At 50.7% G+C, this 288,358-nt stretch overlaps 1 protein-coding gene across 1 annotated transcript; it reads right to left on the reverse strand.

Moving 5' to 3' along the window:
* Nucleotides 1-56,293: 56,293 nt before the first annotated feature.
* Nucleotides 56,294-233,517, reverse strand: PREX1 (phosphatidylinositol-3,4,5-trisphosphate dependent Rac exchange factor 1). The gene is made up of 40 exons (XM_068986839.1): nt 233,305-233,517; nt 158,533-158,604; nt 154,632-154,754; nt 147,764-147,868; nt 140,169-140,270; nt 123,592-123,753; nt 115,214-115,347; nt 109,300-109,418; nt 108,568-108,717; nt 108,031-108,178; nt 101,422-101,522; nt 100,886-100,989; nt 100,691-100,740; nt 98,519-98,594; nt 91,198-91,270; nt 86,387-86,529; nt 84,728-84,820; nt 83,611-83,759; nt 81,755-81,840; nt 80,597-80,733; nt 79,824-79,935; nt 77,915-78,102; nt 77,453-77,614; nt 76,558-76,768; nt 75,891-76,167; nt 75,095-75,301; nt 73,678-73,766; nt 72,159-72,241; nt 71,908-71,998; nt 69,896-70,024; nt 68,248-68,289; nt 66,634-66,851; nt 64,702-64,801; nt 62,500-62,643; nt 62,290-62,404; nt 60,768-60,834; nt 59,591-59,763; nt 59,006-59,108; nt 58,687-58,754; nt 56,294-56,954 (listed from the first exon to the last, which is right to left on the reverse strand). Exons 1-40 carry the CDS (start codon nt 233,515-233,517, stop codon nt 56,912-56,914), a joined length of 4,962 nt encoding a protein of 1,653 aa, XP_068842940.1. The 3' UTR covers nt 56,294-56,911.
* Nucleotides 233,518-288,358: the final 54,841 nt, after the last annotated feature.

The following is a 288,358-nucleotide window of genomic DNA, read 5'->3' on the forward strand; positions in this document are numbered from 1 at the left end:
CCAGAGAGGAAGAGACGGGAGGGGGATGAAATGGGTAAAGGAGATCAGCTGTATGGTGATGGGTGGAACCTAAATTTTTGATGGTCGGCACATTTGTGGCTCAGCTGGTAAAGAATCCACCTGCAATGTGGGAGACCTGGGTTCGATCCCTGGGTTGGGGAGATCCCCTGGAGATCCACCCCAGTATTCTGGCCTGGAGAATTCATGGGGTTGCAAAGAGTCAGACACAACTGAGTGACTCTCACTTTCACTTTTTCACATTGTAGGATTATACAGAATATAATACTGTACACATGAAACTCGTATCATGTTATAATCCAGTGTTACATCAATAAAAAATAAATTAAAAAGGCCAAGACTTGTTAAGCTTCCAAATGTACTGGTTGAGTGAAGAATTAACTAGAAAAAGCCTAGCTTAGAGGATGAGTGTATTTGTGTGTGTTTGTCCAAATAAGCCTCTGTGTGTCTGCGCAGAATGTGGTTCACATTCAGTGATGTTGCAGGTCCAATTCATGTATTTATCGGTTCGGTTCAGTTCAGTTGCTCAGTCATGTCTGACTCTTTGCACCCCCATGGACTGCAGCACGCCAGGCTTCCCTGTCCATCACCAACTCCTGGAGCTTGCTCAAACTCATGTCCATCAAGTCAGTGATGCCATCCAATCATCTCATCTTCTGTCGACCCCTTCTCCTTCTGCCTTCAATCTATCCCCGCATTAGGGTCTTTTCTAAGAAGTCAGTTCTTCACATCAGGTGGCCAAAGTTTTGGAGTTTCAGCTTCAACATCAGTCCTTTCAATGAATATTCAGGACTGATTTCCTTTAAGGTTGACTGGTTTGATCTCCTTGCAGCTCAAGGAATTCTCAAGAGTCTTCTCCAACACCACAGTTCAAAAGCATCTATTCTTCAGTGCTCAGCTTTCTTTATAGACCAACTCTCACATCCGTACATGACCACTGGAAAAACCATAGCTTTGACTAGACAGAACTTTGTTGGCAAAGTAATGTCTCTACTTATTAATATGCTGTCTAGGTTGGTCGTAGCTTTTCTTCCAAGGAGCAACTGTCTTTTAATTTCATGGCTGTGGTCACCATCTGCAGTGATTTTGGAGCCCAAGAAAATAAAGTCTGTCACTGTTTCCATTGTTTCCCCGTCCATTTGCCATGAAGTGATGGGACCGGATGTCATGATTTTAGCTTTTTGAACGTTAAGTTTTAAGCCAACTTTTTTACTCTTCTCTTTCACTTTCATCAAGAGGCTCTTTAGTTCTTCACTTTCTGCCATAAGGGTGGTGTCATCTGCATATCTGAGGTTATTGATATTTCTCCCAGCAATCTTGATTCCAGCTTGTGCTTCATCCAGTCTGGCATTTCACATGATATACTGTGCATGTAAGTTAAATAAGCAGGGTGACAATATACAGCCTTGATGTACTCCTTTCCCAATTTGGAACCAATCCGTTGTTCCATGTCCTGTTCTAACTGTTCTAACATGAATTTATATGTCCAGTTCTAACATGTATTGATATGTGTATGTACGTCCGGTTCTAACATGTATTTATAAAGGCAAATAAATAACGAGGACTTCCACTGATATACAGAGGTCACTCGCCGTGATCTGAGGATAACTCCTCTCTCCACTGAAAAGGTAAGTGCATTACAAGGAAGGACTGAATGGGGAATATTCCCAGCCCATCCTGTCCAAGGACAGACATTGCCTATTCTTAGGCCTCATTTCTCAGGGAAGCAGGGCCTTCTTTCCACCCAGAGACCACTCTGTTCTGGATGTTTCATGCTCTCTTGCTGACTTTGAAACACAAGTCGTCATCTCTCAGTGGCCCTGCCTTCTGACCCACAGCTTCATCTAATGAAAACCCTGGTCATAGCTTTGCCTACCGTGACCCTGCTTGTGACTCAGCTGCATTCTATCCCAGCCCTAGAATCGCTTTATAAGCAGCTCCCACGTGTGTGAGTTGATTGGCTGGGCCATACCCCTGAGGACCAAGAAAAAGTACCCAAGTCGTGTTTGGCCAGGTGGAAGCCAGATGTGTTAGGGTGGCCAACAGCCTTCCTCATTGGCTCCCAGTACGTGCCTCGCGGGTGACCTGATCCACTTTGGTGGCCGCAGGAAGCGAGCTTTTTGGCTAAAATGTTGCACAGAAGTTCAGGAGAGGTTCATGCTCTGGTGAAAATCACATCAGCCAAAAAGCTGTGTGTAGCCTGCGTTAGAGGTGGAGACTGTCCAGAAGACACCAAACCTCTGAATGCTGTGCATCTGGCTGTTTCAGGGCACAGGGAACCCTTGTCGGGTGGGGATTCTTAGTGCCTTGGAGTCCTGACTATTTGAACAGGAATCAGGATTTGTTCAGCTGCAAGGCAGTAAATAATTAACAGTGGTTTAAGCCAGTGCTTTCCAAATTTTAATGTGCAGACAAATCTCCTGGGTTCCCTGTTAAACAGCAGCTTCTAATTGATTAGGTCTGGGTTCATGGCTGTAAGAGCCTCCCAGGAGAAGCCCAAGCTTCAAGTCCAGGGACCACACTCTGAGTAGCAAGCGGTTGCACACTGCAATCACCTGGGGAGCTTTAAAAGCCCACCAATGCCTGAGTCCTAACCTCAGAAATTATGACTACTATGGAGTACAGCATGGGCATCCCTGTATTTAAATTCTCCCCAAGTGCTTCTAATATGTAGCCAAGATTAAGAACTGCTTGCTTAAGCAAGACAGACATTTAATTATCTCACATAAAAATAAGTACAGAGAGAGGCATTCCTGGGGTTGGGTTTGGAAGTACAATGTTGTAATTAAGGAGCTCAAACATCCTCATCTATTCTCAAACTTGATGCCTAATGGTTTCAAGATGGCTGCACAGTTCCAGACATCACATTCTAACACAGAGGAGAAATGAACAGTAGACTCTTTGCTATCTTTCTCTTAAGCAGGGATTAAAGTCTCTTACAGAACCCAGCCACCAGCTGCCCCACCCATTCCCCCTTAGACATCTCATTATGGTTTTTTTTTTTATTCCCAGAGAGGGTTCTAATAAGGTTGCCAGATTTAGCAAATAAACATAGTCTGTCCTGAATTTAAATTGTGACATACTTATACTAAAAAACTATTCATTGCTTATCTGAAATTCAAATATCAGTATAGCAGGACACCCAGTATTTTACCTGGCTCTAAGCACGCACCCAGCCATTAACCAATCACTGACAAAAGGAAATAGGAGTATCACACTTAGCTGAGCCTCCAGCACCCCCAAGTGACCCATCCCTACATCTTTTTCTCAGCCTGAGTACTTCTCTCTGTTTGGTCAGATCTGGGTCACATGTCTGTCTCTGAGTCAATTGCTGGGCTTAGTGGAATGGAATGTGCTGACTGGCCCTGCTTGGGTCACATACTGCACCCTTCACAGGGAACAGGGAGAAGCCGTGCCCTCAAAGCACGGTTGGGAGTGCTGTCAGCAGGAGAAGGGTGAACTAACCCTGTCTTTAATTTTCTATATTCTGGGGCCTCGCTAATCCTGGAGGAACTGCCCCTCCCAGGGATGGCCAACTCCTAGAGATAATAAACAGCTTGCCTGTGAGTGTACTTTTCAGCTACAGGGCAACCAGTGCAGAGCCTACATCCCAACCATCTTTTTCAGGCCTTCACACTCTAGGCCACTATCCACCTGCCCTTGTCACCCCAGGGACAGCATCAAACAGCCAGAGACAGCTCCTCTGCCCCCACATCTGCTTGCCAATCCAAAGCCTGCTTGCCCTGCTTCTTCTAATCCTTCCCACAGAAACCACAGGCTCCTGTCCACAGTGCCCCCTTCGTGTGCCTCTGCCCCACCAGGCACTTCCCACTACGGCCCCCAGTGGGTGGCAAGCTTCCTTGGAAACTGTGAAAAAAAACCAAACTATCTCTCCAGGCTTCTCTGGTGGTGCAGTGGTTAGGAATCTGCCTGCCAAACACAGGGGAAACAAGTTCAATCCCTGATCCAGGAAGGTTCCTCACACCATGGAACAGCTAAGCTCGTGAGCACAGCTACTAAACCCGCGCCCTGGAACAAGAGAAGCCACTGCAGGGAGAAGCCAGCACGCTGCAAGTAGGGAGTCGCCCCCGCTTGCCACAATGAGGGAAAGCCCACGTGCAGCAGCGGCGAAGACCCTGCACAGCCAAAAATAAATAAATAAAATTTTAAAATTACTTCTTTAATGGCAGCGATTCTCTGATCTGTTGGCCTTCCCATACCTCAAATTCTCTGTTAACACACTACATTATAAAACAGAGGGGAAGAGGGTTTTTTTTTCTCTCTCATCCATATACATGAGCACCTACTGTATGCCAGGCACTATTTTATCACCTGGATATAGCCATGAAAAAAGCCCACACAGTGCTTCTGAGACACACGTTCTCATGGGGTCGATCAGCAAACACATAAAATAGATATCACATCAGAGGCTGGTAAGGACCAGCAGGGAGGACAGGACATGGGCAGGGACGGGAAGCGGTGGCAATTTTAAACAGAGCAGCCAAGGAGGGCCTTACTGAGAAGGTGACATCCGAGGAGAGGCCTGAAGGAGGCAAAGGAGAGAGCCGCTCAGATAACTGTGTGAAGAGCAGTCCAGGCGCAGGGAACAGCAAGTGCAAAGGCCCTGAGGTCAGGCGGGGTTTTAACTGGCTCACCTTGGCTGTTGGACGGAGCAAAGGATTTCAAGGGAGAGAAGTGACAGTGGTCATCTGCGCAGGACTCAGCTCTTCCCAGCACCCACCACCCAGTCCTACTGTCAAAGAGTCAGGGAGAGTCATCACATTAGAAAATGAATACATGCAATCATTTCAAAGAGAAAAAAACGGCTAAATCTGGCACACAAGGAGGGAGGGATGTCAGACGGCAAAGGTGGGAGAGGCTGCCACAGAAGGGCAATCTAGAAAGACTGAGCAAGGCCACGGTGAGGATTTTATTCTATTTAGATACTTATTTTTTACTTATTTAGATTTTGATGCACTTAGATTTCATTCTAAATGAATGAAAACAGGGATAGAGACTTCAAAGGGGAAGGGACGGGAGCTCTCACGGTTTCCACCAGGTTCCCTGGCTGCATGTGAAGAGCGAACTACAGGGACAAGGGTGGCAGCAGGGAGACCACATAAGACGCTGGTGTCCTTGTCAGGCAGGAGCTAATAAAGTCTGGACTAGGGTGTGCAGGGCAGCTGGTGAGAAGCGGCACTGTACAGGCTCCATCTGTACTTGCGGGACAGGAGGTGTGGCTTGAGGCAGAGAGAAGAACAAGGGTAACACCCATCTTTCAACTTGAATCCCTAGGTTGATGGCTGAGCACCAGCTCTTCTCTCTTGGAAGCAATAAACATTTGCTGTAGGATCCGTGATTCCAATAAGCTAGTATGTGGCTCTGATCGTAATTTTGCGTCTGTGACTCTTCGTGAAAACCAACAGAATGTCCTGGCTTAAGAAACTGTAATGGGGACAGTGGGGAGAGCTAAACAAAGAAAGCTATGAGAGCCTTAAAATACATTAATATTTTTTCTCTCCTTATAAAAGTGGAGAAACTGAGGCACAGTAAGGCAAAGAAACGTGTTCGAGGTCACACAGCCAGTGAGTAGTAAAACCACGATTTGACCCCAGAGGCCATGTTCTTAACCACTGCCTTCAACAACAACAACAACAACAAAGTTTTCAGGGACTTCCCTGCTGGTCCAGTCGTTAAGATTCCATACTTTCAAGGCAGAGGGGATGGGTTCTACCCCCAGTCGGGGAACTAAGATACCACATGCCATGGGGCATGGCAAAAAAATTAATAAAAATTTAATTACTGCAGTATTTATCCAGTCTCCTGGTAGAGGATATTGAGTTGTTCCAATTTGAAAGGTTATTTTCCACTGTTATAAATAACGTTGCTGACAACACCTATATAATTGTTTCTCTGCATCCTTGAGCAGGAGTCTCTGGGGATGAGTTCCAGAGAGTAGAAGCAGCGGTCTTGGGGTCCCACACATTCTGTGGCATCGGTCAGCCCCCACCTGATGACTCTCCATTGTTAGATCAGGGCCTGAAAGTCTTTCCCGCTATTAATATGAAGGAACTGGCACTTCCTCCCAGTGGCTGAACCAGCCCCAGAAGAGGCTGAGCACCTGAACAGCGCCAGATCAGCACCGCCCACCCCCAAAGCCCAGCACATGATCTCAGAGTTGGTTACAGCCACTGCACAAAGGGGCCCCTGAAAAAGGTGCCATTTCTTTTCGGCCCATCCATGTGGCAGCTCTGACATCTCTCTGGGCTGGAGATTTCTTGGCTGAGATAATCTCAGGCTCCCTTCCAGTCCCGGGGTGGAGAACAGCCGTCCATCCTAATGAGGGTCTGCTTGAGAGGACTGCTGCCAGGACACAGCAAAAGAGGAACTTGTCCTGTTTCCCGTTTGCAAGGTGGTGGTCTGGGGACTGTAAACCACGAATGTCTCTGCCTCTCCCCCCATGGAGCAGTCACGCCTCCCTGAGTGGTCATGTACTGAAAGCTCAGAGGAACAAGTCCATGAGCTTATTGGTCCATATGTGGCCTAAGTGTCACCAACTCTTTGAACTGATTACAAAAATCCTTATGTTTCGGTGATACTTGGAGACCTTAGGGTTTTGTCACCAGGAACTTAAGAGAGGAAAGTGTGGATGCTGCGGCCTTTGCTGGACACTGTCCAGGTGTTACTGGCTTAATTCACTCCAGGAAAAGCTGCGTTGAGTCTCCCTGGGTGCTCGGCTCTCTCAGGCCCAGGGGAAACTCAGGTGAGCATGGCCTTCACCTTGAGGAACGAATTATCCATCTCTGGTCCTACCAACATCAGCCATCCGTCTCCGACCTCCTGACTTTGCAGCATGCCAGTGACATCTGAGAACAAAAGGATGCTTGCTGACGTGCAGTACTCTGTCCCCCTTCCCTGGGGTGCCCACGAACCTAGCCTGTAAGGGCAGGGGTGGTCTGTGACGAAAGCCAGCAGGAATCCCTCAGGAGAGCAAGACAAGAACTGCTCAGTTCTCACTCGGATTTTCCCCATGTGTGCATCAGCTACCCAAGGGAAGCAGGTCCAAACATGCAGCAGATGCCAAATCCCAATACACGATGGTTGTCTGGACTCAGTCCTTTCGGATCCTGAGTTAATTCAGCATTTCCACAAGGAGGTGACCTGCAGGGACACTGCAGCGCATAAGGTAATTTTACACGCCAAGCCCACAAACGTTATTTCTTTTCAAGGGATGGATTTATTTCAAAGTCTATTAGAAGAAATAGAAAACGTGAACATGAACTCCATGATTTCACATCCATAACTGCATGGGCTGAGGTTTAATTTTTTTTAATGTTTCCATTTAAAGAGGAATGTTAAATAATAGTACAGGTAGTAGTCCATCGAGATGGTCCAGAACAACTGTGGGCTGGATGGGAAATGCTGAGCTCCTGGCAGGCTGGCGTTTGATCCCTGGAATTCAAGTCCCATTGGTCTGGGGAGGCCCCACCCCAGCCCATTAAAGTCACAGAGAGAGGTGTCAGGGTGACCTCACCCCTGGCCCAGTGAAATAGGAAGGTTTGCTCATGGAACAAAATTGGGTCTGTTTTTCTGCACGTGTCCCCAGGCTAATAGTGGAGAAAATGAATTTGGGTTGACTCGTCTGGCTTCACTTATAATATGTAAAACTGGCTTCCTCTGCCCTTCGTGGTGACGGCTTCCAGATGCTTTACCTCCCTTCTAACCTGTCTGCAGCAGGGCAGGGCTGCCGAAAGAGTTTAGCTCAAATGTTTTTGTGGAAGAGATGCTGATTTATAAAGTCTCTCCATTAACCACTGTTTTAATGAAGCAGATTACCGTCCCCAAGGGGAGACTTAACATCCAGTGTGACTTGTGTGTAGATGCTGCTGTCATTTAAAAGGATCGCTAAAACTGTGTTTTAATAGTGAGCTGACATAAACCTTCCACCCACCTGCGTGGACAGGGGTGAGAGCATCTAACAAGTAAGTGTGCAAAGGCACTTACAGACAAAGACACCCAACAGTTAATTGCCTCTTAAATGAGTAGGCTGGAAACATAAGCACCCAAGACCCTGGTTTTATGTCTGGTAGAAATCAGAAATGGTTCTGCAGGCCGCCTGCTCTTTGCCCACATGGCACTTACAGCTGCTGACTGCAGCACGTGAATTATTCGCCAGGTGGTAGCTCTCCCTGCGCTCGGGGAGACAGGTCTAACCAGTGGATGGCAGCCAGGTTTTGCTCTTTTTGCTTCTCACATTGTCTCTAGAGACTCACAGAGGAAGAGTCCTCAGCACAAACTGCTTCATTATGATTCATGAAGAGCAAGCGAAAGGTTGATTCTGCCCAAGGTGCCCTAGATTCTACATTCAACAAGTACTTATTGAGCACCTACTATGTGCCAGGCACTGTTCTTGACCAGGCTTTTAGTGGAGAGATAACATGGACTGAAATCCCCCCTGGCTGCGGGGTGGTCCCTGGGAGACAGAGGGGTAGAGTGGATGTGATGAGGTGGGTCTGGTGGTTGCTACGACTGCTGCCTCCTCCAACAAGTAACTAACGTTTAGCTCACTTTTGCAGAGTCCTGTCCCCTACCATATGTGAGGTGTGGTTCTAAGCCATCCACCTATGTGAATCACTTTATTTAACCCTCACAGCCCAAGAGGTGCAGACCATTACTAGCTTCATTTTACAGGCAAGGGAACTGAGGCACATAGGCATTAAGTAATTTAGTAGAATTTGAGCCATCGTTCAGTGAGTTTCACAATCTATTTTCACCACTCTGCCATGATGCCACTTCTTCAAGGAAATGCAATGGCTAAAAAACAGATGCTGAGCCCTGACATTCAACAGGGCTTCCCACCTGGCTCAGTGGTAAAGAATCGGCCTGCCAAGCAGGAGACACGAGTTTGATTCCTGGGTCGGGAAGATCCCTTGGAGAAGGAAATGGCAACTCACTCCAGTATTCTTGCCTGGGAAATCCCATGGGCAGAGGAGACTGGCGGGCTACCGTCCATGGGGTCGCAAAGAGTCAGACACGACTTAATGACTAAACAACAACAAAATTTAATAATCAGGACCCTGGAAGGATTCTGTCAAGACGGTATGACAAAAAACAGACAGGAACCAACTGCTAAGCAACCCACTTGTTGTCAATGAGCAGCTCCTGAGAGCGGGGTCAATGTTATCAGGTGATCAAGAGCTGACCAATCAGAGCACCCCATTCTCCAGACTGTGGCGGCTGGCTCTGGATGTGAGTCCCAGAGTTGCTCCAGAGGCAGTGAGCCTGGGACTTTTCGGTGATGTTGGGAAAGAGGCATCTTCATCTGCTGGGGTGAGTAAGCTAGGAGGATATCAACCCAAAGCTGCTGGGCGTCATCCCTGATGCTTCCAAGAGAAGGCCTGCCTTAGCATAAAGCCACACTATGGAGATAGAGTCCAGACGACATTGTCAATGTTCGGATTAAGCTGAATTTTATGTAATCCAATAAATCCTCTTTGGGCTTAAGCCATCTTGTTGGCTTTTACATCACTTGCAACCAAAAGTGTCATGACAGATATTGTAGGAAAAGCATTAGTGCTCCCATTTGACAGGTAATAAAACTGAGACTTCAAGCAGAAGACAAGGGAGGGAACTGATAGTTACTATTTGCTACTTGCAGTCCACTCTCCCATTGCTTTATCTAATAATATGAGGCTGGATTGCAAACCCTAGTATGTGTGACACTGCCTCACAGTGAGACATTGCAAGTCATATCATTCCAAGCCTCAGTTCTTTATCCATGCAATAACTGAGCAGGGTTCTATCAGCTTATCCCCAAGGATGTTCCCTGTGGTGTTAGCACCTTATAAAGCTCTGCTCTGGAAAGGTTCCATGGTCAACAGGTCCAGGAAAAGCTGCACCCTCTGGCTTCCTGTTTAGAACATTACTGCATTAGATAGAGGCTCTGAAAAGCCCTGTAGTCAAGACACATGTGTAGTTAACCTAGCATTTCCAAAAATGTATGAGTTTGGCTCTGAATTCATCATGGATGTTAAAACCACAAATAGGAAGAAAGAAAAGATGATACTCAGTAAGTAAAATCCTGTTGTTTTCTCAAAAACTGTCATAAGGACTGAATTTTTCGATTCACTCTGGAAAAGCTCATTTCAAGTCTCTCAAAGGCTGAATAAGTGGGGAGTCATCAAGCTGCAGCCCGTGAGCCACAGGTCAGACGAAGAACTGTCCTGCACAGCAAGCTGCCAACCTAGACATGGAGTAGTTAGCCCCTGATAGGGAAGGACATTCTTGCTCTATCAACATAATGCAGAGCACAGAGGGTTGACCTACAGAAGCCCATATAATCGAGACTCTCCCATGTCTGTCCATTCCAATTATCTGAGGTTTCTCAGTATTATTATCCCAAGTGATTAACCCTGGATGGATTGGAGCTAGACAGGGCAATTCTCCCAGAGGTAACCTTTCCCTTGACCCTTGCTCCATGTCCACCATGTATGAAGTTGAATTTCCTCTGCTGGCTCACCTATGCTTGTGTCTCCAGACAGATCTCATACCAGCAGCTGCAGCAGTTCCTATCCCAGCCTGGGTCCTAGCAGGAAACAGATGGCAAATCTCAAGAGGGAAACTGAGGAGGGTGTGATGGAAGAAGTGTTCACAAGATGACTACAGGTTAAGGAAACCAAAAAGGGGGCTTTCCCTGGTGGTCCAGTGGTTAAGAATCTGCCTGCCAATGTGAGGGACGCGGGTTCGATCCCTGGTCCGGGAAGATCCCACGTGCCGCGGGGCAACTGAGCCTGTGCACCACAACCACTGAAGGCCGCCCTCTAAAGTCGGCAAGCCGCAACTACTGAGCCCACCTGCTTCGACTGATGAAGCCCACGCGCCCTGGAGCTCATGCTCTACGAGAGAAGTCGCTGCAGGGTGAAGTCCACACGGCGCAGCCAGAGAGTAGCCCCTGCTCTCTGCAGCTAGAGAAAGCGCGAGCGCAGCAACAAAGACCTAAAACTTCTATTTAAATAAAAAGAAAACCAAGAAGGAACAGTGAGGGCCCTGAGGATTAGCATCAGAGGAAAGCAATGACCTCCGTAGGCCTGAAGACAAAGGAAGAAGCTGACGCAGAGCCCAGAGAGGGCTGTAGTTGCAGGAGAATGTGGTTGGCCCAAGCAAGGGAAGAAGAGAAGCTTGGCCTTTGCCAAACTCTGCACTGCAAGTCCTTTCCCCGGTATATTTCGGGGGGTGGAGTTTTTATGAAGTCCAATTTACCTTTCTTTGTAATTGTTATTACTAGGTATGTCCTGCCTAAGGAATATTTGATTTAATCAATATATCAAAGATTTCCACCTATGTTTTCTTCAAGAGTTTCAGCTGTTACGCTTAAGTCTACAATCCATTTGAATCCATTTGAAGTTCATTTTTGTAGGGTATGAGTAAGGGGTTGAAGTTCATTTTTCTCTAAATATTCATTTATTTCTGAACCATTTGTCAAAAAGACTTTCTTTTCCCCATTGAATTACTTGGGCATGTCTGTTGAGTATTATTTGAATGTATTTGAGTCGTGTATTTGTGGACTTTCTCTTCTGCTCCACTGGCCTCTGTGTTTTTCCTTATGCCAATACCACCCTATCTTGATTATTGTAGCTTTATAATAGGTCTTGAAATCAGATAGTGTAAGTTTCCGAACTTAGTTATATTTATTTATTTTTGATGATTTCAGATCCTTTGTGTTTTCATTTGAATCTTATAATCAGCTCATCAATTTCTCAAAATGTCTCCTGGAATTTCAGTTGGGATGCCATTAAACCTATACATCAATTTGAAGAGAATTACCATCTTAACAATAATAGTAAGTCTTCTAAATCCAGGAACTAGGTATATCTTTGCATTTCTTTCAGTGTTTTGTGTGTGTGTGTGTGTGTGTGTAATTTTTAGAACACAGGTCTTGTGTATATTTGGTTAAATATATCCCGAGGTATTTTAACCTTTTCTGATGGTATTGCAAATGGCATTTAAAAATTTCATTTCCCAATTGTTCATTGCTGGTATATAGAATTTAAATTGATTTTTTTTTATTGATCTTCTACCCTGTGATCTTTCTAAATTTACTTATTACTTCTTGTCAGTTATTTTGCTGACTCTTTAGAACAAATGTCTCTGTTGTCCAGCCTTGGTCCCCTCCTTCAGAGTAACCTCTGTGATGTGCTAATGCATTTTTCTGGATCCTTTTTCCATATATTTTCCCCATATAAATATGGGCCCACACAAAGGACTTAATATTTTTATCTTATCTCATGTGAAAAGGAAGTGAAAGTGAAGTTGCTCAGTCATGTCCGACTCTTTGCGACCCTAGTGGACTGTAGCCCACCAGGCTCCTCCGGCCATGGGATTCTCCAGGCAAGAATACTGGAGCGGGTTGCCATTTCCTTCTCCAGGGGATCTTCTGACCCAGGGATCAAACCCGGGTCTCCTGCATTGCAGGCAGATGCTTTAACCTCTGAGACACCAGGGAAGCCCCTTACGTCATGTAAGTGGTATGAAACTGTGTTTTCACTCTTCAACTCGTTTTCACTCAACAGTACATCTTGAAGATGACAGTAATAAAGATCTACAGTTTCTGTCAGGTCTCTGTGTTATTTAGATTGGAGAAAATCATAAAATTTATTGGCTGTTCTTCTGTTGCGGGACATTTAGGTCAATTGTAATTTTTTGCTATTACGAGCACTACTGCAATGAGCATCCTCAGACGCATCTCCGGGCCCACGTGGGTAAGACTTTCCCAGGACGGACGGTGACTGAGGTTGGACTAGCAGGTCATGGGGTACACACAGCTGACGTTCTCAGCGATGACGACCTCCCTCAGCCTGGGGCTCCTGGTGAGACTTGGGCCTGCAGGGCATTGTGTTGAGCCCAAGAGGGAGAGGGTGGAGGGCCTTGCCCTGCAGCAGGGAAGAGGGATACATGTGTGCGTGGCGAGTGGTAAGTACACACGAGTACGTGTCTTTTGCACGGGGGACACAGATTAGGGTATGCATGCATGCACGGAGATGCATGTATACACAGTGTGCATGGGTATATGAATGCATATGAACATAGCGTGGTGCACAGGGTCTGTGTGTGGGTGCTGATTTTCAGGAGTAACAGGCAAGCATGCAGCCCGGACTTGCTATGTTTCTGTACATGTGAACATGCATCTCCATGGATGTGCTTCCCAGACCCGTGTCAGTGCAGCTGTGGGAGGTGCAGGTGCCTGCAGGTGGGTGCTCATTGTGGGCGCACATGCAGAAGTGTGTGGACACACGCGTGGGGCTGTGATTACGACTGGCCTCTGTTAAGAGCCCCCATTGTTCACCAGACATGCTTCTAAGCACTTCCCATGCATAGACTCATGGAAGCCTCACAACAGCTTCACTGAGATACGTTCTTAGGTGTAAGGAAACCGAGGCACAGAAGGGTTTAATCACACGACCCAGATCACAGTTTGGTGCTGGGATCTGGACGCAGTCTGGCCTCAGACTCAGTAATTCAGTCCCCTATATGTGAGGTGTATATCCACAGCAGGGCACTGTGCATACCACTATTACAAGCACTGTGTCCACAAGTGTGTGTAAGATGGTGAGAAAATGCTCTACACGTGCACATGCATGGTTCCATGAATGTGCACATACAGGGGAGTGTACATGTGTGCAAACACATGCCTGTGCTATAGACAAGCTTTGTACAAACGTGGATACACACTCGCATGTATGTATCCACAGCATGCCTGTGGGTGCATGTTCAGGCAGACACACTCATTTGGAGAAGAGGTGTGGATTTGCACTCAGGCATTGTGGAGGCATCTGAGGGCCCTGGAGGCACTCTGAGGGAAACTGACAGCCTTCCTTCCCTCTCCCCTCTCCCTCCTCCCCACACTCCTCACCCAGAGGCTTCTCCTCCTCCTCCCGCTGTGTCCCTGCAGGTCCTCTCAGCTGCGGAGGAGGAAGGCAGCCTGACGGCTGAGTCTGCATTAGAGGCTGCTGCTTTGTGTTCCCCAGGCTGTGGGTGGAGCACCAGCAGGGAGCCAGCAGCCCCTCGGGAGGAGGGCGGGCTTCCTGGAGTTGCTCCTATGTCACAGGGTGCTTTGGGGGTGCACATATGAGGCTTGCCCTCATAATCAAGGGGTGTGGTTTGAGAGAGGCTTCCACTCACGACTGAGTGTCTCCTGGGAAGTTTACAGGGGTCATGGATGGAAAAGTATGAGGACGCCACTCTCCCAGGCACCACTGCACGTGAGAACCGAGGCTGAAAACCCTTCTCTGGACAGCTGGAGCATCTTGACCTTGGCTGAGGCATGTCCCACCTCGCAGACTCATTCTGCTGTGAGCTAAGGAACCTCACTGACATCATGATTTCCGTGTCTATCTCCACCTTTGATTTCCCTCAGGACCAGGCCTCCCTCACACTGAGCCGTTGGGTGGACTGGGTGGGGCTGACCCCACTGAGGCGGGGGTGGGACCTGGGTGTGGCCAAGCAGACCCACCCATCCTCTTGCATGCTATAATTGGCTGTGGGATGGACATGTGACCCAGAATGGGCCAACGGGGGGCCTGTGTTGGGGTTTTTGCTGGATCTGGTGGGAAGGGACTCTGTGCTATGGGGGAGTCTGCTGGGCTGGTGGGACGGAAGCTGGCCACCCCTCAGTGGAGACAACCTGCCTGAGAGTGAAGCCCAGACATGGAGAGAGACTGAGTCACGATTGGGTTGTTGGAGTCCCTGGATGCAGCTGGGTCAGAAACCCAGTACACCCGACTTTAATTCCCTGAAACAATTAATTTTCTCTTTTCACTTAAGCCTGCTTGGATTGAGTTCTGCCACTTGCAACCAGAAGAATCCCTAATATTAGAACCCAGAGTTGGCCCTGGGGACATCTAAGCAGTGGGTCCAGGCAGACACGCAGAAGGGGGACTGCTTCAGGAAGGCTGTGTGCTTGGTGTCTGAGGACCAGGTGGGCTTAGGACAGGGTGGTGCTGAGTCCCCTCACCCACCCCAGGACGGCCCCAGGGCCCAGGGGACCACAGGGAGCCAAGCACCCAGCTCACAGCCCTCTTTCCATGGGCCACATTGGTCCTGCCAATTTGGCTGTGCCAGGCCCAGTTGGGTGGCACTGGGCAAAGACAGGCGGCTTCCTGGAGGACAGAATCTGAGTGGGAGGAAGGAGAAGAGGTCCACAGGACCCGTGCCTGCTTGGACAATGAACAGCTGCCCCATCTGACGCTGCACACCGTCCTGTGTCCTGCATCCTTTTCGCCACAGCTCTGCAGTCATGAGTACAGGTAACTAATAAATTCATGCATTTCGGTTTTGTCTCTGCCCCCAGACTAGGCTGGATGTTCCATGAGCGCAGGGATTTTCATCCATGTCCTCACTGCCCAGCCCTGGCACATAGTGGATGCTTTCTACAAATATGGTAACTGAAGGAACGAAGTCTCCCTTCTGGCACAGCACCCCCAATTGTCCTTTGGAGAACCTCCATCCTGCACTCTACTCACCGGCTATGAATGAAGGAAGCCCCACGCCCACTGCACTGGGGCCCATTACTCAGGCTTGGCAGTCCGCATATCCAAGACCGCTGGCCACACCTGGGCAGGTGGCACCCACACAAGGGGCTGATATCCCTGCTTCTCAAGCCTGAGTCCTGGCACAAGACTTGCTTCTCCCAAGAGAAAGGGGCACCCTTCCTAACTGACACAGAGCACCTCAGGGGGCAGCCCTAGCCAGGAGCAAATCTCGTCACCTTGACCCCAGTGTGTGAGTCAGAGACGGGCACGTAACCAGACAGGTCCAACCGGGTGAATCCTAGAAATCCGCAGGTGCCACTGTTACTGGCAAAGCCTATTAACAATTCTTGGGAAATAAAACTAGAAATAGAAATCTGAGTAATGAAGTCTAACCTTTTTCTTTTCCTTGGTGCTGCGTCTGGTTTTGCTTGCTCACAGGGTGCCTCACGCAGATGTCTCGCAACTCGCACTTCAGACCAGAGTGCCTGGTGGGAAAGGGCTGCGTGGGCACCCCAGACCCCCGGTGTGCAGGAGCACCGCCCACGATACTCAATCCAAGATGGTGGCAGTGGGCCGTGTGCAGAGATCCTCCGACTCTTTGCCACCCCATGGACTGCAGCATGCCAGGCTCCTCTGTCATCCACTATCTCCTGGAGTTTGCTCAAATTCTTGTCCATTGAGTCGGTGATGCTATCTAACCATCTGATCCTCCACCGCCATCTTCTCCTTTTGCCTTCAGTCTCTCCCAGCAAAAGCATCTTTTCCAATGAGTCGGCTCTTTGCATCAGGTGGCCAAAGTATTAGAGTTTCAGCTTCAGGAACAGTCTTTCCAATGAACATTCAGGGTTGATCTCCTTTAGGATTGACTGGTTTGATCTCCATGCAGGCCAACGGCCTCTAAAGAGTCTTCTCTGACACCACAATGCAAAGCATCAATACTTCGGTCCTCAGCCTTCTTTATAGACCAACTCTCACATCTGTACATGACTACTGGAAAAACCATGGCTTTGACTAGAGGGACCTCTGTCTTCCCCACTAACAAGACCCTATAAAGCAGCCTTGCCCATGGCCTGTGAGGGGTGGGGCATGGGCTTTAGAGTGGGACTGCACACTCCTCCATTCTTTAATCAAAAAATAAAGCTTTCCTTTGCTTCTGGACTGAATTCTGTCTCCCTCTATTGGCTTAAACAAAACCAGGCATGAGGACCCTTGCTCAGAATGGACACAGGGGTAGAAGGAAGAGAACTCGGGTTGCTGCACTGGTAGCGATTTCTTCCCCCAGAGAGGGAAGAAGAGGGAGAAACTGCAAGAGCCCTTGGATCCAGCCCTACCTGAGGCCGGAACTATCCTCCAGCCTTTTCAGTTCTATAAGCACAACGATACAGTCCTCTTTTGTTCACATCTCCGGCACTGGATTTCCTGCCCCTGACATCTGCTGGAGACCTATCCGTCTGATGCAGGAGGAGGGGCAAAGACACCCTGCAGGGCAACTGTGCAGCTAGAGGAGACCCAGTCCTTGAAAAGTCTTTTTTAAGCACTTCATATAGGAAGGGCTCCTGAAGGTGCTGGCAGACTGCGACCTCATCCCCACCAGCCCTCCTCTCCCCACCAGGTTGCCCCTTTCAGGAGTCCAGACCCCTCCCCAGGGCAGCCACTGCCCCCTCCTCCAGAATGAATTTCAGGTACTCACGGCTCCTCTCTTTCAGCCCAGTGACTTTCTTCTTTCCCATTCTGTCGTCTGGAAAGATGGCAAATTGAAGCACTTAATTTTCCTCCTTCAAACCAATTAATATGAAAGTGCACAGCACTGAAGTACAACAGCGAAGGCAAGTCATTTATATCAATTAGCAAAAATAAACATGAGCTTTGTGGAAACTCAAAATAAAGAACAACCTCAGAAGCATGAAGCCCAGCAGGGAAGCCTAGGAATTAGGAGCCTCGTGGAGGAAGCCGGGATTTGAGGGTGCTATTAAAATTGCATCTCATCCCATCAACCACCATGTGCCAAGGTAAACACGTCCAGGAATCAAGAGAATTTCCAGGCAAAGTCACACCTCACTGTTCCCAAATTTCAGCCCAGCCAAGCTGGAATGCTGAGTCTATCTCCAAAGCGTGTCCTCTGTTCACCCACATTTCTCCATGGCCATTGCCTCCCTGGGCTGAATTCCATCACCCATCGTGGCCTTCCTGGATTATAACAGCCTCCTTGGCTTCCATTCAATGCCCTTCAATCCAAAGCTCTGGTCATTCAACACATATTACAGTCAGAGCAAGCTTTAGAAATGTAAATTAAATCATGTCACCCTCCACTCTGAAACCTTCAATGGCACCCCACTGCTCTTGGAATAAAATCTAAACTCCAGATCATGGCCTCCAAGGCCCTGCATGGTCTGGCCACCTCTCCAACACATCCCCCTCCCGTCTCCCCCGGCTCATGGCAGGGCAGCCATGCTAACCTCTTTACTGTTCCGCCAACTCACCAAGTTCAATCCTAGCCCAGGCTCTTTGCACCTGCTGTTTCCCCACACCTTTTCCTGTGGTCTTTTCTTGTCTTTCCTGTCTCAGCTCAAATGCGACAGCCCCACCCACACCCTGCAGGTTAATGTCACTGCTGTTTATCTCCTTCACATTCACTCAGTCCACAAAGATCCATGGAACATGAGCACCAGTCACATTCTAGCCCTTGTGGATACAGCAATAAACAAGACAGACAAAAACGCTGCCTGGTGGAGCTCCATTCTGGCCTGGGGAATGGGGTGGGTAAGAAAATCAGCAAGTACTCCAAAAAAAATCTATCAAATGGGTGAATCCCCTGAGTCCTGAGCAGACAGAAAGCCCCTTGTCAGGGTCAGGGTTAACTGGAGAGGTGACTGGTATAAATGCCAAGTCCCAGAACCATAGATCAAAGACGGGGAACTGAGGCGCCCAGAAGAAAGCGACAGGTGTCACCAGACCTTCTTCAGAATTCAAAGAGGGCAAACAAACAAGTGTCAATGAGACGTTTGATGTCTGCTCCAGCTCGTGTGCCAGCTGCAGGTCAAATTTATAAGCCAGAGAGAGTTATATTTTAAAGTGCTGTGTTTTAGTACACAAATCTGTGTAATCAATATGTTTGAAGTCCTGGTGCATATGTTCATTGTTTAAACTATTGATGGAGATGGGGGTACAGTGTGGGGGTCTCTGCTCCCCATCCCCCGCCCCTGGGGAATTCAGCAGAGCCCAGGGCACTGGCAGTGCTCCCTCAGTCTGCCGAGTAGCCAAATAGTAACAAAGTCTTCCAATTAAATGCACACATACTACACGCCAGGCCCCATGTCAGTGATCACATGTGTGATTTCGTTGATTTCTCAGGACAACCCCATTCTGCCAAGTCTTGTTATTACTTGCAAATGAGGGAACAGAGGGGTAGCATTTTCGACAAGGTCGCACAGCTCTTAAGCAACAGAGTTGGGACTTAAACCCGGGTTCACAAGACTTATCAAAGTCAATTCGTCCCAGTTCGCCCAGAACTGTCCCAACTTGAAGACTGAAAGTCCCACATCCTGGAAACCCCTTGAGCCCCAGAAAACCCAGGACTTTTGTCACCCAAAACAACACTCATACTTTGAACCACAAAGGTAAATGGTTCCTTTTTATTTTTGGCTGACCTTGGTACACAACTGTTAACTAGACTGCAGACCTTATCCAGTTTCATCATTAGCTACATGTGCTCATTTGTGTGTCCGTGGGCGTATGCACGTAGGCACATGCATACTGCCCTATGCAATTTCATCCCACATATAGGTTCACGTACCCATGACAGCCGTCAAGATAGAGGATTGTCCCTTCACGACAAAGGAAAGCCCTTGTGCTGCCCCATTATAAAATTCACACCCACTCCACTCGAAACCCCACTCCCATTTCTACCACCCGGCAACTACTAAGGTGTTCTGTCTCTAGTTTTGTCATTTCAAGAGTGTAACGGAATCACACAATTTGTAACCCTTTGCAATTGTCTTTTCCATTCAGCATAATGCCCTTGAGACCCACCAGGGCTGCTGCGTGTATCAATAATTCACTCCATTTTATGACTCAGTCCTATCCCGTGGTTCCACGACAGAGATGTGTGCGTGTTTGTTTAAACATTCACCTCTGGAGGACATCCGGGTTGTGTCTTTTTCATTTGATGGCTTGAGCTCTGCCAGAGGTAAAGAAAGAGTGTCAGGATGGACAGAGGCTTGACCCTGTCAACCTGCGCAGTCAGAGCGGAGTCTGAACGAAGGGACAGCTGGGGTGCAGGAAGCTGTGTTCGCGAGGAGGCCATTATTCAGGTACAAGTCACAAAAACCCAAAGCAAAAGCGGTAGATTTTTGGCTTATGGAACTGAAGAGGGCAAGAACTGTACTGCTTCAGGCACGGCTGGATCCAGGGACGCCAATGATGCCGTCAAATCTGGTCTTCCTCATCTTCTCTCTCTTCCTCTCCTCTCTCTCCCTTCCCTTCCCTTCTTCTCTCTCTCTCCCTCCTTCCCTTTGGCTCTGCCTTCCTTTCTGCTGACTTTATTCCCCAAAAGCCCACTCTGAGTAGAGACACAGGAAGCCCCCAGCCTCCTTCAGACCCTCTCAGTACCCTCAAGGAAAGGGAGTGTTTCTCTCCAGCTGGTTCCAGGCGCTCCAGCTCCTGAGCCGATCACTGAGGCTGGGGGAACACACCACTCCGATAAGCTAGACCTTGGTCACGTGCCCTCTCCTTGAGCCAGAGTAGAACTGGCCTGAGAGTGCGGAGCGGAGATTCTCCAAGGGAAGCCTGTGTCAGTGTCACCAGAAGACAAAGGAGGGATGAATGCCCGAGGGGCACCGCATCAGGTGACTGCTGCTGAAGGAACGCTCTGCCAGTGTGTTCAGGATGCCCTGCAGCTGAAAAGACAGTGACTGGCACAGGCCAGCAGAGAGGCAAACGAGGCACAGCGGGAACACTCCGAAAGCTCACGATCCTCCCAGGCCCACACAAATACTTTAGTTTCTTTGAAAATCATGAAGAAAAAAATGAAATAATCCATCTTGAAATACATTCGTCTTTATACTAACAAAGTCATAAAAATCATCTTTATTTATTAATTTAAGAAAGAAGGGGTCTGTGACTCTTACCACAGTGGGACTAGAGATTTGCTTGGACATGGTGGACAAAAGGAGGCAATTAGGAAGGTGCCCAAACTCTGCCCTGGCATTTAAAGGAATGGTTGGCTCATCTTAAGGAAGTTGAGTGAAGAGTTCAGTGTCAGCTGACTTAGTTGAAAGTACTAATGCACTCATCTCACACACTAGTAAAGTAATGCTCAAAATTCTCCAAGCCAGGCTTCAGCAACACGTGAACTGTAAACTTCCAGATGTTCAAGCTGGTTTTAGAAGAGGCAGAGGAACCAGAGATCAAATTGCCAACATCTGCTGGATCATGGAAAAAGCAAGAGAGTTCCAGAAACACATCTATTTCTGCTTTATTGACTATGCCAAAGCCTTTGACTGTGTGTATCACAACAAACTGTGGAAAATTCTGAAGTAGATGGGAATACCAGACCACCTGACCTGTGTCTTGAGAAACCAAATGCAGATCAGGAAGCAATAGTTAGAACTGGACATGGAACAACAGACTGGTTCCAAATAGGAAAAGGAGTACGTCAAGACTGTATATTGTCACCCTGCTTATTTAACTTATATGCAGAGTACATCATGAGAAATGCTGGGCTGGAAGAAACACAAGCTGGAATCAAGATTGCAGGGAGAAATATCAATAACCTCAGATATGCAGAGGACTCCACCCTTATTGCAGAAAGTGAAGAGGAACTAAAAAGCCTCTTGATGAAAGTAAAAGTGGAGAGTGAAAAAGTTGGCCTAAAGCTCAACATTCAGAAAATGAAGATCACGGCATCTGGTCCCATCACTTCATGGCAAATAGATGGGGAAACAGTGGAAACAGTGGCAGACTTTTTTTTTGGGGGGGGGGCTCCAAAATCACTGCAGATGGTGACTGCAGCCATGAAATTAAAAGACGCTTACTCCTTGGATGAAAAGTTATGACCAACCTAGATAGCATATTGAAAGGCAGAGACATTACTTTGCTAACAAAGGTCTGTCTAGTCAAGGCTATGGTTTTTCCAGCGGTCATGTATGGATGTGAGAGTTGGACTGTGAAGAAAGCTGAGCACCAAAGAATTGATGCTTTTGAACTGTGGTATTGGAGAAGACTCTTGAGAGTCCCTTGGACTGCAAGGAGATCCAACCAGTCCATTCTGAAGGAGATAAGCCCTGGGATTTCTTTGGAAGGACTGATGCTAAAGCTGAAACTCCAGTACTTTGGCCACCTCATGCGAAGAGTTGACTCATTGGAAAAGACTCTGATGCTGGGAGAGATTGGGGGTACGAGGAGAAGGGGATGACAGAGGATGAGATGGCTGGATGGCATCACTGACTTGATGGACATGAGTCTGGGTGAACTCCGGGAGTTGGTGATGGACAGGGAGGCCTGGCATGCTGCAATTCATGGGATCGCAAAGAGTCAGACACGACTGAGCAACTGAACTGAACTGACTGAAAGTTGCCAACTTTGGGGTTTGAATCCTGGATCCATGACCACTTGGCAGAGCAGCCTTGAGCAAGGCGCCTAACCTCTCTGAGCCTCCTGTTGCCTGTCCATAAAATGGGCACAAGAATTATTTTCTCTGAGTTGTCATGAGGATTAAATGAGACACTGTATGAGCTGAGCAAAGAATTCAGCATTAGTCAGTGCCTAATAAATAGAAGCAGAATCTGAGTTTGTGGAACTCTAAGATTAGAATCTGAGAGACCAGAAATGAAGGGACACCTGAAGCTATAAGCAGAGGAGCTGCTGGAGGGAGCAGGTAGAGAGAGGAGGGGGCGGCAGAATTCTGGGACATGCAGACATTAGGAGGAGGAGACAGCAAGAGATGAAGGAGGAAATACAGACCCTGAGATCTTGGAAGCCAGGAGAGTAATGGGCATTAGGAAGCTGGAGGTCACTACCAGAATTGGATCCAGCAAAGCAGTCCAAAAGAAGTGATGGAGAAAGAATTTGGAAAGAAATAGATATCTGTGGTTCTGTCTGAGCAGTTTCTAGGCCCCTTGCTTTTTACTAACTGTTTCTTCACGCAACCAGCAAATACTCACTGGGCTCACTGCATTGGGCATTGGCCTCAAGGTCCTCCACCTAGGGTATCCCTGCTGCACGGCTGTTCTGGAGTGCTCCTGAGTTCCACCTGTTTTAAGTCTATTTCTCAGCCGTCTAGGATCATCTGAGCAATCTTATTGCATCCAGTAAATTCCCATTTGCCTCAGTTCACTGAATTCAGCTTCTGTTATTGGAAACCAGGGAAATCAAGTGGACAGCTAAACCCCCACAGTTGGTCTACGTGTTTTTGGAGGAGACAACTCCCACGCCCTGTGTAAAAATGGGCATGACCTAAGCCTGGCCAATCAGAGCAGACGGTCCTTTAGGCAGAGGGAGTGGTTCTCACTAGTCCAGTGAATCAGTCTGGGATATTGCTGGAGCTCTCACAAAGAAGAAAGTATTTGGGGGGTTGCTAAGCTGGTGGCATAGCATGCTACAGTTAGTGGGGACCATCTCCGCCACTGTGAGAGGACAATCTTCCAGCGAATGAGGGACGAGAGATAGAGACAAAGCTCCTGGATCCAGCCCCTCCTGAAACCCCTGACCTTGCCCACGAGTAGGCCAATAACTTCCCATTTTGGCTCAAGTGTGTGAGTCGGACTTGCATCTTTTCAGTCAAAATAATCTCTGTCTACTACAAAGATTACAATGCCATAAAAGCAAGGGGCATTCTCCATGGTTCTTCCCGGGCAAATGGCTTCATAGACGAATGTTATAACTAAATGTGAAAACACAGTATGCACAGTAGGTCCTCCATATTTGCTACTCACCTCCCACCACCCAGGTGGACTCACACATGAGTTTGCCAGTAAGAAGAAAAGGGAAAGGCGGGGGCGGCGCAAGCTATTTTTTCAAATCAACAACATACCAAGGTCGACAAAAGGAATTTCATATCTCCCTGCTTACTAAACTCAAACACCTTTCCACATCAGCTTTTTAACACAGTCTTGGGCCACTCAAATTATTCCAAAATAGATATCCTAAATTCTAAGAACATAAGCAAAGCTAGTGTTAACGAAATGTTGAATGCCTGTTATAACCCATATGTTAGTTTTACTTCAAATTTATAGGCCTAGAGAGGTACATTTATAATATATGATGTGTACATTTTTATTACATTGGGGGACCCACGTATAATCAACATGGACTCCTGATTTATCACCATCTTTATAAAACTTGGAGTATAATTTCATTACTTTTAAATATTTACAGAGGTTCAAAGTTGTAGCTTTGGTTTTATGACCTATGGTGAAATAACATGGTCTTATCTGTGATTTGGTTGATGCTAAGTCCTTGGTTAGGAAACAACCAAAAAGAAGAATCTTGGGCCTTAGGGTGGTGCACATAGTGTTCTGACGACCCTGTGGGGAGGCAGTGTCCCGCAGCAGGGCCTGGGGAGGAGGGAGGGCATTTATGCGGAAATAAACCGCAGAGAGTGGGCCAGCAGGGCTGCCTCAGAGCTCGGAGAAGACCCCCATTCCTGTGAGCCAGGGGCCACAGAGCAGACCTCAGGGAAGAGGCAGGACTGGGCTGGACTGTGAGGGGCCAGTGGGTCTCGGGAGGTGGAGGAGCTGTGGGAAGAGCTTCCCAAGGGAACCATGTGACTGGCGCCATTGTGGGAAAGCCTCCTTCCCTCCCAAGATGCTGTGGTTGACGGCCCCAGGCTCTAAGAAGCTCAGGTTTCACTCGGTCATTTCTTCCGTAAATCTTCCCCAGACATTCTTGGATTAGAGACTGAAAGGACAGGGAGTAAATCCGTGAAGGGAGGACGATGCTCTTTGTCTGGAGGAGGAAGAGTCTAAATAAAGCCCTTGTTCTGGAGTCGTGGTTGTCAGCGGGACTAGTGGGTGGGCCCTGGATACAAAGTGGGAGTTTGTACGCAGTATGCAGCTCCTTCCGAGGGATCTGAGTGATGCCATTGGGCAGAATGGGTCCTGCTAATGGTTCCCACAGTGTGTGCATGCGTGCGTGTGTGTGTGTGTGTGTGTATCAGCAGAAGATTCAACTGTAAGTGACAGTAAGTCCATTTCAGAGTGCCTTAGGCAAAACACAAGATAATTTCCTCTCTGGCTAACAAAACCCAGAAGTAAGCAGCCGGGGTTAATGGGATGGCTTCACTCTAATCAATGATTCAGGCTCCTTTTATATTATCATTCTGTCAACCACAACACAAGGCTTCTACCTCATGATCCAAGATGGCTGCTTGAGCTCCAGCCATCACACTCACGTTGCAGTCAGCTACAAGGAAGAAGGCGCAAAAAAAGCATGTCCCTCTTCCTTTAAGACACTTTCTGAAAATTATATATGGTACTTCTGGTGTCATTCCACCGGCAATGATTTAATTACTTACCCACATCTAACTGCAAAGGAAGCTGAGAAATGTAGTCATTATTTTGGGCAGCAATGTGCCAGCTATCGTCTTTCTTCCCTAAGGAAGAAAGGGAAAACAACATTGGGGGAACAGTCTCTTCCATACTGTGCCTGAGTGTTTAGGTCCCGAGGTATACTGAGTGGATATATACCTATCTTTGTTTGTAACAAGACTCACTCTAAGTTATTAAGTCCCCACTCCATAAATACTGCTGTATGAATGAGAGAGCAAATGACCAAGAATGGTCTGTGAGTGTCTTGGAGATGAGCGTGTGTGTGTGGACAGATGGGTTAAGCATGAGTCTGTGTGCTCATGCATATGTGTGTACTCCCTAATTCACTCAGCATTCAGCTAATATTTACTGAGCATTTACTATGTATGGACTGTGCTGCACACATGGTAGTCAAGGTTCCTGTCCTCATGGAATCAGAGTCCAATGGAAGACACAGACAAAACCCAAGCTCATCAATGAAACAAAATAATATTATAATAACATTAGTGGGATAAAGACAATCAACAGTGTGGGGGAAACAGAGGCATTCAATAAGGACAGAAGGATTGTGAGTGGTGTCCCTGAGAAGGTGACGTTGAAGGAGACACATCAGCCCACACACCCCTAACATCTGCCTCCAGTTCAGACCCTTCTCACAGCTCCAGGCTCTGAGCTCCAGATGCTAACTCAACATCTTCCCCGAGGTCCATTCTGACTCCAGGTCTATGTGGCTGAAGGGGAAGTTCCTGTTTCTCTTGCTCTCAAACCTGCCCTTCCCTCCCTCGGTCTTCCCCAGCTCTGTCTGTGGCCCCACTATTTACTGAAAGATAGGAGGAAGAGGGAAGGCGTGGGAAGAGCCAGGGAAGAAGCCTCGCAGATAGAGGGAGCAGCAAGCGCAAAGCCCCAGGGGCCAGCAAGATCTTCCTGGAGTGGAGGAATAGAGAGAAGTTCAGGCACAGCCAGCCCAAGGGGACCAAGGAGTCAGCCAGGCAGGTCGCCGCCTCAGCACCACCCTCCCTGTCCTGCACACCTTCTGCTGGGGCTCCCCACAGGTGGGACCAGACTGACAGCCCAGAGCAAAGTCTGCAAACACCTGCAGGGATGAGCAGTGAATGGGCCGCCGAGGGGCTGCAGGAGCACGTGTGCCCCGTGTACAGGGGTGGCTGCCCCTCGACTCTGCCGGGTTCTGCGTGAGGCAAGTCGGGCCCGGTGCTGCTCACTCGTCTGTTTTTGAATGAAGTCAGGAATTGTGATGTGAAATATACTAGTTTCTTTAAAAAAAAAAATTGGCAAAAATACAATCTTTAAAAGTAGCGCGCAAAGGCAAGAAAAATGACATACATACTGGAAAAGAGAGCTAAAACTGTCCTTATTTGCATCCATATGATTGCTTATATAAACAATACCAAAAAAATATACACATACACAAACATCTGCAAGTTGAGAGTGAGGCCAGCACAGCATTATCAATCCTATTTCTATACAATAGCAATGTACAATTAAAAAGAATTCCAAGTACCATTTACAAAAGCTTTCCAAAAATGAAATATTTAAGTATAAATCTAACGAACATACATACAATTCCATGCTTTAAATTACAAAACCCTTATGAAAGAATCAAAGAAGACCTAAAAACATGGAAAGATATACCACGTTCATAAACCAGAAGACTTGACAAAGTCAAATGTCAGTTCTCCCAAATTCATTTACAGATTTAATATAATATCAATCAGTATGCCAGCAGAGTTTGTATACACATAGATAAGCTAACTGTGAAAATGTAGAGGCGAGGGCGAAAGAATTAGACTAGCTCAAACAATCTGGCAAAGGAATAATAAGGTTTGAAGAGTCACCACTCTTGGGACTTCCCTGGTGGCCCAGGGGTTAAGAATCTGCCTGGTAATCCAGGGGATTTGGGTTTGATCTCTGGTCTGGGAAGATCTCACATGCTGAGAAGCAACTAAACTCAAGCACCACAACCACTGAGCTCATGTGTCTAGAGCCCGTGCTCCGCATCAAGAGAAGCCACGGCAATGAGAAGCTCGCACACCGCAATGAAGAGTAGCCCCTGCTCATTGGAACTAGAGAACGCCCGGGCACAGCAACGAAGACCCAGCACAGTCAATAGTAAACACATGATTGGGAAAAAAAAAAAAAGACTCCCTATTCCTATGGACTTCCCTGATTGTCCAGTGGTTAAGACTCCATGCTTACACTGCAGGGGGCACAGGTTCGATCCTGAGCCGGAAAAGTTTCTCATGCCACACAGTACTGCCAAAACAAAAAAGCACTATTCCATTTAGAGACTAAATATAAAGCTATGTCAGTCAAGACAGTGTGGCATCGATGAAGGAATGGACACACAGATTCACAAAAGAGAGTAAGAGTCCAGATCAGTCCCACAAAAATATCACCAATTGTATTTGACAAAGTACAAAAGCCAATCAATGGAGAACAGTTCACTCCACAAACAGTGTTGGAACCACTGGCTGTGTATATGGGAAAAAAAATAAAATAGACCTCACCTTCAACCTCACATCCTGCATAAAAATTAACTTAAAATGGATCACAGATCTAAATGTAAAACAAAAAACTACAAAATTCTCTCACTTCCACTGGAACGGTGGCTTAGAATAAGTTATTAAATGGAGGTGGTGAAGGGAACAGGATGGACTTTCTGCTCACCCAGCTGTATGGACCTGCGCTCAACCCAGAGTATGACTTCTGCTCATACCTGTGGGGCAGGAATGTCACCAGGGTGGGGACAGGGTTCCCTTCTTCCCTGTGTCCCCAGCACAACCCTAGACCAGAGGTGCACACACACTGCCTCCGCGTGGCACGTCCCAGGGAGGGGTCTGCGGGCCACCTCTCCCCCCACCCCCTCCACAGCCTGGGGCCCAGCAGCTTCCAGGCAGTTCCTCAGCCCCGGGCGTGTGTCTGCCCGGACTCCTCAGTCCCTGACCTCTGGGGGCTCAAGTGTCAGCTGTGCTGATCAGAGAAGGAGGTGGGGCAGGGGCGGGGTAAGAAAGAGGAGACAAGCAGACAGAAAATCCTCGGAGGCCCTAGAAAAGCCCCCTTTCAGCAGCTGCTGGGGCTCACGGTGCACTCAACAGGCCTCACCAGCAGCTCCACAGTCCTCACTGCAAGCCCGACACAGGTCACAGCCGGGCACCCCAGGGCAGACCCAGCTGTGGGTGAGCAGGGCTGGAGGGTGTTCCACACTCAGATACAGGGAAGTCAGGAGGACAGCAGGCCTGAAGGAGTGGCACTGCCCAGCGGATGCCTCCCGTGTAAGGCCTTGCTCTGCCCCGTGCCCTGTGGTCCTGCCCTCATTTGCCTGCACATCCTGGCACCCCCCAGGTGCGACCAGCAAGGCCCCTGTCAGAGCCACTTTCAGAGACCTGTGTCCACCCGCCTGCCAGGCGTCCAGGAAGCCAGGTCCCCAGTGTCCCTCCTGTCACAGCCCTGGCCCTAAGTACCCAGTTCTGGGAAGCGGCCCCCTGCCGGGAAGCTTCAGCTGACAAAGTATTGATCAGAGCACTGGTGGATGGGAGCCTTGAACTGCCCGGCTTCCTGCAGGACCTCGTGACCCTCTGCTCCAGGAGCCTGTCCTCCCGGGGCCAGAGGAGCATCCCGGAGGCTGTGGCAGGAGGCAGGTGGGCACAGGAAGAAGAGGACCCAGGGGACTCAAGACCTGAGGTTCTGCTCTGCCACCATCTTGGCCCTGAAAGTCGGCATTCTAACTTCTCGAGCTTTATTATAAGTAATTAATAGGAGCAGCAATTTACTCTCTGTGAGTTACAGATGCCTGGGGTCCAGGGACAGTACCTCACAGGTCCTGGGATTCGTGCTGCTGAGACAGGCATTTGAGACTTTTTCCCCACGGCCATATTCACGCAGTATCTAGAAACAGCACCTGGTACTTAGTAGGAGGTGGGCAAACAACAGTGGAATAAATGAAGGCACAAACATGAATAGAGAGGGCGCAGACTGCGGGTGGGGACACTGGGTAACACTACCATGGGGTCTCTTATGTGAGGGCACCTCTCTGGGGCTCTGCACCTTATTCATTCATTCATTTAGTATTTCATCCAAACAAGTCTTTACTGAGCATCTACTATGTGCCAGCAGTTCTTGCCTGGAAAATCCCATGGGCGGAGGAGCCTGGCAGGCTGCAGTCCATGGGGTCGCTAAGAGTCGGACACGACTGAGCGACTTGACTTTCACTTTTCACTTTCATGCACTGGAGAAGGAAATGGCAACCCACTCCAGTGTTCTTGCCTGGAGAATCCCAGGGATGGGGGAGCCTGGTGGGCTGCCGTCTATGGGGTCGCACAGAGTCGGACACGACTGAAGCGACTTAGCAGCAGCGGCAGCAGAGGTATGAGAGAGAGGTACAGCACATAGTGTGTCCAACGGTGGTGCGGACCACGGGGAGAACTGAGGTGGGAAGGAGGAAGTATCTGGGGTCAGAGGTGGGACTTTAAAAAGCAGTGGCCAGGGACTGTCTCACACAGAAATGACCTGAGTCAAGGCCTCAGGGAGGCTGTTCCATCCTTCCAACTACCCTGTGAGAGAAACAGAACAACCATCTTTATTTTCCACGCAAGTAAAGTGAGGCTCAGACGGGTTCAGTTACTAGCCCACAGCCACACAGCACCGAGGGGCAGAGCATGTTCCAGCCCCCATACCTGGAACTTGGCTCCTTCCCCGTCTCCCCCAGACCCTCGGGGCGCTCTGGGTCTGGGGGCGTCCCAGGCTGTGTGTCCCCTTCCCCAGCTCTGGGGTGGCTGTGGCAGCTGCCAAGGAAGGAGCGGAGGACCCCTCACGCTTCCTCCTGGGGACTCCGTGTCCTCCCCCCTGACCATCCCCATCACCACCAATTAGCTAACAAGCAAGGAGGAAAGACGTTGAGAGCACAGCTAGAATTCACTTCCATATTAATTCTGGAACCTCATTTTTAGCAGATAATTAAATTACTTTTTAATTACAAACAGAATATGTGTGCACTGCCGCTGAGTGGGCGCGGGCGAGCGTGGACGGGAGGGGAATGAACACAGCTCTGCAGGAAGGGCCGGGCGGGCGTCTCCCGTCCACGTCCCCACACATCAGAACCCATGCGGGCCGCCCTGCGGGGCCCAGGGATGAGGGCGCCTCCTCGGTCTCGTCTGCAGGTCGTGTGCGGGTCCAGGTGCCCCCGCTGCCCGATCGCCAGGGATACCCCTCGGGTCTCCCCGCGGCTCCGCCCCTGTGGGCAGCGCTCCCCACAGCCGCTTCCTTCCACGGCCCGGTGGCTTCAGAAGTTTCAGCTGAAACCAGGAAAAGCATCGCTCTGTGTCCTCGCCGTCAGACCCGCTCATGCTCGGGGGGCATCCTGACCTGGGGGCGTCCGAAGCCAGCGCGGAGCCCACCCCAGCGCCCAGAGTCCCTGCAGGAAGCAGCCGCAGACCTCCCTTCCTGGGGACGGGGGCGGCCACGCACTGGCAGAGGCTGGCTGTCCCCTCCTGCCCCTTCCTGGGGAGACCTGGACCGCCCCGGCTGGAGGGTCCAGGCCAGGTCAGTGCTGGAGGGAGTCCCCGGGGAGGACAGCCTCCTGGTCACCCATAGGTGATTCCCGGGGACCATCCCCAGCGCTGGCGGCCCCGTGACTGAGGCAGGATGGCCTGGTGGGCAGACCCTGGCTCCACGGCTGCCCCTGGGGGCTGCTGGGTGCCCGGGCGTCGGCGCAGCCTGGTCGGGGGGCAGGAAGGGAGCCCCTGAGGGGGCCGAGCCCAGGCTGTCTGGAGGGCCGGGCACAGATGGTGCCGGAGCAGCCCTGCCCCGCAGAGCCGCCCTCGCCCTGAAGTCGCCTTCTGTCGGCTTCCCCGCCATCCTTCACCCTCCACCCCTCCGGTGGGACCCAGGTCTCGGCACAATGAGCTCCCCAAGCAGATGGCGGTCCCCAGTCCCCGGTCACGTCCCGCCTGCCTTTCACATGAAAATGGGGGGAGACGGCCAGACAGATGTCCACCAAGCCAGCCCGGCCGGGCAGTGGGGACCCGAGGCCATGTCCTCACCAGGTGCCTGGAGCGGCCCCTGGACAAACAGCCTCTGCTGGGTGCTTCTCCCGCCCGCAGCCTCGCTCCCCCAACCCTGTCCATCCTCACTCCAGAAAAATGACACCTGTTTCCCCCTCCTCCACACCAGCCCCTCCTCTGAGACCACAGGATGGGACTGCTCAGCCGGCTGGACTGTCTCAGGCCTGGTGAGTGTGCGCAGGGCCCCCCATTTTGAGCAAGGCCCCCACCCCAACACAGCGCAGGGCAGAGCACACGCCATTCTCCTCCCCTTCACTTACCCCAGCCTCAAGACTGTCCAGGAAGCCCTGCTTTTCCTGCCCCCAGAACACTCTTCCCCAGACAGATGTCTCACCCCTAACCTCTTTCGGGTGTCTGTTTAACTGGCGTCATCCCGGGCCCTCTTTGAGCACCTTGCCTAAAACTGCATAGCGACCCAACTCCTGGCGTTTCCTACCCTCCCACCTCCACTTCGGCTTTCTTCTCTCCATAGCACTTGGCATCCTCTTAATGTTATAATAACTTCTCTATTTCGTTTACCGTCTCTCACTTCTCACGGGAACATCAGCTCCAAGAACGAAGGGGCTTCTGTTTGTTCTACTGGCTGATCTATCTCATGTCCTTTGAACATCCCTGGCACATAGATGGTCAGAGAAAACTTGCCACCTGGCACATAGATGGTCAGAGAAAACTTGCCACCTGGCACATAGATGGTCAGAGAAAACTTGCCACAAGAATGAGGGAGCTGGGGTGAGTGGGCTGGTAAACAAGAGAGGACTTCCTAGAAGCGGGGACGTGGGTTGGGATGGATGGGATTAGGAAAGGCTTTATGGGAGAAAATTCCAGGCAGCATAACAGATTCAAAATCAAATGCAGTTTCCCCGGGGCCCGGAGTTGGGATATCACAGGTACAGACTTCCTTTCTGTCCCCCTCAAATGCTTAGATCTTATGCTGTCTGACGATGGTTCTTTGAAAATTCATTCAATGTTTTATTCATCCTTAAATTCTTTAACGCCGCAAATCAAACAGTCACTGGGTGCTTTGCTAACCAAGTTCCAGGCTCCTGTGTTGCAAATAACTGTGCTCTTTTGCATACCAAGCAGACCTCTCTGTCCCCGGAAAATGAATTTCTCCTGGTGTTCATCGCTCTAATTGCATCCACAGTGGGGCAGAGCAAACATCTTCTCTTCTCGATTTGCATTATGCAAAACCTTAATCTCAAGTTTCTGAAAACAGTGTGAATGATTCACAGCCTTCTGACGCCAGGAAATGCACTGCTTAATCTGCCAGTCCATATAAATGAGATTTATTGGGGGGAAATAAAGGAGCCTTGATACTATAAACTATAGGGGAATAATCATTCGTGAGTGTGGATGCTCCATAAATCTGCTTCTTAGGGAAAAAAATGGGGCAGCTGACCACACACATATGGCTGGATTTATGGCCTCCGTTCAATAATCAAATTGAAAAGGACAGTGGACTTCTGTCTAGGGCAAACTCCTGTGCTGTCTGGGGCAGGGCTGGCCTTCTGTGAACCAGGGGCAATCTGGCCTAAGAAAGGCCCCTGGAAGGTAAGGCAGGAAAGGATGCTCAGGGTTGTAGCAAGAGCACACAGTATGAGATAGATGACATTTTAGCCACCCTGGGGATGTTCACTGCTTTATGACATCAGGCAGGTGACTTAAGCCCTCTGGGCTTGAATGTCCTCACCAGGCATTGGGAATAATGAAATCTACCCAAACCTACAAAACCTACCAAAACAGGTTGTTGAGGGTTAGATGCAGGTCTGAATGGAATCTCTGTTGGGCATGTAATCTGCCAGGCCTGGGTCTATGCCCTGGGGAAACAGGAGAGAGCACGATGGACAAGGCCCCTGACCTCAGGGTCAGGGAGAGAACAGACCAGGGAAGAAGCCTGCCTCCCTGGGGAAGCTCAGACAACAGTAAGGTCTAGGAAGTGAGTGCTACGGGGCCTGTGACAGTGACCACGGAGAGGGACAGTAACATCAGCCAGATGACTCATCAGACCCAGGACTGCGACAGTTAGTGTGGGCGAAAACAGCCCTCTCACATGCTGGCTGAGGTCGTCAGTGCCAATCAGCCACAGAGCCGGGCAGATCTGCTCTCCAGTAGCTACCAGCTGTGGGTGTGCTGGGTTCGGTTACGGGGTGTCAGGACGAAATGCAACCAAATATATTCATTAACAGATTTATTACTATTACTATTTTCATTACCATTTACAGATGAGGAAATTGAGATCTACTGTGGAATCTACAACCAGCAAGACATTGCTATTTGAGGACTTCCCTGGTGGTCCAGTGGCCAAGATTCCATGCTCCCCGTGCAGGGGGCCTGGGTTCTATCCCTGGTCAGGGAACTAGCTCCCACATGCCACAACCAACAATCTTGCATGCTTCAATGAAGACTGAAGATCCCATGTGCTGCAACTAACCCCCAGCACGGTCCAATAAATAAATAAATAAAACTTCTCTTAGAAAAAAAAGAACCTACCTATTTGATACACAATCTATCTTCCATCTCTCAACTCATTTGCCTGGATGACTAAGGAAAGGAATGCCTTGCACCTTTCACCAGGTCTTAAGCTACTGTCTTTCTGCTGAGAACCCTCCCTTCTACGTGCAACTCTGTGATCCTGGGGTTGTCTCTGAAAGCTTTGTTAGCGCTCCAGTAGGGAGGGCTAGAGGAAAACTTAAGAGACTGGACAGGAAGAAAGGATTTGCTCTTTCCTACCGGCTACCTGTCCCTGTTTTGCCACTTCTTCCTGTTTTATTGTTCCTGTTCATGTCACCCTAGTGCCCTGAGACCCAGCAACACCAACCAGCCAGGACTAGGTGCTTCTCAGCCCCACGGTTCCAGTTCTGCAAGGCCCCTCTCCCAAGCTTCTGTTTTGCTCGTTTCAGCCCTTCCCTCGGTTCCCCAGCCTTAAAGGGGTAGCTGAACTTCCCTGGTGGTTAAGAATCCGCCTGCCAGTGCAGGGGACACAGGTTTGATCCCTAGCCTGGGAAGATTCCACAGCTTCTGAAGCCCGCACGCTCTTGAGCCCACGTGCCACAGTTACTGAAGCCGACATGCCCTAGAACCCATGCTCTGCAACAAGAGAAGCCCCTGCAACGAGAAGCCCGCACATTGCAACAAAGAGGAGCCCCTGCCTGATGCAACCGGAGAAAGGCAGCAGGCAGCAACAAAGACCCAGCACAGACAAATAATTTTTTTTAAAGGGGGTATCTGACTACTGCAGTTGCCACTTCTGACACCTTAGTGAAGGGATGGCATTTTTTTTAAGAGCCATATAGTAAATACTTGAGGCTTGCAAGCTACATGACCTCTGTCACAACTATTCAGTTCTGCCCTTGTAATGTGAAAACAGCCACAAACAATATGCAATTTGTGGGTGTGGCTGTGTGCTAATAAAACTTTTTTGCAAAGAGACAACTCACCTGTGACCAGTGGTTTCCTGATTCCTCCCTCTCTTTGCATTGCACTTCTTTAATACCTCTTTAACAATTATATAAATACACTATTACTATTGTTGTTAAAAATAACTAGCATGGTTTCTGATTCCTGACTGGACTCTTCCTCCTACAGAAACTGGAACCAAGGTCAGGGTTCACATTGGACTTACTAAAGAAGGCATTTAATGTGCTTGCTATTTTTGGCCCAGTTGGGTCCGAACAGCTGAATGCCAACAATGCAGTGGAACACTGTGATATTTGGTACAATGAAAAAAAAAATCTCTGACGACCATATTGTGGCAAAATGCAGAAGAGCTGGCATAGATCAGAGGCAAGATTTTGAATGCGGACTATTAGCTCTGAGTGATAAAAGCAAACTGTTTCTTATAGTCCTTGCAAATTGGTCTAGGGAAAAAAATGAAACATCTGCCAGGTCAATAGCTGCATTGGAGGAGTCGGTGGGGGCGGGGGGGTCACTGATCTACTCAAACAAAGATAACATGTCTGCAACAGCAGCTGCAACTGAGCTCACCACCTGACTGGGTTTACAGTAATCCACAGTCATTCTCCAAGGACCATCTGCCTCTGTACAGACCAAATGGGTGAATGAAATGGAGATGCAATGGGATTCCCCACCCCTGCATCTTTCACGTCTTGGAGGGTGGCAGTAATCACAGCAATTCACTCCAAAATGCTATCCTGATTAGGAAGGAAATTCCCAAATGGTTTCACTTGGGTCTTAATACTATCATGTGCTGGGAGCCAGCGTGAGGAATCCCACCCGTGACAAGGTCATGCGGAAGGAAGCCTGACAAAACGCAAGGACGTGATGGGCTTCAGGGGTTCCCCCTGGAATTTCCTGAGCATCCACCCCCCAAGACCAGAATCTGCCTGCTTTACTGTGTTATGCTTTCCACCTACTCTTCTGTCATTAACAGGGGGCTGTCCCCCCACCACTTTTTTTCTGGAAAAAATTAGAGCTTTTAGATAATAACTCTCCTGGGCATAATACGAGTGTTTCAATCCAAAAACCCCTCTGATGGCTTTCTGGCCTGCCTGTAGGACTCGTACAGCTGCCCATGTGATTGTTTGAGGCCTCCCGACTGCGGGAGGCACAGGCAGCTTAAAACATCCTAGGAATGTAGGGGCTTCTGAGCAGTCAAAATCATTAGAATAGGACTGATTAAAGGTTTCATTTGTTGAGCCAATACTTGCTGCCAAATTTTCATATCTTTTATTTGTAGAGATAGTTGGTATATAGAAAAACAGGCAGTAGACCTGGTATGAGCAACATTAGATCTTTAAGTACTTTCTTTGTTACAACCCACTGCACCTTTGTTCTACAGGAATGTAACTTTATTTAGTACTTTGGGGGTGATGCAGAGTAAAGAAAAAACACTTCTAGGGAAAAGGAGTTTTCTGGACAATTATCCAGGAAGAGAGCCATAAAAATGTTAACAGGCCTCTTGGCCAGAAGATAATGTAAACCTTTTGTATATGGGAGGGTATGCAAAAAGAAAGCTTTGTCTCAGTGAGGGTCAGGACTGCTGCCCCTGCATAACTCTGCATATTCCATTATTTCTTTATGTACAACTTGGGGTATTAAGCTGATTTTGAAAAATAGTTCTTGGAGTCTTGCACCGATGCTGGGCTTCCCCATGGCGTTCTTCTCTTTTTCCAGCCGAATTCCCATCTGGAGAGGGGAGGCTCACCATGTCTACTTACTTGTCCCGGCTTCTAAGGTCCGTAAGAGAGAGAGCCCAAGGTGGGGCACTCTCCGATATTCAAACGGGTGCCAGCGGCCTAACGTAGATGGTGCAGATTCCTTGTCTGGAATTTTATTGGTTTTCTCCATAAGCCAAGTTATTCAGCCTTCTTTTCTCCACTAAATTTTCCTACTACACTATTTCTTCCTAATCTAATCTTATATTAATAAATAAATGTCTTTCCTCACCAACACCGTCCCCACTTCGAATTTCCTGGATCCACCAGGGCTGGACCCCAGCAATCATGGACTTTATGAGTCCTTCTAGCTGCCAAGAACCTTGGGAAATGGTATGAAGGGGAATCTGTAAACCTACTGGGTCCACTGGGATTTGAATTTGGGTCAAAATTCAATGTATTAATCTTAGGATGCCCCAATGGCACCCCACTCCAGTACTCTTGCCTGGAAAATCCCATGGGCAGAGGAGCCTGGTAGACTGCGGTCCATGGGGTCGTGAAGAGTCGGACATGACTGAGCGACTTGACTTTCTACTTTTCACTTTCATGCACTGAAGAAGGAAATGGCAACCCACTCCAGAGTTCTTGCCTGGAGAATCCCAGGGAGGGGGGAGCCTGGTGGGCTGCCGTCTATGGGGTCCCACAGAGTCGGACACGACTGAAGCGACTTAGCAGCAGCAGCAGCAGCAGCAGCAGTGATCCAGTGGTTAAGAGTCTGGCCGCCAATGTAGAGGACACGAGTTCGATCCCTGGTCCAGGGAGATCTCATACGCCATGGGGCAACTAAGCCCACGTGCTGCAACTACTGGAGCCCACTCGCCTGGAGCCTGTGCTGTGCACCAAGAGAAGCGACCGCAGCGAGAAGCCTCCGCACCGCAGCTACAGAGTAGCCCCCACTCGCTGCAACTTGAGAAATCCCATGAGCAGCAATGAAGACCCAGTATGGCCAAAACTAAATAAATAACTTCTTAAATTCAATTTATTACCTGATCTCTCAAAAAAAAAAAAAAATCAGACAAGAGGTCATGACTCTCCATTGCAGCAGTTTCTGGCCACCGGATCTTTTTCTGTTCCATAGTTCAAATAATATTTCAGTTCACCGCTCACCTATTTCATTTCTAATGACACCGTGATGAATAAGCCATGAAAAGATTTCCTGAGACAGTCTGATGAGCACTTCTTTTCTCCTGGAAAATACTGTAAGTGTGTCCATCTTGTGTTTGGGGGATCAATGCTGTCACTTGTCCTCATCCCTACATCTCCCATCTGGTCTCTCCCTCTGGCATCTCCACCGTTACATCTGGCCTCCTGAGAACAGCCACACGGAGACTCTCGAGAATACAGATACCCCCTCACTGACAGATTCCTTAATGCCTCAGTGAGCAGAGTGCCTGACAGACCCCCTGGGGGGCATGCAGCAGGCTGGGGGGCCGGTGGTGCCTACCATTCCCAATAAACTTACTCCAGCATCCTTACATCCCTAAGCCTTTGGATTCCTTCATTTACATCAGGCAAAGAATACTGTCATCCCAACGTCATTAAATGACAGCCACCATTGAGACCAAGGTTTGTCACCAACCAAATAAACAGTCAGGCTTCCCAGGTGGCTCAGTGGTTTTAAAAAAAGGGGAGGAGACTTGGGTTTGATCCGTGGGTTGGAAAGATCCCCTAGAGAAGGAAATGGCAATGCACCCCAGTATTCTTGCCTGGAGAATCCCATGGACAGAAGAGCCTGGAGGGCTACAGTCCATGGAGTCACAAAAAGAGTCAGACTCGCCTCAGTGACTAAAAACAAAACAGAGCCACTTTCAGCTTCATGAACTAACCATTAAACTTTGAGCCCCTACTAAATGTACCCAAGTCAAAAACATCCCTTGATCCAATGTTATTGGCTGTCCTCTTATAATCTAGTCCTAAACATACTCCCCAGGTCTCTGCCAAGATGCATCAGCCAACCTTGCAATGATTTCAGTGTGTATGCTGTTTCCTCCCAGGTAGGACTGTGCACTTGTCCCCCTAGAACATGCTGACCTCTGACCCTCGTTTAGTAACAACAAGGGTGGTTGGGGAGCTTGAGGGGAGTAGGTAGTTCCTTGCAAGGAAACCTTGTACAACCTCATAGGGAGACCTAGGAAGGAGGCCACCTCTACTTCTAGCTGGACCCTGGTTCCTTTTTTTCAATGTTTGTGTGATTTCCAGTGCTCACTACAAGGACACGTTTAGTAAGTACACAATAAATATTTCTTGAATGGATTAACAGCATTTTAAGAGTAAGAGTCAAGCATTTGAAATTCTATTTTTAACTCATAACAAAGCAACTAACTGCCCTGCAATTGTATCATTTCACATGCTAGCAAGGTAATACTCAAAATCCTCAAGTTGGCATCAGCAGTATGTGAATTGAGAACTTCCAGATGTACAAGCTGGATTTTAAAAAGGCAGAGGAACCAGAGATCAAATTGCCAACATCGTTGATCATAGAAAAAGCAAGAGAATCCCAGAGAAACATCTACTTCTGCTTCATTTACTACACTAAAGCCTTTGACTGTGAGGATCACAACAAACTGTGGAAAATTCTTAAAGAGATGGGAATACCAGACCACTTGACCTGCCTCCTGAGAAACCTATATGCAGGTCAAGAAGCAACAGTTAGAACCAGATATGGAACAACAGACTGGTTCCATATTGGGAAAGAAGTACATCAAGGCTGTATATTGTCACCTTGCTTATTTAACTTATATGCAGAGTACATCATGAGAAATGCCAGGCTGGATGAAGCACAAGCTGGAATTATGATTGCCAGAAGAAATATCAATAACCTCAGATATGCAGATGACACCACCCATATGGCAGAAAGGGAAGAAAAACTAAAGCGCTTTCATCAAGAGATGAAAGTGAAAGAGGAGAGTAAAAAAGTTGGCTTAAAGCTCAACATTCAGAAAACTAAGATCATGGCATCTGGTCCCATCACTTCATGGACAATAGATGGGGAAACAATAGAAACAATAACAGACTTTGTTTTCTTGGGCTCCAAAATTACTGCAGATGGTGACTGCATCCATGAAATTAAAAGACGCTTGCTCCTTGGAAGAAATGCTATGACAAACCTAGACAACATATTAAAAAGTAGAGACATTACTTTGTCAACAAAGGTCCATCCAGTCAAAGCTATAGTTTTTCCAGTAGTCATGCATGGATAAGAGTTGGACCATAAAGAAAGCTGAGCACCTAAGAACTGATGTTTTCAAATAGTGGTGCTCAAGAGGATTCTTGAGAGTCCCTTGGACTGCAAGGAGATCAAACCAGTCAATCCGAAAAGAAATCAACCCTGAATATTCATTGGAAGGACTGATGCTGAAGCTGAAGCTCCAATCCTTTGGTCACCTGATGCAACGAGCCGACTCACTGGAAAAGACCCTGATACTGGGGATGAGTGAAAGCAGGAAGACAACAGAGGACAAGATGATGGCATCACCAACTCAGTGGACATGAGTTTTAGCAAACACTGGGATGTGGTGAAGGACAGAGAAGCCTGGCATGCTGCAGTCCACGGGGTCAGAAAGAGTCAGACACGACTGAGCGACTGAACAACAGCAAAGCAACCATCAGAACTTAGCCTTTTTTTCTTGCTAAACCTCATGTAAATAGAACCCCCAGATCTTCACAAGTGGGAATGTGATTCTTGGAACTGAATAGATCCTCAGTAACAGCTGAGTGAATGAACATGGGGGACTGCCTACACCAGTCTCTTCCAGAACCATCCATCTCTCATGTACTGCGACTCAGTGGCAGCTAAGGGACTGTGTATGGGTGATGAGTCTGACACCATGGGTGCCAACCCAATAGCCACTCTCATGCTCCAGTCTCAACCCGATTCTGATTTAGCTCAGGCACCAGAAGCCTGCATTTCCAAACACAGACGCCCCTCTCAGCCCCAGGGTGTGAATGTTGATGGACGCAGGCCATGACTTTCAATCCGTCAGACGCAGTGACCTCTCCAAAGAAGACATGTATTTAATGACCTTTCTACTGCCCTGAAATGGAAGTCATAAATAATTAATCTACGACATCACAAGTACTTAAAAACCCATTATAATGCTCTAAGTGGATTATAAAAAAGAAATAAAAGAAAATAATTTTAAAGAACATAAATCATATTTCAGCATGCAGATGTACAGCTATAGACACACAAAAAGACATGACGAATGGTCAGATCCTTGCCAACATCTGGAGAATAATTGTGGCTGTAAGGGAATAAGAACAGGAATCACCCTACAACAGAAGGGCAGGAAAAAGCAAAGAGAGACTGGAATATAAACAGCATATCAGTATACATTAAAATATTGCAAAAATGTTTTGTTTAGATATGAAATTGACACAGGTTCTAAGCTCAGATGATTATAAAGTGGCTCTTCACACCTGCAAAAGACCACTCTGTCCTGAGGAGACTGTCCAACACATTGTGGAACATCAAGCTTTCTTAGCCCCACCCTCCTCAATGCCAGCAAAGTCATCAATCATTGAGACAAGCCAAAACACCCTCTTCTCCAACACGTCTCCTGGGGGGCATACCTCTCTGGTAGAAAACCCCTAGCCGGGACTTCCATGTCGGTCCAGTGGCTAAAGATTCTGCATTCTCAACGCAGGGGTCCTGGGTTCGATCCCTGGTCAAGGCACTAGGTCCCACATGCTGCAACTAAGAATTCACAAATAAAAGATCCCCCCATGCCGCAACTAAGACCTGACGCAGACAAATAAATAAATATTAGAAGAAAAACCATTTCTTTCGCCAGCAGCTGGTCTAGGAACAAGCATGGTATGCAAGTTTGGCTGAAATAACACAAGAAAAAAATCCGCTGGGAGCTTCTGGAAAAGGTATCCTGAGTCTTATAAAGAAGCAACAGGAAGAAAGACACATTTTTCCTGTCTTTATGCTTCTGGGCTCTGTGGCCTGAGGTTGAGATACTTGGAGCTGTGGAACTTTCCTGCACAGATCAGGGGAAACAGCTGGGAGTCGAACCAATCGAAAGAAGATGGCACAGCTGGAAGCTGGAAGGAACCTGGGTCACAGACATAGCCTCTGAGCTGGCCAAACCCAGAGCTACCCCCTGGCTCCCTTGGTTTGCTGCCGCTGCTGCTAAGTCACTTCAGTCGTGTCCAACTCTGTGCGACCCCATAGACGGCAGCCCACCAGGCTCTCCCGACCCTGGGATTCTCCAGGCAAGAACACTGGAGTGGGATGCCATTTCCTTCTCCCTTGGTTTATGGCATAACAAATTGTCCTTCCTATTGAGCTACTCATTTGGGAGTTTTCTGTTCCTTGAAGCCAAAGATATTCCATCTGTGACAGGTAGGGTCACTCCTGATCATTACCATCATCCCTTCTATTTGGTGAGCAAAGCCTGCAATTTACAAAGAACCAGGACTTTGAAGTGTGGGTTACGATGCCCATTTACATGTACGAATATTTAGGCCAAGGAAGTCAGGCCACCGGCTAAGCAGAAACTAGCTCTGGTCCTGTGCTGAGTCCCACCGCAGAGATCCTTCTCCAGTCCACGCTGCATCTAGGACGCCTGGTCAATTCTGTGATTGATGTGTCTTCCAGGCCTCCATCCCTAAAATATCCACATATCATCATCATCACTTCACATTCTCATTAGTGGGGTAACTTCCCTGGATTAAAAACCGGAGCCTCTAGACAGTCCTCATTAAAATATGTGTTTCTTATCTTGAAAGAACTAATACGTATTTATTAGCACAAATGAGTTCTTCATTAGGTCTCAGATGTGGCAAGCATTGAAAGAAAAGAGACATGGGACAGGTAAGTTTGGAGCTGAGTCTGCTTATACTACCAGGATGAGCTTTTATTCATTCACTCATTTTTTTCATTCATTCATTCCTGCACTCATTCAGTGAAAACTTATTAAGGGCATCCTAGATTGTAGAGGCTGTGCTATGACCTGGAATCCCAGCCTTGGCCAGCTACTGTTCCGCCCTCACAGAGTTGGCTTTCAAGTGGGAGGAGATAGTCAATAATCACATGATCTAATAAACCCCATGAAGAAAATGCTCCAGTGTGATGGAACAGGAAGAGACTCCATAGGAGAGAGGAGCTTCCTTAGACAAGGTGGTCAGGGAGGCCCCAGGAGGAGGAGCTAAGACCTACTTGGCGGGCCCCTCTCCCATGGCAACATGGGCCTCTGAGAACGGCCCCTTGGGCCCAGGCGGCTGGCCTGAGGCATGGGCAATACCAAGCAGAGGGGGATTCAGGAAGTAAAGGATGACACAAGAGGCCAGAGACAGTACCCCTCATCTGCACTTCCATGGGGGGTGTGAAATTAAGGAGTACTGCGGGGCCAGGCAGGAGCACCAGGGAAATCCAGAGCCAGGCTGAACTGTCTTTGCTCTGGAATTTCCTATGCCCAAGAGGGCAGAGTCTCCAGCGTGCAGAGTGGAGCTGGAGAGTCACTGTCCAAAGGGAGGAGGAATGAGGACCATCAACACGGTGCTCCTTCAGAGTCTGCTGTGGGGGATCCTGTTTGTTTAATCAGGCTTCTGAAGGTAGGGGGCACTGATCGGGTTGGGGGAGGGTGTTGTGCCAGCTTAGAAGTCTTGTGAAAGATACACACACACCCATACACACACACACATCCACGAGTGAGGCTACTATTTATTAATCGCTGTAATTAAGACGGAAGCTCTTTCTGGAGCAAACACGTCTCTTTGGGAACTGACATGGAGACAGAAGCACAATTCCTGCAGAATCAAACAAATCCTGTTTCTACCTCCTCACTAGTTAGTTCTGCAGTATCAAAGGGATTATCCAGGAGGGAAGATCTGAAGGAGAATTAGCTACAGGCCATGCTATTCTCCACCGAGGCGCCTATTGTTAAACCTGAGTCATAAATGGGGAGAAGGAAGTGGCCCCCCTCCCTTCACCAGGCGCCCCAATGGACCAGGATAGTCTATCACAGGTCATGCTCTTGTAGGCGGTTACCAAGTTCTGGTTCCCAAGGAATCTCTGGACGTCAATGGCGCCGTCCCCCAGACACACACAGGGCTGCACTTCTGGTCCCCTATGGCGGTGGCCACGTGACTCCTCCTGGCCAATGAGCGGTGAGCACAGTGATCAGGTCAGCCACAGGCTGGGGAAATTAACAGCCAGGGCACGACCCCTCCCCAAGCTCCTCTTCTTTCTGCCAGGTCTGTGGTGACATCAGAGAGGGCAGACCCCTTCACCCAGGGTCACGAGGAGGAGACTGAGTCCAGCTCCCAGCCACGCTCTGAGGACCTGCAGCCTGAGCCAAGAAATCAGCCTTGATGGTTCAGGCCTGTTAGCTGAGGAGACTGCTTGTTAGGCAGCATAACCCAGCCCACCTGGCTGTGTATCAAGTGTTCAGTATCAAGGGGAGAACCGTCCCCATTTGCTGAGCTCCTCCGTGGCCCAGGCACTGTGCTCAGTCGTACGATGTATATAATGTGTATGACAAATATCTGTGTGGTAATTATTCTTCTCCACTTTAGAAAGGAGGAAATAACAGTAACAGCTGCATCCCCTGAGCAGGGATGATGTGGCAGGGACTCGTTACAAACGCACTTGAACAGAACTTCTTCAGGCCTCATACTAGCCCTGGGAGGGAAATGCTTTTATTTATTCCCATTTTACAGATAAGAAAACTGAGGCTCAGAGTGGTCATGCATATACCCAGGACCACAGAGCCAGTAAGTGGCAGAGGTGGAATCTGAACCAAGGCCTCTCTGACTCATTTCCGGTTCCTGCTGACGTCACCCTGGGTCTCTGGAGGGGACCTGAGGGCTGGGGCAGGCTGTGGGGTGCAGATACCCAGGGGCCGAGTGTTCTACACTCTCTGCCACTGGAGGAGGGGGTCCACCGGAAGTGCTAGTGTCGGAGCAGCACAGGCTTGCATCCTCAGTTCCTGGAGGCTGGAGGGAGATGATGCCCATGGGTAGAGGCTGTGTGGCCACAGAACCCTTCACCCACTTTGCATTCAGCCAAGCAGTCTTCCTCCTCTAATCTCCATGCCTCTTGGTCTGGAATGGACCCCTCCTTTGAATAAACCTCATTGATTCCGCCTAATTAGCTCCTCAAATGAAATCACGGGTTATTTTGGGAGCAGCATCCTCACAAATGTTTCCCTGGAGCATTCAGGTGGAAAATGCAGATAAACTCACCTCTTTGTAAAATAAATGAACACATTTCGTCCCCAGTCCCCAGGGCCCCAGCCTATCCCAGGCCTGGGCTTCACCTCCACAAAAGGCCTGAATCTTAGACTCTGGAGTCGCCTCAAATAAGGCTGTGTCTTGAGTCAAAGAAACTGTGGGCTACGCTTCCAAATAGCCATCGTGGCTTTCTGGGCAGTTCTGTGACCCGGTGCTGGTCACAGGCTTTACCTGTGCTCGTGAGCCAAGACCCACACCAGCCCCGAGAGGAGCACGTGGCCGTGAGCCCACGCTACAGACGGGGAGACTGAGGCACAGAAACCGTCACTTGCCCGGAGTTTGAACCCAGGAAGTCAGGCCACTAAGTTCAAGCGCTGAATCACCTGCATCTTCACTTGTCCGTCTGTCCTGGTCCTCATGTCTCAGTGCGCCTGGAATCAGTGTGGTTGTTTTTAATCAATGCAGCTCTCATTTTGTGAATAGTACATGAGGGCTGTTCATTTGTTCATGTCAACATTTCAGCCAGCCCATGGTTTTCAAAACCCTGTTTTGCCATTTCTTCATTTTTTATATAGCAGAAGCCCCCCAGGAGGGAGTCACCCTGAGGCTCCCCTCTCTGACAGATCCCACGCTCAGGAGCAGCGTCTCTCATTCTGCAAGCTGCAGGCAGGCCTGGGGGTGAGGATGCCGTGTGCCCAAACCCCACCCCTGGTGTGCCTGAGCCCCAGAACCCTGAGGGAACCCTCCAGCACCCCCCTTCATCTCCACGGCAGGAGGACGGCAATCACAGCGCCCCTCACGGATCTGCTGGGAGGAGTCAAGGAGGTGGCATGCACGTGGGAACCGAGCCCAGCACCTGTTAGGTGTTCAGTTAGCTCGGAACATCACATCGACTGTTCCATCTCAGACAGGCAGAGGGATCCCACTCCTCTGTTAACTGGGAGGAGAGAGGTTAAATTTCCTTCGTGCCCACCAGGCAGGGTCAGACACTCTGGATGCTGCCATTGAGTCAGACCAGTGCAACAGAGGAGGGGTTCATGGGGGAAGGAGGCAGGGTGGTCCCGCCCCTTTGCACAGCTGAGGCTCTGCACACAGGACCCTGGTCTGGCTTGGCCACGGATAGGACACAGACTTGGCAGCCCCTCCCACGGGCCCCCCAGGCGACAGCACCAGGACCCCCACCAGCTCCCTCCCAGCGGGTGCGGGAAAGATGGAGGGGCAGCCCTGCCACCCGCATCTGAGCCCCCCACCCCCACCTCCGGAAGGGCTGGTGCTCTGCAGCCTGCAGCTCCATCGTCCTCTAGAGTGGAAACAAGTCCCACCCGCCAGGGTCGTCCCACGCTCTCTTCCTCAGGGCTGCTTGGGCCAAAAGCCAGGAAGGAGAGTGGCCAGCCTGTGCGGCCCCCTCAGGGCTGGCCATCCTCCCCATGGCAGGTCTGCGGGGTCCTGTCCCCAGGACAGCCCACCCCCTCCCCATCATATGTCACCCCCACAGTCCAGGGGGATTCTGGGAAGCACAGAGTTGACTGGAGGCAGCTCGGAGAAGGCAATGGCAGCCCACTCCAGTACTTTTGCCTGGAAAATCCCATCAACAGAGGAGCCTGGTGGGCTGCAGACCATGGCGTCGCTAGGGGTCGGACACAACTGAGCGACTTCACTTTCACTTTTCACTTCCATGCACTGGAGAAGGAAATGGCAACCTACTCCAGTGTTCTTGCCTGGAGGATCCCAGGGACAGGGGAGCCTGGTGGGCTGCCGTCTATGGGGTCGCACAGAGTCGGACACGACTGAAGCGACTTAGCAGCAGCAGCTCCCCGTTACCCAGGGACCCTCAGCAGGGCCAGAGCGAGGGGGCAGAGGACGGGGAGGCTTTGATGGAGAGAGAGGACACAGCTAAAGGATCTGGAAAGATCTGGAGGCTGAAGCCAAGGCAGCAGGGCTGGACCCCAGGAGGGAACCTGGGCCTGCAAAGTGCTGGAAGGAAACAGCAGGGAGGATGGGGCAGTGCCCTCCTGTGTGCTGGGCAGAGGCTGGCTGAAGCCTGCCCAGGAGGGGATGGGCTTGTGGGCCCGGACTCTTCGCCAGAGCCCCTCAGGACTTCTGGGTGGGAAGGGACAAGGGCTGAAGGCTGTGACAGGGACTCAGGGAGAGGAGCCTCCGACCTCCCCTCCCCATTACAGCCCATTACTGCCCCTGGACCACACCCCAGCTGCGACCCTGCACTCAAATCCTAACCACTGTCCCTGTGCAAGGAATCGAGCTGCAATAACAGGAGATGAAACTGGTGAAGGTGCCGACTCCTGGCCCTTCCTTACCTCCAATCAAGGAGAATCCTGGAGCAAGAGGGCCATGGCTGGCAGGGACTCCACTGAGTCATCGGGGTCCCAGCTCAGGCTCCCTGTTTGGCTCTGCTAGGCTCGGGCTGACTCGTGGAGGGGATCCGAATGAGCAGGGGCGGGAGCCACGGGGATTCCCGGGGAAGAGCTCTGCAAAGGCCCAGCTCGTGCAAACAGCTCATTCCTCCCTGAAGAGCACTGAGGCCAGAGCGGCAAGGGGCAGAGTGAAGATGGAAAGAGAGGCAGGGCAGGATCTACAGCGGCCTTGCAGGGGGTGTGAGGTCTTGGGCTTTCACTCAGAGACGGGTGGGAAGTTCCTGGAAAGTCTGAGAGAGGAGGGACAGGACCTGACGGATCTGATAGGATTTCTCTGACTACAGTTGTGGGGAGGGGTTGTAGGGGGAGCGTGGGAACTGGGAGACTAGCGAGAAGCCCGGGACGTTTGCGGTAAACGAATTATTATCTGGATCAGGGTAGTAGCAGGAGGTGAGCACCAAGTGCTCAAAATTCAAAGGATGGCAAGGGCCACAAAGAGAAAACAACACTCTGCAGGACGCCCTCTCTTTCCAGGGAGAAAAGGTTTTCCCAGAAGGCCCCAGAGCACAACGCTTGCATCTCATTGGTCAGACGTGAGTTAACATCCACCAATCAAAGCAAACGGGCTGGATCCTAAGGTTGGCTAGTATGATGGCAAGGTGGCAAAACCACCTTTATAATCTGTAGGGCCCACTGCAGAATAAAAATGTAGAGCCCTTTATTTAAATTATTACGAATTTGAAGGCTATGACAGCAGAGCCTTAAGCTAATCACGAGCTCTTCTGAGCACAGATCCCTACGGAACTGCATAGATCACACAGCCCGGAAGACACCCCAGACTCCTTAATTCACCCCCTGAGCTAAGCATGGGGCCCCCGCAGACAGACTGCAGGAAGGAGGGCAGTGGGGAGGTGGCCCCAGTATGGGCTGCAGGCTCAGCAGCCTGAGATCCAGGTGCATGAGTTACGGCCCTTATAGCAGGATAAAGGCCAAGGGAGATGCTGGGAAGGTGTGAGTGACCTACATCAAGTGTTTAGAATGGCGTCTCTTACTAATTTCTTTACCTCTAAGGAGGAGATCCACGTCTTTCCCAGCCTGCTGGTATCACATGATTGTAACCTCAGGACTCCAAGAGAGAGTTTCCCTTCCCGACCTCCACCACCAGCCTGAATGCCTGCAGTTCCCCCATTAGTCAGTACCTTGTCTCCAGGAAAGCCCATGAACTCCCCTGCCTTGGAGTTCATCAGCGAGGCGGCTGCAGAGAATAGACAGAAAAATAATTATATGTCACCATAATGCTACATATTTCATGAAACACAACAGGAAAAGCACAGCATATTTAGAAACAAATGTTAGAATCCCACTTCCGTTCCGGAGAGTGCTCTGGATTTACTTTTGAAAGCAGGCCTGGAACGCAGGGAGCTGTGATGGCTCTTTTCATGTGAGAAAACTGCCTGTCCTTTGCCCAAAGCCCTCCAGTGCTCTCCTGGTCCTAGCTGTAATCCCCAAAGCCACCGGCCTGCTACGTGCCCTGGTCCCTGCCCACTCTGGCGTCAACATCCTCCCCACCAGCCTCCCTGCCCAGTGGCCTTCTCACTCCTCCCGCAACTCACCGGGAGGAGAGCTCCCACCTCTGGACCTTTTCACCTGCCGTTTCTTCTGCCGGGAAGCAGCTATCTCTGCTCCTCACATCTCTATTCCAAGGTCCGCGCCAGCAAGGTCTTCCCTGGGCATTTATTAAATTAGCTCCCACATCCGTCCCTGCCCTCCCTCCTGCATGATTTATCTTACTGGCCTTTATGCCATCTGACATACTACACACCCATGTGTCCATTGGCTTTTTTGTCTGTGTCCTTCCAGTAGAAAATGAACTCCACAAACTCTTCACTGGTGGGACGGTGGGCCTAGAACAGGGCCTGGCACTCAGTAGGCCCTCAATAAATATTTTTTTAACGATACTAGTGAGGATGAGAGATGAGTCCAAATGAGTTGCTGAACCAAACACAGAGTCACATATAGGCAGACCTTGGAGATATTGTGGGTTGGGTTCCAGACCATCACAATGATGTGAGTCACGTGACGTTTCAGTTTCCCAGTGTATATAACCGTTGTATTTACCCTATGCTGTGCTGTGCTTAGTCACTCAGTTTTGTCTGATTCTATGTGACCCCATGGACTGTAGCCTGCCACGCTCCTCTGTCCATGGGAGTCTCCAGGCAAGAATACTGGAGTGGGTTGCCATGCCCTCCTCCAGGGGATCTTCCCAACCCAGGTCTCCTGCACTGCAGGGTATTTACACTATACTTTGGTCTACTAAGTGGGCAATAGGATTATGTCTTTTTTTAAAAAAAAAATGCACGTGCCTTAATTGAAAAATGCTTTATTGCTAAAAAGCGCTAACCATCATCTGGCAATGTAGGGTTGCCACAGACCTTCCATTTGTGAAAAAAAACCACACAGTATCTGTGAAGTGCAATAAAGCAATGCTCAGGGAAATGAGGCCTGGTTGTATGGGTTTCTGCACACCTCTTGTGTGCCAGAGCACTGGGGGGGAAACATTCTGGTGGGTGTCCTCAGCCCAAGGTGGCTTTGCATCATCTGTCATGCCCTCCTGCCAAACCAGACCCAGCACTCAGTGACTCAGACCCAGCCTGATGGAAGAATATTCCTGTGGGAACACTCAGCTCCATCCCAGTTTCCTGCAAGGGGCCTGAGGCCCCAGTGAGGGCGAGAGCACAGCTGCCAGTCCCCAGTGAGGGGAAGAGCAAAGGGCAGCGAGGGGGGCTGGTCAGGCCTCAAACTCACAGGCAGCAGAAAGACACAACTGTGGGCACTCCAAACCGGAGGATGAAACTGGCATCAGCACCTCCCATGGGAGGCGGGGGGTGTATATTAACCGGAATCCTCCTTCATTCACTGATTCTGCCAAAGTCAGTAAGGATTGACAGAGCACCTAATATGTGCCAGCCGCTATGCTAGAAGCTGCAATACAGCTGTGAGTAAGGCAGGCCTGGCCCCTGCCCTCCTAGAACCTGCAATCTAATTGGCATAGACAGACAGTTTCTTATTGTTGCCGTTGTTGTTTAGTTGCTAAGTCATGTCTGACTCTTTACAACCCCATGGACTGTAGCCCGCCAGGCTCCTCTGTCCATGGGATTCCCAGACAAGAATATTGGAGTGGGTCGCCATTTCCCTTCTCCGGGGGATCTTCCTGACCCAGGGATCGAACCCAGGTCTCCTGCTTTGGCAGGCAGATTCTTTACCGCTGAGCCACCAGGCAAGCAGACAGATAATACATGAGTTTAAAAATACCCCAAAGTAAATGAAATAAAGAGTGGGACCTGTACCATAGCAGAGGAAAACAGCACACTGTGTTAGGGAGTCCATAAGCGATGCTATTTTTACTCAATCAGGAAGGCTTCTCAGAGGAGGTGGTTTCAACTGAGACCTGAACAGTGAAAAGCAAGCAGCTACGGAAGAGTCAGGTGGGAAGAGGGTTCCAGGCAGAGAAAGTAGCAAGTGCAAAGTTCCTGTGGTGGGAACAAGGAAAGAGACCAGGGAGCTTGAGGAAGAGAAAGAAGGCTCTGGCGGCTGACCGTCAGTCCAGTGAGGCTGGGGGCAGGAGGCGGGGGGAGACTGGAGAGGTCAGAGACCCCTGCTGCCTGTTCAGCTCCCCCAGGAGGCCTTGGTGGTGTTGGAGGAGTTGGGGCACTAGAGTCACCCCCTCCGGGTTCGAACCCTAAGGCTGCATGAACTCCAGCTGGGCACGTCACACTCTTGGCCTCTGTTTTCTCAACTGCAAAATCAGATTAAGAATCCCGGGCACCATGAGAAGTGATGAGGTTTAGTGATCAGAATTCTTGTCCAACAGGGCTGAGCTGTCCTCCCAGTCTCAGCCACTCATACACTGATTCATTCCAGTCAAGCCAACACGTACAGCTTGAGCGTGTGCCACAGTGCTGTGCACCAGGCTCTGTGCTATTAGCCCAGCACCATGACGCACAGTAGGTGCTCGAGGCAGGGCTGCTACCAGGGTCTGTAGCCGTTCCCGATCTGCCAGGCCTCAGGCGGGTCTCCTCTCCCTCCGTCTTGGTGACAGGCCCAGCCTTTGGGACACGCGGTGGGGGGCAGTCTAGGGCCAGCACTGAAGTCATGCCCTCCTCTGGGAGCTTTATGTCCCGAGGAGAAGACCGTCAGAGACTCGGGAGGCTGCTTTGTCATTAGAAGGCCCTTCCCACCACACTCCAATGCCCTGGGGTCCCTACTAGATGAGACGGACAAGAATCCCTGCCCTTGAAGGGCGGGAGACAGAAAATGAATAGATACACGGCAGGTTTCGGCCAGGTGAGAAAAATTAAAAGGGTGAAGGGAGAGCCTAAGAGGAAAGAATGGAGGGTGCGGTGACATTCGAGCAGCCTGAATGAGGGGGCAAAGCATGAGGCCGCCTGGGGGAATCACAGGTGCCAAGTCCCTGGGGCAGCCCCCCTACAGCAGGAAGGCAGCCGAGCACCTTCTACTTACTCAGGACAACCATCCTTTCCTTAGTAAGACCTCTTCAACCTTTCACTCCCCTGACCCCATTTCTGCCAGGTCCTACCAGGTTCTCCCATGGTGCACCTGGGCAGAGAGCCTATGAAATCCAGTGGCCGCTGTATTTCCCACTCGCTAAAGGTATGACGTTGCTACCACTGCCCTGGATTCAGCAGTATTTCCGAGCTGTGTGACCGCAGGCAGGTGACTTAACTGAGTCCATCCTGTCTTCTTAAAGTCAGGCCTCAGTAGTATCTATCTTAAAGGGCTGGTATGCGAATTATAGGAGACGACACCTTTACGCAAACTGACCAATAGGCGCTGAGAGATCAACACGTGAGAGATTTTGAACGTTGCTATTGGTCTTTCAGAGAAGTCTAGGAGAGGCTGACTAGAAGAGCAGAAGTTCTTTCTGAGGAATTGAGTTCTCTCAAATATAGGTAACAGAACTGAGGCACAGAGGACAGGGCTCTGCCCAAGGTCACACAGCACACCAGGGGATCCCAACTCGGGCCCTGCTGCCCTCTCCTGTCCACTCCCAGTCCTCTAGGCGGTGTTACTAGTGCCCAGAGAGGGGCAGCTTTCAGCGAGCCTTTCTGATTCACCTCTCCTCCAAGTTCCAAAGCCCTGCAGACTTGAAGCGAGAAGCGCTTGCAAGTTGTCCTCAAGGTTTGGCCAGGACGACCTGGTCCGCAGCGCCACCTGCTGGTCAGCGATTCCACGCAGGTCAGGGCTCCCCGCCATGGAGGAGGGCACATTGCTATTAACCATTTCAAGTTCCTGATCACAGCCCTCATGAACATCTGTTTTACAGTTTACTTCCTTCTCACACATCCACTTGCAAGGGAAGAAAGACAGGAGAGGAGGAAAAACGTAAGAGAAAAGAATATTAAAATAAACGGTCTAGCTCACATACATGTATTGTGGGACAAAGAAAAACAAAAAGCTAGGAAGGAAAGAAAACCGACGGGAAAGAGACCAAAATAATCAAGAAAAAGACAGAAATAAAGGGGGGGGGGGAAAGGTTTGACCAAGAAAAAGAGAAAATATCCACACCAAGTCAGGCCAAGCCCAGATAAGACGGGCAGAGGACAGGACCCATATTGCAGACAGTCTCAGCCACTGCTGCCTCCGTCCCAAAGGTGTGCACCCAGAACAAGCGTTTGGGTGGGAAGCCTGGCAAGCAGGAGCTGGCAACACTCAAGCCCTGGGGGTTCTGGACAGGACACGGTCCCTGGCGCCACCTGCTGGACGGGTGGGGGTACCACGTCTATCCCCGGGAAGTTTAGATTTGGATGCAAATATCTCCATTTCTCAGAGAAGGAAACTGAAGCTCCAAGAGAGATGGTGACTTGTTAAGGGATGGTCACTCAGCAAGTACAGCAGCCTGCCAGGTACAGATGTTGGAAGATGTCTGACCTCAAAGGTCTCAGCCCAGGCCCTCCCTGTCCTCAACAATCCAGCCCAGTCCAAGAACAAGGCCAGGTGCCGAGCATGTGGTCAGGGGCGCGTGCTTTGGCCACACGCAGCTAGGATATGGGTTGCTGGCTCTGACAGTGATGAGCCTTCTTTTGTTGTTATCAGTGGTTCACTGACACCCAGCACTGGGCCAGACCTGGGACAGAGCAGACAGCATGGATGTGACTCCTGCTCTCGGGGTTTCACTGATGGCAGAGAATGGTAAACATAGAAGCAGTTACATTTAGATAAAATCACAAAGTGGCCAACACACTCCATACCACCTTTGGCTTTCCCAGTGGCCCCCAACACAGCCCACGCCAAGGGACCGTATCCAAGTCAGCACCGTTTGACAGGTGGATAAACTGAGAAGCGGGGGAGCAGAAAATGGAGGGTTGACAGACTCACCAGCTGCAGGGACTCGCCCATCTCTCAATGCTCCGTTGGTCAGCGCAGCCACTCCTGGTCACCAGTTCCTCCCTCAGCCAACATCGCCATGGCAACTCCAGAGCCGAAGATCTGGAGATTCAGGAGGCCAGCGCTGGCCAAGCTCGCCCAGGCAGGGCCATCCCAGAGACGAGCAATCAGGTAAAGAAGTGTGCTAGGCCGGGTGGGAGATGGAAAACTGACTTTGCCCAAAGGCAGTGGCCACACCTCAGCTTCAGGTGACATGTGACCAGGCAGGACACATGGTCCCACAAGGGCCACTGGGACCAGAGCATCTGAATTTTCAAAAGAAACCCAGATTCAGGATTTGGAAGTGAAAGCTGCTGGTTCTTCAGTGTCTAATTCAAAATATCAGGAAAACAAAAACAAAACCACATCAGTTTCCAAGTTTCAGCTTGCTCACCACCGGTTCAAGATGTCTGGTCATTTGCAAAACACCCCTTCTCTGTAAGCAGGCCTTCATGCTCCACTTTGTACCGAGAAAGGCCTTCCAGAGCAAGAAACAGCCCCAGGCTTCCACCCCATTTGCTGAGGCAGCTGTTGTCTGAGAAGGTATGTGACTTGCTCAAGGCTGAAGAGACCTTAATTCTCAGTTCCAAACCAAAGCTGCCCGTGTCCATCACTGCAGGAGAACTCACTCATCTCACTGCAGGCCCTCTGGGTGCAGAACAGGGAGACCCTTCTGCTTCCTGTAAGTGTCTGCCTGGAGGAAGGCAGCAAATCCTCCCTGTTGACCCCAAATATATATCAAGGTGATGGCTCTCCCCTTAGAGTGATTTTCCCGGGATCCAAATACAGGCTTCAGATAATTCAAGTAATCAGTCCATCCCTGTGCCCCAAATCCCACCAGGATCTACTCTCATCTATTACGTTATTGAGTCTTTCGAAACCTGTAATTGAAAGACATGAGGCTCTCCTTCCCGGAGAGACCCAGAGCCTGGTTCTGGAGAGAATAAGCTCTGAGAGCTAGTCTGGAAGGAAAGGAGATGAAAAGAGAAGGGGCTCTGGTCCAAAATGGCAGGACTCAGGGAAGGCCCAAGCACGCCCATGACAGTGAGGGCTTCAAGAGGAAGGCACCCTCAAAGAAGCCTTTCATAGAGATCAGTGTTTTCCAAAGTGTGGGAAAGGAGGGAAGCGAGAGGGATGGGGAGGGAAGGAACAGGGTAGGGAGGAGGGAGGGAGACGGAGAAAAGCATAGGGGCAGACAATTCAGGCCTGAGGATTAGATTTCTCTGCCTGGGCAGACAGACCCAGGCAGCTTCATAAAGATGGCTCAGGGCCTTGGCCGGTGAGAACCTGCGGACAGCCTTGGGACCTAGACCACAGTACCCAGTGAACGGTACCATATCTGCATGGCTCTGTTCTGATTGGCCCGTGTGTGGCCAGTGTGAACTCTGATTGGCCAGGAACCAGCCAACCACGTTTTGAGCACTTGGAGCTCTGCTCGCGTGGGATTCCGGACCCACTGGACCTTGTAGGTTGGGGTGACGGATGGCCCATCCCTCAGACCACCCTGATCCTCGGGCACACGTGAGACAGGGAGTCCTGGCATGACACCAGCAGGAGGCAAGGGAATGCCTGGAGAAATAGTCCCATTTTTCCACCATCACACTGAAATGAGTATTCAGAATCCAAAACACAGGCGAAATACACATATATAAAGACAGTGATTTTCTTGGCGCATCTGAGATGCAGACCCACCCCGTGATCTCAGGTAGTCCTCACCACTCCCCTGCAGGGAATATATACGTACTGCCCTCATTTTAGAGGAGGAAACTGAGGTTAATGTGGTAACTCACTGTACCGAGGGAACCGTCCTCTGCGCCATCTTCACGGCGGTTGCTTACTCCGCCTATGACACGTGCAGGCCCAACCACCCCCAATGCCACCAGGGTCAGCCCCGAAGGAACCCACCACAGATCAGGATCTTTGTATTATAAACCAACTTTTAATAATAATAAAAAAATCTATCATGAATTGAATGAGAAGATCTGTACATCGTAAAGTAAACCAGTGCACAACGCCCTTGTCCGCAGGGAACACTCTCCCTTTCTGCCATGGGGGTCCTTATTTGTACCAGGCTACCTCTGTCCAGCGACAAGCTCACCTCTTGCAATCTGATGCAGGGTGGCAAGAGAGGGAAGGCGACTCCTGGGGATGCAGGGAGCCAAGATGTTGATGCGGCTTCAAGCCTGCAGGGCAGAGGGAAAACTACACCTGATCTCACCCATCAGCCAAGGCTGGAAAGACATGTCTCTGCTGGTGACAGGAGCTGGAGGGACAAACTCCAGGGATGGGGAGGGTGGGGAAGGGGGCCAGACAGGGGGTAGATCCTGCGTAGGTTCCTGTGCCCAGGTGGCCAGGGTAGCTTCCGGTCTCTCTGGCTGGCTGAGAAGTCCCAAATGCCCTGCTGCTGCCTTGCTCTGGATTAACATTAAAAAATAAATTACAGAAGCCACCACTCAGGGTATCCCTGCAGCCCCTCTACCACAGAGGACAGACACTGGTGTGGGACTGCCTCTTCAGTGGATAGTTCAACTCCCTCCAGCCCCTAGGCCTGGCCCAGCCACCTCTGAAACCCTTGGAGCCAGCCATTCAAAGAACAAAGTCATTCACCCTAATACAGGCCAATGGCTAGAGAACTGAAGGTGGGTAGGGAAAGGAACCCTAGTCGATACCTGTAAGCAATATCTTAAGACCCTAATACTTAAAAAGATGAAATACCGACATTTCTTCAATTTTCAATAATTTAGTTTTTTTTTCTTTTTTTTTAGTAGAACTGGGAAAAGTTGTCAATACTACTTTATGTTGGTCCCCTGTTAGACAATATAGCTTTCTTTGAAATTTAAAACACAAATATATACTCACACAACCTGGGGGGTGGGGGGCGGGGGATGGTGGGGGGAAGCGGGAATCTCAACACAACCAACGACAACATAAAAATCCCAAAATAAACCATAGAGAGTTCACGCCATATAAATAAAATTGGGGCAAATCTTGTGCCCTGGGCTGATGGCTCCAGTTCTAATGGCGTTGATAGAGGAAGCCAGGGTGGCTTTCAACCGTCCTCTTGGTAATAAGTGTTGTGCCCTGTCCCTCTGTCTTTTGTGGCAGAGGTCTGGCTTTTCTGAGTCCATTGGAGAGGTTAGTACAGGGTTAAAGGGGGATCTGGAAGCTAAGGTGAGGAAGAGACACATGTGGTCACCTGGAATGTGGACTTAGAAGGAAACCAGAGGTTTCCAAAGTGCAGGCTAAGCCACGGGCCTCCAGCTGCAGTGCCCCTGACATCTCCCGTGTCCTGGGAACTTCCAGACAGGAGCCCAGGCCCTGGAGGCACCCATCAGTTCTGTGGGTCCCCAGGACCCCCTCTGGCTTCTGGCAGAAGTGTGGAGAACGTGCCGGCCCAGGGCCAATCGCCAGTTCATCCGCGAGTCAGGGCACCGTTTATCCTCCCAGGAGGTGACGTGATGGAGGAGGCTGGGCAGATCTCGAGGCAGGCGGAGTGGAGGCCTCGGGCCAGCTCTGGAGAAGGCCGCATGGCCCCCTGTGTCCTTGCAAACCCCGGCTCCAGAGGATGCAGCCGGGCATCAGGCACCTCGGCGTTTAGAGGTCTCCGTCCACCGGTGGCTGGCAGAGGCGGTAGAGCCTGGTGGATGGAGGTGAAGAGGATGAGGGGCGGCCACGGCTCGTTATTATTATCGTCGCAACGTGATTTATGTGAACGTGCAATCATGCCCAGAAAGCAAAACTCAGCAGGTGTAAGAAGATGCAGAGTAAAAAATTATTGAGGTCGCCCACACTCTCCTCCAGCAGGCCAGTCCCCGCCCCTCAGCAGTCTTGCTCTCTCCAGATCGGCATGGGGTGTGCAAATACAGACGCAAACACATGCACCCATTTGTGTGTCAAGATACGCATGTGGGTGTGTGATTACACGTGTGGGTATCTGTGCATTTTTCCACACTAATGGTGGCCAAGGAGACCCAGCACTCTGCCCCTGGAGCTTTTCATTTAATATATCTTGGGGGCTTCTCCCTGTAGCACGTGCAGGCCTGCCTTGGGTTTCTTTCTGCACTGGGAGGATTCTGAGCCCCACCTCACGTAGAAGGAGTCACTAAGAGGTTTCAAGCAGGAGAGAGCATATATGCTGTGTGAGAAGGATAGCAGGGGGACCAGACAGGAGGTGGCCGCAGAGACACAGACAAGACAGGGAAGCAGCAAGGTGCAGGGCGTCAGGAAGGGGATGGTCTGGGTTCAGAAGGGCAGCTCTGATTCTGTGTGTTAGCTGTGTGCCCTCGGACAAGACACCTAGCCTCTCTGGGCCTCACTGTCCCCACTGTCCATGGCAGATAACACAAGTACCTTGCTCACAGAGTTGTTGTTTAAGCAAATGAGTCAATATAGGTAAGGAGATGGGAATGGTGCCTGGAGCAGGGGAAGTGACATAGAAAAGCATTTAAGGGACTTCCCTGGTGGTCCAGTGGCTAGGACTCACACTCCCGATGCAGGGGCCCAGGTTCAGTCCCTAGTAGGGGAGCTAGATCCCACACACCGCAACTAGGAATGCGCAACTAAGAATCTCGCACGCCACCACTAAAGATCCTGCCTACCATGATGAGGATTCCGCACGCGGCAACTAAGACCCGGAACAGCCAAACACATAAAAAATAAAGAAATAAATTTTGAAAAGTATTTAAAAGCAACATGGGCCAAGAGTGTAGGCAAAAGCTAATGGAACACATGTAAGATCTGAATGAGTTCTTGTATCGCTCCAACACCGTTTCCTAGTCTTGACAATGTCCTGTGGTTACATGAGACATTATCCTGGCTGAGGGGGGTGGGCGTTGCTACATGAAGGACCCCTGAAAACTCTGTATTATTTTTCTAACTTCTTGTGGTCAAACTATTTCAAAATAAAAAGCTATTTAAACAGTGTGGGCCGATGTCAATAGCAAATCAGGACAGTGTGGATGGAGAGAGAAGACGCACTAAAATGAATTATTCCTAGGACAGGGGTCTGCGCACAGGGCTACAAGAAGGTCTGGCACTGACTCGGGGACGACGGGGCCATGAGGACAGGAAGAAGCAGTGGGCTGAGGGCTCCGAGGGCAGCAGAGAAACAGCAGTGGGCAAGCAAGTTGGGGGGCACACAGATCATTGCCCCACGCTTCACTCGGGCCCGGCCTCACTTTCCCAGCCAAAGTGGGAGCCCTGGGAGGTGACAGACTAAGTCGTATTTGTTGTTTCCCAAAGTAGGGGATCCCATAAATGAGAGGGGAGGATCCATCCGAATGCCAGGGCGTCTGTCTGGGGTGAGCCCAACCCCAGGGAAGGGAGCAGAGGGAAGGAGTTGGGGGGCGGGGGAGGTGACAGCCACTCACCGCGGGGCGCCCTGGGGCACCTGGTCCTTGACCCGGAGGTTTTTGGCCAAAATCTCCACCCTGGGGCCCTGGAAAGAGAGAACAGTGAGGGCCCAGCTGTCTCTTGGTGGAGCGCAGGGCGCTTGAGGAGGTGGGTGGGTGTGGGTGGGGTGACTGGGAGATCCCCAGAAGCTAAGATCTGCAGCCCCTCCAGAGGGGACACGGTCATCAGCCCCATCCCCAGACGGCCCCTCATCCCACCCGGGCTGTGAGCCCACCACGCCCCGGCCTGGGCACCTCCCCTGCAGCCTGACGGGGCCCTGGGGCCTAGACAGCCCACCTGCTTCCGCATGATGTCTGTGGCCTGCATGATGCACTTGGGCAGCAGCCCGTGGCTCCGCGCCAGGATGGCCGCCTGCTCCAGGGAGAGGCTCAGGGTGCTCCTGCAGTGGGGCGGCAAGGGGTGGGGGGCAGCACGTGAGACTTGGGCGACGTCCTGCCCCCCACACAGCACCCAAAACCCCGATCGGAGCAGCAGGGACAACGGACAGAAGCGAGAGAGTGGTCCAGCCCGGCCCCAACCAAGACGGGCGCCCATTCCTGCCAGTGTTCTACGGATGCTCCAGCAGAACCAGGGGCCTCAGCCGCTCGGTCACGCCAGCCAGAGTCAGGGGGCTGGGAAGTTCGGCAGCTCTCCCAGGACCACCTTCCCCTGAGGTCCCATCTCACAGCGGGCAAACTGAGGCCGAGAGTGGGCCCTGGCCTTGTCTGGGCTCAACAGGGAGCGGAAGAACCAGGTTTCGAAGCAGGCCTCCAGTCTCCCACCTTGGGGCCCCAACCCCCAGGGGCACGCCCAGCCCCCTCCCGGCCACGCCCCCACGCTGGGCCCCACCCCCTAGAGGTCCGGCCACGCCCCCCTCCGCACCTCTGCATGCCTGTGCCGCACATGGCGATCTGGCAGGCCCCCAGGCGGTAGCAGAGTTCGGAGGAGATAGGGATGAGGCCGGCGCCCAGGCTCCCGGCGGCACCAGACTTGGGGTGGACCAAGGACTTCATGAGGCGGCAGAGCTCATCCAGGGCGTTGATGGGGCGAATCAGCTGCGAGGTGCACAGGCCCGGATGGTCAGAGGAGGGCCCCCGACCCGGCCTTCCGCCCCAGTCTTCACCTCCGATCAAGCTCTATCACAGCAGGTGTCTTCCCCACTCTGTCACCGGGGTGACAAAGCCAGGACTCTTCCACGAACCCTGCGGCTGCCCCACAAGCTGGCATTCGGCACTCACAGTATGTTTCAGGCCAAACCCTCCCATCTAATTCTCTTCCCCTGCACAGGTGAAGCCAAGAGCCAACACCCCTCCCCGTCCTCTCCAAACAGCAGCCCCTCCCCGGGAACAGTCTGTGGCTCCCCCCAACCCCCGGCTTGTCTGGCATTGCCAGTGCAGGCACAGAACTCTGCCAAGGCTTTCTGTGTCGTCTTTAGACTGCCAGCAGACTACAAACTCCCAAAAGGCCGTGTCCACCCCTTCTCCTGGAACCCCAGCCTCAGTCTGAGGCCAGGAGCCCCCATAGTACTGTCAAAATTGAGGCCCCATAGTGCCTGGGCAGAGGGAGAAAGGCCTGGAGCATGCAGGGGACGGGGTGGGGCAGGAGGTGGGGGAGGGTGGGCACAGCCCCTCGAAGGCCAAGTGTGACACACAGGAGCGTGGCTGGAACAGCCAGATCTTTCCATTGCTCAGGACAGGCCAGAAGCCTCCGTTTTATGGGAAATCTTTTGACTTTTAAATGCTGGCAACAAATAGGAAACAAACAAAAAGAACACTGCATGGCCATGTCTGGCGTGGGGCTCCAGTCCCAGAGCGATGCTGCAAGGAGTGGGTGCCAGGGAGAACACATCACCTAAGGAATTCTAAAGCGGGTCAGGAAGAAATTGGAATTTCTAGAATGGGGAGGGTGCTGGAGACCCCAGGAGACGTCCTGGAGAAGGGACTGCAGAGGCAGTGTCCCAGCCAGCATTCTGGCTGGGTGTCACCCTGGTCGCTGTCCAACCAGGCAAACCCCTGGCCCTGCCCAGATTCCACGGCAGGTGAGGGGAGAGAGGGCACACCTGGTCTATCTTCACTGCCGTGGTGCTGGCGTCCGTGGGCAGGTTAGACCGTTCCAGGTAAAATGCCCTGAAAGAGAAGAAAAGTGTGAGGCTGGGGCCGCCACACCCACCACCCCATCCCCTTCTCCCGCCCCTGCCCCACCACAGCCGCAGCCTCTGTCTCCCAACAACTCAACGAAAGGAATCAGGGAGAGCGGCTGACACAGCTCTCCGTGCCCACAGTCATCTGCTCCTCCAACAGCCCAGGAGGAAGCAGGAAGGGTGCTCAAATGCCACCTCGCCCCACTGCCCATCTGAATCAGCACCCCACGCTCTCTCCCGTGCTGGTGTGTCTCTCCTCTGACACCACCATCACTTGATACGTCACACTGCTCTGTTTACTGGTTTATTGCTCATCTCCCCTTCTAGAACAGCACTCAGCCAACTTTTTCTGCAGAGGCCCGAACAGTTGGCATTTTAAGCTGTGTGGACCAGTCTGTCTCTCTAGAGATGCTACACAGCTCTGCTGCTGCAGCACAAAAGCAGCCACAGACGATACATACACGGATGAACATGGCTGTGTGCTAATAAAATCTATTGACAAAACGGGGTGGTGGGTCCAGGGGCCATGGCTGCTCTAGAATCTATACTCCATCAAGAACAAGCTTTGTTGTCACTGCTGACTCCTAGGCAAGCACCCAGAACAGAGCCCGGCCCACGGAAGGTTTCAACTGACAGGTGCTAAAGAAAAGGATGAATGCAGATCACAGAGACCGTATTTTAAATATTCAGCAAACGGCAGAGAACAGACCGATGGCATTGATCGATCCAAAGAGATGCCAGATGTAATAACAGAGGTGAATGTTCTCCCTGCACAGACAAATGAAAGTATCATTCTCCCATTTCCAAATGGTAAAGCTGGGCTAGGCCCCCTTACCACACCCTGACACCCTGGTGTCCTATTTCTTAGCCCACCTTCTTCATGGTGGGAGAAGGTGAGGCAGAAGGAGGAAGGGGCCAGAGTCGGGGTGGCAGGAGTGGAGCTCCTTCCTTGGGCCCAAGGCTTCCTCCTGGTGAGTGTGGCCCCTATTCTCCTCTTCTCCTTGGGGGGGGGGGGGGTCTCCTCTGAGCAGGACCAAGGCCCTGGGGTTACACCCCTCACTCACAGGCAAGGATCCTAGGGCCCCCGTCACGGCTCCCTCCCCCATGCAGAATGAAACAGGCATCTCCTCTCAGCTGGCAGGACCTTCTACGAAGCCAAGCAGACCCAGGTCAGAGCTCAGCTCAGCCACTGTCTAGCTGCATCCCTTGGGTGTGCTCCCTGGGCCTCAGTTTCCCTCATCTGTAAAATGGGTTAGAAAGGTAACTTCTGTGAGAATCTGAGGAGCTCGTGTAGGCAGAGGGACTGACACACAGCAGGTGCTCAAGAAACGGCACTTTGCCCGCCCGGGCACTGGGGGCTCTCTGGTGCCTTCCATGCAAAGGCCCCCTCCAGATGACAGTGTCCAGGATCCTGGCCCCAACATGAGGCCCACGCAGGCACCTGAGTTTGCGGTAATACTGCTGGACCTTCTCCAGAGACTGGGCGTTGATCTCCTGCTGCAAATCTTCCACAGCCTGGCTGCCTGGAGGAGGCGAGACCTCCACATTCTCCAGAGCTGTGAAGGGAGAAGATGGGCGAGGCAGGCGCTTGGCTCCCAGCGGGCACAGCCGTTCCCCTGTGGGGCCCCCACAGCCCGGCTCCGCAGCTCACCTTTCGTGAAGAGCACAGTGTGCAGCCTCAGGCTGGCCCCGCTCTCCAGGCGGGAGGGCAGCTTGGAGAAGTGGTAGCTGTCCAGGTAGAGGACCACCTTCAGCGCCTGCCGGCTGCCCTCGATGTGGTAGAAGACGTTGGTGTCTGTGGGGGGACATGGTGGGCCAGGGACACAGCTGTGGGGGCAGCTTCAGACCCTCCTTCAGACCCCAGAGCCGCGGCTACAGGCCTCCCTGCCCTCCCATCCAGGGGCGCCTGAGACAGCCCCATCGCCCCACGCTCAGAGGAGCAGCCTCTGACCTTCCTTTTCCCCCTCCCTCAACAGGTCTGTTTCCACTGCTTAGTTCTGAGGCCTGACACTGATTCTGTCCAGCTGGGGAGTCGTCCACGCTTGTCTTCAGAGCCTCACCAAGGCTCCTTGCAACCTCGCCTGGTAGCCTCCACCGGGCAGAAGCTGCCTTCAAACAGCACCTGCATCTTGCTTACACCCATAAGGAAGAGCACGCGGCTGGGTGACATTGGCACCCCATCCGGTGCCCGTGGCAGATATCACTAATCAAGGTGATTCTCTCTGAGCCCAACTTGGCCTCTAGACAGGCAGCCACTGTTAACCAATTCCAACAGGCACCTGAAACGAAACCCACTGTGCAACTAGGCTCCAGTCCACATATTCTCAACAGGGTGCTATTGCCTCTAAGGAGGTGAAAACTGGTTCTTATGGGGAAAGCAAAAAAAATTTACCCTTTTCATGTATAAAGCACAGACAGACATACAATACCTAAATGGATATATAGTATATCCATCATACTAAAACTTCATGGGGGTGTGTGAGTGAAGTCGCTCAGTCGTGTCCAACTCTTTGCGACTCTGTGGACTATAGCCTGCCAGGCTCCTCCATCCATGGGATTTTCCAGGCAAGAATACTAGAGTAGGTTGCTATTTCTTTCTCCAGGGGATCTTCCTGACCCAGGGATCGAACCTGGGTCTCCCACACTTGCAGGCAGACTCTTTACTCTCTGAGCCACCAGGGAAGCCCCATGGGGGTGTGTGGCGATCAGCAAAAAATTGTCTAAATAGGCTTCTCAGTGAGGTGATAAAACAACAACAACAACGAAAAGGACCAGTGGTTCTCAAATTTTGCTGCTGCGTTCAGTTGCTAAGTCATGTCCAACTCTCTGTGACCCCACACCAGGCTCCTCTGTCCTCTACTAGCTCCCAGAGTTGGCTCAAATTTGCGTCCAGGTCTTCAAACTAGCATGCTTCAAAATCACCAGGAGAACTTATTAACACAGATTTCTAGGCTCTGCTTCCAGTTTTGGATTCAGGAAGTCCTGGATGGGGCCCAGAATTAGTTTTTCCAACAATCCTCCAGGTGCTGGTCCAGGGATCACAGAGAACCATGACTCTGGAACTGAGCCCAGTGGTTCTCAGTCCTGGCTGTACATTTAAGTTTTCTGGAAAACCTATCTAGAATCCCAATGTCCAGGATTCATCCCACAGACTGAATCTGAATTGCCAGGGCCAGGAGTAGGACCAAGCCTCAGTATCTGAAAAGCTCCCTGGCTGATCCCAGTGCTGTCAGGGCTGGGACTGGGCAAGACTGTGAGATCCAGGAGGGCAGAAACCACGGCCACGTCTCTCTCCACTGCAGCCCCAGAACCTAAAACTGAGCCTGACACACAGGATGTGCTCGTAATTACAGTGATGTGGATAGATGGATGGGGGGTTGGATGGATGGTGGACAGATGGGGTAAATGGGTAGAGGGATGGGTGGGTGAATGAATACATGGATGGATAGATGGGTGGATGGATGAGTAGATCAATAAATGGATGAGTGGGTGGGCACACAGAAAGATGGGGGGAGGGAGGGAGAATGAAAGGAAAGAAGAAAATTATGGTGTTAAATTCTTAGAAAATCTTAACACATCTTCATTCCAAAGAAGGGTATCTCTGGGAGTTTTCATTAAGAACTGGGTACTGGCTGTTTTTCCCTCCTAAGTGCTGTTGGAGATGGCTGGGTTTATATGAAATGAGACCCCCTTCTTCCACATATGTTGGGAGCAGGCAGTTTGAAAGCATTGTGTCCCAGGTCAACCTTAGGCAGCTGGCCTGGTGGCAGAGGGAGGAGCAGGGTGACCCCAGAGCAGTCCCTTCTACCCCGGAACCCGGACTCTCTCAGTGGGGGTGAGAGGAATCACTCACTGGCCACACAGTTCTCATCCAGCTGCTTGAAGGAGAAGGTGACGTTGTCCAGCTCCGAGAGGGTCACCCAGATGTCCTCCAGCATGGTCCGTTCCTCCTTCTGCAGGAGGAAGACAGGGTGGAGGAGTCTCAGATCCCACCCCTGCCCCGGGTTTTATTTCAAGATGCTGCAATTCAACTCCGTTTGACACACCAGGCTGTGGCCGTTCCAGGCAGGAGGTCCTGTGCGGGGGTCTCCAGGGCTGGACAGGAGATCACGTTCACTCCAGGCCTGTCCCACCTCTTCCAGGTCAGAGCCCACCTCTGCTCTAACGTGCCAGGTGGCCCTCTTTCCTGAGCCCTCCCACCAATCCCACTGAACCGTTCCAACCCAGCACCCAGTTCAGAGCCTGCATGTCTTGACGACTGGTAAATTAACACACGGGGTCCCGGTGACCTCATCTAAGAGGAAGGAAGTGAGGACTGGGTGTTCACGTCCAGAAATCAAGTGAGAAGGGATCTGCCATCAGGCGGGCGCCCGTCTGCAGCATCGGCCAGCAGAGGGAACACCAAGGCCACGCTTTCCCAACCGGCCGGCAGTTGTGACTTCTCCTCCCACCTGGGAAAATGTCTAGGAGGCTCAGAGCTACAGAAGCCAGGGGAGCTCCAGCCTGGGCGTGCGGGTGGAGGAAGAAATACCACAGAGCAGGTTTTTACTCCTGGGGGGCATCGGCTCTAAGTACCAGTACCCAACAATGCTGAGTCACTGGCTCTGCCCTCACCCCCAGGGGCTGGTGGAAGGACCACCCTGATACTGAGCCCCGAGAGTGAACAAGCAGGGCAACGAGGGATAAAAGAGAAGGTGCAGAGAAAGCAGATCAGCTGGGGGAACTGGGCTTAGCATCGGGCTCCCACAGTTCACACCCGCTCCCTGGGCCTTAGTGTTCTCATCCTTAAAAAGCGGGTATACTGCCTTGGGGCTACTGCAAAGACTAAACCAGAAGCTATTTGCACCAAGGAAGTTTCCCTGGATCATCACAAAAGTCTGCTCACGGGTCTCCCAGCCTCTGCCCTTACCCCTCCACACTCTTCCCCACCCCGCAGCCCCAGGTGATCCTTTAAGTGCCAAAGTGAGATCCTGTCCCTTCTCTGCTCAAAACCCTCCCCTGGCTGCCACCCACGCGAAGGAACAGCCAAAGTCCTACAAGAGCCTGCGAGACCTACACAGTCAGACCCCGGTGGGTTCTCAGGACTTGCTGCCCCTCGCTGGGCTCACTGTTCCAGCCATGCTGGGAACCTTGCTGTTTCTCAAACACTGTGTGCCTGCTCCAGCCTCAGGGCCTTTGCACCTGCTGTCTTCTCTGCCTGGAGGGCTCCTCCCCAGGGTCCGAAGGCTCATCCCCTCCCCTCTTTTGGTTCTTGGGTCAGAGGTCACCTTCTTCGTGAGGCTCCCGGCGGCCACCTTATCACACTTTCAACTGCCACTGCCCACAGACCTTCCTGCCCCCTCCTCTGCTTTTCTCCTTCCCCCTTATCGCTTTACACGAGGATTTCTCAACTGCAGCACGACTGACACTTGGGGCCTAGATAATTCTCGGCTGAGGGCTGGGGTGGCTGAGCACCCTGGAGGAGCAGCCCGGCCCCTGGCCTCTACGCACCAGACACCAGTACCTCCTCTACCGAAAATGTCTCCAGACATTGCCGCGTGTCCCCTGGGGGCAGAACTGCCCCGGTGAGAACCAGAGGTCTACACCATCCATGTCCTCGGCTACTTATTTTGATCTCCCCAAAATCAGGATATAAGATTCCCGAGTATAAGAACGTGGTGCTATGTCCAGCGCCGGGTCCCCGGTGCCTAAAACAGGGGCACCCAGCAGGTTCTCAGCGAGCCGCTGCTGAATGAATGAACGAGGAGCATGACGGTGGAACGAGCTCTCCCCCGGCCCCACTCACCACGGCCGGCGAGAGCAGGGACTGGCAGTGCAGCAGGACGCCTGTGGCCGCCACCTGCTCCAGCCACTTGCGGCTGGCGTCCCGGCTGCTCTCCTCGTACTCGCCGTTGTTGTTGTAGCGGTAGCTTAGGGCTGCCAGCAGCTGCTCGGAGAAGGCGCACACGGCGGCCACCAGGGCCTGGCAGAAGATGCCGTCCCGCCGCAGCTGCAGCTCTGTGTCTGCGGGCGGAGGGGGCGGAGGGGCCACGCGGGGCCATCAGCAGGCTGGCACCCCGAAACCCCGAACTAGCCCCCTCTCCCCTAACCGGACCACCCATCTGGGCCCAGCTTGCCAAAATTCTCTTCATCCCCTGGCACCAAAAGCCAACTCCATTAAAAACTGACTCTCCAAAAGCAAGCCGATCGCGGCAAAACTCAACTCTCTCAATGACCCATCTGCCTATTAAAAATAAAATAAAATAAAACCGGGGCTGCTTTGGTGGTCCAGTGGTGAAGACGTCACCTTCTGATGCAGGAGGTGGGGGTTCGATCCCTGGTTGGGGGGCTAAGATCCCACATGCCTCACGGCCAATAAACCAGAAGCAACGTTATGACAAATTTAGTAAAAACTTAAGAAAAAAAACTAATCCTCATAAAAAAAAAAAAAAATCTTTAAAAAACAAACTTGTGATTTCCCTAACAGTTGCCCCAAACCCCTACCTTCAGCTGTTCCTTTATTTATTAGGAAATGTCTCAGCCTTGACCAAGAATGACAGTGACAACAAGCTCCATGTTTGAAGGAAGGCAGTTTACCATTTTGTCTGTTTTTGAGACGTATACCTTCTTCCTATCATCCCTCCCCCCCCACCTCCAATTCCTTGGCCCCTGCGTGTGATGTGATTTTCAGAACTGGCAATTTCAGGCAATTGGTCATTTAGGCCCCTTAATCTTCAGAAAGGGATTTTTTGTTTTTCTTTTGTCTGCACCACTCGGCTTACGAGATCTTAGCTTCCCCCCAAAAAATGCTAAACCCGGGCCCCTCACGGTGAAAGTGCCGCGTCCTCACCACTGAACCAGGTAATTCCCTGAAAGGGATTATTGTTGATGACTGGCAACAGCCAACAGGTTTTCTGTGCCCAATTTTGACCTAGATCCTATTCTAGCTGCCCCATGGCTGAGAATTTCTAGAAGGATGGGACAGAACACCTCCAAGATTCCCCTGGGCATCCATCACCCCTCTTCCTTCCCACCATCTGTAAGGGCAGGAAGCCCCAGGCTGGGGCTGAGGGCTCCACCGGCAGGAAGCCTCTGAAATCATCACTGTTGTATGCTGGGTCCTCACTGAGATCAGCCCAGGCCTGGGAGGTGACAAGAGAGAGTGCTCCTAGCTCCAGGGCCTGAGACTTGTCCCCTAGACACAGGAGGAGGAAATGAGATCCGAGAAGTTCTCAAGGCGCTGGAGGCCACAGGGCTTCTCCCCCGCAGGCAGGCCCCAAGGACCCTGCGGAAGTCAACCTTGGTCGGCAGGAGAGGCCTTCCCTGGGCTGCGGTCACGAGCACCAGCTGCTGGGACAGCCTCTCCTGGATATACCCAGCATATGCACCTTGCAGACCGTTGCCCTTTCAAAGCTCTCACCTGTGCACTTCAGCAAGGCCAGGAGCAGCTGGTTCTTTCCATCTGGAAGGAGAAGGGACCGAGAAGGGAGATGCACTAAGTGGAGTAAGCAGAAGATGCCGGCAGAGCCAAGCCTGCCCCCCGGCCCACGTGCTCTGGCCCTCTTTCCTGTGAAGCTCAGGGTACAGACAGCCAGGTTCAGGAAGCTTTGAATGAGCGTTGAGTAGATTCCAGAAACCTCAGACATCCAGGGGTTGAAACCCCAACTGTTATCTGCACCCCAGTTGTTTATATACACCCACCAAACAAAGACTGAAACCAGCCCCTGCAACTCCTGGGCCAGAGCCCCAGCACAAGCCTTGTACCTGCTCAGGCACATATGCGTATAGGTGCTCACATAAGTTCACACGCATCCTAAGGTACCTATTCACGCCACCCTACACGGCCAAGCCCTGCCCACATGCAGACAAAGCTCAGATCTTCCAGACACAGGCTAACAACCTGATTTCTTTCCTTCACATAAAGGCTCTTGGGCCCAGAAGGGGCTTAGAAAAACCTGAAAGGCCTTTGGGTCTGGGCTCTTGTAATACATTCTGTCCTGGGGAGGCCCCAAGATGCAGGGACGGTGTGATAGGAACACCAGCGTCTGCTTACTGAGGACTTACTGTATGCCAGGCACTGTACCAAGTGCCTTATTTGTACTGACTCATTCACTCCTCACAACAACACATAAGGGAAGGCGCCCTGTGAACCCATTTTACAGTGGAGAGACTGAGGCACAGAGACATCAAGAAACTTGCCAAGATCACACAGCCAATAAGTGGGAGAGCTGGGGTTCAAGCCCTGGCCGTCTGGCTCCAGAGTCCATGTTAATAACCAATGACAGCTTTGGAAAACAGGACAGCTCAGGGCCAACCCAGACTTCCAACTCAGAGGGGGCTGTTCCTGGGGTCATGAGCCTGGGGCCAAGTACCCCCTGCTATGCTGATCAAATGTCTCCCTGGCCTGGGCTCCTTTTAACCCAGGAGCCTCAGGTTCAAATGCTGCCAAGGGCCAGGCAGGTAACATAAGGGGCGTGAAGCAGACCCTGGCCCACAGGGTATGGCGGGGTCCAAGAGGGCTGGAAGGCTCCCCTCCCCAAACTAAAGATGGAGGCCACCATTCATCTCCAAGCAAGTGTGAATGCAGGGCTGCAGGCCTGTTACTGCCAGATCATCTGATTTTTCAAGAATAGCCAGATGTCTAGACTTCTTTGTGGGCTTTCAGATTATAAATATTCACATTTTTTAACGCTAGAGCATCCAAACCTACCTGTCGGCCCAAGTCTGATAAGGACCCTCTCTCCCCTCAACACACACCTGTATCCTTGATCATAAACAATAGAAACCTAACTAAATCCACAGCTTTGGAAGCTGGGAAGGAACAAGCTCGGCCTTCTTAGCCTCCTGATTCTGTGAGGGCGCCCCCGGGCACCCCAGATGAGCAGTCCCCTGACCACGTGTGTACTGTCCCAGGGCCTTGAGAAAGGGGCACTGGCTCTTCCTGTCCTCTCCCTGGGCCTAGAGAGACATGGGCACAGAGGTGGACCCACTGCTGACCCCCCCATGTCCCACACTAAGAACCGGAGGCCGCAAGATCGCCGCGTGACAGCCTTCCCTGCCCGACTGACCTTCCACGTATCTCTGGATGTTGTCCACCAGGGTCTTGATGGAATTGGGGAGGTTCCAGGGGTCCTCCTGAATGCTGATCTGGATCAGGTTCCGGCCACGGATTGTACACTCCTCTTTCTGTTTGAACTCTGGAGCAGGAAAGTAACAGTGGGGCAGAAAAGAGACAGGGAGCTTTGAGAAATGGTGCCACCACGGCCTCTGTCCCATTGCTAGATTCCAAAGCTCAGAATCTTAGGTCAAGGATGCTGGCGAGAGCCTTGGGTATCATCTGGTCCATGGGAAGGCAAATAGATTGTAAGTGTGCTGCTAATGGATAGTACTATACCCATGGCAGACATCACTACTCAATCTCAGCACTCCTTTCTACTAGTCTGAGGATGGGACTCCTAGCAGGCGCAACCAATCCAATGCAGAATCACAAATGAATCTCAGCATTTTCTTCTCCTGAGCCTGAATGTAGTCACAGAAGCATCCTCAGGTCCCACCCCCTCACAGCCACAACCAAGCTGGCACATGAGCTATAACCTAGCGTAACCTTTTCCCTACACAGAGGAGGAAGCCGAGGCACAGAGTGGGGAAAGTGGCTTGCCTAAAGCGACTCATCAAGGCAGTGAGCAAGATGGGACTTGAATCTGACCCCAGACAGGCTGACGGAGGCCTCTGTTCCTTTGGCCTCGTGTCTGCTACACAGTCTCAAGTTTCTGAGATATTTTATGGTTTCGGCTCCTCTGAGTTTGACATTTCTTCTTTCAGAGGTCCATCCCAGGCAGAGATGACCCTGAGACTGTCGGAAGGGCTCTGCTAGGGCACCCCAACCCCTCACCAATTCCGACCCTCACTTAGAAGCAACTGGTTCTTTATCTCATGCACCCTACTGGAAATTCCTGAAGGTCAGAGGCAGTGTCTCGTTCATCTCACAAGACCCAGAGCCCACCACAAGGCTGAGCACAAGTTGGTTCTTGGAAATTACTTACTGGATATATGGATGCATGGATGAGCAGACAGATGGATGAATGGGTGGATGGGTGGGCATATGGTAGATGAATGGATGGGTGGGTGAATGGATAAGTGGATGGTAGTGGGTCAGTGGGTGGGTAGAGTGGATGGATGGATGGATGGGTAGATAAATGGGTGGGGGGATGGGTCAATGGTAAACAAGAGGAAAAGCAGGTAGAAAGACATAAATGTTGATTATTTTTCTCTCAATCATTTCGAGAAGAAAGTCTCAATTTGGTGCCGTCAAGTCCTTAACACTTCTTTAACTTGTTAACCCCTCTCATGAATAAACAACAAAGAGCTCTGGACAGACAACAGTGCCTAACTACAGTACAAGGGCAGTTTTCATTGTTGGTTCCACTGGAGTTATTATTTTATGGCATATTGTGATGATTTTCCACTTACAGGAAGTTTAATAAATTCTTTTCAAAATTAAATTTGTTAAAGGGAGACACTTTTTCAGACAAGATCTATCGATAGCAATACAGGCAGCAAATGAATATAGTTTAAAAACTGTAAAGATGTCGGCAGAGTCTGTGACTATGTCTAAAATGATGAAGAGGGTTAGGGGTTTTTGAGGGCTGGCAAACTGTGCTCCAGCCCTTTCCTTTGTGTTATACATGGGCAGACGGAGGCCCAGAAGGGCTCAGGGACAGCCCAGGGGTCCACACACGTTTTCTGTAAACGGTCAGATAGGAACTGATTTAAGCTTTGCAGGCATTTGGCTCCTATCACATGTTTTCTTTTGTTTTGTTTTGATGACTCACGATAAATAAAAAATCATTCTCAGCTCACAGTACAAAAACAGGCTGTGGGCTGGATTCAGCCCATGGGCTGAGCTTGCTGATCGCCCCTGGACTGGCCCACAGCCATTCGGCAGGTGAAGGGTACAGCGGGCAGTGTGCGGCCCAGGCAGCCTGGCCCCCATCCAGCACACAAGCCACATCACAGGCTGTGTCCCTGATGGATGCGGGCTGGCATCCCTCACCATGCCTGAGGACTCTTCTCTGCTCACCTTGTAAGCTGTGGTCCATGGGGAAATGCTTGGTCTCTTCAAAAGCTCTGCTCATGACTGGCCCCTTAAGGAGTGCGTGAATGGAGTCCACCTGGGCGAAAGGAAGCCCCGGGTTAATTTGGCCCTCAGGGCCCTCCAAGTGGCTAGAACCTGTGACCTCTGGCCCCTGCCCTGGCTCCTGACTTACGGGTTCTTACCCAGGGTGATGGGAAGAACGCAAGGTCAGGCCAGGGTTGGGACAAAGAGCCTACCTGGTTAAAGAGATGCTCTAGGCAGCCATGAAGCTTGTCCTGCTTGTCTGATGGGATCCTCATGTCACAGGGCAACTCATCCCCTGGCAAAAGGAAGAAACCACAGCCATCAACTATTCCTGCCCCATCGCACACCTTCCCAGGCTCTCTCACAAGAAGGCAATGTAGCTACAGAGCTCCGAAACCCACAGCAGACTTGGAGCCTGACAGATCCAGGTCCTAGCTGTGCGACGCTGCACAAATCACTTGACCTCTTTGAGCCTCAGTTTGTTTATCTGCAAAATGGGCTACAGGAACTAAAACATTACACAACTGTAAGTCACTGTTACTATTTTCACTCTGAAACCGAGTGAAGGAACCAGAGCCCACATCTCTCATTCATCCCCCAGCCGTTTCATTGAAATCGCCTTCCTAAAACCTCCCCAGGGGTAGTTTTTGCAGCTGAATAGCTTCTGTGATGAAATATTTATCCAAGTTCAGAAATAGCTGTGATATTTCCTGAGCTTCTTTTTCTTCTGCCAAAGTGAAGTATAATTAAAATTAAATTTTTATGCACAGACACCTCCGGAAGGGCACACACGACAGCAGTGGCAGCAGGAGCCTGGGAACCAGGAGGCCGGGGAGCAAGGATGGTAGGGAGGCTGGTCACCACCCACCCTCTCCCACTCACGCCTTTCGAATTATGAGCCATGTGACTGTCTATCCCTTTCACAAAATAAAAACGTTAAAGGCTGAAATCCATGGAGATTAAAACAAATTTCAGTCTTTCGGTAAAAGTTGCAAGTAACTTACAGTCGAATGTATGTGCTCAGTTGCTCGGTCATGTCCAGATCTTTTGCAGCCCCATGGACTGCAGCCTACCAGGCTCCCCTGTCCATGGGAGTTTTCAGGCAAGAATACCAGAGTGGGTTTGCCCAGGGGATCTTCCCGACCCAGGGATTGAACCTGTGTCTCCTGCATTCGCAGGCAGATTCTTCACCAACGACCCACCCTAACTTATAAATTCTTATTTATGTCTGTCTGTCTCTCCCTCCAGCCATCCACTCACATTTCTCCACCTCTGTGCAGAAATACATGTTCACCAGTGATCCCCAAATATCCTCAATGGTCATTTCTGTGGGAGAGGCTGAGATTCTGACTGATTTTCAGGTACTTCTTTTGTGTTATGTGAATTTTGGGTTTGAGCACATGTCATTCCTGGAAACCATCAGGTGGCCCTATTTTAGCAATGCGGGAGACCGCATCCCACCTGGTAACTGGATCAGGAGTGTTTCTATCTGTTCTGTGTCCACAACATTCACAGAGAACATGAGCTCTACAAGGGCCTGTCTTTTCAAAATGCACAGCTGTGGTCCCAGCACATAACAGGTGTGCCATAAACACATGCAAAATGAGTGAAGGAAAACCATTACCAAACCATGCAAAGCAACTGAAAACAAGAGAATGTATAGGAAAGTGTACCAAAATAAAAACAAACAGCACGATCTCGCCAGGGGACCCCCTCAGCCCTGGCACTCACCGGAGCCCATCTCGTCGCTGCCCAGGTAAGAGCTGTTACTTCTCACGCTGGTGTAGGACAGAACAGAGTCCCGATTGCTGTTACACTCACTGCAGAATGGCAGAGAGGAAGGTGTGAGTCAGCCCTCTGCCTCCCCGCTCAAAGCCTCTGGTCCCAGCATCCGGAACCCACTTTCTGGAGTGTAGACAAAACCCTTGGGTAGATGACGGGCCCAGAGAGAGCACTGTTGGCCAAGCACCAGTGCCAGAGATGGGGAAGTTTGTCCCAGTGGGATCGCTAGGTCCCACCCTGGAGGAACCTCTCTAGGCCTCGGTATAGAAACACAGAGATGGTAGGTGGACAGTGACTCATCTTCATTCGGGTATAATTACCGTCACTGCCCTCGTGGGACAGTCTTGTCCCGAGACACATCTGTACCCCTACACTCGACCACACGGCCTGGCCGGAAACCTTCTAGGAACAAAGACTGTGTGTGCTTAGATTGTGTCCCAGGAACTCAGAAGGTATGGGGGAATCAAAAACCACAACCCTGAAATTCTTTCCTTCACTTTTCTGACAATTAAAAGGAAAAATTGGAGGATCCAAAAATGTCAGAATGGAAACGCAGAGATAAGATCTTGGTCTGTGGACACAAGGTTCCAAGAACACATGGGACCCAGTCAGCCAGACCATCTCATTACACAGGACACCAAGAAACACCAGGCCCCTTGAAGACTGAAAGGCTATAAATGCCGGGAGGACGGGGCCCAAGGCCTTGCCAAATTCTATCAGTTCTCTTTTTGCCCCAAACCATATGAAGTGTCCCTCCAAGGTTCTAGTTTAACCACAACCGTCAGATGTTAGAGAGCCTTTTCACGGGGGGCCACAGCACTGGTTTGTGGTATAGAATTCCATTCACTCCACGGTTTATTATAGGAAATTGAGTTTTCAGCCTGTTCAACCCACTAATTAAGACTTCACCCATCTTGTTAATAATTAACCAGAAGAAAACAATTCAGATCCTCGAGAGTTAGGAGGGAAAAAAAAATAGTCTTACTCCCTGGATCAAGGGAAAACAGTGTTGCAAAAACCTGAGGCCTGACGTTGATTTTAAAACACACAGATCTTGACTTTTTCCTGGACTACATTCCATCAACGTATGGGGACAGAAATCGAGGTGGAAAGGATCAGTGGTGACCCCAAGGGGGCGGGCCCTGAAACATTAGTCTGGGAGGAGGGAGGCTGAAGAGTGGATCCAGGGTGTGCTGTGGGACTCAGATAACTCCCCAGAACCACAAACCACACGGGTAGGCAATAGCACCCTGTCCCACAGCTTCCTGAGAAACGTCCTCTGATTCTGACCTTTCCACAGCCAGGGCCTCAGCTATGCCTCCACACCAAACCCCACAAGACCCTCCCAAGCCAGGCCTGCCCCCACCTGTAGGAGTCCCGGTAGCTCATGGTGTCATGACCCGAGTCCTCCTGATCCTCCTCGCACACCTTGAAGCACACCTTCTTGCTGCCCCCGTGGTCGGTCCTGTCCATCTCGCTCTCTTCACTGACCAGCGGTGGGGAGGAGGCCTCCTCGGCCAAGGTGGGGTCGCAGGACCCACTGGAGGTGGGCTCTGTGATGGTGGACAGTAGCCTGTGGGAGCAAAGACTTGTGAGCAAAGACACAGGCCCCCCGGTCATTTGTCACCTAGAACCGCCCACCTTCTGGATTTAGCCAACTTCATCCCTGAGGAACCATTTCAGCCTCCCTTATGCCCCGCATCATCTAGCCAGCCTAGAACTTCGATCAGAGAACTGAGCGACTTGTGTTGGTGAGAACGCTTTGTTAGGTGGTGCTGTGCGTCCTGCTGCAAGGCACCGAAAGGGCCATCACGTCCAGTCATCTTTCTCTCTCTGCAGTGTTGAAATAATAAAGATCCCCCCAAACCTTTCACCGACAGTTTCAGCCTCTACTGACGATGCTGCCTACATCCATCCTTTCATTAGAGCAGCGGTTCTCAATCAGGGTGATTCTGCCCCTAGAAGGCCTCTGACAACATCTGAAGACATCTTAGGCTGTCTCAAGTAGGGAAGGGAGTGCTACTGGCATCTGGTGGGTAGAGACCAGGGATACCGCTAATAACCACTAATGGACAGGACACCCCCCCACTCCAAAGAATAATCCTACTCAAAATGTTGATGGCCCAGATGTTGGGAAATCCTGACCCTGACACAGGGCTCACCTGTTGATCTGAGTGACATATTGCTTCATCTCCTTCAGGGCCACATCCAGTTTGGTAAAGAGCTGCAGGTAGGCATCCTGGATCTCACGGTCCTCCTGCTTGAGCAGGAAACTCAGGCCTCGGTCCTCCTGGCCAAGGGCTCCACTGGCTGGCCCAAAGCTGCTGTCGTTGGGACCCTGACGTTGTGGGTCCCCATCCGCAGCAGGCAGGCACTTCCAGGATGGGGCAGCCATGGTGGTGATGCAGTGTTGGGTATAGGACATGGGGTTCAGGTGACCTACGGTAGGGAGGAAAAGTTCACAAACCTATTTTAAGGATCTCAGTAAATGAAAAAAGTTTCCCTTTAAAATATTCTTTTAATACATTAAACTGCTTTAATAAGAAAGTTTCAATTTGGTGCCAATACACTCTTAACTACTATGATCATTTTCCTGCCTGGAATGTAGACATGATGGCTGGTACTCCTGCAGTCATTTTATACCATGAGGCATCTTTCAGGATAAAAGCAACATTTAGAGATGGGGGCATAGAAAGATAGGAGGAATCTGGATCCATGATGACCATAGAGCCACCATTCCAGCTCTAGCCTGTTGGCCTTCAGATATGCTTCTGTTTAAGTATTGTACTATGAGACCTGAACGCATTTTTGATGGACACATGCAATTACCTTGCTCTGGGTCAAGGCCGATGAGGGAGGGTTTGCGACCAAAACGGATGCTGAAGGACCTCCCAACTGAGGGAGTGGTCTTGGGGTAGGATACTTCCATGATGTTGACGTGGCAGTTGGTGGGGCAAAAGTCCAGGCCACATAGTGGATGGGGTTCCAGGAGTGCTTGTTTGAAGGGTGGGCTGATCCTGCTTTTTAGCTGAGCTGCAAACTGAGAAAGGTCGGGGGGAGGCATGGGGTTATTACTTAAGGGTCTGGGAATTCTGGCACACCTCCAGTACCCACTTTATCCTAGCTTAGGCCAGACATTCCAAATTGAAAAAAAAATGCCAATAAGTCCAAATGAAAAAGTGAATTCCCCTGCACTGCCTTTCACTGGACCCAGATTTCAGGGAAGTCCTGGAGGAATGTGAGGCCTCCAAGTACCTACCCACCTAGATGTCTCCATTTCAGCTGCACCTGAGGTGTCCTGGAAGAACATCTCTCCCTGACCCAGCATCTGTGAGGTTCAAGTAAGGCTGCCTCCCTATTCCTGCAGAACTTGCACAGGCCCAGGCAGGGGACCCAGGCCAAGCCAACAAGAGCTCTCATCACATTCTATTTCTACTCGGGTTGCTAAGGCTAAAGCTACTGAGGACCATTTTATCATCACATGAAAAGGGCCTGCCTGAGAGCAAAACCAATAAGGAAAACAAAGTCAACAGGAGAGAGGTCCTGTTCTTGTAACAGTGTGGTATCTGTTTGAGTGCTGGATACGACCATACCTGAAGCTTACCTATGGACATTTCGGTAATATAAACCAGTTAATTATCCTGTTTGTTTAAGCTAAGTTGGGTTGGCATTTGACATTTACAACTGAAACACCCTGGGTTGAGACCCTGTAGGGTGTAGGCACCTCCTGGTAGCGGGCGATCCTCTGGCCGATGCTCTCCAGCTTGGTGTCACAGATGGTGCGGAACTCGAAGTGGGACATGGTCCTCATGTTGCTGCTTAGGGCCATGAGCCGCCCACAGTTCTGCACGAAGACACTGTCATTGGCAGCAAAGGCCTCAAGGATCTGCAGAAATATCAACTGCTACTGAGTACTCACTGGGCACCTGGGAGAGTCTTAAGGGGTTTATCTTGAGCGACTACCATACACCTTGTAATACACGTGTGGGTCAGGTCTATTATTGGCCCACTTAACAGATGAGTAAACTGAGGCTCAGAGATAAGAAGTCAGTCTCCTAAGCCCCACAGCTACCAAGTGGAGGGGCAGGAATTAGGACCAAGGTTCCCCAGGCTAACTCAGAGGACATGGGAGTCAGGCTGCTCCACCCACTCCCCCCCTTCAGGGCAGGGCCACAGCCAGCAAGACCTTGGCAGTGAGGCTGAAGCAGCCGCGGGGCTCCACGATCTTCTCCAGCACATGGCACTTGATGCCCGCCGTGCTCACGTACTCGTACACAACGCCGTGCTCCAGGTGCACGTTGTCCACTGTCAGGCTGACCAGAGGGCTGTCCTCGTGCTGGCTTGGCTGGGGGCCCAGGGACATCAGGGGGAAGGCTGGAAGCCAGAGGGACAGGTGACCCTGCGGAGGGGGCACCACCCCACGCCAAGCCAGCCCCCGGGGCCCAGCACCGCAGACCACCTACATTAGCCAGGCGGGGAAACTGAAACCTGTGCTGTGGCTCTTTTCACTTTTGCCAGCCCACTGTCACTCACTCCTTATTCTAAAAGGTTTTTCTTTCAGGAATCAAGCCTTGAGTCTCATTCACAGTCTCTGCGGCTCCGAAAAGGAGACTCGTTTGCCATCCATACCCTCCCCCAGAGGCAAAGGCCTGGCCATTCAGCATGTTTGATTTCCTCTATTTACAGTGACTGGTTCAGGAACAAGCATGTGACCCAAGCTGAGCCCATGAGAGGGAGATCTGTCTGGATCTACAAAGAGAAGGAGACATCCTCTTTTTCAACTGGATTTCCAGTTACCAGAGCCACTAGGTGGAGAAAACAGCATGTAAGAGGGAAACCAACTCAGAGGGAACAGAGCTGAGAACTGGAGAAAATGAAGGCCTCCTCAGTATATGAAATGCTGGATCGAGCCAGACCTGAGCTCATTAACCCTACTCAGCCTTTTTAGTTTGCTGAGCCAGGGTTTTTATGGAGCCCAGTTTCAGTCGAGATTAAGAGGGTCCCAGAGAGACTGTGACTCCTTAGAGGTCACACAGCTAGGTAGTGATGTATCTAGGAAGGAGGCACTTTATGGCATGAAGCGGTTTCCTTCCCACCTGCTCCAAAGAGTACTCTCTGCGCACACACTTCACCCTTTCCCCCTCACCCTCCAGGCTACGTCACCAATTATCAACTTTTTTTGTTCTTTTGTTCGTTATCTCGTTCCCCTCATGTCAGTGCCCTAAGGGCAGAGACCCCGTCTGCCTTGTTCACTCCTGTTTCCCCAGCTCCTTGAACGTGACCTGGCACATAGTAGGTGCTTCTACTTATTGAATGGAAGTTTCGAAACCACCAGCTCTTCCCAGTGTGCTTTACCCTCGTCATCAGTGGGGTCACCCATGTGCTGGGGGAAGGAGGCCCACAGCCCTTTGTTCTCAGAGGGGCATAAACTGAGCTCAGAGCGGGCCTCCAGTCTCTCCCTCTTCCCATCAGCCTGTCTCCTTTAGGACCCCTCTTTCAGGCTGTGGGTGTTTTAGCAGCAAGGGAACAGCTCCTCGAGGGCAGGGAATTTTTTGTTTTATTCCTTACTGTATCCTCCAAACCTAGAACTGAGGCTGACACATAGTAGGTGCCGACTAAATGCCTGGAGTTTGACTGATAGCTCCTCCTCTCCAGTCGCTTCTGTGCTCTTGCTAGGCTGGGGGCAGGAGGAGGCGTGGGAAGATCAGGGGCTTTCAATGCCATGGTGTCTGACAGCTCTGGGCTCCTTGCTGGTGACTTTGGGGTCAACAAAGAAGCAGAGTTTACAGGGATGGCTGGGGAGCTGTTTCCCTGAATCAACCAAGTGAAGAGCCACAGAAGGAAACGCAGGCCTGCTGGCACCTTGATTAGAGCCCAGGGAGACACCGTTCAGACCTGTGACCTCCAGAACAATAACGTAGTAAATGCATGTGGTTTTAAACCACCAGGTTCCTAGTACTTTGTTACGGCAGTGATTGGAGACTGATACAGAAATGACAGCATCGAGGAGGGCTGGATGGGACTGGGAGGAGTGTGGACATAGAGGACCCAGTCCCCACGGGCGTCTCTCGCTCACGGCCTGCCTGTCCCGTTACCTGAGTCGAGCTGGTCTTCCTCTCGGGCCCCCTCACCACCGGGGTCCTCGCCGGCAGCCTCCCGGGCCTCCTGCGCATCCTCGTGGGTGCGGTGGACCCACTGGTACAGGCCCTGTGTGGGGAGCCGAGTAAGGGGGCGCCACGACACCCAGAGCCCAGGTGCATGCTGTCCCGACTCCAAAGCTCAGGGCTGCAGCCTGTTGGCGACACCACCTTCAGAGAGCCCTCCCAGACTTCACTCTGGAAACTTCCTGAGGGATCTCCAGCCACACTCGGCCCTCAGCATCCACAGTCTACGCTCCTCACAGAAGCCAGGGGAGGGGGAGCACTGAAAACGTAAGTCAGCTTCATGGGAGCAGAAAGCTTGTCTCTCCTGTGGCCCCAGGGTCTAGAAACATGCCAGGCAGACAGCAGGTGCGCAGGAAACGCTTATTAAATAAACCAGTGAACCACTGTCCACAGAACCCTGGGTCCCCAACCAAGTACAACATCGATTTCTTATCATCAGTGTGACTAGTTGCCCAACGTGCCTATGTGGTAAGAAAAGAGGGTCTTATCACACCCATTTCACAACTGTAGAAACTGAGGCCATGAGGTTCAGGAAGCAGAAGGGTCCTAGAGCCCAGGCCCAGCTCAGCCCTCAGGTCCGCAGCCCCACCCCACCCAAAACCCTGTGGTGCCTGCAGGCTTCTCCCCAGAGAAGGGAGGGTGCCCTCAGCCTCCATCCCAGTGAGCAGGGCTTCCCTGATCCCCTTGGCTGCCAGGCGGCTCACCAGGGCCTCTTCTTGGCGGCTCCGGAATGCCTGGAAGTGCTCCAGGACCTCTGAGGCTCCGTCATTCATCACATTGTTGCCATTGACCTTCAGGATGCACTGGCCGGCACAGAGCCCCGCAGCCGCAGCCTCAGAGCCTAAGGGGGACGGGAACGCTTGAGGCTGGATGCCAGGCGATGAGAGGCCGGGGCGGTATCAGGCAAGGGCGAGTAACCAGATGCACCTGTCCCTCACCCCACACCAAAGGGCACCTCCATCCTCCCACCTCGCAGCCACTCTCCACCCCGCGCCAGTGGGCAGGACAGGCACTGTCATTCCCATTTGGCAGAAGAAGAGACTGAGGCTCAGAGAAGCCGCAGTGAGCCCAAGGTCAGGTGGCAAGGGAGGCTGGCCTTGAACCCAGGCACATGTCACTCCAGAGCTTCGTCTCCTTCGCGTGTGTGCTTGCTACTCACTTCAGTCGTGTCCAGCTCTTTGCAACCCCATGGACTACAGCCCGCCAGGCTCCTCTGTCCATGGGATTCCCCAGGCAAGAATACTGGAGTGGGCAGCCATGCCCTCCTCCAGGGGATCTTCCTGACTCAGTGAACGAACCTGCGTCTCTGGCCCTGCAGGTGGATTCTTTACCGCTGAGCCACCAGGGAAGCCCTCTTCTGCTTTAGGTCCCACAACAACCCCATGACACTGAAGCCAGGATCAGCCCCATTTTGCAGATAGAGAAACACAGGCTCAGAGAGGCAAAGTGGCTCTCTCAAGTCATGTGTCTAAAAGAAGCCAGGTTTCAAACCCAGGTCTACCAGGCTCCAAGGGCATGTTCTCTCAGCTGTCCCATGAGTCTCAAACTGCCACATTCCTGCCTGGCAATAAGGAGCTGGAGCTGAAGAAACGCTGCCCTGTTTCGAGTGAGTGTGCACTTTTCTCACTTTGCCACAGTCCTCACCAGTCCCTAGTGCTTCCTTTCAGCTGCCCATGTGTAGCTGCCCAACCCCCATAGGCATGCATATTTACAAGCCTTGGCTCCCAGCAAAGAAGGTAAGTGCTAACTGTGCGCTAAGAGGCACAGGCCTGGAGCTAACTGGGCAGGTGCCTCTGAACTCCTACACACACAACAGACTGGCCTCCCAAAGCCCCACTCCATGTCCCTGGGCTCCCACTCACCTCTCCCCACCGCGTAGACATATGGCGGGGCTGCTCCACGGATCTGGAAGCACAGCGCCTCTGGACGGTCGGGGACTTTGACAATCCTGCACCGAACAGAAGCTGCCATAAGGTACAGCAGTGTCACTCCCGAAAGAGAGCCCAGGGGGCCACCAGGGGAGCCCCTGCCTCCCGGGCTTTTGGGAAATCCAGCCCCAGACAGCAGCAGCACCAGACTTTCCAAATGCATAGAGAAACCTCGCTCAACCAGAGCGCACAGAGCAGGGCCTTTGATTCCTCAGAACCAGCCAGCCCACCTTTGGAAAGTCCGTCTGTGCACCCTCCTAACCCTTCACTATCATCCTCTGGGTGAAAAGAGGCCTTGTGGCCACCAGACCTTGGTGAGTGCATATTTTATTTAATAACCACTTACTTGGAGGGTGACAAGTGACCCCCAGCACATCTGGGTGCTGACTCCAGAAAAATGTCCACGTGTCCCCCAGAGCTCACGATTTGAAAGCCCAGAAGACTCAGCCACTCTGTGGGTGAATCACCAGGGCAGAATGGGCAGCCCCTGCTCAAGATCATTATTAATCCAGGGGCTTCAATGTAGCCATTGGCTTCCCTGTCTAAGGCATGTCCCCCACATTAGGCCTTGGATCGTCCCTACCTGCCATAAAAAGCCATCTTGGGAGCCTGTTCTCAAACCCCAGGTATTTCTGGAACTTGAAGCGGGCATGTTCCACCATGGTGATTTCTCCCACTTCTATATACCAGCCAAACCATCAATCATGTCCCCGAAACTGACAAGCCTCTGAACTGAAAGAATGCTATTTAAAACTTTCAATCACTCCCATCAACAGAAAACCAGGAGCATCTGCCTTAAATAGAAGGGAGAAGCCAAAAGCAAACACGTAGGATTTAAAATAGAAAACGCTCCTCCCGGTGCCTCTATCTGGTACGCGACCACTTCTCACCGCGGCTGGGAGGGGCTGGCTGGCAGCCTCCTCTCGATGCTTCCTGCTTCCGCCCCCGCCCTGACAATCTAGCCTCCACCTGCAGCCAGAGAGATGCTGCGCTGCCCAGGACCTGGGTCAGATCATGCCACCCCTCCGCTCAGAACCTTCCAGTAGCTCCATGCTCCTTACTGTGGGCGCAGGTCCCACAGGGCCTGGCCTCTACTGTCTGACCGACCTCAGTGCCCACCCTGTTCCAGCCCTATCAGCTTCCTCACTGTTGCTCAAACATACTAGCCCCAGTGCCCCCCCAGGGGGGCCTCTGCACTTGCTGTTTCCGCTGCCAGCAAGCCCCCTCCTCCAGATGTCCCCCTGACCCCCTCCCTCACCCCCCTTCAGGTCTTCACCTCCGTCCTCAGGGGCATCTCCCTGACACACATCTCCTCCACACAGCCCATCTCCTGTCCCAGCTTTATAATGGGTTGGGTAAATGTTCGTCTGGATTCTTCTATAAGATGTAATGCAAAAACCCAAACGATTTATGGCCGACCCGATATATTGGTCCACACTCACTACCTCCTGGTACGTCCCTCCCTTTCCTGCTTTGACTTTGTTCGTCTCCTGCTCTAGCCTCCAAACAGACTGAGATCTGCGAGGAAACGGATCTATGCAGACGGGACTGGGTCCCCCGAGCCCGAAACACCAGCGGGCACACAGCAGACACCCAGTAAGCACTGTCAGCAGTAAGCACTGTCAGCTGAACAGAGCCAGCAGCACCTTGGCACGTGCCTGCGGGAGGACCCGCCAGCCACGGGGTCCTGGGTCAGCCGGGCACCCCCCACCACCACCACCGCCCCTGGGACCCGGGCAACTCATCCCGAGAGGAAGGCCCCCAGACACCCCGCCCCTGGAGACACTCACTCTTTGGCCTTGGTGGCTACCAGGAGGCGCAGCGGGCGGCGGGAGCAGAAAGACTGGTTGAGGATGGCCTCCACCTCAGCCAGGGGCCGCAGGAACACCAGATCCTCGTTGATGGAGAAGATCTTCCTCCCCACCTGCAGGCCGGCCATCTGGGCGGGGGCGGGGTGGCGAGGGAGACGAGCACACCAGGTCACTGACCCCCTCTCCTCCTCACTAAGGAGCCGCTCGATTCAGGGGCGCAGAGTCACCAGCCCCAGGGACCAAGCAGGACCCGAGTGAGACTCCCCCCGGGGCATCCTCACTGCCCTCTGTGGTAAACAGTGAGGCGGGCTGGTGAGACCCATGCCAGCCAACGAGCTGTGAAGGGAGGCCTGTGGGGGCCGCTAACGGCAAAGACATCTTCCCTGAGAAGAAGCTTCCAGCCCGCCCCTGCTTCCTGCCCGGCTCTGCAAGGACACGAGGCATCGACCTGGGGTGGCCACCTGGTGACCACGAGGCCTTGGCCAGCAAAGGTGAAGAGATGTCAACCCTGAACCAAGACTTATAACCACCTCCTTCTAAACTGCTTACATCACAAGAAAACAGAAGCCCTGGGGCTCCAGCCACTGTCAAGCCCAGCCTGCGGCTACTACATGCAGCCAAACGCCTTCCTGATCGCTATAAGGAAGCAAACAGAGCCCCCTGGAAAAAGTGGCCAGCGCCTCTCTCCCAGCCATCTGCACACCCCTGACAACAGCTGAGAGGCCCTGGGGCTGAAGCCTTGGCCTCCCTCCTCCAGACTTCGTATCCATCTCGGAGCAGCAAAACAAACCTGCCTTATTCCGGCGGCTGGTTTTTCTATAATCAGCTGAGGCCCCGTGCGGTTTTGTTTTTTTTTTTTTTGCGTTTGGCCCCTGCAGGGCCAGCAGGGGGAGCTGGTGGTCCACACTGGGAGGGCAACCTGGATCCCAGGGGCTCCATCACTAGTTCCCAGAGACCTGGACTCAGTCTCCCCAGGAGGACAAGGAGGCAGGAGGAACCACTGTCATTCCCGGGCTTTCTGAGCTGGAGGAGGGTGCCCCACTCTCCTGTCCGCACGCAGCCCGGGAGCCGGGGTGGCCCCTCTGAGCCGCCTCACCTCCGCCAGCGAGCCCCTCTGGACCGACTTCACCACCACAGCCTTGTTCTTCTCCTCGATGTCGAAGCCGTAGTCTTCCTCCTGGGGCAGGATCTGAGGGTTCGAGGCAGGAGAGCTAGTGAGACAGGGAGGGGGGCCTGGAGCCTGCCCCAGCTTGGCCCCCACGGGGGCGGGTTGGAGGGGACCGTGACCCAGCGGCTCCTCATGTCCCAGACCTCCTTAGACTGGGGCTGGGAGTGGGGTGACCATGTATTCATTTAGCTTTCTTGGCCTGCCTCCCCTTTCCTCCTCCCAACCTGAGGACAGAGCCTCCTTATTTATTATGCTCCACTGTCTCCCCATCTGCTGCCACACTGCAGGTGCTCAAGAACAGCTTACTGCCTTAATGAAATAAGTCAGACCCCAAAGTGTCCTGCCACCCAGAACTCAGGGACAGGAAGGGGGTTTAGGGAGGAGCCGTCCCGCCCCATCGCAGGACGACAAGAAGGGTGGGAGGTTTGGGGGCGTCCGTGGTGGTGGGGATATAGGGAAATGCATTTATTTTCTCAGTACATATTTTGCTGAGCTGCTGTCTATTATATGGGCCAGGTACTTCACTGTTTTGGAAACGGCACCAAACAAGACACAGTTCCTGCCTCATATATAGCTGACTGTCTAGTAGGGGAGACAGACTGCAAAGAAAGAAAGAAATAGAGACTGTGGTGCCCAGGGGTGTATGTACTTTGAATTAAAATAAAGCACTTAAAGGGACAGAATGCAGTACAGAAGCAGGGCCGGGGAGGGGACATCTGCGCTGAGACCCGAATGGAATGAGGAACAGAAGTTTATAGAGAGTGGAGAAAAGTGCTCCCAGCAGAGGGCACAGCAGGTGCCAGGGCCCTGAGTCAGGCCCCAGAGTCCTGGAGGGTAAGACGGAAGATCTGAGCGGCTGCGCTAAGTGGGGCGAGGGGCAGAGAGCACAGGAGAGGGAGGAAAAGAGGCAGGAAGGTTTTGTCCCAAGTGTGGTGTGGAGCGCTTGAGGGCTCTGCGGCGGGAGAAACGGGAACTGGATCAGCAGCCCCCTGAAGTACGACAGGAAAGACGCGAACAGCGCCGCCTGCACGTCAGGCACGCTTCAGCCCCAACTCTGGCTTATGCCAAGAGACCCAGCCTCTCTGAGCCCCTCTCCCCGTTGCCTGCTGTAGGCCAGGTCTCAAGGCGGAGGCTGCGGCTCGCCAGGAGGCACAGAAACAGGATGGGCTAGGCTGGTAAAACACCTGTCCAGGCTGGTAAATGTCCTACCTTAACTGCAAGGCTAGTTGCAGCAACTGAACAAGGGTGCCGGCCCAGAAGACCCAAGGCTTTGGTGTCAGAGGGGTCATTTCAGGAGGCCATCCTCCCTGTGAAGGCTAGGCTGAGGGTGGGGTGGAAAAGAGGAGAGGGGAAGAAAAAGAAAGGGAGCCCAGCGAGCCCAGTCTCCTCTGTCAGGAGGGTGGTCTGGCCAGGAAAGTAGCCTGGCGTCTGGGCGGTGTTGCCAGGCACCACCTAAAATCTCCCCCTTACTTCTGGGCGCCCCAAGGTGAGCCCAACGTCTCCAGCCACAACCTGAAGGTGGCCCAGTTCCCAGGCCTGCAGGCAGGTCTGAGAAGGAAGATGCAGCAAGCTCAGTTCTGCTCCTACCAGCAGGCGCTTGGCCAGGACGTTCTCCACCAGCTTGAAGTCACTGCGAAGCTGCTTGTTCTTGCTGCTGGTTCCCTCCATCTCCTCGTCTGCGTGGAAGCGGAAGTACTGGGACTCATCCTTGAACTCGCTCTTCTCCAGCACTGCAAGCCCACAGACACGGGGTCAGGCTCACACGGGGAGCTTTCAGCGGTATCTGCTGACTAGCAGCCCCGGGCCAGGACCAGCCCCTGGACAAGCTTGGGTTGGCCAGCATGGTGTTCTAGTAAGTAAAGTCCTGTGCCAAAACTAACATATTAGGATAGTTCACATAAAAGCCTGGCTTTTTGACTCTCATGAAAATTCTGAACTCATCCCACCTGCTTATATAAAGGCATGTTACAAAGCCATGTAAGGTACAAAGCTGCGGAACCACAGCAGAAATAAACCAGCAGAAGAGAATAGCTATCACATAAGAGGACACTGTATTATGGGAACTTAGCATATGATGGGGAGAAGGCAATGGCACCCCACTCCAGCACTCTTGCCTGGAAAATCCCATGGACAGAGGAGCCTGGTAGGCTGCAGTCCATGGGGTCGCCAAGAGTTGGACACGACTGAGCGACTTCCCTTTCACGCACTGGAGAAGGAAATGGCAACCCACGCCAGTGTTCTTGCCTGGAGAATCCCAGGGACGGGGGAGCCTGGTGGGCTGCCGTCTATGGGGTCACACAAAGTGGCTTAGCAGCAGCAGCAGATGATGGATGATGAACAACCACGTGGAGTATTCCACAGATGGTACAGGGAAAACTGATTCACTTACGGGGAAAAAAAAATCAGATCCCTACCTCACACCATATATAACAATAAACTCCTGTTCAATCAAAGACCTAAATAAGAATAGGAAAACTAAAGCTCACCAAACAAAATGCAGGCAAGTATCTTGGTCTTAAAACAGAAAAGGAGTTCATATACAAGACCCCCCCAAAAAGAGCAGTATGATAAAATTAAGGACTTCCATTCAATAGCAAGGCCATAGGCAGCTCACAGATTCAAAATTAACCGTCTGGTCTAAAATCAACAAAGGAGAAATCTTGAATATACAGGAAACTCCAACAAATCAACCAGAGAAAGCTGGGAAACTCATAGATAAATGGATAAAGGATATAAATAGGTAATTAACAAATGGGAAAACCTAAGAGAGTGGTGAGTGCCAAGTACATGGAAAGGAACTCACCCTCACTAATAATCAGAAACAGACCACGGTGAGACCCTGTAGACCAGGGGATGGTACACTTAGCCTCTGTGGGCCAAATGTGGCTCACTCCCGCTTTTCATAAATAAAGTTTTATTGGAACACAGTCACACCCATTTGTTTATATATTGCCTGGGGCTGCTCTGGGGTCACAAGGAAAAAGTTAAATAACTGCAAAAGACTGTACGTTCCACAAAACCTGAGACATGTACTATCCGGGTCCTTACAGAAAAAGTCTTCAGACCTCTTAAGACTAGGCAGGAAAGTGAGTAAAAAGAACTAGTAACAGGGGTTTCCCTGGCGGTCCAGTGGTTCAGACTCTACGCTTCCACTGAAGGGGATGTGAGTCTGATCCCTGGTCAGGGAACTAAGATCCCATATGCTGAGTGACTGAAAAATATTAAAACAAAAACAGAAAAAAAAAAAAACTGGTAACAATCAGCATGTGATATGGGCTCCGTAGATTACAATTTAACTAAATACCTTCTAGTGCAGAGCACACCAGGAATATAGGCTTAAGATCACTTACTCTGCAGACAAAGGAGGACTTGCTGTACCCCTTTTAAAGACAGGAAGACTAAGGCCCAGAGGAGCTAAATAAACTGCCCAAGGTCACAGAGCCCAGGCTCCTCCTCTTCATCATACTGCCCAGCCTGGCCTGACGGATGGGTACAGGGACAAATTCCATAAGGGGGAGAGGTCAAGGCAGTCGTCTGAGGTCAGTGGGCCCGGGAAAGAAGGACAAGCAGCTGCCTTAGCTTCAGGCCTCCCCGAAAGCCTCTAAAGACATGAAAAGCATCAAGAGGCCTTTCTTTCTGCCTTCTTCCCTTCCCGGGACAGCTAGCTGTTTGTGAGCATGGCTCTCAGGCCACCTCTATTACCTCCTTGGAGAGAACAGACGCTCAAATTGCTGCTTTCCCCAGAGCTGGGAGCCAGGCCCCAGGAGGCCGGCTGGCTTCCCCTCCACTGTAAACACGAGGCTACAAGTCTCCGGGAGAGGGAGGAGGAGGCGCTGTGCTGTGTCTTGTGTCTCAGCTGAAACATCTGGGGAAACAGCTGGAACCCCAGAGTCCAGGAGCTCGGCCAGGTGAGGGCCGACCACTCCCAACTTCCAGTCAAGGCCACTGGCCAGGGCTTCGTGAGATGCGGGCACAGACCATCGCTGAAAGCCTTGGTCAGTTCCCCCTGCCCACAACCTCAAGGCCATTTAGCCTCTCTGAGCCTCAGTTTCCTCATCTGTAGGGATAACATCCAATGTCCCCGAGCGGCCTCAAAGATTAAACCATGAGCCTCAGTTTCCTTGTCTGCACCTACAGCGAGGGGGTTGGACCACTGCCTCTCGGCCCCTCCCCGGGGACACCGCAGGGCCCCGCAAACCCAGGTCAGATACCCCGGGAGGCGCCAGGCAGGCCCCACCACGCCCTCCACCCGGCACCCTAACCTGCATTTTGCAGCAGCCGCCACCCTAGGATCGGCTCTTTCCTCTTTTAGCCTGGTCTGGAGTTCGTGGCAGGCAGAGGGGCCTGAGGGAGGCACCCTGCAATTTCTCTCCCTGAGCGTGCCCGACGGTGTCAGTGCTGCCCAGGGTCACCCCCAGCAGAAGGTCCTCAGACAGCCGCCTTCCCGAAATAGCCCTGGGGTGGACCCCTAATTACTCTCACCCACAAATGAGAGGTTCCATCCAGCTGACGGGAGGGAGGGATGGGGCTCGGAAAGATCCCTGCAGGGAACAGAGTGGGTTTCGGGAATGACCTGGGCTGCCCTGCCTGGGCCCGACCTGCCCCTCTCAGCTGTGGAGTGAGCCCCAGTGCCCCAGAGCTGTCAGAATGCTGAGCTCAGACGGGGAGGGAAAGATGGGGAAACTGAGGCTGAGATGAGAGGGCTTTGCTGTCAGCAAGCTGAGTCGGGCCCAGAACCAGGCCTGCTGGCTTCACAGCAGGGGCCAAACCTGATGGCCTTTGACCTCACAGGGCAAAGGGACAGCAAATCCGGCTCCTGGACCAAGTGTAGAAAGCTGTGGCCCCCAGTTTGTTTTTCTAAATAAAGTTTTATTGGCTAAACGTCACACCCACTTGTTTATGCATCCCCTGTAGCGGCTCTCAGACTACAGGAGCAGAGCTGGGCTGTGGCAGAGACCGTGCGGCCTGCAAGAACTAAGACATTTACTGTCTGGCCCTCTACAGGCAGAGTTCGCCAACCTCGGAGCTGGTGCACAGAGCAGACGCTGGGAGGATTTCTGGCCACTCCTTCCCCCAGCACGGCTTCAGCTTATTTCACGGTTGTGTGACTCTCTCACACACACGCACACACACGAGGGCAGGACTTGTATTTCTTGTTCACGTCTGGTCCCCAGAGCCTAGCACGGTGCCCACAGGCAAAAGACACGCTACGGATGAACAAAGATAGAGCGGAGGTGTGGACTCAGCCTCACGGGGACAGGGCAGTCCCGAGAAGAAAAGGGAATTGAGCTGGTCCAGAGGGGGAGGCAGGAGAGGACCTCTCCAAGCTGGTCGGGGGGCCTCGCTGGAGAGACCAGAGCTGAGCAGAAATGCTGGTAAGTCAGGGGATGAGGCAGGGAGGGAGGGGCCCCTGGACGAGGGAAACACTGCGTGTGACAAGGCCCTGAGGTTGTTCTGGAAACCAGAGAAAGGCTCTTTGTTGGCTGTGGGGGTGGGGGAGAGGCCAAAAGTCCACTCACCCTAAAAAAGTGGGAACTTGGGGGCCCCCCGGGACCAGAAGGAACTTCAGGGCTCCCCTGGCAACAGAGCTCACGGGTGACCTGGAACACCAACCTGCCTGGGTCCAAATCCCAGCCCCTCCATGCACAAGTGTCTTAACTGCCTGGGCTTCTGGGCCTCGTTTATACACGGGCCCAGAATGATGTTATACCAACATCAAAGGATCAGCCACAAGGATTAAACTAATCACTACATGCAGAGTTCTTAGGGGAGGCCGGGCCCAGGATATAATCTCTCTGTTATCTTAAAGCGGTGTCAGTGGAACCATTTCTCCGTCCCCAGGACCATCTCACACCGTCCACCCGCCTCCCCTCCAACACGCTTCTCCCTGCGAGAGAAGGAGGGACATGTCTGAGGGGCGAGGCCCTGCCTGGCTTCCTCCCTCTCACACTCACAGCCCGGTCCTCTGTCCCCACGGACCCCTCTCCTCCCCTCCCACGAGGCCCATGGACCAGGCCCACCTTGCCCAGCCTCGCTGCCCACCCTGGGAGGCCATCTCCCATCCAGGACTAAAGGCTTGGGAAACCCATGGATTTGATAGCCACCTCGGTCCCCACGGGACACCTGAAGTGGTCCCTCCATTGGTGCAGAACTGGGGGTGGCGGAGGAGGGGAATGCATGAGCGGGCCCAAAGCCACAGCAGTCCACAGGCCCACACCCACTGCCTTGCTGGGCAGCCGCCAGCCTGCCACTTGCTGTCTCTGGGCCCGTTTCCCCTCGCTGAAACATGCACCAGGGACCAGGGTCCCTGCCAGCAATTCTGTCTCAGGACAGACCCCACCCCACCCCACCCCACCCTAACCCCTGGGGAGGCTAGGCTGAGCGGAGGGCTGGATTACCGTGATGCATGAAACCATTGTTACACAGGCCCACTCCAAGTGCCACTGCCTCCTCACGTGTCTGGCAGTCACCCTGGAACAGAACAAGAAGGGGAAGGTGTTAGGTGGACCTAGCCCAAGGGGCTGAGCCAGGTGGACAAAGAGCCCACTGCCACCCCAGGAAGGGAGACTCCACGACGGCAGGGATGTGCCTCTGTCTTATTTACTGTGGAACCGCCAACCACGTCTGCGATCGTTATTTACAACTCCCAAACCAGAAAAATATATGATTGTATGTTATTTAAATGTGACAGAGGCATGGAGTAGCACGCGATAAACACTGCAAAAAGAGAAATGGAGATCTTATGTGGCAGACACTGTTGACTGCCCAGCAACAACCCTCCCTGCCCCATCCAGCCCTGGTACTGAAACCCGTACTGTTATAGATGGCAGTGCGTCTATCTAGATAACCTCAGATCCCAGTCTCCACTATAGCCAGTGGTGGCCGATGAAACACAAGCAGAAATCACTGATAGGGAGCTCTGGAAAAACACTTTATTCCTGGCCTTTTGTATCTCTTCCTCCTGCCTGCGTGGAACACAGATGTGATGGCTGGAGCTCCTGCAGCCATCTTATATCACAATGTGATCTGGAAAATAGAAACATACTAAGCAGAGCAGAGCAAAAAGAAAGGGAGAGGGTGGTCCTCAAAGATATCATGAGACTGTCTCCCAGCAGCTCTGTCTCACCAAACTCCAGCCTTTCCTTGTACTACAGAAAATAAACCCCTAATTGGTTTCAGCCTCTGTAGTTGGCTCTCTGATATTAAGAAATCAAGTTCAACTCCTAACTGACCTGGCTCTAGCCAATGAGACATCTGGGGAAGCCTACCAGGCAATCCTGGAAAATATCTTCTTCCCTAATAAAAGGGAAAAGCAACAGCACCCCTCCCTGCCTGGGATAAAATTACATGAGGAAGTGATGCAGGGACTGCAGGGCCATGTCATGATCAAGGTGGCAGACTGCTGAGGATGGCGGAGAGAAGGACAGAAGGTTCTTGATATGTGGTGCTACTGACGTGCAGCATGTTATTTGCTTAGGCCAAACGTGTTCAGTTGCGTTTTCTGTTCTCGCAGCTGAAAATACTCCTAAATCGGGGTTCTGGCTCATCTCAGACTTCCTGGAGGAAGTGGCAACCAACCCGAAACCGAAGAACGAACAAGTGTGGCCAGTGTGCTGGGCCCCTGCTGGGCCCGCCTTCAGGGCCAGCTCTCCCATGTAGAATGCTGCTGTGAGGGGAAGGTCCCTCCAGGCTTGCTACCGCCAACCCCTGGCCAGGTTGAGGCCACGGGGTCCAGACAAGCCCAGTGCAATGCCTCCCGCCCCAGAACATGACCCCTGAGCAGAGAAACCCAAGGTCAGGGAGCAGCTGGAGCCAATCCTGCCTTAGAGCGTGCCCTGGAGACTGCCCCACCGCGCCTGCTCCTGAGGAGCTGGGAGTTTCCTGGTGCCAGTTCCTTTTAAGGCCGGGCTCCCGGCTCTCTCCTGACTCTGTGGGCGCTCCAAGGCCTTCCCAGTAAGTCACCATCTCTTTTTTATACTCCTTAAGTTAGCCAGATTCTGTTTCTGCTTCTGGCAACCCAAACAATCTCAGTATATCCAGGCAAAATATGTGAATTGTGCATGCATGCGGGGAGGGACAAGCCAAGGAAACAGCAGGGACAGAAGTCCAGAGGTGGACGGAGTCTGCGGCACAGAAGACAGCGTGGCCAGCAAGGACGGGGTGCGCGTGAAGGCCGGCTCCACAGGGAGAGGGCCTTTGCTCTATTGTGTTCCCTGCTGAATTTGAAGGGCTTAGAACAGAGCCTGGCACACCATAGGTGCTTGGTAAATACCTGCTGATTGGATAAAGACATGGTGAGCAAGGACTAACTCATGCAGGAGCTTGTAGCCAGGTCAATGAACTTCGACTCCATTCAGAGGGTCACAGGGCCTACAGCCCCTCATCTAAACAACTGCCCGAGTGAGAACTGATTCCAAGAGGCCCTTGACACCCCCAGGCCAGAGGCCTGCACTCTGGGTCTATCCCACCCACCCCCTAGAGCCCACGACCAGCAGTGGAGTGGCTGGGCAGGGAATTCCTCAGCTAAAGGAGAAATGAATTCAGAGCTGCAGGCCCCAGAGCAGAGCCCGGGGCAGCCGCTGACCTCGGTGTTTCGCTGCCCCAGGCTGACTCATGGATGACAAACCTGTGCTGTGGGATCCCGGGCTGGTGGTTAGAGGGCTGGCAGGCTCTGAGCCCTGCCAGGGGCGGGGGGCTGCCATCCATCCCGGGAGGCTGCATCCACAGCCACAGCCTCCCGCTGTGAGGGGCCCAGGAGGTGGGCAGGCCCGGGGGGGCCCAGGCTGACGTCTGGAGCCCACTTGGCTCTCTGAAGCTCTCACAGCCTGGGCTCCCAGCCTATCCCCTCCCCTCTTCTCCCCAGAGGGCCCTGGGGTAACCCACGGGGAAGCTCCCAAAGTGAGAACAGCAGCAGGATGGATCCTCTGCTCAGGAGTGAATCGCACCAACCCTGGGTGCACCCCCCACCTGAAGAGGAAGCCCCCACCCACATCCCACCAGCCATGAGGAAATGGAAAGTCACAAGCCCCCATTTTCTCCCCACAGTGTAATCAGCCTCACCACCTGCATCTCCCTGCCCCCTGAATGGCCCACCAGCCCCCTGGCTGGGGGCTCCAGCCACGCTAACGGCCTTGAGGCTCAACCTAGGGGCAGCTGCTCTTATTAACCTCATCTCACAGATGAAGACATTGAGGGACAGAGAGACCTTGGGCACTGGCCCAAGGTCACAGCTTGAGCATGGAATCCTCTTACAGCCAGGCCTTCCCTCCAAGTTACAAACAGGGAAACTGAGGCTCCAACAGGGGAGAACAGCTGCCCTGGATTGTGGCCGGAGCTCCTGCCCCGTCCTTGTTTATCCTGTTTCCTCTAGGCTGGTGCCTTGAGCTGCCAGATCGCCCTTTGCCTGCTCCCATCCAAGCCCCGCCGCCCCAACCCCTGGGCACTGGAACCCCCACCTCCATCAGCATCACTATCAGCCTGGGGTAACCCACAGGGCAGCTATCACTGGCATGGGGTCAGCATGGCAGGCACTCGGGCACATTTCTGCAGAGCCGGCACAGGAGCCAGCAGATGCCAGCCTCCCCGCAGCACCTGGATCCTGGCCTGACCTGCTCTCGCCTGTCCCAGCCCACTGCCCCCCCACCCTCCCTTTGATGGTCGCAGCCTAGGGCGTCCTGGAGCCCAGGCAACACAGACCAAAAACCGCAAGCAGAGAGGGGAAGAGAGCAAACCCGAAGCTGGGGTCCCCGCGTTCAAACCCCTGCTTGGCCAAGCCATGACCATGGGCAACTCCTTAACCTCACCGAGCTTCACGTCCTCATTTGTATTTTTTTAATCCCTGGATTTGCTCTTGACTTTCCAAGGCCTCTGCCACCCCTCAGTGGTATTCCCTGCTCAGATTCCACAGTACAGATTATAATCAACAGAGAGGGTTATTACTACTATCTCTATTATTATTATTGACTACCAGGGCATCATGAAAGCCCCCGTCACACACACAATCTTATAGGAGTACCCCATTGCTGTGTGTCCTGAGGCAAGTTATAAAACCTGAGCCTCAGTTCCTTCATCAGTAAAATGGGGATAACAACTGTTTTTCTGAAGATTAAATGAGATGATACACAGAGATCATAACTGATGCAATATGTAGCTCGTAAAGGACTAGGACCTCCCTCATTCTCAGAGCTAAAAGAACTCTGATTCATCCAAGGACTTGGCAGGGAGCCTCCAGGAATGAATTCTGAGGAATTCTAAGCCACCCTCAGCAATCCTTGTTGTCTTCCCCAGGGAGTGGTTTAGGGGTATATGTGGGACCCACCTGGCCATGAGACCAAGAGGAAGACCACTTGGGAAGGGAGAGGACTGAAGGAAGTTCCCTCCCCCAATAAACAGTGAGAAAGCTCTCTTCACCTGTCCCTGCTGCCTGCCTTTGGCCATAGGTCTATATGGATGCAATATCTGGGGCTGTGGCAGCCGTCTTATGACAATGAGGCAGCGGGCAAGATGGTGGAACAAAAAGATGGAAAGAGCCTGGGTGTAAATGGAATTGTTGAGCTCTAGGATCATGAGCTCTGGATGTCTAGTTACGTGAACAACAACAACAAAAAATGCCTTTACTGTGCAAGTCAAGTTTCTTCTTATGTGCAGCCACAAGCATTTCTAGCTGATCAAGGAGGTTTCAACCAACATTTCATTTCAAGGAACAGAATGACCTAGAAGTTAGAAATGAAGAGGTGTTCAAAGCAAAACAACCCTCCTGAACTACACAATTATATGTTTTCTTTTTGACCCTCCTGCCAAGGTACAAGGTGGGGATGATGTTTATCAAGACTTGCCATAACCAGTCTTCAAGGTCACATCCTCATCACCAACCTCTCTCACGCAGAGAGACCCATATGCATACCGCCCTCCCCTTTCACTGACTGGAGCCAGATGCCAGCTTCTTTTGGTCAATCTCGTGGAAGCCATCCTATGTCAACTCCAATTAGCTTCCCTGTGTCCCCAATCCAGGCCAAGCAATGGGAGGCCTGCTGAAGTGGACAGAGGGTCAGCCATCCACTTGGACTCCACCATCCTCCCCTTGCCTCCACTGCAACAGGATGCGGGGGGATGGGGGTGGGGCATTCTCAGGACCCACTGACAATGACTCGGGCTATTCCAGGGGGCCTTCGGCCAGGATCACGGCTAATCTGACATCACTGGCCCAGAGCAGGTCCCCCCCGTGCCGGACATCAATCACAAAGAGAAACCAGCAGAGGAAGTTGCTCTGGCTAGTTCTCCTCCTTGCTGGAGGGCTCCAGGTCACAGCCCTGAGCCTCCCTGGCTTGGTCAAGGACCCTGGAGTTCTTCAAGACTCCTCTCTCAACCACCGCCCACAATCCATCCATCCAACAGCAGATTTGTTAGGTCTACCTTCAAAAACTCCAAAACCTGACCACGCTTCCCACCTCCCCCGAGGCCACACCATTCTCAGGGGAGCACCTGTGCTCCCCTGCCTGTGGTTCTGAATCTGGCTCCTCGTCGGTCTGTCTGTTGCCAGCCTCATCCTCCAACAGCCCAAAGATCTTATCCCACCAAAATCAGCTGCTGTCTCATCTGTGCTGGGAGCCCTGCAGTGGCCCAAGCCCTCCCAAGAGGCCATGCTAGTAAAGCACACACTCTGGGCTGGCTTCAGGGGATCCTATGGAGGGGGTGGTGTAGTACAATGGTTAGCAGCTCTGTGCTTCCAAGCCATGCAACTCTATAAATTCAAATCCAAGGTCATTTTAAGACCTCCCACATTCTAGGGCCCCACATCCCAGCAAACATATTTTAAAATGCATTCACATCCTACATTAAATACATTTTAGGGGTTTGAAAAAGTTTTTTCAAGGCATTTTCTAAGCTTGCTTTTGAAGTTATTTGACGCCAAGAAGGCTTTACTTTACATAGATTGGCTCTGACTTCTAGGCAATCATCAGGAATTTGTTCGGCAAGAGAAAATGCAGGCAGTAAATTGTTTTCGAATGGAATGAAGTTTCTATGAATGGGAAACTTAACAATTAATGAGGTTGCCATAGAGCTGCACTCTATAAAAGTTTAAACAGGTATCCATTTCAGCTTCACAGTCCTCTCCTTGTCTGTAGAGCCAGTGCATTCTTCTTATGAACTGTGAATCAAAGTTCTTGCAGGCTCCCTGTAAAGTCTGCAGAACCGAGGCACAAGGGGATAAGATGGGCCCACCCGAGTTCTAGCTATGCGGCTGCCAGGCTGTGTACCCTTGGACTAGGCACTTGGCCTCTCTACACCCCAGGTCCCCACCTGCAAATGGGGTGGAAGACTCAGTGAGACAATGCACAAACGCCCAGACAGGCCCTGGCCCAGAATAAGCATGCTGTGAACAGGAGCTACCGACTGCAAGAGGAGGCAGGCAGGAGGGTTCACAGCACCTCAGCAGAACAATCGCCGTGGCGAAGTTGCAGCAAAAGCAGCTCGTAGACTCTTCCAAGACTCTGCCCAGCCCCTGCTCCCTGGGGACCTGTGTGACGTGAACAACCTGGCAAGCCTCCACCTGAAGGCTCCGGTTTGGTGGCAGGACGGAACCAACTTGTCCCAGGTGGCCCGGGATCATCTCACGTTTAAAACAGAAAGCCTCAAGGTGGCAGTCACCCCACTGTCCCTTGACTGACTGCTAAAATGTGCTCTATCCACCCAACAGAATATTACTCAGCCTTTAAAAGGAAGGAAATTCTGACACAGGCCACAACAAACCCTGAAGGCCTTATGCGGAGTGAGACAAGCCTGACACAGAAGCACAGACACGGCCTGGCCCCTCACACGGGTCTCCCCGAGCAGGCCAGCTCAGAGAGGGCGGAAGGGTGGCTGCCAGGAGCCGGGCAGCAGGAGGAACAGGGTGCTACTGTTTAACGGGGACAGGGTTTCAGCTTTGCAAGATGGAAAAAGCCCTGGAAGTGGACGGTGGTGATGGTTGTGTAATAATGGACTTAAGGCTCCTGGACTGTACACTTCAAAATGGTTAAGATGGTAGATGTAATCTTATGTGTTTGCCGATGTGCTCAGTCACGTCTGACTCTTTGTGACCCCATGGGCTGTAGCCCACCAGGCTCCTCTCTCCATGAGATTTCCCAGGCAAGAATACTAGAGCGGGTTGCCATTTACTCCTCGAGGGAATCTTCCCAACCCAGGAATCAAACCCAAGTCTCCTGTACTGGCAGGCGGGTTCTTTACCACAGCACCACGTGGGAAGCCCATATTATGTGTATTTTACCACAATTTAAAAAACAATTTTATGGAAGGGGGGTTCAGGATGAGGGGACACATGTACACCCATGGCTGATTCATGTCAATGTATGCCCCAAACCGCCACAATATTGTAAAGTAATTAGCCTCCAATTAAAATAAATAGATTAATGTTTTAAAAAATAAAAAGATAGTTGGACAGAAAAATAATAATAATAATTTTAAAACAAATTTTTAGGGACTTCCTATGTGGTCCCATAGCCAACACTCCACACTCCCAACGCAAGGGGCCCAGGTTCAATCCCTGGTCCGGGAATTAGATCCCACAGGCTGCAACTAAAGACCCTGCATGCCTTAACTAAGACCCGGTGCAGCCAAATCAATCAATAAAATTTAAAATTAAAGCTTTTTAAACCTCAAAGGCCCACATCCTGGTCAGCCCCTCAGCTCCGGGTCACACCTGCTCAGAGGAGCTCTCACCTGGGCCAGCAGCCAGTCCACCAGCTTGCTCCCAGGCAGCACGGACTTGTACGTCTTCAGGTGGTAATCGCGGTCCCTGTGGAGAGGAAGCTGGCCGTGAGCCGATCGGACAGGAGGGAGGGGAAACAGTCCCGAAGTCCCTGCTCAAAGCGCTCGGGGTCCAAGGACTTCCAGATTCTCCAGCCATGGGTCAGAGGCCAGGGGACCGGGGTGACCACCAGGCAGGGAGTCCAGCTGGACCCGCTCCTCACTCACAGAGTCCTAGGGCAGGTCTGGTCCCAACCCAGGACCCCATCCTCAGGCGGCTCTAATGCTCTGGGAACTCTCCCCAGCCTGGGGTTCTCCAGCAGGGACGACTGTGCCCCCCGAGGAATGCTTGGCTGTGTCTGGTGACATTTTTGGCTGTCGTGATCTGACCGGGGTCGGGGGGGTTACCAGAGGTACCATCAGCATCTAGCAGGTAGAGACCAGATGCTGCTAAGCACTCAAAACTGCCCAGAACAGCTCCCAAACAAAGAACAATCCAGCCCAAGACGTCAAAAATGCTGAGCCTGCGGAGACCTGATTTACTCTTGAGTGGCGAGAGAAACTTTCAGTTCTTCCCTTTTCTCTTTCGTTTCATCGTTGACATGCTTGCATCTAAAGGTGAGACTATGTCGACGCGGAAACGTCTCTCCAGGGGCTGGAGTGGGCAGTCAGGAGCAAGCAGGGGGCAGGGGTCTGTGACGGTCCTGGTTCTTCACTCTGACCTGTCGTAGCATCTAATTCCTGCCAAGTTGTGGTACGAAGCGTTGTGCGGATCTTGGAGCCAAACCACAACTGCTCAGCTTCTGAAGCCGACGCAAATGGGTTTCTGCAGCCAGCCCTCTCGGGGCTGAGAAAGGCAGGTTGGGGGAGCTCTTCTCGGGAGCTGGGGAGCCCAGCAGGGCACGTGTGCGGTAACCAGGACCTGCTGCCGGCCCGGCCACATCCTCCTCCAGGGGCAGATGGAGGGGGCCCTCCTGTGAGGTCTGAGCTGGACCGGGCTGGCCCCACCTGCCTTCTGGGCCTGCACAAAGGGGCGCCCTGCACCTCACCTCCAAGGGGAGAAGACCCTGCCCCTCCGCTCCTGAGAGGTGGTAAGAGCTGTCAGGACAGCGGGCAGAGGCCTCTGCAGCGGGTAAGGATCACATCACCCTCCCTGGCCCTTCATCTACAACCATAAGCTTCACAGTAAAGACATTCACAAATCATAGGCACTGATACAGCCCTCACCGTGAGCTGGGCGCCACTCAGATTCACTCCTGATGACAACCCCAGGGGGGTGAGCTATGCTTATGCCCATTCCACAGATGCAGACACACAGGCAAAAGAAGCTAGTTACCTTTCAACCACCACTCAACAAACATTTACTGAGGGCTCCTCTGCCCCAGACCGGCACTCTCCAGTATGTGGCTGTTTCCCAATCAATTAATGTTACATCAGAGTTCGGATTACACTCTTCAGTCTCAAGAGTGTGAAAGTATGTGTGACTAGTGGCCAGTGTCTTGGGCAGCACAGGTAGAGAGCGCTTCTACCAATGCGGGAAGTTCTACTGGCCAGAGCCTCTTTGGGTGCTGCTGAGGGTTTGGGGACACAGTGGTGAGCAAATGCCCTGCCTTTGGTGAGTGTACAATTCAGTGGGGCAAGACAAGACAGTATACAGACCAAGAGATAAATATAGAGTATGTCAGCCACTGACAAGCTTCAAGAAGAAAACCAAAGTATGTTCCAGATATGATACTTTGGAAAGGTGGTCGGGAAGGCCCCTCTGACTTGGGGACATTTGAAGGAAAGAAGGGAGCAGATATGTAAGGAAAGAACATCCTAGGCAGAGAGGACAGCAAGTGCAAAGGTCCTGGGGTGGATCCTATTATTATCCCCATTCCACAAGGGGAAATAGCTGCTAACCAACTTGCAGGCTGAGATCCAAACTCAGCCTGTCTGACCCCAGAACTAACACCCTTCGCCACCATGCTGCACTGTTTCTCAACAGATTAACTCGCTTGACCCTCATGACAAACCTACAGGGTAGGTGCAGTTATGAGTCCCATTGGCTGGAGAAGGAGACCGAGAGTCAGAGAGGTTAAGTTACTGGCCCAAGGCCACACAGCTGAGAAGAGGCAGAGGTGAAGCTTGCAGAGAGTAACTTACTTGATCACTGGGGTATAAAGGCTGTGGAGACGGCAGTAAAGCCTCACACCCTGAAAGAGAAAAAGGGGGAGTCTGGGATCGGGCCACATTCTCCGGGGGACTGCAAATCCCGGCCGATAGGAGGGCGTGGGGAGCAGAGGGGGGCCGGTGGGGGCAGTGAGGTCCAGCCTGTGGGTCAGGGCGGAGGGTCCGCACCTTGGACATGATGTCCTCCAGCTCGCTCCGGGCCTTGTAGGTGCCATCGTCATAGCGGAAGCGGTACATCACCTGCTCATTCTTGAACTGGTGCTTGTCAGAGACTGGAAGGACCCAGGGCTGGTGAGGCCGAGTGCAGCCCCCTGGCCCCTCCCAACCCGCACCACCATCCTCACCCTCCACCCAGCCAGGCTCCATGCCAAGTGCAATTTCACCAAACCCCCTGCCGACGCTCCAACTGGAAACTAAAGTTTCAACAGTTCTTGCTATTTTTTGCAGGGACAAAGAGAAAATTCTCCTCCCCGCCCGTAACTTTACGAGGCCACCTTGCTTTTTGGGTGCCCTGGGTGAGTGCTGGATCTTCCAGCCCTGTGAGCAGTTTTGTAAGGGCAGCCATGTCCCCGGGGTCACTCTGCACCCAGGGAACAGGCGGCAGCACAGAAGAATAGAAATGGCCTCTGGGTTAGTGCCACACACAGTTGCTGAGGTCTGACCTGCCTACCCCTCAACCCCCCACAGACCCAGGCCCCACTCACCATGGTGGATAATACCATTCTCCAACAAGGCTTGGCCCAGGTTCACACCTTCTTCTGTCTTGCTGATTTCACCAATTTCTAGGAGCCAGGCAACAAACTCACTGCCAGAAATATAAGACACAGTTGAGAGGCCCACCCCTATCCTGGGACCATAACTGCCAGCACTGAACTGGCCTAATCCCACCCACTCTCTGGAAGAACAGCCAGAACTGCCTATGGGGAAGCAGAGCTCAGGACCCCACAGGCCCGGGGTTCCCGCTGAAAAGTAAAAGTGAACGTGAAAGTCACTCCGGCGGTTCCGACTTTTTGTGGCCCCATGGAATTCTCCAGGCCAGAATACGGAAGTAGGTAGCCTTCCCTTCTCCAGGGGATCTTCCCAACCCAGGGATCGAAACCAGGTCTCCCGCGTTGCAGACGTATTCTTTACCAGCTGAGCCACAAGAAGCAGGGGTTCCTGCTGAGGCCGGATGCTTTTCCTCAAGACCAATGGCAGAGAGGTGGGTGTGAGCAGACCCCAGGCCCTGCCTCAGGCTAACTGGATGGATGGATGAATGGAAGGATGGATGGATGGATGGATGGATGGATGGATGGATGGTTGGTTGGATGGAAGGATGGAAGGATGGACGGAAGGAAGGATGGATGGATGGATGGAAGGATGGATGGATGGATGGATGGATGGATGGAAGGATGGATGGATGGATGGATGGATGGATGGATGGAAGGATGGAAGGATGGACGGAAGGAAGGATGGATGGATGGATGGATGGATGGATGGATGGAAGGATGGAAGGATGGACGGAAGGAAGGATGGATGGATGGGTGGGTGGATGGTTGGATGGAAGGATGGAAGGATGGACGGAAGGAAGGATGGATGGATGGATGGGTGGATGGATGGGTGGAAGGATGGACGGAAGGAAGGATGGATGGATGGAGGAATGAGAGCATGGACACGTGAGTGGACAAATGAATGAAAAGTGAGTAGGTAACTGGATGATTCGACTGATAAATGACTACGTGGCTGGGGAGATTAGTGGGTAGGTGGGTGGAGGGAAGCATGAATGGATGGCTGAATGTAAGTGGAGAGACTTATGGTAGATGGGGGGTGGGTGGGAGATGGATGATGGCTGGATGGGTGAACAGACAGAAGGAATGAAGAAACCAATAAGCAGGAAGAAATAAGGACCCAGAAAGATGATTGCAGAGAGTCAGGAGAGACAACCAGCTCATGCTGTCCTCCCTCTGAAAACCCTCCAAAGAGCCGCCTAGTTACTCCCAAAAAGCATCTAAATTCTGCGCACACGATGCCAAGGCCCCGCATGAACTGTCCCCTCATCTCTGTTCTTTCACTTACTCTGCTTTACCGCACTCACCACCTTCCCCCGCTTACAAAACACGCCAGACTCACGTCTGCCTCGGGGCCTTTGCACTTGCTGTTCCTGCAGCCAAGACACACCCTTCCCCAGCTCTTCACATTGCCCTTCTCTTTCATCTTTAGGTCTCAGCTCATATCACCTCCTTGAAGAAGTCTTCCCCGACCACCTCATCAAAACACCCCACCCCCACACAAACCACCCCATCTTTCAGTTTTACTTCCTTTTAGCACTCATCACTGGAGCCGTACTCTTTACAGATTTATGGATGCGTTTATCAGCCATCTCCCAGAACCAGAATGTCGTCTCCATGCTGATGGAGACCTGTTGTCTAACTCACAGATCTACGCCCCCAGCACCTGGAAGAGGAACCCAAGCACAGCAGGGCACAGTAACCTCATGAACAACTGAAGGAATGAGCCAGGCAACAAGAAGGAACATTCTGGGGGAAGCAGGAAGGCCTCAGCAAGAAAGATGTGCTCACAAGCCCAGAGGAAATGAGACAAATCCAACGTGACTACCCAGCAGGGCAGGGGCTCAGCCAGACCCCAGGTCCCAGGTCTCAGAGGAGTGTTTAGGGCTCCATGCAGAGCTCAGCCCAGTGGAAGTCAGCAGGAAAGGGGAGAGCTGGGGACGCGAGGCAATCTGTACTCAATGAAAGCGGGTGGCAGTTGGCCAGAGCATGGAGCTTATCGAAACCAGCTGTTCCGCCTCCAATTACAGGGCCAGAGGGGAGCAGGGCTATTTTTAGCTTTCCAGCATTTGGCAGAGCAAAGACCTGCCTTGTGTGTAGGTAGTGGGGTGTGCCGAGGCACTCAGGGAGCCCCAGCGCAGGCCAAGGAGGGCGCAGACGAAACAGATCTATCCTGCAGAGCCCCGGGTGGGGAAGAGATTGTTCTGAGTCCTGCCCTCCCTCAGCCCTATTCCCCAAGTCCCTAAAATCAGAGGCAGAAAGAAAGCTGCCAGCAGCTGGGGGAGGCGAACAGATGTAGGGTGCCCACTCTTGGAAGCTGAGACTCGGCCTCCAGCTGCCCACCAGCTGTCCCCTCGGGGGGCCACCTCTGGCCCGAACTGGCGGCCCTGCGGCCAGGGTCGGGGAGAGACAGGAAGCTCCCTGCAGCAGCTGCTAGCGCAGAAAAAGGCAGCCCAGACGACAGAGGAGCCGAGACCCAGCTTTCTGCCCTGAGTTGAGTCTCGACCTTTTTTGAGAATCAATTTGCTGGGCAGATTTGGGCAAATCGCTGTCCCTCTCTGGGCCTCCAAAGGGTCCATCTGGCAAGTGGTTCATCCAGGGACCCTCTGGATTTTGTCAGTAATTTTCGAATCACACTGAATCTTGAGCTGGGATCCAGGGTTCAAAACCAGACATCATTCACCTCTAATGCAGGGACCCTGACCTCTCGTAAATGAGTAAAAAGGGCCAGGTGGAAACTCTGCTGAGCCAGCCAGCACTTCTGGAGATGGCAGCCACTCAGGGCGGCCAACCGTGTCCAAATGGGGAGACTAAAGCATCTTACGACTTTTCAAGAGAAGCCAGAAATCCAGCATTTCCTGTGAAATCTCCCAACTGTTAAATGTGGATATTGAATACCAAGTTTTATGGAAAACACGTCTGCAAAGCGCACTGGGTCAGCAGGGCATCGTCTGCCTCCACGGGGGTGCAGGGAAGAGAGTGCAGGCAGGAGGATCAGCCTCTGAGTGAGAAGTAAGGAAGCCAGCGGTCCACCAGTTGGTGGGAGCCAGGGCACAAGGAGCAGCGAGATGCAGTCTTCCAGAAAGACGTAACTGGATGCAGGGTGGGGGCCGCTGGGGATGCAGGGAGCAGATCGGCCTACGTGGGCAGGAGCCGGAGATTCACGGAACAGGGGCCTAGCTGAGAGTTAGCATGCATCAGCCTTCATCGCTCTTCCTTCCTGCCCCGTTATATCATGCACCCAGTAAACATGGATTTCACCTACTGTATGTCAAATCCAAGGCTGGGCATAGGGGATACACAGGTACCCCTTGGCAATCTTCCCAGGAAAGCCCCTGAGCTGAGACCCAGTGTCCACTCACTGTCAGTGCAAGAATCCCATTTCTCTTGCTCGTCTGCTCCACAACCTTGAGCTCCGTGAGGGCAGGAACTGGGGGTCGGGGGCGGGGGGTTATGTTCACCCCTGTGACTCCACGGTCTGAAATGCTTCCGGGGGGTGTCTGCAGCAATGCCTGGCGAGTCATTATTTATCACCTACTATGTACTGACGGGGCCTCCCTGGTGGCTCAGGGGTAAAGAATTCGCCTGCCAACACAGGAGATGCGGGTATCTTGGATCCCTGCGCTGAGAAGATCCCCTGGAGAAGGAAATGGCAACCCACTCCAGTATTCCTGCCTGGGAAATCCCATGGACAGAGGAGCCTGGCAGGCCACAGTCCATGAGATCACAGAAGGGCTGGACGTGACTTAGCAACTTACTGCAATCGTGCACTGATAATGTCAGTGAACCCTCAGTGTCACGTGAAGATTAAAGGGCACGGCCACGTGGCCACACCTGGAGCGGAGAAAGGCTGCCTGGCCGTGTCCCTAGGGCTCCTGGTTCCTTCCACCTGAGGGGACCTGGGTCCCGGCCGCGAAGAAAGAGGACCACGGCCCCGGGCTGGAGGCAGAGCAAAGCCGTGCAAGGAGGTGGGTTCCATTAGCACGATGATAAACAGTCATCAGCCCTGGCCCTGTTTCAAATGGGCAATGAAAGAAATCTCCCTAATCCTTCCTAAGGAGACAGAACACTGCTGAAGCTCTAATCACAGACCGGTTATCCCGTCCGGCTGGGCTAAGCTCTCCGAAGGGTTCGGCAAGGGGCAGGGAGGGCCTCTGACCCTGGGGGGCCGGAAGCACACCTCTCCTAAGAGAAAAACCTCCTTCCTTGCCCAGGGATTAGGGGATTAGCTGATGCAGACCAGCCAGGCTGCCCCTTACAGGCTTCCCGCAGGTCTCAGGCCCACACTCACCCCTCCAGAGAGCCTCCCAGGGAACACGGAGCAGGGTCCCTCACCTGAGGGCAAGTCCCGACTCAAAGGCATCACTGCCACCTCTCAGGGTCCCGACAACCCCTAAGACCCCCTGGCTGCTGCCAGGCCAATCGTAAGCCTCAGGCCGTGACCCCTACCCCACCCCCCACCCCAGCTTCATACTGTCTCCAACCGCCCATCCAACAACCTTTCAATATCTGTCAATACGCAGATGTCTACGGGGCATCTCAGCCTTATTAAAACGTCCAAACCTCGGTTCCAAGTCTCCGCACCTTTCCCCACCTGGCTTCCGTCACCGCACTCACCCGCCTGCCTCCCACCTCTCTGCCAGCTTCGTCCATCTCCTTTGATAGCTGCTCCTCCGCCCCAGGGCCCAGTCAGTCCCTACCTCATTTCTTTCCTGCCCTCTTTCTACTCATCCCCTTGCGGATTTCATTCAGTTTCATGACTTTGAAAACCATCTAAATGCCCACATGCCCTGCACTTAGGTCTCTAATCCAGACTTTTCTCTCTGAGTCAAGATTTCATATCCACCTAACAAGTAGACATCTCCATCTGGGGGCCAGTCTCTATATGAGCATCCAAACATCCCCTGGGCTGTACCCCCACCCCCTGAAACCTCCCTGCATCTCCCCCACAACTTCTCAGCAAGCAGCCATCCATCCTTCCAGGTACTCATAATCCTTAATTCCCTTCTTCCCTCCCCCTGTCAGCAAATGCCATTACCTTCAAGATGACCCAGAATGTGACACTTGCCCCCATCTTCCCGGTGACCACCCTAGACCAAGTCACCTCTCCCCTGGTCTATGACAACAGAATAATTCCAGCAGCTTTTATCCCAGGCCTCCCCAAAAGCTTTGCAGAAGCAAGTAGGGTGAAAGTTAATGAATTATAAACAGAACCCCAGCCTCACAGGCAAGCTTCTCTCCCCATAGGCTTTGTGAGGCCCCAGGCATTCTCCTACCCTCTCCAGAGCGTGACCACCAGGTCTAACACACAGCGGGGCCTGGAAACAACGGGATGGTTTTACAGGGACTCCAATTCTTCCTCTGTGTCTCCCAGGCCCCAGCCCGCTCCCCCAGGTGAATGAGATTTAAACCTGGGTTTAGGATCCGATCCCAAATCACCTGCATTCTGGCCCTTTGATCCTCAGTTATAAAACAGGAGCAGGGGCAATAAGATTTTATTATTAGGAAATAATGTAGTTCCCAAACAGAGAAACTGGAGGCCCTAACTACTGAAAGCCATAGGGGACCTCCCTCCCCTTATGGATCTCCGGAAGGGAGGTCTTACCAGACACCCACCCAGCGAGCACCTCGATCTGACTTCCAGCCTCTAAAACTGTGAGAAAATACATCTCTGTTGTTTCAGCTGCCCAGACTCCGGGACTTCATTAGGGCATCTGAACAGACGAATTCAAAGGCCTGCATCTGCTCTTCCAGCCCTCCCGAAATCTTTGAAATCAACTCTCTGCATTAAATACCCCTCTGCTTGACATAGCTACAGGGGCCTTTCTTTGCTTAAATGCTGCTGCTGCTGCTGCAGCTAAGTCACTTCAGTCGTGTCCAACTCTGTGCGATCCCATAGACGGCAGCCCACCAGGCTCCCCCATCCCTGGGATTCTCCAGGCAAGAACACTGGAGTGGGTTGCCATTTCCTTCTCCAGTGCATGAAAGTAAAGTTGCTCAGTCGCGTCGACTCCTTGCAACCCCATGGACTGCAGCCTACCAGGCTCCTCCGTCCATGGGATTTTCCAGGCAAGAGTACTGGAGTGGGGTGCCATCGCCTTCTCCAGCTTAAATGCTAGAGCAGTGTTTTTCAATCCAGGGTGGGCAACCCACTCGTAGTGTGTGAAAGCAATTTTATGGGTCTCAGCAGTATTTTTGAAATGAAGAATGAGTAGAACAGAATAGACACAAATTCTTGTAGAGTGTACCAAGCACAGTAAATTCTGTGAAACTTTGGCTTCGAGCATACAATTAATGGATTGTATGTGTGTACCTGGTCTCAATATCAACCTTACATTTTGCAGTGAGCTGTGGTCAAAAACATTCGAAAGACCTCATATGCGGACCTCACTACGCTTGACCTCCAAGGGCTGTTCCATAAGGATTTAGGGTGCTTGGGTGGCTCTGCCCAGGTGGGCTCCTGAGGGAAGGGGCAGAGCTGGGAAGAGCCAGGTGTGTGCAGCCGAGGCCCAGGGCCCCAGGGGAGGGCAGGGCGGAGGCACTCACTTGCCCAGGAAGCACTTGGGAACGGTGCTCAGCTTTCTGCGACGGTCCTTGATCAGGTTCACCTTCTTGTTCATCATCATGTGGTACAGCTTCTCCCCTTTCTCCGCGATCATGACGTAGGCGTCGCGCTCCATGCCCAGCTTCAGGCCTGCGGAGGAAACACGTCAGCACCAAGCGCTGGGGAGCCGAGGGGACAAGCCTGTGGATCCCGAAAGCCTATCTCCAGCTGACCCCCCACTATTGCCAAGAATCCCAGGATGACCAACCACATTGGCATGACCTTGGGCAAGTCTCCTCTATTAGCCCTCAGTCTTCCCATCTGTCTAGTGGGCTAAACCAGATAAGCTGAGCTCACACCAAGTTATCACAGTCCCAGAGCTCCTACCCCTTCAAAGACCTGCTTTTTGGCAGATGGCCCCTATCTCTCTGGAAAGGACCCTACGCCCTGTCCCCAGCACAGCTCTCACTCGACAGGAGGGATCAGACTGAGGGAAGCCATATATGCTCCCGGATCCAGGAAAGCCCCCAATCACGCACTCTCGCGCTGCTCTCGCTCGCGGATGATGGCGTCCAGCCACTTCTGCTTCTCCTCCGCTGTCTTGGCCATGCAGACAAACCACTTGTTCTTGGCCGTGTTGTGGATCTTCCAGCCGTTGGTGACGGTGTAGCCATTGCTGTGATAATCCGCTAGTGGGGGCAGGAGGCAAAGGGAGGGGGTCAGCAAGGACTCAGCCATACAACTCAACATTCATCATTATACGTTTATGAGTGAGGTCATGGGAACAGCCCTGCCTGCTCCAAAAAGACAGGGCAGTGGAGACCTCAATGGGATCGGGTTTGGGGGTTGAACTTACCATCCTTCAAATGCTCCCTCTCCTATCTCTTCTCTGGTGGGCAAGGAAGACCTGCCCGTAAAGAAGTCTCCCCTGGTGCTTCCCTGCCTCCTTGCCCATCTCCTTGGTGCACTTTAGGCTGCTTAAAACCCTAATGCAGGGGCTTCCCTGATGGTCCAATGGTTAAGAACCCGGCCGTCCATGTAGGGGACCTGGTTTGTGAAATCTGGGAAGATTTCACATGCCATGGGCCACCTAAGCTGGTGTGTGCCATAACTACTGAGCCTGTGCTTGAGTCCAGGAGCCGCAACTACTGAGCCCAGCAGCTGCAACTACCGAAGCCCGTGTTCCACAACAAGAGGAGCCACCACAGTGAGAAACCCACGCAGCACAACAAGGGGGTGCTGGGCTCAGGCAGGGCACGGGTGGGGCCTACCTGTCCCGTCCTCCACGTTCTCCACCTCCATGACCTCAGTGTTGATTCGACCCCGGAAGATGTACAAGGAGCCATTGATGGATTTGGTCCTCTTGGTGGATTTCTTGCCCCCAGTGACCCTGAAAGACAGCGGGAAGTCGGCGTCCCCTACCCGTCCCCTCCCTGGGCCTCAGTCATCTTCAACAGAGTGATCGGGTAGGATCACCAGAAGGATACCCAGGTAGGATCACCAGAAGGATACCCAGGGACAGGAGCAGGGCAGGAACTGGCTCAGAAGCGTGGCGTTTTGGCTGGTGCCAGGGTGACTTGAGCAAGTCTCTTTTCCACTCTCAGCCACAGCTTCCTCATCTGAAAAATGGGCTAATAACCTTGCTGACTTCCCAGAGCTACTTTTGAGCCAATAGGAGATGTGGATGTGAAACCAATAAGGAGCAATAGAAACCCCACTCTTCTAAGGCTAGAAAATGGGTAGAGGCTGTCAGGGTGTCTAACAAACAGGAACTTCCTGAAATAAAACCAGAATGGAAAGGAACTCCATTTCTACATGGAGAAATCAATATCTACCTACCCATCACTGATTCACTCACTCAGGTGAACTCTCACACACCCACTTAGTCACTTGACAAACCATCTGACCAGCACTTCCTCCAGGAAGGCTACCAAGGCGGGACTGGGGGCGTCACTCACCCATGCATTCAACAGGTGATCGAGAGAATACCTACTGGGCACTACTCTAGGTGCAGCAGGGAAGACGCAGTCTCCGAGCAGGGAACAAGACGCAGTCTCTGAGACTACATCTTCCAATATGGGAGGGCAGGAGGCACCCCCAAAGCTCTCCATCATTCCCCCTTCCGGTTCCTACCCCCTGCAAGATTAACCACTATCCTGATGTCTAACCTCTTGGATTCACTTTCCTGTTTTGGAGCTTCACGTTCATGGAATCACACGGGGTGACGGTGACAGACATTTGGGCTGGCTTCAGTCTGGCGCTGCGCCTTATGTTCTGGCACGTGTCTTATGAAGAACATACGTGCGCCTTTCTTTGGGTTCATCTACCTAGGAGTTGAATTGCTCAGTTATAAGGAATGCACGCAACTGGCTTTGGTAGACGCTGCCAAGCCACATCCCCAGTGGCGTACAGACATTCCAGGTGCTCCACAGTCTCCATAACTGGTATTGAATTTCTCATTCTGGCCATTCTGGTGGCAGAGAAGAGTGTCTCTAATAAAGATTTCATCTGTATTTCCCTGGTGAGTAAAGAGGCTGAGCACTTTTTCATGTTTATTGCCCATCTGGTGTCTTCCATTTGTAAAATGACTGTCCCTTGACCATTTTTCTGTTGGGCTGTCTTTTTCTCAATGCTTTATAACAGGGCTCAGCAGATTTTCTTCTGAAAAGGAACCAGCGTGTAAACATTTTCAACTGGGTGGGCCAGATGGTCTCTGTTACAACTACTGAACTCAGCCCTTGAGGCATGAGTGCATTCACAAACAACACAAAAATGAATGGGCATGGCTATCTGCCAATAAAACTTTATTTATAAAAATAGGCAAAAGGCCAAAATTGGCCTATATATTATGGATAGGAGTCCTTTGCAAAGTGATAGCAAAGATCTTCTCCTCCTCTGTGGCCTGGCTTTTTACTCTCTTCTTGAAGTCTTTCGAGGAACAAAGTTCTTAATTTTAATGTAGTCTGATAAATATATTTTCCCTTTATAATTATACTGTCCGTACAATTTAAAAAATCTTTGCTTACCCCCTAGATCATGAAGACAGACTCCTATGCCTTCTTCTAGAAACTTTATTGTTTTGTTGTTCACATTTAAATCAATGATCCATCTGAAGTTGACTTTTGTATATTGTATGAAGGGTCAAGACTCATCTTCGTCCTGCTGGATATCAAACTGATCCAGCACCATATACTGAACCACTTTGGTACTTTTGTTGAAATTTAAATGACTGCTTTTACATAGGTCTATTTCTGGACTCACTACTGCACTCCATTAATCTTGTCTGATTTTACACCATTTTAACTACACTGTCTTAATTACAGCAGCTTTACAGCAAGCCTTGGTGTCCGTAATCAAAGTCTTCCATCTTTGTTCTCCTTCAAAACTGTCGTAGCTGTCTTTGTCTGTGTTTCCATGTGAACTTTAAAAATCATTTACGTACACAGACACACAACCTCCCTCCTGCAATTTTTATCAGAATCACACTGCGGTTCTAGCCAACGTCTGATAAGAGAATGGAAAGCATTTGCTGGTGATGAGGGGTAAGGCAGCTCAGAATGAAGGGCAGCTAAGACTCTGGCCTCAGAGCCTGAGTAACTGGCGGTGCCCTTTATTAGGAATGAAGAAGACTCAAGGAGAAAAAGGTCTGGAGCAGACGTTGCAATGAAAGGAGGAATCCTGGAACTTCCCTGGCAGTCCAGTGGTTAAGATTCCACGCTCCCAACGCAGAGGGCACACGTTTGATCCCTGGTCAGGGAACTAAGATCCCACATGCCATGGTGCGGCCTACATAAAATGAAGAATCTTGCTTTAGACCCAAGTGAAGTGTGAGCTGTGTGTGACAAAACCAAGGGGAGACACGATTTTAGATTTCTCCCACTTTACACACCCTGTACCAGGCACCATTCTAACCACCTTACGTGTTTTATCTTAATCTGTAAAAACAACCTCAGATGGAGATGGAGAGTGCTTTCACCCCCACTGAACAGATAGAAAAACAGAGGCAGGCGGCAGCGTCTCTGCATCTGTAACCACTACACAATGCTGACGCCTCCATGATCTGAAACCAGCAGTTGAGACAATGAGACTTAGCTCTCCTGTGCCGTTTCCTCTTCTGAAGAACGGGGAGGCGGGTTTTTAAAACTCTCCCTTCCACTTCTGACACCCGAAAAGCCTCTATTTTTTTTTTTTTTTTTTTGGCCACCTGGGTCCTAGTTGCAGCAGGCAGGATCTTCGCTGTATCTTGGGGAATCTTTCATTGCAATTTGCAGACTCAGTAGCTGAGGCACACAAGGTTAGTTTCCCCTCCGCATGGGGGATCTTAGTTCCCCAACCAGGGATGGAACCCGCGTCGCCCTGCATTGAAAGGCGGATTCCGAAGCACTGGACCACCAGGGAAGTCCTGAACAGCCTCCAGTTTTGAATCAGACCAGAAGCACTCTTGAGTCAGAGACCTCTCCTGACCCATGACCCGGACTGGTGGTGCCTGGCAAAGACATAACCAGAGGCAGACAGCTACCAGCGTCGGGTGTTTCTTGGGACCACATCAGAGTCAGGCCGGGAGCTCCATCTGCCACTGACGGCCCCAAGACCTCTCAGAGCCCAGCCCTCGGGCTCCTGACCCGGTGCAGGAAAGGCGGCAGCCTGCCAGCTTCTCCCGGGTGATGTGTGCCCTCTGCCTCCAGCCTGCCCCATTCACTCGAAAGCCTGAGGCCGGAAATGGCATTACAAGAGCTTCTGTGGCCACAGGGCCGGCCCCAGAAGGCCCCCTGGGGGTCCAGCCCCACCAGCATCAGCTGCTATAGCTCCAGCGGAGGAAGGGCCCACACAGGGGTGGCTGAAGCCTGAGCAAACTCGGCCCGGGCTGGGGGCCCACGGGGGCCTGGAGGGACGTGCTGTTTTCTAAATCCCCGGGTTCTGGGAAAAGGGCCTGCCTCAGACGGCCCAGGGAGGTGCTGCAGGCGGGGCTACGGGTGGATGCTGGCAGTGGCCTTGGCATCGCCGAAGGAGGACTCTCAGGACGGCCCCAGTGAGGACAGGCAGGGCGCAAGGCAGGAGGAGAGGGCAGCGTTGATGGAGGGACAGGAGGACACGTGAGTCACAGACAGACCAAGGGAGTGAGCGGGAAGAAAACGTCAATGAGAAAGAGACACGTGGCCCAGCCACGCAGAGACGGTGAGGAAGGACACGGAGGCCTCTGACCAGAAGGAGCAAGCCCCAGAACACGGAGGGAAGGGGGCACAGGGAGGGGCCTGTGGCTGAAGTGCCTACTCTGTGCTAAAGCTGCACTGACGGGATCACACTGAACAGGAACTCGTCACTTGTGGGGGTTAACAGTAACAGCAGCTACGCGCTCTGGGCACTTACTATGCACCAAGCAAATTTAACAGGCTTGTCCTTCAAAATGGCTCTGCGGGGTACAGGATAATTCAACCTATTCCACAGATGAGGAAACTGAAGCACAGAGGCCAAGTCACGGAGCTAGAGAAATAATAAGGAACTCGGCTCTTAACCGGACACTATTGTAACTTTTTCTTAAATCAACCCCATTTTACAGAGGAGAAAACTAAGGCTCAGAGAGGTCAGACTGCTGAAGGAGGATGATGAGAAGCTTCCTCACGCCCACACTGAACACCCCTCACTCATCCTGTGGAACGGTTCCTCACCACAGGAGGAACCTTAGGAGGCCAGCAGAATCAGACAAGGAAAATGAGGCTCAGGGAGACAGTAAGTGAGAAGCCCAGAACCACAAAGGAAAGTGGAGGTGATGCTGAGAGCAGGGCGCAGATGTGGACCTCCCCTCAGCCCTAGCCTTTGCTAGATAAAAGAATAAAGCAGCCTCTGGCAAGTCACTATTTCGCCCCTGAAGAAACGTCGTAGCAGGAAGAAGTTTCACTCAAGAAGGGCTGCACTGGTCAGTTGTGACGGTCCTCTACCTCCTCAGCGAGAAAACCCAAAGGCAGGGATTCTCCTGGCCCACCAACCTACCCACCCACTCGTCCACCCAACCGCCCGCTCATGCCCCACCCCTCCGTCTCCTAACTTTCCCTCTGTCCACTCACTCATTCACCTCCCAGCAACTCAACCATCCAATCACCCAACCTCCCACACCAGGGACTAGCCACTCTGGCAGCTACCAACCAAACATTCTTCAACACACCCATCCAACAGACCATCTATCCACCAATCTCGAAACCTCCACCATCCACCCAGCCTCCCAGTTTTATGACCATCCAGCCATCCATCCATCTACCCATTTACTTATAAAGGCCCCAACTCACCTTTCATCTAAACACACCTCAGCCAGCGCATCATGTCTTCATATCCATTCTCCAACGACCCAAACATAGATTCCCCCAACCAACTATCTATCCCTCCATCCAGCCAGCTCCTAAACTCCAACCACTCACTCACTCATCTACTCACTCATCACGCATCCACAAGCCCTGCCTCCCGGCCTCCCTTCACCTACACCCATTAATCCCCCAAACTTCCAGCTACGCATCCATCCCTCCTCCCGTTTGCCCACACATCCTACCAAACATCCATCCCCATCGGTCTACCGCTTATCCAGCCATCCATTCACTCTACAAAGTTTAAGAAGCTCCAATGTAAGAAACAAGGATGACAAAGACACTATGTTTCCCTCAAAAAACTGTAACAGAAGGACCCCTCCCCTCAAACCATCTATCTTTGGATCTTAGAATCACAGGATGCGAGTGCCCAAAAAAAATCTCCAAACTCCCATGACCGCCTCAATCTACACTGTCCACTACAGCAGCCACAAGCCATGCATGACTACCGAGCACTTAAAAGGTCCCTAGCACAAACTGAGAGGTGCTGCAAGCGTAACAGACACACTAGATTTTGAAGCTTTAGCGTACATTTTTCTAAAAGAATGCAAAATATCTATTCACTCAATTTTTTAAACTGATTAGGTAGAATAATAATATTGGGGGATATACTGGGGTAAATAAAATATATTATTTAAATTCATTCCACCAACCTCTTTTTGCTCTTCTAAATGCGACTAGTAGAAAATTTTAAATAACCTATGTTCCTGGAGAATACTGATTGAGAACAAATCCCTCAACTCAGAGGAGAAAAGGGAGGCCCAGCGGCCCTAGGGGGAAACTGTCAAGAGTGCAACCGGATCCCAGCCTGGCCCCGCCTCCAGCCACTCACCTGGATTTCCGCTTGCAATAGACCAGCAGGTTGTCGAAGAGGAAGAAAGCTCTCTCCTGGATGTTGCCCGCAGAGATTTTTAACAACGTCCCTTGCAGGAGGAGCTGGGTGCAGATGTCGGTGAGGTTGGAGCCCTAGGAGAGCAATGGGGCAGGGAAGCAGGGCATGAGCTGGTGAATCCAGGAGAGCCCTTGGGAATACCCCCTCTTTCCCCTGCCTCCCTCACACCCCCAAAATCTCAATGCACCACTGGAGGTGAGCAGACAGAAACCCAGTACCACCCGATCGACGGCTTCCCTCTGGGGCATGTGCCAGAATAATGCTGGTGGGAGCACACAGAGACGACCGCTGCTCAGAGAGGGGCCCTGGGACCTGGAGAGGTGGAAGGACTCACTCAGCCCACACGGCCCAGGCTGTGTTTTGTTTATAGGTTTTTTTGTGTTTTGTTTGGTTGGTTTTTTTGCCAATCCCCTCCCCACTTATTTATTTGCATCTTGTTACTTTATTTCCTCCACGAGGATGCCACCTCTGGGACTTCTCCGGTGTTCCAGCAGCTAAGACACCAAGCTCCCCACGCAAGGGGTCCAGGTTCGTGCCCTGGTCGGGGAACTAGATCCCACGTGCCACAACTAAGAGTTCGCATACCGCACCTAAAGCTCCTGCGTGCCACAAGACCGAGAACAGCCAAGTAAATACATAAACGTTTTTTAAATACTGGTAGAATTCATTATGTACATATAAAGAATGCCACTTTCCTAAGGACGGAAGCATTATCAAGCATCCGTACTTCTAGCCCCTCCCACACACTCTGGCACACAGTAGGTGCTCAGCAAATGCTTGAAGAACAAGTGACCAACCCCACGTGAACACCACCAGGAGAAGGATTCTGAGAGCACTGGGGATGCGAGAAGAGATGGGAACCGTTCCTGAATTCTACCTGGTCATCTGTGCTAAATAACCAAGATGCTGGGTGTGCGTGGGGTGCACTGAACCTTCGTGGGGCTCAAGCAGTGTGGTCAGGAAAGGCACTGGGGACGCCTGGGAGGATGGCGAAGATAAAGAGGCTGAGGATACGGATGGGGCGAGGTCCCTGCTGGAAGGAGTCCTCGGAGCCAAGGACCACACAGGTCCATCTGGAGCTCTGAGGGGACCAGGGCCCGGGGGAGAGAGATCTTATAGTGATGAGAGAGAGCAAGCGGGAAAGAGACCTTGGAGGGCATGGGCCCCTGGGGAGGGGGGAGTCTCAGACCCATGCTCCTCTTCCATCCGAGAAAGGCGGTTTCAGCTGGCAGGTGGCTGCCCAACCACAGACTCCACGTCTCAGCATCCCTCGTGCCAGGTGTGGTCTTGCGACGATATTCTGGCCAGCGTGCCCCGCTTCTACATCCTTTTCTTGAGAGAAAACCGCCTCCCTCCCGTTCCTCCGCTGTCGCCTCTTGCCTAGGCTGGAAGGCAGCCACAGTGGCAGGACCCGCTATAGCAGACGGCAGAGGACAACACCGGAAGGGGCCAGGGTGCGAACGGAGCAGGGCCGCCCCACCCTCAGCCTGCATCGCTACTGAGAAATAAACCACTGGGCGGGTTGCTCTGTTGCTGTTCTCGTTTTGGCTGCAGTGCACGGCACGCCGGATTGCAGTTCCCTGACCAGGGATTGAACCTGTGCCCCCTGCAGTGGAAGTCCTGCGCCCGAACCACTGGACTGCCAGGGAAACCCCAAGATTTTTATCTCACTTAAATCATTAACGTCTCTCTTTTGCAGAGCCTCCAACTTTAAGTGCTTGATGTACTTTAAATACATCAAGGTAAGGATGGAGGCTCCATCCACAGGTGGGGCCTCCGACACTGAGGCCCAGGGGATATGACAGGGAAGTGTTTATTTTAGGGGAAATTCATTACAGACCTGCAGATCACAAAGTAGCGAGAAACCAAGAGACAAGATGCTGTCTCTGCCTGGAAATGAACTGAGGGAGGAAAGAGCGGGGATTCTGCACAGAATCTCCTTCCCCAGACACTCAACACCCGGGAGCGACAAGTTCCTACCCCAGAGAGGCCTGCTATCTCAGTTACTTCTGAGACCCAGCAAGAGGAACTGCTTTTGGCAACTCAGAAATGAGACTGTCTGCTAACTGCCCGCTGCAATTCCCTCCGTTGCTATCAGAGCGGGTTTGCTTGGTGCCCATGGGGCAGCTGGAAACAACAAATCCATTCCCCCAGTGCTGCCAGAGAGCCCCCTCTGAGTCTTGGGAAACCAACTTCTTTGCAGTCAAGGGCTGCGCAGCCCAGGACACAAGCACATACCCGTTAACAGAAATCACCGCCTGGACGCTTGTGTGCCACCAGCAGATACGTGACGCCCACAGCACAGAGACCCAGCAAGGTAGTGTGCCTGCTGCTCCAAGGGTATAGGGGCAAAAGCGGCCCCTGGAGCCTCAGCATCCGTGCAAACTGGGAGAGCACGACTCCCCGGTGATGAGAGTCCATCCGTGGCCCACAGGGCAGCTCAGAGCAGACAGCGGCGCGACACTTCCTTCGAGACCCCGTGCTTCTGTCTCCTCTGCCCACCTCTCTCGTGCCCGCCTACCAGTCCCTCCAGGCTCCAACGGGGATTTGGGCTGCTTGCACGTGCTGTGCTTACTCGCTCAGTCGTGTCCGACTCTTTGCGACCCCATGGACTGTAGCCCGCCAGGCTCCTCTGTCCATGGGGATTCTCCAGGCAAGAATACTGGAGCGGGTGCCCATGCCCTCCTCCAGGGGACCTTCCTGACCCAGGGATTGAACCCAGGCCTCCCACACTGGAGGCGCATCTTAACCGTCTGAGCCACCAGGGAAGCATTCAAATGTATAGTATTTTAGAATAACTATACTCAGAGTAAAGGGAATACCCAGATTGGTAAGATACAGAGCACCAGCTGACACCAAAGTGAAGGGAACCAAAATGCTGTCATGCCCATCGCCCTTTTGGGTGGAAGGCTGCTTCTATAGGAACCTACCACTGGGCCCGGCTGTAAGGACCAAGAGCACAGAGGCCACGCAGACCCAGACCAAGGCTAGGGGGCCGCACAGAAGAAGCACGCCCAGCCTGGGAAGTTGCCTCCCTGGCCTCGGCCAAGGGCCACCCAGGAAACGGCATCTGAGGTGCCCAGGACACTGCAGAGAGAGGCCCCTTCCACCCCAGCCCTGCTAAGAAAGAAGCCCAGCTGACAATCTCCCTGGAATCCTTGAACCCAGGTCAGGGCTGGGGCTAAGGGCCAGATACACACAAAGAGGCTGAGCACCACGGTGTCCGCCAGTCAGGGCTGCAGGCCTCCTTCAGACAGAGCAGAAGCGAAGTGCCATGCAGAGAAGAGGGCGAAAGCTAACACAGGCACACAGCTTATCACCCTCCAACTCCAGTTCTAAGCATCTCACAGAACTCCATTAATCCTTACAACTCTCACTTTACAGAAACGGAGTTTCACTTTAGGAAACAAAGGCACAGAACAGTGAAGTGACTTGTTCAAGGCCACACAGCTAGTCCAGGCTTGCCTGGTAGCTCAGCTGGTAAAGAATCCGCCCGCAAAGCAGGAGATCCCGGTTCGATTCCTGGGTCTGGAAGATCCCCTGGAGAAGGGATAGGCTACCCACTCCAGTATTCTTGGGCTTCCCTGGTGGCTCAGCTGGTAAAGAATCTGCCCCCACTGTGGGAGACCTGGGTTCGATCCCTAAGCTGGTAAAGAATCCACCTGCGTTGTGGGAGACCTGGGTTCGATCCCTGGGTTGGGAAGATCCCCTGGAGAAGGGAAAGGCTATCCACTTCAGTATTGTGGCCTGGAGAATTCCATGGACTGTATAGCCCGTGGGTTCGCAAAGAGTCAGACACGACAGAGCGGCTTTCACAATGATACAGCTAGTGAGTGGGTGAGCTGAGACCTGAACCCAGACAGGTGGCCCTACTGCCCCGCCCACTCCCCTCTGTCTCCTGTGCTCCTCCTAAACGGGGACCTGAAGCGTTTTGGTGCACCTGTTGGCCTACAGCAGGAGTCTTCAGAGGGGCAAGAGCACAAGGCATCCCAGAGAGGGTGGGAAGAACATACAAGAATTTCTATTTATGGTCTCTCTTTTTAACTGTATGTTTTCCTCACGCTTCTTTCCCACTGTCCCTCTTTGGGGGAGTGAGCAGTGGACAGTCTCTTAAACCGGGGCTTCCAGAACCAGCAAGAATGGTGTGTTCTCTCTTTTTCTTATTAAGACCATGCATGTCTTTTTACAACTGTGAGCTTCTCACGGAAGTCTGTGGAGCATCCCTCTGCAGGAGGGTCAGCCCACACTGGTATGAGCCCTGCCAAAGCTGCATGATGCTTTCTCATCTAAAAAAATCAAACAAGAAATCCTGCTTTGCAGCCACGGCTCTTCCTGACGTTTATGGAGTATTTACTTTGAACCAATAAAAAAAAAAAAAAACACTGTTCTGAGTGCTTTGCATTCATCTAATCCCCAAATCCTCAAGTGACCTGTGTGGCCTCCTGCCACTATCCAAACTTGTCAGATAAGGAAACTGAGGCAAGGGCACCCCTCTAAGCAGAGGGGGTGGGCCCATATGCTTACTTCCACACTCTTGTGACATACTCCCATTTCCTGGTGCTCAATAAAATGGATTTATGGATTACCTTATCTGGTTTTAACTAAACCAGTCCCACAACTAAAATGGACAATTGGCTTATAGAGGATCAGGCCAAAAAAACCCACAGATCAGAGATCAAACTAATGATGCAAGCCTGAGCACACAGCAAGAGAGTAGCCAAGACAAGATCAGCCTCCTCCGGAAACAAGTCCCTTGCCAGCCATATTGCGAGAGAGAGGACAGCTATCTAATCAGATTGGCAAGAGGTCAAACAGGCTAGAAAGTATCAAGAAGAGAATCAAAAATCAGGACCTGCAACCACCTTTGTTCACTGTGAATGCTGCCCTAAGTCATCCAGTCCCCTGAGGTGCTAACTGCTAATGGCATGAAGCTATTGCAAGCAGCTCCACAGTTAAACACTATTTGTTTTAGCTGGAACATATTATTTTCCCAAGTACACTCTAAGGATCAAACTTGAAAACCTTCCTACTATACAGAACACTATGTCACATTTTTCTAAAATCATCTGTATTCTGTGCTTCACTTTATTGACAAAATGACACCAGGAGACAACTTTAAAGATACTATTTCTGAAATTAGACAAGTAAAAGTGAAAGTGTGGTTGCTCAGTCGTGTCTGACTCTTTGTGACCTCATGGACTACAGTCCACCAGGCTCCTCTGTCCATGAAATTCTCTAGGCAAGAATACTGGAGTGGATTCCCATTTCTTTCTCCAAGGAATCTTTCTGACCCAGGGATCGAACCTGGGTCTCCTGCATTGAGGGCAGATTCTTTACCAACTGAACCACAAGGGAAGCCCAAAATTAGACAAGTAGGGGGAAATGAGGCCAGGAGAATAAGACAGACGTGCTTAATGCAGGATCATCTGTAAGTTAAAAGGCTGGATCCAAAGTCAAGAGCCTGCACCTCAGTTTTCTACTCTGTGAAATGGGGATAGCAACAGCCCTCTCTTCTAGTGCTGGAATAATGTATAACATGTGCTCAATAATTGCCAGCAACTCTTACTCTGGGTCACTTTACTTCCTACTGCACCCAGCAACACTGATCAAAATAAGGGCCATTCTCAAACTGCAGATTTTTCAGGGTCAAAAGAGCCTCAGAGACCCTTAGTTTCTATTTCCCTAGGCATTTACCAGAAGGCATCTGGAAATCACTTCTGGTCTGACTGCCAAACTGCTTGCTTAATGCTCTCCTCACAGGGGCCCACATGAGAAATGTTCTTTCTAGCTGGATGTCGAGAATTGCCCAGCTTCTTCCTTTTTTGACAAACGAACGCTAAGTAACTGATGTGTCCTGCTCTTTTTACCTTGGCTGCCAGGAAACTCGAAGCCCAAACAACAGATATTTAAACATGTCCACTGTATATACACTTCAGGTTAGCATATTTGGTGAAAGTAGCCAAGTGACTGATTTCTGGCCAATGAGATGGAAAAGGAAGTCCTTCTGGGGCTTCTGGGAAAGGTTTTCCTCCACTAGGAAGAAGAACTGGGTCCCATCTCCTCCTGATTTGTATCAGATGATACCTGGAGCTGCACCATCATGGAACCACAGAGGGTCACAAGAAACCAAATCAGAGCTCTGGCATCATGAAGGTGAAACAAGATTCCTTAGAGGGAACACCCTAACTGACACAATTTTCAGTTGCAGGAACAGAAACCAAGCAGAAAAAAATGAGGGCCTTACTCAATTCTTGGAGGGGCTAGAGCAGCCTAGAATTACAGCTGCCAGAAAACCAAGAACCCTGCAGAACTGGCCCTGCAGGGGAGCCACTGCCCCTGCCCTAACTGGGGAAAGGGACAGTCAGACCCCCGCCCGCCCAAGCTGGCGTGAGCGTGCTCAGTCGCTTCAGTCATGTCTGACTCTTCACGGCCCCATAAACTGTACAGCCCACCAGGCTTCTCTGTCCATGGGAGTCTCCAGTTAAGAGCACTGGAGTGGGGTGCCATGCCCTCCTCCAGGGGATCGTTCCAACCCAGGGATCAAACCCGCGTCTGCTACACTGCAGGTGGATTCTTTACTGTCGAGCCAATGGGAAAGCCCGCCCAAGCTGGTACTCTCAGGAAATGCTGCCCAAGCTGCTGCTGCCAGGCCTCAGGTGATGTAGCCTTAACTATCAGCTACAAAGCCACCCTGTCCTGCCAGATACACACCACCAACAGCACAACAGAGCCCTTCCCCTTGACACCCAGAAGCTGGAAGCTGGGCCCTCTGCAAATGCGATCACAGAGAGCCAACACAATCACGACTGTGCTTAGCTGCAAGAGCAGAAGGGTGACCTCTGTCCCAGCCCTGCCTTCCAAATCTCACGCAGCTGGATCTGATCTTGGCCAACCCCATCCCATCTCAGGGAGTCTGAGAAATGCAATTATTTGTTCTCCAGCCTCAGCTGGGCAGGAAGGCGAGTGGGCACATGATAAACACTAATGCACAACCACCCACCTCCTTCCTGAACACAGGCCTCTCCCCTCTGCAGCCACACCCTCGGCCTCCCAGCCATATAGTCTCATTTAGGACTCCCCAACGTAGGGAAAGCGTTCCAGGAGGCGCAAGTGGTAACGAATCTGCCTGCTAATGCAGGAAACACAAGAGGTGTGGGTTCAGTCCCTGGGTTGGGAAGGTTCCCTGGAGGAGGCGATGACAACCCACTCCAATATACTTGACTGAAAAATTCCATGAACAGAGGAACCTGGCAGGCTGCAGTCCATGGAGTCACAAAGAGTCGAATACGACTGAGCGACAGAACGCGCACACGCACACACCACAAGGAGATGCAGCGGAAATCCCGACCGAGGCAAGTGCCAGAAAAGCCAAATGGTCTGAGGCCGGTGATTCAGAGAAAAATCTATGTCCAGGAGTCTTTCCCCTTTAGTCTCAATCTCTCGTAGTCCAGCTGTACTTACTCAGATATTAACTTTCTTATTTATCCAGATTTTCCCATTTCCTTCCACAGACTTTCAGGAAGGCTCTAATAACTCAAGGAAGCCACAACAGAAGAGATCAAGAATCCCATCCCCTAATAATCATGACCCCAGTAACATCCATGTGCTTGTGCTAAGTCGCTTTCCATCACGTCTGACTCTTGGCGACCCCCTGGACCACAGCCCACCGGGCTCCTCTGCCCACGAGACTCTCTAGGCAAGAATACTGGAATGGGTTGCCATGCCCTCCTCCAGGGCATCATCCGCACCCAGAGATCGAACCCGTGTCTCCTGCACCTTCTGCATTGCAGGCAGATTCTTTACCACTGAGCCCCCTGGGACGCCCAGTAACAGCCATACCTACCATTCATTGAGTACCTACTACATACAGCTATAGATAAACAAAGCGTGGCTCAGAGAAGTGAAGACATTTGCCTAAAGCCACCGTAAAGGAGTGTTAAAGCCAGAATTCTGTCCTGGAGTGAACTCTTAAACACTACCCTTGACCTTGGCATCAAAAGCTCAAAGGACACCAGGCAGGTCAGGAAACATGAAGGAGTGATTGGGGGTGGGGTAGGGAGAAAAACTAGAGGCTCCGATGGCTGATGCCACGCAAGATGGGGGGCCAGGGTTACCAAGCTTTTTTAAGAAAAATCTATACTTTTATGTGGACCTCCCTGAAAAATAATTAAACTTTTTTTTGCAAGAAACATGCAGGCCAAACAAAATATGCCACAGGCTAAAGCTGGTGCCCAGACGGCAGTGTGAACCCACAGCTGTGCACTCCCCCAGCCTGGGTCTGTCTCCAGCCCAGAAGGTTCCTTCTGCCCCAGACACACCTCCCAGCCTTCAATGTGTGACTGCAGCTGCTCCAGAGCCTCGAGCTTCTCCATCTGCCGCTTGGTCTCATTGATGTTGGAGCAGACGGTCTTCATGGCCTGCAGGGCGCTCTGGACTGCCGGGTGGTCTGGGTGCTTGCCGGGGGTCCTCTTGGCCAGCTCCTAGGTTAGAGGAGAGGGCAGCAATGAGCGACATCAACCCAGAGGGCACCAAATGGCCTCCAGATCACCCAGGTCTGAGCCAAGTCCCAGGTCTGCTCTGGACAAACTGGGACCTGGAGCTGGGGAACCTCAGTCATTCATTCACGCATTCAATAAACGTCCCCTGAGCAGCTCTTCCAAAACAGGCAGCATTCTGGGGGATACATTTGTTAATAAACTAGAAAAATTCTTCATCTAGTGGATATTGCATGCGTGCATACTCAGTCGCTTCAGTTGTGTCGGGCTCTCTGTGACCCTATGGACTGTAGCCCACCAGGCTCCTCTGTCCATGGGATTCTCCGGGCAAGAATACTGGAATGGGTTGTCATGCCCTCCTCTGGGGATCTTCCCTACCCAGGGATCAAACCCGTGTCTCCTATGTCTGCTGCAGTGCAGGAGGATTCTTTACCCACTGAGTCACCTGGGAAGCCCCTGGTGGATATTACATTCTAATAAAGAAGATGGGCTTAAAAAAAAAAACAAGTATATAACACAAGATTAGACAAATATTATGAAGATACATCAGAACAAGGGGCTACAAGGTCTTGGGCAAGGTAGTGTTCTTTCAAAAAGGGAGGGCAGGGAAGGTCCCTCCGAGGGGGGTTGACATCTGAACAGAATGTGGACAAAGCCAAGGAGGGACTCCTGCAAAAATCTGGGGGGAAAGCATGCCTGGCAGCAGGAACAACCAATGCAAAGGGGCAGAGTGGCAGCGTGTGGGCTGTGAAAGGGAAGCATCCCGGAGGCAGTGTGGCTGGAGGAGAGAAAACCAGAGAGAGCGGAGGAGAGCGAGTCAGAGGCAGAGTCTGGCAGATCACAGAGGAGGTCACAGACACTGCCTCTCCCAGGCCCCCAGCTTTCTCATCTGTAAAATGGGTATAAAACAGGAACATCCCGGAGGCAGTGTGGCTGGAGGAGAGAAAATCAGAGAGAGAAGGAGAAAGAGAGCAAGTCAGAGGCAGAGTCTGGTAGATCACAGAGGAGGTCACAGACACTGCCCCTCCCGAGCCCCCAGCTTTCTCATCTGTAAAATGGGTATAAAACAGAAACATCCCGGAGGCAGTGTGGCTGGAGGAGAGAAAACCAGAGAGAGCGGAGGAGAGCGAGTCAGAGGCAGAGTCTGGCAGATCACAGAGGAGGTCACAGACACTGCCTCTCCCAGGCCCCCAGCTTTCTCATCTGTAAAATGGGTATAAAACAGGAACATCCCGGAGGCAGTGTGGCTGGAGGAGAGAAAATCAGAGAGAGAAGGAGAAAGAGAGCAAGTCAGAGGCAGAGTCTGGTAGATCACAGAGGAGGTCACAGACACTGCCCCTCCCGAGCCCCCAGCTTTCTCATCTGTAAAATGGGTATAAAACAGAAACATCCCAGAGGCAGTGTGGCTGGAGGAGAGAAAACCAGAGAGAGCGGAGGAGAGCGAGTCAGAGGCAGAGTCTGGTAGATCACAGAGGAGGTCACAGACACTGCCCCTCCCGGGGACCCAGCTTTCTCATCTGTAAAATGGGTATAAGGAACACCTTGGGGACTTCCCTGGAGGTCCAGCAGTTGAGCCCTCCAGGATATCAAATCCTCCAGGTATGGGTTCAATCCCTGGGTCAGGGAGCTAAGATTCCACATGCCTCCTGGCCAAACCAGAACATAAACAACAGAAGTAATACTGTAACAAATTCAATAGTTTAAAAATGGTGCACATCAAAAAAAAGAAAGAAAGAAATCTTAAAAAAAAAAAAGAATAGAACTGCTGGCCTTCACGGGGACATGGAGAAAAGATGTGAAGAGGCCAGTCAGGAGCCTGAATCTGCAGCCCCTCCCCACCATTTCTCACTCTCCTCTCCCATCTTTCCACAGCACAGGCTGGGACATTCCAGAGGACAGGCAGGCCTTAATCCAAGGGTTTCAGCCCCATAGGAAGCGTGATAAGAACTGAGACGCAGAGACCAGCCAGGCCTCGAGATATCAGAGGAGATTTTCAGGCCACACTGCCTAACCAACAGGACCGGGCTGGCACAGATAATTTTCTCTAATCAGCTGGCCTCAGCGTGCCCGAATGTTTCACTATCTCTCCATCTCTCTACTCTCTCAAAAATCACAGATATGACGCTCCAGCCAGATGGTTCCCAACACAGCCACACATGGGCTCCAGGGCTGTTTCCACTCCTGCGCAGCTGGGTGACCTTGGCCCAGATGCCCTCCACCCTGAGCTGCAGGTTTATCCTCTGAAAACCAGTGATGGCACTCCCCTGTGGTCCAGGAGTTAAGACTCCATGCTCCCAATGCTGGGGGCCCAGGTTTGGGCCCTGGTCAGGGAACTAGATCCCACATGCCTCAACTAAAAGTTCGCAAGCTGCAACTAAAGATCGCATCTGCCGCAACAAATATCAAAGATACCACGTGCTGCAACTAAGGCCTGACACAGCTAAATAAATAAATTTTTTAAAAAGAGAAAAGAAAACCAGTGATGAGAAGGAAGGTGGTGACAAGGACTGCGGGCAGCAGCCAATGCCTATGGAGCCTCGACCCTGTGCCTGGGAGGTAGGTTCTGTTATCATCCCGTCTAACAGACGAGGAGACGGAGGCTCAGCAGGATGCACCAAGGCCTCTGAGAAGTAAGAGGAGGAACCTGGATCTGAACCTGACCGTCTGGTTCTGCTCACAGTCATTTGTTGTTGTGTTCAGTCGCTCAGTAGTACCCGACTCTGCAACCCCATGGACTGCAGCATGCCAGGCTCCGTGTCCTTCACTCTCCTGGAGTTTGCTCAAACTCACGTCCATTGAGTCTATCATGAGTGAGTGAGTGAGTGAAGTTGCTCAGTTGTGTCCGACTCTTTGCGAACCCATGGACTATACAGTCCATGGAATTCTCCAGGCCAGAATACTGCAGTGGGTAGCCTTTCCCTTCTCCAGGGGATCTTCCAAACCCAGGGACTGAACCTAGGTCTCCACATTGCAGGTGGATTCTTTACCAGCTGAGACACCGGGGAAGCCCAAGAATACTGGAGTGGGTACCCTACCCCTTCTCCAGGGGATGTTCCAAACCCAGGGACTGAACCTAGGTCTCCACACTGCAGGTGGACTCTTTACCAGCTGAGCCACCAGGGAAGCCCATGGTGAGGGGTAAATCAGACACTGCGGGAAAAGCCGCCCAGCTGGGAAAGGACAGCCTCGGTGAGCACTGAGTCTCCGCTGGCCGGGATCAGGCCTGCCGCCGCGGGCCAGGACATGTGAGCTGAGCCCGCGAGCAACAGTGGGCCGGCCAGGTGTCGGGTGTGTACCCTGCGGAGCACCAGCTCCAAACACGACCCTCCTCTCACCACGTTTATCTCTTCTCTGTAAGAACAGGAGCAGATCCTAACGGTGCCAAGGTCCAGACGTTCTGTAACCTCAGACCCTGGGGGTTTTCTGAGAGCCTGCCTTGGGCCAGGGACGGGCTAGTGGGGAAGCAAAAGGGAGAGATGGAGCCCTCTCTCTGGAGGCAAGTGAGCTGGGAAAGGTGCTCCAGGGAAGACGGAGAGGGGAGGGGGAGGGGAGGGGAGGGGCCCAGACAACAGCCCCAAGTGGTGAAAGGGCTTGTGATAAATCAGAGAAGGGGAAGGACAGTGTGGGCCGGAAAGGCTTCAAGGAGGAAGTGAGGCAGAGGCAGGCCAGTCACTGAGTATCGAGCACTTTGCATTGGGTTGGCCAAAATGTTTGTTCGGGTTTTAATAGCATGCAGGAAAACCCAAACAAACTTTTTGGCCAACCCTACACAGGGGATGTATTTCCATTGGTTCCCAAACTCAACAGAGACAGACTGAGCCCAGGACAGCCCTCTGGGAGCTCACGGTCAAAGGGAGAACAGTCCACAAGTTGAGCGTTAACCACTGACAGTAATATCAAGAGCTAACGCTCGGGGAGGCTGTCCGTTCTTGTCAGACTCCCGGAACCCCCACATCAGCCCCGTGAAATGGTTCCTGTTTTCACCCTCATTTGATACATGTGAGGACTGAAGCCCAGAGAGGTCAAGTCATCTGCCTGAGGTCACAGAGCAGATTGAGGCCTAACCAGTCTGGCTCTGGGGTCAGTGCTCTGATCCGCTATACTGTTTTATAACCTTTCTGAGAGTTAAATAGGAATACTTTCCTCCCTAATAAATATATAAGTTCTATGATGGATAAGTGACAGGTGAGAAATGAGGACAGAGAGTGAGGGAGGTGCAATGGCCTGTCTGGAGGAGCTGGGCCTCCAGATGGAGACCTGAACGAAGTGAGGGCATGGGCCACGCAAGAATGTGTGGGAACGACACTCCAGGCGAGATAGGAACACAGACAAAGCCCTGAGGCAGCAAGAAACAGCAAGGAGGCCAGGGAGGCCACAGCAGAGTGAGACAGAGGACGACGTGTGATGAGGTTGGAGGCATGAGCTAAACACACATCAGGGAAGGCCGGGGTGTGCTCTGCAGGTTCTTCTCAAGAGCCTCGGAGAAGCAATGGGCGGAGGGGGACGGGTGCTAGCTGAGGCCTAACAACATCCCATTTATTTAGCCTTTACAGAATCCCTCTGACTGCCAAGTGGAAGATGCACTGGCGAGAACATAAAACGAACATAAAAGCCGGAAGACTGGCTAATGGCTACTGGTCCAGGCGAGAGATGCTCAAGACATGAACCGGGAAACCCAGGGGTCCTCCTCTGATGGGTTCCCTGAGGGGCTGGCAACACCCAGTAGCTAGTGAAAACGAGAGAAAGGTTAGTTCCCTTTTCTATCTGTCTGTCCTGCCTGAGATCAGTGCTGGGCAGAGAACTGAAACTCAGCAGGGCCTCTTCCGACCAGGCTCCTCGCTGGACCAAAATTGCAGGAAAAGTGCTAGTTTTGTTTTCTTTGCTCACAAGGGAGTGTGGGCTCCTCTGCCCAGCTACACACTCACGGCCTGTTCCTGCCCCTGGGCCTTTGCACATGCCTTACCCTTTACTTGCACTCTACCTCCAAACTGTAAGAAGTGGTGCTGTACCGGCTACAGACAGGTGATAGATCAATGGAAAAGAACTGGGAGTCCAGAAACAAATCCTTACACTTATGGTCAGTAAATGTTTAACAAAGTGCTAAGACAATTAAATGGGGAAAGAACAGTCTTTTCAACAAATGCTGCTGGGAAAACTGTATCCACATACAAAAAAAAAAAAAAAAAACTTGGACTCCTTCTCACACTGTACACAAAAATTAACTCAAAGCAGAACAGAGACCTAAAATTAAGAGCTGAAACTATAAAACTGTTAGAAGAAAACATCAGTGTAAATCTTTGTGACCTTGGGGTAGGCAAAGCATTATTAGCTATGACACCAGATGTATAGGCAACTAAAAGAAATCAGATTAGCTGGACTTGAGCAAAGTTAAAAACATTGTGCTTCAAAGACTATAAAGAAACAGAAGAGACAATCTACAGAATGTGTAAATTATTAATATATATCTAACAAGGGACTTGTTTTCAGTATATACAAAAAACTCTTACAACTTAATAAAAAGACAAATAACTCCATTAAAAAAAAAAAGCAAAAGGTTTAAATAGACATTTCTCAAAGACAATACACCAATGGCCAATAAACGCATGAAAAGATGCTCAGTATCATTAGTCATTACAGAAATCCAAAACAAAACCACAATGAGATAACACTTCACACCCTCTAGAATCGCTATAATCCAAAAGACAATACCTAGTGTTACTGAGGATAGAGAGAAATTAGAATCTTCATACATTGCAAGAAGAACTATAAAATGGTGCAGCAGCTTTGGGAAAGGGTTTGGCAATTCCCTAATGACAACTGGACCTAGCCATACCTCAAATCATGTATCCACATATGTTTCAGTTACATGAGCCCTTTTTTTTTTTTTTTGCCACATCATGCCTTTTGCAGGATCTCAGTTCCCAGACCAGAGATCAAACCCAGCCCTGGCAGTGAAAGTGTGGCGTCCATATTTTTTTTTTTTTAATTAAGCCTGCTTGAGCTAGTCTTTCCATCCCTTGTATTTGCAAGAGTCCCTACTGCTTCCTAATCCCAGAGAGACTGCAAGGATCTGGAATCCCAAAGATGTCCCAGTCAATCCCAGACAAGCATAAAGTATGGGTCTCTTCAAAATTAATGGAAGCTTGAGCTGCACTAACAAAGGTCTTACATGCAAAAGGAGGGAGGTAAGAAGGCTCCTGCCCTATTCAGAACTTAACACACTGTCTTAGTAAGCTACAACAGAGTCAAGTTCAAAATAGACTATGGTGTTGAAAACCCTGACATCCACATCCAAGGTGGAACAGCTTCATGAACATACAGGGCTTGCTTGGCCCAGAGAAGAGTTTTTCTGGAAGGAACCCAAAAGCTCCTTGTTAAGCATCTTTGTCAGGGGAGGGTGCACGGAGAGGGTCTCCCAGGAGGCATTAGTGGTAAAGAACCTGCCTGCCAATGCAGGAGATGTAAGAGACACAGGTTCAGTCCCTGGGTTGGGAAGATCCCCTGGAGGAGGGCATGGCAACCCACTCCAGTAGTCTTGCCTGGAGAATCCCATGGTCAGAGGAATCTGGCAAGCTACAGTCCATGGGGTCACACAGAGTCAGACATGACTGAAGGGACTTAGCACGCACGCACACACACACACAAGCATCTTGGGAGAACTACATGACCAAGAAGAAGCCCTCTGCATCTGTAAGACCTCAGAGGGTCCAAGTGGGCTGTGTGCCCATCCGTAAAATGGGATCACAATCAGATCCGAAGGTTGTGGCCAGGATCAAACGGAATGATGAATGGAAAAATGGTGGTCGGTAAGGACATATTTATCATGGTTATTTCCATACTAATAATAGCTCTTAAATTTATTATTATTCCTATGTAGTAATAATAACCGCAAAAGTTGTAGTCATAGTAGTAATCATAATAGCTAGCATTTGAGTATTTACTGAGTATGCCAAGCACTGTTCTAAACTTCAATTTCTTAAGTCATTTCATCCTGAAATCATCCCAATGAGGTGTGTTAGTCGCTCAATCGTGTCCGACTCTTTTGCGACCCCATGGACAGTAGCCTGCCAGTCTCCTCTGTCCGTGGAATTCTCCAGACAAGAATACCGGAGTGGGTTGCCATTCTCTTCCTCAGAGGATCTTCCCGACCCAGGGATGGAACCCAGGTCTCCTGCATCGAAGGCAGACTCTTTACTGTCTGAGCCAGGAGGCAAGCCCATGAGACAGCACCATGTTTATCAGGTCACAGGGAAAGAGACTGAGGCCTCTTGTGCAAGGTCACAGAGCCAGAAGGCAGGACCTGGTGGGCACCCAGCCCATCCACGGGCCCCTCCAGAAACAGGACCAGGCAGGAATGAACACTCCCAAAGCAGGCTCTTAGAACAAACATGCAACGTCTGAGCAGACAGGCCCTGGGGACTCCTTAGACTCTGAGGGCAGAGAAAGGAGGGGGTGTGCCACAGGCACCCAGGAAAGCAGTGGCGGAAGCCCCTCGAGGCCCAGGCTGGGTGACCTCTCCCCAGCATCCGTCCAGCCAGCCCCGTGTGGTTTCAGAAGCGGGGCCTGAGGTGAGGGCTTCCTGGAAGAGAGGATGTCAGAGCAGAGGAGTCGCCGCTTCCGCCAGGGGCCCCGTCACCCCCTCCCCTCCCGTCACATTTACCAAAAGGACGCCTGCCGGTGTCCACTCTGGGTGGCCACGTCGTGTCTCCAGAGGTGTGGGCACAGGGCCTCCAATGCCAGGCCAGACCAGAGCATCAAGGAAACATAACTGCAGCCAACGCCTCCTTTCTGGCTCAGCCTGGCTCAAGAGTCAGAACCCGGGCCCCAGTGGTGGAGGAAGAAAGGGGCAAGCAGGGGGCAGCAAGGAGACAGGCCCCCGTTTTCCTGTCCTCTCCCTTGTCATGGAGTCCAAGCGAGGCCGCTCCAGGCCCGCTCCCAGGGCGTGTTCGAGAACCTTCCATCTCCCAGCCGCAGCTCCCAGCTCTAGGAGAGCATGGGAAAGCAGGGGATTCCCCGGTGGTTAGGCCTCTGCACTTTCACTGCTGAAGCAGCGAGTTTGATCCCTGGGGGACCCAAGCCGACCCAACGAGCCCTGGATCTGGGACTTTACACGACACAGGAGGGAAAGATACACTCTTTCTCCCCCGTGGCCATGCTAATCAGATGTAGGTCTGAGGCTGTTGGAGGCCAGTGCGGCCACCACGAGAAGGGAACCTCCCGGGAACAAGGCGGACACAGAGGAAAACCGAGCCAGGAACCTTCCAGGAACAAGGCGGACACAAAGGGAAACCGAGCCAGGAGATGGGAAGAGCCTGACCATCACTGGAGCCCCTGGATACAGCCATGAGAAGACAGATCCATAAAATCACGGTGTGAAAACAGCTGGATCTGTCACTGGAAGAAGCGGCAATATCCACTACTCACTGTGACGTGGGCTTGATGGAGGCTCCAGAGGAGACATGAGAGGTGAAAGGCATGCTGTCTCCTCAACAAAGAGAAAACAGCAGCCTGGAGGTTGGGATGGCCACCAATGGGGGCTGGATCCCACGGAGCACCCCCACTTTCTGTGGACACTTCAGCGGCTCCAGGAAGGGCTGATCTTACAGCCGACTGTGGCTCTGTCCATAGTCCTCCACCCGAGGCACCCACATCGAAAGCTCAGCAAGCCAAGCTCTGATCTCTTCTATGAAGACTTTTCCTGTATTTCAGTTCTGGGTCCTCGCATGCCCTATCTAGGGCGACAGCAGGACTCAGATGAAGGGGCACTGACAAGACCCACCACTCCTTGCAAGAAAAAAAAAATAAAACAAGAAACAAAAAAACACGTGGAAGTCCAAGAAAACCCAGAACTGAAAAAGCTGTCTGGCATAAAACAACAAAAGCTCCATGTGCGGCAACTGGATGAAATATATTTCACGCCAATGTGTTTCCGATGTTAACAGTTCCAGCCCCTGCTGCATGTTTGTAAACTGTAGCCCCTTGGATGAGGAATTAATGGGAGAAAAATAATGCATGTGGGTCTTTTAAACTCCTTCCTTCTGCTTGGGGAGATAGCGGAGAAGGCAGCAGGAAAGGGCTCAGGTCTGGGAGTTCCCATTCTGGCTTTGACCAGGATAGGCTATGTGACCTTGGGCAAGTCGCCTCCCCTTTCTGAGCCTTGGTCTCCTGGCTGCGTAGGGCAGGACTGTATCAGAGCCTGGGTCACCATCCTGCCCCGGCAGGCCAAATGCTGTTGCCAGGCTCTCTCAGCAAAGCAGAAGTTCCGGTCACCATGGGTCTGCATTTCCACCGGACAACAAAAATTGGCTGACCTCAGTGGTGGCCACCCCCTTAGATGAGACCATGCCCATTTTACAGACCAGGTAATGGGGGCACAGAGAGGTCCAGCAACTTACCCTCAGTCACACAGCTAAGGAGAGGTGGAGCGAGATTTCCAAACACAAATTCTCTCTCTTTTTTAATATTTATCTATTTTTGGCTGCATTCAGTCTTAGTTGCACACGGGCTCCAGAGCATGTAGGCTCCGTAGTTTGCAGCATGCAGGCTCTCTAGTTGAGGCACTCAGGCTTAGTTGCCCCACGGTGTATGGAATCTTAGTTCCCGAACCAGGGATCGAACCTGTGACCCCTGCATCGGAAGGCAGCTTCTTAACCACCGAACTACCAGAGAAGTCCCCAAAGTCAGACCCTTAACCACTATGCACAGTGTGGCAGAAAGCAGGACTCGGGCAGCACTCCCAGGAAGGGTGATCTGGGAGGGTCCCTGGCAAGATCAAGAATCAGCTTGGCTTTGAAAGGAGCGGGTAAGAGCAGGTGTCCCACCCAAAGGGAGTCAAGCGGCCCCAGGCTATCATTGTTCAGCACACCGGAAAGAGCTGGTGCGGCCGGAGGTGCTGAAGCATCTGTGGGCAAGGTGTCGGTGCTCAGCCCACAAGGCGAGATGCAGGGTGGGCACTGCGGTTCAGGGAGCTGGGGCAACAGGGGCCACAGTAAAGAGACCTGTGACTTCCTGTGTCTCCTTGGCAAGTTGGTGACAACGCCAGAACCCCAGCAGATGAGGAACTCGTTTCATAACCTCAGGGTCAGAGAAGAATTCCACAGAGATGACCTGAGGTAGCCAGAATGGAGAGAGAACTCTGGCAAATCGATACAAAAGGGAACTATCCAATAGAAAATGGGCAAAAGGCGGCTGTCATTAAATGCACCCATCTCCCCCGCCACCGCCCTGGTCCAGGACCACTCACGTCAGTGCACCGCCCCCCACCTCCACCTTCATCACCCCATCGTCCATTCTCCGTATGCAGCCTGAGGGATCCCATGAGAACTAAGATCCTGTCTCTCCTCTGCTCAAAACCTTCCCATGCTGCCCACCTCACTCAGAGCAGACAAGACCCCACAAGGCCCCGCGTAACCCGGGCCCATCACCTCACTAACCTCACTCCCCCACTCTCCCCCTCAAGTCCTCCCCTCGGCTCACACAGGCCTCCTAGCTGTTCCTCAGATGCACCCCTGCCTCAGGGCCTTTGCACTGGCTCCTCTCTCTGAAAGACTCTTCCCCCAGATGCCTGTATAGCCCCCTCCCTCACTTCCTTGAGGTCTTTGCACAAATGTCACTTTCTCCCTTTATCACTCCTGGACCTTACTAATCCCCACTGCAACCATTCCATCTAAACACGCATATACATGCCCTGTTCACTCATTTGTTATCTGTCTCTTCCTCTCCCACTCCATCCCCTCACCCCACCCCGCAGAATGTCAGAACACAGAGCAAAGGACTTGGGCAGCTTTTGTTTATTCTGTCTCCAGCTCTTAGTATAATGCCTGACACATAACAGTTGCTCAATAAATGACTGGTAAATGAATGAACATCACATCGTGTATGGACGTGAGAGTTGGACTATAAAGAAAGCTGAGCACTGAAGAATGGATACTTTTTTGAACTGTGGTGTTGGAGAAGACTCTTGGGAGTCTCCGTGGACTGTAAGGAGATCCAACCAATCCATTCTAAAGGAAATCAGTCCTGAATGTTCATCAGAAGGACTGATGTTGAAGCTGAAACTCCAATACTTTGGCTACCTGATGAGAAGAACTGACTCACTGGAAAAGACCCTGATGCTGGGAAAGATTGGAAGGCAGGGGAAGGGGATGACAGAGGATGAGATGGTTGGATGGCATCACTGACTCAATGGACATGAGTTTGAGCAAACTCCTGGAGTTGGTGTTAGACAGGGAAGCCTGGCGTGCTGCAGTCCATGGGGTCGCAAAGAGTCGGACACGACTGAGCGACTAAACTGACTGAACCGAAATGAACAAACAGCTCCAAAAACCAGAGACACTGCGGCACCAACTGTGGCTTTCTGGAGGTAATCGGGAAGACAGGAGGGATTTGCTAAGAAAGTTCCGTCTTCACCGTGTGATTCACCGTGTTTGGAGTTGTCTTCTCCCCTCCCCCAGCACCCACCCCGACAGAAAGTTTTCTCCTGTGCCACCTAAAACACTTTGGCGAGCTGCAAGTGGTACACGGCCCACGCTCTGAGAAACACACCCCTCCCCGGTCATCCCCCGGCACCGAGAACTGATGCCGACACTGCCTTAGAGATGGACCACGGACCATCCCCAGGGGACCCCACTCCTGACGGCCAGGCAAACAGAGGTGACAACCGAATGGCGAGGTCCTCGGGCTGTATGTGGGTGACAGCTCCGTCACCCGCCGGCAGGCGTGGGAGGTGTGGAAGACACCAGAGTCAGCGCAGGGCCCCAAGGCTCTACCTTGAGCAGAGACTCTGAGCCGCATCCCTGACACCAGAGCCCTGCAGCAACGGTCCCCGAAGGTGGCTCCCTGCTTGCGCCCAAGAGGTCTGATCAGACCACTTACAGAGGTGAAGAGAAGGGGGCAGGTAGGACGGGAGGCAGGTCTGGAGGGAGGGGAGAGTCCAGCCTTCGGTTCTCGCTGCGGTAGGCAGAAGATGCCCGCGAGACATTCAGGTGGAGAAGCCAGCGGCAAGACGAACAAGCACACAGTTTAGGCGAGAGGTGCAGGCTGGAAGTCACTGGACAGAGACAGGGGTCCAGAGCCATGGGGATGTCCACCTCGAAACTTCTACGTGGATGTGCACAGCAGCCAGAAAGTGGAGACAATGCAAGCGCCCATCAACTGATGAACGGATATACAGAACGCGGTAAGGGAATATCATTCCGTCATAAAAAGGAATAAAGATGTGATGGACACGACGACGTGGATGAGCCTTGGAAACACTCTGCTAACTGAAAGGAGCCAGACAGGAGAGAAACTACACATTATATGACTGCACTCACGTGAAATGTCCAGAGTAGGCAAAATCGCAGGAGCAGAAAAGTAAATGAGCGCTTGCTGGGGGCCGGGGGGGGGCCGGAAGGGAAAGGGAAGTGGCTGCTCGTGAATCCAGAGTTTCTCGGGGGTGATGAAAGTGTTCTAAAATTACTGTGATGGTGATGGCTGCACAACTGTTGAGTCAACTTTAAGAAGGAGGGGCACAGAACGGTCGAGGCTACTACAGGCACCAGTGTAGATGGAGAAAGGCCCGTGGACAGAGGCTGGGGGCCCATCTACGCTTGGAGGCCTAGAAGACGAGGAAGCGGCAAAGGAGACTGAGAGGGAGGGGTCAGAGAGGCAGGAGGCAAAGCAAAGAGGGGACTGGAGGGGCAGCTGTCCCCTGGGCACAGATGGGCATCCTCACTTTGCCCCCTGCTGGGCTCAACCTCGCTTCCACTACGGACGTGGGTCCAGTCCCAGACGGAGAGCTCCGAGGGGCAGGCCCTGGGTCTGTCTTGCTCGTGACTGCAGTCCTGAGCTGTGGCAGGAGCTGGTATGCAGCGAGCAATGTAAGACATGCACGTCATCCGGTGACACCCACAAGGGTCGGTGTCAGTGGGTCTCCCCTCGGGCACCTGCCATCTGAGCCCCGGGGGCATCAACCCAAGCCTGAATCATTTTCCTGGAGACGCTGATGGAAAACTCAACAAAGCCTGAAAATGCCAACTGTCTATCCCGGGCCTGGGCTGCAGGCTGAAATAGAATGTTCCGGCTATTCTTAGGCAACATTCAAGTTCAGCTTTTTGGGGCAGTTCCCAAAAGAGGCTTTCATTCTTGCTTCTTCCCCCTTCCCACCCAGGCTCCTCAACCCTGTTCCCCTCCTCAATTCAAAGTCCAGCTCAAACAAGGGGGCTCAGACAGAAGGCCACAGGGACAGCTGCGAGGGCGTCAGAGTTGGAGGGGGCAGGGGCAGGACAGAGGACTGGGGCTCAGCTGCTCCACGCTCGTGGGATCATCTTTGGAAATCTGCTGGAAAATGTGACAGGACGGAGGAACTCAGGAGGGATATGAAGAGTTCCCCTCCACCCCAGCTGTTTTCTGATGCAAACATTCCAGCTGCGGGTGCCAAAGGCCAGGACACTCTGAGCAATTGTGCCGGGCGGGGAGCATGGCATGGCCCCACAGGAATCTCGGGCCCTGCTGGCTGGCCCCCAGTGCTCTCTGAGCCCCAGATAAACACAGCTGGAGACGGAGGAAACAGGGAGTGTAAACAGCCATTTGGTCTGGAGGGAAACCCACAGCCCTGCTTCCTCACTGTTTCCTGTGGGCAGTTAATCCTGCATCAGTTGCCAGTGGGTTATGTCTCTCTCTCTGCTCAGGGAAACCAGAGCCCAGCAGCTCCACCAGACTGCAGCCCCTGGGGCTGAGCAGGTCCCAGACACACCTGGACTTCACAGCGCGAACTTAGAGGCCACAGGGAGACACAGGTCCAGCCCCCCAGCTTGTTAAAAGACGGAAACTGCCTCTCCAAGTGGCCACTGGGATCCTAGACTTTCCCAAGATCCAGAAACCAAAACATTAATACCTAGGGAACCTTGGCTGGAGTCTGGGGCGATAGCTGGTGATGCTTCAAATGGGTCATATATTCAAGGATTTAAAATCCAGGAAAGAAGGGGCAGACCAGCCACTGAGCCACAAAACACAAGGCTACCAACCTTCCCCAGACCCCGCCTAAGGAACTGAGAAGGTCAGCACCCCCGACACACCAGCACTTTGGCAGTTTAGACTCTCCAAAGTGCTTCTCAATAGGCCGTGTAGCCTGACGGTTAGGGGGCAGAACTCTAGATTCAGACTGCCCGGGGTTCCAACCATGGCCCCTGCTGCTTACCTAATGTATGGCCTTAAACAGACCACTTCCTTTCTCTGCCTCGGGGCCTCATCTCAAAAATGAGGCTGATCCCAGTGCCTACCTCATTGAGTTAAGAATTAAGTAAATAAATGTTTGATCAAGGTATCAACCCTACCCGTACACTAGTAATACAAACACTGTGTTACAGATGGGAAACTGAGGCACAGGGAAGCCCCAAGGTTACACGGCCAGTAAATGGCAGAGCCAGGATTCAAACCCAGACAGCCTATGACCCCAGTTCCTGGCTCTCATCCAGGGGTCAGCAAATTCTCTCTATAAAGGGCCAGATTGTAAATATTTCAGGCTTTGCTGGCCATATCCGGTCTCTGTCACATATTCTTGTTTGTCTGTCTTGGGGGCTTTTTTAACAACCTTTAAAAAAAAGTACAAACACCATTCTTAGCCCGCGGATTGTACAAAAACAGCCCATGAGCTGGATTGGGCCTCACAGGCCACAGTTTTGCCAGCCCCTGCCCTAAACCACTGCAGAACGCTAACTCTTGGACACCAGCAACTGATTCAAGCTTGGCAAACACACCAAAGACATCAAACGAAGTCTATCTGCCAGTCCACTGGAGTCTACAGGTTACCAGTTTACAAGTTCCACCTGGAGCTTCTTCAGCACCAAGGTGAAGAGGTGAGCCTTGTATGGCATGTCCAACATCTGTTTGGGGATCAAAGCAGCTGCAACAACTGTAGACGGTTCTTTCAGATCCCTGGGACAGGCAAACAGCAGCAGGCAAGAGGAAGCACAGGGAGAGATGGGCCCCACCACCCACAGCTATACACGTTAAAGGTCTGTGTTCACAGGCAGAGGGGACAGCCCTCGAAAGGGTCTGGTCCAACTCAGAGGCTCAAGGGTCACCCATCGCCTCCAGCAGAAAGGCATGTTCAAGAATACCCTAGTATCGGGCTGGCCAAAAATTCATTTGGATTTTTCCATTACATATCATGGAAAAATGTGAACAAACTTTTTGGCCACCTCAGTACTTTCCCCGCTCCCCTCTTCCTTTCAACTCATGGAGCAAAGATGCGTGTGGCCCCAGTGAGCAGGTGTGTGAATGAGGCACCACCAGCCAACTTAATCCACCAGCAGGGACCCCAGAGAACAGCTGTCAGATGCAATGCCTTCGGGATGGAGCCAGGGCAGGCCCAGGCCAACAGCCACCATGTCTAAGGGCTGAAATCCCTGGGCTGAAAGCAGTGGATGGTGGCAGAGCCATCCACCCAGTTGGGGATCTGCCCAGAAGCCAACTCCGAAGCTGATTATCAAGACTTTTCAGGCCCTCACGCAAGCAGCACACCTTCCCCTGGCCTGCCTGACCGAGACTCAGTCAAATCTGAGTGGGCAGGGAAGGAGATAGCCAATGCGTGGATGGCTCTGGTTCACCCACCCAGCATCTCCCCACCCCAACCCCTCATCCACAAAGAACCCAGACTTTGTGAGGGGCTCCCTCCTTCTCCATCACTGGACTTGGCCTGTGCTATCCAGGGATTGGCTGGAGCACATGACACACATTTGTGCCAATCAGAGCTCACTTGCTCCGGGTGAATGGTTCAGGGGTGGAGCTCCTGACTGTGGTCTCAGCCAATCAGAACATGACACTGCCCTGCTCACTGTCATTGGACCATATCTCAGCCAATCAGAGCTCATCATGATTGGGTCAGGGGTCCCAAGCCCAGGTGTGCAAGTCCAGGCAAATGAGAGGCGGATAAATAGCACAAGCAAAGACATATTGTAATTGGTTCAAATTCAAGCACCGTGACTCTGGCCCAAGGCATTCCTAATGCTGCTTTCTCCTGGCCACAGATGGCTAAAACCTGAACGACTCTCAGGACTTTTGTCAGAACTGCTGGAAATGAGGCTCTCTCTTCCCCATTGTCTTTGAACTTGATAGGGTGCAAGGTTGCAGCAAACACAGCCACTTGCTACCACGCTGAAAAGAAAGCTGAAAGGTGGGAAGCAAAACTGAACCAGAAAGAAAGTGGCAGGGCCCTGGCTTGGATGCAGCCTGGCCCAAAACCAACACTGCCCCGAGGCTTCTCAGCTACCTAAACCAGCAAGCTTTATTTTTTGCTTAAGCCAGACAGAGCTGAATTTTCTGTTGGTTCAAAATCAGGGAAAGACACTACATTGTAAAGCAACTATACTCCAGTAAAATTTTTTTAATCAGCCAAAGAAATAGGGGGAACAACTCACCTTGAGGAGGAGGGGGTATTTGCAGATCCTCTGAATAGGAGACAACAGGTAGCCCTCCAGAGGGATGTCCGTGGTCTTCCGGCCTCCAAGAAGCATGCAGCTCTGCAAAGGGACAAGAGATCGTCAGAACTAGCCAAGGACAGCCAAGGAGTCTGGTCAGCCTCAAATAATTGTGGGACACACTTGCAAAATGAAGCTGTATGTAAACACTTTGGAAGCAACTTAAGAACACCGAGGACAGGAAGAAATTTTAAGGTCTACAATCCAGCACAAACCCTAGATCAGAAGTTGACAAACGACAGCCCAGAGGCCAAATCCTGCTTTGGCAATTAAATTTTTTATTGGAACACAGCCATACTCATTTGTTTACATACTGTCCATGACTGTATCCAAGCTATAATGGCAGAGCTGAGTAACTGTAATAGAGACCTTATAATTGCAAAACCCAAAATATTTACTCTCTGGCCTTTTACAGAAAAGTCCGCCAACCCCTGATCTACAGAAACTAACACACACGCACCAGGACACAGGAACATGGACACTCAAAACTGCCTTGTTCGTAACAGCAAGCAATGGAAAGCAACCTGAAAAATGTCTGTAGCTTTCTACAATGGTACACTACGCACTCGTGAAAACGGGAGAACTACAGCTCGCTATAGCAATATGGGTGAACCTCAAAAACATGCTCTGCAGCAAAAAAAAGGAAACAGAAGAGTATGTATGGTGTGAACTCATTTATATAAAGCTTTGAATGACACACAAAACAAAACCAGACGTTCTTTACAGAGAATCTATGGGCACTAAAGCAGAAAGTCACGCATGGGAAAGAAATGTGCCAAGTCACATGTCTACTGCGGTCTCTCACACACACCTCACCGTCCCTAATGAGGGGCTGTCCCTAGCCAAGCCACAGTTCCTAGTCCAGTCACTAGGGCTCACCATGGCCCAGTGAATGAATGAACGAATGAGTGAATGAGCAAACTGCAACCAAGGGGCCTCAGCCTTCCTCCTCAACAGCATGCTAGCAGCCTGGAAATGGAACTCGACTCCTGGGAAAAGGGACTCCCCTCCTATCAGTCATTCACTCATTCCACAAATACACAATGCATGCTTACTATGCTCTGGACACGGTTCAAGCACTGGGGAACTGCTCAAGAAAGCAGACAAATCCCCTGCTTACAGTCAAGGGCAAATAAGACTAAAGAACGTTTACCATGCGCTTACCATGGTTAAGGTTCTGCACCTCAGCTTCACCCACAAGTAAAGTCTATGCTCACAGCCCAAGAATGAACCAGATCCCCATTCCAGATGCGCAAACTGGCACTCAAGAGCCGGAAGCACTGGCCCAAGTCTCAGACCTGCGTCCACTGCCTCTCAGGGACCTTTGCGGACACTCTCCTTGGAGAAGCAGAGTCCCAGGGACCCTGGGGCCCTGCTCTGGCAGGAGCTGCATGGCTCCCAGCCCCACATCTACGCCTGGCACAGACGGGGGATTGGGGCTGCAGCAGCTGGGATATGCCAGGCCCCACACCGTTCACACTCGGGCCTTTGTCCTCCGAGCCAGCGCTCCCCACAGGCTGCCCTGGTGATGTCAGCTCTGGGCAGAGAGAGGGAGACTGGGAGTGGGGGCTGCTTTCCAGACGCCCCCAGGGCTTGGCGGGAGAAAGGCCTGGCTCTTTGTTCAGGATCAAGAAGTTTTCACAGGACTGTCACAGCCACCACCTCCTCTTCCCCCCAAACATCCTAGATTATTGCTTACTTTATTTTCATTTAAAAAAAAAAAAAAGCAAGCACACACAGAGCTATTCACTATTCTAATAAGATTATGCCCCAGGCAGTATGGGAAGAACTTTTAAGAATCCTCTCTTTAAACCATCCTAATCCACAGAACTGATCCAGGTGATCATCCTCACCGGCTTCCCAGCCTTCTAATGGCAGCCATGCCCGGCGTGATCCCGGGTCCTCCCTTCCACCCACGCTTATCCCCACCTTACCTTATCCAGACCCATCACTCTCACCTCTTCAACCATCCTTTATGAAGAAACACTCAGCTTTCTATCTCCAGCCTGGCCCCTCGGTTCCCTACACCCCAGACTCAAATCTCTGATTCCCACCTGGAAATCTAACAGGCATCGTAAACCTCATATACATCCAAAAGGAAATTCTTTTCTATTTACCTCTCATCCTGGCTCCTACCCAGCCTTCATCATTTCAGGAAATCATATCTCCACTCTTCCAGCTGTTTGGGCTCCAAACCCTGGAGTCATCTGTGATTCCTTTTGCTCATTAATACACCAATGCCAAGCACACAGCAAACGCTGTCAGCTGGACAATCAGACTCTACATGAATCCAACTACCTCTCAAACTCATAGTTTTTTTCTTTTTAAAGAGCGGTAAAACTTTCTGATAGCCAATATTACTTATATATCTTGGTGATATATAGTGTATTAATGTATAATATGGGCTTCCCAGGTGGCTTAGTAGTAAAGAATCTGCCTGCCAATGCTGGAGACGCAGGAGAGGCAGGTTCGATCCCTGGCTGGGAAAGATTCCCTGGAGAAGGAAATGGCGACCCACTCCAGTATTCTTGCCTGGAATATTCTACAGACAGAGAAGCCTGGCGGGCTACAGTCCATGGGGTCACAAAGTCGGATATGACTGGGTGACGGAACCCTCAAACCACTACCACCCCATCTTCACCGCTGTCATCTCTTGCCTGGATGGTTGCAGCAGCCCTCGAAGGGGGCTGAATCATGTCCCCCCAAGTGCCCCGCCCACCTGGAATCTCCAAATGGTCTTCACAGATATAATTAATTAAATTAAGATGAGATCATTCTCATTCTGGATTAGGGTGGGCCTGAAATCAACGAGCTCCGTGCCCTTAAAAGAAGAGCACAGGACACAGGGACGGCAGCCAAGTGAAGAGGGAGCCAGAGACTGAGGGTCTGGTTCACAAGGCAGAAACACGCGAAGCCACCAGAAGCTAGAAGAGCAAAGGCGAGGTCCTTCCCGGGGGCCTTCGAAGGGGGCAGAGCCCTGCCGACACCGTGATCTGAGACTTCGGGCGGCAGAAGTGTGAGAGAATCATTTTGTTTTAAGCCGCCCAGCTTGTGATCATTGTAACAGCAGCCCTGGGAAACCCACGCAAGCCCCCAGCCTGGTCTCCTCCTAGCTTCCACCGTCACAGGGCCAAGGAGAGCCGTTCAAAATGCAGATGAGTGCACGGCATTCCTCTGCTCAAAGCCATCCCATGGTTTGCATCCCACTCAGACTGAAATTGAATATTCTACTGAAAGCACTGCCACATGCTCCAACCTGGACGAATCTCATAGACGTTCTGCAGAGCGAACGAAGGCAGACGCAAAAGCCTCCTTGTGACTCCATTCGTGGAACATTCTAGAACAGGCAAAAAAACTAACCTTTCATGAGAGAACCTGGCCACAGAGGTTACCTCTGGCTGCACAAAGGGGCACGACTGGGAAAGCGGATGGAGGATGGCACTGTCTGGAGTGACGGAAGGGTTCTAAATCTTGATCTCGGCGGTGGCTCCACGGGAACACACATATGGGAGAATTCGTTATGCTGTGAGTACATTCACCGCACGTATGCTCCACAGCAATAAAAGAGCTCTCTAAAAATCTCAGATTCGTTCCATTGTCGAGATGTTCCTTCATTATCTGGTCTCTTTCAATCTTCCTCCTACCCCCGCTTCCTTCTGGTTTTCCTCTCAAACTCTCCACTGCAGACACCGTGCCCTTCTCGCTATTCCTCAAACACACGCGGGCCTCAGGACCTTGGCACTTGCAACCCTCTACCTAGAATACTTTCCCTCCAGATACCACTGGTCTTTCACTCTTAACTTTACCCAGGTCTCTGCTTAAATGTCACCTAAGATGCTGTTTATCCAAAGAACCAACTAAAATAGCAGCCGCCACCCAAAAACATCCTGTCGTCCTTAACTTACGTTATTCCCTGCAGAGGACTTAATGCCACGTGACATAACCATGGAAATCTCCCCTATGAGGATGGCCATTCCATGAGAGCAGGAACTCTTCTTGCCTTGGTTCACTGTTGTATCCCCAGGACTTAGAATGATCCCGACCACATGTCAGGCAACTCAGAATGAAACTGGTGAATGAATAAGGGAATCCATTATCCCCATTTTGCAGACAAGAAACTGAGGCACAGAAAGAGGAAGTCCCCGCCCCGTCCCTCCGCTAGTGCACAGCACATCACGAATGGAAAGCAGATGGTGTCTGCTCCCAGCGCCTTTCCATCCCATAATAGGCTCGAGACGGCTCTTCTGCAGGTGGCCAGAAGCAGGGAGATGCCAGCAAGGAGGGAGACAGATGGCGTGTGTGCTGGCGCTCCACAACTCCTCCCCTACCCAACCCGGCCCAGCCGGCTGTGCTGGGAAAAGGGCAGCCCGGCCACCAGGAAGACTGCAGGGGAGAGAGCAAGGGGAAAAGAAGGGAGGCCCTTTTGTCCCAACCCCCTGCAAACAACTTCCTGGCATCTTCCTGCCTCTCAAGACAGAGCTGAGCCCAAGAGGTGGGACTCGGGGAGTCCAGAGCCCGGGCAACTGGACCACTACTAGGTTTCAGGCCAATCACAGAAACATAGCCATGTGTGTGATCTTACACGGCCTGACTTGACTTTGCTTTGTGCCCAGTCACTTCTGAATAGGAGTGGAGAAGTGGAAACAGAAAGATGCAGATACCAGCAACAAAAAGCATCATCGGTCCTGAACGCTTAAGATGCTTGGGACAAAAGCGGAAATCAGTTGACCAATCTGTCCTGCCTCAGATGCTCGCTGGAACTGGGCCAAGCAACACCAGCTCACCAGTGAAGGAAACATACGTCGTGACTCAAATCCTTGTGACTCAAATCCTGGACATACATTGTTGGAGACTGTGGACTAGGGCAAAGTGCAATTAAGAATTGTATTACATACTTTAGCTCTCTGGGCACGTGGTTAAGACGCTTTATGCCAGGTCAGTTGACTGTTCTGCTTCTGTGTGCTGAATCCTGTGTGTGCTTTCAGGCAATAAAATAGTATGGGGGCTTAAATAGGGCTTCTATAGGCAATAAAATAGGTGGGGACTGGGGTGGTCTGTGACTGAATGAGCAGGGAATTCAGAGTCAAAAAATAAAGAGCTGAATCCGTGAGAAGCACAATCACTTTTCAAGTACGTACTCTCAGAAAGTCACTTAATATTTTGGAGTCATCAAAAAGACTGGCGGCAAAGTCTAGGTACTGTCCCTGAATGTATTCTTCTTCCATAACAAAGGAACTTTCGGCTAGGCACAGGGCTGCCCAGAACAAAGCTTAGATTTCTCAGCCTCCCTTGCAGCTAAGTGTGGCCATGTGACTAAGTTCTGGTCAATGGGACGTGAGAAGAGCTGTGTGCAGCTTTCTATGGTGCCCATAGAAGGGGAGGGGCCAGCCCTTCTTCCCATCCGTCCTGCATCTTACTACCTGGAGTGTGTAAGTGGTGGGATATCATCTTAGACCATATCAATGATGAGGGCAAACACTGGGACACTGACCCCTGACACTGGGGCCCCTGTAGTAGCCCTAGATTGCCTATTACCACGCTGTTAACACAGGAAGGAAATACCATGTCTACCTTGGTTAAAGGGGCTTCCCTTGTAGCTCAGTTGGTAAAGAATCTGCCTGCAATGCAGGAGACCCGGGTTCAATTCCTGGGTTGGGAAGATGCCCTGGAGAACGAAACAGCAACCCACTCTAGTATTCTCGCCTGGAGAATCCCACCTACAGAGGACCCTGGTGGGCTACAGTCCATGGGGTCACAAGAGTAGGACATGACTTAGCGACTAAACCACCACCACCACCTCGTTTAAAGCATGATTTGGGATGTCTGCAAGGCAAACAAATGTATTTCTCAACTCATACACAACAGATAGTGGCTGGTAAAGTTCCAAGGGGGCTTCCCTGGTGGCTCAGATGATAAAGAATCCGCCTGCAATACAGGAAACCTGGGTTCAATCCCCGGAAGAAGGGAATGGCTACCCACTCCAGTAGTCTTGCCTGGAGAATTCCATGGACAAAGAGTCTGACAGGCTACAGTCCATGGGGTCACAAAGAGTCCGACACAACTAATCGACTAACACTTTCACTTTTCACAAAGCTCCAAGGAGATACATGAGAACTTGTTTTATGTACAAGTGAATTGTCCAATTATCAGGAAGACCATCATTGGTGTCTATAGTTTTGCCTGACCAATATCTATTCCGAACTTACTTCCACAAGTGGAAACCAACTGTCCTTTAGAGATGCACCCCATCCTTAGGGCCTGCAGTGTGAGTGGAGTTGTTCCCACCCTCCGGGTCCAGATGCAACCAACCTGAGCACTAGCCCATCCTCGTCTACAGCAGTCGGTTCAGGGATTGGTCTGGAGCCAAGCTGAGCCAATGAGCAACAGACCCAGGATTTTTGCAGTTACTATTAGAAGAGAGGAGCCCTCTTTTGGGTTTCCCTGGTAGCTCAGTTGGTAAAGAATCCACCTGCGATGCAGGAGAACCCCAGTTCAATTCCTGGGTTGGGAAGATCCCCTGAAGAAGGGCTAGGCTACCCGCTCCAGTATTCCTGGGCTTCCCTGGTGGCAACCCACTCCAGTATTCTTGCTTGGAGAATCCCCATGGACAGAGGAGGCTGGCGGGCTACAGTCCATGGGGTCGCAAAGAGTTGGACACAACTGGGCCCTCTTCATCCTGGAGTTGCTCGGCTATGAGAGGTACAGGCATGGAGCTTCTGGAGGCTGCATTGCCACTTCATGAGGAGAGCCTGCCTGGCCACGGGGCCAAGGTAAGAAAAGCAGAACCAAGAGGCACTGCTGGGGGTGTCGCTGGAACACCCAGCCTCTGCTGCACCTGAGGCCCTCTTAGGTCTTAAACTTCCCAGAGGAGTGAACTAGTAATTTTGTTTTCCTTAAGCCAATTTTAACGAGATTTTCTTCCACTTACAATTAATAATCCTAATAATACAATTGGGGCTTTCCTGATAGCTCAGATGGTAAAGAATCTGCCTGCAATGCAGAGACCTGGGTTCAATCCCTGGGTCGGGAAGATCCCCTGAAGGAGGAAATGGCAGCCCACTGCAGGATTCTCACCTGGGGAATCCCCTGGACAGAGGAGACAGGCAGGCTACAGTCCATAGGGTCGCGAAGAGTCGGACACGACTTAGCAACTAACACACACACACAATAATATAATTACAACTTGTTATCAGTTTTATCAGGATCATTACTTTAGACCAGGAACTGGTCCATTTGGCTCTACGGCCAATCCAGCCCCCTATATCTCTCTTTATAAATAAAGTTTGGCTGGAACACAGCTCATTTCTTCATATTACTTATGGCTGCTTTCACGCTATAGTAGCAGGGTAGAGCTGTTGCGACAGAGGCTGTAAGACCAACAGAGGCGAAAGTGAGCCACCATTAGGCTTTCACAGAGAACGCCCCTGCTGCACCCAGACCGCCCTGGCCGAGGAGGGGTCAGGCGGCGCGGGTCTGCGTGGATCTGCAGGGTTGAGGCAGAGAGGACGGGGGCGCTGGGGCTGCGGCTGACTTACCAGAAGGAAAGCGCGCACGGCGGGGATCTTGTTCAGCTCCATAAGCAGCCGCAGGGCCTTCTCGTGGTTGCTACAGTACTCCTCGTACACGCAGAACTTGTCCTTCTGCAAGACAAGGACAGAGCCTGTGGGGGACAGCTCACAGCAGGAAGGCAGATGCTGGGAGACGTGCGGGGCCCGGGACAACAGGACGACCCCAGACCCTGAGAGATACCCAGCAGGCGGGGTTTCAGCTGCAGGAGCTCCCACTGACCTCCCACCTCCACTCTCGCCCCAGTTCTGCACCCAGTGACCTCCCAGGCAGCAGCATGGCCCAGGGTCAAGGATACGGGCTCAAGCCAGGCAGACTGGACTTGCACCCTGGCTCTGTATTTCCAGCTGTGAACTAGGGCAAGCTAGCTGACCTCTCTGTACCTTGGTTTCCTCATCTGTTAAGGGGGAATTAATTACAGTCCCTAGCTCATGGAGTTCTTAGTTAAATGATTTAATAGGTACGGTTTCACCATACAGTAAATGCTCAATAAATGTCTTTATAATCAAAACGCAAATCAGATTGTGTCACACCACGGCTTAAAACCCTGCAATGGTGTCCTGCTACACTAGGAATGAAATCCAACACTTCACTGTAGCCTTCGAGGGTCAGCCAATGTGACCCTGCCTTTCTCACTGGCCTGCTGTCTGCTCCTTAGATTTGCCAAGCCTGTGTCTACCTCTCAGCCTTTGCTCTCATCTTTTTGCCTAGAACACTCTTGCCCAAAGCCTGGCGACTCTGCACCATTGGGGTCTCAACTCAAATGCCACCTCCTCAAATGACACCTGGACCATCCTGGCTAAAGTGGCCACCCAAGTGTTCTCTGTCACTCCTCCACTGCCATCTTCCTTTTCTTTATAGCATTCCCACCAACTGGAATTATCTAGATTATCTGTTCATCATCTGTCGTTTCCCACTTGGCCATCGGCTCCTTGAAGGCAGTGACCACATCCTCTAGTTCACTGAGGGGTCCCCAGGTCCCAGCACAATGTCTGGCACACAGTAGGTCCACAGTGAACACTTAATGAGTGAACTCACACACCTGCGATGCACAATGCCCTATGTATATGAAACACAAGAGTCTACATAAGACGCAGGAACTTGGGAGAACACGTATTTCTCTGGTCGCTGCCAGGCAGCAGTGGCATTGCTGAGACGGGGGATAGCTCTCTTGAGCTCCAGAAGTCCCTGAGCCCAAAGCTAGGTTCTTTACAGGCTAGAGGTCACCTGTGGGTCACCAGATCTGTAACCATCAGTCAGGGTTTCTGGGACTGGAGCAGCCAGGAGCCGTCTTCGCAGGAAGCTCTCAACAGAGCAGTCTCAGTTCCCAAAGGCTTAAAGGATACCTCCTCCCATCCCGCCAAACCCCAAACAAGGATGTCCTGGGGAAGGCCACAGGACAGGAAGGGCTGATGGGTCTTGACCTTGGGCTTGGGGGTGGCTGGGAGACCCCAAGAAGCTTAGGAAGGAAGAGGTGGGTCTGCAAGGTAAGCAACTCGTCTTGTTTCTAAATAAGCCCTAGTCACCCTGCCTGTGGGTGGAGGTTTCAGAATCAGTAAGCTCCCTCTGGGGCTCTGTGTGCACCATCTGAGCTGCAAAAAGCCTACAGATGGAGCCCATGGCCAACACGGAACGTCCACTGAGGGGTCAGGACCGGCCACCCTACGCTCTCCTGGAATGCGGGCGGACTCACTCACATCTCACAATTCCCTGACACGCGGACGACTGTATTCGACCCCTCAGCCACGTGGGAAACCAAGGAAAGGCTGGTTTCCAGGGCGGCACCCCTAGCGAAGCAGCAGAACAGGATTCGACCTCTCTAAACCCCCATACTGATGTCCGGCTCTACAAGAGCCTACAGGCTCTGCTACCAGTACAGCTCCAAGGTAAGACAGCAAAGCCCCGGAGACCACCACCAGCATCAGCCTCCAAGGGCAAGCCCAGGTTCTACAACCAGACCACCCAGGTTCACAGCCCAGCTTCCCAGCTCTGTGACCTCATAAAATTTCAGAGCCTCTGCATTCGTGCCTATAAATTCCCGATGGTGATGACCTCCCGGTGATAAGGCTGTTGTGAGGGTCATCAGGTGAATTGATAGTAAATGTGTAAGAGCGCCCAGTAAGGGCTCCTTGACTATCAACCACCACTATCATTGCTGCTGTTGACGTTGCTACGATGACTATTGCCATTATTTCCGCAAGTTCACTATCCCATTGGTGAACTCATCTATACTATGACAGGCGGGGCAGTGGATGGCTAGGTTTTGATGGCAAAAAAGAGACAGGCAGAGTCAGGAGGAAGAGACTGAAGTGGACTCGTAGGCCTGGGGCAGGGCGCCAAGGAAGGCACCAGGAGGATTTTGTGAAATATGGTGACTCTTGCCTGTCAGCAGATTTGCTGTCTCATTTTTGCACTGTCCATCTTCCCACAACCACCCCCTGGACTAGGATCTCCCTGGAGGCAGGGTTTGCCCCTGCTGAGGTCACGGCTGCGATGCCAGGGAGGACGGAAGTCTCAGACCGAGAGGAGACGACTACTTGATGAATGAAGCGAGGCCGCAGCCGGGGCAGCTGTGTGGTGCCCGAGACCCTCACCCCAGCCTCACTCTGCTTCTGATCCACCACAACGCAGCCTCAGCTCATGGTCAGCCTGCATGTTGCTTCACCCACCCAGCACCCACGGCCCCTGGCTCTGGTCTCAGCCCCCAGTGTTTCCCCCGGGCACCTGCCTCCTACACTCTGACCCCACTGACTCGACTGCACCCCCAGGCACCAGGGGTGAGCATGTGGCCCAGGCCAAATCAGTCAAAGAGCTCCCTGTCCTGGCAGCAGTGGTCATGTGACCCAAGTCTCAGAGAGCGCTCAAGGACTCACGTTGAAATTATTGCGAAGAGAAGCTCTCTTTGAACTTTTGTTTCTAAGTGAGCAGACTGTCACCCTGAAACTGCTCAGGACCATCTCTGCCACCACTCCAAGAAATAAAAATAAAAGTCTGTCTTTTTTAGGGTACCAACTTCAGGGCCAAGAACAGTGGCTGGCACACAGTAGGTGCTTAATGATACTACTAAGAGACTTTTTCATGTAGAACAGTGAAAACACAAGACTCAGAATCAGATGACTTTGGCTCAAATCCCAGCTCCAACACTTACTGGCTGGGTAAGCTTGCACACTGACTTAAGCCTCTCTGGGCCTCAGTTTCTGCACCTGTAAAGTGGGTATAATAATAGCACCCACGGTTAAAGGTTGTTGTGATGTTGTAATGAATTAATACACATAAAGCACTCAGAACAACACCTGGAACAGAGAAAGTTGATTGAATGCTAGTTTGTGATCATCTCAGTAGCCGGGGGTTGGGCCTTGGAGTGAGGCGGTGATGGAGTTTCCTGCCGTCCACTGACTGGGCAGCAGGGGTGGGCTGGTCTGTAAGCCAGGGCCCCTCATGAGGTCTGAGATGCCCCTTCCTTGACCACAGAGCTCTGTTCCCAATAGCCACCCCACTACCCTGGTGCGGTACTGCTGGCCTGGGCACTCCCTCCATTTGGGGCCCTCAGGGATGCGGTGGTGGGCGTGCCCCATCCATGCATCCCTCCCTGAGGACCATCCTCAGTCTGAGACAGCCACCTGGCCTGCCTGAGGCTGTCCACCCACTCCCCAGGACGGCCCCCATCCAACAGGGGTGCAGAAGCCCCATTCCCTCATGGCAATTTGGGGTGACCTGAAGGAAGAGGCACCCTCAGCTCCAGCATTCCCCCAACCCTGGGTGGGGTCAGGCCGAGTGGAGAATGTAACCTTCTTCTTGAACTGCTTCCAACAAGGCCACCTGCACACAGGCCTCGGGCTTCCAGAAACCCAACCTACAGCAGTGGCCCCTTTTGAAAAGAATTCAGCGTCATCCTCCATGAGCATGGGGGACTCAGGGTGACGACTGCAATATTTTAATGAAAAAGGTGAGTTTAAGTTAAAAACTCCGAGTCACCCACTGAATGAGAAAGGAGACTCTGCTTTCAGCTATTTCAGTAACCTCAAGGGAGGGTCTCAGCAAGCTGTGGTGGGCACCAAAGCCAGTCTGATGCTGTTCACCTGCTGCTGCTGCTGCTGCTAAGTTGCTTCAGTCATGTCCGACTCTATGCAACCCATAGACGGCAGCCCACCAGGCTCCTCTGTCCCTGGGATTCTCCAGGCAAGAACACTGGAGTGGGTTGCCATCTCCTTCTCCAACTGTTCACCTGAGCAGGCATCAGCTCAGAGACGCAGGTGAGCAGAAGTTTCTGGAATGAATGCTGTAACACAGCTTGGCTTCTACTGCATTTATTTTTAATAGTGAGAGACACTCACTTTCCAAATCCAGTAATGATGCAAATTTCCCTCTTAAATAGGTTTGTTTGGCTCCCCACAAAGGCCTGAACGTCCACTGCCAACACGTCAAGGTTCTGAGGATAAACACTGCCACCGCGATTGTCCAGTTCGCTGAGGCCACGTGAGGAGGGCTGCAGGCTGTGTATGGGAGGGCACGGAAAAGAGGGCTGCGTCCTGGGCTCCAAACTCCCCACCTTCCTTCCTCCAGCCATCCCCACATCTCTGAGCAAATGAGCCCCGGTGGGGACTCACGATCCAGAGACCTCGCTGGCTGGTCCGTTAAACCTGCTTACCACGCCTCTGCAGCTCAGGCAGAGAAGTCGGAGGACCCGGGGAGCCTGGGTTTAGTGGCAAGCTGGATAATGCTCCTTGAGGACCCCTTCCCTGCCCTCAGCTCGAGTGTGGACTGTTCCACTTCCAGCGCAGATGCCATCCCTTCACAGGCCGTCCCAACAATGTCACCGCCTCCCGGAAGCCTTCCCTGGCTCCTCAGCTGGAATAACGCCCACAGCTGACACTCACACCAGGCCAGATTTCAATGATGCACTCGAATTACCTCATTTCACCCTCATGACGGTACCCCACGGCAGGTCCTATCATCAATCCTGTTTTACAGAGTCAGAGACTGAGGCCCAGAGAGGCGAAGTGACTTGCCCAAAGCCACTCAGCTTTTCAGTGGTAGAACAGGGAATCAAACCGAAGCAGCCTGGCTCTGGAGCAATGGGGGTTCACTCCTTCCTCTGAACCTAAATGGAAGACTCCCCCCATCCTTTTCATTTTCCTGTTCAAGATACGTGTCCTGGCGAGTTTCCCAGCAGTCCAGTGTTTAGGATTCTGTGCACTCACTGCTGAGACCGGGGTTCCATCCCTGGTCAAGGAACTAAGATTCGCAAGCCACAAGGAGCAGCCAAAAACAAAAAAAAAAAGATAAAAAATAAATAAACAAGTAAAAGACATGTGTCCTGAACCAGTACTGCCGCTTGCCCCTCTCGCCACCCGTATGGACGCCACCCTGCCCAAGGGCACCAGCGTCTCACACATGCAGTGACCTCCTCCTGGTCTCCCCGCCTCCCCCGCCCCTCCAGGCCTCTCCCTTGCAGCAGCGCCAAGAGCAGATCACGTTCCTGCCCTGCTCCTCGCCATCCCTGAGTGCCCAGCTCACCTGTGCCCCGTCTCTCTCTCATGTTCATCCTATTTCAAACACTGAGGAAAGGTGGCCACGTGGACAGCTAATATCCAACATTGTGAGCACTTCCTGGTGTGCTGTTCTGAGCCCTCTCCTCCCTTATGTTAACAAACCTGATCCTCAACATCATCATGGGTCAGGTCTAGTTTTATACCCATTCTACAGGTGAGGACACTGAGGCACAGACAAGTTAAAACAACCTGCAGAGGCTAACATCGCCCATGAGCAGCCCGGCTCTGCCCTCCTGGTCTCAGACCATCCGGATGTGACACCCTGGAGGAGGGAGTTAGTGACGATGTCAGTGACAACGGAAGTGAGCACCTACATGGACTAAGTCCCTGCTCCAGGCCAAAGTCTCTCATCTCATTTCTGCTGACACTTGAGGCGGGATAAGACTCTGTTGTGGGGGCCGTCCTGTGGGTTATGGGCTAATTGGTGGCATGGCTGGCCTCCCCCAACTAGAAGCCAGTAGCGTGGGCCCCCTCCTTGAGCTGGGACCACCAGGAGTGTCCCCAGATGTGGCCAAACGTCCCCCTGGGGGCAAAATCATCCCCTGGTTGAGAACCGCTGCCCTAGGCTACACATTTGATCAGTTTACCTCTTTGAGTCTTTCCATCGACCCAAGGAGGCATCATTATCCCTACTTGTCAATCAGAGGAGGAAACTGAGGCTAGGGGAGCAGAAGAGTTTGGCCCAGGCCTCTGCCCATGAGTCCAGGGCAGGTTTCCTCCCGGTGAGGAGGGTCCCAGGCAGCACAGGACGAGCAGGTGTGGAAAAGCAGGTGCTTTCTGCAGGCTAAGCCCCACCATCTTCCTCCAGCTGACCACCCCCACCCCCGACAATTCTAAGTGACTTGGGAAGACAGCAGCCACGACAACCAGACGCAGCCTCCCTGTCTGGCGGTCCCAGTGGGCGCCCAGGGGTCAGACACCCTCATCGGCTAGCGGGTGGCCCAGGACTCAAACGCTGGGGTGTCTGACCCAAGTCCACCCTGAGGCCCCACCAAGCCAGGAGGCCACAGGAACACCAGAATGCAGTCATTCAGCCAAGAGCTCTGAGGGAAGGAGGACCCACACTCAGGTGACACCGAAGGGAGGGGAGCCAGCTACTAAGCCCCTTGGTCCACTGGGTTCAGCACTCCGCCTGCTGTTGCGGGGACAGAGATTGGGCCCATCTGCCCTCCAGCCTCTCCATCACCCAAACAGGCCTGCAAGTGAAACTGGTCAAGGGAACCCAGGGAGAAACCTATTCCCTAAAAGCTACAGGCTCCGACAGGGGCTGGCGCACTGTACTCACGAATTTTAAGAACACATTCCCAAGTTCATGCTGAGACTGAGGCTCCGGATGTAAGCAAAACTCCAAGGCCTCCAGGAAATCCTTATGAACCTCCAGGATGTCTTCGATGTTCGAGAACAGGATCTGCGAGGGGAACATGAGGCCCAGAGACAGCATCAATCCAGGCTCAGAGGGACAGCAAAATGAAGCCTTAAAAAATACATAACCCCCTAGTGCAGGCGAGGAGGGCATAGGGAAACGGGCTCACAGAAATCACGATAATAACAAAAGTACTGCCAACATTCACCAAGCAGGACTAACGCCTAATCCTGCGCTAAGAACTTCATGTGCGTTTATGGCATCTAATCCTCAGTATAACCCCATGAGGCAGGAATGGTTCTCATCCCCAGTTCACAGATGAAGAACGGAGGCTCAGAGAAAATTATTAACTTTCCTGAGGTCATGCAGTCCAGGGAAGCAGCAGACAGACGTGAACTTCATGCTCGGCACGTGGAAGATCATGTACTGTGACATTCATCAGAGTCTAAGACACGCACCTGGTATGTCCAACCAGGGGACTGATTGTTTTAAATGGTGAAGGTAGTTCCAGACACCAATTCAAATGATGTGATAAAAGAAAATACTATAGGGAAGGAAGATCAAAGTGCCGTTCAAACCCTCACAAACCATACAAGAGTGTGTTTCCCCCAGAAGAACCTATAAAGTTTGACATGCACAGTCTGGCCCGGCAAGTCTATATGTTAGAATTGAATCTTTTGATCAGTCATTTCCAACCAGGGACAGTTTTGCCTCCCAGGGGACATTTGCCAATGTATGGGGGCATTTTCGATTGTGACAAACTCAGCTGTAATGAATGAGGACACTCCTGGCGTCTGAAAGGTAGAGGTCAGAGATGCGGCTGAACATTCTACAAGACAGACACAGAACAGCCCCCTCAATGGCAAAGAACGGTCCAGCCCAACATGTTCATTGTACCAAGGTTGAGAACTGGGTGGATGGCCAAGACCATATACGGCAGCTTTATCTGCAGTAGCAGAAGACCAGAGGAAAGTTAAGCATGCACTGAATGGGACTTGTGAAATAGTTAAACAAGCTGGACTGGTTATATTTAAATACATCTCATATTCCGAAATACTCTGAGCCTGTGAAAAGAACCTGCAGGTTTGTATATACGGACCTGGAGCCCTGGAATGATCCCTGATTGCATACTGTCAAGTGGGGGCTGGGGCTGGGGGGAATCATGGCACCACTTGGAATTCCAATATGGATCCATCTGTGTAAGGTAACACACACGCAAAGGCCATTCTGCTCTGCGCTGGCAGAAGCAGAGACCCCTGGACAATAACACCAACTGGGAACCATCAAGGCCTCTAAGAACAACTAAGGGAGAATTTCCACTGACTCTAGGCCCTCTGAACTGTGAAATTCCTTCTTCTGCTTTTTTTAAAAAAAAAAAACAGGTGCAGTTTTTCATTTAATTTTGAAGAAGGCATTCACAGGGCTCAAAAATCAAAATATTATAGGAACAAAAAGTTCCTTTTGAGCACCCCAATAAATACAACGCAGAGTCCCTCTTCCCCCACTCCCACCTGCAGCAGCCAGCAACCCGGGTCACCAGTCACTGCGGCTTACAGCTCCTTCTAGGCTTTCTTACACAGTCATTCCTTCAGCGAGGACTAACTGAGCCCCTGCTGTGTGCCAGGCCCTGGGCACACAGAAGAGAACAGCCCCCTACCTGCCTCCATGCAGCTGACATTCAACTGGAAGGGAACAGAAAGCCAACAAATAATTGTAGTTTTCCAGGTGACAAGACGCACTCAGGACGAACGTAAATCAGGAAGGGAATCCCAGGGTGCAGCAGGAGGAAGAGTCTGCACGTTTCAACAAAGAGGGCCAAGGACAGCCGCTCTGAAAAGGTGACACTGGAGTCAAGGTCCTGAGGAATCAGGACCAACCCCACAGACCCTGCAAAGGCAGCAGACAGTCTGTAGAGGCCTGAGGGTGGGCAGCGAGGGCCAAGGGGCAGGAGGCCATGCGTCAAAGCCGAAGTCCCAGAGGGCCAGAGACCCTCTTCCACCTCGCCCTTATCCTGGGGGACACTGCTCACATGAAGTGGCTGGAAGAATCACTCGCACTGTTGGGTTATTTTTCTCTTTCTTGTTCTGTCCAGCTCACATGTTGAATGTGCTTAAAGACCCATAGGATACATCCTATTCTTAACTCACGTCAAAAAATGGCTGCAGAATTTCAAAATAAGTTTATCTGTCTCCTGCGCATACACCCCAAAGAAATGAGAGCCTGTGTCCCCCCAAAGACAGATGAGAACAGTCATCACAGCCAAAAACTGGAAACTGCACACATAGCCACCGAAAGGAGAATGAATGAGTCAATACTGGTGTATTCGCACTATGGATTACTACACAGCAATGAACAGCAGTGACTCCCAGCTACACCAAACAGCAAGGGCAAGTCTCACAGACATAACAGTGAACAAAAGATGCCAGGCACCACAAAGGGGTCATTTTTATACACGGTTCAAGAAAAGGCAGAGGCAACCAACGCCACCAGAAGTCGGTGCTTGTCTTTGGGGAGGAGGCATGTACTGAGGAGCTGCACCCTTTGCTTTATATGAATTATACCTCATAAAAAAGGTAATTTTTTCAAATGGCAATAAATTACAATTCTTAATTATAATGCATACTGTTAAGATGTAATAAATAAATGTGCTCAGTCATTTCAGTCGTGTCCTACTCTGCGATGCTGTGGACTGTAGCCCGCCAGGTTCCTCAGTCCACAGGACTCTCCAGGCAAGAATACAGGAGTGCGTAGCCATGCCCTCCTCCAGGGACCCACGGATTGAACCTGAGTTTCCTGCGCCTCCTGCATTGCAGGTGGATTCTTCTCCCACTGAGCCACCAGGGAAGCCAATAAATAAATAGACTGTAATAAATAGACTAATGAACAGTAGGGACTCAGTAAATATTTGCTTTCTGAATGAATGCATAAAAGGTTCAATGCCAGCCCTACGAGGAACCAGCCATGCACTGACCCTGCGTAGGTCTCTTTACATCTCTGAGTCTCAGTTTTCTTATCCAAAACACTCGACTCAGAATTATCAATGTACAATGTACAAGGCAGCTATCAACCTTGGACGTATGCAGCGGGATGTCTGGCGTGACCAAGCTCTTTATGAGCTGTACATGCTGGGCACAGCTGACTCCCACCCTGCCCCAGCTCCCCCTCTCTCCAGGCACCAGGACCCCAGAGCCCCAAAGGGCTGGAGGCAGCTTCTCAGAGAGTGAGATCACACTGGAAAGCCAGGCCTGGGGACCTCTGGGGCCCGTACTGAGCACACAGAAGGCCTATTGACTTCCTCCCGAAACTCCCCAGAGCCACAGCCAAGATGAAGCCTGGACCCAGTTACTCATCCCCTCTGCCTCGCACTCAATGCCCAGTGCAGGGCAGGGGCCCGGGCTGCCAGGAAGGCAGCTGGAGGTGCCAGGCTCCCAGGGGCGCTTGGGAAGGGATTTTCCACCAGCACCAAGCCAGGGGCCCCCGTGCGAGGAGGCTGGGAGACAGGATGGTTGTACTGAGCAAGGGGAGAAAAATCCTGAGCTGAGAGTGGGGGTCCGAGGCTGAGTCCTCCTCACAGACCCCCAGCACAGTCCGCTCACGGGACCCAGGGGCCTCTGGGGGCCACAGGGAGCAAGCGGGGCCGGGGGGCGGGTAGGGCAAAGCCAGCTGCCCGTGAGGTGGACGCACCCACCCCCACCCCTGCGCCCCCTCCGAACATCACCCAGGGGAGCAAACCCACCCCCACCCCCACGCTGCCTCCGAGCATCACCAAGGGGTAGCAAGGCAGCTCTGCTCAGCAGGGACAGCAGGGGCCCCGGGCCCCCACCTTGACGTTCTCCTCCGTCAGGCCCTTCTCCACTGAGTCCACCGCGTTCTGCCGGATGCGATGCAGGAATGCCTGGAAGAGAGAAGCAGGGAGAGGTGAGCTTCCACGCTGCCAGTCCCCTGGAGGCGGCACAAAAGGAAAGTCACGAGTTCAAGCGCCAGCGAGGCCCTGGACAAAGGCAGGAAAGAAGCAAAAACCTATTCAGCCAACACGTCTTTATGGAACACCTACCTGGCCAGGCTCTGCGGAGACCAACACAAGCCCTGCACCAAGGACCTGCGCTCACACCAGCATCATCGCCCAGGGGACCCTCATGGAGAGCAATTCGTTTTCCCATTATCTTTCTTGTTTAAAAACTTATCTTCTAAATAATAACCATTCGCAGGGCTCAAAAGTCAAAACTACAGGAACTTCCCCAGTAGCCCAGTGATTAGGACTCCACGTCCCCACTGCAGGGGATATGGGTTTGATCCCTGGTTGGAGAACGAAGATTCCAAATCCCAAAATTTAAAAAATATATATATATATAAATATATATATATATACACACACACATAGTCAAAATTGGAAAAGTGGGTTTCCAACACCCCAGCCCCCATCCATGTAGTCCCTCCCTCCCCCACAGGAACCACAGCTCCTTGTGTCTTGTGAAAACGTCCAAATAAACATACATGTGTTGGTCAAAAAGTACCAAGTTTCCGTCATTAGAAAAATAAATTCTGGGTTTCTAGTGTAAGAAGAGCAATTACAGGCAGTACTGTATTATATACTTAAAGCTGCACTCTGATGGCAATCGTTTTGCAACATATAAATGTACTGAAGCAGGCGGTACACCTTAAATTTACACAGTTACATGTCAATTATACCCCAATAAAGCTAAGAAGGAATAAACACACATATAAATGTATCCCGATAAAGCTAGGAAAGAATAAACACACATATAAATTTATGCACACACACACACGTATATTCCTGTTTTCCCCTTTATTCACACCAAAAGATAGCAGCATACACAGCACGCCCTGGACCTCCTTTTTCCACTGAGCGTAGCTTAAAGATCCCTCCATATCATAACCCAGGCAACATCCTTATTCTCCTTTGATGGCTGCCCAGGATGCTACTGCGTGGATGAACCTCAGTCATTCTGCCACTTTTTTCAAGGGCTTGGAACAGAGAAATCATTTCCCCCTTCTGTGATGTGAGACAATAAAGGTGGGGCCTGGCAGGGGTGGTCGTGGGGAACAGGTGAACACACGACCACTGCAGGGGGGCGGCCGTTCACCCCCTCGAAGTGCGGCCACGTGGGAGGGCAGCAGGCCCAGGATCGCCAGATGTTCTGGAGGAGTTTTTTTTTTTTTTCCCCCAAGAGAAGGCAAAAATTAGGATTTTTTTTTAAAGCAAAGTCTCCCAGCTTTTATTATTATTATTATTATTTTTATTTTTAAAGCATTTGGGATTTTTGTTGTTTTGCTTTCTGGCCATGCTGTACCGCATATGGGATATCAGTTCCCCTACCAGGGATCAAACTCATGGCCCTGCAGTGGAAGCACGGGGTCCTAATTGCTAGACCACCAAAGAAGTCCCTCCCAGCTTTTAAATGGTGGCAGAAGAGCCATCTGTTTTTGCAAGGAACTAGGTTTCAGGGGTTGAGCACGAAAGCTGGGGACCAGAGTCGAGGGGTGCAGCCACGCTGATGAGCAATGACAGTGGCCTGACCCTGGCTGGGTGGGACAGACGTGCCGCTGAGAAGTCAGGGGAATGAACTTGGGGGTGGGGGATGAAAGCCAGCCCCTGAGGGAGACTGAGGTTTGCCCCAACCCCAGGACTTGCCCCAGGCTGACCTGGCAACAGCCACAAGGAGCCCCCTGTGAAAACAACTTCACGGTCCACAGATCAGGAGGCGGCACAGAGGCCTGCCGGTCACCCTCGCCACCGCACGTGGGTGGAAGACAGGGGAAACCTCACCCAAAAGGACATCCACGGATGCCACGGCAGCCTGGGGGCCTGCGGACTCTGCTCCCCCAGGAAGACGCTCACCGGTGCTCCACAGGGCAGGTCTCAGAGAGGAAAGTTGGAGACAGCAAGGTGGCCTTGCCTCTCTGTCCACACTCACTGAGATGCATTCGCGACCAGTCCCTGCAGCCCAAAGTGTACATCCCCCGCCTGGACTCAGCTAAATTCCTGACAACTGGAAAACTCCACCTAGACGTCTGGGTCAGCGTCAGTCACTCAGCCGTGTCCAATTCTGTGTGACCCCCATGGACTGTAGCCCATCAGGCTCCTCTGTCCCTCGGGATTCTCCAGGCAAGAACACTGGAGTGGTTTGCCACATCCTCCTCCAGGAGATCTTCCCAACCCAGGGATAGAACTCAGGTTTCCTACATTGGCAAATGGATTCTTTACCATCTGAGCCACCAGGGAAGGCCAGATGTCCAAGAGCCATCTCAAACTTAATGCATCCCAAACCGAATTCCTGAACTTCCCTCCAAACCCACACAGCACCAAGCCCTTCCCAGCCTGACAAATGGCACCTCTGCTATTCAGGATCTCCAATGGAAGCCCCCCAGTCATCCTCGACCCCCTCTTTCTCTGACACTTCATTCCATCCATCAGCAAATGCTATCACAGCTTCACCTTCAACATTTTTCAATCAGACCACTTCTCCCTACATCCTCAGTCACCTGCCTGGCCCAAGTCACCATCACCTTCTGCCTGGATTGCAATCCCCTCCTCCCAGTTCCTGTTACCATACACACAGCCTGAGGGATCCTTTTAAGTATGTGAATCAGATCTTATCAATCCATGGCTTAAAACTTTCCATGGCTACTCAATACACTTAAAAAAAAAAAAATCACATCTTCCCACAGCCCATAAGGTCCCCATGCACCAGTTAATCTCTCTGAACTCACCTTCCAGCCCTCCATTCCCACCTCACACCTCAGTAGTCTTCAGCCACATCTTTAATCTCTCTATTCCTTCCACCTGCCAGGCACGCCCCTGCCTCAGGACCTTTGCACATGCTGCTCCTACAGGCAGGACATGTTCTCCCATCTGTTCTGGACCAGCTCCTTCTCCTTCATCACTCCTTAGCTCAAATGTCACCTCCTCCAGGATCCCCACCTTGTCTTCATGCACTTATCACCTTCTCATCTTGCATTAGTGAAGTCGCTCAGTCCTAACCGACTCTTTGTGACATTATAGACTGTAGCCTACCGTGCTCCTCCATCCATGGGATTTTCCAGGCAAGAGTACTGGAGTGGGTTGCCATTTCCTTCTCTGGAGGATCTTCCCAACCCAGGGATTGAACCTGGGTCTCCCGCATTGTAGGCAGACGCTTTAACATCTGAGCCACCAGGGAAGTCCAAAGTGAAAGTGAAGTCACTCAGTCGTGTCCGATTCTTTGCGACCCCATGGACTGTAGCCTACCAGGCTCCTGCGTCCATGGGATTCTCCAGGCAAGAGTACCGGAGTGGGTTGCCATTTCCTTCTCCAGGGGATCGTCCCAACCCAGGGATCGAACCCAGGTCTCCTGCACTGTAGAGAGACACTTTATTGAGAGCCCATTTGTCAGACAAAAAGACTGAGATCAAGCAATCTACACCAGCTCCTAGAGGAAAGGCAAAAATAAGGGAGCATGGCTGGGATGAAACCGTTACCCCAGTCCAAGAGTAAAGGTCAGGCTTGGAAACCGATGATTTGGCTTCAAACGGCACTCCTCCTCCCTCCTGCTGTGTGACCTCAGGAAAGTGCACTGGTCTTTCTGAGTCTCAGTTTGCATGTGTGCGTGTGTGCATGTGTGCGTGTTAAGTTGCTTCAGTTGTGTCCAACTCTTTGCAAACTTATGGACCATAACCCACCAGGCTCCTCTGTCAATGGGATTCTCCAGGTATGAATACTGGAGTGAGTGGCCACTCCCTCCTCCAGGGACCTTCCTGATCTGGGAATAGAACGTGCGTCTCTTACGTCTCCTGCGTTGGCAGGGGGGTTCGTTACCACTAGCGCCACCTGGGAAGCCCCGTGTATCAGTTTACTCTTCCCAGATACGTAGATCATAGTCATACATCCCGGCTTTCAGAACATATTAGGATAAAGTGCATGCGAGCTCCATGAGGGCACGGTCCTTGCCAGTCTTCTGGCAATAAGCCCTCAGGAATCAAAGGAAGGGCTAAAATCTGCCTGGCATGGTGCCTGACACACGGCAGGAACCTCAGCTTGGGCCACGTGGAAGACTGGTGACCCTTCTTTTTAAAAGACAATGGTTCGGGGGCTGGTCAGCAGACAGGAGTTCCCTGAGGATGTTTTCCCAGGGCCTGTGATGCTGCCAGGAAGTCCAGCCTCCAGCCTCCCTAGATGGGGCAGGAGGACAAGGCAGCCTCAGCCAGCACATCGGGCAGAGCAGGAAGCTGGGAGCGCGCTGCGGCTGGCCTAGATCGGGGCTTCCTGCCCCACTTTCCCCACAAGAGCACGGCCACCGCGATCGTGCTGGGACAACGTGAGGCTCAGGCCACCCACAGAGGAGCCGCAAACAGGCTGGTGTGCTGGGCACAATCGCGGCTCATGGTCCAGAAAGAATGGGCAGGCAGGGGCTCTGAGTCCAGCCCGCACGCTGCCCAAGGCATGACTGACTTTTCCAAGCAGGCGCCGATGCCCTTTGTGCAGGCGGGGTGGTGAAAGGCACCCTTCAGGGCGACTTCGTGTCCAAACATCGACAGTTTTGGAACACTTGGCCAAAAACATCTCTCATCTTGGAAACCTCCCTTGGAGACGAGCCCACTCTCGGGAGTCCCAGGGCTACCTGCAACCCCCCCCGGCCTGGGCGTCTTTGTCCATGCCATGTCCATGCAGCACCCCTGCCCAGGTCGCGTCCCTGCCTCTCAGCAAGTCCTCCTCTTCTCTTTAATGACGACGATGATGATGATGATGGAATACGTCAAGGATCCCTGAACGGTTGGAGAAAAATTTAACACCCACAAACACATCACTACCCAGTTTTGGAAAATCTTCTCAGCATTGTGTCAAACCATGTCAATGCTGGGAAAGATCGAAGGCAGGAGGAGAAGGGGACGACAGAGGATGAGATGGTTGGATGGCATCACCGACTCAATGGACATGTGTTTGAGAACTCCAGGACTTGGTGATGGACAGGGAAGCCTGGCGTGCTGCAGTCCATGGGGTAGCAAAGAGCTGGACATGACTGAGCGACCGAACAACAACAAATTTGCTTTAAACCATTTTCTAAACGAAATTCATCAAGTCCAGAGGAGGTGTAGATTGGGAAGGGACACAAGGGAGAGCCATGGGTGGGATTGGGAGGGGAGGAGCTGGAAATAGTCTACTTCTTGATCTGAGCGGCAGTTACACAGGCGAATGCATATTCAAAGCCTTATCCACAGGCACCTGGGATCAGGGCACTTTATCCACGTGCCTTGTGAATACCAAGCCCTCAATGCAGATGCAGAAAGAAAGGAGTCGTTACAGCGTGAGGCGAGCTACCTGGGTGCCTGCCCGTCCTGCAAGGCGCCAACTGCCTGGATGCACGCTCCTCGCCCCCACACAGGCCTGTGCCCACTCACTGGGCACGCGCAAATTGAGAAGCAATAAAGAACACTGTTTTGCGAGTTTACAACACTTCTATAAATGATGTGCTTTCAGCAACTTGCTTTTCTCACCCCACGTCGCACCTTCCACCTTTGGCCCACATCGACCCGTGCACTTGGCAACACCCACTGTCCACTCTCCACCCACACCCCTTGGTTCGTATCCCTGGGGTGCACCCCCGCACCACCTCGGCCACCAGCACCCACATCGCTGGGTCTGAGGCCCCTCTCTCACATGCAGAGCAGGCCGCAAAGACAAACAAGGAAACTGAGGCACGTGGGTGCCACAGCAGTCACCTGCTTGATGACACACTGTTCTTGGGAAGGGGCCCAGAGCAGGTTCAGCATTGAAAAGTAGAATAACAATGATAGATCTACTATTCCTTTGCGATTGTTACCCTACCTTACACCTTTGGGCCTTATTGTATGACAGCTGTTAGGTCCAAGTGTTTCTCATCCTCAAACAATGCTAGTTCGGTCCTCCTATGACTGCGTCCGTTTTACAGAGGAGGGAACTGAGGCCCGGTGTAGTAAAGAGCTGACCCAAAGCCACACAGCTAGGAGGTGGCAGAGCTGGGCCTCGAACCCAGGCAGTCTGGCCCGGTGACGAGTCTCCAACCCACTTCCAACACACGGCAGCACGGACAAACCACACAAGCAGCACACAGGGGGCAGCTGCCGTCTGGGGCACTGCTGGGGAGCCGTCATCTGTCCGGAACCCGTGGCCACAGCCTTGGGAAGAAAATTCTCTCCCTGGAGATGAAAAAGGAGAGAAGGAGGCCTCAAAGATGCTCTCTGAGACGGCCACCGGCAACCCGATCACTAAGGGGAGGCAGCCCGCCTGCCCCCAAGGACATCCCTGCCTTGACTGGGGTGACCTCACCAGACATATGGTGAAACCTGAGAGGCCCAGGGGAATGGCAGCCCCCAGACCATAACAAAGACAGGAAAGGGGGTGCCCTGAGGACCCCAAATCCCTAGGTGATCTGGGTGGTCCAGGGTCCAGGGAAGCACAGTGTCACAGAACAGCCATGAATACAAGTAACAGTAATTAAGTAATACTAACAACAGCATTTTACTTTATTAAATGACGCTTGCTCCTTGGAAGAAAAGCTGTGACAAAACTAGACAGCATATTAAAAAGCAGAGAAATCACTTTGCCGACAAACGTCCATCTAGTCAAGGCTATGGTTTTTCCAGTGGTCATGTACGGATGTGAGACCTGGACCCTAAAGAAGGCTGAGCACCGAAGAATTGATGCTTTTCAACTGTGGTGTTGGAGAAGACTCTTGAGAGTCCCTTGGACTGCAAGGAGAGCCAAACAGTCCATCCTAAAGGAAATCAGTCCCGAATATTCATTAGAAGGACTGATGCTGAAGCTGAAGCTCCAAAACTTGGGCCACCTGATGCGAAGAACTGATTCATTGGAAAAGGCCCTGATGCTGGGAAAGATTGAGGGCAGGAGGAGAAGGGGACGACAGAGGATGAGATGACTGGATGGCGTCACTGACTTGATGGGCATGAGTTTGAACAAGCTCTGGGAGTTGGTGAGGGACAAGGAGGCCTGGTGTGCTGCAGTCCATGGGGTGGCATAGAGTCGGACACGACTGAGTAAATAACAACATACTTAGGGCTGATTCACGTTGGTGTATGGCAGAAACCAACACAACCCTGTAAAGCAATTATCCTCCAAATAAAAATAAATTTAAAAAAATAATAATAACAACAACAGAAAGGGCCTCTATACAGGCTGTACTAAGCAGCCCCACAAAGGCCAGAGTTTGGGAAGACCCCCAAAAGCACAGTGACTCCAGCCAATCCTTTCCTCCGTCCACTCCAGCATTTATCCCATAGGAATAGCTAAATCTCACATGTGGCATCAAGATTTAACTTTAGTATCTGATTTTGAATTCTCACACTTGGGGTTTAGTTAAATAAACTGTCCGTCTTGGCAAAAGGATCATCACACTAAAAATGGTTTGCAGAAGACCATAGAGTGATACAGAAAAAAAAGAGTGTGAATGTATTTTAGGAAAAAAACCCCAAGTTACAGAAGAGTGCATAAAATATAATCTCGTTTTTGGTTAAATAATTTCTACATAGGCACAGAAAAGAAAAAGTGTGGAGCGAAATACCCTAAACTGTGTGAGAACACAGCCAAGATTACTAACTGTTCCCTAATGTCTGGTCTCTCCTTTTCCAGATCTTCGAATAAAGACTATTTTTTGCAGTTTCCTTTGCAACTAGATGTGGTCCCACGACTAAGTCAGGGCTAGTGAGGCAGGAGTGGGTTACATACACTGGAAGCGGAAGTATCCTTGGGGATGAGGGGAGGAATGGGCCGGGATTCTGTTGCTATTCCTCCTTCCTGCTGACTGGATAGCAAATGTGATGCCTGGAGGTCAAGCAACTATCTTATACCATGAGGTAAAACCCAGGGATTGAAGATAGAGCAGCAATACAGAAGGAGCTTATGTCCCTAATTACAGTGGCGCCAACACATCTATCCTGGGAAGCCTGTAATTCAGTAGGAAGGAAAATTCCACATCATTTAAGGCACTAATGTGTGGGTTTTAGCACTAGCCATGGAAGCTAACTCTGAGAGTGGAATGATAAGTAATTTCAATTTTCTCCTTCATTTCTGTTTTTTCCCAAATTTCTACTTTGAAATCAAAAGTCATTTTGTAACATAAATACATGCTTTAAAAAAAAAAACTGGATAGGAGAGGTTATTCCACATGCCAGGCTCGCCCTGCTCAGCCCGATTATCACTTCTGCAGCATCAAGGAGGCTAGTCTGCTTTCTCCTCCTGGAGGGCAGATGTCCCCATGCAGAACAAGTAGCGCCCACTGGCAGAGACAAAGCCAGGCTGTCCTTCTGCAACGGGGCCTCTGAGCTGCCCACCCCTCCTTCTCTGTGTTGACCCTGGAAACCGCCAGGGCCCCCAGGAAGGTGCTCCCCCTGGCCCGGCGCCCCAGGAGCCAGCCTGGCACTTCCACAGCCTGGGGCAGAACATGAGAGCATCCTCCACCCACAGTCACCACCATCACTCTGGCTGAGATCGAAAACCGCTGCACCCTCTCCTCTGCAAGCACCCTCTTTCATCAGGCCTCTTCCAGGAGCACAGAGCCACTGACAAACTATGTGACCTCAAGCAACTGACTTCACCTCTCTCTGCCTCAGTTTCGTCCTCTGTAAAATGGGTACACAGGAATCCAGCGAGGATTACAGATGCTAACACACACATCCGGCACTCTGAGTGGTGCCTGGTACACAGTGAGGCCTCAGTCGAGCATCCGCTGGTATAACCTCCCCAGCCCCACCTTGAGCTGATAGGGAGACAGTCATGAACCCACTGTGTTTCCTAAGGAAACTTCTGGAATTGGACCAACCCCACGTACAGATCTCCTTGTGTTTATCCTATGTTTTGTTGACTTGTTGTCTTTTTCATCCTAAAAACAGTCTTTCTATCGATTGCTTCACCATCTCCAGGGTGCAGTGAAACGGTGGCGGGGGGAGCTTCACAGACTGTACGATGTCACCACATCCTTCTCGCTGCCATGCAAAGCCAGCCACTGCCCTCCCCCGCGCTCGCCACCCTGCTGCATCCGCCTGCCAACCGCGTGACCTCAGAGTCACTGAACTTCTTCCTCGGAGTCTATTTCTTCATCCGAAAAAGAAGAAAAAGAGGCAGTTGCTGAGGCGTAAGCAAGATGATGCAGGTAAACACCAACTATGAAGACTTCCTGGAAGAAGTGGCACAGAGGCTGGCAGACAGAAGTGGGCTGGCCTGTGAGGAAACAGGAACTTGCTTATGATTACATTCTCAGGGGAAGGCTGTCAAGCCACCCACGCCAACAAGTGTGACCCCAGACCTACTGTGCACCCAACATGGAACTGGGTGCTGGAGACACAGACACGACCTCTCCATGGGGGGATCGAGTTACTCCTGCACTCGCCTATTTACTCAACGCTCACTGCCCACCTACCAAGTGCCAGGCACTGCGCTAGGAGCCAATGGTACATCAGTAAATGAACAAATCAGACCGAATCTGCCCTCATGGAGCAGTGGCAAGACTATTAGTACGGTAGATCAGTCGTGTCTGACTCTTTGTGACCCCATGGACTGCAGCACAGCAGGCTTCCCTGTCCATCACCAACTCCCGGAGCTTGCTCAAACTCATGTCCATCAAGTCAGTGATACCAACCAACCATCTCATCCTCTGTCGTCCCCTTCTCCTCCTGCCTTCAATCTTTCCCATCATCTGGGTCTTTTCCAATAAGTCAGCTCTTCGCATCAGGTGGCCAAAGTATTGGAGTTTCAGCTTCAGCATCATTCCTTCCAAAGAACATCCAGGACTGATCTCCTTTAGAATGGACTGGTTGGATCTCCTTGCAGTCCAAGGGACTCTCAACAGTCTTCTCCAACACCATAGTTCAAAAGCATCAATTCTTCAGCGCTCAGACTGATTTTACAATAACATGGCAGGTGAGGACGAACATTATGAAGAAAAATAAAGCAAGATGAGGGACCAGAGAGAGATGGAATGAGGGAGTGTTTGGGAGATGCTCAGGGAAAGCCTCTTTGAGGAGATGGCATCTGAGCAGATACCTGGAGACAGGTGAAGAAGCAGCTCTGCAGGTATCCGAGGGAAGGGCATTCTGAGTAGTGGGAACAGTCAGTGCAAAGGGTTAGGGTTAGGCATCCAATCTCTCTGAGGCCATCCTAAAAACAATACCTGACCCTCCTCCTGGCCTGTTTTCTTCACAGCACCTGTCACTGCACATCATGTCCAATGGAATATGAGTTCCAGACAGGATCTGATGATCCGTCTAGGTCACTGTTGTACCCTCAGAGAGACTGGGACTTGACCCAGCACAGAAGATCCTTGACATATTAGAGTTTAATTGACTAATCAATTAGTCATCTGGAAAAGACTCCCAATACTCACCACCCAGGAGCTTCCCTGGTGGTTCAGTGGTAAAGAATCCACTTGCCAATACAGGAGGCTTGGGTTTGATCCCTGGGTCAGGAAGAGCCCCTGGAGAAGGAAATGGCAACCCACTCCAGCACTCTTAGCTGGGAAATCCCAAGGACAGAGGAGCCTGGTGGGCTATAGTGCGTGGGGTCACAGAAGAGTCAAACATGACTTACCAACCAAACGACAACAACCCACTACCCAGCTTCCAGGCCCCAAGAAAAGGTGCCCAGTTTTCACCCAGCCCCATCACATTCCCCACCATGGAGGAAGTTCAAGCAAAACCTGAGTTGCTACAACCTGTTGAGAACAGGGCTGATGCAATAGTGGGGGAAGGCGGGGCAGCCACAAAGGGGAAACCAACACTCTTCCCCACACAGACTCCAGACGCCACCCCAGGGGCTGCAGCCTAGCCTGCAATCTCCCTGAACTCACCCTCAATATGCCATTCCTTCAACCATGATTGACGCAGTGCCTGCAACACGCTACCAAGATACAATTCCCTCTCAAGGGTCTCAAAGTGGTGGCCCACAGGCATGTCTAGCTTGACCAGCAATGGGCTTTGAGGAAATCCGGGCTTGGGTTTGAATATCAGACTTCCCATTAAAATCATAGGTGTGAGCTTCTCTTGAGAAAGCTGACCACAGGTCTCCAAAGTCCTGAGGGCCACAGCCAGCTGTAAGAACGCGGCAGCCACCAAATTCACTCCAGCGGACGCTGCTCTGTCTGCTGCCACCCAGCCCGCTGCTTCCTCCTACCTGGCCTTACGGGCATCTAAGTGTGAGCCCAGAGTCCTAGACCTGGCAAAGGTGAAGCCTACGCACACTCCCCGTACCAGCGACCGGGGCAGACATCGCTAATGGAGCACAGACTTCTTTCCCGCTGAGTCCTCTCCGCACCGCGGAGCACGTCTCTCCCCGTGCTGTTATCAGCCCCACCCACATGATCTGAGATTCCTCCTATTCCAACGCCAACTTCTTCCCCACTTCTATGAGCCCCCAGTCTTTTCATCTAAAGAATGGACTCATCAGAATGGGATTAAGAGCAGGGCATCTCAACCTCTGAACCACTGACACTGGAGCCGATAATCCTTCGGTGTGGGGGGCTGTCCTCTGTATTACAGGACGTTTAGCGGCATCCCTGGCCTCTGTCCTCCAGACACCAGTAGCAAACCCCACCCTCGATTGTGACAATCAGAAATGTTTCCAAACATTGCCCAACACCTCCTGCAGGGGGGAGGGGGCAAAGTCTATCCCACCCCCCACCCCACCCCCATGCAGCCCCATCAAGAACCACCAATTACGTCATCGTTAAGAACATGTCTCCAGAGCCAAGTATTCTGAGCACAAATCCTGGCTCTGACATTTACTGGCCACGTAACACTGGGCAGCCTCTCTTAGTTTCTTTCTCTGCAAAATGCAGATTCAAAAATGGTACCTGACTGCTAAGGGGTATGGAGTTTCCTGGGGTGGGGGGGGGGGGCGGCGGGGGTGATGAAAATGTCCTTAGGTAGCTGGTGATGGCACAATTCTGTGAATATACTAAAAACCACCGAAGCACACACTTTACGTGGCTAAACTGTATGGTACGTGAATTATATTTCAACCAGCTGTTGCACATATACGCACACGGTGCCTGGCTCACAGGGGCACGGTGAGACCTTGACAAGTTAGGATAAAGTTCCTTTGGAAAGGAGAAAATGAGCCCTCACCCGTATTATCAGCATCAGCCCACACTCATCTGGAGACGCAGATGGGCGGGCGGCTTCGAGGAAAAGCCCGCAGTGACTGAGACAGCGGTGGCTGGGAACCGGCTCCGCTCTGGGTGGTATTTCCCGCCGGAATGTCCCAGACAAAGCAAACCAAGTCACTCAGGGGCCCCAGGATGCAGGGCGGGGCGGCTGGACGTCCTGGGGACCCCGTGCCTGTCTGTGGAAGGACAATGGGTGGAATGCGCTCTCCTCTCCGCGGGGCTGACACTTGACATCTGAGGACAATGACTTTCAAGAGGTTTTGTTTTTTCCTCCACCCAGCTTTTTTTTCCATCTCCCCAAACAATTGTGACTTGGGCTGGTGGGGGGAGCGGTTTCCCCCCACCACTTCTTGGCTTGTGAAGAATTGTCTTTGGAAAGTCAGGAAATAATACACAAAAGTGAGAGAATGTAAAAATAGCGGCACTTGGGGACGGCCAGGGCGGGGGTCTCAGCGTGGAGGTTTCCTCCGGTTTGTTTTTCCCAGAGCCTGCTCAGGCCCCCGGGAAGGGATTCAGGGGCTCAAAGAGGCTGCTGACTGCAGTGCAAGCTCCAAAGCACAGACGTGTACTGCTCAGACGGGAGTCTGGGGTCTTCATTTTAGGGCATGTCAGCGAGGTTCCCACTGCTTCCCACACACTGCCCTATCCCAGACAACCTCAGCCCCGTCTTTTGGAAAAGGAGACGGATGGGACTTGCCTAGCAGTCCAGTGGTTAAGACCCCTCACTCCCATTACAGGGTGTGTGGATTCAACCTCTGACCGGGGAACTAGGATCCTGCAAGCTACATGGTATGGCAAAAGAAAAAGAAGGAAACAGGAACTTCCCTGGCAGTCCAGTGGTTAAGACTCCTCACTGCCAGTGCAGAGGGTATGGGTTCAATCCCTGGTTGGGGAGCTAAGACCCCACATGCTTCTTAGCCAAAAAAGCCAAAACATAGAGTAGAAGCAACACTGTCACAACTCCAAAAAAGACTTTAATAACAGACCACTCCAGAAAAAAGAAAAAAGTTTAAAAAACAATTAAATTAAACATATCCGATTGTTTGAAAAAGAAAAAATTTTTTAAGAAAAGGAGACTGAGGTTCTCAGTGGATGAAGGGCCAGTTCCAGAGCACATAGCTAAGCAGACAGAGCTGGGATCTGACCACTGGGCCTCCAGTCTGGACACTGGCCTTCTGCTCTGTTTCCTGGCCTAGTATTATGCTCTCAGCTTCACTGACCAGTGACCCACCCACATCCGACTCGCAATGGGGCCACTTCATTAAAGTCCTCTCCCCTTCAGTTTCGCCTAGGTCCCCGTGGTCCAGCACTGCCTCTGGCCTTCCAGGTCCAGGAGATGAAGGGAGGGAGGTGTTGCCAGGGGAGCCTGTGGATATCGGGGGGTAGGACAGGGCCCTGCTGCCTCTGACCACCGAGGTCAGCTGAATCAGGACTCCCCAGAGATGTCCACATCCTAACCCCCAAACCTGCGGATATGTGATCTTACATGGCAAAAAAGGACTCTGCAGGTGTGATCTGGTTAAGGATCTTGAGATGGGGAACTTATCCCAGATCATCCAGCTGGAGAGAGAAGGATGCAGGAGAATGAGAGTCAGGATGACGCAGCGTGAGAAAGACCAGTCGCCCCTGGCTGTGAAGATGGATGGGGCCAGGAGCCAAGGAGAGCAGGCAACCCCTAGAAACTGGAAAAGCAAGTCGGGGCATGAGCCCCTAGAACTGCCAAAGGGAAAACAGCATTGGCAACATCTTGATTTTAGCCCTGGAAGTCCCGTTTCAGACATCTGACATCCAGAAACCTAAGATAATTAATCTGTGTTGTTTTACATCACCAAGTTTGTAGCAATTTGTTATAGCAGCAAAGGGAAATTGATACAACCACCTACCTGGAGACACAGGTATCTCCATCAACAGCCTAGCACAACCCTGGTACTCCACCGTTAATTATTAGGAATCCATACTGTGCGTGTGTGCTCAGCTGCATTAGGTCTTGTCCAACCTCTTTTGCAACCCCATGGACTGAAGCCCACCAGACTCCTCTGTTCATGGAATTTTCCAAGCGAGAATACTGGATTAGGTTGCCATTTTCTCCTCCAGGGGCTCTTTCCCACCTAAGGATCGAACCCGAGTCTCCTGCACTGGCACGCAGTTCTTTACCACTGAGCCACAAGGGAAGCCCTGTGAATGTGTACATGCGTGATAAGTGACTGCAGCTGTGTCTGACTCTCTGCGACCCTATGGATTGTAGCCCACCAGCCTCCTCTGTCCATGGAATTATCCAGGCAAGAATACTAGAGTGGGTTGCCACACCCTCCTCCAGGGGATTGTCCCGATCCAGGAATCAAACCCGAGTGTCTTACATCTCCTGCCCTGGCGGGGAGGTTCTTTACCACTAGCGCCACCTGGGAAGCCCAGCCCTATAAATATATAATATTAATAGTTACTATTACATAGCATAGCTACACATTTCACACATTTCTATTTAGTCTTCTAATTAGTAAGCTGTGATATGTCCTCTTTCCCCACAACTGATGGTCTCTATTAACAAATTCACTAAGGACAGGTGGTCTGATAACAAAAATTATCAAAATAATTATAATAATATCAACTCTCCTTAACTGCCAGGCTCTATTCAGTTCCTGAGTTTAGAAAGCAAGAAGCCATTTAGTGAGAGCAGATGCTGGAAACCTCAGACACCGAGTTATCTGAACTATACCATGTCTGTGCTTCCAATGGAGTAAGAACATCAGAACCAGCTGCAACATGAATTAAGTGCTTGCTGTATGCCAACGCCGAGTCTATGAGGAGGTGACCGCTGTAGCCCTGTTCACAGACAAGGAAGTGGAACCTGGGAGAAGTCAGGGCATTTGTCAAGGGCATGCAGGGAGAGAAGGAGGGAGCCAGGACTGAGCCCAGGCCCCTGGAGCTCCAGAGTCCAGACTCCTTCCCACGGGACTAGATCGCCACTTGGGTTCAAAAGGTGGGAGAATTTAGTTGGGGGTCAAGGAGTGGTGTGGCCCGGTGGGATGACCAGGAGTCGGGAGGCCAAGGTCAGTGAGGCACTCTGGCTGGAGTGACCACAGGCAAGTCACAAAGGAGATCTTTACAAAATGCAAATGTGGTCACCCAAGGTCCTGCCAGGCCTACCAATGGCTACCCACCGTTCTGAGGATAACAACCAAAACAGCCATGCAGGACCCCTCCTCACCACTGCCACCAAGCCTTCAGGCTCCTCAGGCTGTTCCAAAAAGACGTCGAGATTGCTCCTGCCCCTGGGCCTTTGCACACGCTATTCCCTCCAACCACAATGCTCATGGCCCTCACTAAACCCAGTTAATATCGATTCACGTTGCCTGCCTTCTCAACCAGCTCAAAGCCCACGTTCAGGCCCCAGCAGCTCCATAAACCCTTCTTAGAACCACCACAGCTACGATGTAACCTATGAGATTATTCAGTTAACGCCTGTCTCCCTCACCAGAGCTCCAAGAGGTCTTGCTGAGTCACAGCTTTATCCCTGTTGCACCCACTCTGTTTCATTCATGGTTACCCGCCCCCAGCACTTAGCACCTGGCATTTAATGTATTTCTGATGAATGAATAAGTGAAAATAAGTAAATGAATGGGAGAGAGAGAGATGGTCCTTTCTCTGGGGCTGTTCCCTCATCTAGAAAGCAGGAGCAGCATGGGAACTCCCTGGCGGTGCAGTGGTTAGGACTCGACCCTTCCACTGCAAGGGGCACAGGTTTGATCCCTGTTCAGGGAACTAAGATCCTGCATACCGCCCACCACAGCCAAAAAAAAAAAAAAAACAATAAGAGTGCCTCAAGGATCGCCATGAGGATTATAAGAAATGATGCCCACTAAGCTAGGTGATCTGGGGAGAATGACTGGTCCTCCCTGGGCCCACAGACTGACAGGTCACCCAGATTTCCCCAAGGGAGTCTTCTGACCGGTCCTTCTCTGGGGGACTCAGCCACCGCCCAGGAACCCCGTGAGGGAGGAGGAAGGAGGGCAAGGGGAGGCTCTGGTTCAAAATCCCACCTACCAGTGGAGAAGGTACCTACGTGTTAACCTTGGCTTCCTCTTCTGTAACCGGAGATTCAGACACCTACCTCAAGAAGATGACACAGATAATGAACCTCAGCTTCAGCCTCGCACAAGAGTGAGGCCTCATGAAATGCCAGCACATACATTCCCATCACTGATATTATTTTTATCTGTCAATCTTCGATGAGAGAAGAAAGTCCCCACCCCCAACACGCAGACTACAATCTATTTTCCTCATACGTCCCCCAAAACTGGGTGTCTCACTCTACTTCAACCATACCAGCTAATCTGCCTTTTCCTGTGACTCTCCGGGCTTGTTCCCACCTCGGAGCCTTTGCACATGCTGTTTCCTCAGCCTGAAAGGCTCTTCCCCCAGGTTATTACGGAACAAGACACTCTCCGGCTCCACACCTTGCTTTCATTCTTTATAAAGCAGTTATCACCGTCTCCGTGCTATTTTATACACTGATAAGTGGCCCTTTCTCAGCAGTGGAATGGATTTCTGTGTGTCTGCATCACTGCTGTCTCCACAGAACTTAGACTGGTGCAAGGCAGATACACGATGCTCAAAAAAAATTATTAAGAGAAGAAAGGAAGGGAAGTTACATAAGCCTCTGAGCCTGTTTCTACATCTGTAATACAGGGTAAATCAGAGCTCCCATCTCTTAGGGCTCTTTGGAAGACTAACGGAAACACCATAGGAAGCGCTTAGCACCCGGAAAGGAGCACAATAAACACTCATATTTTAAAGAAGCACAGGTGTCCGCCAACAGGCGAGCGGATGCACAGATTGTAGCGTATTCACAAAATGGAACACAACTCCGCAATCAAAAGAAGAACCACGGACACACAGGACGACACGGGCATGTCCTAGAAGCAGTGGCTGAGCCAAAGAAGGCAGAGACACAGAAAGGAGGGCCCCAGGGGACCGCACTGCTACAAAAGCCAGCACACTGGCCAAGAGCATCTCTGACGACACAGATGACCAAACTGGCTGCCTTTCTCAGCAGAACACCAAACCGGTTACTTTTTCTCTCCAGGTGCTGACCGGCAAGGGGCATGAAGTGACCTCTGGGGTCAGCACGGTCTAGATCTTGGCCTGGTGGTGACGAACAAGTCAACAGTCATGGAGATGTGCGCCTAAGACCTGTGCACTTAAATGGGTGCAGTTACACTGCTCTCAAAATTACTCGAAACTTTTTATTTTTCCAGCAAAGTGATGGAAAGGAGATGGTTCCCTTCCACCCTTGTTCTCCACCTGCCCACACACGGGTCTCCCAGGTTCTGGCAGCCAACACATCCATCGCACTTCAGGCAGACCGAGTCCCCCCTCCCACGCGGCCCTGGCTTCGGTGAGACCTGTTACCAAAGAGACAAGCCGCCACACACACACGCACACACACACACACATGCGCGCGCACACCCTCACTGCCCCCACGGCCCTGCTTCCAAGAAGATGCGAGAACAGGAAGACTGCTTGGGGGTTCTAAAGCGAAAAGGTCAGAGTGCTAGTGCTGCGGAGGGGAGGCAGGGGGCTCCCCACTGAATGGGGAAGCACCTCCAATACTAGAGGGGGATCTTCTCCTGGTGTTTGACAGGTGCCCCCACCCAGCACGGGCACCGAGACATCCTCAAACACTTGCTCAATCGTTGCTGAGGGGCACCTCCAGGAGCCCCAATGCTGGGCGCACCCCACGTATTCACAGGCAGCTGCCTGGTGCTTTCCCCTATTTAAAACCTTCCCACGGCGTCTACCGCTCTCAGAATAAAACCAGACTCCTCGAGGGCCTGACACAACTCCGCTCCCCAACCCCTCTGCCTCCCTTTTCCCCCTCTCCTCCTGTGCACAGGGCCGCCCTGATGTTCCAGGAACGTATCAGTCGCTCAGTCGTGTTCGACTCTTAGCGACCCCATGGGCTGCAGCACACCAGGCCTCCCTGTAGTTTAAGCAAAATCATTCCTGGAAAATGCCGCTGCTAAGGTACCCCACCGCTTACCTTGCTTCACTCTTCTTTTTTTGCATAGCATTTATCACCTACTACAAGAAATTGATGCTTTTGAACTGTGGTGTTGGAGAAGACTCTTGACAGTCCCTTGGACTGCACGGAGATCCAACCAGTCAATCCTTAAGGAGATCAGTCCTGGGTGTTCATTGGAAGGACTGATGTTGAAGCTGAAACTCCAATACTTTGGCCACCTGACGTGAAGAGCTGACTCATTGGAAAAGACCCTGATGCTGGGAAAGATTGAGGGCAGGAGGAGAAGGGGATGACAGAGGATGAGATGGTTGGATGGCATCACCGACTCAATGGACATGAGTTTGGGTAAATTCCAGGAGTTGGTGATGGACAGGGAGGCCTGGCGTGCTACAGTTCATGGGGTCGCAAAGAGTCGGACACGACTGAGTGACTGAACTTCCTTATGTAATGTCTTTGCTGACTGGCTCCATCACGAACCCAGTGAGGATGCGGGTCTTGTCTGTCTCGTGCCCTGCTACATCCCCAGCCCCTGGTACACAGTAGGTGCTCAATAAACTACCTGTAGATACAAACCACACACTGATCATAGGACAATGACTTCCTTATAATTTTCTGCATCGTTTCAGTCCTTTTCAATGTTATGAGCACGTGTGGTCTTTACAATTTAAAATTAAGGCACATGGGACTTGCCTGGTGGGGTCCGAGTGGTTAAGAATCCACCTTCCAATGCAGCGGTCATGAGTTCGATCCCTGCTCAGGGAACTAAGATCCCACACGCTGAGGGGCAACTAAGCCCACATGCCACAGCTGGAGAAGCCCGCACACAGCGCAGCTAGAAAAGAGTCTGCACACTGCAACGAAGACCCAAGGCAGCTGAAAGGAGATATATATATACACATATGAAAAGAAAAAATAAAATAATATCTAAGTCCAACCAGAAGTCTGATTTTAAAAGCCAAGTGGAGGTAATCCCTAGGTTAGGGGGTCTGGTGTCCAAAGGGTGGCATAAAAATGACCCAGGGAGCTTTTCAAAAGACACATTTGCCCAAGAGGTATACCAGGAAGTGCTAATCTGATTCAAGAGGTATGGGAAAGTCAGGGAATTTCTGCCTTTGTAGAAGCTCCCAGATACTCTCCAGGGCTCGAGGGAGCATGGGGAATTCAGGAGCATGTAGGCAATCAAGGAGGGCTGCTGGGAAGAGGAAGACAGAGAGAATCCTGACAAACAGCCAAGATCAGACAGCCGATTCCTGGGCCTTGCTACTCAGAGGGCCCAGTGTAGTGGGATGGGTGGAGCCTGGGCATCTACTTTGTCATACACTTTCCCAGGTGCCTGAGGCAGGCTCTGAGCTTTAGAAAGCACAAGTGAAGTGGAATTTGTTCAGTCGTGTCCGACTGTTTGCAACCCCATGGACTGTAGCCTGCCAGGCTCCTCCATGCATGGAATCCTCCAGGGGATCTTCCAACCCAGGGATGGAACCCAGGTCTCCCACATTGCAGGAGGATTCTTTACCGTCTGAGCCACCAGGGAAGCCTTAGAAAGTGCTAGATGAGTCTAATCTTAAGGTTTGAATGTGTACAGTGACCTTTCAAGGCAAAACTTGATAAAAGCATGATAAGAAAATTGGAAATCACACATTCCAACTGCACAGTCCATTAATACTTTGGTATGTCGCCTTCAACAGTTTATCTCTGCGTCCTTTTGAAGGCACAGATGCCATCATAAGCTGTACATAATCAGCCATGTCACCTTCTTTGTCTGCGGCAGTTGGAGAAGGGGGCGTGCCTGGTCACCTTGCCATTTCCCCATTTGGGGACATTTAGGTTGTTTCCAGTGTTGAGTTCTCACCCACAGTGCTTTGATGAACATCATGGTACTTAAGTGTCTGGGGCTTTCCCCCCCACGCTTAGGATTTTTTCTCAGTCTCCAATATCAGTGTGAGATCCAGGGGTCCCAGGATATCACGTTTGGGAGCCTCATGAACACTCTGCTAAATGTTTCAGCGAAGGGTCTGCACCAACCCATTGCCTCCAAATGATGTCAACAGCCAAGAGGTAGAGTCTTATCAGAGGTGAAGTCCCATCGCATTACAGAGATGTGGAGGCCGGGACAGCAAAGCCTCTGTGGCAGACGCTCGCTGGAAACTGACTTCGTTGCTAGACGCTGCCCTGAGTGATTCACCAGCGTGAACTCCTGTGATACGCACCACGACCCTGCGTGCGGGGGATGACCATTCGGCGCATGCATGTTTCATCATCATCACCATCACCCGTGCTCAATTCTCCTACAAAAATGATTTGTGGACACAGCTGGGGAAGGAGAGGGTGGGACGAATTGAGAGAGCACCACTGACATACATACTCCAACCACCATGTGTGAAACAGAGTGCGGGAACCTGCTGTATACCGTCGGGAGCTCTGCTCAGAGCTCTGTGACGACCCGCAGGACTAGGATGCAGTTGGGGGAGGAGGCTCAAGAGGGAGGGGATATATGTATACTCAGAGCTGGTTCATATTTGACAAGAGAATCCAGCACAACATCGTAAAGCCATTATCCTCCAATTAAACTTGAAAATTTTTTAAAATGACTTGTCCAACCACATCACTGAGCAAAGTTAGAGTTCCAGAAGGCCTGGGTTTCTCGGATGGCACAAGGGATGGCCCAGCAGGGCACCCATACCCCCAGGAAGGGACAAGAGGTTATCAGTCTACACTCTGTGGCAGAACCATTCCTGCTGATGAGCCAGGCCTGGTCGCTTCCAGGCATCCATGGGCAGGGCTGGACTCTGCCTGCTGAAGCGATGCCCCAGGGCCTGGGGCCAAGTCCTCGGGAATACAGATGTCAGAGAATGAATGACTGAAGGAAGGCAGGAGTCTGCTGAGACACCAGCGGGCAAGGCAGTGCCCCGCTGCCCCAGGTCTCGCCCCAGGCCACCAGCCACAAGACACGCGATGCAGACCTAGAATCCTGTACTCAGCTCCGCACAAATGCCCCAGTTCCCCTTTTTCTCTTTGCAGAACTTCCCACCACATCAGGCTAAAAAGGAAGTCAGCGTCCCAGCGGGAGGAATGGTGACAGCCACACAAATCATTTCATGTCTGCTGAGGAAAGAGGAAGAGGCTGCTCGGACAGGCCCAGGGCTCATCTACCCGCTGCCAACCAGCCAGGGCTGGCCACCTGGCCGCGTGCCAGGGTAGATGGAGAAGCTGTCTGGAGAAATCAAACAAGTCTACTCAGAAACTGTGTCCATAGGCAAATCACCCACTACCTACAGTGGCCTCAGTTTTACTCATCTGTTAAATGGGTCAAATGGTGCCTAACAAAGAGCTACTGCTACTGCTACTGCTGCTGCTAAGTCACTTCAGTCGTGTCCAACTCTGTGCAACCCCATAGACGGCAGCCCACCAGGCTCCGCCATCCCTGGGATTCTCCAGGCAAGACCACTGGAGTGGGTTGCCATTTCCTCCAATGCAGGAAAGTGAAAAGTGAAAGTGAAGTCACTCAGTCGTGTCCGACTCTTCGAGACCCCATGGACTGCAGCCTACCAGGCTCCTCCACCCATGGGATTTTCCAGGCAAGAGTATTGGAGTGGGGTGCCACTGCCTTCTCTGAAGAGCTACTAGGATGATTTAAATAAGAGAATACCTGTAAAGGCCTCACTGGCCCAGGGCCCAGCAGACAGTATGTGCTCCATAAATGTTCCTAACGAGGATTAAGTTCAAACTTTCCATCTGGGCAGACTGGAGTTGTTCCGTCTAGTCAGGCTATGGTTTTTCCAGTAGTCACGTATGGATATGAGAGTTGGACTATAAAGAAAGCTGAGCGCCAAAGAATTGATGCTTTTGAACTGTGATGCTGGAGAAGACTCTTGAGAGTCCCTTGGACTGCAAGGAAATCCAACCAGTCAATCCTAAAGGTGATCAGTCCTGAGTGTTCATTGGAAAGACTGATGTTGAAGCTGAAACTCCAATACTTGGACCACCTGATGTGAAGAGCTGACTCATTGGAAAAGCCCCTGATGTTGGGAAAGGTTGAAGGCGGAAGGAGAAGGGGACGACAGAGGTTGGATGGCATCACCAACTCAATGGACATGAGTTTGGGTAAACTCTGGGAGTTGGTGATGGACAGGGAGGCCTCGGCATGCTGCAGTCCATGGGGTTGCAAAGAGTCGGACACGACTGAGTGACTGAACTGGGGAGGGATGAAGGGAGCTCAGGGAGGGGTTGCCTGAATGAGTCCAGGCGGGAGATGATGGTGGACTCAATCAGGGTGGTGACATGGGGGTGGGAGAAATGGTTAGATTCTAAATGGACTTGGAAGGCACAGCCCACAGGATTTGCGGGTGGATGGGATGTTGGGGGTGAAAGAAGGGAGTGGAGGTCAACTCCTTGGTGTTTGGCCCAAGACACTGGCAGGATGGAGGTCACTTTTACTGAGACAGGAAATACTGTGGTTTGGGGGTAGGGGGAGCATGTAGAGAGAGAGTTCAACTGGGGACATTTTAGGTCTCTGTCATGCAAGCCTGCGTGGCAAGAGAGACAGATCTTCGGCCAATCACTGCACAATGCGGACTCAACAGCAGCCATGCTGAGTGCCAGGAAGCTGGACTGAGCAAGGGGACACAGGCAGGGGCATTCAGGGACGGCTGCCTGGAGGAGGCACAAGGGAGCAGACGGACAAGAAGGTTGAGGAGCCAGGGATTCAAGGGAGGCGGTGAAAGCTGCTAACTCTGCTACCACTTTCCCCATCACTTCACCTCCCACTTCACAGCCAGTGCCGACAGGGCCCAAGAATGAAGGCAGCAGGGCTCCTGCGGTCAAGCTGCGGGGTCAGACAGAGTGGGTTTCGATCCCAGACTGACCTCTATCTTGCTGTGTGGCCTTGGGCTGGCAACTCCACCCCTCGACGGTTCAGTTTCCTCATCTCTAAAAAGGAATGACAGTGCCAACTTCGGGGGCGCGGTGTGACGCTCCGGAGACCCAGAGAGGAGTGCCAGCCCCCGCCACTGACGCGCCGTACACCCCGCCACCAGACCTCAGTGAAGGCTGCTTTGTCAGGGAGGCTGGACCAAGACCCACTGGGAGGACGGGGAGTGGCAGGACCCGCAGGACTAAAACCACCGCCCGGAGCAGCACGCTCCAGGGGAGCCTCCCGCTTCCCCCAGCCCTGGCCGGTCCCGCTGGGATTTTCCACCTCTTCAAAACGGGACTCTCTGATAAATGCTAGGGCTTCCTTGGGGGCATGGGTGTCTTTCCACTGAAGCTGAATTTAGTCTTCAAGCGCCATGCAGGGCGGCAGGGGTCACCCGCCTCTCGGAGGGAGAGGACCCTGGTCCGCCGGCAACAAGAGCCCGACGTCGCCTCAGCTCTGGGGACACGGGCGGCCCCTGGGGCAGCTCCTCTTGTGTGTCAGTCGCCACGTGCTCGCTCACACCCACCGCCCGACCCGGAACACAGAGCTTCTGCCTCCTCGACGGCTCCACCGAGTCACTGACTCAGCAAAGAACACAGCAAGTGCTTGCTAAGGGGCAGGCCCCGGGCATAGAACAAGAAACCAAGGAGGGGCCGCAGCCGCCCTCGCCCTCGGAGAGCTGATGCAGGAGGCACCGGCTGGGCCAAACCGAGCGAACTTCCTGGCCAACCCACCACTACGTGTTCTGAAGAAAACTCCGCCCGAACAGGAAATATGAAGCTGGGGGTCGGGGGTACAGGGGGCTGGGATTTTAAATGCCATGACCAGAGGACATTCAGCTGAGACCCTGAGGAGATGAGGGAAGGAGCCGGGGGAAAGCAGGGGAGAGCACAGCCCCTCACAACAAGTGCAAAGGCCCTGGGGCCAGGGGCCTGCTTGCTGCGTCTGAGGAATAGCCAGGTCGACCGCTGCGGCCGGGGCAGAGCCAACAGCTAAGGAGAAGGACCAGGCAAGGTGACCCAGGCAGGGATGGGTCACCAACTCAGGCAGAAAGGTACACGGGCGCCTGACCACACAGGCTGAGGAGACAGACCGTGTTCTAAGCATGAAGGGCAAGACCCTGAGGAAGAAGGTCACTCAGCACCGTGGACAAGCACGGGAAGGACCCTAGTCCTCAGTGCTGCAGGACAGGGTAGAGGAAGCCAGGGTCCCCTTGGGGCCTTCCCCTCCCCTCCACAAGCTTCATTTGTCCCCATCTGTGAAACAGATATGAGCCTTGCCCAGCTGCCTACGGGAGTCCAATGAGGAACACACTAACACACTGCAGCTGGGACCCCAGCCTCACGTTTCTTCAGACCCCTTTGCCCTCGAGAACAAACCTCCCAGGTTCCAGCGAAACACAAACGCTGGACTCCCAGGGACCCGACCCCCCTCAGACAGCCTGAAACAGGCTCTCTGAGAGCTAAGGTGTCCAAGGAGGTGGTGCCTGGCAACCAGACGCCTGCCTAGCAACGGTGAGCTGGGATGGTAGCCGGATTCCATGGCAACCAGCAGCTGGGGCCCAAGGCTGGGCACTGCTTCGGACGGAGAGTCAATGGGGAAGGGAGGGTTCCCAGGCTTCCCTCTAAAGCAGCGTGACTCACGGGCCCTCAGAAAAGCCAGCAGGCACCGCTTGCAGGACTGGAGGCCCAGGCTTCACTCCCTTGCCTAGCACTGGGTCTCTTGGGTGGTTCACTCTGCTTCTCTCCAGGAGGAAGACCAATGTGAGAATTCAGCATTAATAAATGCAAATAAGAACAGCAAAAACAGCACAAAGAAGAACAAGCATTTATATGGAGCATCGCCTATGTGCCAGGCTCCAGCCTATGGGTTTTTTTTTTAATTGTTTATTTATTTATTTGGCTGCACCGGGTCTTAGTTGCATGGGACCTTCAATCTTCATTGTAGTATGTAGGCTCTTTAGTTGTGGCATCTGGAATCTAGTTTCCTGACAAGAGATGGAACCCCTGCATTGGGAGTGTGGAACTTTAGCTGCTGGACTAGCAGGGAAGTCCCCAGGCTATGTATTTTATATGCCACTATCTCATGTAATTCTCCTGGGGCAAGTGGTATTCCAATTAATCCCATTTCACAGGTGAGAAAACTGAGGTGCTGAGAGAGCGAACACCACACTCAGACAGCAAGGGGCAGAATCAGAGAGGCTGACCTCCACGCCAGGCCTCTCACCCACGCCACCATCCCATCTCTGGTGTGTAAGGGCCCAGGGTTCTTCTTTCACCCGCTGGTCTGGTCAGCAACTTCTACAGCATTAATAATGACATAATAATAGTTGCTAATGCTTATTGAGTGTACTGTACGAGACACACACTCTTCCAAACACTCAACTGCACTGGCTTCATCCTCACAACCTTGCAACGGAGCCGTCTAGGAAGAGCCCTTTTTACAGAGAGGGGCCGAGGGAGGCAAAGAACATGCCTAAGAAGGTTCACTAGAAGGCAGTGAAACTGCAGCAAAAATGAAGGTTTTCTGGCACCAAAACCCACCGCACAACACGAGGCACTTCACAGGTGTTTGCTGATCATGACCTGGGTCTGACTCCGGAAAAGCCTCCAAGTGCCGAGTTCTCTGACTCTCCAAACTCCAGCCTGAGGCCCTGGGGCCCCAGCCACACCCCACCATTATACTTTCAGTGGACTTCAACCTCAGGCACACACACAGAAGGCTGCTAACCCCAGGGTCCCACGGGGCTGGCCACCAGGCTGGATATTCATCCCCCTCCTGCCACCCAGAATTATCTACAGATAGATCCTAGGAGGAAATGAACGGCCTCATAAGGTCACATTACAAACATCTGAGTGCAAACCCTGACACCAGAGGCAGAGCCGGAGAGGAGCTGAGAACCTGAGACGCTCGCGAGGTCTCAGCCCTCAGCCTCCAGGCAGCCAGTAGCACCTACAGTGACTCTGACATAACATAGGCTTGAGGTCACAGCAAAGCCAAGCTGTGACAGCCTGGGGCCTGTAGCCTCACCTACCTCTCTGAGATTCAGTTTCCACATCTGTAAAATGGGCATTATGAGAGCAGTGCCCTATAGCAGCAAAGAAATGAAAAAAGACCACAGATAAAGGCCTCAGTTCAGTTCAGTTCAGTCGCTCAGTCGTGTCCGACTCTTTGCGACCCCATGAATCGCAGCACGCCAGGCCTCCCTGTCCATCACCAACTCCCAGAGTTCACTCAGACTCACGTCCATCGAGTCAGTGATGCCATCTAGCCATCTCATCCTCTGTCGTCCCCTTCTCCTTCTGCCCTCAATCCCTCCCAGCATCAGAGTCTTTTCCAATGAGTCAACTCTTTGCATGAGGTGGCCAAAGTACTGGAGCTTCCGCTTTAGCATCATTCCTTCCAAAGAAATCCCAGGGTTGATCTCCTTCAGAATGGACTGGTTGGATCTCCTTGCAGTCCAAGGGACTCTCAAGAGTCTTCTCCAACACCACAGTTCAAAAGCATCGATTCTTCGGCGCTCAGCCTTCTTCACAGTCCAACTCTCACATCCATACATGACCACAGCAAAAACCATAGCCTTGACTAGACGGACCTTAGTTGGCAAAGTACCTCAGGACAGCACCAAAGACAAAGCTCCGAGTGGAACTTCTGCTGCTCCATCATCTTGATCATCAGGATGATCAGCAGGTCAGATCCCACAGCCAGAGGCGCCCAAGAAGTCTACCCCAGACACTACAAGTACCAGTGCCTACAGAGGCCAGGCCGGGAGCACGCACAGTGAAGCTGGCGAGGTGCGGGACGAAAGGGAGGCAGGGTGGACTGCGGCAAACTGGACAGCAGACGTTCATCTGAAACGGTGGCCGCTACTCTGCTCCAATCCGCTGTCACCAGGCAGAAACAGAGCCAGAGCTCTCTGTTTTCCAAGAGAAATTGGAAATCTAGACATTTATAACAATTTCTCCAACTTTTAAAACTCTGCGCTAGCTAAATCTAAAATCGACATGGAAAGGCAAAGAAATTAGCATAGCCAAAACAATTTTAGAAAAGAACAATATTGGAGGGTTCACACGTTCTAATTTTTTTTTCATCTTTTTGCTGCACCAAGGCGCATGTGGAACCCCAGTTCCTCAACCAGGGATTGAACCCAGGCCCCCTGCATTGGCAACACGAAGTCTTAACCACTAGACCTCCAGGGAAGTCCCCGCACTATCTAATTTTGAGAATTATGATAAAGTTACAGTCGTCAAGACCATACGGTACTGGTGAAAGTTCAGACACATAGATCAAAGGAACAGAATAGAGTCCAAAAACAGACCCACACAAATAAAGCCATTTGATTTTTGACAAATGTGCAAAGGCAATTCAATGCAGAAGGGATGGTCTTTTTAACAGATGGTGCTGGGATAACTGACATCATAGGCAAATTAATGAATCTCAACCTAAACTACACACTGTATGGAAGTTATCTCCAAATGGATCATAAACTACACGACTCAGAAGACATGGGAGAGAATCTTCGTGCCCCAAGGTCAAGCAAAAAGTTCTCAGACATGACATTAAAGGCAAGATCCACAAAAGGAAATAAGGGATACATTAAAATTTAAAACGTTTGCTATGCCAAAGTTACTGTTCGGAGAGTGAAAAAACAAGCTACAGACTGGCAGAAAATATTTGCAAATGACACGTCTGACAAAAGATCTGTATCCAGAATATAACTCTAAATTCCACGGTAAGAAAACAATCAGAAAAAGCAGATAGAAGACCTGAACATTCACGTCCCCCAAAGAGGATATGAGGATGGTAAATACGCCCATGAAAAGACGCTCCACATCATTAGCCGTTAAGGACACGCAGACGAAAACTGCAGTGAGATCCTACTACCTTCTATCGGAACGGCTTTTTAAAAAACCTGACAATACCAAGTGCTGACAAGGATGTAAAACCACAGGGTCTCTCAGACACTGCCGGCGGGAATGTCAGGCAGCACAGCAGCTTTGGGAAACAGCTCAGCAGCTTCTCATCAAGCTAAACACCCACTTACCATATGGCCCCACTCCTGGGCACTCATCCTAGAGAAATGAAGCCTTACGTTCACACCAAAACCTGTACACAAATGTTTATAACAGCTCTATTTATAAACGCCAAAAACTGGAAACAATATGCCCTTCAACAGGTGAATGGATAAGCAAACTGTGGAACACCCAAACAACGGAAGAAGACGCAGCAGGGATGCAGCCATGAAAAGGGACGAACTGGATGCACGCAGCGGCACGGGCGGAGCGCAAAGGCCTCATGTTAAATGAAAGAAGCCGGTCTCGAAACGCTGCATGCTGTGTGATTCCTGGAATCTATACATTCTGAAAATGGCAAAACTATAGGGACAGGAACCAAAACGACAACAGGCTGTTTTTCAAGGGCTACAGGTTGGGAAGGGCATGACCCAGGGAGGGTAGGACCTCTGAGGGGGGCGGGGGATGAATGATGATATTTTAAGAATTAAGCCTTTAAAACTCTTGCATTGGGTATCAATACGAACTTGGAGTTATTTTCTTTAATGTACAGTTGCCCCTCCATATCCACAGGTTCCGTATCTGGAGATTCAACCAACTATGGATCAAAAATATTCCCTCAAAATCCCAGAAAATTCTAAAAAGCAAAACTTGAATTTGCCAAGTATCGATAACTATTTACATAGCATCACATTGTAATAGGTATTATAAGTAACCTGAGTGAGTGAGTGAGTGAGTGAAAGTCGCTCAGTCGTGTCTGACTCTTTGCGACCCCATGGACCACTATACAGTCCATGGAATTCTCCAGGCCAGAATACTGGAGTGGGGTAGACTTTCCCTTCTCCAGGGGATCTTCCCAACCCAGGGATTGAACCCAGGTCTCCCGCATTGCAGGTGGATTCTTTACCAGCTGAGCCACAAGGGAAGCCCATAAGTAACCTAGAAATGATTTAAAGTATATAGGAGGATTTGCATAGGTTACACACAAATACTATGACGTTTCATATAAGGGACTCGAGCACCCTCAGATTTTGGTATCTGTGGGCATCCTGGAGTCACTGCCCCATGGATGCAAGGAATGACCATATACAGGTAGAATGCTGTGGAAATATAGATGTGTGTGCAGGTATGAATAGTACATACACATGTATTTCCCAGCTCTATCCACCAAGAGGGCCCAGAAGCAGTGACAAGCAGTCACAGCAGCAACAAGTACACCTCACCCCCAGACCTAGGTTTCTAAATACTACCTTCCAATAAAAAGAACCAGAGCTCCTTGGATAGTAGTTAATTCCAGGGCTAAGACAGAGGAAAGACAAGATGAGGCTGGAAAATCACACAGTCCCCTGGACCACTCTGCCACTTCTCCAGAACAGAGACACTCCCCCAGGGTCCATTCACAATCCAAGTCCTCCCAGGGAGAAAGGCCATCCTGTCTGCAAAATACTCCAAACAAGCTGACCACTTCTAAAATTATCCCCCAAACACCCTACCTAACCTCCTTTCTGTATCTTTCCAGCTCCTGCTCTCCTGGATATACCACAGTCAAAATACGGGGCAAAGCGAAAGCAAATCAGTTGCAAAGTGAAACTGCAAGCCTTGCAAAAGATGCTAGATTTCATGACATCGATGAAAGTGATGCTGGCAAACAGCAAGCAGCTAACGCGGGACAAAGCTATAAACACATAAGGACCTGGCAGGTAGACCACTTCACACAGAAAGGAGGGAGACAAGACAACAGAGTTCCAGGAGATGACGGGACCATCAAAGGGAGGTAGGCGTGAGCGCTGAAAACCAGCTCTAAGGTTTTTGCAAAATGACTCAATCATCGTACCCTTTATCATCACGCTGTAAAGGGCAACTTTATGTGAAATGACATCACATCATGCAATCACTTAATTTTATCAGAAAATTTATGCATCCCCCAGTGGAAAAAAAAAATCAACACTAGATTCACTCTTTACTGATCGAAGAATGCATGCCAAGTTGCTCCTGCGACCTAAATCCTATATGCTACTTAATGAAAAGATACAATTCAACTTATTTTTAGGTTATCTGGTTTCCTGTTCCACAAGGTAAAGTCCTCATCCAGACCCTCCCTCCACTCCCAATATTGTCCTGTTAGGGTCCATTTCCAATGGATTCACGGTCCGCTTTCTGGTACCAATCCGAGGCAGTGAGGTCATTCTAGATCTCCAGAGTGCTTGAGCCCCCTGGGACCTAAAAGTCTCCCCGCCTTCCTGGAGAAACCTCATCACCGGGGACAAGAAGCTGATTGGCCCACAGGAACCGAAAACCCACCAGAAGAGAAAGTCCAGTGGACCTCTGAGTGTGTGGCCTCGGGTGACAAGTATCCAGCACCTCTCCTGAACCCACCTGACCCCACAGCAGCCCCTTCCTGCCCTGGGCAGAAAGAGGCTGTCAGCTCCCCTACCTTTAGCCAAGTGGGCCCAGCCTAGTGAAATTTGATAAGGCATGCCTTTAAATGGGTACCTCTCATTTTATGTAAATTTCATCTCAGTAAGGTTTAGGTATTTAGTAAGAGTTGGTTTGCCTGTGCAGGGTACCACGTCTGGGGTCTCCTGTAACAGGCGAGCTGGAGGGCAGCAGGCAGCAGGCTGCCCAGCCCCCACCAGGTACAGGTGAGGGCCAGCAGTGCCAGGGAGCACGCTTCAGGCTCAGCCATCAACCTATTTGCAGGGCAGCAATGGAGGTGCAGACAAAGAGAACAGACTCACAGACACAGGGGCTAGGGGAGGAAGGAGAGGGCGGGACGAATGGAGAGAGTCGACCATGCGTAAAACTGAGAGCTAATGGGAACTTGCTGTATGACTCAGGGAACTCAAACCCGGGCTCTGTAACAACCTAGGGGGTGGGACGGGGTGGGAGGGAGGTTCAAGAGGGAGGAGACAAATGTATACCTATGGCTGATTTATGCCGATGGATGGCAGAAACCAAACATACTGTAAAACAATTATCCTTCAATTAAAAGGAAACAAAATCTTTTAAAAGGACTCATTGATCAAAAATGCAAAGGATGCTAACAGCCACTGGTGCCCTATCGCTGTCCACTCTGTCCCAAGAAGCTGGCTTTGGGGCACCACCCCTGGCGGTGCTCAGGCTTAGCTGCAGCCACTGGGCCCCCCAGGGCTCCCAAAACCCCTTCCAGGAGGCCTGGCACAAGAGCACCACCCAGCCAGTAAGAAGCTCGGGTATCACTGCTGAGATGCAAACTCTGGGGCCCCTCCTCTCACCCCGTGGAAGTGCCCCCCAGCCCCTGGGCAGCGGCAAGGACTCATCGCCACTGGCTAGCCTCTCTGGGCTTTTAAGGTCAGCTTTCAAGACTTCACCTCCCCCGATAATCAGGCCCCAGGCAGTGGCCCCTCTTCTTTCCCCCTTTAAGCCTTTTCACCTCTGAGGTTTTAGATCCCCCAAGGCCCCAGCAGGAGAAAGAAAACTGAGCTCACTTCCCCAAATTCGGTCCACAAATATTTATCAGCCCCCTACCACGGGGCCAGGCAATGGAGGTGCAGGATAGGGAGAAACCCAGAGCCTGACTTCTAGTAAAAGGAGACAACGTGATCAGCCAGCAGACAAACATTCCCAGGGACCCAGAGGAGCGGTGTTAAGAGGAAGGAGAAAGCTGGGGAAGGCGGGTCTTCTCAGACAGGTGGGCGGGGAGGGTCTCTGGGGAGGGTATTAGAGGGGAGAGAGGCCTACTGGGGTTGTGGGGGAGCAGGTTCAGTGGATCCTGGGCGAGGGTGTCCTGCAGCAGGAAGAGAGGGCTGCGCCAGAGAGATCTGGAGCACAGCTATGGGGTGGGGGGGCACGGAGCGCCAGACCAAGGACCGGGGAAGGTTGTTGGGGCAGGGGAACACCACTCAGCACACCCCGGAATCGAGGTTTGTACCAAGTTTCCTGGGAAAGGGACCCAGTGCCTCGTTGGAAGAGGGGAGGGTGGGTGGGGAGACCCCCTTGCAGGACAAATGAGCAGCAACTACCAAAATCAAAAATGCACATGTGTCCTCAGAAAAAGCAAACCAAGCCCCTTCTGGAATCAATCCTGCAGAGACAGCAGCACCTGTGACCTATGACATTCCGTGCAAAGGGGGCAGAGAGCCAAGTGGTGAAGAGCACGGATTCTGAAGGCAGAGTGCGGGGGAGATGGGGGTGGGGAGGGAAAGCAGAGAAGAAAGAGAGAAAGGGGTGGGGGAGGGGTGGGAAGGGCCTGAGGTCACTGGGATGGGTCAGAGCATCTCTGGCCGATGACCTATGACCCTCCCAGCCCCCCTTCCCACCCCACACTCCGAGAACCTCTCAGAAGCCCCCATGAGCACCGCAAGCTGATGACCCTCTGGGGACTCACTCCTTGGTGACCAGCAAGTCTAGCAAAGCTGGGTGGAAAGCCATTCGGGACCCCTCCCTTCCCCACCCTAGTGGGTGGGCAGTGCCTCAAGAAGGACAGAGAGAATTCCTTTAGCCCTGGAGACTGACACCTGCATCGAAGTGACTTGAGTCACCTCTGGATACACCATTCTCACGGTCAGGGGGAAATTGATCCCAACTCTCCAGTGAGTTCTATCAAAAGGCATCAGAAAGGTCCTTTATGTTAAAAAAAAAAAAGGCTGATTCCAAAACATCACATGTATTAATAACAAGTGTTTGAAGGAGCAACAGAGGCCTGAATGCCCATTGGCAGTAGAGCCTCTGGTCAACCAGGGTCCACAAGAGACTCTTTCAAAGACCAGAGCACTTTTCTAGCTCATTTCGTCTTTATGCTACTCACAACATTATAGATTTATATAAAGGGTTTTTAAAAACCCTCTTGCAAAAAAGAAAAACGCATTTTTACAAGGAATTCTATAAGCAGATCTGGAGGGTAGGAGACAGACTAAGAAAAACCCTATAGAAGGCTGGTTGCAAAATGTTTTTAAAAAGAAAAAAAAACTTTTAACATAGAAATACCCAATGAAACATTTTCAAAGTCTAATTCTGAAAAATGATCAAAACACTTTTTTCCCCCCAAACAACCCAAATTACAAGTGGCTACCAGATGCTGGGGTCTGGAAATATGACTGTGGTTTGTTTTATTTTGTTTTTAAGAAACCTAAAAATTAGTGAAGTCACAAATACCCAGGAAAAGGAAAAACTCGGAAAACTGCCGATGTGGTGACTAAACCTAACGTGCGGACTGCCAGAGGCTTCACAGTGAACGCACCCAGACCCAAACCTCTAACGCTGAGAGGGGACCACAGAGAGGTCATGCGCAAACCCAAATGTAACATGCAATTCACTCGCCGTGTTTAAAGGGCCCATGGGAAGTGTTTCGTAAGTGGAGAGAATTTTACTGGTAAGTCCACATCCACCATAGAACCCTGCCCTCCACCACCCGAGGGCCAGGCAGGCAGTGTCCTAGAGCCTTTTGCAGGATGCACGGCAGATGTTTGAGGATATGATGTAACCTGGGTGAAGTGAATTCATCCAAGAATGAGTCACGAAAGCAGCCCTCAAATGTCCTTCAGAAATCTCAGTTGCGGAACACTGGGCTCAGACCCAAAGACCCACCCACTGCCACCTCACACAGGACTCTCCCCTCTTTCAAATAAGTTCTGCAGGCACCTCACCTTTTGCCATCAGCTTTTGTTTCCCCTTTTTGTAGCAAAGCACCCTAATGCAGCTTGAGGGGTATCATACATAACCTCCACCTGAGCCACACAGGACACAAGAATGAAGGTGATGGAAAGGGCAGTGGAACAGAGACATACATTGAGCACCTAGATCAAACCATACCTGAAGCTGATCTCCCAGCTGCACGAGCTATTACATTTAATCTCTTGTTTAAATCAGTTTGGTTTGGGTTTTCAGTCACTTACACAGAAAGTCCACCACCAAAGATTAAATAAAACCCTGACCCTAGCTAGGAACTCAGAAGTCCAGCTATGGGCACTCCTTCCAAATAAGCACCAATTCAGAATGAAATAAGTCCTTCAGGTGTCACCTCAGTGAAGTCTGGCAACCACTTCCTCGTCTTCGTCCACCTTCGTTGCCAGGACAACATGCTGGGCCTCAGGCCCTGACCCTGGTCCTCACCACAATGCTTCTCTGGAAGAGGAGGGGGAAGGGGAAGGAAGCCGGGGGAGAAGGCAGAGGGAAGGTGAAGGAGGGGAGGAGGGGAGTGGGTGAAGAGGAGGGTATCAGCAGGAAGCTCTTCCTGAGAGTTCAGGATGAGCTGGGCAGGCAGGGCAGAAGGCATAACCACTTTGATGCCGGATCTCATTTAATCCTCACCAAACCCTCAGAGGTCCGCACTGGTATCACCCTCGTGCTCCAGATAAGGAAACCAAGCTGCAGAGGGCTAAGTCCCTTGCCAGGGCCACACAGCCTGTCCGTGGCAGGCCCAGGCTCTGGCCAGTCCCCCCCCAGCCACCCACAACGCTGACCTGTCCACTGCCAGGAACGGACCGCCTCTCCCCTTTCCCAGACTCCAGCCCTCAACAACTCAGGGCTCCTCTGCGCTTGCACTCTGTCCTTACCAGTTTCTTCTCTGCTGTCCAGTCAAGCAGCCTCAGCCTCTCTGAGCCTTGAATCAGATCACGTCCCTACTCCATTCTCAGGGTAGCTTCCACCCTGCTGAGAATCAAGCCCAGCATTCTCACCAAGCCAACCCAGACCTCACTCCTTGCAAGCTGCTCCAGCCATCCCAACCTTCACCATACCAGCATGACTGCCCCCTGTCCCATGGCCTTTGGCACTTACTGTTCCCCCCGGATGCTACCATGGCTAACACTTAGAGCCCTCTGTTCAAACATCAGCACCTCTTTGAAGCCATTCCCACTCAGCCTTCTTCACTGCCACCCCTGCACCCCATCTCCATCTCTCTTATTTTTCTCACTAGCATTTATCACCAGCTGATATTCTGTGTATTCATTTGTTTATTTGTTCACTGTCTATACTTCCACCCAAACGCAAGCTCCGTGAGGGTGAGGACTCTCAGCCTTGTTCACTATCATAGCACCTAGAGACCACAGTACCTAGGGTGAGGAGCAAGCCTGTGAGTGAAAGAATGAAAGCACGCATGCCGTGGGTGTAGGATGCCAACGACACATCATAACAGATCTTCAGTGCTTGACATGTGTCTGCTGGGCTTCCTAGGTGGCTCAGTGGCAAAGAATCCACCTGCAGGAGACGCAAGACGCAGGGTTCAATCCCTGAGTCAAGAAGATCCCCTGAAAGAGGGCATAGCAACCCACTCCAGTATTCTTGCCTGGAGAATCCCATGGACAGAGGAGCCTGGCGGGCTACAATCCATGGAGCCGCAGAGAGTCGGACACGACTTAGCAACTAAACACAAGCAACAACAGTAAGAAAGGGAATCTTACTAATTTTAGGATAGATAGTGAATCCACTCTAGAATCAGGACAGGAAAAGAAACCAAAATCTCACCACGTCACCCTTCCAGACACGGCCTGACGTCCCACTGGGCTCCCCAGAAATTTTTCCGGGAACCAAAGAGAAAAGATGGGAACAAAGGGCTTCACACCCCACAGGCTTGAAGGGAAAAGGAGGGCAGTGGGCAGCAAGGTAATTCGAGATGTTGAAGAGGGAAAAAGTAAAAAACATGAGCTAGGTGGGGAGAAGGGAAGGCTAAATTCAGTAGCCCAGGCTGCCTCTCCTGATAGTTAAAATTCTGTTGTGTTAATTCTGCGTGCTTCAGCTTTCCTTAGCCTCCAAGGAGCTCTTGCCTAAATCAGTGCCTGCAATATGCCACGGAGAAGAAAGGGAAGGTGAGGAGAGGCAGAAAAAGGCACAGGGACGGCTGGACGTGCCACACCTGTGCTGAACATCAGGAGAATGAAAGTCAGACCCCAGAGCCTTTTCTCCAGGCCACAGCCAGCAGGCTCAGACCCATGGCACACAGCTTGGCATTCAGCACCCCCACCCCCCTCCCTCCCACACCCTGACCTCGGGAGCAGGGAACCTTCCTCCGTCCACCCAACCCTGCCCCACCCGCCCCATCAGCTCCCACCATCCCCATCAGTTCAAACACCACTGGCTGCTCAGGGGGCTGCGTTCACTGAGAACCCAAGCGTGAGTTTATTTCTGGGAACGTGCTGGGGAGAGTGCGAACACACACACACATAAGGTACACGCTCCATTAATGCATGGGGGTGCGTGTGCAGAAAATAGCATCCCCGCTGGCTGGCTCAGACCCGTGCGCGCACACACACAAATGCTAACGTCAGTCCTGCAGCAAACATACAGAGACACGCATGAGCAAATAGTCCCCCCTCGTGCCGCTTCTGCCAGATGGCGGAGCCCTGGTGGTCACCACGTCTGTCTGCACGTCTGTCTGTGTTTGTTTGTGTGTGACAGTAACAATAGCTGATGCTATGGGTTCCCACCATGAGTCAGGTGCTGCCCTACTTGCTACATCCACCCCAGGGTGGAGGTACTATTATAATGTTACCTCTGCTTGACAGATGAGGAAAATGAAATACGAATGTCGGGTCTCTTGCCTCAGGGTCACACTGTAGTGTGAGCTGGGATTCGAACCCAGGGAGTCCAACCCCAAGCCTGCGCTCACGTCACACTTTATGCTGCTGCGACCAGCCAGGCTCCAGGTGCATGCTGACCACCATTCACATATTCGGTCCAGAAATAACGGATGAGCTCCACTGTGCAGATGTACAGATTAGAAAGTGGAAGCACCAAGAGATTCAACAACTTGCCCAAGGTCACAGCTGGGAAGGGGCAGGGCTGGAGTTTGAACCATGGATGGCCTCTAGATCTTGGCCCCTGATGCGCCAAGCAGCTTCCAGCTGTAGGAAGATGGTTAATGCCTGAAGTCAAAGACAGGAGCTGTAGATTCTGAATATAAGGGAGTCGTAGATATTTGGGAGAAGGCAATGGCAACCCACTCCAGTACTCCTGCCTGGAAAATCCCATGGACGGAGGGACCTGGTAGGCTGCAGTTCATGGGGTCACGAAGAGTCAGACTCAACTGAGCAACTTCACTTTCACTGTTCACGTTCATGCATTGGAGAAGGCAATGGCACCCCACTCCAGTGTTCTTGCCTGGAGAATCCCATGGGTGGAGGAGCCTGGTGGGCTGCAGTCCATGGGGTTGCTAAGAGTCGGACACGACTGAGCGACTTCACTTTCACTTTTCACTTTCCTGCATTGGAGAAGGAACTGGCAACCCACTCCAGTGTTCTTGCCTGGAGAATCCCAGGGACGGCAGAGCCTGGTGGGCTGCCGTCTATGGGGTCACACAGAATCGGACACGACTGAAGCAACTTAGCAGCAGCAACAGCAGCAGCAGCATACAATATTTCCCCTTCTCTGTCTGATTTACTTCACTCAGTATGACAATCTCTAATTCCATCCGTGTTGCTGCAAATGGCACTATTTCATTCTTTTTAATGACTGAGTAATATTCCACTGTGTATGTACGTATGTATATACATGTACCATAGCTTCTTTATCCATTCCTCTGTGGAAGGATCAGCTTCCCTGGTGGCTCAGCAGTCAAGAATCCTCCTAATCCTCCTGCCAACACAGGAGACCCAGGTTCAATCCCTGGGTCGGGAAAATCCCCTGGAGAAGGAAATGCCAACCCACTCCAGTATTCTTGTCTGGGAAATCCCATGGACAGAGGAGCATGGCAGGCTACAGTCCACGAGGTCGCAAAGGGTGGGACACAACTTGCGACTAAACACCACCACCATCGTTGATGGACATTTGCAAATGAACTTACTTATAAAACAGAGACAGACTAACAGACTTAGAGAACGAACTTACGGTTCCTGGGGGGAAGGGACAGTTGGGGAATTTGGGATCGACCTGTAAACACTGCTATATTGTAAACGGATAACCAACAAGAACCCACTGCAAAGCACAGGGAACGCTGCTCAATGTTACATGGCCCCCTGGATGGGAGAGGAGTTTGGGGGAGAATGGATACATGTATATGTATGGCTGAGTCCCTCGGCCGTCCACTTGAAACTATCACGTCATTGTTCACCGGTTATACTCCAAAACAAAATTACAAGTTTTTTTAAAAGAGCAGGCGCTGTTCAGTGAGCAACCCATCATGAGCAGGCCACAGTTTCATGACCCTGGCGGTGAGAGGCAAGGATTCCAAACAATCAAACGCCACCGGGGCCCTCACCAAGCCCACCATGCCAGTGAGGGGCCAGATTTATCCACAACTGGCATAGACATGAGCCCGAAAACCCCAGGGGAGGCGGGAGCCCGAAGTCCGGAAGCGCCCGCAGTCAAGGTCGGTGCCCAGCAACGCTCCTCTTCCACCAACAAGTCGCCCCAGGGCAGAGCATGCAAACTGGCAACCCACAGGCTTGGCCCGCAGACGTGTTTTGTTTGGCCAATGAAATGTTTGTTAAAAATATGATCGAGTTGCCAACTTTTAAAAATCGAGTGATTTCATACCCCAAACTCCACCATTTCCGGCTGTTGGAAAACATCTTTAAAAAGGCAGGAGATTTGGCAACGCTGGGCTCGTGTTCCCGCACAGGGACTGCTGCACGGGGTTGGGGAGCAGCTGCCCCCATTACACGGGACACAGGACACGTGACCTCCGGCTCTCCAGGAGGCGTGGGGTCACAGCGTAAGTTCCGGAGCCGGCCCGCCAGGCTCGCTGCTATCTGAGCTCTGCCACATCCTCACAGTGTGCTCTTGGGCCAATTACGGCTCCCAGTTTCCTCATCTGTAAAAAAGCAGCCGCCCCATAGGATGGGGCGCCTGGTACCCAGGAAACAGTGCGTGTTAAATAGCATTGCTGTCTCTCCAACATCAAGGCCAAAGGCTTGCGGTATTGCTTTGTAATAGTAAGAGCTAGCACACATATGGTGTCTGCTATTGCCTGGCCCTGTCCTAAGACTTGTACTCTTAAGGACTCATTTCATCTTCCCAAGAAACCTAGAGGCCGCTCCAGGATATATACCCAAGAGAAATACAAAACCTCTGTCTGCACAAATACTTGTACGTGAATGTTCACAGCAGCATTATTCATAAGAGCCAGACAGTGGAAACAACCCTAATGTCCATCGACAGATGAGCGAATGAACAAAGGTGATACATCCAGATAATGGAGAATTTCTCAGCCATAAAAAAGAGAATTCTGACATACCTACAACAAGGATGAAACTTTACAAAGTCACGCTATGTGAAAGATACAAAAGGCCACAGACCAAGAAGTTCGTTCGGTTTCTTTTCCCCATGCGGGGTTATGAAGCTCCAGCGTCATGAAGGGATGCAAAGAGCCAACTCACTGGAAAAGACCCTGATGCTGGGAAACGCTGAGGGCAAAAGGAGAAGCAGGTGGCAGAGGATGAAATGGTTAGACAGCATCACCAGCTCAGTGGAGCCTGGCAAGCTGCAGTCCATGGGGTCACAAAGAGTCGAATATGACTTAGCGACTCACCAGCAACAGAGCCAGAAAGTAGACTGGTGGTTGCCAGGGCTGGGGGAGGGAAAGAACGGAGAGGGACTGCTAATGGGTTTGGGGTTTCTTTTCAGAGTGATGGAATGTTCTAGAATTACAAAGCAATGACAGTGCATAACCTTGCAACTATATAAAAGGCAGTGGTGCAGACGCTGGTAACAGGGTCAATTTTGCGGTGTGTGAATATATCTCAATTTTTTTCTTTTAAAGAAACATCTATGAGACAAGTAGTCTTATCTCTGTTTTATACATGAAAAAACCAAGGCACAAAGAGATTAAAGATACCCAGGCTGATGTTTAAAGTGGAAAAACAAAAAGATAGACGGTGAAGGTGATGCAACATTTCTTACACCTGGCTCCTTCACCTGTCAGCCGATGGGCGTCTGCGTTTGCAACCCCACACCGGCAAATCACCTCCTCTCTCTGAGCTCCAGTCAAAGGCCAGACTGAGATGACCCTTAGCTAGATTCCTCTAAGGTGCTCAAGGATCCTACAAGACTAGGGGACCATAGTGGAACATTATTTATTCATATCTATAGGGACAGCTGTGGCCATTAATAAATGATGACTTTAACGACCCACGGTGGGATATGGCCTTCTCCCAGGTGCACGGGAAGAAAACATTCTGGGTTTTCCAAGTCCAAGCCCTTCACGTGGCTGGCTCGAAGGTCACAGAAAGGAGGCTCACCTCCTCCCAAGAGGGTCTGACCAGGAGGACCGTCCTAGGAGAGGACGATGCCTTACTCACCAGGAAGGAAGACCACCTCACGGGGCTGGAGGACCCCCTCCCTCAGCAGGAGGAAACCCCACAGCAGGAGATAAGGGGAGCCTCTGGCTCACAGGGTGGGAGGACCATCCCCCCCTCACTGGGAAGACTCCCCCATGGGACAACAGAAACTCTTCCCTCGAGAGATGGGAGGACCATCCTTACCCCATCTGGGACAGCAGGATCTCACAGGGCTGGTGGGAGCTGGGGTCACAGCTTTTCTGCAAACAAGCCCCTGTCAAGCACGGTTCCTTCTCTGAGCACAGAAGGGTCCCCAAGGGTGTCCTGCATTGGGCGATTCTGAGACCATTATCAGATGCAGGGACCAACCTGCAAACAATGATGCGTTAGAAGCCAGAAAGAGAGAGGAAGAGACACCGGGAAAGAAACACAGAATATGACCAAGATAGAAGAGCAGGGGGGAGGGAAGGGACAGGCCCAGGTTGGCAGAGAAGCCAGGAGGAAGTCAGAGGTAGGGCTGGAGACAAACCAAATGGGGAGAATGAACACAAGTATGATCAAAGCCAGCAGCAAAGAGGCCTGGATGCAGAGGAAAGACCCCTCTGAGGCCTGCATTTGGGGGTCCTTCCCACGCGGAGGGACAGCATCAATCCTGTGCAGGAGCCCCCATCAGCGAGAGACGTGAATGGAGGCAGTGGGGGCGGGTGGTTTCCCCAGTCAAGGAGCCTGCCAGGGCGGCCTCAGCCAAGGAGGAAGCCGGCGGGTCAGGCTGGGGGCTGGGCTTGGATGTGCCAAGCATCCAGTCAGGTTGCCATGGCCACGGAGACAAAGAGAGGGGCTAAGGAGAGGCCTGGGATGATTCCCCAAGAGGGGCCCCAGGCGCCTCCAGTCCCAAGGGAAGCCCAGTCTCTCCTGGGACCTGCTTAACCAGGGCGCTAGGAGGCTGACCAACCACACTTCCGAGGGGAGGCCTGCAGGTCGGGGCCTACCCAGCTGCCTGAGCTGGTGTGCTGTAGCTGCGCTCGGTCACTCAGTCATGTCCACCTCTTTGTGAACACAGACTGTAGCCAGGCTCTTCCGTCCATGGGATTCTCCAGGAAAGAGTACTGGCGTGGGTTGCTGTCTCCTCCTCTAGGGCATCTTCCCGACCCCAGGGTCAAACCCAAGTGTCCTGCATCTCCCGCACTGGCAGGCAGATTCTTTACCAGCGAGCCACCTGGGAAGTTGGAGGAGGTGTGAAAAATCATAGCCTAGGCAAGGTCAGCAGAGAAAAGGTCCCCAAGCATCTAGACCCTGCCAGCCAATCCTAAACACCTAACCTGCCTGGGTCTCTATTTCCTCATGCATTAAAGAGAAGGAAGACCTCTCAGCTTCTTCTAGTTCCCAGCAGGAAAGAGGTTATGTGCGGAGAACCAAATGTCAGAATAACAGATTAATGATAAACCTCATGTTTACCGAGGTCACACGATAAGCCAGGGCCTGCTCTCAGCCCTTTCCCCATCCTAACACAGCATTCCTCCAACTATCTGTTGGGAAGAACTATTTTTCAATATTTTTATTATTATTTAGTTTATTTGGCTGCACCAGGTCTTAGCTGCAACACATGAAATCGTTGATCTTCACTGCGCATATAAGGCCTTTGGTTGCAGCATGCGAATTCTTGGCGATGGCACGTGGCATCTAGCTCCCCTGGGTCCACTGCACTGGGAATGCAGATTCTTAGCCACTGGACCACCAGGCAATCCCAAGGAAGAACTATTTTTGTCTTTAATTTCTCATTTGTCTGAGACTAATACTTTTGTAAACTTCAATGAAAGTGAATTATTAGAAAAACAAAGTAAAAAGGCAGATTACAAGCACAATTTTTCTAGTACTGGACTATACTGGCATAAAATCACTCTGCCAAATTGCTGTAAAACTTTAAACATTCACTCTCAGTTTCTGTCCTATCTCCATACAAACCACACTCTCAGGTGACCCTCAGGACCACCCAGGAACTAGGTCCCAGTGTAGGCATGAGGTGGGGTCGGGGGCTGCACGCTGGTTAAGAGTTCCAGCAGCCCAGGTTCTCGGACCAATCCTGCCACCTCCTGGCAAAGGACTTCAACACCCCCGTGCCTCAGTTTCCCCATCTGCAATATGGGAATAAGACTAACGTATCTCATAGGGGGTTTTGGTGGGGATTCAATGAGTTCATCTTGTGAAACTCCTTAGAACAGTAACTGACTTATTGAACCTGTCACTACACATCAGGTATTACTGTCATCAAACGTCAGGTGACATTATTATTATGACTCTATCTCCTTACCCTCACCCACCTACCACCACCGGAGGAGTTGGGTGTCTATTAGATGCCTGGCTTACTGTTTGCCATTCCCACAAGAATGGTAGCTCTATGATGGCAAGGGCTTGGGTCAGTCCTCTTACCCATGAGACATCCAGCTCAGCGTAGACCCGTGCCTGGCACTTGGCGGAGGCCCCAAAATGGGAAGGAGTGTAAACGCAAATCCTGGTTCTGCCATGTATTCACCGTGTGACCTTAGGCAAATGACTCGACATCTCTGGGCCTCCATTTCCTTATCTACGAAAGGTTGTCGTTTTCAGTCCCCTGGACTGTAGTCCGCCAGGTTCCTCTATCCATGGGATTTCCCAGGCAAGAATACTGGAGCGGGTTGCCATTTCCTCCTCCAAGGGATCTTCCTGACCCAGGGATCGAACCTGAGTCTCCTGCATTGACAGGTAGACCACTGAGCCACCAGGCAAGCCGTATCCACGGAATAGGAACACAATAAAGATGCCCTTGCCCGTGCCTAGGGGAGGCTGGGAGAAGGACGCTCCCTAGAGCACTTCTCAGCACCACGTTCAGCGATGTCTGGCGACATTTTTGGTTGTCACAACTGAGGGTGCGGGAGCTACTGGCATTCAGAGGCGGGAGGTGATGCTCAACACCCTCCAACGCACAGAACAGGCCCCCACACCAAACAGTTAGGCAGCCCACCCTGGCAGCTGTGCACAGGTTGAGAACTCCTGATGCAGAAGAAAAAGAACCACCTAGACACCTGTTGAGAGGGGAGAGGATATATAAGCTCCAGCACAGCTGCCCTGGGAAAGAGCAGGCAGCAGTTAGAAGGAATGAGCCGGGAATGTGTACCACAACAACGGCAACAAAAAGAGATCGCCCAGACAAACACAGTCTGTGAACAACGCTGTGGGATGCGGGGCGGTCACAACCCTGGGGAGCAGGTAAAGGGACGGACCTAGAATTTAAACCAGGAGCCTGGGTCCAGAGCCCACAGCTTTACACACTTGCTCCAAGGCCTCAGTCTGCGGGTCTTCTCCCCCAAGAATGTAATTCTTCACTTGTTTATTTGGCTGTGCCAGGTCTTGATTGAGGCACACGGGATCTTCCATCCTCACTGAGGCTTACAGGATCTTTTCAGCTGTGGCATTCGGGATCTTAATTGCAGTATGTGGGATCTAGTTCCTGACCAGAGACTGAACTCGGGCCCCCTTCGCCAAGACTACCAGGGAAGTCCCACGGGAGGCTGGCTTTTTAATATGCATTATTTATGCCTTTTTAATACGAACCATGGGAATGATGACATACAATACATATAAAAAATAATATATATTCAACAGATACATACACACAATTTATTAGGTACCCACATATATATACATACAGTTATATACAGGTGTATGTTACAATATCTTAAAAATTAAAAGGCACAAAGGAACATAAACTGCATGATTCCCTTTTATATAAAAGTTCAACAGCAGGCAAGAGTAATCTGTGATGAGAGAAATCAGAACAATAGTTACTTTAGGGGACACTGACATGAGAGGGAACCCCTCTCTGGGGTGCTGGCAATATTTACTAGCTGACGTGGGTGAAGATTATAGATAAGTTACATGTAAATTTTCATCAAGCCATGCACTTACTATTATACATTTTGCACAGAAGATATGACTTTAAAATTAAAATGCAAAAGCTTTCAGGATAAAACAAAGCTCTAGCATGGTGAGGGGTTTTCTAGACAGCCCCCGAGACCAACGGGAGTTCTTTGCTTAGGGCCCTGGGAGGGGGCCAAGATGGGGTTGAGCCCCCCACCTATCCCTACCCCTCGTCGCTTCACCCTCCAAAAGAAGCCGAACGGGAATCAAACTGGCCTTTGTGGCTGGGTCCAGCAGAGTGGGATAAACGGCCAAATGACAGCGCCCTGCAAGCCCCCAACCCCCCCCCCCACCAGGGACACTGAAGCCCATTCATGTTGGAGGCTGGCCATCTCCCCAGGGCTCCAGCCGTCCTCCTCTCCAGCGCGGGAACAATGTCCCCTTTTTCCATCCCCTTGTCTGCCACTTCCGTATTTAATTGCAAGTTCATGGGTATTAAGTGGCCCATACAGCTGACCTAGCTCCCCCTCCCCTCCCCACCCCCCAAAAGAGAGGCCCACAGCGCTGTCTCTGTTCCCTGCCCCTCTGTGTGCCCGCGCCTCCTCGGTGATCTGCCCAGAGATACAAAAGAGACAGCCCCCCCTTCCACCCCCTCCACCCCTTCCTCAAACAACTCTGTTCTCACCCAGAAAGTGCCGCCTTGCAAACCAAGCTGCTCTGGGTCCCGGCGTGGGGGTGGCGGGCCCTGGATCAACACCCTCTGTTCCAGCCTGCCAGGCCGCCGGCACGCTGGCTTTGCACCTCCCTGGAACCCCACCTGACACTTGAGGAAACCGAAGCCCAGGGTGGGTGGTCCACGGCCAGGGCTAAGAGCCTTGAAACTCCCCCGCCTGTGTGTCCGGACTTTCCATTAGCTGTCTTCTTGCCCCCACTCAAGGGGGTGACCCAAACCTTTGACCCTTAATCCCTTCTCTAGCTTCGAAACCCCAGGGACAGCTCTGAGCTCATTGATGACCTTTAAGCGTTGGAAGGAGGTCACATAAGCCAATCCATTGCCCTTCACATGAACCCACTTTGGCCCATGCTCACGGGATTCCCACTGCGGGAGTGCCCCCCAGCCTGTCATGCCCATCCTGACTGCTTATACCTCCTCCAGGAAGCCGTCCAGGTTACACCAACCAAGGTCTCACTTTGTGCAGAGCCTCACCTCCCACATTCCTGTGCCATCACTTCCCATCTGAGCCAGCTCCAGCACCATCCTAAATCTGCCGCCCTCTCTCCGTGCCACCTCCTGGTCAAAGCCGCCACCATCGTTTGCCAGTTATTGCCACCCAACTAGTCTTTTTTTTTTTTTGGCTGTTCTGTCTTCATTGCTGCATGCAGGCTCTTAGCTGTGGTGTGTGGGATCTAGTTCCCCAACCAGGGTTTGAACCCAGGACCCCTGCATTGTGAATGTCGAATGTCGATGGAGTCTTAACCACTGGACCACCAGGGAAGTCCCACCCAACCAGTCCTGCTGCGCCTACAGCCCAGCCTCCACACTCTGACACAAGCAGCCCCTCGGAAAACATAAATCAGACCATACTCCTGCCCAGCTTCCAGCCCTCCAGGTCTGCCTGCTGCGCGAGGAAGAAGCCCCAGGCTCACCTTTACTTGCCTGGCTCTGCATAGGTGCCCGCTACCTCCCTCCTCTCCTCGCCCCGCCTCCCTGCACTCCAGCACCTGCTGCACTCCAGACTCACCACATCCCTTCCCAGCTCCGAGCCCCTGCACTTGCCATTTCCTCCCAGGATTCTCTTCCCTCCAAAGGGTCACATACCTGGCTCCCGGGTTACCCTCTGTGGCTTCGCTCTTAGGTCAGGCCTTTCCCAAGCACCTCCTCCGGGTCACTCTTCATCACTCCCGCCACCCTCCCTGCCTCGTTCCCATCCCAGTGTGAGGACGTTCAAACCCGGAATGGTCCTGCTCCTTGCACTTGCTATTTCTCTGTCACCCCCCTTAGAACGTCAGCTTCCCCAGGGCAGGGACTCTGTTATGGTCATTCCTGTGTCCCCTAGTACAGCACCTGGCACACAGGAGGTGCTCAGTAAAGGTAGGGGATTTGATTCATTAATGAAAGATGGTTCCTATTTTTTCTTTAATTGCATCTAATTCAAGAGCTAGTGCGTACCCTGTTACAATAAGCAGGAGCTACTAACCAATTGCTATTGACCAGCTCTTGGGCTATTTAACTGGACCAGCTGGGACCTCCCTGCAGTAAGAGGAGGGTTGGCATTTCGGGGTTCCCGAACAGCTCCTGAAGCTGGTGCACAGAAAAGAGACGCGGGCCCTCACACCAGGTGATGGGCAGGGATGGTCAGTGAAGGCTCCCTCTGGGGACCAACCAAGTCCCCTCCTCTGCTGGCCGAAGCCTCCTCCCTGCAAGTCCGATTCCATCAGGGTGCCCCAGAGGCCAATCCTGCCCCCGAGACAACCCTCACTCCCTTCCAACGCCCTGAGCTGGTGCACCGCCGAGTGGCACCGCATGATGGTCAGAAGCAGGGTTCCGAGGTGTGGCAGCCTGACCGTGCGAATCCTGCATCTGCCTCTTGTTGCGGACTCTTAGCGACTCTGCTGGCGTGAGCTGGGCAGGTTACTGAGCCTCTCTGTGCCTCAGTTTCCCCTTTTTAAGGAGCTCTACCACACAGGGTAGTTGTAGGGACTGAATGAGGGAATAACAGCCACAGGGACTCCTCTCAAATGGCAGCTCGGGAATCATCGGGTGGGGCTTGTCAGGAGCAGACCGTGACACTGTGGAGCTGGGCCAGGGCCAAGCTCCCTTGTCGATGCTGTCAGTCCCTGGAGCAAAGCTGGAGGAGGGCAAGGACTTTGGGGCTTTCTCACGCAGTAGGGACTCAGTAAAATATACCTCCCATAGTCACTGTCATCTGCCTAAATGAGTCTGCAGAGGGCTGTGTACCTGGTCCTCCCACTGGGATCACACTGGAATCTGTTCAGATCTCTGCAAGGCCCTGACTTAAATCTGTAAAAGTAAATAAATACAAGCTAGACTTTAAAAAATCAACAACTACCATTTCTGGAGAAGCCAGAAATGGCTTCTTCCATTTAATTCTCAAGACTCCTCTGCACGCTGAGCTGGGGTGGCTGGGGGGTCACGGCATGGAGACCCCTAGCAATCACCCAGTGAGATGCCCCCCAGCACCCTGTCTGGAGCATCCTAAGAATAAAGAGCAACTTCTATAAACCCTGGGCATGCGTGCATGCTGTCTCTTCAGTCATATCCAACTCTTTGCCACCCTATGGGCTGTAGCCCACCAGGCTCCTCTGTCCATGGGTTTCTCCAGGCAAGAATACTGGAGTGGGTTGCCATTTCTTCCTCCAGAGGATCTTCCTGACCCAGGGATCAAACTCATATCTCTTGCGGCTCCTGCACTGTGGGCAGATTCTTTACCACTGAGCCCCTGGGAAAGTCCATAAACCCGGCAACCCTTCTGTGAGCAGTACAGTCATATCATCACCCTGGAGCTGGTGTGTGTTCAAAGCAGCATCAGTTGGTTCACAGTGAAATATTTCAAATACCACCCCTGGGGACCCAGCTTAGTCCAGCATGCATTTTGTGAACAAAGGCCCAAGACTGGAGGGGCACTCCCGTGCACCCCACGGGGAGACACTTGCAGCCTCACTTAGAGAAGAGAAGGAGGCACAGAGAGCTGACCAGCTTGTGTGGGGTCCCACGGGCCTGCAGGCGTCTGTCCAGCCCAGGAGGACCAGCTGTGTGGGAGGGGCAGGGACTGCCAGCGCAGGGTCTCCCCTCTGCGGGGCACCTCTGACCATGCAGATAGGATCTCGCTCTAATCAGCCTCTGGACCAGAGGCCCGGCAGCCCCTGCCATAAAGGGGCCCCAGGAAAACTTTGATGTGGTGGAGGACGGAGCCAGCCTGACTCAGGAGCCGGGGCCAGCCACAGGGAAGGGAAGACCCACGGAGCCCCACGGTCTCAGCCCCTCTCCAGTCCACTTGGGCCCCCCTCCCTAGCCAATTTTTTTTTTTTTACCAAGTATTTTATTTATGTCTGTGTTTAATTTTGGCGGCACTGGGTCTTCGCTGCTGCGTGGGCGTTCCTCTAGCTAGGGCGAGCAGGGGCTATTCTTCATTGCGGGACGTGGGCTTCTCATCGCAGCGCCTTCCCTCCTTTCGAAGCACAGGCTCTAGGGCACACGGGCTTTAGGAGCTGCAGAGCGTGGGCTCCATAGATGCCGTTCCCCGGCTCTAGAGCACAGGCTTCCTGGACCAGGGATGGAACCCGCGTCTGCGGCCCTGGCAGGCAGATTCTTTACCACTGAGCCCCCAGGGAAGCCCTCCCCCAGACAATCTGAATGCAACTATCTCACCAAAGCCCCTGTACTCCTAATCCCCAACTAAACCTCACAAAAATCCTTTGAAGTAGGTACGACAATTGCCTCCCATCGTGGAGGTGGAGAAACAGGCACAGAGAGGCTAAGTGACCTGCTTCAGCATCCGAGCTGGAGTCACATCTAAGCTCAGCTGACACCAGGGCCCAAACTGATTGATAAGCACTTTAAGCAGAGGATGAGCGGTCATCCTGGTTTATCTAGGACTGAGGGGCTTTCCCAGGATGCGGGATTTTAGTTTTAAAACCAGGACAGTCTCAAGCAAACCAAGGCAGCTGGTCACTCTACCACTGTGTGTATGTATGGGTGTGTACGTGTTTTTAGTCACTAAGTTGTGTCTGACTCCTTGCGATCCCAAGGACTGCAGCCTGCCAGGCTCCTCTATCTATGGGCAAGAACACTGGAGTGGGTTGCCATTTCGTCCTCCAAGGGATCTTCCTGACCCAGGGATCAAATGCGCATCTCCTGCATCTTTACCACTGAGCCACCAGGGAAGCCCCATTTACCACTCTGCTGCTGCTGCTGCTAAGTCGCTTCAGTCGTGTCCGACTCTGTGCAACCCCATAGACGGCAGCCCACCAGGCTCCCTCCATCCCTGGGATTCTCCAGGCAAGAACTCTGGAGTGGGTTGCCATTTCCTTCTCCAATGCATGAAAGTGAAAAGTGAAAGGGAAGTCGCTCAGTCGTGTCCAACTCTTAGCGACCCCATGGACTGCAGCCTACCAGGCTCCTCCGCCCATGGGATTTTCCAGGCAACAGTACTGGAGTGGGGTGCCATTGCCATCTCCATTTACCACTCTAGTTATCAAAAAAAAGGAAAGATAACAACAACATCAAAACCAATAGCAGCTGACAACCACTGAGGACTTACATGTGTCAGGCACTGTCCAAACCCCTAGGGCAGGTTTTCCCTTGACTGCTCAACACACAGGCCTGGAGATGGGGCTTTTGTTCGCCTCCCCTCTTCCCCCACTTCATAGATGAGGAAACTGAGGACCAGGGAGCTGCAGAACTTGTCCATGGTCAGCACCAAGTAGAGGGCAAATGGCCTCCCAGAGGGCAGGAGCGTCCCTCATGCCATGTCCTGAGGTTCTCAGAAGCCAAACGTCACCGTCTGCTTTCAAAGTCAACCTTTATGAGACGGATACCTTTAACATATGTGTGTGTGTGCACACCTTTCAAAGTCAACCTTTATGAGATGGATGCCTTTAACATACGTGTGTGCGTGCACGCCTTTCAAAGTCAACCTTTATGAGATGGATGCCTTTAACATACGTGTGTGCGTGCACGCCTTTCAAAGTCAACCTTTATGAGATGGATGCCTTTAACATACGTGTGTGTGTGCACGCACGTGCATGTGTGTGCTCGGTGGTATCTGACTCTTCGCAACCCTGTGGACTGTAGCCTACCAGGCTCCTCTGTCCATGGAGTTTTCCAGGCAAGAATACTGGAGCAGGTTGCCATTCCCTACTCCAGAGGATCTTCCCAACCCAGGGGCCAAAGCTTCATCTCTTGCATCTCTTGCATTGGCAGGCAGATTCCTTACCACTGCACCAACTCAGAAACAGTTTAACATACAAGACATGCAACCCAACTGTTGGGGCTGCAAACAGTCATGGGATTTCTAAAATTACTAACATTTGCCACTTATGAACGGGGTGACCTTTGGATGAGTTCCTGCTCTTCTCTGGGCCTCAGTTTTCTCATCTGTAAAATGGGGACAGTCAGAGTCCTTCTCTCATAAATCACAGTGAGCATCCCATGAGCTCACACTTAGAACATGATCTACAAAGGAAACACTCTAAATATCATCTATTACTATTAATGGCTGTAGTAGTATTGGTATCAATGTCTATTGCTATCACGCAAGCAGCCTAGTTTCATGAAAGCCATATAAGCAAGATAAGGCACGTCCCCTCTTTCAGCAACTCTACATATCTAGGTGGATAAAAGACGTCCCACTGTGAGAGACCAGGACCTACTGGGCCCTCCCCCTTGCAGACAAGCATTGAGATGAGACCCTCCCCAGGCGCCCACCCAGCTCTAGCCATCTCTGCAAAAAGCAACTCCAGACCAACCAACCGCACAGCAGCACCCAGAAGCCTCCTAGAACCTTCCTTTAATAGGCTCTGTTTTGGCCAAAGCATGATCCTTCAGTAGGTAACAGTCAAGGCAATAGCTTCCACCACATGGAAGCTGACTTATTTTTGCTCAGAAATCAGCCTAAATCCTGAACCCAGCCACTCCTCTCCCCTTCTCCCCATCCATCTACTTTCTTCACAGCAGCCAGAGAGATTCTTCTAAGATAAGTCATTCACTGAGATTCTCTGGCTGAAAACCTCCACTGCTCGTAGAATAAAGGCCCAGCACCTCACCTGGGCCCCACAGCAGTACTCAGACCTCCTCTCCCCACCTGCTGTCCCCTCACTCACTCCACCCCAGCCACACGGCCTCCCTGCTGATCCAGAAACTGGCCAAGCTCATCCCTGCCTCAGGGCCTTTGCACAGGCTGTTCCCTCTGCCTGAAACAACTCCTCCTGCCCTCCTTCTCATGGATGGCTTTCTTGGCATACAGGTCCCGGTTCTAAACGCATCTCATCAGACAGCCTTTCTCTGATCATCAGATCCAAAACAGCGCCAACACTTTCTAACTCATATCCCTGACTTACGGTATTCACAGCACTTGTCACTTGCAGGATTCTTTGTTTGTTTATTTCCCATGTCCTCCTATTCAAAATACCAGAGCTTAGAATAGGGTTTTTGTCTGTTTTGATCACTGCTGCTTCTCCAATGTCTGGAACCTAGCAGGACCTTAACCAGTATTTGCTGACAGTATAAAGACATCAGAGAACAAGATTCCGGGAGCTTAAAGCGTATCTGACACAGCAGATCACCCTAACCCTATGGGACGAGGGCTCCAAGAGAAAACAGACAGTGCAGAGACCAATGGGGGCAGCAACCCTGCCGGGGGAGACGGGGGGACGAGCCGAGGAAAAGAAAGTGTGTTAGACCCTCACCCCTCAGAGCGTGGTCCCCGGACCAGCAGCATGGGCATCTCCTCTCCTAGGAGCCTGTTACAAATGCAGGATGCTGTTCCTGCATTCTAATTAGATCCACCCCTATGTATAGTAAACCTTGACACATCCCGGTTTAGACCCCAGGATAAGTAGGCAGTAGTAAGCATGTCTGGCTCAGGGCAGCCCTGGAAACTGAAAGGCCCGGGGCAGGCCTGTGAAGCCACCCTCACACAGAACATAGCCTCCCGGTGCCACTGGCCAGGAAGAGCGGCGAGGCCCATCCAGGGTCCCAGAGCAGCCTTCCTCCCTCAGGCCTGAAACAGGATCCGAGACGCCCAGATCGGCATATGCAGGTGGGGAGGGAGAAGGGGGATACGAACCCAACAGATTTGTGTGGCAGACTCCCCGAGAGTCGCACCATCTGGAGCCCCTTTGTGATACAGGGAGGGGAGGACAGCAGAGAGGCAGAGAGCTGGGAGTATTTATAACGCACAGGCCAAGCGGGCGAAGGAGCTGAGTGCGGGGAGAGGCAGGCGACCCGCCACCGAAATGCCTACAGCAACCCCATCTCTGTCTCCCAGCCGCCTGCAACAAGCAAGGCCACACACTGCCAAAACCACTTAGAATCTACATGAAATCCACCCTTTCTGTAGCTCCCGGAGATGTGACCTCCTGCAAGTCAACCCTGAACCTCTGGGTACATGCACCTGTGGGAGAGCTGACCCGTCATCTCCATCGATAAGGATGAACATGTGACCCAAGCCAAACGATCAGAGTTCTGGGCTCCCAGATAGACAATACTTCGTTTACAGAGGGGAACATGTCCCGGGGTCAGGCTGGGGAACACCTGGATCCAGCTATGCCTGAAGCCATTAATCCTGAGCCAACTGAGCCCATAATAGCCTTTTTTATCCTTAAGACACTGACCTGAAATTTCTGTCATTCACAACCCAAAGAGTCCTAAGACATCTGCTAAAGCACTTAACACCCGGCAGAGTCATTACTTGTGTGCCCTTTCTCTCGCCTGGACTGGCACTCCCTGAGGACACAAACCATTGTTTGATGTACTTCTGTCCCTGATGCCTAGAAGAAAGCCCAACATACAATATAATCTCTAGAGATACAGGACAATGAACGGATGGCTCTTCCTTCACTCTACAAATATTCAATGAGCACCCAATGTGTGCCAGACTTTGTTCTGGGTCTGGAAGCAGCAGGAAATAGGAGACACAAAAAATCCCTGCCCTCCAGGAGTTTCAACTCTAGTGAGGGGAGGGCAGACAATTATTAAACAAGTGAGTAAGGGCTAACTGCAATGGAGAAGGGAGAGAGGGACCCTGAGGAGGAGGGATGCCCCCAGACGGGAAGGTCTGGGAGGGATGCACTGAGGAAGCACAGTACCGGAGCAGAGACCTGAAGAGGCACCAAACCACATGGATACCTGGGGAGTGTTCCAGAGCAGCAGACAGTAAGTGCAAAGGCCCTGAGGCAGGAATATGTCGGCTATGTTTGGAGACGAAGTCAGAGAGACGGACACGAGGAACAGGGAAACCAGACGCTGAAGGGCCTCCCGGGTCATCACCAGGGTCTTGACACTGACAACAAGGGAGGGGGCAGCCCTGGGAGGGTTTTAGGCAGAGGAGGAACGTGATCTGACCTAGAGGGGGTGTGTGGAGACCCACCTGTCAGGGGCGAGGGCAGGAGCAAGGGGCCAGGGAGGAGGCAACCACAACAGTCCCAGGAAGCAACGATGGCGGCTAACACAAGGGCAGCAGCTGCGGAGGGGTAAGGAGCGGCCAAAGTCTGGATGCTCATTAAAAGTGAAGCCTACGGGATTTTCTGGTCGTTTAGATGCAGGAGATAAGAGGAAGAGCAGCACCAAGATGGTCGCAGGGATGTGTCTGGGCAGATGGAAGGATGGAGACACCATTGCTTAAGACAGGAGGGGCCATGAGCAGAGTGAGCTGATACAGATCGGGAGTCGGCAATGCCCATTAGACACCCAAGGAGAGTTGCCATCGTCACTGGATACATACAGAGGCTGGGAGGTCAGGGCAGAGGGCAGACTAGGAAACATTTGGGAAATGTCAGCAAAGGGATGGCAGGAAGGTGACTGAAAAGACACAATCAATCACAGAATGATGAAGAAGTGACAGGCGGAGAGAGGGAAGGAGCCACCCCCACCCCCTTGCCCCTGGGCTCCCATCGCCCCCCGCCCCGAGTCTTCCCAACTTCGTGCTGGGGGAAAGCCATAATAGAGAAGAATAGTGATGTCAGCTCCTCCTTCTGGAAAGACCTGGAGTGGAAAAAGGAGCTGCACATACAGCTTCTCACCTGCATCCACCCCCACCCCGACTCCATCACCCAGGTGACAAACTGAGGCTCGGAGAGGGACAAGGCCAACGCCAGGGAATCCAAAGGCTGTCAGCTGGCGGAGCCGCCCGAATCGGGCCCCTGGCTGTTGACACCACGTGCTGCTGCCAAACACAGCTTTTCATGAGCAGAAATAAAGAGGACACCCCCCGCACCCTGCCTTCCGGGGCTGCCGGCACAGAGGACGCGACAAAGACTGGCACATGGGGAGGGGGCTGAGAACATATCTTGGCTAGAGGCACCGTGCTGACTGGCAGACGAAAGGGCTGGCACCGACCTGGGGAGCCAGGAGGGGTGGCCAGCACCAAATTCAGGCCAGGGTCTCCAGAGCCTCCCCATAGGCAGGGTCTCCCCACATCTCGGGTGTACAGGCCAGTCCTGAGCCCACAGCCTCCTCCCAGGGATGGGGCATCCTGCTCTCACCTCAACACCTCTCCAAGCCCCAACTTTCTTGTCTCTAGGATAGGTGGCAAGCAAAGACATGTTTACACCATCTTTTCATCACAGCAGCTAATATCCGTTAAGCTCTCACTGTATGTCACTGATCTAGCCACCGGTCCTCAGCCTCGGCACTACTGATATTTGGGGCCAGATCATTCATGTCATGGGGGCGGTCCTAAGGCATGGTAGGATATTTAGCAACATCCTTGGCTTCCACCCACCACACAGCAGCAGCACCCTTCCTCTGCACTGATGACAACTAAAAACGTCTGCACCTTTGCCCAATGTCCCGGGCAGGGGACGGGGGGGCGGGGAGAAGGGCCAAAAGGGCCCTCGTTTGGGAACCCCTGTTCTAGACAAGTTCTACGCTGCCCAGGATGTCAGCTCCTCAAGGACGAAGATCTTTATCCACTGGTCAAGTCTGGGGCCCAGATTTAACTTAATGGGCCTGGATTCGGAATCTTATTCACCCATCCCATTATTCTGATTCTCAAAGGACTATGAAAGGCTTTATATGAACCAATATTTTATCCAGGTCTACCACCCATGGGCGAGAAGGCAGCAACTGTCTTTTTTTTTAATCATTGGTTTATCTTAATCTGAAAAATAATGCATTAATTATAACTATTGAAACAATGCAAAAAATACAAAGATGAAACATCTTTCTCTGAAACCCTCCCCATTCTCAGTCCAAGGCCACCTGGGGTGCATCCTGCCCTTCTCAGCTTTCGTAAAGACCCATCCAGAGGGTCTTTTTTGGCTGTTGGGTTTTTTCCCTACAAAACTGGGATCACCCTCTACGCTTGACCTTAACCTTTCTTGCTTAACAGTACAGCATGTTCAGCCCTTCACGTCAAGTGAAGAGATCAATTTCATTCCTTTAAACAGCTGCCTGACACCACAACCATGGATAAGCGATAACCTTTGCCTTCTCTCTGTGAACAAATATCCAAGAGGTTTCCATTCTGCGAGGGAGGGCCATCATAAAACTGGAACAAACAACTTTCTAACTTAAATCTTTACATACTGCTTCTTCTCAGCTCTATAGGAGAGATGCCCAAAGAAACTGAATCAAAGGTTATCATGGTTTTTGACTTCTAAAAACATTGCCAGACTTACAACATGGTAAATATCATTAAATTGCTGTATATTATATATGAAAATGGTTAAGAGATTAAATCCTAAGAGTTCACATCACAGGGAAAAAAATCTTTTTCTTTTATGTTGTAGCTATACGAGCTGATAGTCAACTAAACTTAGTGGGATCATCACTGCACGATGTACATCAAATCATTATGCCGTACGCCTTAAACTTACACAGTACTGTATGTGAATCACTTGTCATTGTTCAGTCGCTCAGTCGTGTCCGACCCTTTGCGAACCCATGGACTGCAGCATGCCGGGCTTCCCTGTCCTTCATCATCTCCCAGAGCCTACTCAAACTCATGTCCATTGAGTTGGTAATGCCATCTAACCATCTCATCCTCTAATTTATTTTCCCTCCAATTTCATTGAATTGTATTTCAATGAAGTTAGAAGGAAAATAAATGAACAAATAAGAAAACATGGCCAGACTATTCTTCCCAAAAGACAGCAGCATTAATACTCTTGATAGGAATCATGGAACTGTCCATTTCCAAACAACCACACCAGTACCGGGTATTATGACTTTTTCTGCGTGTGAGAGACAGATGATGGCAATGTTGATTGATGTGGTTACTGAGCAAGAATGTGGCTCCACATAGTTCTCATTCCACAAAACACTACTAATTCAAGAGAATTCTGACCCACACGAGGCTACATGATTGTGGGGGAGCAGGCTGTCCCTCCATGGGGCCCTGAGATGTCTTTCTCCCAAGTCCCTCCCCCCCATCCTTGTAAGCTGCCCCCTGAGCCTGCACCATTTCCAAGATGGATTTCACACCCAGGAATAACAAAGATGTCTTTGTCACTAGGAAAGAGGGAATGACTGTTGCCAGAACATTCTGGGTTCTGTTCATTCAAATCTCCATGTGTCAGGAGGAGGAGGCTAGAGTTGGGGGTGGCAGGGTGGGATGCTTTCCGCTCTGGGGCTAACCTCAGGGGTAGATGCTGCCTTGGGCAGAGCTGGAGCAGCCCCAAACTCCGTCATTCACTCACTGGTTTATTCCACAAATATTTGCTGAGTGTTTGTCAGGCATTCCGGAAAGCCCTTTACATTGCGTGCAATTCATACCCACAGCCTGATAAGAGAAGTAACACCATTAACCCCATTTTACAGATGAGAAAATTGAGGCTCAGTGAAATTAAAGCCAGGACCCAAGGTCACACAGCTAATGAACAACCCAGGAATACAAAGGAGCAGCAAATAACTAACTTCTAACCACCCGCAGAACACCCCAGACCCCAGCTGTCGCCTTGTTCCACCTGGGCTACTACCACGCAGCCTCCCGGCTCTGCCTCCATGCTGCCCCCTACAGTCCATTCTCCCCTGGTAACCAAATGGATCCTGGGACAACTACGCGAGATTTGGTCCCTCCTTTGTTCTAAAGTTCCAAGGGCTTCCCCCTCTCTCAAAGTCAAATGCAAAGTCCTTACAATAGCCCGCAATCTGCCCACCAGCCTCTCCACTCACTGTTACCTCCCTGACTTCACCTCCAATTCGTTGTTCACCTGGCTCCCTGCCTCCTTTCTGTTCCTGAAACACACCCCTGCCTCAGGGCTTTTGTACTTGCCATTCCCTGTGTCTAGAATGTTCTTCCCCAGATACAGAGATTAAGCCGTTTTCCTAAAGAGGCAGAAAAGTGTGAAAGTATAGTCACTCAGTCTTTGTGATCCCATGGACAGTAGCCCGCCAGCCTCCCCTGTCCATGGGATTCTCCAGGCAAGAATACTGAAGTGGGTTGTCATGTCCTCCTCCAGGGAATCTTCCCGACCCAGGGATCGAACCCGGGACTCCTGCATCGCAGGCGGATTCTTCACCACTGAGCCACCAGGGATTCAAATCCAAATTGTGTGGCCTCAGAGAAAACAAAACACACACGCGGGAGCCTCCAATGAGAGAGAAGGAAGCTGTGTGACCCTGAAGAGTTTCTGGACGCCGAACCTCTCTGAGCCTCTGTTTCCTCGTGGATAAAATAGGTAACACAGGATCGGCTTCCCCACGAGATTCCGGGGAGGCTATGTTGCTTGAGACTTGTCCACTGAGGACATCACACACATGTGGATGCTGGTGCTATTATTAGACCCATGGCAAGAGCCAGAACGGTCAGGAAGCAGGATATGACCAAGGCTTTGAAGGTAGGATGTGGAAACGCCACTGGGCAATGCGGGCAGCCCCAGTGACAACAGAGCTTCCCTGGGACCCAAGACTCAGGGGAAGGCAAAGGCTTCCAATCCGGGATGACGGTACCAGCACAGAGGAGAAGAGATGCTCTCAGCTGGCATCCCTCCCCTTCTCCCGGTCCCAGGGCCCTGGAGTCTGCCTTCCGGGACTCACGGCTCCTCCGTGGGCACGGGGTACAGGTGGGCCCCTCACCCATACCTGGCCGGTCAGCCTCAGTGACGGGGGTCTGGGCTGGGCACGCGACTCAAGACAGCCAATCAGAGCCCACTCACCCCACTGGAGCAGCCGGACCCTCCCCTAACACAAACCAAGCAAGTCCGGTCTATGTTGAAGGCATTAAACTGGTTTTCTGTCACTTGCAACCAAAGAAGCCTGAGGACCAGCACTTGCTGCTCTTTTATTGCTGCTGTTTCAAAACCTTCTAGATTTTGGAGAAACAAAGCCGGGGAGAGAAGGAGGACGCCAAGCCTTACTGGGAAGGCATCGGGGTCCTCGAGTCCAAGCGTAGGCCCCCGATGGCAACTGAGGGACCTCTGAACACCCACAGAGGAGCCCACTGCGTCCTCTCGGGGATCTGCGGCCCGGAATCTCCCAAAGGAGCCCAAGTACAGAACAAGATTCAGGAAGCAGGACAGATGAGTGTGGGAACCTCCAGTTCGACAGCTGAGATTGCAAAAAAGAAAAGAGAGTGACTGCCCACAGGCCACAGGAAGTGGAAGCTGGGGTAAGAGAATCACCCTCTCCAAGAGAGAACCACCTTCTCCCCCTCCGCTCACCTCAGATGATAGAGGGAGCACCCACAAACTGCAAAATGCATCTCAGACTCAGCTGCCTGAGTGGAAGGGGCTGGGGCGGGGGCGGGATGGGTGTCCTCCGTGATGATGATGAGGGTCACAACCTTTGGACAAAAAAGCACTTTTTTTGCTTACTAAAGGTGTTAGTAATCCTTCCAAAGGGAAAGCTGGCTGCTTTTGTTTTCTTAAAACATGTAACTCTCACACCTCCCCAGTGGCTCAGGGGTTAAGAATCCTCCTGCCAATGCAGGAGACATGGGTTCGATCCCTGGTCCAGGAAGATCCCCCGTGCTGTGAGGCAACTAAGCCTGTGCACCGTACCTACTGAAGCCTGTGCACTCTAGAGCCCAGCTCCACAGCAAGAGAAGCCACCAATGAGAAGCCTGCGCACTGTACCTAGAGAGCAGCCCCACTCACCACAACCAGAGAAAGCCAAACATCAAGAAGCCAGAAAAAATCAAGAAGCCAGAAAAATTTCCAAACAAACAGAAAAGAACATGAAACTCTCTTGGTCTGGCTTTCAGTTTTCCATCTGATGGAAACAAGGGTTAGAACTCTTCCAATGTCCTCGAGCCTTTTTTTTTTTTAAGTCCAGCAGAGCGAGCACAATGGCAAATGGCAACCAACGCTGGGTTTCAATGTCGGGGACGTTAGGGAAGGGCAGGGACTGTGGCAAACTGGAGACCGCAAGTCCTGTCTAAAGAAGGCGGCTGTTGTTCAGCTCCAGGCAAGTGTTCGCCTGTAGGCACGCAAGCTTAATGCGGACCGGTCTTCTGATTATTTAAGAACTCAGAAATAAAGACTTTTATATGAAATTTCTTAATTTTTCAAGAAATGCTGGCAACCAATAAAAAAAATTTTTAACGCTGCACTGGCCTGAGGACCCCCAGTTTGGAACTCATGGGGCTATGGACCCATGACCACTGAATGATAGAAAAACAGACAGACAGACACACATACACATATCATTTATGGCCACTGAAGTCAAAGGAGCTGAAAATAAAGTTTCCCAAAGACCCAGGAAACCTCTGTGTACACAGGACTCCTCCAGCTCATCTGGACACAACTTAAACCCTCCCTCTCCAAGCACCTGAGCTGTCGGACAAGAGCAGAACAATCCTGGGGTTCTGCTTTCAATTCAAGTTCCATCTCAGCCACACACTGTTCACTGTTCACTGTTCACACTGTACTGAACCAACAAACTCACTGGATGGTTTTGTGCCTCAGTTTCCCCATCTGGAAAATGACACAATTGGCTGAGATAATGTCATGCTCTCTCCTAGCTCTGACAACTCAATTCTAGGATTCTAGGTGTTGGTGATTTCTTTGGGTTGGTAAAGACCACAAGGCCCTCAACCAAAGTTTCTTCAGCTTCCAGTTACTGAACTGGCAGCTTGAACAAAGACACATATGGTCCGTAATTGTGAAAAGCTGAAATCTATGTAAATACTCAATATAAAAGGGATGGTTAGATTATAATAATAATTTTATTAGTATATTATTACACTATGTTATTATAGTATATTATTATATTGTGTTATTATAATATACCATATTATTACATTAGGTTATTGTAATAATTATTATAACTATAGCTAATATACACCAAGCATTTACCATGTGCCAGGCATTGCTTTGAGAGCATGACAGATCTTAATTCCTCTAATTCCCCATCAGTCTAAGGGCTGGGCAGTAGCTTCAGAATGAAGTGGGCCCAGGTAAAGCAATTTGTAAGTAACCAGGATTCTGGTGCAGGAAGGAGAAGCCCCTTCCAGGGCGCGAGAGTGGGCTCTTGTCTAGCACTCAGAAATGAACTGCCCGAGGAGACACCCGTGCTGATAAAGCAAGAGGCTTTATTGGAAGGGGGCACCTAGGTGGAGAGCAGCGGGGTAAGGGAGCCCAGGAGAACTGCTCTGCCACGTGACTCACAGTCTCAGGTTTTAGGGGAACGGGGTTCTTTTGTGGCTTGTCTCTGGCCAGTCATCTTGTTCAGCCCATAGTCTGATTCAGGGTCCTTCCTGGTGGCACGTGCATCGCTCAGCCAAGATGGAAGCCAACGCAAAGGATTCTAGGAGGTTGGTCATCTCCCTCCTCCCTCTTCTGATCCCTCCCGAATGTTCCCAGTCAGTTTTTAGCAGCAGCACCATGTTCCTTATCAGTGCCTCCTGTTGTGAGACAACTCAGGCAAGTGGGGCTGGCCAAGGTGGGCGGTTTCGGTCAACAGTTTCCTAACAAGTCAGCTTGGACAGTGCGCACCCAGAGACCCATGTTTCACTACAGAGCCATCAAAAGCTTAGCAATGAAGTGTGCTTAGCGGTGACACAGGAGCTGCACAGAAGAGGCAAGAGAGAACATCACATCGTGTGTGTGGTGTCATCACACCTCGGCTGAAACAACACGCAAAGAACAAGCAGGAAATGTACCGAAAGGTGAAACAGCTGTTTGGAAGGGTGAGACCTTTTTGCTTGTCTTTATTTTCCAAAAGTTCTACGACGAGCAAAGTGACAGCGAAAACGGCCCACGCGAAGAGTGTGTCCCTGGGAGTCAGCTCCACGCACAGCACCTACTATCCTAGCCTACTCCACCAAATCCTCTCCTCTCAGCCACCAGCCTGAGGACCCAGATGTCTGCCTACCCTGTGACTGCTGAATCCCCAGTGTCAACACACCCAGGAACACAGCAGACACTCAATAAAATGTGTGCGAGGGAGAAAAAGAGATCTCCCCCATTTCACAGCCAAAGAAACTGAGGCCCAAGAGCCATCTGCCCAAGGTCACAGAGCTGCTAAGTGGTGGCCTGGGGACAAAAGTGGAAGAACTACATCTCAGCAGAGAGTTTCTACCACCCACACAAGGGGTAAAAGTCACACCCAGTCAAAATCACCAGTGAAGTCAACTAAACACAATGCATGATCCAGGACTGGATTCTGGAGATGGGGAAAGAGGGGAAAGTGAAGTCGCTCAGTCGTGTCCGACTCTTTGCGACCCCATGGACTACAGCCTACCAGGCTCCTCCCTCCATGGGATTCTCCAGGCAAGAGTACTCCAGGAAAGGGGGAGGGGGGGGAGTATAAAGAACACTTTTGGAAAAACAGGTGAAATTTGAATACAGATTGTGGGCTGTATAATTCACTACCAATGTTACATTTCCTGATTTTGTTCAGTGTACTGTGGTTATAGCAGAGAATATCTGTGTTCTTAGGAGATTGTCTAGGGGCATCATGTCTGCAATTATTCTCAAATGGATCAAAGGAAACAAAACTCTGTGTGTGTGTACATGCATGTGTGTGTAGGAGGTGGGAGAGGTGGAGAGGGGAAAGAAGAGGGGAGAATTATAAAACAAACTGGTGAACCTAGGTTAAAGGTCTATGGGGTGCTCTCTATTCTTGAAATGTCAACATTGAAAGGTACCCAAAAATTAACTTTGAAAAAGTGAATTAAAATGTCCACAAATAGAGCACACTGGAGGTTTACGTCTAGACCTCTGAACATGTGCAGAAATGTGTAACATATACAGCCAGGTACATACATAAAGTATCATTTTTCCATACTTGGTTCCATCTGAGAGAGTCTGTAATAAAAGGACATAAGAGAATGTGTTTTTGACACATACACGCCCACTATATTTATGAGCTTTTTGATCAGGGGGAAATAAGTCTTAAAAAACCACCCAGTTGGACTTCCCTGGTGGTACAGCGGATGAGAGTCTGCCTGCCCATGCAGGGGACACGGGTTCAATCCCTCCTCCAGGAAGATTCCACATGCTGCAGGGCACCTAAGCCCTCGAACCGCAACTCCTGAGCCTGCATGCCACGAGCGCCTGTGTCCAGAGCCCGTACTCCACAGCAAGCAAAGCCACTGAAATGAGAAGAATGCATGCTACAACGAAGAGCAGCCCCTGCTCACAGCCCCTGGAGAAACCCCGCGTGCAGCAACGAGGACCCAGCACAGACAAAAAAAAAAATTTAATTTTTTTTAATTAATAAACTTTTAAAATTAAAAAAAACAACAACACCCAATCAACAGCCTGGCCTGCCATCAGCCAGTGGCTGGGACCACACAGAGCTCCCTCGGCCCTCCCAGTGTGGTAAGGGCAAGAGGCCAAGGACGCCAGTCTGGAGGCACTCCCCATGCTGAGGTCCAAGCTCCCCAAAGTCAAGGAACCAGAAGGCCTGGTGGCAGGACCCGGCAGAGCCTCCACCACAGAGTAAACCCCATCCAATCCCTTTCGCTCGCACACTCACTCCCGAGACCCACATTAACAGAGCGCCCATTATGTGCTGGGTGCGGCAGGGCTGTCAGTGAACAGCAGGCCGGGGCCCTGACCTCGTGTGACTTGTATCCTAGTGGGGGAGACAGACGCTAATCAAGTAAACAGACTACTTCAAGAGTGACAGGTACCAAGAAGAAAATGGGTGTGGTGATACAGAGACCAGGACGCGAAGGCTCCCTGAGGAAGTGACACCGGGGTTACACAGCTAAACGAGAGGGAAGGGCCCCATGCACAGCACGGTTAGAGGTGCTCCAGGCAAGCGGAACAGCAAAACGAAAGGGCTGAGAAGGTGGAACCAGCCTAGCAAGTTGAAGAACAGAAAGCCCGGGACACACTGAATGCAGAGGAAGATGAAGCTGGCGTGCTGAGCAGAGTCCAGACCTCAGGGGCCGTGTAAGCCACAGCAAGGGGTCTGCATTCAATCAGCCTGCGTTTCCTGCTCGCCTTTCCTCCAGCACAATGGGGACAGGAGAGGAAGGAGATCCGATGAAATGGCAGGATGTTAGACCTAAACCCAACCCTGTCAATAACTGCATTAATGTATATGAGCTAAACAGTCTAATTAAAAGGCAGAGACTGTCAGAACGGATTTTTTTAAAAAGCACATGACCAGGATCTGAGGAGGTGAGAGTCATCACAGCAAACAGCCAGAAAGAACATGGGGACCTCAGTCCGACAGCCACAAGGGACTAAATTCACCCAAGAAGCTAAACAGAGGTCCCCAAGATTCAGACGAGATGCGAGTCCAGCCAATACCATGACCGCAGCCGTGTGAGACCCAGAGAAGAAAACCCAGTTTCCCAGTGCCCAGAATTCTGACCACAGAAACTGCACGGTGGTCATCAATAGAGCTGCTTCAGAACACTAAATGCGGGGTAGTCTGTTACACAGCGATAGACAACGGATACACCCTCTCTTGTGATCTTGGGTAAGTGGCCTCACAGAAAGCAGAATGTATAACAGCCTTGCCCAGGAAGTGGAGAATGGTTTATTCTGTGTCCACTTAAGTCTGTGGAGAGATTTCAGAGTGGGAAAACAGGAGGGGCCTTCATGCATTTTTGAGAAGATGACCATTTTTTTTCTATCTTTGGGTGGGTTCCTCAGGGAAGGAGATGAATAATCTCTTCTCAAATGCCAGTCATCCTAAAGATGTCCTTTCTCCCAACTGCCTTCAGAGACAGGAGTACAGAGACCAGGAGTCCAGGGCAAGGGGCCACCTGGCCAAAATGAATTCAGTTGTTTATTTCAAGTCCCAAAAATGATCTGAGGCATGTTTTTCAAGACAAGACCCCATAACTGTTCTTGAACAAAAAGAAGGGAAATACTGAGACTCTAAAACATGATGACAATTTTAATAAAAGAACAACTACCATTGATTGGAGCCTGGCCATATGCCAACACTGAACAAAGTGTCCCAACCCATTTTACAGATGAGGAAACTGAGGCCCAGAGAGGGGAAACTCCTTGAGGGAAACACTTTGCCAAGGATCACAGAGCCACTGAGGGGCAGAGACACAATTCAGACCCAGACAGTCTGGGCCAGACCCCGGGGCCAAAAAATCCACACAAAAATACTGAGCATTTATATAAATAAGACCATCACATTATTTTTTAAATATGGGAATCCCCTGGTAGTCCAGTGATTAGGACTACACACTTTCACTGCCAAGGATGTGGGTTCAATCCCTGGTGGGGGAACTAAGATCCTGCAAGCTGCGTAGTGCAGTCAAAAAATAAACAAATAAATGTGTGTGTGTGTGTGTGTGTGTACAGAGGAGATGTTTTATTTTCTTCACTTGACAGATATTTAATGAGCACCTACTATGTGCCAGGCACTGTTTATGGTGCTGGAGAGAGAGAGAGAAGGTGACAGGAAGCAGTAAGTGGGGGCAGAGTACAATTTCAAACAGGAAGCGGTGGGGGGGGTAGTCAGAAAAGACCTTCTGAAGACCACGAGGTTTAAGCAGAGGCCTGAAGAGTGAGCCACGGGGATACTGGAGGAAGTGCACTCCAGACAGAACCAATGGGAAGACCCTGATGCAGGAGCACGCCTGGGGCCCTGAGAAAGGGCCCGTGTGGCTGGAGGGGAGCAAGGGAGGGCGACAGGACGCTCTGGAATTAGACGGCAGCGATGATTGCACAACTTTGTGAATATACCCCGAACCACTGAACTGTACTCTTGAGGGGGTAGAATGTATACTATGTGAATCATACCTCAATGTTAAAAAAACCGTATGAAAAATAAAAGATGCCTTGGAGACGGAGGGGAGAAGAGACAGGGCAAGTGGTGCAGGACCTCCTGGGCCACCCTGAGGACCTGGCTTTGACTGAGGGCACTGGCAGCCACAGCAGGGCTTTGAACGGGGCGGTGGCACGACCTAACAAGTCTAACGAGGCTCCTCGGGCTGTGCATGGAGAGCAGACCACGGGAGGCAAGGATGAGAGCTGCGGAGGCAGTGGCCAGTTCCCCAGGGTGGGTCCCCGGGCGAGTTACTCTCAGTGCCTCCATTTTTCTCATCTGTGAAGTGGGTATGAAAAAGACACGCGAGCTGACACCAGGTTAAGTGCTGTCGTGACAGCTGTGAGTGGAGGGTGGAGTCAGAGGTGCCACCGAACAGGTTTTAATCATGCAAATCAGTTTCCTGAACAGAAAACATGGGGTGCCCCTCCCTCACGGGAAGCAGGGACCCGTCTCTCACCTCAACAGCCCTCCCGGTGCAGCCTGTCCACACCCAGGCCACGAAGAGGGGCCCCATCTCCTCTCCCCGTGTGGTCGGCTCACAGCACCCACCCAGACAGAGGACAGAATCGCCCAGGTCACTAGACAGCCCAGGCACAGACAGGGGGGGAGCTGCCTGTGGGAAGGGAAGATGCAGTCCTCCTCCTGGCTGGGTGCCCAGGCAGGAAGCAGGAGGTGTTTGCTGGACCCTGGGAAGGGCGCCGTGCAGTCCTGAGTTTCAGGACATCAGTCAGACCATGCCACACCCCAGGGCCTCCTCATCCCACCAAGACTCAAGCCCAAACGGCTCACTGTGCATGTGAGGTTCACGCCACCAGAACCCCTGCTGCCCACGCCAACCTGACCTCCTCTTCAGCAAGCTGAACCAGGCCCTGCCTCAGGGCCTTTGCACACGCTGTGCTCACCACCTGGAGCACGCTTCTCTCAGTTCCTTCCTCGGCGGGCTCCTTCTCGGCCACCTCTTCAGAGGCCTCCCTTGACCGTCTCATCTCAACAGATGACACCACCTCCGTCACCAGGGTACCTCCACCTTCCTTTCTCCTCAGTGCACCCACTCCAAACTGTGTGCTGCTGCTAAGTCGCGTCAGTCGTGTCCAACTCTGTGCAACCCCATAGAGGGCAGCCCACCAGGCTCCTCTGTCCCTGGGATTCTCCAGGCAAGAATACTGGAGTGGGTTGCCACTGCCTTCTCCCCAAACTGTGTGGACTTGAGCAGTTTCCTCAGCCTCTCTGGGCCTTGGCTTCCCCAGGAGCAAAACAGATAAAATGACAGTCTCTATTCCAAAGGTTGCTGCAAGGGCTCAAAGAGATAATTCGTACAGTACCTGGCACCCAGCAGGACCTCAATGGCTTATCTTATCATGATTACACCTCTCGCCACTTTCTCAAGCGATCTCTTTTTGTACTGTATGAAGATTCCACGAGGGCAAGAACCTTGTCCATCTTGTACGGGCCATGTGCCAACATCTAGCCCATATGTCTGACACTTAGTAGGTGCTTAACCTCTGTTTGTTTAAAAAGTGAATTTGTGAATGAAAGCATTGACTGCCTATACCCCACGGTGACCCTGGCCTCACTCCTCCTAGGAGCAGCTTCTTGCAGAAGCTACCCACCCTCCCCGGCAACTGGCCACCTGCCTCTACCAACCTTCAGTGTCCCTAGGCCAGCCAGCCTGAAATAGCCTCACCTCTCCTGGCCCAGAACCAAGGGATCAGTTGCCAGCTCCACCCTGGGGAAGGAACTGGGCGGGTAAACACAGATTGTGTGTCTGACCACACGACAGAAGAAGGGTGGACGGGCAGAGTCCCTTCTGGCCCTCAAAGAGTCGAGAAAATAAAAATAAACCTAAAAATCCACACTCGTCTGGGAGTCTGAAGGGCTTCCCTCCTTCCTCAGGGCTTCCTTCTGTGGCATGTACTTCGGGGAGACTGATCTTGCCCCAGGACCCAGCTGCACCAGGTATGTAAGTGACTACACTCGATCCCAGCAGCCACCCTCGGGGGACTACAACCATCTTACAGATGAGGAAACCAGGGCTCACAAAAGCAAAGTGACTCATCCAAGGTCATACAGGGGCAGAGCTGCATTTCAAACACAGGCTGTTTTTGTCTCCAGTCTGTGCCTTTAATCATGAACCCAAGACACACTGCGGAGTGAAAAATACAAACCATATCACGCCATTTATGTAAACACATACACATTCACACACACACACATATCAATGCTACACATGTAATTGCCTTCAAGTGGGCCAAAAGCAGAGCTGGTGATCAAAGGAGGTTTCAGCCAGTGATTCCCAGCCAGGGGCTATTTTGCCCCCAGGGAACATGTGACAATGTCTGGAGACACTTCTGATCGCCCCAACAGGGGGAAGGGGATGCTACTGGAATCTAGTAAGTGGAGGCCAAGAATGCATCTGAAATCTTGCAACACACAGGACACCCCCACAAACAAAGAATAATCCTGCCCAATGTGTCAATAATGCCAAAGGTTGAAAGATGCAGAGATTCACCCCAAATCAGTTACTGGGGCTGGAAATGCCCCTTGTAGAACCTGTTTAAGGGGGACAGTGGATCCGGGCTAAAACACAAGTCCCAGAGAAGGCCCCCAAGCCTTCTCTCTCGAGAACTCTCAGGATGGAACCCCGACCAGCAGCAGTCACCACCCTTGACCAGGGCTCACCTCCCTCTGGGGGATGCAACTTCTACGGGGGGTCCCTCTGGGGGCCTCACCTGCAAAACAAGGAGATTCAGACCCTCCCTTCACCCCTGGCTTGCTCACAAGTTCTATGTCTCCTAAATTCTGGGGCAGGAACCAGCTCTGACCTCACCTGGTGCTTTCAAAACAAAGCCAGTGGGACAGCAAACTCTGGTTACCCACTTCCCACTAGGGTTCCAGCCAGAGAACCTATGTCTACTGGAGAAGAGAAAGCACAAAAATCTGGGAGGTAAAGTTCTGCAGCGAGGCATGGCCTACTTCAAAGACTCAGCTTTTAGAAACGCTTTAAGAGAGGGCCAGCTGTCAAGCAGAGAGGATGTGGGTTTCTTAATCTGAGGGTGTGGCCCTGAGTCCAACAGCTCTTCTGCTCACTGGCCTGATAAAAGGGACACTCTCGAAGAAAGTGGTGCCCTTGAAGCCTCCAAAAGCCAGGGACACCAACCCCATCCATCTCTTCTTAAAGTGACAGAGCAACAGTTACAAGAGCAAGCATTGGAATAATAGTGAGTGGGTGTCTGGGATGTTTGTTTGAAGAACACATTCATTCAAATGCATGAGTTCGAGCATCCCTGTTGACTCATCTTTCTCATAAGGACAAGGACCACGTCTGGCCCGTTGGCAGCTGCCTCCTCGTGGCCTGGAACACGGACTGGAATACACAGCAGATGCTCCCTCTACCTCTGAAAAAAGCAGTCTAATTTCTTTATGGCTCTACCTGTACATAGCTGTGTCTGCCATACACAAAAGAGGGGCCCCACCTAACTCCTGCTGATGCTAAGGTTTTTATCATCACAAAATTTTCACTGCCGTCCTGATGACGTTCAGCCCAATACAAAGTGGGCTGGTCCTGGGTCCCTCGCATCCTAAAGCTCAGATCATTTGGATCGCTGGACTTAATTCTTGCCCACTTGGGCAGCCCAGAGGTCTCACAAAGGCAGGAATGTGGATCGTGAGCACAGCACCCTGTTGGGGCAGTTCAGGGTAGTGTTAAAAAAATGTGGACTGTGCAGTCACACTACCTGGGTTTGAACCCCAGTTCCGTCAAACTGTGTGACCCTGGGAAACTGACTTGACCTCTCTGTGCTTTTGTTTCATTTGTAGAACAGGAAGCACAATAACACCTGGAAATTTGGAGCTGATACACAGAGAATGCTTTTCTGGGACTTACAAACATCCAGCACTATGTACGTCTTAGCAAAATTATTATTCCTATTGCTCTGCTTTCAACTAATAATCAGGCTGAAAGTACAATAATTCCTTCTGTTGGCAAGCTGTAAAAAATATATTCTCATAGTTAGTTAGTTAGTTCAGTCGCTCAGTCGTGTCCGACTCTTTGTGATCCCATGAATTGCAGCACGCCAGGCCTCCCTGTCCATCACCATCTCCTGGAGTTCACCCAGACTCACGTCCATTGAGTAGGTGATGCCATCCAGCCATCTCATCCTCTGTCGTCCCCTTCTCCTCCTGCCCCCAATCCCTCCCAACATCAGAGTCTTTTCCAGTGCGTCAACTCTTCACATGAGGTGGCCAAAGTACTGGAGTTTCAGCTTTAGCATCATTCCTTCCAAAGAACACCCAGGGCTGATCTCCTTTAGAATGGACTGGTTGGATCTCCTTGCAGTCCAAGGGACTCTCAAGAGTTTTCACCAACACCACAGTTCAAAAGCATCAATTCTTCAGCGCTCAGCTTTCTTCACAGTCCAACTCTCGCATCCATACATGACCACTGGAAATACCATAGCCTACATATGCTTAATTTTACATGGAAAGGGCATTTCAAATAGCATTTCTTAGAACCTTTTTTTCCTTTTTTTAAGAATCTTTCTGCTTGCCTTTCTTCACAAGATACACATCTATCCATCCTTTTCTCCCAATTCCTGTCATGTCATACATACAATGTATATCATATTATGGTTATTGCTTATATTCCCAAGGCGGAACTTCTGAGCGTCCTCCTTTGCACAACACAATCTTGTGAAACCCCCCTGCCACGTCATCGGGCAGGTCATTCTGTGACTGCAAAATTTAAAAGGCACCCCCCACCCCCACTCCCCAGCATCGCTCCCTAGTGTCAGACTAAGAGTACAAAAATCTTAAAAAAAAAAAAAAAGTGACAACACAAAACCACAGTTTCTTGTTTTGGCAACCAGAGCTCCAATGAGAAGAAAAGCTTTCGTCTCCTACCCCCAGAAAGCAGAAGCACAGAAAGCATTCTGGGAGCTCTCTGCCTCTTGTTCCTCAGGGACCCCAGCCCAGCCAGTTTAGGAAGACCCTCTGGGAGTCTGAGAGTGACCCGTCTTTGTCCTGTCCTGGTATTCAAATCCTGGCTTTACTACACACTGACTGTAGGTGGCCCCGGGCAGGTCACCAGCCTGCTCTGTGTCTCAGTTTCCCCCTCTGTTTAATTGGCACAGTATAGCAGCTGCTACCTCATGGAGGAATGGGGAGCCCTTTCTCTCATCAGAGAGCCAAGGGGAGCCCTTCAGGGGTCTGCTGACCACCCCCGACACAGGAGTCTCTCTGCCCATCCACCCAGGCTGGATGACACATCCTTTAGGGAAGCCATTGGCAGCTGTCCCCAAAGGCAGCCTCCTTGACTTGTAGGTGGAGACCCCAAACCAATATAAGCATGAGGCAAGTGGGTTCAAGGATCACCTGGCCTCTTTTTAAGGGGGAAGACTTTGAGCCCCAAAAAGACCAACTCTTCTGCCCCCCAATGCTGCACATCCCCTCAAAAAGCTACCAGAGCATTCTGGGCACCCACTGTGTGCCTGGCACAGTGCTAACAGCGATAACCTCAGGCTCACTGGAAATGCAAACTTTCCCCTATGAGGCAGCAGCTGCTATACTGTGCCCATTATGCAGATAGGGAAACTGAGACACGGAGCAGGCTGGTGACCTGCCCAGGGACACCTACAGGCAGTGTGGAGTAAAGCCAGGGTTTGAACACCAGCAGCCTGGCTCCAGAGCCCCAACCTCAACCCTCACGCCATAAAGAGACAGGGAGTACAGAGCAGGAACCCAGCAGCCTGATATTTCCATTCTTCTAAGCTGTGCCCGTTCTGCGGAAGAGACAGGCGTCACAGAGGGGAAGTAACCAGAGGAAGCCCAGGCAGAGGGTAAGGGTCACACAGACCTGGGTTCAAATCCCAGTTCTGCCACCTCCATAAGTTACGAGTCAAGCCCTTTATAAGCCAGAGGCAGTCTGTGAAGTGGCTGCAGACATGAGTTCCAGGGTAGGCAGCTATCTACATGAACAGCTCACTTAAACTATCTTTGCCTCAGCTTCTTCATCTGCCAATGGGGATAAGACAGCACTTCCTTCACAGGGGTGCTGGAAAGATCAAATGAATGGATAGAAGGGTAAGCAATGAATCAGTGTCAGCCCCTACACAGTAATGACAGGCAGTAATATCACTGTCATTATCATTATTAACAAGAGTATACCCGATGCACCTAAAACTGCCAGGGCTTCTAAAGGCTGAGACCCAAGGTTCTCAAAATCCGAGGCATCTTCTCCTGCCACCTCTAGAGGGTCCTCCAAGAGAGATCCAGCATCAATACGAGAGGGCTGTCCTTCCCTTCCCATGGCTCTTCAATAAACAGACAGAAAATATGGCACCAAAGTCATCAGGCCCCACTGGAGATAAGGGAGGAAGTGCAAACCAACTCCTGAAGGAGGTAAAGAAAGACGGGGAGATTCTGGAGGAGCCTGAGAGCCCCCAAACCCAGATCCAAACAAAACCACTAGTTCTGGAATGTAGATGGTCAAAAGGAAATTCACCCAGAGTTCCTGTCCTCCTTTCAGTAACAACTCAGATCTCATTTCCTCCAGGCAGCCCTCCCTGACTACTCCTGCTTGCTGGCTACTAGAATCCTATAATCCTAATCATCTGTAATCGTTAAGTATCATATAACAATTAATTATAATAAGTCATATTTAGAATTGCCTTGCAACCTGCTAGGCAATGTTCTAAGTGCTTTATATATATATTAATATAATTCACTTATCCTCTTCAAAACCCTATAAGATGTACTATCATTCTCCATTTACAGATGAGGAAAGTGAGGTTCAGACTTGCCTAAGGTCACAGAGCCCAAGGACCTGACCCCCAGCAGTCTGGCTCCAGAGCTCAACCTCATACTTGGATTTCTGGAAACACTCATATATTGCCACTCTTGGCTAGAACATGCCCTTCTCCAGCACAGAAACTTAAGACCTGGTTTTTCTGCATTTCCCATAATGCTCAGTTTACCACAGAGGCTTCACTTCTACTGGCAAGGGGACCTTAAAACGAGGGAATCAAGGAGGCCAGGGCAGCCCTTTGAGACCTGCCTCTGCCACATGGAATTAAAAGCAAGGAGGGATTACCCAACATTTCTTCCAAGCAGGAACAGTCCCTCAGTAAGTATAACATAAAGGCTGGGAGGAGGGAGGGGGAAGACAGGAGAGATTCACAGCCTGCAGCCTGCCAGCCTGGCTGCCATGGAAAGCCTTGGTAATTAGCAGTTCGTGAAGCTCCAAGCCCTGGGTTTTCAAAACTGAAAGACCTTGGGTTGTTTGGGGACCGTTTTTGATAAAGCAAAAGAAGAGAGGTCTCCTGCAGCTCACAACTGAGGTACGGCTGGTCAAGTAACACAATCAGTCCGTTTGCTGGCACAAGCTTGGGGACACCCAAAAAGACAAGGCAGAAGGAAAGCCTGGCTTCCCCTCCCTGCCTCTGACAAGTGGAGAAACTGAGGCCAGGACAGGTGCGAGAGTGATCCAAGATGTCAACGTCAGAACCAGCTCATCTCAAAACAGACGGGGCAGTCCAAAAGAAAGAAAAAGGATTAATTCAGCAGATTCAAAGTGTCAAGGTGACGATATGGAAGTGTAGAAGTCTTTTTATCTTTTTCCTGTTCTTTTTTAATAAGAAGAATGGTTGACTCTAATCAATTTCCGTTATTTCAGCTTCCTTGGACTCTACACATGGACAGTTTAAAACCACGGTGAACCAAACACCATCTCCTATCTCTTCCGAAAGGCACCACACCATCCAGGGCAAGGATGTGGGAGTACTGGGTATCTTTTCTTCCCCATTAATGTAAAAACTGGCTTGTCTTTGCTCTTTCTCTTCCAGACTAAGAAGCAGGGAGTGGCTCAGAAGGAGAAGTGAGGAGTTCCCTGGAAGCTGACATTGCTCAGAGACACCAGGACTGCCTACATCTTTAATTCAGAAACTGCCAGCTTCAAACTGAGCAGATTTTTTTTTCTCTCTTTTTTCTGTGAGAGAGGGAGGGATGGGAAAGAAATGCCAATCCTGCTTCATTCTCATAGGCTTTTCTAGAAGGGTCCTTCAGCCAAAAGGTTTTCAATGCCTCCGCACAACTCTCCACCCCCACCCCCTCAACACACACACACACACACACACACACACACACACACACCCCTCCTTTCACAGAGAGAAGGGCTCCATCCTCCTGGAGTTAAAACTCAGACCTCACACAGCCTCGGCTGCACCCCTAAGCCACAGGGGATCCCAGAGGATGCCAGAGCCTCCCTCTTTCCCCGGGGAGACTGGGAACTGCAGGGCCTGGCTCTGGGGTTTCTGAAGGAACCACCAACTGCCCCCTCTGCCCACTGCCCCCCCCCCCCCCAGCCCTTCCTGCACCAGGATTAAAAGACTTCCTAGAGCAGAGAAGGGAGTAAATGAGGTCCCAGCAGGAGGCTGGGAGATTAAAGCCCTGCCAGTCTCCTAACTTCCAGCCAGGCTGCCTCAGACCCACCCCCTTCACCCCCTAGCCACTTTTCTCACTTCCTAGGACGGTAGGGAAGTGGCCCCTTCCTCCCTCTCACAGACAAAAAAAAAAAGAAGAAGAAGAAAGAGAAGAAACGACAACAACAACAAAGAAATGCAGTACAGAACAGACTGCCCTGGTTCAAAATCCAGTATCCCCGATTAAGCAGCTGTTTGATTCTGGGCAAGTTACTCAGACCCTCTGGAGCTAAAAAAATTCTCCCATCTGAAAAATGAGGGAGGTATTAGTCCCTACTTCGTGGGCCACTTGGGAAGGTCCAACCTTCTCACGACACACGTAGGCGCCTGGCACATAATAAGCGCTCAGTTATTTTACAGAATCTGATGCCAGTGCTTTGGCAACTTGAGGTTGGGGGTGGAGGGGGATGGGATGGAACCGGCGAGTCGTGAGTTTGAAACCCACTGTCCCCCAGCCCCAGCAAATGCGTGTGGGTGGGAAAGAGGAGTCCTACCGGGGGGCTTTGGCGACCTCTGTTCCTGCTCCAGGCTTTGGGTTTTATTCTACTCTGCGGGGCGCGCAGGGATGCTGGGCTCGCGGATTTCCAGGGTCCGTCCTAGATGAGTAGTTCGCGGTGCACGAGGTGGCCAAGAAATCCCCGTAGGGGGTAAGGTGGCAAAAACGCAGGAGCCCGAGCTCTCGGCGCCTGGGTCCCAAAGACCCTGCCTCACGGATTTAACTAATTTTAAAACTATTTGAAACGGGGCGCCGGGGGTGGAGAAAAAGACAAAAGGGCAGAGTATGGGGCGGGGGGAACGGAGTGCAGGAGACCCCGGGTTGGGGCTGGACCGCTGGCCGGCAAGAGCGGCGACAGCCCAGCTCCGGAGCAGCCCTATCACCCCAACGGCTCTGCGCGCCCCGCGGGATGCCTCTGAGGCGATCCTCGCGAACCCCTCCCCGGGGACCGTGGCCACAGGTTGTGGGGACCCACGCCGGAGCCCACCCCCACCCCCGCCGATCTCCGCAGCAGGGCTGGCGGCCGGAGCGGAGACTGTCCCCGCGCTCCCCCGGGGGCGACACTCACCGACTGCAAGAAGCGCAAGGTGCCCACGTAGTCCCTCTCGGTGCCCAAGATCTCGTTGAGGACACAGAGGCGGAGGCGCAGCTGGCGCTCCGACTCCCGGGCGGCTGTACAGGGGCCGGAGTTGGGCGCAGCGGCGCCGTGAGCCAGGGGGTCCGGTGGGGCACTGTCCCCAGCCCCGTCGCCACCGGGATCGCGGCCGCCGGACACCTCCATCCTAGCGCGGCCGCGCGGCACCAGCTCCTTCCCCCGGCGCGGAGATCGCGCAGAGCGGCGACTCAGGCGTCCAGGCGCCCCATCCCGGACGGGGCGCGCCGGCGGGCCGGGCTCAGCGGCGGGCCCGGCGCATGGCGCGGCGGGCGGGCTGGCGGGCGGGCTGGCGGGCGGGCCTGGGGGCGGGCGGCCCGGGCGGGGGGCGGAGGCAGCGCGCGGAGGCCGGACGAGGGGCGGGAGGGGGCCGGCCCTCGGGGCTCCGGGACGGCGGGCCCCGGCGCCCAGGGAGCGTCGGCCAAGTGCCACGCCGCGCCGCGGCCGCACAGGCGCTCCGCGCGCGCCCCGCTCCCCCTGGAGACGCGGCGCGGCTACGTCGGAAGCTCGGCTCAACCCGAGCAGGACCACCGGGCTTCTCCGGTGAGAGTCTTCCGCTCGCGGCCCCGCGGAGCCTTGAGGCGCCGAAGCAGTGCGGCCGGCTCCCCAGCTCTGCGCCGGGACGCGTGGCGCCCGGCTCCCCGCCCGCCGCGGGCTACGCCACTCCCACCCCGACACACGCGACCCCCGCCGCGCGCAGCACGCGCGCGCAGGGCCGGCTGCCGCTCCGGCTGAGTCAACACCCGCCTGGGGAAGCTGGCGGCAGGGCCGCTCGGGAGCAAGCCCGCCTCGCCTCGCGTCGCCGCGCTCACCCCTAGCGGCCCCCGAAAAAGGCTGCCAACCTTGCCCGCTGCCCTCGGGCGCTCCCACGACCTTGGGAAGGAAGACGCGCGGCTCGGCTCTCTCCTTCTCTCTCTTACCCCCTCTTCTCTCTTTCCTCTTCCTTCCTGCCTTTTCTTTTTCTCTTTCTTTATAACTTCTGGGCCCCCCACCCCGACCCCCAGAGATGAGCCTGCCCCTTCCAGCCTTTCCCAGAGGAAATTATTATCTTCTCTAGTGACAGCTGCTCTGACCGAGCCCACCCCCCCCCCGCATTCCTCCGTGCCCCCCACCCACCAATAATGCCTTGGGAAACCCTGCTGCCAGTCTAGGCTGCTCTGTGTGACCTTGATCGTCAGCGAAGTGCTCGACAAGTGTCCTCACCTGCCTCACAGGAAGATGCGAAGGGAAGATCACCCTGGGGGCTGTTCAGGTTAAAACCCCAGCTCCCACCCTTGCTAGTTTCTTTGGGTGACCTTGCCCTGGTTTCCTTGCCTCAAGAGCCTCGATGTTCTCATCTGGACAATGGGAATGACCGTGGTACCTAGCTCATGATACAGGGTTATGTGTTAATCCATAGGGGCTACTTGGAACAATGCCCCGCAGATGAAAGTTCTCTGTTCGTGTTTCTTGATTAATATTGTAGGTATGAGCAGCCCTCTTAGCCCGGCCCCACTCTCCAAACTGTCCTCACAGTTCCTGACCTGCCCCTCTTCTGGACCCAGAGATTGTCTTGTCTGTGTGTAGATTGGCTGATTCAGGTATCAATAGTATCCCCCTGTAGGCTGTAATCATCCTTTGGGCTGTTCCAAACACCCAGGATTATTCTCCCAGTGGCCTCTGGGTAAATACTGCAGGTGCCTAAGGACACAGGGAGAAAGTAAGGTGGCTTATGCCCTCTCTGAGCTGCTTCTTTTTGATCTTGGACAAGGCAATGCTTGATCTGGGCCTTGAATGAGTTACATTCCCCTGGACACAGAGTCAAGGGTATGAGGTAGATGAGCCTGCCAGGTTTGGGGAGTGGAGTCAGTTGTGTCCAAAAGGTGACCATCTCCCTTGGAAAGAGGTCTCTGGAGTGACTGCTGTGTGATCTTCACCTGGTCACAGCACCTCTCTGATCCTCAATTGCCTTGTCTTTAATCCTTCTACCCTCAAAGAGAGACGATAGTCGGAATACCCTGGCTTTGGAATGAAACTGACTTGACTTCCCTGGTGGCGTAGACAGTAAAGCATCTGCCTACAATGCGGGAGACCCGGGTTCAATCCCTGGGTCGGCAAGATCCTCTGAAGAAGGAAATGGCAACCCACTCCAGTATTCTTGCCTGGGAAAATCCCATGGATGGAGATGGGGAAGGGAAAGGCAGTCCCATGGACGGAGATGGGGTAAGGGAAAGGGGAAGGCAATGTCTGGAGACATTTCTGGTTGTCACTGGGGAGGGAGTACTGCTGGCAAGCAGTGGGTACATCATGCCTCTGCATGCCCTACAACGTATGGGATGGTCCCTGGTAACTAAAAATTATCTGGCCCCAAATGTCACTTTTCTAAGGTTGAGAAAACATGGCTTTCCAGGTGTGTTTTTCTTCTTTTTCTTACAATGACTCCCATTTTACAGAACAGGCAACTGAGGCTCAGAGAGGTGAAATGTCTTGACCAAGGTCACCTGGTCAGTTAGATCTGGAGCTGGGAAACCAATCCAAGTGAAAGTGAAAATGAAGTTGCTCAATCATGTCCAACTCTTTCTGACCCCATGGACTATACAGTCTATGAAATCCTCCAGGCCAGAAAACGAGTAGGTAGCCTTTCCCATCCCCAGGGAATCTTCCCAACCCAGGGATCGAATCCAGGTCTCCCACATTACAGGCAGATTCCTTACCAGCTGAGCCACAAGGGAAGCCCAAGAATACTGGAGTTGGTAGCCTATCCCTTCCCCAGAGGATCTTCCTGACCCAGGAATCAACCCAGGGTCTCCTGCATTGCAGGCAGGTTCTTTACTACCTGAGCTACCAGGGAAGCACTCCAGAAGTGAAGGCTTTTATTTATTCAATTCTTGCATTGAGTACTGAATCTACTCGGATGCATTCAGCTCGCGGAGGAGAAAATGGGCTACTGATGGGTTAAGTCATACGGTGTTTACAGTGTTAGTCGCCCAGTTGTATCCAGCTCTTTGCGACCCATAAGACGTTGTTTATTTAACAAGAGGTCCCGAGGAGAGGTTGGCTTCTCAGCCTGGTTCAGGACTTGGTGACTTCATCAAGGACCAAGGTACCTGCGACCCTGCAGTCCTCATCATGGTGGCTTTTCTTCCAACGTTTGGAGCCTCACAGTCACAATATGGCTGCTGTATCCACCACATCGCTTGCTAACACCACTCCAAAGCAGGAAAGGAAAGAAGAGGATAAAGGGCCTCTCTCTTATCAAACTTTCTCCAAAGCCCACAGCAAGCAGGCTCTCCCTTACACCTCATAGGCCAGACTGGGACACGTGACCACCTTTAAATAGTCCTTGACCAGAAACAATCCTGCTCCATCTCCTGGGACATGGCTGCCTGAACAGCTTGGGGTTCTGTTATTAAGAGAGAAGCGTCTGGGACTTCCCTGGCAGTCTAATGGTTAAGACTCCACGCTCCCCTTTCAGGGAGCACAGGTTCGATCCCTCTTTGGGGAACTAAGATCCCGCATGGTGCAGCCAAAAAAAAAAAACAGAAAGTGAGGTGTCCGCCACAAGCACCTACGAAGTTCTGCACATGGAAGGAGGTGCTGGGACCACGGAAGTCAGCAAGACATAACCATTCAGGCCCCCCTGGAGCTGACCTCACACCAGGAAGGGGAGCAGACAGTGAGGCATTCGACAAAGAAAGACAGCAAGTTCCTTCTGTCATTCATTCAAGTGTTTATTGAAGACCTACTGTGCGCCAGGCTGGGCTACAGCAGTGACTACAGTGGATAAGGTTCCTTCCCTCCTGGTGTTTCCAGATCAGAGCAGGAGGAGAAAAGCAATAACCAGATTAGCAATCCATCAATAAACAAATCAACAGATCCTTTCAACTTTTCCAGAGTTGTTTGGTGGCACCTCCAGGCCTCTGCCTCAGGTCACTGCCTGCCCAGGTCGCATTACTCAGATAGAGAGCTCGGCACTCGTGTGATCAGTGGGGACTCCCTTAGTCCAGGGCTGGCCGCCTCCCAGCTAAACCTGGCACAGAGCAGCTCGCTGAACCAAACGTGACTAAGGAATCACAAGCGAAGGGAGGTTTCCTTTTTCTCTCCCTGTTTCAGTCTGACCTCTCCTCCCTTCTTCCTCATCACTTGCACCCCTCCCATCCAGGATGTTCAGCTAGAAGCCCCTTAGATCCCTGTCTGTCTCCAGGGCAGGTCCTGACATCAGCTCTAGCTGGGAAACATTCACCAAAAGAATGGAGAGAAAGGAGGAAGAAAAAAAATTTTCAGTTTAGCAAGAAAAAAAAGTGACCGTAATAATAGGGGAATTCTCTCCTACAGGGACAACTTTAGAATTTCTGTCACCGTGTACTTCGCAAATAGTGGGAAATACCATTTCGTTTCTGTTGCATAAGTTTCACGGTCGTGCGGAAGAAGTGAATGCTGCTTGGAAACGTTACACAGAGTTCCTTATTCCCTAATGAGATGCTCTCAGATTCTGTGGGCTCAGGATTTGAGCTTCCCTTGTAGATCAGTTGGTAAAGAATGTGTCTTCAGTGCAGGAGACTCGGTTCAGTTCCTGGGTCAGGAAGATCCCCTGGAGAAGGAAATGGCAATCCACTCCTGTATTCTTGCCTGGAGAATCCCATGGACAGAGGAACCTGGCGGGCTACAGTCCATGAGGTCACAAGAGTCGGACACGACTGAGTGACTAACAACAACCAACAGGACCTGAAGGCCACGCCTACTTCCCAAGCTCTGCTTTTAAAAATGATAATGATTAAGAGAAAGCAAGGGGTGGATTTTTTCGTTTTATTTACCCATCTCTTTCTTTTTGGCTGTGCTGGGTCTTGGTTACTGCACGGGCTTTCCTCTAGTTGTGGCGAGCAGGAGCTACTCTTCCTTGTGGTGCATGGCCTTCTGGCTGTGGTGGCTTCTCTTGTTGCGGAGCACGGGCTCTCGCTAGAGCACGTGGACTTCAGCAGTTGCAGCTCCCAGGCTCTGGAGCCCTGACTCGGTCGTTATGGCACACGGGCTTAGTTGCTCCTCGGTGTGTGGGATCTTCCCAGATCAGGGATTGAACCCGTGTCTCCTGCCTTGGCAGGCGGACTCTTTACCACTGAGCCACCAGGGAAGCCCCTGCTGCTGCTGCTGCTAAGTCACTTCAGTTGTGTCCGACTCTGTGCGACCCCATAGATGGCAGCCCACCAGGCTCCCCCATCCCTGGGATTCTCCAGGCAAGAACACTGGAGTGGGTTGCCATTTCCTTCTCCAATGCATGAAAGTGAAAAGTGAAAGTGAAGTCACTCAGTTGTGTCCGACTCTTTGTGACCCCATGGATCACAAAGGAGCCCACCAGGCTCCTCAGTCCATGGGATTTTCTAGGCAAGAATACTGGAGTGGGGTGCCATTGCCTTCTCTGAGGGAAGCCCCAAGGGGTGGTTTTTTCTCCATCCCAAGTTGAACAAGCCAGGTGAGAATCGCATTATCGGACTGTCCCCAAATTGCCAATCATTCCCCAGATTCAAATGAGTTCTCAGTAAGTCAGGCTAGCTGCCCAGAGAATCTTTTCCCATTCCAAGCACCAAGAGCAGCCTTCTGAGACGAGGAGAGAGATGTCTCCACCCTTGGCATTGGACAGAACAGCTGGACACCCCAACCCAAGGCTGCACACGCAGGCTAGGGTTCACTTCTTCAGAGCAAAACACAGTTCTCTTCCTGCTACTCTTAGTGGAGCCACCTGCAACTCCCCAAGTCAAAACTTGTCCAAAGAAACCCTTGCTTTTAGAAGCAGATATCTCCAGAAGGCTCTGGTTCAAGGTCTGATCTGAACATAATAGATATTAGATTGATTCATGGTTCCAGCACTTTGCCAAGTCATATTCCTTCTGAAAGCTTTGGAAATATAGCCTGGAGGAAAGAGAGAAGGAAATGCTTAGGACCTTCACTTCTGATCCTAGGTTGGCTGCTGACCTGGTCCTTTCCTTTCTCTCTAGACTTTGGACCTTGTAGCTCTAGAGACCAGCTGCTTGGGTTCAAATTCCAGCCCCACAACTTCCTATTGTGTAACTGTGCAAGTGATTATCTCTTCCAGCTTTGATGCATCTATCTGTAAAACGAAACCAATAAGAGTTCCTACCTCACAGGGTTGTTTTGCGGATGAATATACTTAATAACTTGAAAGTGCATGGGATGCTGCTGATACTCGATTGAGTATTAGTTATTATAACTGAGTGAAGCCATGATGCTTGGAGGTGTGGCAGCCCTATTGACACCATGAGGAAGCACATTGTTGATCATTTGAAGATGGCAGAAATGACAGATGGGAAGAACTTAGATCTTTGATGTCACTGAGCTCCTAAATTAACCAACTGTACAGCCATCCGACATCTGCACTTCTTGTATTCAGTTCATTTCAGTCGCTCAGTCATGTCCGACTCTTTGCAACCCCATGAATGGCAGCACGCCAGGCCTCCCTGTCCATCACCAACTCCCAGAGTTCACTCAGACTCAGGTCCATCGAGTCAGTGATGTCATCCAGCCATCTCATCCTCTGTCATCCCCTTCTCCTCCTGCCCCCAGTCCCTCCCAGCATCAGAGTCTTTTCCAATGAGTCAACTCTTCCTATGAGGTGGCCAAAGTACTGGAGTTTCAGCTTTAGCATCATTCCTTCCAAAGAAATCCCAGGGCTGATCTCCTTCAGAATGGACTGGTTGGATCTCCTTGCAGTCCAAGGGACTCTCAAGAGTCTTCTCCAACACCACAGTTCAAAAGCATCAATTCTTCGGTGCTCAGCCTTCTTCACAGTCCAACTCTCACATCCATACATGACCACAGGAAAAACCATGGCCTTGACTAGACGGACCTTAGTCGGCAAAGTAATATCTCTGCTTTTGAATATGCTATCTAGGTTGGTCATAACTTTTCTTCCAAGGAGTAGGCATCCTTTAATTTCATGGCTGCAGTCACCATCTGCAGTGATTTTGGAGCCCCCCAAAATAAAGACTGACACTGTTTCCACTGTTTCCCCACCTATTTCCCATGAAGTGATGGGACCGGGTGCCATGATCTTCGTTTTCTGAATGTTGAGCTTTAGGTCAACTTTTTCACTCTCCTCTTTCACTTTCATCAAGAGACTTTTGAGTTCCTCTTCACTTTCTGCCATAAGGGTGGTGTCATCTGCATATCTGAGGTTATTGATACTTCTTGTATTAGGGTCACCTAATTCTTTGAAATAAGTATTTCCCACTTTCAGTTTCTCTCTTAAAAGGCAGATGCTCCAGAGAGGACTGCTATTTTGCCATATGCTTTTCCAGTGAAGCAGAGATCTAAGATTCCTAACATGAAGCCTGGATTGGGGGTAAAAGTGAAGAAAAAGATTCAGAAATAGACTGGTGCATAAAAGGTAAATTCTACAACTTAGTCAAGCCCGGAGATTGACCTGGATGGTGTATCTTGAAATTCTGTAGCAAGTGATGCCAGATGGTTTCAGCAGACATACTGGACACACATTTATATGTCTGGGTTTTTTGGGGTTTTTTTTGGTTTGTTTCCTGGACTCAATGCTCAAAAAATAGGGCTGCCCAGTCCAAATCCAGACACCTGGCAATCTCAGTGGTAACTTTTACTGAAAACTGATGGTTTCCTCTTTAGCCAGCAGAAACACAAACAACCGCGCCCTCTCCAAGTGCCATTTATACTGTAGCCTGCCTTCCAGATATGCTGGGCAAATTCCATTCCTGGAACCTCTGCTGAAAGGGAGAAAGTTCTAATACCAACTGTTGCCATTTATTTTTTGAGTCCTCACTATATATCAGGCACTATTTTTTACTATGTCTGTCTGGATACACATATATGCAAATAAATGTGTGGCAGCAGAGACTGGGAACTGGAACTTTGTTCCTTTTCCTGAGCCTCAGTTTCCTCATCTGTTAAATGCAGACATTAAGAATCCTGCTCTGCCAGCTCTACAAGGGAATATGAGGGCACAATGAGATCTTACAGCCCCCAGAAATCTTGAAGGAAACACGAAAGATCTTTCTACAAAAGAAAGGACTTTCTTCCCCTACCAAGCAAATGGAGGTCCTCAGCAATGTGAAATGTACACAGACTCATAGAAAAGAAAAGAGAAGTTGTGGCAGAGAAAGAACTACATACAGCCCCATGCAGCAATGTGTGGATGAAGTTTTAAAACGTAATATGGAGCCAGGAAAGCCAGATATACAAAAGCACATTACATATGATTCCATTTACATGGTGCTCAAAAGCATATTATAAACCACAGTACTTTGAGGTATACATTTGGATGGCAAAGCTATAAAGAAAAGAGTGTAACATTTACTGTACGTATCAAGGCAGTGGTTTCCTCCCAGACCAGGGAGTAGGAGTATGGGATTTAGACGAGCCATACTGAGGCATGAGGGGTCTGGGAGTGTCATATTTCTTACCCTTGGTGATGATTTCACAAAGGCTCACTTTTTAATAAGTTATTACGATTTGCATGTATGTCTTTTATATTTTCTCTCTGTGTTCTCCATTTCACCTCTTAAAAATAAACCTTAAAAATTGGATACACATCTATGTTCATGCCCTTTGACCTAGTTATTCTCATTCAAGGAATCTGAACCACAGAAATAATCACACACTCACGTAAACTTTGATTCACGGAGATGTTCACTGCAGTGTTGCTTATAATAACTCATATTTGAAAAGACCTAAATCCCCACTTGGTTAGATATCATCGCCGACTCAATGGGCATGAGCTTGAGCAAACTCCGGGAGGTAGTGGAGGACAGGGAAGCCTGGCGTGTTCCAGTCCGTGGAGCTGCAAAGAGTCAGACACAACCTCGTGACTCAACAACAGCAACAACAACAAATTCTCACTTATAGATAAATACTTAAATACATTATAGTATATCCACAATGTGGACAATTATTTAGCCATTTAAAAGTCTGCTGTCAAAGCCTATTTAATGAAACAGAAGCATGGTCAAGATACATGGATAAACAGGGAGGAAAAGAGTGGAGTAAATTACATATAGACTGTGATCCCAATATTGTCAATATGTCTTATGTATTCATAGCAAAAAAAGACAGGAAAGAAATGTACAAAAATAACAAAAGTAGTTACATGTGGGCAGTGGGATTATGGGTATTCATTTTCTTCTTTACACTTACATTTCCCAAATTTTCTACAATGGATGTATTGAATATATTACTTTTATTCTTTAATACATTGGTCCCCCCTTTTTTTTTTAATTTGGACCTCAGATGCACGCAGTTAGTTAACAACACTCTTTAGGCCATGCACACCGTCAATGACATCAGAGTATGGCCTCTATTTTATTTTCATTTATTTTTGCCTTCATCACCCATTTCTCCGCCTCCTTCTCCCCTCCGCACCCTCCCATGGACACCCACTTGGGTATATTTAAAGTGTGTTTTTTCTGCCCATCTGCCATACATTTATTTGGATATAAGTGTATCCAGATAGACATAGTAAAAATATATATATAAAGAGAGAAAATGTTGTTTTATGGTTGCTTGTTTATAAGTTAAAGTTAGTTGCTCAGTCGTTTTCAACTCGTTGTGACCCTGTGGATTATAGCCCGCCAGGCTTCTCCGTCCATGGAATTTTCCAGACAAGAATACCAGAGTGGATTGCCATTTCCTTCTCCAGGGGATCTTCCTGACCCAGGGATTGAACCCAGGTCTTCAGCCTTGCAGGCAGACTCTACCATCTGAGTCACCAGGGAAGCCCAAAGTTTGTTTATAAATTTTTACATAAATGTTACAGGGTTACACATCCCATGCTATGTTACTTTTTTCACTCAACCTCTTTTTTTCTCTTTTTTCTTTTTTTTTTGAGATCATTCCTTGTTGCTGTTTGTAAATATAACTTGTTACTTCCAACTGTTGCTTAGATTCCATTATGTGAATGTATCATGGTGGTAGATTGCTGGCTCTTCCCCAAATATGGTTTCCTGCTCCTCCAGGACACACGGAAGGACTACATTTCCCAGCTTCCCTTGCAGGGAGGCAGAGTCACCTAACAGCTTTAGCCCATAGATGCCAGGACATGCCATGTGTATCGCCTCCAGTCCTGGCCCTTAGAACCTCTCTCATGCCCTCTCCTCCATGCTCTTTTCCCTTCTAAACTGACTGGGATGATGACCTCAGAGTGACCCCTCAGCCTGGATCTGAATGCCTGCATGAGGAGGAGACAGACCACCCTCTGGTAACTTTCACCTTGGAACACCTTATTGAGCAAATAGTGAAATGTCCTTGGGGCCTGAGACTTCACATACTTTACGGTCTGTTTATTATAGCTAATATTAACCCTAACCAGTGAAACTATGTTCTGCCTCTCCGTTTCCCAGTGCTAGAAACCACTGCAAACTCTGAAGCCACGTGTCACAGACATCCTCGTGTCTATTTCCATTTGTGTCTGTGAGCAAGTATTTTTTAGGTTGTCAATCAGAACTGGAATTGCTGAGTCATCAGGTCTGTATGTTTTGCTTACCTTCGACCAAAGACATGGCAGAAGCATCCGGCTTGAGGGCATAGTGACAGCAGAGGTTTTGGTTTTCAGGTGTCTGAGCTCGGCAGGACCGTTCCAGGAGCCACCCCACAGAGTGGTTTGGGCACCATTCTTTGGGGTCTGGTTGCCAAGACTGACTTCCTGGGCACCCTTGAGATTCTATGAGCTCCTTATAACCATTCATAAAATTCTAGCGCAGTTTCTCTTGTTTACAGCTGCAAGTCTGTGACCCACACTAAATTAGGAGCTAGCTAACGTTTGGGTAAAGGGCCAGTTAGTAAATATGTTAGGCTATCAGGGTTGTACAGTCTGTGTCACAACTATATGATTCTGCCACTGGAGTGCCAAGGGCAGCGAGAGACAATATGTAAATGAATGAGTGTGGATGTGTTCCAATAAAACTTTATTTATACAAACAGTAACCTGCAGGCTGCAGTTTGCCAATCCTTGGGCTAGACTTAAAAAATATATATAGATCTCACCTTTCTCTAAATCTCTATGTAGACATTTATATCGTGTTTGCTGGTCTTGGCTCTTTGGGGTTTTGTTTGTTTGTTTAATATTTTTTTTATTTAGCTGCGCCAGGTCTCAGTTGGGGCACATGGGATCTTTACTTGCAGCACGCAGCATCTTCTCGGTGCAGCATGTGGGATCTCACTGCAGCACCCGGAACTGAACCCCAGCCCCTGCACTGGGAGCGTGGAGTCTTAGCCACTGGATCTTCTAGGAAGTCTTTTTTGCTTTCCCTTGAAATGGCCTTGGCTCCTTGGTAAGCGCCTCTCTTCAATCCCTTTCGGGGTTCCACATAGAGTCTAACACATCGCCTTGCTTACAGTGGACTGATGGTATGAATAAAGGAGTGAATGCATGAAAAAAAGGATGACGTTGGTTCCGAGGTGGTCCTAATGAACAGCCCAGGCAAAGGCCCATCAGAACAGCACCCAACTGAAGACCACCTGTAGGACCGAAGTGCTGCCCCCACAGCATCCAGTCCTGCTGCCTTGAGCCCACCCTCTGCCCCCCAAACCCCACACTCACCCAGCCAGACTTCATCCCACACCCCTGGTAGGCACCAGGTTAGGGGCCCAGTTTCCAAATTTCAGAAGCTAATGAAGAACAGTGGCAACTGTGGGGGACTCAGTTCTCCAAAGCAAATTGTGTTCCAGTGACTAATCCATCTTTCACTCTCGATATTTTTATTCATGTCGGCAGAAATGTGTATGAGTCACAGTTCCTGTTGGAGAATATTTTTTTTAATGCATTATTGTGTGTGTATCTCCAGCCTGCAGACCTGCAAGATCTGGGTGCTGTTGGCAGGGGGCTAATGATTTCGGCAGCAACAACAAAAGCTGTCAAGTCACCCTAACCAGGACTCCTTCTCCCCACTGTCATCAGCATCCAACAACAACAACAACAACAACAAAAAAAAAAACCACAGAAAAAAATAATTGATTCGACATCCAACTGAAGATGTGACCCATGGAGTACTGAGGCGGCCACAGACTTACACATTCTCCTACCAATACCTTTCCCTTCTTTTAAGACCCTGCTGAGTTTGGGATTGACAGGTATTAATACACATTGCTATATTCAAAATGGATAACCAACATGGTCCTGCTGTATAGCACAGGAAAACCTGCTCAGTGGTATGTGGCAGCCTGGATTGGGGAGAATGGATACATGTATATGTGTGGCTAAGGCTGTCCACCTGCAACTCTCACAAAATTGTTAATCGGCTACACTCCAATATAAAATAAAAAGCTTTAAACACATACACACACACACACACACACACACACACACACACACCAGGCCACAGCATCCCTTCCTTTCAGAAAGCCTTCTTGATTAATTTGATCTCAATGACCTTTTCCAAGTTCTAAAACCACTGTGATTTGTGACTCAAATCTCCCCATCTTCTGATCACTTTTCTGTCCTGCAGTGGATTCCTCCAGCCTTCAATGCAGAAAATCCCTGTTCTACTCCTTTCAACCAGCGTGTAGCATTCTTTCTGAAGTGTGAAGTCACTTCCACATGGGTGTACTCTCTCTCTCTCTCCAGCCTGGTGGGGTGGACACAGCTGATTTGGAAATCATAAAGAGATGAAGTCAGATTTCCACTCAGCTCCTCACTGGCTGTGTGACTTCACCTCTTGAAGCCTCATTTTCCACATCTATGGACAGGGATGATGTTGATAATCATGATAGCAGAATAAATATTGCTATTTCCTGAGCCCCTAGACTATGTGTTCAATACAAAGAAGAGTTTTTATTTGTTTTGCTCACTGCTATATCTCCAGGGTCTATAACAGAGCCAGGAACTGTATAGGTACTCAACAAACATGTATTGAATAAATTAATAAATGGTTTCCCATACTTGCCTATACTATCCTCCCAGGAAGATCCACGGTCAACCTTGACTCTCTCCTTCCATATCCAGAACTCTCATCTCCCAAATCCCCTAGTTACTGTATTATTTAAGGTTTCTTAAGATGCAAGGGGCAGAAATCCAACTCAAAAAACAGTTCAAGCAAAACAGGGAACATATTGGCTCATGTAAGTAAGAAGTCTGTAGTACCTTCAGGAACAGCTGGATCTAGGGGCTAGAAGAAATAGACTGTTTCCCGGAAGTGCAGCTTGAAAGGCCATCAGATTAGAATTGGGTCCTATGGCCAATCACCGACTCTCAACAGCCAGGTCTGGGTCACGTGTCTTCTTCCACTAGAGAGGCTAGGAGAGTGGGTCCTACTTGAACCTTACGGACTGAAAGCAGGGAGGGAATGTTTCCAAAGATCAAGCAGGGCCCTAGCACTAGAAAGAACAGAGGCAGAAACAAAGGACGAAGGAGACTTCTCCTGCCTCCAGTCTCACCAGCCTCCATTCCACCCTCTACCATTCTCTCAGGTTAACCTCCATAAAGGGCAGCCGTGACCCAGTCATTCCCTGGCTCAGGCACCTCCAGCAGCTCCCTACTGCTGACGGATGTAATTATGACTTGCTCAGCTTCATGTGGAAAGACCTCTGTAATATGATACCAGTCTGAGGAATCAGTAAGGAAGCTATTTTAAGAATCCAGAAAAGCAGTGGTAAAGCGTGGAGTTGGGTAGCAGCTGGGGGGAATGCAGGTATAAAGTCCAGAAACATCCATCATTCCACTGCTCTCGTCAAAGCCAGCAATTTGGACCTCCAAGTCCAACCCTAGCGGCTATTTCTCCATCCTGATTTTACTCGATGAGTCAGTAGCTCTCAGCACAGTGACGTCTCCCTCCTTTTTAAAACATTTTCTTAGCAGTAAATGCGAGGTGCCCTGCCCACCTTCCCCTCCCTTCCCCCATTCTCTTGCACTGCCACGTCCTACTGGCTTTCTCTGGTAATACGACTGTATGCTCAGACCTAACCTTCTGAAGACTGACAATACCATTTTTGTAGAGAATAACCATCTCCCCTTCTCCCTATCAAAACTCCAAGTTTGGCCACCTCTGAAGACAATGAACCCCTTCCCACCTACAACAGGTAAATCTTAAGGGTGTTGTTGCTGCTGCTAAGTCACTTCAGTTGTGTCCGACCCTGTGCGACCCCATAGACGGCAGCCCACCAGGCTCCCTCGTCCCTGGGATTCTCCAGGCAAGGACACTGGAGTGGGTTGCCATTTCTTTCTCCAATGCATGAAAGTGAAAAGTGAAAGTGAAGTCACTCAGTCGTGTCCAACTCTTAGAGACCCCATGGACTGCAGCCCACCAGGCTCCTCAGTCCATGGGATTTTTCAGGCAAGAATACTAAAGTGGGGTGCCATTGCCTTCTCTGAAATCTTAAGGAGTTTAAAGGAGTCTTAATCAATCATGAGGAACAGATATATGACACATCAGCCAATAAGACTTGATACAATAAGACTAAGGGCTGCAAGTTTTCTTCTCTCTTAAAACAAGACTCAGGAAAAAAAAAAAGCATCTCTCTGTCCTTCTGATCTGTGGATGTTGCATGAAGACGCCATGTCTGGAGCTCTGGCAGCTATATTGAGCCCATGAGGAGAGACTGTGCCATCACAGTGGATGGAAAGGACCTGGACCCTTAATACTGCTGTTAAGCCTCTGAATTAACCAACCCTGAGACTGCCCTACATAAGGTCACGTTGTTTAAACCACCTTGAGTTGGGTCTTCATTCAGTTGTAGAAAAAAGTGTAGGTCACTCCAGACCCATGTGTGAGGTGTCTAGGGAACATCTTTCCAAGCAATCGTACAAGCACCTCAAAAATATGTCCCACTTGAACCAATTATCTGCCATAGTCCCCACAAACCTTATCCACTCTCCCCTAGATGGATGGTTTCTCCATCAATAGTTTCTCCCAGGAGACTCTAAATCCTAGAGACCTTTTCTCATTTCTGCAGTCATTCCTTTAATCAAATCATATGTACTGAGCACCTACTGTGTACTAATCATTATGCTAAATGTAGGGGGGGAAAACAGTGAATAAGACAAAGTTTCACCTCTTGACATTTATATTCTAGTCTGGGGAGAGCATAGCCCATAATAGCTAAGAAATAAACAAGGCATTTTCATGGAGAAATACAAGAAGGCGTGTACCCAGATAGAGTGATGTGGGAAAACTCTCTGAAAGAAATAATGGTTAAGCTGAGATCTGAATGCTGAGCCAGAACCAACTCTATAAAGTGTGAAAATAGCTTCCTAGGCAGAAAAAATGCAAGTGCAAAGTCCCCAAGGTTGAACCACACTTGGAACATTCCAGGACAGCAAGGAGGCTGGTGAGGTGGGAACAATAACGGAAAGAGTAGTGGGCAATGAAGTCAGGTTAGTAATGTGGAAACAGTCCGCACGTGGATTTTATGCTAAGCACAGTGGGCACCCTGGGGAGGGATTTAAGCAAGGGCGTTTAAATCCATGACCTGATTCTGATTCAGGTTTTTAAATGGTCACACTGTTGGATGGAGAATAGCATGCAGTAATAAAAAATAATAACAATAAAAGATCATCACCAATCCTTTTATAATACCCACTGCATACCAGCCACTGTTCTAAGCAATTTCCGTATATTAATTCATTACCTCCTCATAACAATGGGAATGATTATGATGCCATTTTACAGATGAAGAAACTGAGGCAAAGAGAGGTAAGGTGACTTGCCCAGGGTCACACAGTGAGTAAATTAGAGGAGCCTGGATTGCATGAAACAGGGAGCCTAGCTAGAGGCTATGGTGTGTACGGTGAGTGGGGGTTGCCTAGCTTGAAAAAGGATAGATCAAGACTATAACGTCAAGATAAGAAGAGAAGAAAAGAACTTTCTGGTGGTGTGCGCAATATCCTGTCTGTACCTTCTGATTCCCTCCTCCAGCAGGACTTTTCAGCAGCTGCCACAGCAAGACAGGTCACCGGCTCCCCGAGTCCTCCTTGCCCACTTTATGTATGGAGGTCTCCACCCCATCCCAATCCCCGTTATCCTGCAGCGCGGGCATCCTGTACATCTCACTTGACCACCTCCCCACGGCGCGCCGCTGCTGCTGCAACTGACTCGGGCCTCCTTGGTCTTGCCCTGCCCCTCCACAGCTTTGCCTGGATCCAAAGATAAAAAGCCGCCAAAAAACCGGAGAGGAGCACTTTGTAGACGCTCCCTGGGCCTCAGCAAAGCTTTTGTGGTGTTGCGGGAAGCAGAAAACAATGCCAGTGGCCCAGTGGCTCCTCGGCCAAAGACTGCAAACAAACTTGGTCCCAGTCCCGCTGCTGGCCTGAGCTCCCCGGAGGCCAGAGGAGCAGAAGGGGAGCAAGACCTGAGGTTGGCCCTGCTGTCTCGGCCTCTACCCACCCATGCATCTCAAGGAAACCAGAACGGGAGAGAGAAAGCAGGCCAGAGGTGACCAGCATGACCTTTCAAGGCAAGGCAGGAGTTTCTACAGCATGTCTGGGAATCCCCTAAGTATCTGTTCCTGGCCCCAAGGGAATAGAAGGTCAACCTCTCAGTTCCTCCTCAGCCTGGGATGGGTTCAGTGTGGGGTAAAAGTGTGAAAAGCTAGGGACCTACCCATGCCTGGGACCTGCTCTGGGACTTTCTTTAAAAAATTGAAATGCATAGAGCCTGGGCAAAGGACCCACCTGGTGCGAAGCACAGCACTAGGCTCTGGGGATTCAGAAAAAAGGAAAGCACTCTGTCCTCCAGGGGCACAGTGGAAAGATGAGTTGTGCAGAGGCTGAGGTTTGAAGGAAACATCAGGGATGAGGGGGCCTTTTTCAGCCACTCTTTTAGAGGCAGATAGGATCCCCCACATGCTCAGCACTATTACAAGGTTCTTGACTAACAAATCTACGGCTCGGAATTATTTTCACTTATTCACAACAATCTTTGAATATTGCTGCTTTCCAGTTAATCTTTGTTGAAAACAAAAGGACAGAAAATTTTCCTGTTCTCACCCTCCTCTCTCTTCCCTTCCTTCTTCTTAGAAAACATACCCCCTTAAAATGACTAAACAAAATATGCACAAAAGAGGCATATGTTCTTTTTTTTATGTAAATGCATAGGCCATGTCCTTTTCTTTACTCTTTTTTCTGATCACTAAAGGATTATATGTATATTGCTGGAACTTTGGAAAACCCCAGATGTGCATATGTTGGCAATGAAAATCACCTATATTTTTGCCATTTAGAAATAAACACTCAACACGTCAGCATATTCCTCTCCAGGCTTTGGTGGTTATTCTATTACGAATATTAATGTGAAATTTGTTACAGTGAAGTGCACAGATTAAAGTGAGTGATTCAATGAATTTTCACAAATCCTTACACCAGGTACACCTCCCAGTCAAGATCTAGAACATTCCTGTCATTCCAGAAAGTTCCCTCGGGTCCCCTTCCTGTCAACCCACAATCCCCACAGGCAACCATCCTTTTGATTTCTATCACCATAGATTAGTTTTGCCTCTCATATAATTGGAATCACATGGTACGTGCCTTTTTTTGCCTGGCTTCTTTCACTCCATATAATGCTTTTAGATGTGTTCACATATCAATAGCTTGCTCCTTTTGATTCCGGAATAATGTTCTAGTGTGCGGACGTACAGTGTGTTGGTCTAGCCTCCCTGTGATGGTCTTCTGTCTTGTCTCTGCTTTGAGGCTGTTACCTATAAAGCCACTCTAAACGCTGGTGCACACACCTCTGTGTGGACATAGGTTTTCATTTCTTTTAAGCTAACATTTAGGAGGGGAATTGCTGAGTCACACGCTTTACTTTTATTAGAAATTGCCAGTACCTTTCCTAAGTGGTTGCACCGTTTTATATTTCCACCAGCATGGCATGTGGGTCCCAGTTGCTAACTATTACTCATTTTTCGTTACACAGATGATACATGGGCACATTCTTCGGCACAGCTAAAGCACTTTTGGAGGACCACCAGGCACCTGCCGTTCCCCACAGAATCGTGCTGTCGGCAGTTTGGGGTGCTTCCTTGCAGACTTTTTCCTGTGCATTTATATACATAAATAAATACACCTGGAAAACACAAGGATTATTTTGTGGTGAATCTTTTTACAAAATTGGGAAACCTTCTCCTATTACACATTTGTTCATTTACCACACCCAACACAAACTTGTCCCCAGCCTCCCTGCTCCGCCTAGGTAGGATGTTAGCTCAACTATGGTAAGCTATTTGTTTCGTTCCCTGCTGTATTCTCAGCGCCTTGAGCAGTGTCAGGCAGAGAGCTGATGCTCCATAAACATCTATGGAATGCCAGGATCGTGTCAGCATTGTTCTGGAACTCCCTTTTTTCCCCCTCTGTAAGTCATAGGTTTTTCTAAGTCAATGCTTCAATTCTATTTCCTTCCTTAACCTGCCACAGACATGCTGTGATAGGAATATGTAAATTTTCTTTTTCATTCCCCTATGGATGGACTCTTAGGTTGCTTCCGAGTTTTCATTACTAGAAACTTTGCTGCCTTCAACAGCCTGGGCTTGCCCCACCTGGCACAGTATTACTCTAGAACAGTAGCTCAGAGGGAAATAGCGGGGTCCGAGTGAGTGCCTTGTCATTGCTCAGTTGCTAAGTTGTGTCCGACTCTTTGCAACCCCGGCGGACTATAGCACGCCAGGTTCCTCTGTCCTCTACTGTCTCCCAGAGTTTGCTCAAATTCATGTCCATTGAGTCAGTGATACTCTCTACCCATCTATCCTCTGCTACCCCCTTCTCCTTTTGCCTTCAACCTTTCCAAGCATCGGGGTCTTTTCCAATGAGTTGGCTCATCACATCAGGTAGACAAAGTATTAGAGCTTCAGCTTCAGCATCAGTCCTACAGATGATTATTCAGAGTTAGCTTCCTTTAGGACTGACTTGTTTGATCTCCTTACTGTCCAAGGGACTCAAGAATCTTCTCGAGCACCACCATTTGAGAGCATCAGTTCTTCAGTGCTCAGCCTTCTTTATGGTCCAACTCTCACATCCATACATGACTACTGGAAAAACCATAGATTTGACTATATGGACCTTTCTTGGCAAAGCAATGTCTCTACTTTTTAATAAGCTGTCTAGGTTTGTCATAGCTTTCCTTCCAAGGAGCAAGCATCTCTTAAGAGTCTATGGAGTGTAAATTTTAGTGAAATTGGCCAAAGGGGCAGGGTCTCTCCCACCAAATATTCTGAGGTCAATATATTGTCCACTTGAGAAATGGGATGGGGGAATTAACAGTAAATAGATAGAACTTCTTTTATTTGGCAGATTAGGGGTGGTGGAGAGAAGGTATTGATAGCTGCAGAGTTGTAGTAGAATCCTATTGTAGAATCATCCAATTATGTTTCTATGCCCTGGAGTCAGACGGCCTGGGTTCAAATTATAGCTCTGCCACCAACAAGTTGTATGGCCTCAAGCAAGTTACTCAACCTCTCTGTGCCTCAGTCTCCAATCTGAAAAATAGGAATAACAATCATAGCCACCTCCAAGAGTTGTTATGAGAATCAACACATATCTAAAGTGCTTAGAGAAGGGATGGACACTTGTTAAATACTCAGTACGCGTCCTCCACTGTTAGTATTTAATAATCAACTCAAGTTTATACTTAAAAGGACACCTGCGGGTCACTTCAGTCAGCACTTTCACCTTCCTGGCCTGTGGTGGTGGTGGTGGTTTAGTCTCCAAGCCGTGTCCGACTCTTGCAACCCCATGGACTGTCGCCTGCCAGGCTCCTCTGCCTGTGGGATTCTCCAGGCAAGAATACTGGAGTGGGTTGCCATTTCCTTCTCCAGGGGATTTTCCCAACCCAGGGATCAAACCCAGGTCTCCTGCATTGCAGGCAGATTCTTTACCGACTGAGCTATGAGCGAAGCACCTTCTTGGCCTGTAGGCATTGGTTATTCCATCCACTGACTCAGGACATTTATTCTAGAGGAAGAAGAGGCAGGGGAGGGGGGGTCCGAGGGGGAGAGGACCCAGGGAGGAGCAGCTTTACAGGAACCGGTGGAATTTCCAGAAGCAAGGGCTGTTTGTTCAGTAGCAACAAAAGCCCCTGAACAGAGGTGAATTCAGGGAAGACACAGCAGTAGCCGTCGCAGCCGGGCAACCAGGGAAACTTGGCAGTGACCTCTGGAGGTGGGGACGCTACAGCAGAAGCCAGCATCAGAGGGCCAGGGTCTGTGCTCGGGCGGAAGGATTTGGTCTGGAGCAGCAGTGCCCTTCAGAGAAATCGGGCCAGATAGGGCTGTATCTGGAAGGGGAGAAACATGTATTGAGTTTTCAGGGTAGAAGATCTGAGCAGGTTTAAGGGGAAAAATATATTTCAGGAGTCCTGACTGCAAGGTCTGAGAAGAACAGACCTCTCAGCGCTGGTATGTTCAGGGTCTGACCCTCTCAGAAAGTTCCTGCTGTGGTTAGATGTTCCACCAATGTCTATTGAACAGATAACCATGGGGAGGGAAAAGGTGCCCCACCCACCCACCTCCCCCCACATTCACTAACCTCATCATGAAACATAAAAAGAAAAAGTACAGTCCCCGCCCCTGATTAAGGGTGGATCCCAATCTAGTTTGGAAAAGGACATAGGAACATGAGAAACGTAAAATCATAACGAAAGATTCAAAACATGGGAGGTAGACCTGATATAGAAGAAAGACAGCAAGCTAGCCGCCTACACAAGGCTTTAGTGGCCCGGCGGGAGATATTTTCAGTTTTGACTTGGTTGCCATCAATTACACCTAGAAAGTTTTCACAGGAAGATCTAAATTTCTTACACCCCTCATCCTGAACATCAGCAAATTCTATAGCTTCACCTTCAAAATGCAAATCTCCAGAGGCCAGTGACTTCTCTCCACCTCCATTCCCCCATGTCCTGTCCATTCTCCACAGGCAGCCAGAGGGATTCAGTGAAGACCTAGGTCTGGTCCTCTCTCTCCTCTGCTTAGACCTTCCATGTCTCCCACCTACTCAGACCTAAAGCTGAAGTCCTCACAGTGGCCATAAAGTCCCTCTGGCCCCATGACCTCTCTGCCCTCAACAACTTTGACTCTGCCCCTCACTCCCCCTGCTCCAGCTACACAGCTTACCTCTCACCGTTCTGTGACATTCCAGCCTGGCTGCCTCTTTAGGACTTTGTATTGTTTCTCTCTCTACCTGGAAGGGCAGCTCTTCTCCTGGGAGAGGAGGGTACCGTACGGCTCCTTCTGGGACTCTTTCCAGCCTTTGCTCAATCTCAGAGGTTCCCCTGATACCCCGCCTGAAAGTCCACATTCCCCTGACACTTCTGCCCCCGCCCTGTGTCACGTTTCTCCACCGCACTTGCCACCATCGAACCTGCTATTTCGTTCACATCGGGCCTCCGTGAGTTTGCAAGCAGTGTCTTCTGGCTATTTCGCCCTCCACGGATTCTCTGGTGCCCAGAACCATCCCAGCACATAGTAACGTGTGCAATGTGTACAGTCCCAGCTTCTCTTAACAACCAGAATAATTTGGGAACAATGAGTTAGATAGGGAGGTGCTATCTACACTACTTCTTCTTTTTTTTTTAATATTTGTTTATTTATTAGTTCCCCAACCAGGGATCCAACCCACGCCCCCTGCAGGGGACGTGCAGAGTTCTAACGCCTGGACCACCAGGGAATTCCCAAGAGGCGGCACTTTGAGCCTCACTTTTCTACTCAGTCTTCTCCCTGTCCCTCCGCCTGCCACCCTCCTTGCCTGGAACACCCTTCTCCCACTGGCCTGGCAAGCTGCTCTTCACCTACCAGATCAGGGGTGGACGAAATCCAGCCACCAGCCGAATCCAGCCCACTGGCCATTTTCGGGCTGCCTGTGAGCTAAGAATGGTTTTTACAGTTTTAAATGGCTGGAGGGAAGAAAGAAGAAGACTACTTCGTGACATGCGAAAATTACATGAAATTCACATTTCACAGTCCCTAAATAAACTTGTATTGGCGCCCCGCCACGCCCAGCCGTTTACCTGTCACTGGGCCTGCTTTTGTGCTGCAACAGACAGAACAGAACGGCAGAGACAGTGTGGCCTGCAAAGCCTAAAATATTTTATCTGGTCCTTTACAGGAAACGTTTGCCAACCCTGTTCTAAATCCCTTCTTGAGATGAACAAAAACCAAAAACCACCAACGTCTTTCTCAGCCTTACCTCCTCCCTGAAAACCTCCTTTGTTCCTGGGACTCCCTATGGCCCTGGGAACCGAGTCACATCACGGGACAGCCCCCGCTCGCTGGCCACCACTTGCTCACTCTGTGTTTGTCCCCTCCATCCTTGAGGACTGGGACCTGCAGGCTGAAGTCCCCCAGCACTGAACACGTTGCCTGGTGGTCAGTAAATACTGGCTAAGCTTTTCTGAGGACACAGGGCCACCTCTTCTGTACTCTGGGCTCAGTTTTGCCAGGTGTATAGTGGAAGCCTTGATTCCTAAGATTTTCAACACTGTGGAGAAAGCCTATCTGAGTCCTTGCCAGGTTATATGAGACTATTTGCGAAAACAGATTTTTTTAAGAAAAAACTTATTTTTATTTATTTTGCTGTTCTGGGTCTTTGTTGTGGCATGTGGGATCTAGTTCCTTGACCAGGGACTGAACCTGGGCCCTCTGCATTGGGAGTGCAAACCCTTAGCCACTGAACAACCAGGGAGGTCTCCACATTCCTTTTATCTAAAGACTTGTTTAATGTGCACCATTTTTAAAGGTTTTTGGCGGGGGTGCGTTGCACTGGGTCTTCGTGGTTGTGCGCAGTCTTTCTCTAGTTGTGGCGAGCAGGGGCTTCTCTCTAGCAGTTGAAGTTTGTGGGTTTCTCATTGCGGTGGGTTTTCATGTTTCAGAGCACAGGCTCTGGCGGCCAAGAGTTTCCGTAGGTGCAATTCCCAGGCTCTAGAGCGCATGCGCAGAAGTTGTGCCACAGGGGCTTTAGTTGCTCGACAGCACATGGAATCTTCCTGGACCAGGGATCAAACCTTTGTCCCCTGCATTGGCAGGCAGATGCTTATCCACTGGAGTGCCACGGAAGTCCAAAACAGATTCTTTTTATTTTTATTTCTGTGAAAAAGTGCATTGTGAGAGTGCCAAAGGTCACAGACTCATGGACTGTGGACCCGACTTCAGCCCAAATTTGTCTGGCTTGGTGTGCATGCTTTCTAATTTTTTTGTTACTTCGGTGTCAGTAAAAACCAGACCTACTATAAACTGGCACACTTTAGTCATGAGCACTATCCATCCAGCTCTTGTGGGCATTTGAGTTGGCTGTCACTACATGGAGAGTTAAAAGATTCTTCTGGTCAGAATGTCCAAGAGCCCTAAAGAAGCCTCTAGAGTCAAAGGTTGGGCATGTAATTAGGCCAGTTTTCCCAAACCTGGAAAGATATGAATCACCCAGACAGTGTACACAGTGCAGATTCCAAGCTCACACCAGACCCACGGAATCCTACTCCCCATATTTTGCACTGCTGGATATGGATTTTTTTAATTCTCCCCAGATGCTTATACATTGCAGGTGAGAAGAATTATGTATCAAATCAAACTCTGCAGATGGCAGTTCTTCTGTACCTGTCAAACTTACAAATTTACCTATGTCCTGACCCAGCAATTTCACTTTTGGGACTCTGTCTTTCCAATCAGTGCTTCTTAAACGTTAATATGCATACAAATCCCCTGGGCATCTTTTAAAGACTCAGATCCTGATCCAGCAGGTCCAGGGTGGGGTCTGTGATGCTGCAGTTCTAACCAAGCTCTCAGTTGATGCCCAGCTACTAGCCCTGGAACAGCTTAAGAAGCAAGGGTCTCATCTCCCCACATACATACCCAGTGATGGAGATGCAAAGGCTCTCCTTGTTCCCTAGTCTGTCGTTGAAAGCATTGGAAATATTCTGAATCTCCATCCACCGTGAAGTGTGAAATCTTAGTTACTTGGTCGTGTCTGACTCTTTTTGATCCCATGGACTGTAGCCTGTCAAGCTCCTCTGTCCAGGGAATTCTCCAGGCAAGAATACTGGAGTGGGTAGCCATTCCTTTCTCCAGGGGATCTTCCCGACCCGGGGATCAAACCAAGGTCTCCTGCACTCCAGGCAGATTCTTAACCATCTGAGCCACTAGAGATGCCCTTCAACAGGGGACCAGTCAAAGAGGTGCATCCCTACAACAGAATATTACACTGCCTTGAAAAATATCAAGGCAGCTCTTTATGAATGGCATGGAATTGTTTCCAGGAAGGATTATTGAACAAACAAAAACAAATTAAGGAGCAGAACAGTGAGTAGATTGTGTACATTTTGTGTATAAAGTGTTGTGTTGGAATATTCATATTCATATGGACTTGTAGAAGCTCAGAATAGCCTGGCAGAAGAAACTGATAACCAAGTGCCTCTGGAGAGAGGAACTGAGTGGATAGATGTCAGGTGAGAAAGGGTGACATTTTCCTGTACCATTTGAATTTTGAACTATGTGAATATAATACTTTTTCCAAAAAATAAAATTTAAATTATGATGATGCCCAAATAAAAAAGAATCACTATGTGCTTCTAATGCTCATACATGAATTTAGACCATTAGAAAAGCAGTTCCAGGGTGGGTCATCCCCTCCTTTGGTACATCACATATCTATGTGCGTGCACACACACACTTGCATAGAGCTCTGAGGACAGTCTGTGCAGGGTGTTGGCAAGGAGACTGGGATTAAACGCGGCAAACCTCAGTTGGATCTCAGTTCCACCAGCTGAGTGGCGTAGGGCAAGACATGCCGCCTCAATGAGCCCCATTTCATGGGGACAATCAAAATAACACTGGCTGCCCTGCAGACCTGGATGGGGGGAAAATGCTTCTAAAGCTGTCAAGTGTCCACATGAAAAGACTTATTATACAAGAGCCCTGATGGTGGGCCGGGGCTGGGGCAGCCCCCGCCTGGCCTCATGGGGTCTCATGCTTAACCTCCCAGGGCACCGTGCAAGGTGGAAACCCAACACCACATAACCTTTGCAGTCAGGCCACAGCTGCTCTGAGCGAGCCCTGGTGGTGTAATCTCCAACTCTCCGCCCACCCTCTGGTCCAGCTGCCAGGCTGAGTCACACGGGGCAAGGGACAGCACATGACCTGTGTGTGGGACTCTTGTGAGAGTAGTGGCTGGGGGAGGACGGGAAAAGCCACAAGAGCCTGCCACTCCCCTCTCAGTGGGAAATTTCCTACCCAGGGAGATCTAAGCTTGACCTTAGGTCCTGAACTCAGCTGGTTGCCTGGCTGTCTGCCAGAACTCCTCCTCCAGGAAGCCCACCTTGTGTGTGTGTGTGTGTGTGTGTGTGTGTGTGTGTGTACGCGCATGTGTGTGTGGCAGAGACAGAAAGCATACAAGGAGATGATAATGAAGCTAAGAAATATTGAGCACTTGCTGTGTGCCAATTTCTGTCCTATGTGTCTCACAGATTAAACTCAGCTGGGACTTCCCTGGTGGTCCAGTGGCTAAGACTCCACACTCCCAATGCAGGGGGCCCGGGTTTGATCCCTGGTCAGGAAATTAGATCTCGCCTGCCACAACTAAGAGTTTGCATGCTGCAGTTAAAGATCCCATGTGCTGCTACTAAGACCCAGCATAGCCAAATAAATAATTTTTTTAAGGAATTAATTCAGTGAATCTTTGCTGATACTGGCAACATCATCGTCATCATCCCCACTTTCCAGATAAGGAGACTGAGGCCCAAGGCAGCTTACCCCAGAGCCCCAACTCTGAACCTCTCGGTCACAGGCAATTTCATTCTTGGAAGGGGTTTCTCAGGTGTCCCTTATGTGGGCATCTGGCAGTGTGAAAGTGAAGTCGCTCAGTCATGCCTGACTCTTTGCAACCCCATGGACAGTAGCCTGCACCAAGCTCTTCCACCCATGGGATTTTCCAGGCAAGAGTACTGGAGTGGGTTGCCATTGCCTTCTCCAGGGAATCTTCCAAATCAACCCTGTGTTTCGTGTCACACAGTGTCAGTTTCCTCACCTGTAAAATGAGGATCATCGTAGCAATACCCACCTTTCAGGGTGTTTGCAGTTTCGGCGATGAGGTATCGAAAGTCTTGCAGGCAAGACCTTTCACCTGATATCAACTATTCTGAAAAATCATCATTGTTAATAAGATTATCATGCCTAATCTTATCCAGTACAATTGAAAGAGGTATAACAAAAAAAAACCCATCCTCTGCAAGAAGGAATCAAATCTCTCTTTTTTAGCAATCTGTTCATATCATTCATCTACAAGTAACCTAAATATCTTGCCTCTTTTCCTGTTCCTGTCAACCCCTGTAAGAAAGCAAGATAGGGTTAGCAAAATAAAATTTGCAGCTCTGGGTCAAAACCACTTTAAAAAAAAAATCAAGAATCTTGATTTCTGCTGAGATTGTCACAGAAGAGAAACCTACATGGGGGAGCAAGTCCAGCCTGGTGGCAGGGGGACAGATGAAATTTTTTCAAGATCATTTCCATCTCTATGTCCACTTGGAGACTAATTCAACAATTATTTAGTAAGTATTTGGGGTGTTCCAGGCACCTGCTGGGGACTACAGAGATGGCATGAAAAATCCCCATCTCACGGAGCTGGCCTTTTGGAAGAGGAGACAGACAATAAACAAGTAAAAAGATCATCTAATGCCAAGTGTCAAGAGACGCCATGAAGAAAAATAAAGGAGTAAAGGCATGGAAATTAGAAGACACTTGCTCCTTGGAAGGAAAGCTATGACAAACCTAGATAGCGTATTAAAAAGCAGAGACATCACTTTCCCGACAAAGGTCCATATAGTCAAAGCTATGGTTTTTCCAGTAGTCATGTACAGATGTGAGAGCTGGACATAAAGAAGGCTGAACACTGAAGAATCGATGCTTTCGAAATATGGTGCTGGAGAAGACTCTTGAGAGTCCCTTGGACTGAAAGGAGATCAAACCAGTAAATCCCAAAGGAAATCAACCCTGAATATTCACTGGAGTGACTGGTGCTGAAGCTGAAGCTCCAATATTTTGGCCACTTGATGTGAAGAGCCGACTCGTTGGAAAAGACCCTGAGGCCGGGAAAGAAGGCAGGTTGCAAAGGGGGTGACAGAGGATGAGATGGTTGGATGGTATCACCGACCAAATGGACATGAGTTTGAGAAAACTCCGGGAGATAGTGAAGGACAGGGAAGCCTGGGTGCTGCAGTCCATGGGGTCACAAAGAGTGCGACACGACTCAGTGGCTGAACCACCACATCAAGGGCCTCGAGAGTGGTGGGAGCTGAGAACTGTCACTTTTAACAGAGGGATCTGGGACGGCCTCTTGGAGATATTTAAGTGAAGAGCTAATGAAGTGAGGGTTGAGGGCCTGAACGGCATGTGCAAAGGCCCTGAGGCAGTCAGGGGAGAGAATGGTAGGAAATGAGTTTGGATAGACAGGCAAGGCCTTGCTTCTCTCTTGCTCTCTCATCTGAAACACTGGGATGAAGACAGCAGCCTGCTACCCCACCTCCACCCAGGAGCCACCAGGATATAATAAAGGGAAAGAGCTTTCGGAGTGTGTGTGTGTGTTGTATATGTGTGTGTGTGTGTGTGCATGTTCAGTCACTCATTCGTGTCCAACTTTTGCAACCCCATGGACTGTAGCCCACCAGGCTTCTCTGTCCATGGAATTTTCCAGGCAAAGAATACTGGAGTGAGTTGCCATTTCCTCCTCCAGGGGATCTTCCCAACCCAGGGATGGAACCTGCGTCACTTGCATTTTGTGCACTGGCAGGCAGATCCTTCACCACTGCGCCATCTGGGAAGCCCCTTGAGAGGGAGACCGGGCAGCTGATAAGAATGTCACGAGTGGACGCACGGTACAAGGCCCATGCCAGGGGCACTTACTGACAGCACTGTTTCTCCTCCCGCCTGGTGATTCTGTTATCCCAAAGACCAAACTGGGTGAGCCCAAGGTTCAAACATTTTCCTTCTCTCACTCCAGGGAGGGAAAAGCTAGGAAGCAGGGAGATCTGCCCAAGTCCACCCAGTACCTTCCTGCTAGGGCCCCTGGTTTTCAGGACTTGGTTCCAAAATATAACAAATATTGACCCATCCAACTCTCAGGCGAAAGATGAGAGCAAATAAAATCAATAGTCTTGTCTCCTTAAGAAGTTGATACTTCCCCCAGGGCAAGACAGAGGTGAGACTATTTGTTGAGGGGTTGCCGTTGGGTGAGGAACATTTTGCAAAGCAAATTACATGTGTTAAATGAGCAATTTATCCCAGAGACTGGTTTCTTTGCTCTCAGTGACTTCTCATTTGTGCTATTCAGAACATCCCCCTGATCTTCTTGGGTCTTCTAAGCCGATGCTGAGTGCTTCATTGCCTTTCCACAGATGAGGACATTCAGGCCCAGAGTAGTGAAATTGCTCATCTGAGGCTGTACAGCAAGTTTATTTATTCAGTCAGCATATATGCACCGTGGTGAATGGGGGGGAAACAGCAAGGAGCAGCCCACACAGAAAATAACATAACGAACAAGCTAATTTCAGAGAACACCAAGAATATGGATGAAATAAAACAGAGAGACTGGCAAGACTAATTGAGTGTGGTCAGAGAAGAGCCCCAGGGGAGGTGACATATAAGCGGGGCCAGAAGCAACCAACCACATTCAGAGCCAGGCAGTAGAGGGTTCCAGGCCTTGGGACCACACGTGCAAAGGCCCTGTGGTTGGAACAAGTGTGGTGTTGGAGGAATAGAAAGGAAAGGCCAGTGTGGCTGGAGCAGGGCAGACCAGGAGGAGGCAAGTGAGAGATGAGATCTGAGAGATGAGATCAGAGAGATGGGGGCAGGGCCTCGCAGGCCCCTGTGGACTCAGTCCTAAGAGCCGTGGCTGTTGGTGGAGGGTTCTGGGGTTGGTGTTAGATCGTCTTCAGAACCAAGGCTCAGTCGTCCAGAGCTCCCTTTGGCCTCCTGCACATCCCGGGACTTCCTCAGCTGACCCTGAAGTTCCTGGTTGTAGCCCTGGCTCGTGACTCTTAAGTCCCGGCCCCTCACCCCACCCCCGGCTCTGATTACCCACAAGCTCAGCAGCAACTGCCTTTCTCACACAAAAGCAGGTCTTCGCCCCGGGTTCTCAAGTTCCCCCTCGCTGGGAGTCTTGCAGCAGATGAGCTGACATCTCGGTCCTCCCTGGCGTTGGCAGGCACTGGGGTAGGGAAAGGCAGCGAGCGGAGACGTTCAGGAGTGACTCTGAACTAGGTAGGAAGGCAGGGAGAACATGGGCCAGACAAGAATGAGCGGCTTATCAGCCCTGTCCTGGGGACAGGCTTCTACGGGCCAGAGCTGTCTCCTCAGGCCTCACTCCTGGTGTTAGGTGATGGCAGATGGGATACCAGAGTGAGGCTGGCCAAAAATAACCAAGTACAGGACAGCTTCTAGGGGACCCTGGCGGGGGAGGTGTGAGCCCTCACTCCCCAGCAAATCATGGTTTGGTCCCCAAACCACGGGACCTCCAAAACCTTTCCTTGGTGATATCTTTCTTTGCTATAGATACTTGTCTCTCTCTTTTTTTTTTTTAAATTGAGACTTAACTATGACGTTATGTGAATTTCAAATATAAAACATAATAATTTGATATTTGTAAATTCTGCAAAATGATCACCTCAGTAAACCCAGTTAACACCTATCACCACACATGGTTACAATTTTGTGTCTTGTGATGAGAACTTTTACCATCTACTCTCAGCATATTTTAAATATGCAATATGGTATTGTTAACCATAGCCCCATGCTGTATGTTACATCTCTAGGATTCATTTCATATTTGGAATTTTGTGTCTTTGGATCTCCTCCATTCATTTTGCCCACCCTCAGCCCCCACCTCTGGCAACCATAAGTATCCTGAATGTTAATAATAATAATAGCTCAGATTTATGGAGCTCTTGGGATTCCCAGTGGTAAAGAATCCACCTACAATGCAGGAGACACAGGAGAGGCAAGTTCGACCCGTGGGAAGGGAAGATCCCCAAGAGGAGGAAATGGGAACCCACTCCAGTATTCTTGCCGAGGAAATCTCATGGACAGAGGAGCCAGGCGGGCTGTACTCCAAGGGGTCACAAAGAGTCAGACACAACTGAGCACACACATGTTTAGAATTAAGTACTTTGAAGTTTTCATTCATAAAAGCATCTATGTCCTATGCAAATAAAAAGATTCTTAAAAAACTTGGTGATTTTTATGGATTTTTCAAAAGCCAGCTAAGTCAAAACAACTACAAAAACAAAACCAGTGAGTTTGTTTAACCCCCCTCTCTGCCCCCATAACATGCCATCTGAAAGACCCTTCCACATGATGGCACACAACTGCTGTGGAAGCATCCTTCAGGAAGACTTTTCAGACGCAAATTGAGATGCCAGCCTCACTTCACATGCATTAGGGTAGCTGCTATTTAAAAACAAAGTATTGGCAGGGATGTGGAGAAATTGGAACCCTTATGCATTGCTGGTAAGAATGTAAAATGATGCAGCCACTGGAAAACAGTATGGTGGGTCCTCAAAAAATTAAAAATAGATTACCATATGACGCAGTGATTCCTCTTCTGGGTATACATCCCCAAAGAATTGAAAGCAGTAACTCAAACAGATATTTGCACACCTACATTTATAGCAGCATTATTCACAATTGCCAGAAGGTGAAGGCCACCCAAGTGTCCATCAGTGGATAATGGGTAAGCAAAACGCGATACATACACACCACAGGATACTCTCCAGCCTTAAAGAGGAAAGGACTCTGACACAGGCTACAGCGCGAAAGACCCTTGAGAAGACAACATGAAAGGGAAACAAGCCAGTCACCAAAGGACAGACGCTGTATGACTATAAGGCACCTAGGTAGCTGAACTCATAGAGACAGAAGCATAACAGTAGTTGTCAGGGGCTGGGGAGAGAGGGCACGGGGGAGTTTCTGTTCAACGGGTAGAGAGCTCCAGTTCTGCCAGGAGACAAGAGTTCTGGAGGTGGATGGTGGGGTAGCTACCCAACAGCGTGAATAGACTCTTGCTGTTGTTCAGTCGCCCAGTCGTGTCCAACTCTTTGCGACCCCATGGATTGTAGCACACAAGGCCTCCCTGTCCCTCACCATCTCCCGGAGTTTGCCCAAGTTCATGTCCATTGCATCGGTGATACCATCCAGCCATCTCATCCTCTGACACCCTTTTCTTCTGCCCCCAATCTTTCTCAGCATCAGGGACTTTGCAATGAGTCAGCTGTTCACATCAGGTGACCAAATTACTGGAGCTTCAGCTTCAGCATCAGTCCTTCCAATAAGTATTCAGGATTGATTTCCTATAAGAGTGACTGCTTTGATCTCCTTGCAGTCCAAGGGACTCTCAGGAGTCTTCTCCAGCACCACAGTTCTAAGGTATCTGTTCTTTGGTGCACGGTCCAGCTCTCACAACTGTATGTGACCACTGATGCTACTGAACTATTGGTTTTAAAATGATTAAGATAACAAATTGTGTGTTAGGTGTATTTTATCACAATTAAGCAGTTTAAAAACAAAGATGCCCCAGACTCTTTGCTGGGACCCAGAGAGGAGGTCTTTTTCTGATGGGGAGGACAAGGTTTTGACTGCAGCCCTGTGGCCCCATTCAGCTCCTTCTGAACATTAATGATCTGAGGCTAGCCTCTGGGACCCTAAGAGAAGCCATCTTGGATTGGGCCTCAGGACAGTAGGGCAGTGAAGGAGGTGGAGAGGGATGAAGTGGAAATTATAAGGTTGATTTAGGGGGTGAGAGACCTTGAACAATTTATTCTACCTCCTGGGACCTCAGTTCCCCCATCTGTACAAGTGATGGGGATGGACTTCAGAAATTATATCCAGCCCCCAACATGTCTTACTTGGCCCTCGCAAGATTTAAAATTGGGAGATTTCTGAACTTCACAGGTGGCCCAGGGGTTGGGAGTTCACCTGCCAATGCAGGAGACATGGGTTCAGTCCCGGGTCTGGGAAGTTCCCACATGCCAAGGAGCAACTAAGCTCGTGCACCCCAACTCTGGAGCCTGAGCTCCCAGAACCCCTACTCCACGACAAGAGAAGCCCCCTCAATGTGAGGCTTATGCACCGCAGTAAGAAAGTAGCCCGTGGGTATAGCAAAGCCCCAGTGCAGCCAAACATGGAAAGAACACAAGGAAGAATTTTAAAAATAATTAAATTGAGAGATTCCCCCTAGTAGGCCGAGCCACCATGGTCTGTCCCTCTGTGGTTCCTGCCATCCAAGGCAGCCCACTTGGACAGGGCCAGTGAGCCCCCTGCCACTCCCCCCACGGGCCTGAACCTTCCCTCACGGGCCCTGCAGGTGGCCGAGTCTGCAAAGCCTGAACAAGGTCACATCCGAGAGCCCTCCTGCTTCAGTGACAGTCTCCCGGGTGAGGATTTCCTTGAAAACACAGCTCTGAGGTTTCTGACCATGGGACCCACTGAACCTGGGATCTCTTTTTTCCTGAACTCCTAACCCCAGCATGCCACAGACCAATTCTCTAAATCAGGGAACCCCACAAACCCCCACCGACAACCCACAACTTGACTGCCTACCTCAGTTTTCTGGGGTTCCCAGCAGAAAAGGAAAAGAGCCTACAATGACACCCCCCCAAGGCCTCCTTGTTTGAGGGGTATTAAGACAATCACCTCCTTTCCACCCTCCATCTCTAAGCTTATAGCAAGTAAAAAAGTAGGACTTCCCTGGTGTGGCAGTGGATAAGAATCCGCCCGCCAATGCTGGTGACCTGGGTTTTGGTCCCTGGTTCAAGAAGATTTCAAATGCTGAGCAGCAACTAAGGCCGTGTGCCCCAACTAGTTCACTTCGCTACTGAGCCCGGGAGCCACAACAAGAGAAATCACTGCGATCAGAAGCCCGCACACCGCAACCAGAGAAAGCCTCGGTAAAGTGACAAACGAAAATAAGTAAATAAATAAAAATTATTTTGAAAAGATAAAAACAAAATGCACCCTTCTTAAATTCTTGTGATTGTTCCCTGACAATTCAAATAGGAGAAACAGAAAGGAACATTGTCATCCTCTTTTTCCGCCGCCTCACCATCCATTAATACGGATAATGGCTATTTTAAGTTGAACATTTGCTGTGTACCAGGCTTTCTTCTAAGCACTTTGCATATTGTTTCATTTAGTCCTCACAACAAGCAGGTGAGGTAGGTGCTATTTTAGCCCCATTTTACAGAGGAGGCAATGGAGGCACAGCCCACACAGGGGTGGGGAAGAGACATCAGCTCTCCTACCTCTTATGATCTGACCTTGGACAAGTCACTTCCTCGCTCCAGGTCTCAGTTTTTGCGTCTGTGAAATCTCTAAGCTGTGCAAGGTCATCATGATGGTCTACGCTTTTTGTTATGCCTTGAACACATTTCCTAACAATCAAAGCATACATAAAAAGAATGAATTTGAAACCACCTACCTGCCAGTGTTGGGTGTATGTGTGTGTGCGTGTGTTTTAAAAGCCAATTAATTGCAATTCATTGCATTTTTTTATTTCCCACTCCGGACAGTAGAACAGCTCCCACAAAAAACGATAGTAAGAAGGACCTTTCTGCCAGCAACAAGGTGGTACCCAGAGAATACACCATCAACATTCTCAAGGACAGCCATGGAACGGACTACAAAGAGCGTGCTCCTCGGACGCTCAGGGAGATCCAGAAGTCTGCTGTGAAGGAGACATGCATTCTGGCTCTGAGCATTGACTCAGACCAGAGGAATAAGGACTGTCTGCTACTATACCTGTGGGTGGTGTACGGAAAGCATAACGAGGACGAACAGTCACCAGACAAGCTCTGTACAGTGGCTCCCTGTGTCTCTGTCACCACTTTCAAAAATCTGGGGGCTTCCCTGTGGTCCAGTGGTTAAGACTCCTCACTTCCAGTGCGGAGGTTTGGAATGTGCAGGTTTGATCCCTGGTCGGGGAACTAAGATCCAACATGCCATGCAGTATGGCCAATATATATGTGTGTGTGTGTGTATGTGTGTGTGTAAATATATATACACATTATATGAATATATATGTGTAGATTATATAATTCTGCAGTCAGTGTGGATAACTAGCCACTGGTTATCAAATAGTTACAAAACAAACAAAAAAGAGCTTTTGTTATGATTGATGAGCCAATAACAACACATCAGTTCAGTTGCTCAGTCATGTCTGACTCTTTGCGACCCCATGGACTATACCTGCCAGGTATAGCAGCAGGGAAGCAGCGAGCCAGGCCTCCCTGTCCATCACCAACTCCCGGAGCTTACTCAAACTCATGTCCATCGAGTCGGTGATGTCAGCATTATTAGCTAAACCCATAGTTCAGGTTAGGGTTCACTCTGTGTGGTGTCTTCTATAGGTTTTGACAAATGTATAGTGACACGTATTTACCATTGCAGTATCACACAGGACAGTTTCACTGTCCTCAAAATCCTCTGCACTCTGCCTGTTCATCCCTCCCTCTCCTCCCCTGAAACCTCTGGCCGCCACCAATTTTCATTTTGCAGTGCAAAGCTCAGTCGCTAAGTCATATCCAACTCTGCGACCCCATGGACTATACCTGCCAGGCTCCTCAGTCCATGGGATTTTCCAGGCAGGAAAACTGGACTGGGTTGCCATTTCCTTCTCCAGAGGATTTTCCTGACCCAGGGATCGAACTCATGACTCCTGCACTGGCAGGCAGATTCCTTACCACTGAGCCACTTGAGAAGCCAATTTTTGTTTTACTGTTGCCATAATTTTGCCTTTTCTGGAATGTCATGTAGTTGGAATCTCACAGTGTGTAGCCTTTTCAGACTGGCTTATTTCACTACGCATTTAAGATTCCTCTTTGTCTTTTGATGGCCTGAGAGCTCATTTCTTTTTAATGCTGAATAATATTCCATGGTCTGAAAGTAACACACTTTGTTTATCCATTTACCTATTGAAGGGTGTCTTGGTTGCTTCCACGTTTCAGCAATTATGAACAAAGGTTTACACATTTTTAAATAATTCTTTCTTCCGATTGTAAAAAGCAGTGACATAGGAACATCATGGATTAGAACAAGGTAGACACACACTGAGAATGAAATAAAAATCTCCCATTTTACAGATCAGGAAACTGAGGCTCAAGGAGGGGAAGCGACACATTCACTCATTCATTCCTCTGGTGAATACTTACAGGGGACCTACTATGTGTAGGTACTGTGCTGGCGTAGGGGACACTGCTGAAAACAGAGAGTTTAGGACTCTGCCCTCCAAGAGTTGATATTCTAGACAGACAATAACTAAGCAAATAAGTAAATAATATAAATAATGAAAGGACAGTCAATATTTATTCTGTACTTTCTTTGCACCATGCATTGTTTCAAACTCTGTGTGCATTAAGGCAGCTGATCCCCACAAGCCTCCTGGGAAGTAAGACTATCATTATTCCATTTGCAGATAGGAAAACTGGAGTCCAGAGAGGTTAAATCACTAGAGTCCCTTGGACTGCAAGGAGATCCAACCAGTCCATTCTGAAGGAGATCAACCCTGGGATTTCTTTGGAAGGAATGATGCTAAAGCTGAAACTCCAGTACTTTGGCCACCTCATGGGAAGAGTTGACTCATTGGAAAAGACTTTGATGCTGGGAGGGATTGGGGGCAGGAGGAGAAGGGGACGACCGAGGATGAGATGGCTGGATGGCATCACAGACTCGATGAACGCGAGTCTGAGTGAACTCCAGGAGTTGGTGATGGACAGTGAGGCTTGGTGTGCTGCGACTCAAGGGGTCGCAAGGAGTCAGACACGACTGAGCGACTGAACTGAACTGAACTGAACCGAACTGAAGATCACACAGCTCGAAAGTGGAGGAAGCAGAATTTGAATCCAGTCTTGGGTCTCCCAAGTCTATACTGTGAAATAATGGGAGGTAATTTTAGACCGAGGGCTGGTGGCAGAGGCCAGGCTTGACCGTGATCTTCAGTTTCTTGTGTCTTTTTGTGCTGGAGCTCCCTGCCTTTCAGGCTCTGAGAGGCCAAACTTCATTGTTCTTCTAGCTTCTTCCAGTCGCTTAGCTTTGGTCCCCGGGGGTTGGGGGGAAGGGCTCGTGGCTGGCCAGGGCTCCTGAGTGCAATCAGATCCCCTTTATTTTTAAGACATTAAATCCCTGATGACAAATGCTGTCCTTCGGAAGAGCAGGCTGACCTGACCAAGAGAACAGAGTCCCTGGGTATGGAAAAAAGCAACACACCTCAGCTGGTGTTTTTGACAATCAGGCGGGGGGTGAGGGGTGGGAGGGAGGCGGTCTCACCCAACTCTGCTTCCTGCCAGTGTGGTTCAAAATAAGCAGCAGAAAAAGCTAAAAAGTTCTGGAACCATGTTGGTGAACCTCTGGGGAAACAGGTACTCAGATACTGCTGATGAGAGAAAGTGGCTCCAGTTGCTTTGAAAAACAATTGATCACAATTACTCCACATTAAAGGAACACAGCCTTTGACCCAGCAATCCCGAGTCTGGGAGTTCATCCTACGGACATCAACATCATCCACACACACATATCCAAGATGATATAGGCACAAGCTCAAACATTACAGCAGTTTGTAGCAAAAGAAGTGAAATAACCCCGCAGTTCTCCTATCCCCTAAACAGGTCCCTGGTGAAACAAACAAGGTCCCGACTCACAAAGAAACTGTAGTTTTGTTCAAAAGAAAAGTCAGCTCTCCACTTAACTGTGATTGAGGTTTTTTCCAGGTAAATTGTTAAAGGGGAAAAAGCAAGCCTCAGAACACTGTATGAGATCTCGGCTGTAACAGAAAGAAGTGGGGAGGGAGGGCTTCGTCTACAGAGGTGCTGCATCGCGAGAGAGGGCTAGGTCCTGTGGCTAGGCATTCTGCTTCTGGCCCCTCCCTTGCTGTGTGTTGTTCTTTCCTCACCAAGTTGTGTCTGACTCTTTTTGTGACTCCATGGACTGGAGCTGGACAGGCTCCTCTGTCCGTGGGATTTTCCAGGCAAGAATACAGGAGTGGGTTGCTATTTCCTTCTCCAGGAGATCTTCCCAACAACCAGGAATCAAACCTGCATCTCCTGCATTGGCAGGCGGATTCTTTATCACCGAGCCACCAGGGAAGCCCCCCGCCTTGCTGCGTAATGAGGAGCAAAGTACAGGTGGCCCTCCACATCCAAGGAGGTTTAATGTGCAGATACAGGTGGCGGACTGTATGCACCACATCATCCACTATAAGCATTTTACTGAACATCCACAGATTTTGGCATCCACAGGGGTCCTGGAACCAAACACCCCCAGTGACCAAGAAATGACTGTATCAAACCTCTCTGTGCTTCACATTCCTCAATGTGAAACTGGGTCCTGATAGCTGGACTTGTTGGAAGGATTCAATAAAGTAAGCTACATGGGGGGCTCTGCTCAGTACCTAGGACGTAGGAAGTGGTCAACAAAGGGTAGGTATAACAATAATTATCAACATAACATAGACTTTCTCTGGAGGAAGCCACAAGAAACAGGGTACAGTGGCTGCTTCTGGGAATTGAAGGATGTGGGTGGGAGAGAGGGCTGCTGACTTTTCAGTGCACCCCCTTTTTGAAGAGTTTGAGTTTTCTTTTGCATGTACCATATGTTTCAAGAATATTACTGAAATAGGGGTTCAGGGCAAATTCCAAAGGAGAAGGAGCAGCTGAGTAATTTCGGGTGGTTTTCCAGCTGAGTTTTTCTGAGTTTCCAGCATCCTGGGCCCCGAGGTTCACAGTCTGGCCTCTCATAATCATTACCTATGGGACTCCTAGAAGGGCAGGACCTCAGCTCCCCCACAGACCTGCGGGAAAAGAACCTGCATTATGAAAAGATGCCCAGGTGAGTCGCGAGGATGCTCAAGGTGGAGAGGCGCTGGTTTTCAGGCTGCAGCCAGCCCCAGAGCTCCAAGTCCAGAAGACAAGTGTCTTTCAGTTCTGTGACTCAGCTGAGCAGAGGATGAATGGAAGAGTGGCCCCCTCCCTCTGGGTGCGGGCGGGGGAGGGGAGAGAACACGAAAGATTCAGAACTCTGCTCTCTCCCCACAAGAGGCTGTAGCACGTGAGGTCTGAGGCGTGTGGCTTTCAGCAGCTCCCCACTTAAGAGTTTTAAATAACTTTCTGGTTTAAAAAAAAGTAAGGAAGAAAGAAAAGGGAACCTCCCACTGCAGCCCACACAGCCGGGACATGAAAGGAGGACTCTGCTCCTCTCTCCCCAGCTCCAAGCCCACTTTCCATCTCTTTGGAGACAGTGACAGAGCAGTGCTCCAGGGGTAATCAAGTGGGAGATTCTTAGAGCCAGAGGGCCTCTAAGATAACTCACTTTAAGCCTCTCATTTAGCAGGTGGAGCAATCAAGGCTCAGAGAGGGGAAGCAGTTTGTCCAGGGTCACACAGCAAGTTAGGGGCAGCCACGGTTCAGGAATCACAGAGGTAAGAGAGGCCTTGAAACCACCTACTTCAGAGTTACAGACTCATGAGAATTGGTTCTGGAACCTTGATTGGTACCAGGTGCCATCTCTGCATCTATTCACAGGTGGAGAGCCTGCCAACATCTTTCTTTAACTATAGTAAAATGTGCATAATGTAACATTTACCATCTTAACCATTTTTTAAAGATTTTTTTAATGTGGACCATTTTTTTAAAGTCTTTATTGAATTTGTTGCAGTATTGCTTCTGGTTTTTGTTTTTGTGGTTTGTTTTTTTTTTTTTTTTTTGATGCTTTGGTGTTTTGGTCTTGAAGCATGTGGGAGTCTTAGCTCCCAGGCCAGGGGTTGAACCCACACCCCCGACATTGGAAAGTGAAGTGTTAACTGATGGGCCACCAGGGCAGTCCCATCTTAACCATTTTTGAATGTTCATTTCAGGAGCATTGAGTGCGTTCTATAGTGAAACTGCCACTCTTGGGAGAGAATGGGGACGGCAAGCCTATCACTCTTTTGGTTCTGGTCTAAGAAAAACCGCAGGGAGCGAAATGATAAATGGCTACAGACGCTGCAGTCAGGGAGACAATAGGGAGTGGCGGGGACTGTGGCAAACTGGAGTGCATGCAGCCCCATCTGAGAGGCAGTCACTACTCAGCTCCAGCTGGCACGTGCCTACACCGATGCTAGATCATCTGCATATGAAAACATCTGATTTATTTTAAAACGTGTTTTTATAGAAGTATAGTTGATTTGTAATGTTGTGTTAGTTTCTGGTATAGAGCAAACGGACTCAATTATTATACATATATATTTTTTTTCATATTCTTTCCCAGTATGGTTTACCATAGGATATTCAATATAGTTCTTTGTGCTATATGGTAAAATCTTTTTTTATTCACTGTCTATATCAGTGAACAGTGAAAGTTGCTCAGTCGTGTCCTGCTCTTTGCCACCCCATGGACTATACAGTTCGCGGAATTCTCCAGGCCAGAATACTGCAGTGGGCAGCCTTTCCCTTCTCTAGGGGATCTTCCCAACCCAGGGATCAAAGCCAGGTCTCCTGCACTGCAGGCGGATCCTTTACCAGTTGAGCCTCAATAGTTTGCAAATCTTAAATTTCCCTGGACCATTTGGCAGCCGCAAGCCTGTTCTCTGTGTCTGTGAGTCTGCTTCTGTTTCATAGATAAGTTTATTCGTCTCATATTTTAGAGTCCGCACATAAGTGATAGCCCGGGGTACTGTCTTTCTTTTTCTGGCATACTTCACTTAGTATGCTAGTCTCTAGGTCCATTCACGTTTGCAAGTGGCACTATTTCGTTCTTTTTGTTTGTTTGTTTGGCTGCATGGCATGTGGGATCTTAGTTCCCCGACCAGGGATGGAACCTGGGGCCCTCGACAGTGAAAGCGCAGAGTCATAACCCCTGGACCACCAGGGAATTCCCTATTTCGTTCTTTTTGGTGGCTTTTCCATTGCATATACACACCACATCTTCTTCATCTTCTTTATCCATTCATCTGTCAGTGGAATTTAAGTTGTTTCCATGTCCTGGCTGTTGAAAACACCAAATGTTTTAAACTTTTTTTTGCAAAATTCAAAATTAAAAATGTTTTGAAAAGATAAACATAAAAATTCTCCCTCCTAATTGGGCCCCTCACTCCCATAGCTAACAGTTATTGATTTCTTATGAATGCTTAAGGTCTCTTCATAGTTATACAAACAAATAGTATTAACAATTTCATATATTTTTTTCTTTTCTCCATTTTTACACCAAGAGACCACAATAAACGCTTTGTTTTATATCTGGCTTTTTACTTAACAATTTATCCTAAAGAACTTACCTGATCAGTACTGGGCAGCACCTTCATTTTTTCCAGCTGCATAGTATTCCATTCTGTGGATGGCCTACATTTGATCTAACTCATCCCCCATTGATAGAAATTTCTTTGAAAAATTTTTTGAAACTGTTGCATTACAGACAATGCTGCCTGAATAACCTCCAATATATATCATTTTTCACATGTGCACATGTATCTGTGGGCTAATTTCCAAAAAGTAGAATTTCTATATTTGCATTTTTAATATTTAACAACCCTGTCAAATTGTCCCCCTCATACTAGTGGTATAAGATCCATTCCCACTAATCGTGTATGAATGACTGTTTCCTCACAATTAAACACCTTATTGTTTTAATACTGACAAAATGAAACAGAATAAAAATGATGTGCATCCAAACAAACACGCCTGTGAACTGTGTCAGCCCTGGATTTAACAACATCAGCCCTTCAAAGCCCAGGAATATTGACTGACCTCCCTCAAGTTGCAAAGCAAATGAAGTGCAGAGTCAGGATTCAAATCCTGACAGTGTGATTCCTATTCCCGATCTACTTCTCAGTCAACTGACAACTTGGGGGACACCTCAGCTTAGGTGGTAAGAAACTAGAGCTTCTGCAGTTATCTTGTCAACTCGAACATTTGAAAGAATAATCAGGCTTATTTGCAGATGGTGACTGTCAATGGAGCTGTCCCCACACCCAGCAAGTACCTCCTCTCAGACATATGGGTCAGTTTTTGCTGTGTAACAGTCAACCACAAAACTCTTATTTACTTGGGTTCTTTGAACCTAACATCCTTCATCCAAGTGCTTGAAGTGAAATGAAAGTCAATCAGTCATGTCCAACTCTTTGCAACCCCATGGACTATTCAGTCCATGGAATTCTCCAATCCAGAATACTGGAGTGGGTAGACTTTCCCTTCTCTAGGGGATCTTCCCAATCCAGGGATTGAACCCAGGTCTCCCACATTGCAGGTAAGCTTTTACCAGTTGAGCCACAAGGGAAGCCTAAATGGCTGAGGAAGCCCCTTATTGCGGAAGTGACTCTGCAACTAAACCCAGAAAGTAGCTTTGGGTCCAGACTGACTTGAGCTCCACTTCTGGTTCAATCCTCTTGTAAACAGTATGACTTTGGATAATTGTCTCTTTGAAGCTTTCTTTTTCCTCAACTATAATAGGAGGATAAAAATAGTCCCCATTTGGAATTGTGATAACCACAGTGGACACAAAATAAGTACCTTGAACATGAGAATCAGGCCCAGCTCACCAAGATGTTCAGGCTATGAAAGGCTCAAAGGAACTGGGCCTTCGTGAAAGGAGAGAAGGTTTATCAGTTCCTATTCCTCCATGTCACACACTCATTTAGTCAAGAATAGTGCGCAGAATCACCCATACTCATCACATCATGGTTTTTTCCATCGAGCACATGTTAATATAATTAGACGCGTGTTGGTCGCATACACATGGAGAACAGTTCCTTTGTATTTATATTGTGTTTATGGGTCAGGAAGATCCCCTGGAGAAAAGAATGGCAACCCACTCCCGTATCCTTGCCTGGAGAATTCCATGGACGAAGGAGCAGTCTGCAGTCTATGGGGTAGCAAATAGATGGACACGACTGAGGAACCAACACTTTCAACTTTATGCAACTAGATTGACAGCAGGGACTATCTTCTAGTGGGTAAGACAAGCGTGGGAAGGGCTAAATATTTTGCAAGATAGAATGAAATAAATGTGCAAAGTGCCATGGGCAAGGGCAACCCATTCAAACGGGAGCCTGGGAGGGCTTCTGGAGTATTCAGAATCAGTTCTTGAAGGAGGGTTAGGGAATGGAAGAGGACCTCGCATTTATTAAACAGCTATTTGCTTGGCACTCTGCTTCCTGATTTAATTTTTTCTGTTGAGTTTTTTCTCTTTAAAAAATAATACCAATAGGATATTACTTACATGTGGAATCTAAAAAATATACATTCGTGATTATAACAAAAAAGCAGACTCACAAATATAGAGGACAAACTAGTGACGACCCGTTGAGAAAGGGAAGAGGGGGAGGGGCATCACGTGGGAAGGAGAGTGAGAGATGCGGACTACCGGGTAATTAAATAAGCCAGAAAGATCCATTGTACAGCACGGGGGATATAGCCAATGTTTTGTAATGATAACTGGAGGATTTGCTGTTGTTCAGTCGGTCAGTCATGTCCAGTGCTTTGTGACACCATGGACTGCAACACGCCAGGCTTCCCTGTCCTTTACTATCTCTCACTGTTTCCTCGAACTCATTTCCATTGAATCAGTGATGCCATCCAACCATCTCATCCTCTGTCGTCCCCTTCTCCTCTTTATCCTCTGGAGGACAGACTTTAAAAATTGTGAATCACTCTATTGTATAGCTGTAATTTATATAACATTATACATCAACTTTACTTCAACAAAAAAAGGAATTAAAAAGGGAACATGAAAAAAAAGGGGGGAGTTTTTTAAAAAAAAAAAAACTGTATGTCAGCTTTTGCTACAGAAAAAATTCTCATTTATTTCTGGCTCACACATCTGTGGATTTTGTGGGGAGCTACCATTGATCTCATGATCTCAGCTGGGCCTCTGGGCATGGGGGTTTGATTTAGGGATGCCTCACATGTCACTCTTTTGTTTTTTTTTGGAGACTAGCAAGCTACCCAGAACATGTTCTTCTCAGAGTAAAATGCAGGAGGCCAGGGGAGCATCTCGACTCCACCAGCACATTTCAAGTCTTTATTTACATCATGTCCACTGACACTCCATTGGCCAAAGCCAATCACATGGCTAAGGCCAAAGACAAGAGATGCAGAAGTATGACCCTTCTGCAGAAGTGGAGGAGGAAAAGATATATATTTGCTCAAACATAACCAAGTCTACTGCAACCAATAATACGTGAATGGAAGTGAAGCGAAAGTCACGTCCAACTCTTTGCGACCCCACAGACTATACATGGACTGAGAAACAAACTCTTGGCGGGCACAAACAGAACCTTATGCGCACCAGGACCCATGAGAAAGGAGCAGTGACTCCGCAGAAGACTGACCCAGACTTGCCCAGAATTCTCCAGGAGTCTCCGGCGAAGGCATGGATCAGCCATGGCCTGCTGCAGGGCTGGGGGCACTGAGTGCCGCAGTGCATCATGGGACCTTTTGGAGGAGGTCACCATTATCATTACCTCCACCATAGTTTGCTGCTACTGCTGCTGCTAAGTCGCTTCAGTCGTGTCCAACTCTGTGCGACCCCATAGACGGCAGCCCACCAGGCTCCCCCGTCCCTGGGATTCTCTAGGCAAGAATACTGGAGTGGGTTGCCATTTCTTTCTCCAATGCATGAAAGTGAAAAGAGAAAGGGAAGTCGCTCAGTCATGTCCGACTCTTAGTGACCCCATGGACTGCAGCCTACCAGGCTCCTCCGTCCATGGGATTCTCCAGGCAAGAGTACTGGAGTGGGGTGCCATTGGGTAAACAACAGGGAGGGAACACGGCCCCACCCATCAGCAGAAAACTGGATGAAAGATTTACTGAGCATGGCCCCGCCTTTCATTTCAGTTCAGTCACTCAGTCGTGTCCAACTCTTTTCGACCTCATGGACTGCAGCACGCCAGGCCTCCCTGTCCATCACCAACTCCCAGAGTTTACTCAAACTCAGGTCCATCGAGTAGGTGATGCCATCCAACCATCTCATCCTCTGTCGTCTCTTTCTCCTCCTGCCTTCCTTCAATCTTTCCCAGCATCAGAGTCTTTCAAATGAGTCAGCTCTTCATATCAGGTGGCCAAAGTATTGGAGTTTCAGCTTCAGCATCAGTCCTTCCAATGAATATTCAGGACTGATTTCCTTTAGGATAGACTGGTTGGATCTCCTTGCAGTCCAAGGGACTCTCAAGAGTCTTCTCCAACACCACAGTTCAAAAGCATCAATTCTTCTGCCCTCAGCTTTCTTTATAGCCCAACTTTCACATCCATACATGACTACTGGAAAAACTATAGCCTTGACTAGGCAGACCTTTGTTGGCAAAGTAATGTCTCTGCTTAATATGTTGTTTAGGTTGGTCATAACTTTTCTCCCAAGAAGTAAGTGTCTTTTAATTTCATGGCTGCAGTCACCATCTGCAGTGATTTTGGAGCCCCCAAAAGTAAAGTCTGCCACTGTTTCCACTGTTTCTCCATCTATTTGCCATTAAGTGATGAGACCAGATGCCATGATCTTAGTTTTCTGAATGTTGAGCTTGAAGCCAACTTTTTCACTCTCCTCTTTCACTTTCATCAGAGGCTCTTTAGTTCTTCTTCACTTTCTGTCCATCAGAACAAGAACCAGCTTCCCCCTCATTCAGCCTCTCCTATCAGGAAGCATCCATAAGCCTCTTACCCTTCTCCATCAGAGGGCAAACAGACTGAAAACCACAATCACAGGAAACTAACCAATCTGATCACATGGACCACAGTCTTGTCTAACTCAATGAAACTATGAGCCATGTCGTGTAAGGCCACCCAAGATGGTCGGGTCATGGTGAAGAGTTCTGACAAAATGTGGTCCACTGGAAAAGGGAATGGCAAACTACTTCAGTACTCTTGCCTTGAGAACCCCATGAACAGTATGAAAAGGCAAAAAGATAGGACACTAAAAGATGAACTCCCCAGGCTGGTAGATGCCCAGTATGCTACTGGAGATCAGTGGAGAAAAACTCCAGAATGAATGAAGAGACAGAGCCAAAGCAAAAACAACACGCAGGTGTGGATGTGACTGGTGATGGAAGTAAAGTCTGACGCTGTAAACAGCAATACTGCACAGGAACCTGGAATCTAAGGTCCATGAATCAAGGCAAATTGGAAGTGGTCAAACAGGAGATGGCAAGAGTGAATGTTGATATTCTAGGAATCAGCAAACTAAAATGGACTGGAATGGGTGAATTTCACTCAGATGACCATTATATTTACTACTGTGAGCAAGAATCCCTTAGAAGAAATGGAGTAGCCATCATAGTCAACAAAAGAGTCTGAAATGCAGTATGTGGATGCAATCTCAAAAATGACAGAATGACCTCTGTTCATTTCCAAGGCAAACCATTCAATATCACAGTAATCCAAGTCTGTGTCCCAACCAGTAACGCTGAAGAAGCTGAAGTTGAACAGTTCTATGAAGACCTACAAGACCTTCTAGGACTAACACCCAAAAAAGATGTCCTTTTCATTATAGGGGACTGGAATGCAAAAGTAGGAAGTCAAGAAACACCCGGAGTAACAGGCAAATTTGGCCTTGGTGTACAGAATGAAGCAGGGCAAAGGCTAATAGAGTTTTGCCAAGAGAACACACTGGTCATAGCAAACACCCTCTTCCAACAACACAAGAGAAGACTCTACACATGGACATCACCAGATGGTCAACACTGAAATCAGATTGATTCTATTCTTCCCAGCCAAAGATGGAGAAGCTCCATACAGTCAGCAAAAACAAGACCAGGAGCTGACTGTGGCACAGACCATAAACTCCTTACTGCCAAATTCAGATTCAAATTGAAGAAAGTAGGGAAAACCGCTAGACCATTCAGGTATGACCTAAATCAAATCCCTTACAATATACAGTGGAAGTGACAGAGTGCCTGAAGAACTATGGATGAAGGTTCATGACATTGTACAGGAGGCAGGCATCAAGACCATCCCCCAAGAAAAAGAAATTCAAAAAGGCAATATGGTTGTCTGAGAAGACCTTACAAATAGCTGTGAATAGAAGAGAAGCAAAAGGCAAAGGAGAAAAGTAAAGACATACCCATTTGAATGCAGAGTTCCAAAAAATAGCAAGGAGAGATAAGAAAGCCTTCCTCAGCAATCAATGCAAAGAAATAGAGGAAAACAACAGAATGTCTAGGGATCTAGACAATAGAATGTCTAAAACGTCTAGGGAAAGTCTAGGGATCTCTTCAAGAAAATTAGAGACACCAAGGGAACATTTCATGCAAAGATGGACACAATAAAGGACAGAAATGGTATGGACCGAACAGAACAGTAGATATTAAGAAGAGGTGGAAAGAATACACAGAAGAACTATATAAAAAAGATCTTCATGACCCAGATAATCACGATGGTGTGATCACTCACCTAGAGCCAGACATCCTGGAATGTGAAGTCAAGTGGGCCTTAAGAAGCATCACTACAAACAAAGTTAGTGAGGTGATGGAATTCCAGTTGAGTTATTTCAAATCCTGAAAGATGATGGTGTGAAAGTGCTGCACTCAATATGCCAGCAAATTTGGAAAACTCAGCAGTGGCCACAGGACTGAAAAACATCAGTTTTCATTCCAATTCCAAAGAAAGGCAATGCCAAAGAATGCTCAAACTACTGCACAATTGCACTCATCTCACATGCTAACAAATTAATGCTCAAAATTCTCCAAGCCAGGCTTCAACAGTATGTGAACCTTGAACTTCCAGATATTCACACTGGATTTAGAAAAGGCAGAGGAAACAGAGATCAAATTGCAAACATCCACTGGATCATCAAAAAAGCAAGAGAGTTCCAGAAAAACATCTACTTCTGCATTATTGACTATCTCAAAGCCTTTGACTGTGTGGATCACAGCAAACTGTGGAAAATTCTGAAAGAGATGGGAATACCAGACCACCTGATCTGCCTCTTGAGAAATCTGTATGCAGGTCAAGAAGCAACAGTTAGAACTGGACATGGTTCAACAGACTGGTTTCAAAGAGGAAAAGGAGTACATCAAGCCTATATATTGTCACCTTGTGTATTTAACTTATATGCAGAGTACATCATGAGAAATGCTGGACTGGATGAAACACAAGCTGGAATCAAGATTGCCGAGAAAAAATATCAATAACCTCAGATATGCAGATGACACCACCCTTATGGGAGAAAGAGAAGAACTAAAGAGCCTCTTGATGAAAGTGAAAGAGGATAGTGAAAAAGTTGGCTTAAAGCTCAACATTCAGAAAATGAAGATCGTAGCTTCTGGTCCCATCACTTCATGGAAAATAGATAGGGAAACAGTGGAAACTGACAGATTTTATTTTGGGGGGCTCCAAAATCACTGCAGATGGTGACTGTAGCCATGAAATTAAAAGACCCTTGCTCCTTGGAAGAAAAGTTATGATCAACCTAGACAGCATGTTAAAAAGCACAGACATGACTTTGCCAACAAAGGTCCCTCTAGTCAAAGCTATGGTTTTTCCAGTAATCATGTATGGAAGCGAGAGCTGGACTATAAAGAAAGCTGAGTGGTGAAGAATTGATGCTTTTGAACTGTGGTGTTGGAGAAGACTCTCAATTGAGAGTCCCTTGGACTGCAAGGAGATCCAACCAGTCCATCCTAAAGGAAATCAGTCCCGAATATTCATTGGAAGGACTGATGCTGAAGCTGAAACTATAATACTTTGGCCACCAGATGTGAATAACTGACTCATTTGAAAAGATCTTGATACTGGGAAAGATTGAGGGCAGGAGAAGAAGGGAACGATAGAGGATGAGATGATTGGATGGCATCACCAACTCGATGGACATGAGTTTGACTAAACTCCGGGAGTTGATAATGGACAGGGAAGCCTGGAGTGCTGCAGTCCACGGGGTTGCAAGAAGTCGGACACGACTGAGTGACTGAACTGAACTGGACTAAACAATCTATGGAATTCTCCAGGCCAGAATACTGGAGTGGGTATCCTTTCCCTTTTCCAGGGGTTCTTCCCAATCCAGGTCTCCCGCATTGCAGGTGGATTCTTTACCAGCTGAGTCATAAGGGAAGCCCAAGAATTCTGGAGTGGGTACATGAATGGAGTGGCATTAAATATTCAAACAACAGGGACTTCCCTGGCAGTGGTTAAGACTATGGACTTATAATGTCAGGGAACTAAGATCCCACATGGCAAGGCCAAATAATAAAACAAAATAAAATAAAGAGAGTAAGAACTAAATTTTTTTAATTATTAAAAAAAATAAAACTATCGTGCCTAATAGTTTAAAAAAATTTAAACAGAAAAGTATAAAAACATGGCTGATTCATGTTGATGTACGGCAGAAATCAACACAACATTTAAAGCAATTATCCTCCAATTAAAAACATATATTTTTTTAAAAAAGAAAGAAAGATATAAACATAGGGGAAGGAAATATTTTACCCTCCTCCCCATCCTCCCATCTCCCCAGCCAGGCATAATCACCCCATCATTTTGGGTCAAGTCCCATCAGACTTTTTCCCACACTTTCACACACACACAGAAGGTTTTTATTTTACACAATGAGCTCATACTCTATGTATTTTCACATGACAATTATAAGTATCTAACCATTTAACAATTATATTGACCCTATGATTAGAGTTTTTGAGTTGCTGTTTTATAAGCGAGAAATCTGAGGTTAAGATGCTTACCCAAGATCACCCCGTTCCTCAGCTGAACAAGGACTCAAACCTAGGACTTTCCAAAAATTATCTTTATTACAATGAGACTGCCTCTATAAGAGGGGGATCCAGCTGTACCACTAAACTTGCCAGTAGCCCACTTTGCCTATCCTCTGGGACCCCCAAGAAGGAAGACTGTGTGTGTGTGTGTTGACAGTGAGTGAGTTTTAGGAAAAGGAAAAAGGAGTTGTTACTATCCCTGGGATTGTGTTAAGAGCTTTGGGAGACACTGTGGAGAAAAGACCCTCACCCTCCGGTCACTTACAATTAAAGAAGGAAGAAGTCTCTTTTGATGCAGTGGAATGTCACAGCAGGATGTGCTTGGACACCGAAGGGACGTTTTCTGTTATTCTAAGAGGTGGACGCCGGAGGACCTGAGCCTTAAGTACTTTCCTAGAAAATGGGAGGGATTTAGAAAAAGGAGAAAGAAGGAATATTGGTTTGCATCAGGAACATGACGTCATGCGGCTGTGTCACCAGGGGGCTCAGTTTAGACCGGGATCGGGGGAGGTTTCTTGAGGATCTGACCTTAAAGCAGAACCTTGAAGCCTGAGTGGAAATCAGGCAAAGAGTAGGGCTTCCCTGCTGGTTCAGTGGTAAAGAATCTGCCTGCCAATGCATGAGACGTAGGTTCAATCCCTGAGTCGGGAAGATCCCTGAAGGAGGAGATGGCAACCCACTCCAGTAGTCTTGCCTGGAAAATCCCACAGACAGAGGAGCCTGGCGGGCTACAATCCATGGAGTGGCAAAAGAATCAGACACGACTTAGCAACAAAAAAGCAGCAACAGGGGAAGAGAGAGAAGGGCACGTGGCAAAGCCCTGAGGGAAGCCAGAGAGGGTGTGAGCATCCGAGAACGAGAGGATCCCTGGGTGGTGAGGTAGGAGGTGGGGATAGAGGCGTGGAAGCGGGGATGAGGTAAGGCCAGGTAAGGTAAGGTCAGCAGAGCTTGCAGGGATCGAGCTGACCTGCGTGGGATGAGCAGGTAAGAGGGGGTGAGTGTGCGTGACCATGTGCTGTGCCAGAGGAAGACCGCACACCTACGTGACTGTGCAAGAGTGACTTTGGGAGCATAAGAGAGCAAGGTCAGGGCAGCGCGCGGCTCTGGATCAGGGCTAGAGGGGTACTGTGTAAATCGTGTGATGATTCGGGATCCGACATCCTCCGTCAGCTCTGCAGCCAGAAATTCAAGGTTTCAAAGGGGTGCCTTGAACAACAAAACTCGAGAAGCCGTTTACTTGGAGTTCAGACAAAGCACAGAGGAGGCAAATTCTGGTGTGTCGGTGGTGTGGGAGAGAGGAGGGAGGGATTGGCCTCTGGAAGGTGTCACAAGGTGACATCTGAGCTAGATCTTGAGGAATGAATGGGAGTTCACCAAGCGAGGGGGGCAGGGAGGACACTCCAGGCAGAAGGCAGAGCAGAGGCCAAGGCAGGGTGCTCTGACCGTGCCCGATGGATGAAGGAAATAGGTCAGGGGGAGGTTACAAGCTTAGATTCCTGGAGGAGAGGGGCCCAGGGGATGCCAGGGTTCGGCCAGGGGTAGGCAGTACACAGTGTCCCGCACCAGGCATGGGAACTGGGAAGCAGGAGGATCATGTGGTTCATGATAACAATTGGGCTCAGCTCCATGCTCTCTCATCCCAAGGGACCAGCATGAGACATTTGGGGCCCTTCCCCCTCTTCCTTCGCACAAAGACACACCTTTTGGAGGGGTCACAGTGGCAGATGGGCGTGACAGATCCTGTAATCCTATCCCCAGCCCCTGGGTCAGGAAGCCCTCTCCCCAGCGGGCTCCAGCCCAAGTCTGCTGTTAAGACTGAGGTTGGAAAACTGTTTTTCTCATCCACCTGGCCTCAGGTGGGCAGGATGGAAGCCAGCCCGCGTCCTCTGGAGACAGTTCTCACCGCGAGACCAGCCCCTTAGAGGACACAAATGAAACCCAATGCAACATGAAAGATGGCAGAGGTGACCAAGCGCTGATCCTATCGAGCAAACTCCTCCTTGGAATCAAACAAAAGGAACAGAGCTGTCCTTGTTTTCTCTCCTTTTACCTCCTGGTTAATTGCTGGCCAGGGGGTCTGGGGGATGGAAGTTGTGGGTGACTCTCAGACTGTACTCTGGCCTGGGAGGCAGTCAGGGTTTCTCAGCCACCCTGGATTTTTAACATTTTCTTGTTGCAACTCACGTCCTCAAGTAAACTGCTGAACACCATTTAGGGGGAGGGACAGAAAAGTAAAAGACTGTCTTGGCGTAAAAGGGGTCTATAGTGGCAACATCGGCTCAGCGGACACATTTGAGCCTGGAATTCTGCAGTCTGTGGAGTCAAAAAGAGATGGACACAACTGAGCAACTGAACAACAACAAATCCAGATAAGGGAGGGACAGGAAGCACAGGTTCTTCTCTAGCTCACTCAACTGTGAGCTCATTAGGAGCAAAGACCTAGTCGAAACTACACGGGCATCTGTTTCTGGTACCAAGCACAAACCGGGGCTCAATATACATATCATCTCATTCAAAATTCTCTCAGCAGTGAGTGTTAGAAACCCAGCTCAGGATGGCTCAAATGCAACTGGCAAATCCAAGGCTAGAATTATTTCAGGCATGGCTGGACCTACAGGTCAACGGAAGTCATCAAGGTCAGACTTTCTTCCGCCACGCCCCGTCCCATCACCTATTTCTGTGCTCTTTGTGTTGGCCTCATTCTCAAGTAGATTCTAAGTGGTGACTTTTGGTGGCAAGAATTATATCTTTAGCGTCTGCAGTGGAAAGGGTTTCTTTTCTCCCAGTAGTTATAGCAGAACTGCCTGGACCTTACTGGACTCACGTGGGTCACAAGCTGTTTCCTGAGACAGTCACTGGCCAGGGGAATGGAATGTGCGGACTGGCCAAACTTGGGCCCGTGGCTGTTTCGTATTTGTTACGTGAATAAATGTGAAAGGCTAAAGACAGCAATATAATATTTTCCATTCAAGCAACAGAGCAGCTAGAGTGATTCTTTTTAACACCCATATCCGGCCATTTCACTCCTCTGCTCTGGACCTTCCATCTCACAAAAGCCCAGGTCCTTACAGCAGCCCACCAGGCACCGCATGACCTGCCCCTTGCCCAACTCCGATTCCTCACTGACTTCCTCTCCCGCTCATCTCCACTTGCTCGCTATGTTCCAGCCAGGCTGTCCTTGCTGATCCACGAACTGTTAGGCACGCAGTAGCCTCAGTTTCTATACGAATAAGACAGGAATACTTACAGGAGACATCTTACATTTTGTCCACTTCCATTGGAATTATTAGAAATAAAAATCTCTCTTTGTGCTAATGTTGTTAGAAAGATAATACAAGTATTAAGTCACCAGAGCGACCATGTGGAGGGAGAGAGTCTGCTTGACAGGCACCAGGGAAAGCAGTTCAGTGAAGCAGGAAGAGAAAAATCTAGTTTGGGTGGTATCTTTGAGCCCCTGGATCCAACCATGCCTGAATTCCTCTAGACTTCACGTTATATGCCTTAGAAGATTCCCTTCTCTGCTTAAGTTGACTTGAGTTCAGTTTCAGTCACTTGCAACCAGACAAACACACTGAAGGGCTACTGTTGTAAGGGTTAAATGAGATGGTGAATAATAAAGTGCTTAGCACAGGAAGTGCTCCAAAAAGTAGGAATCATTATTATTAGCATTTTATGATTCCATGTTCTGTACACATATTGAAATCTGTTTTCACTTTTAAAACATTTACTTAAGAAAAAAGTATTAAAATTCCATGTCATCAGGGCTGGTATTCACTTGGTACCAGCGTGGCCACATGGGTTGCTAGAACACTAGAAGATTTTCATGATGGTTGTTAAATAGCACCACTCTGAATCTCCCAGGTGCTCCCTGGATTTCCAGGATGCACCCATGCCCTCTCTTGGGACTCTCCAGCCTGACCTAAAATCTAGCACCTAAAGAGTTAAACCCAGGGCCAGCTGGAGCCTCTTGGACACGCTCTCTGACTAAGGTTACATGTTTTTTTATATCACTTCTGGATAATCTGTCGACTCGTCAATATACATGCATCAGATGGAAACACTAAATTATCAACTGTTCCACGAAATAAAAGCCTCATCCTTGATCCCTTGAATCACCAATTATTGTTAATTAAGTCGCCTCTTCTGATCCTAATGATGCGAGAGACATCGTTTTGCACAGAGGTGACCAAGCAGGCAAGGGCGCCAGACCAAGCCCTCTTTTCCTCCCTGCCCATTATCTCGCAGCACTCCTTCCTTAATTTCTACATCATGGGCACATCTGTGACTCCTGGTGGCAATCTGATATTCCTTTTTTTAATTCACGATGACTGGCCTCACCCTTCCTCCACGGCGGGACATATGGTCCATTTTTGTTCAGCTTTTCAAATTTTAAAAACTCACTCTGTTGGAAATTGAATTTCCATGTGGTGCCCATCTTTCTGGTAATAAGCAACGGATTTGCTTCCTGCTTTCAAACTCGTTTTACGAATCACAAGACGCAGTTTAACTTTTCGTCTGCAAATGATTTTTGTGGGTGCTCTTTGAAATAAGAATCTTGAGTTCGATTGCGTAATGCTGCCATTTAATAAATTATTTATTTTGACTCTAAGTCCATAAAGGATTTAAAGTGGTTTTTAAAAATATGTACAAGATGAAATCAATACATGAGGGAATCGGGGAGAAGGAAAAATAAAGAGCAGTACATCTGATAGGTATTGTGCTCAGCTGCTGGCAAGAGAAACCAGAAATAACACCATAGACATTTATTTTTCTCTTACATAACTAAAGTCTGGAGGGAGGAGGTCCAGAACTGCTGTGACAGATCCACAATAACTGAGGATACAGGCTCCTTCTAGCATTTTCCTTCATTATCCTTAGAATGTGGTTTCCATCCTCAAGGTCATTTCTCATGGTTTGAGGTGGCTATGGGACCTCCAGCCATTGCAGCCACATTTTAGGCAACAGGAAGCCAGAAGGGAGAAAATCCTGCCTAAGTGTTCTCTAAGGAGCTTCTTGGAAGTTCCAGCCCCAAACTTCTATGTATCTATCACTGGCCAACATTTAACCCTAGCTGCATAGGAAACTGAGAAGTAAAGTCTCTTAACTGTGCATATTGCCACCTCAAATAAAATCAGGGCTTGGTTGCCAAGAAAGAGGGGTAATGGATAACAGGTAGGCCCCTAGGAATCTCTGCCACAGGTAAGAAAAGCGAAGAAAGCTAGGAGTTGAGCTGGTTCACAAAGCTGCCTACCGCCAAGGTATTTCAGGTATCTGGTGATCCGATTGTCTTCGAGCATCCTAGTGACGATGGCAGAAAGGAATCTGTGGCTAAATACAAAGCCTTTTATCTAAACAAAGAAAGCAAACCTATTGCTGGGCTTCCCTGGTAGCTCAGTGGTAAAGAATCTGCCTGCCAATGCAGGAGACATGGGTTCGATCCCTGGTCTGGGAAGATTCCACACACCTCAGAGGAGCTAAGCCCATATGCCACAACTACTGAGCCTGTGCTCTGGAGCCCAGAGGCTGCAACTGCTGAGCCATGCACCATAACCACTGAAGCCCGTGGGCCCTAGGGCCCATGCTCAGTCACCACAACGAGAAGCCCGTGCACCACAGTTAGCGAGTAGCCCCCTCTTGCCGTGACTAGAGAAAAGCCCACATGGCCACAAAGACCTAGCACAGACAAAAATTAATAAATAAAATTATAGATACAGATACAGATATACACAGATACGGGCTTTCCTGTTGGCTCAGATGGTAAAGAGCCCGCCTGCAGTGCTAGAGACCTGGTTTGATCCCTGGGTCGGCAAGATCCCCTGGAGGAGGGCATAGCAACCCACTCCAGTATTCCTGCCTGGAGAATCCCTTGGACAGAGGAGCCTGGCAGGCTACAGTCCGTGGGGTACAAAGAGTTGGACACAACTGAGCGACTAACACACACACACACACACACACACACACACACGCACACATATATGAAAGCAAATCCATTGCTCAGAAGAAAAAAAACAAAACTGGGAATTTCCTGGTGGTCCAGTGGTTAGGACTTCATGCTCTCATGGCTGAGAACTGGGGTTCAGTTCCCTGGTGAGGGAACTAAAATCCCACAAGCTGCACGGCCAAACTAACAAGTGAACGAAAAAACTTACCTTTTCCAAATACAGAGGTTAAAAAGAAAGTCTCCCCACAGGTCTTCATGAGGAAGACAGGCAACATGATGGGTAATATCCTTAACAATATTCCTGCAATAAAGGGACAACACGATTCTGGGATTTGCTTCAGAAACTTAAGACAAGGGAGCGAGTGGGAGCAGAGCTCAAAGCAGATGGGCCATGAGTTGAAAATTGCTGGACTGGG

This window comes from Capricornis sumatraensis, chromosome 15, assembly GCF_032405125.1.
Source record: "Capricornis sumatraensis isolate serow.1 chromosome 15, serow.2, whole genome shotgun sequence".
Taxonomy (NCBI): domain Eukaryota; kingdom Metazoa; phylum Chordata; class Mammalia; order Artiodactyla; family Bovidae; genus Capricornis; species Capricornis sumatraensis.

Coding starts and splice junctions, on each gene's coding strand:
- PREX1 (XM_068986839.1), bottom strand. CDS start 233,517: ATGGAGGTGTCCGGCGGCCGCGATCCCGGTGGCGACGGGGCTGGGGAC. Junction 154,755..158,532: donor TGACGGAGGAGAACGTCAAG/GTGGGGGCCCGG, acceptor TTCCCCTCGCAG/ATCCTGTTCTCGAACATCGA. Junction 73,767..75,094: donor AGCTACCGGGACTCCTACAG/GTGGGGGCAGGC, acceptor GCCATTCTGCAG/TGAGTGTAACAGCAATCGGG.